At 35.4% G+C, this 288,358-nt stretch overlaps 2 protein-coding genes, 1 long non-coding RNA gene and 1 other non-coding gene across 4 annotated transcripts in view; 1 reads left to right on the forward strand and 3 right to left on the reverse strand.

Moving 5' to 3' along the window:
• Positions 1 to 371: 371 nt before the first annotated feature.
• On the forward strand, positions 372 to 32,594 carry LOC118552474 (uncharacterized). Its single transcript, XR_004925557.2, has 3 exons — positions 372 to 731; positions 24,508 to 24,714; positions 32,480 to 32,594. It is a non-coding gene; the product is annotated as an uncharacterized LOC118552474 (long non-coding RNA).
• ADAM2 (ADAM metallopeptidase domain 2) lies at positions 28,492 to 182,617 on the reverse strand. Its single transcript, XM_036118916.2, has 20 exons — positions 182,563 to 182,617; positions 181,989 to 182,065; positions 176,997 to 177,052; positions 168,611 to 168,689; positions 160,025 to 160,101; positions 159,213 to 159,381; positions 157,553 to 157,609; positions 133,659 to 133,730; positions 133,051 to 133,217; positions 131,933 to 132,014; positions 108,966 to 109,102; positions 91,879 to 92,059; positions 85,886 to 85,984; positions 85,577 to 85,772; positions 68,132 to 68,237; positions 60,419 to 60,602; positions 34,455 to 34,532; positions 34,087 to 34,216; positions 30,064 to 30,223; positions 28,492 to 28,525 (listed from the first exon to the last, which is right to left on the reverse strand). Exons 1-20 carry the CDS (start codon positions 182,615 to 182,617, stop codon positions 28,492 to 28,494), a joined length of 2,196 nt encoding a protein of 731 aa, XP_035974809.2.
• Positions 82,148 to 82,254, reverse strand: LOC118552488 (U6 spliceosomal RNA). The gene has a single exon (XR_004925561.1). It is a non-coding gene; the product is annotated as a U6 spliceosomal RNA (small nuclear RNA).
• A 12,038-nt stretch (positions 182,618 to 194,655) lies between the features above and the next one.
• The window catches only part of LOC118552487 (A disintegrin and metallopeptidase domain 3-like), a 139,546-nt gene continuing 45,843 nt past the window's right edge, over positions 194,656 to 288,358 (reverse strand). Inside the window, 14 exon segments of the mRNA XM_078068230.1 lie at positions 194,656 to 194,704; positions 196,898 to 197,060; positions 226,263 to 226,395; positions 228,065 to 228,151; positions 241,204 to 241,390; positions 241,648 to 241,738; positions 242,204 to 242,399; positions 243,984 to 244,082; positions 258,782 to 258,971; positions 277,374 to 277,510; positions 279,471 to 279,552; positions 280,643 to 280,806; positions 281,044 to 281,115; positions 288,093 to 288,158. Of these exon segments, the coding sequence (XP_077924356.1) occupies positions 194,656 to 194,704; positions 196,898 to 197,060; positions 226,263 to 226,395; positions 228,065 to 228,151; positions 241,204 to 241,390; positions 241,648 to 241,738; positions 242,204 to 242,399; positions 243,984 to 244,082; positions 258,782 to 258,971; positions 277,374 to 277,510; positions 279,471 to 279,552; positions 280,643 to 280,806; positions 281,044 to 281,115; positions 288,093 to 288,158 (1,716 nt within the window).

Here is a 288,358-nt window from a genome sequence, read left to right on the forward strand (position 1 = left end):
CCACAGTGATTCAGCCATTGTGCCAGAAAACTACGACGTGAACTATTAACATTGCCAAGCACTTCACCAGCAGATGGCCCATTTCCAGAGGAGAAAATGCACTTTACGACCCTCACATCCCTGAATGCGCTTCCAATGTCCGCGTTTTGGAAAATAAAGCCCAAGCCCAAGTGGGCAGCAGGACAGGCTGGCGTGTGCCTCCTGCGCGCAGCGGGCGGTGGGTGGGCGCCCGGAACTGCAACTGCGACTGCGACTGCTCCTGCGGGTCCGCAGAGAGGGCGGGGTGGGCGGAGCAGCTGCGCCCTCCTCCCCCACCTCCGCGCCTCTGGCTCAGACCCCAGCCCCACCGGCCCAGAACGCAGGTCCCGCGCGTGCGGCCGCCGTTCCGCAGCTAACAGCCATTACCATGGCAAGGCCGGCAGGCCCCGCAATGCTGTCTCTCCTGCTGATCCTCTCAGGCCTGGGCCGGCTGACCTCCGCGGGCCCTCGTGAGTGAAGGACCCTGCTCCATAGAGGGTCACCTGTCGCAGAGCCTCTGGGCGTGGCGGGCCCCAGAACCTTGCTCCAGAACCCCGGGTCTGGCTGGGGAGAGCCCAGCGTCTTGTCAGAGCCCGCTTAGAGTCAGGATCCTCCTGGACCTGCTGCTTGGAGAGCTCGGAGCAGGACTGAGACAGTTGCCCCTCACTTGCCTGACCCCGCACTTGGAGAAGAGGGCGCGCATCTTCTGGGAGGTGGGGCCTCAAGAGCAGTACTTCTTCACCTGCTGGGGCTGAGGTCAAGTCTCAAAATCTCTGGATGGTGGTAGGGTCTCACCCCAAAGTGTATGGATGGTGGAGGGAGCCCTTACCTGGAATGTACAAAGTCTGATTCTGTGGCGGGTGAGTGCGTGCCTCTGTGTGTGAGTGTGTGTGTGTGTGTGTGTGTGTGTGTGTTGGGGCTTGGAAGTTCAAAGAGTGATGGGATGTGAGAGGACAAATGAAGAATAAGGATGCTGCCAGGCACTGGGGAAAGCTCACACACGTCTTCCTTACTGTAGATCCTGAAACATCGCTTCTACAAATTACAGTGCAAAGGAAGATTGGGACAAACAGCAGAGATGGCAAAGTTTCTTAAATGCATGCAATAAGAAATCATTATTTGTATTTTCTGTGCGTTTTATTCTTTGGACTATATGGGCCAAATCAATTCATACATAATCATTTGTAAAATTGTTTGTGTTCATATTTACTTTGTTAAAGAGCTCTGATATTTGAACGAGAGAAAGGGTTTTGATATTTAATTTTCAAAAAGTATTCCCCAAGTAATATATAAGCATAATTCTATTTCACAAAAGGGCTGTACAGCCTACTGGACCTTTTATCTATTAAAAATATGTAATTTAAATATCCTTATACAAGTGGGATCATAGTAATACATTTGATTATTGTGGTAGCTATGTTTCATAAAGTCCCACCACTCTGAATTAGCTACTACTGAATCATTGCTTCTCGGGGAAATATGTATATATCTCATATATATAATCTGAAATTCTAAAAGCAACCCATCCTTTGGAGATTCTATTTTCTCTAGTTTACAAAGAAGCAAAGGGGGTTCAGAAGTGAAAAGTGACTTGCATGGGGCCACCCCACTAATAGATGCCTGAGTTGAGATTCAAACACTCTCCAATGGCCCCACAATGTGAGCTTCTTGCAATACAGTGCACTGTTCCCTACCTTTTTTATCCTCTGCTCCTCTCTGTATGAGAGCTGAAATAAGAGGCCAGAGTATCATCTGTTCAACCTCAGCTGAGAATGTGAGCCTTAGTGTGACTGAATTTTTTGTCACCTTGAGCATTAATTCAAATGACCAAGTGAGATCTATGAATATTGTTTTGGGGGTTATAAATCCTAGCAAGTAGGCAAATTTGCAAATACGGAATACTTGAGTAATGATTGACTATTCTGTAACATGATTTTAAAATAAATATGAAATGGATAAGGTTTAAAAGGTAAAATATAGGGGCACCTGGCTGGCTCAGTCAGAAAAGCATGCAACTCTTGATCTTGGGGTTGTGAGTTTGAGCCCCACCTTAGGTGTAGAGATTACTTAAAAATAAAATCTTTTAAAAAAATAAAAAATCAATCAATTAATCAATGAAAGATAAAATATAAACCAGATTTTTTTTGCAGGTTATATGTTTAGGTTGAAAGCCTGAGAGATTTTACGTACAAGTTTTTAGTATTAATTAGAAAGGTTAGCAAAAGATATCTGGACACTGAAACAGATAAGTATGTATAATACTGGTGAAAAAGCTGAAATGTGTTAAAGAAACTGATGCTTCCAAATCTCCATCACTTACTAGCTATGTGTCAAAATAAACCTAACATCTGTCTTTAGTTCCCTTAATTATAAAATGGGTAAAATAGAACCTAGCCTGTAAGTATTGTGAGACTTTAAAAAGTATTTTATAGAGTACTTATCTACAATGCAAAGAACTTATTTTTTTATGTTTCTGTTATAACCAGTAAGGTGTAGGTATATTATGTTGTTGAAACAGATTTTGGCTTTGAGTAATGGTACATGGTGAAGCCATTACATAATATCCAGAATGTGGAAGGCAAATTACACATTTTTATTCTCAAACAATAGGATGAAGGAAAGATACTGAAAATATTTCATTGGTTTGTTTCCTATACAGTTTGCAGCAAATGTAGTTATAAAATTCACCAAGGAGTTCAATATACAAAAGGAATCAATGCAACACACCACACTAACAGAATAAAGGAAAAGAACCACATGTTCACATCAATGATGTGAATAAAGCATTTGACAAAATGCACACCCATTCATGACAAAAACAACAAGGTAAGAACAGAAGGAAACTATTTCAAAATAATAAAAGACATATATGAAAACCTATAGCTAACATTATGTTCAGTGGTAAGAGATTGAAAACATTTCCTCTAAAATCAGGAAGAAGGCAAGGATGCCCATTTTGCCACTTCTTTTCAACAAAGCCCTGAAAGTTCTAGCCAGAACAATTCAGCAAGAAAAATAAATTAGGCATCTAAACTGCAAAGAAAAATTATCTCTATTCACAGATGATATCATACATACAAAATCCTAAAAATGCCCCCCAAAATTGTTAGACCTAATAAATTCAGCAAAACAGCAGGATACAAAATCAATACCCAAAATATCAGTTACATTTCTGTACACTTAACAATGACAAATCCAAAAAAGAAAACAGTTCCATTTATAATAACATCAAAAAGAATGAAATACTCATGAACAAACAACCAAGAAAGTGAAAGAAATATAATGAAAACTACAAAACATTGCTTAAAGAAGTTTAAAGAAGATATAAATAGACATCCATGTTCATGGGTTGGTTGACTTAATATTAAGATGCAAATACTACCCACAGAAGTCTACAGATTCAATATAATTCCATCAAAATCAAAATGACATTTTTGGAGAAATAGGAAAATATATCCTGAAATTCAAATAGCCAAAACAATATTTAACAAGATGAGCAAAATTGGAGGACTCACACTTCCTGATTTTAAAACCAACTACAAATCTACAGAAAAAAAAAGAATGGTATTGACAGACATGTAGACCAATGGATGAATATAGAGTCCAGATATAAACCTTCACATATATGGTCAAATTATTATTGAGAAAAGTGGCAAGACTATTCAATGGGGAAAGGACAATCTTTTCAATAAATGGTGCTGGAAAAACAACCATATGCAAATGAATGGAACTAGACCCTTGCCCAACACCATGTACAAAAATTAACCCAAAATGATCAAAGACTTAAACATAAGAAAACTACAAAAGTATTCTAAGAAAAACAAAAGAAAACATAGGGCAAAAATTCCACAATATTGAATTTGGCAATGATTTCTTGGATATAACATCAAAGACACCAGTAACAAAAGTAAACAAATTGGACTTCATGAAAATTAAAAACTGTGCATCAAAAGACCCCACACAGTAACAAGGCAACCCACAAAATGGGAGAAAATATTTGGAAATCCTTTATCTAATCTTTACTATTTCTCTTCTGCTGCTGAATTTAGGCTTTATTTGCTATTCTTTTTCCAGGTCCTTTAGGTGTAAAGTATTGTGTATTTGAGATGTTTCTTGTTTCTTGAGTAAGGCTTGTATTGCTATATACTTCCCTCTTAGGACTGCCTTTGCTTCATCCCATAGGTTTTGAACCGTCATGTTTTCATTTTCATTTACTTCCATGTACTTTTTTAAAATTCTTTAATTTCCTGGTCGACCCATTCATTCTTTGGTAGGATGCTCTTTAACCTCCATTTATTTGTGTTCCTTAATTTTTTCTTGTGGTTGAGTTCAAGTTTTATAGCATCATGGTCTGAAAATATACATGGTATACTCTCCATCTTTTTGTTCCAGTTGAGACCTGACTTGTGACCCAGTCTGTGATCTATTCTGGAGAATGTTCCATGTGCACTTGAGAAGAATGTGTGTTCTGTTGCTTTAGGATGAAATGCTCTGAATATATCATCTGGCCCAGTGTGTCAGTCAAAGTCCTTGTTTACTTGTTGATCTGCTTAGATGATTTGTTCATTGCTGTGAGTGGAGTGTTAAAGTCCCATACTATTATCATATTATTATCAATGTGTTTCTTTTAGTTTTTGTTATTAATTGATTTATATACTTGGCTGCTACCAAGTTAGGGGCATAAATATTTACAATTGTTAGGTCCTCTTGTTGGATAGACCCTTTTATTATAATATAGTGTTCTTCATCTCTTATTACAGTTTTTGGTTTAAAATCTAGTTTGATATAAGGATTCATATTCCAGCTTTCTTTGGATGTCCATTAGCATGATAAATGGTTTTTCACCCCCTCAATTTTAATCCAGAGGTGTCTTTGGGTCTAAAATGAGTCTTTGTAGACAGCATATCATAGGTCTTTTTTTCAAATCAAATCTGATACCCTGTGTCTTTTGATTGGAGCATTTAGTCTATTTAAATTCAGAGTAATTATTAAAAGATATGAATTTAGTGCCATTCTATTACCTATAAAGCCGCTATTTCTGTAGATTGTCTCTTTCCTTTCTCGTCTTTGTTACTTTTGGGCTCTCTCTTTGCTCAAAGAATCCCCTTTAATATTTCTTGCAGGGATGGTTTAGTGTTCATGAATTCCTTTAGTTTTGTTTGTCCTGGAAACTATTTATCTCTCCTATTCTGAATGACAGCCTTGCTGGATTAAGTATTCTTGGCTGCATATTTTTCCCATTTAGCACATTGAATATATCATGCCACTTCCTTCCCCATCCCCTTTTTAACCCATCTTCTCCCCACCACCCCTCTGGTAACCATTGGTTTCTTCTATACTTAAGAGCCTGTTCTTGGTTTTCCTTTCTCTTTTCCCCCTATAATCATTTGTTTTGTTTCTTAAATTCCCCTTATGAGCGAAATTGTATGGTATTTGTCTTCCTCTGACTGACTTATTTTGCTTAGTATAATACTCTTTAGTTCTATCCACATTGTTGCAAATGGCAAGACTTCATTCTTTTCTGTGGTTGAGTAATATTTCATTGTATGTATATACCACATCTTCTTTACCCATTCAACATTTGAGGGACGTGTGGGGTCTGTTCATAATTTGGCTATTCTAGATAATGCAGCTATAAACAGGGTGCATGTATCCCTTCAAATTAGTATTTCTGCATTCTTTTGGTAAATACATAGTACTGTGATTGCTAGATCATAGGCTAATTCTATTTTTAACATTTTGAGGAAACTCCATACAGTTTTCCAGAGTGGCTGTACCATTTTGCTTTCCCACCAACACTGTAAAAGCATTCCCCTTTTCTCCGCATCCTCACCAAAACTTCTTGTTTTTTTGTGTTGTCAATTTTAGCCACAGCTCTTTAACATTTCTTATAAGATTGGTTTAGTGGTGATAAACTCCTTTATCTTTTATTTGTCTGGGAAAGTATCTCACCTTTAAATTAGAATGATAACCTGGCCTGGGAGAGTATTCTTGGTGGTAGGTTTTTTTTCTTTTTTTAAAAAAGACTTTATTTATTTATTTGACAGAGAGATAGAGAGAGAGCACAAGTAGGCAAAGAGGCAGGCAGAAGGAGACGGAGAAGCAGGCTCTCCGGCTGAGCAGGGAGCCTGATGCAGGACTCGATCCCAGGACCCTGGGATCATGACCTGAGCCAAAGGCAGCCGCTTAACTGACTGAGACACCCAGGCACCTCAGTAGGGTTTTTTCTTTCAGCACTTTCAATATATCATGCCTCTTCCTCCTGGCCAGCAGTTTCTGCTGAAAAGTCAGCTGATAGCATTATAGATTTTCACCAGTACATGATTTTTTTGTTTCTTTCTGCTTTTAAAATTCTCTCCTTATCTTTAACCTTTGACATTTTAATTACTATATGTGTGGTTTGGGTCTTCTTGGGTCCATCTTATTTGGAACTTTCTTGGACCTGGATGTCTATTTCTTTCCCTAGGTCAAGGAAGTTTTCAGTAATTCTTTCTTTTCTTTCTTTTTTAATAAGTTTTAATTTAAATTCCAGTTGTTAACTTACACTATAATATTAGTTTCAGGTATACACAATTTAGTGATTCAACACCCATATAACACCTGGTACCCATCACAACAAGTGCAGAGAAGCAGATTCCCCGCTGAGCAGGGAACCCAATGCAGGACTTGATCCCAGGACCCTGAGATCATAACCTGAGCTGAAGGCAGACACTTAACTAACTGAGCCACCAGGCACCCTGATTTACATATTTTCTATCTTTTTATTGAAGATTCACTGAGTTCTTCCACGCTTCTGTCCAGTGCAGTGAGCATCTTTATGATCTTTACTTTAAATTACTTATCAGGCATATTGGTTATCTCCATTTCATTTAGACTTTTTATGAGGATTTTTTTCTTATTCTTTATTTTGAAGCATATACCTGTCTCCCCATTTTGCTTGGCTTTATCTGTTTGTTTCTATGGATTAGGTGGACCAACTGCTTCTAAACTTGAAGGAATGGTCTTGTGTATGGTCATCCTCTATGTAGACTGTATATGCTTGGTGACTTTTGTTGCTGGCTGGAGCTATAGCTGTTGTAGGGTGGGAGTCCTGAAGCTTTCCATATAGTGGGCACCTGTCAGGACAGCTGAAGTGAGTGCAGGCCAGCATGTCATGGATTTCTATGCTCTAAGGGCACTCAGCAGGACAGCTGGAGCTGAGGTGGTGTGTGAGTCTGGAGGTCTGGGCTCTCTGCACAGAGGGTACCCTGGTATAATAACTCAAACTAAAGTGGGTGCAAGTTGAGGGATCCTGGGCCCTACACATAGAGGGTACCCTGCTGGAATAGCTGAAGCTGAAGTGTATATAAACTAGAGTATTCTAGGACTCTCCACACAGAGAGTGCTTTGAAGGGGTGACTAGCACTGTGGTGAGGTATAGGCCAGGATGTCCTGGGGTGCTCCACACAGGGGGTAACTTGTCAGGACAACTGAAGCTGAATTAGGTGAAAGCCACATGTCCCAGTGTGTTCAGGACAGGGAGTGACCTGGCTGGGCAACTAGAGCTGAGGCTGGTGCAGGCAGGAGTGTTCCAGGGCACTCCATATAAGGAGTTCCCTGGCAGGGTGTCTGAAACCAATGCAGGCACAGACCTTGTGTTCCCAGAACAGTGTGCAGAAGTGCCCTGGTAGGGTGGCTGGATTTGAGGCAGACTTCAGCCACAAGGTTCTTGAGCACTCTGCACTGGGAGTGCATTAGCAAGCCACCTGAAGCCAAAGTTGTGTGACCCTAGAATTTTCTGGGGTGATTTGTCCCTGTGTCACCTTGACACAAAGACTGAGGCTATAGTGAGCACTACCCAGGGGTTTCCCTGTGTGTACCACTTTGTGGCCACATTGATGAAATTGTGGGGGCTGGTGTGGGCTAGGCACCTGGGGCTCATTGAGGGAAGTTTGATGTGTCCACCAGATGCCGTTCCAGTCTGGGTTTTTAAGATGGAGGAGGACAGGGAATTCTCACAGCTCCTTAGCCTTTTTAAATTGTGACTTTCTCTCTGTGCCCTAGTGCAACTGAGGCTGGCATGGGCTTGTAGACCCTGAGCCTGCTGAAGCTGAAAGTTTGCAGTGTTGACCAGACCTGTTAATATGTGGACCCTGTTCTGGTCTGGCCTTTTAAATTGGAGTGGGAATGTAAGTTGTGTCATTCTGCGATCCCTCTGACTCAGAACATTCCTGCACAGTGTAGCTGTTTGGCAGAGTTCTAGTGTTATCTCTTTTTTATGCTAGCTGTTCTTTTAAACTGTACCTTTTTTCCTATGTCCTAGGACAGAGGAATCTGTTCTCAGTCCCTCAGTACTATACCTTCCCACTGCAGTTCACACTATAGAGGGTGAGGGTTCCCTTTGTTAACATGTCTTTTTCTCTCTTGCTATTCTCTTTTGCTGTTTTCTCTGTCTTTTGTTGTACAGAAGCTGTTCAGTTGGCCCTCAGTTCTTCATGAAGAATTGTTCTATATATAGGTGTAATGTGGGTTGTTCCATGGAAAGGGTGAGTTAGAGGTCTTCCTACATCACCATCTTGGACTGGAACCAGGATGCAGTATATTCTCAAAATCAGAGGTCATTCTGGGGGTGGCTGGCTCAGTCAGTAGAGCATATGACTGTTGATCTCAGGGTCATGAGTTCTAATCCTATGTTGGGTGTAAAACTTACTTAATTTTTTTTTTAAAAAAGGTCATTGTGTTGTGCTGTCTCCCTCATAAGCATAATATGTGGGTTTGGGAAATAAAGATTGGAAATTAAAGTCGTTCCTTTTACATTTATTTCTATTAACCTGCTCGTAAAATTTCTATTTTCTATCACTAAAACATTGAATTTGTTTTTTTTTTTTTTTATGTCCCAGTTTCTACCAGAAGACATAACATTGCTTCCTTTGAATTGGAAGATGAGTCTGTCATTTTGTCATTTGAGGCTTCATATGCCATTGAAAATGCAGAAAAATGCATTACTCTATGTAGTGTATTAATTGATCCTGATTACCAAGGGTAAATTGAATGCTGTTACACAATGAAGGCACATGGGATAATGTTGAAAACCCAGGAAATTATCTGGGGTCACCACTTATTCCTTTGAATGTAACTGTAAAGATTTCAAGAAAACTACAACAATAAAAAATGCAGAGCTACTAGGAATTTAGATACTTTATAAATGAAAGTTTGGGTTACTTTACTAGGTAAGATTTCCAGTCAATGTTCTGCGTGTAAAAAACATAATTATAAAATTGCTAATGGAAGAAGGAAATCGTAGATAATCAACTGTGGCCATATGATTAATTACAAAAATGATAGCTGTAGTAGCTTTACATATTTTATCTTTGCTTGTTATGAATATGAATTAATTTTACATATTATTTATTTTTTCCCATTATTATTTTATAACAAATTAGTGGAGGTTAATTTTATTATTTTTAAGTTTACATTTTTCATTATATCTGAAAAATTGAAAAAAAAAATACAAATTTCTAAACCCTCCAAAAATTTTTGCAACTATAGTGTCAAACAAATGATTATTTTGCTTGAATAAAAAAATAATCATTTATGGGAGGAGGAGCAAGATGGTGGAGGAGTAGGAGATCTAAATTTCATCTGGTCCCAGGAATTCAGCTAGATAGGGATCAAACCATTCTGAACACCTACGAACTCAACAGGAGATCAAAGAAAAGAATAGCAGCAACTCTCTGAACAGAAAAGCGACCACTTTCTGGAAGGTAGGATGTGTGGAGACGTGAATCCGAGGCGATATTCAGGAAGATAAACGGCGGGGGAGGGGGCTTCCATCAGCCACTACCGGCATGAGATAGAAACAGCAGAGAACAAAATTGGAACTTTTAGAAGTCTGCTCTGCTGAGGGATGTCACTCCAGTGGCTAAGAAGGGGGTGGAACCCTCGCTGGGACAGTGTGGTCTCAGGACTCTTGGGGTCACAGAAACCAGGGGGTGCCTGAGTGCGGCATAGCTCCCAGATATTGGAGTGGGGAAGCCAGCTGTGGAGAAGGATCTGAGAAGTGGGCTTTCAGCTCGGGGTTCCCATAAACCGGGATCCACAGCCCAGTCGGGCCACTGCTCCTCCAGCAGGTACCCAACAAGTGGCAGATCCGGGGAGACTCCACGTCCTCCTCCAGGAGGAGCGGTGCGGCGCCACACCCCAGGACTCTGCTGGGCTTGGAGACTCCAAACAGGGTCATGTGCCAGAGATAGAAATGCTTGGTCACAGGCCAGGTGAGCACAGAGTGCGGCCGGAGACTGGGGAGACAGGAGCGATTGACTGCTTTTCTCTGGGGGCTCATTGAGGAGTGGGACCCCAAGTTCTCGGCTCCTCCAGGGTGGAGATTGAGAGGTCGCCATTTTCACTGTCGTCCTCCAGAGCTCTACGGAAAGCTTGCAGGGAACAAAAGCTCCTGAGAGCAAACCCAAGCAGATTACTTAGCCTGGTAAGGGTGGGGCAATTCCGCCCCAGCAAAGATATTTGAGAACCATAGCAACAGGCCCCTCCCCCAGAAGATCAGCAAGAACAGCCAGCCAAGACCAAATTTACCGATCAATGAGAATGGCAGAATGGCAGCACTGGGGGAATACAGCACATAGAATTCATGGCTTTTTTCCCATGATTCTTTAGTCTTTCAAAGTTAATTTTTTAATTTTTTTAACTTTTTTTTTTAATTTTTCTTTTTCCATTTTTCAACCAACATCTTATCAATCCCTTTTTTTAAAAATCGTTTTTATTTTTCATTTTTAGAGTCATATTCTATCCCTTCACAGTAGTTAACCTTATTTTTGGTATATATAAGTTTTTCTGACTTTAAAATTTTGGGATACAGTTTCTTCTAACAGACCAAAATATACCCTGAATCTCCAATGTATGCTTTGTTCTAGTCTCCTGCCTGATCACATTCTCTCACTTTTTTTTAAATCCTCTTCTTTTTTCAAACAACTTCTTATCTTATTAATTCCTTTTATAAAATCTTCTATAATTTTCATCTTTACAGTCATATTCCATCCCTTCATCATATTTACCCTTATTTTTGTACATATACAACTTTTCCTTTCTTTAAAATTTTGGGAAGCACTTTCTTCTAACAGACCAAAATACACCCAAAATCTAGTGTGTGGCACTGATCTGTACACCAGCCTGATCATATTTGATCATATTCTGTTTTTTTTTTGTTTTGTTCTGTTTTTGTTTGTTTTTATCTTTTTCTTTTTCTTTTTCTTTTTTTTTCTTTTTTCTTTCTTTCCCTTTCTTTTCCCCCAGCTTCAGGTCTTTTCTGATTTGTTTAGAGTGTATTTTCTGGGGATGTTGTTACCCTGTTAGCATTTTGTTCTCTCATTCATCTATTCTCCTCTGGACAAAATGACAAGATGGAAAAAATCACCTCAACAAAAAGAACAAGAGGTAGTACCGACTGCCAGGGACCTTGTCAATACGGACATTATTACGATGTCAGATCTAGAGTTCAGAATCATCACTTTAAAGATACTAGCTGGGCTTGAAAAAAGCATGGAAGTTATTAGAGAAACCCTTTCTGGAGAAATAAAAGAACTAAAATCTAGCCAAGTCGAAATCAAAAAGGCTAATAATGAGGTGCAATCAAAAATGGGGGTGCTAACTGCTAGGATAAATGAGGCAGAAGAGAGAATCAGTGATATAGAAGACCAAATGATGGAAAATAAAGAAGCTGAGAAAAAGAGAGATAAACAACTACTGGATCACTAAATTTAAAGTTAATCTCCACTAATGGAAAAAATTAAAAATAAAATTAAAATTTACTAAATTTAAAGTTAACTTCCACTAATGGAAAAAAATTAAAATTAAAATTTAGTATTTAGAAGACAAAATATTGAGCAAATATTGTGACTCAATATTTTAGGAATGATTAATATAGCCAATGATATATATAATGATTGTTGATATTTTATTTCCTCTCATTTTTTTTTTAGAAAGAGTAAGAAATACATTTGTATGAAGGATAGTTGTATTTTGTTAGGTAAAGTCATATAGCTGTTTTGTTGTTTTATGGAATTCAAGTGTGGAGAAGAATGCATGTAAAGGCTGAATTGCCAAAGTGGTAGATGATGCTAGTTATCAAATTATTGTCTCTCAGCACCACATCTGCCTTTCTTACTCTTGCTTTGTGATACTGAATCTGGATAATAACCAGCTAGCAGAATGTTTGATATTAACTGTAAAAGTCACAAGAGGAAAACTAGAAAAGGAACAGCTTCTCCTTCTGGTCCAGGTGTTCTTTTCTCCCTATTCTCACAACACGGTTGCCTGTAGTATGTAGGTTACTCAGTGGTGCTCAATGGCTGGTCAGTTTTCCTTAAATCTGATTGGGTGGTTTCCTGCTCAGCAGCCTTGGCCTGCTGATACCCCAATAAGACAACACAAGACTTCCTGCTTGACAACACAAGATTACAGCTACCTGGTTAGTCTTCTGGCACACTGCTTGGAAGCTTCTTGCTCACCAGTAATATCTTGTGGTTTCTCCTTTGTAAATATCTGTCTGCTAACTGTGGACCAGCTCTGGTCTGGGGCAATAGAGTGATCCTCTCCATCATCAGTGAGTTGCAGCCACATACCAATGAGGTCTGAATTTTGGCCTTTCTAAATATTTTCCTTCTATAGCTACTCTTCTTCAGCCCTATTGTTAGTAGATGCTCTCTACATTGTTATTACTGTGTTCTTTTGACTTCATCTTTATCCTTTTTAGTAATCACCTTTTGCTAGTTAATAATTTTTGTATTAAAATTCTTCTGTTTAAATTATTGGTGTGATTTTTGTCTTAGGAGACAGACAGTTACAGACTGATATCTTTGTTTCAACTGAAAATATTGTTGCCACATTCAAAGTTCATACAAAGAGTGGTTCTGGGATGCCTGGGTGGTTCAGTCAGTTAAGCATCTGCCTTCAGCTCAGGTCATGATCCCAGGGTCCTGGGATAGAGTCCCGCATCAGGGTCCCCACTCAGTGGAGAGTGTGCTTCTCCCTCTGCCTGCAGCTCCCCCTGCTTGTGCTCTGTATCTTTTTCTCTCTGACAAATAAATAAAATCTTAAAAAAAAAAAATGGTTCTGAGCAATGTGGTGAGGTAAAATCCTCCAAGCAGGCAAACTGAATAGCATACTTCTTTATAACTTTGTATGAAGGGGGAAAATGCCTTCATATAATTATGTACATAGACTCTTAAACAGTGGCAGATATCTCTGATGGTTAATCAGGGGCTTGGAGATATTGATATTATAGACAAGGAGACCTCAAAGAGATAGATGTGAGTGGACTTATGACCATCTGTTAATTTGCACCAGTGAACATACACCACAGAGGAGGCACTCAACTACTAGTTATAGTGGATGATCAATCCAGAGGACGTTAGTCAAGATTTGATCTTGATACTTAAATATGGAATTGCCATGGATTCAGGGATGAAGGCTAAAAATAAGCCCAACAGTATTGCTTAAACATGGAATGGCTATGGATAAATAGATTAAGGCTAAGAGTAAGTTCAACAGCACAGATTTCTATCCATATAGTACTTAATTATTGCCTCTGCTAAATTCCACCATAACTAGATGTCAGTGATGAGGCCTTGGTATAACACTATCCCTTGAAATCAACCAGCAACTTCATTAGTTGGTTATTTATGTCCCTTTTTTTTTTTTCTTTTAGACTTAAGGGAGAAAGGTTAACAACTTTTGTCCTTGTAGGAATTGATGCCTATCATGAACAAGAGTTTGCTTTCCTGGATAGCAATGCCTCTGCCAACACCACTATAGGTATTCCAAAATACCTGATTGACTAACAATGGTTTCTAGACAATATTTTATTAGACCAGTGCGCTCATTTTACAGTTAATGAGGTGCAAGAATGGGTTTAGGACCATTGGGCATATACTGCATTATCTAGAAGTAACCAGCCTAACAAAATTCTACAGATAGGTGAGCAAGCCAACTCAGAATAGTCAAACCCAAACAACACCAGAAGAGTAGTATAAATGAGTTCAGCCTAAAGCACCAATCTGTAGAATTGAGAACTAAACAAATAGGGTTCTTTTTTAAGCCACTAAATGTTGAACTGGTTTGTTATGCATAAGAAACAAACTGATAAAATCTTATATCCAACAATGTACCTAAATTCACTTATTCATTTAATGATTTCTAAAAATGTATCCATAGATTCTTCCAGATTTTTTGTATGAATGTTCATACATTTTGCAAATAATGAGATTATTTTGTTCTAATCTTTATGCCTTAGAATTTATCTCTCTGAACTTAATGTACTGCTTTTTCACCATTATGATAGTTTATCCAATTTTGTAGAGGTTCATCAACAGATTAAGTGAATTTCTTTCTATTTGTTTTTAAAACCATAAATAGTTTATAAATTTATCAAATGCTTTCAATGCATTCTTAAGATGAAAGTGTGAGTTTATTATTTTTGTGGTGATTATATATATATAAAATTTTTTGTTCAGAGATTATTATTTCTGGGAAGAACAGTCTCATACAAATTACTTCACAACAGAAACCCAAAGTCAGGGTAACATCTTTATTAAATTTGCATTTCCATTTCAGGCCCATTTCCCTACTTGGATTACCTAAATTATTCTTAGTAGTATTTAGTTATTCTTTATACATACTACATATGAGCCATTGTGAGTTTTATGTGTTGCATATGTTTCTCCTATTCTCTGACTTGCTTTTTTACTTTACCAACAGCATCTTTGAATGAAGATGTTACAATTTTATTCAAAATTTTGTTTGAGTTTATTGTAGCATACTCAAGAAACTGCCAAACCCGAAGTCATAATACATTCTCCTGTTATCTTCTAGAATACTAATTATTTTGTATTTTACATTCATGTTATCTTATAGTCTATAACATTATATTGATTCATCTGAATTTACTATTTCTAAATACTATAAAGCAAGTAGTAAGATGTGAGGAAGATTTTTTCATATTGATAGCCAATTTTTTCCATCCATATTGATGGAAAAAACCTTTCTTTCCCCAGTGCTGTATTTTATCAATGGTCTCATTAACCAAGTGTTCACAATATACACTCTGTTGACTTAGTTGTTTAGTATTGAAATGTAACTCTGTCTTGGTAACATAAATATTGGTGTCTGGCAACTTAAGCTCTCCAAATTCACTATCTTTTTAAATGAGTGACTTGGTTATTCTTGGCTACCTGAACTTTAATATTAATAAAACTATTTGCTGAGGTTGTATTGACATTGAATCAAATTTGTATATAATTTGGTGATGGGAACTTCTGCTTCTGGGTGAGATAACCAGAAAAAAACAGAAAAAAGGCAAATATCATGTGCTTGAATGTAGTCTAGAGTTGCTGAGCAATGATAACTAAATGTTTAAGACTTAGGAGAGGGGGGTCACCTGGGTGACTCAGTTGGTTTAAGCATCTGCCTTCAGCTCAGGTCATGATCTCAGGGTCCTGGGATCCAGCTCCATGTTGGGCTCTCTGCTCAGTGGGGAGTCTGCTTCTCCCTCTCCCTCTCCCTCTGTGCTTTCCCTCTCTCTCAAATAAATAAATAAAATCTTTTTTAAAAAAAGTCTTTGGAGAGGGGAGTAACGGAGAAAGAATGCAGCTGCATTCTGTCTTGGGACATTTGCCAATTCTTTTGCCACATGGATTAGGAGACCTAGGGGGAAATATACTGAAAACTAGAATAGAGCTTTTAGCATTCTCATCAAACAAAGAATAGGGTTAAGAGACCACAGCATTTAGTTGAATATCTTGGAGGCTCAAGAGCATAAAAAATAATCTGGGCCTTATTGAATAAGTAATTGCCTAAAACCATTATTATCAGGCAGAGAAATGGCAAACCATCCTTTTTTAAAAATATTTTATTTATTTATTTGACACAGAGAGAGAGCACAAACAGGGGGAGCACAGGGAGAGGGAGAGAGAGAAGCAGGTTCCCTGTTGAGCAGAGAGCCGGATGCAGGTCTTGATCCCAGGACTCTGGGATCATGATCTGAGCAGAAGGCAGTCGCTCAACTGACCGAGCCACCCAGGCGCCCCTGCAAACCATCCTTTAAAAACCTCAATATTATTTGGAGCCTCTACATTTTTATGTCCAATGTCAAACATTCAAAAGTAATAAAACTATAATGGTAAAAAATTTCTAGATATGTCAAAAGATAAGATCCTAAGAGAAAACACTAAAGTAAGAAATAGACAATAGAAACATTGCTAAAGATGATTGAGACATGAAAGTTATTATATAAGCACTTGGTGTTCATTTTGATCAAGACGTTTGAGAAAATGGAGATAAAAAATTCAGAAATTCACCAGAGGATTGAAATTTAGTAAGACCTAATTTGAATTCATAAACTGAATGAAGTTTTATCTGAATTAGGAATGTATTAGATGGGAGCGCCTGGGTAGCTCAGTTGGTTAAGCATCTGCCTTCAGCTCAGGTCATGATCCCAGGGTCCTGGGATAGAGCCCCACATAGGACTCCTTGCTCAGTGGGGAGCCTGCTTCTTCCTCTCCCTCTGCCTGCCGCTCCCCCTGCTTGTGCTTTCTCTCTCTCTCTCACTATCTCTCTCTGTCAAATAAATAAAATCTTTTAAAAAATTAAAGAATGTATTAGATGATTTAATATCAGATAAGACACAGCAGAATATAGCACAAGGATAACTGGAGCAGAGGTAAATAGAAATATTCAATTTAAGACTGTAAGAATAAAATGTAGAAACATAGATTAGAGGTATGTGGAAAATAAGAGTCTCTGAAAAGAGAGAATATGCAGTAGAAGCAAACATGAAGAGGTAATTACTAAGAATTTTTCAAATTTCATAAGAGACATCAACTCACAGATTCAACAAACTTTGTAAATACCAGGCAGTATAAATACTATAAAAACCAACCTAATCATTTTATATATTGAAAATCTATGGCGAATAGGAATTCTTCACCTGAGACTAATATTGCCCTGTATGTTAACTGAAATCTAAGTAAAAAATTTTTGAAAAGGAATTCTTAAAACCACAGTACAAAGAAGTATTACTTCCAAAGGAACATTGAAGAAACTGAGAATTAACTAAACCAATATATTTTGGGGTTTTAATATTAATTTCTGTTAATTATATCCTTATTGTACACACAAAGTTTTCTGGATCAGAAAGTTTTCTTATTAATTTTTCATAGTAAATAAGTTCATTGTTGGCCCCTCTTTGTCCCAGGCCTTACCCTTTTGTTGACACAATGAAAGATGTTAGGTATTTTTCCTACACAAGTATCTGGACACTCCCTCGAAGAAGAATAAGAAAAAATGACTTCTTTGCAGCTATCTTCCTCCCCTCCAGAAAGGGTCTCCTCCTTATTCCATTTCTTCGGTATGTAAATCAAATATCTCTAGAAGCCATGTAGTTCTCATACATGTTGGTTTTTATGATCTACAGCTATCTCCAAGTTCTGGCACTTCAGGCATGTGACATGTAAATACCTAGGGATAAAATGCTTCCTGGAATCCTTAGGCTTAAGCTAAGGACCTAGTCCAAGTTGCCATTATTTGACTCTCTCTGGAATATGAGACAGTTTGGTATCCTCTTGGAAAATAAATTAATTAGACAAATGACTATATAATTTTTATAGTATGTGAAGGGTGTCAGGAGGCTAAGGCTATTACAGGAGCAATAAGAAATCCACATGTTTTATTTCCCTCCTTGTAAGTCAGAAAGAATACAATAACTTTAGAGTGCTAAATGAAAATCATGACCTAAAATGCACTAAATGCAACCTAAAATTCCACTACAATACCTTTTAAAATTGAAGGTGAAAAAAAGATATTTTCAAACAAATGAAAATATAGATTGTTTTACCAACACATTGACATTAAAACAGTCAAGTGAGTTTTTCTATTAGAAAAATTATTGTAGGAAAAAAATACTAATATTGGGAAGCGCAATTAAAAGGGTAAATATTGTCAGTAATAAAATGAATAGAAGTAGACTAAATATTCCTTAAAATATTAAGATCAGCATGTTGAATTGTAAAACATGACTAAGAAATATTTTAAATATGAAAATACACAAGCAAGGAAAAGATCTATATTCATACTCTGAAAGAAATCTGCTGAAGCTCAGCCACTTTGAGAAATTTTGTCTTTAAAGCAAATATAAGCAGAAATATAAACAGTGCCATTTATTAAACATAGAAGAGATGCCAACCAGGAAGATAGTACATTAAAAATCTTTATAAAAGCCAGTATAGCACCTCAAAAATCTGTTTTAAAAATTGGGGAATATTAAGATTTAAAGCAATATTAAGTATTTCAATTCATGAACATTGTTTTGTTTTGTTTTCCAATTCATGAACATTGTTTATGTCTTCATTTATTCAGGTCACCTTTAATTTCTCTTAATGGTAATATGTAGTTTTCTTGTAGAGGTGTGAAAGTTTTTTAAAATGTTTATTTCTAAGTATTTGGTATATTTATTTCTAATGTAAATAGTATGCTTTGTGGAACTTAACAAAACAAATAAGCAAAAGGAAAAAAAAAAAGAGAGAGGCAAACCAAGAAACAGACTCTTGTTTTGGTTTGGTTTGGTTTTTGGTTGTTGGTTTGTTTTGTTTTGTTTTTAAGTTTTTATTTAAATTTCAGTGAGTCAACATACAGTGTGATACGAGTTTTGGGTGTACAATATGGTGAATGATTCAACACTTACCTAAAACACCCAGTGCTCACCACACTAAGCACACTCCTTAATTCCCATCACCTATTTCACCCATCCCCCCACTAACCTCTCCTCTGGTAACCATCAATCAGTTTGTTTCTAGAGTTGAGAGCCTGTTTTATGGTCCGCCTCTCTCTTTTTTTTTCCCTTTGCTCATTTGTTCGGTTTCTTAAATTCCATCTATGAGTGAAATCATATGGTACTTGTCTTTTTCTGACTGGCTTCTTTCTTTCTTGTGATCTCACAGCATCCCAGTAGGCAGGGCAAACATTTACAATAAAAGATAATAGCATAATTAATAATACAGTGAGGGGCATATAATGTTCTGATTATTATGATTACTTACTATTTATATAATATTGCTAGTTTGGTTACATTTTCTTTTTTTTGTTTGGGTCACATTTTAAGAATATTTAAAGGCCCTGGAAAAATCAGAATTGACCAATTGCAGTTAAAAATCTTTTCTCAGAAATGCATCATAATTGTATCAGTGTTGATTAGGTAATTTCCACGAAATCTAACTTTAGAGATACATAGGAGTGACACTAGAAAAAAAGTTTTAGGACTCCTGGGTGGCTTAGTCAATTAAGTGTCTGCCTTTGGCTCAGGTCATGATCCCAGGGTCCTGGAATCAAGTCCCACATTGGGCTCCCTGCTCAGTGAGGAGTCTGCTTCTCCTTCTGCCTCTACCCTCCACTCATGCTTACTCAGTCTCACAAAAGTAAATAAAAATCTTTAAAAAAAAAAAAAGAAAAAATTTAAAATTTGTGAGTCAATAAGCTTCCTTAATGTTTTTAAGTTTTTATTTAAATTCCAGTTAGTTAACATACACTGTATTATTAGTTTCAGGTGTAGAATTTAGTGATTCTTCAGTTGCATGCAACACCCAGTTGCCTTACAAGTATGCTCCTTAATACCAATCACCCATTTAATCCATCCCTCCACCCACCTCCCCTTTGTTAACCATCAGTTTGTTCTCTATAGTTAAGAGTCTGTATTATGGTTGACCTCTCTTTCTTAAAAAAATATTTATTTATTTATTTGCTAATCAGAGAGATCACTCGAGTGGGGGGAGAGGGGCAAAGGGAGAAGGAGAGAGAGAATTTTAAGCAGGCTCCATTCTCAGCATGGAGTCTGACATGGGGTCAATCTCACCAGCCAGAGATCAAGACCTAAGCTGAAATCAAAAGTTGGACCCTTAACTGACTGAGTCACCCAGCTGCCCCCTCTCTTTTTTCCTCTATGCTCATATGTTTCTTTCTTAAATTCCACATATAAGGGAAATTATATGGTATTTGTCTTTCTCTGACTGACTTCTTTTGCTTAACACAATACTCTCTACCTCCATCCACGTCATTGCAAATGGCAAGATTGCATTCTGTTTTATGGCTGAATAATATTCACACTTCTTTTTATTCATTCATCACTTTGATGGGCATTTGGGCTCTTTCCATAATTTGGCTATTGTTGATAACGTGGCTATAAACATCGGGGTGCCTGTATCCCTTCGAATCAGTATTTTTGTACCCTTTGAGTAAAAACCTAGTAGTGCAATTGTTGGATCATAGGGTAGTTCTATTTTTAACTTTTTGAGGAACCTCCATACTGTTTTTCAGAGTGGCTGCACCAGTTTGCATTCCCACCAACAATGTAAGAAGGTTCCCCTTTCTCTGCGTCCTCATCAACATCTGTCATTTCCTGTGTCATTAATCTTAGCCATTCTGACAGGTGTAAGGTGATATCCCATTGTAATTTTGATTTGTACTTCCCTGATGATCAGTGATGTTGAGCATCTCTTCATGTGTCTGTTGGTCATCTCTATGTCTTCTTGGGAAAAATATCTATTCATGTCTTTTGCCCATTTTTTATTGGATTATTCGTTTTTGGGTGTTGAGTTTAATGATAACCTTTTATCAGATAAGTCATTTACAAATATCTTCTCCTATTCTGTAGCTTGCCTTATAGTTTTGTTGATCATTTCCTTCACTATGCAGAAGCTTTTTATTTTGAAGTTCTTTTTTTTTTTTTTTTTAAAGATTTTATTTATTTATTTGACAGAGAGAGAGACACAGCGAGAGAAGGAACACAAGCAGGGGAAGTGGGAGAGGGAGAAGCAGGCTTCCCGTGGAGCAGGGAGCCCGATGCGGGGCTCGATCCCAGGACCCTGGGATCATGACCTGAGCTGAAGGCAGACGCTTAACGACTGAGCCACCCAGGCGCCCCTATTTTGAAGTTCTAATAATTTATTTTTGCTTGTGTTTCCCTTGCTTTGGCAGACATACATAGAAGTTGCTACAGCATATGTCAAAGAGCTTGCTGCCTATGTTCTCCTCTAGGATTTTTATAGTTTCATGTCTCACAGTCAGATCTTTAATCCATTTTGAATTTATCTTTGTGTATGGTGTAAGAAAGTGGCCCAGTTTCATTCTTTTGCATGTCACTATCAATTTCCCCAACACCATTTGTTGAGACTGTTTTTGTCCCACTGGATATTCTTTCCTTCATTGTCAAAGATTAATTTGCTATATAGTAGTGGGTTCATTTCTGGATTTTCTAGTCTGTTCCATTGATTTATATGCCCGTTTTTGTGCCAGTACCATACTGTTTTGATCACTATAACTTGGTAATATTACTTGAAGTCTTGAATTGTGATGCCTCCAGCATTGCTTTTATTCTTCAATATTGCTTTGGCTATTCAGGGTCTTTTGTGGTTCCACACAAATTTTAAGATTGTCTGATCTAGGGGTGGCTGGATGGCTCAGTCAGTTAAGCATCTGCCTTCGGCTCAGGTCATGATCTCAGGGTCCTGGGATGAGCCCCACATCAGGTTCTCTGTTAAGTGGAGAGTCTGCTTCTCCTTCTCCTCTGCCTACTTGTGCTCTCTGCTCTCTCTCATGTTCTCTCTCAAATAAATAAAATCTTAAAAAAAAAGATTGATCTAGCTCTGTAAAAAATACTGTTGGTATTTTGATAGGAATGACATTAAATGTGTAGATTGCTTAGGGTAATATACATATTTTAACAATATTTGTTCTTCCAATCTATGAGCAGGGAATGGTTTTCAATTTCTTTGTGTCATCTTCAATTTCTTTCATCAATGTTTTATAGTTTTCACAGTTCAGATCTCATATACTAGGTCACAAATCAGTCCTCAACAAGTACAAAAGGATTGAGATAATACCATACATATTTTCCAAACACAACACTATAAAACTTCAAGTCAACCACAAGAAAAAATTTAGAAAGAGCACAAATATGTGGAGGTTAAAGAACATCTTACTAAAGAATGAATGGGTCAGCCAGAATATAAATAAATAAGAATAAATTAAAAAATACATGGAGACAAATGATAATGAAAGCATGATGGTCCACAACCTTTGGGATGTAGTAAAAGCAGTCATAAGAGGGAAGTATATAACAATACACACTTACCTCAAGAAGCAAGAAAATTTTCAAATAAACAACCAAATTTTACACCTAAAGAAGCTAGATAAAAGACAACAAATGAAGCTAAAGATTGGAGAAGCAATAAATGATGTAGAAACAAAACAAAATAAAACAAGACAAAAAAAAAAAAAAAAACAGAAGAGATCAATGAAACCAGGAGCTGGTTCTTTGAAAAAATTAATTGATACACCCCTAGCCAGACTTATCAAAAGAGAGAGAGAGAGGACCCATGTAAATAAAGTCATAAATGAGAAAGAAGTAACCAACACCACAGAAATGTAAACAATTATAAGAGAATATTATGAAAAATTTTATGCCAAATTATTGGAAAATTTGGAAGAAATGGATAAATTCCTAGAAACATACAAACTATCAAAACTGAAACAGGAAGAAAGTGAAAACTTGAACAGATAGATAACCAGCAAAGAAATTGAATTAATATTCAAAAACCTCCCAACAAACAAAAGTCCAAGGCCAGATAGCTGCCCAGGGGAATTCTACCAAATATTTAAAGAAGAATTGATACCTATTCTTCTCAAACTGTTCCAAAAAATAGAACTAGAAGGAAAACTTCCAACCTCATTGTATGAAGCCCCCATTACTCTAATTGAAAACCAAAGGCTCCACTAGAAAAGTGAACTACAGGCTAATATTCCTGATGAACATGGATGCAAAAATTCTCAACAAAATACTAGCAAATCAAATCCAACAACATATTAAGGGAATCATTCACAATCAAATGGGATTTATTCCTGGGTTGCAAGGGTGGTTCAATATTTGCAAATCAATAAACATGATATACCACATTAATAAAAGAAAGGATAAGAACCATATGATCCTCTCAATAGATGCAGAAAAAGCATTTGACAAAGTACATCTATTCTTGGTAAAAACCGTCAACAAAGTATGTTTTGAGGAAACATACCTCAACATAATAAAGGTCATATATGAAAAGCCCACAGTTAATATCATCCTTATTGGGGAAAAACAGAAAATTTTTCCTCTTTGGTCAGGAACAAGACAGGGATGTCCACTTTCACCCGTTACTTAACGTATTACTAGATCCTAGCCTCAGCAATCAGACAAAAGGAAATAAGAAGCATCCAAATCAACAAAGAAGAAATCCAACACTCACTATTTGCAGACCACATGATACTGTATATAGAAAACCCAGAAAACTACTAGATTCTATATAGAACCACCAAAAAATTGCTAGAACTGATGCCCAAATTCAGTAAAGTAACAGGATACAAAATCAACATACAGAAATCTGTTGCATTTCTATACACCAATAATAAAGCAACAGAAAGAGAAATCAAGGAATCAATACCATTTACAATTTCACCAAAAGCCATAAGATGCCTAGAAATAAACCTAACCAAAGAAAATTCAGAGATTTAATTTCTCTTTCTAAGGGTTTGACTACTTTAGATACTTTATACAAATGTGGAATTGTGCATATTTGTCTTTATGTGACTGGCTTATTTCACTTAGCATAATGTTTTCAAGTTTCATCCATGTTGTAGCATAATACAAGATTTCCCATGTTCTTAACATTGAACAGTCCTTGCTGTGTTTTTATCCATTTTTCTGGCTTCTGAAAGGAATTGGTGTGTTTAAGACTGATGGTTTATCTTAAGCATTTGCTAGATTTTAATAAGGAAGACATAAAGACCTAGGATTTTATGAAACGTCTTTTAATTATGATTATGATTGCTTTATTAACTATACTTCTATGTAGATATTTAAATTCATCTTAGGTCACTTTTAAAAAATCTTTTTATAAAAATAATTCTACTTTATGTAAATATTTAAATCTGTTATTTGTAGTGATTGTGTGTGCCTTTTTATTCCTCATATTGATAATTTTCATCTCCAAAATTTTTCTTTACCTTGATCATATTTTGAAAGGTTAATTTTATTAGTCTTTTCAAAGAAATAAATTTGGCTTTGCTTATTCTCCATATTGTATATTTTTCTCATTCATTTTTGCTTCTTTCTGTATTATTACCTTTGATTACTTTTTTAAAATTTAATAGGCTAGTTTTTAATTTTTCCTTAATGTTTTCAGATGGTTTAGATTCCCTCTAAGCAAGGTCTCTATATCATGCATTTTTTTCTGGAATATAGTATATTTATATAGTATAATCTGTGTGTGTGTGTGTATGTGTATCCCTGAAGTGTCAGTGGCATATAGGGATGTTATTTGGAGCCTTTGGCAGGCCCCATAAATGTATCACAGTGCAGGTCTTTAGGATTTTGGAGGAAGGCCCTGCCATAATCTATAGCACTGCTTTCATTTTCAGAAATAACCCTTGGCCTGCTACTGGGTCTTTGTGGAGACTGAGTGCTTGACCATGGGCCACCAAGTTACCATATAACCTCAGCTACCTATCATGAGCTGGGTGTTTTCTGATCCACCAAGCCATAAAACTAAGCATGCACAGAAGCACTCCATCATCAAATGGAAATGGTAAATATGTGATCAGGCCCAAGCAGGCCTGAAAGCAGAGGTAAGTTACATGAAGAAGTGACCTAAATGCCCATGGTTCCCTCTCCTGCTACACCACCTTTCCTCTCCCAGCTTGCACTTATGGCCTTATAGGGATTTCCTTACCATCAGTTGACAGAAGAAGAGAAGACTTGGGCCTAATTTACAGATAATTCTGCACAGTATGCAAGAACCACCAGAAAGTAGAGAGTTGCAGCACTACAGCCTTTCTCTTGGACTTTCTGAAGGACAGTAGTAAAAGGAAACCCTCCTAAGGGGAAAGAACTTCAGGCACTGTACTTGGTTGTGAACTTTGCTTAGAAGGAGAAATAGCTAAACATGTAATTATATATTGATTCATGGGCTGTAGCCAATGGTTTGCTTGGATTTTCAGTGACTTGGAAGGAACATGAATGGAAAATTGGTGACAAATCTGGGGAAAAAATATGTGGATAGACCTCTCTGAATGGGAAAAAAAAGGGGGGGGGTACCTCAACAGAGGAAGATTTTAATAATCAGTTGGAGAGGATGACTTATTCTGTAGATACTAGTCAGCCTATTTACCTAGTCACACCTGTCCTTATACAAAGGACTCATGAACAAAGGGGTCATAGTAGCAGAGATGGAGGTTATGATATGGCTCAGCAACATGGACTTCCACTCATCAAACCCAAATGGTTACAGTCATTGCTAAATGCCTAATCTGCCAGCAGCACAAGGCAATGCTGAGCCCCAGGTGTGGCACCATTTCCTAGGATGATCAGCCAGATACCTGGTGGCAGGTTGATTATATTGGACCACTTCCATCATGGAAGAAAAAATGCTTTTCCTTATTGGAACAAACACTTGCTCTGGATTTTGATTTGCCTTCCCTACATGCAATGATTCTGCCAAAACTATCCTCCATGAACTTATAGAATGCCATACCTACTATTATGTTATTCTACTCAGCACTTCTTCTGGTCAAGGAACTAACTTCAGAGAAAAAGAAGTGTGGCAATGATCCCGGGCTCATGGAATTCACTGGTTCTCCACTTTCCTAAAGCAGTTGGCTTGATAGAATGGTAGAATGGCCTTTTGAACACTCAATTACAGTAACATCTAGGTGGCATTATCTTTTGGGGCTGGGACAAAGTTCTCTAGAAGACTGTATATGCTCTGAATCAGTGTTCAATATATGGTGCTATTTCTCACATAACCAGGATTCATGGGCCTAGGAATTGAAGGGTGGAAATAAGAGTGGAACCACTTATTCTTACCCCAAGTGAGCCACCAGCAAAATTTTTGCTTCTGACTTTATGGTGTGTTGGCCTAGAGCTCTTAGTCCCAGAGGGAGGAATGCTTTCATCAGAAAATACAACAATGATTCCTTGAGAAGGAAATTGGAAGATATTTTAGGATGTCTCTTAGTATTACCATGCCCTGTAATTAAAGTCAATAGAAAACTAAAATGACAGGACTACTAATGGTCCAGACCCTTCAGAAGTGAAGGTTTGGATCACCAAACCAGCCCAGGTGCTTGCTCAGGTCACAAGGAAAACAGAATGGGTAGTAGAAAGTAGTTGCAAATACCAGCTACAGCAATATGACCAGTTACAAAAATGAGGACTGTAATGTCATGAGTATTTCCTCATTTTGTTATAAATACATTTGTGTGTATATATACATATCTTGAGCAAGTAGCTTTCTTTCCTCTCTTATTCCCTGAATTTATATCAGTATTTTAAGTATTATTGATTTTACATCATAGTATTTAAGTTAAAGGATATCAGGAGAAGAGTAAACATCACTTAAGGATTTTATTTCCTTTTCTGGGGAAGGGATTAATGCATTTTTGTTTGTATGCAGGATACTTATAACACATTAAACAGAGTTATGACATTTATTTGAAGAATAAGTGTATGAGTGCAAGTTGAGCAGGGGTAGATTGTGATGGCTAATTTTATATGTCAACTTATGGATCACCAGAAATCTGATAAATCATTATTTCTCATTGTGTCTGTGAGTGTGTCTCTGGAAGAGATTAGTATTTTAATCAGAAGATTGTGATTTACCCTCACCAATGGGAGTAGGCATTATCCATCTGTTGAGGACTTAAATAGATTAAAAAAAAAAAAAAAAGGTGGAGAAAAGATGAATCTGCTCTCTACTTGAGCTAAGACATCTAACTTCTCCTGCCCTTGGACACCCATTGGAACTCCTGGTTCTCAGATTTTGAACTCAAACCTTAACTCACACCATTGGCTTTCCAAGCCTCAGGGCTTTAGATCCATACTAAATTACACCACCAGCTTTCCTGGCTCTCCAGCTTCCACATGGCAGATCATGAGACTTCTTGGTCCCCATAAACATGTGAGCCAATTCCCATAACAAATCTTCTCATTTATCTATCACCTATCATATCTCTCTCTATCATCTAATTATCAATCATTGATATCCTATTGGTTCTGTTTCTTTGGAGAACCTGACTAATGCATTTGTATTATTTTTATATTATATTTATATAATATAATTTTCATATTATATTTATATTATATTCTTTTAAGAATAACCCTTTGTGGGCACCTGGGTGGCTCAGTCGGTTAAGCATCTGCCTTCAGCTCAGGTCATGGTCCCATGGTCCTGGAATCAAGTCTGTCAGGCTCCCTGCTGCAGGGAGCCTTCTCCCTCTCCTTCTGCCCCTCACCCCTGCTCATGAGCTCTCTCTCTCAAATAAATAAAATCTTTAAAAAAAGAATAACCCCTTGCATTATGATATATTTTTATCTCTATGAATGCTTTCAGTGTTAAAGTCTATCAAGCTTTTTTTTTGTATAAAGTTTTTGTACAAAGTTCCATAGCATATATCTTTCCATCCTTTACCTTGAACCTTTACATAACTGAGTTGTGTCTTTTGTGGGCAGCATATAATTGAGAATTTTTTCCAAATCTTAGGATCATTGTTTTTTGATTGGTAACAGATCTGACTATAACATAACTACCTGGCATTGCAATTTAAAATATAACAGTGAGCTTTAATCATGGTATTATATTTATTATATTATAAAATTTCTTTATCTCATGCCTACTGATAACAGAGTTAGTGCATACTAACAATTAGTATTAGATAACTTTACAAATAAGAGATATGTAATATAAAAACTCATAAGCATGTATTTCTTACAAATAATTCATCTGTGGAATTTTATATATAAATATAAATGTATATTATATTTATGTTATATTAGAAATCTTCTATCTTTTCTTGTCTATCATAATCGTAATATGCAGGTTTTGAATCCCAGACAATCAGGCATTGCATGTAGTTTTGTTTTGTTTTTGTTTTGTTTTTTCCATTTTTCCTGTCCATCGAAGATAATTACTCTGGAAGAATAAATAAAAGGGGAAAAAGTTACCTGTTTGACCAATCAAATTAAAAATGGCAAATTCAACAAATAGCATGAGGTTACTCTAATTATAAGAGTTCTATCACATAATTTATTTTTAACCAACTTCTGAACAAACAAATGTAAAGGATTAAACATTATTAGAAAAAATTTAAAAGATTACACTGTAGAGAAGTTTTTAAATGGCAAATTGAAAAGTCATTTATAGTTTACTGTGCCTATGATCTAGTTTGCAATATTGAAAAATATTTTCCAGCTCAATTTTATTATATGCAGCTATATGACTGCCATCATTAATAAATATATTATTTACATTTATCTAATACATTAAATTTTTGCTATTTCTCTGTCTCTCCCTTTCATCCTTAAACTATTTTATACTCACTGTGATATGATGGATTCTGTTTTCCTGGCTACTCTTTAGGTCCACTCTCACTTTCAAGTTGCCTATATGTTTCAAAATAAATATAATCACTTAAAATTATATTTTCTTTGTTCTACAAAACTCTGTATACACTATCAATATTGAAACAGCTTTGACTTCCTATTTAGGATCTGAGACCAGCCACTACTTGAGAATATCTTGCCGCTGAGAACACCTCTCAACTAGTAATCAAGACTAACATGAGAAAAAACACAGTAATATGTTTACCTAAAAATGATTTCATAATTTTCATATTCATAACATTAGCTAAATAGATTTAACCTTTCTTGTGATTCATCTTCTGCCATATTCATTTCTATTAATTTTACTAGCTTTTTCCCTCAAAGATATTTGATATCAGTTTTTCCACAATAAAGTCATCCAACATACGAATATTCCTTTAATGTTGAATTATGTTAACTATTTCACACACTCATATTATTTCAGCAATTTTACATAAACTTTTCAAAACATTTCTATGAAATGTATTCCCTCTTAACTGATATTATCTTATCAACTTTAAATATTTTAATAAATTTACTTTATGTTAAATAAAATGAATAGCACAGATATAAAATTCAAAAGCAGAAATTATTTTATAGCAATTTCCCTGAAGAAAAGTAAACCAATTTTAATATTATTTTTATTTCTGAAGCATATTTTCAGATGCTTCTAAGGTTTTTTTGTTTGGTTTTTGTTTTTTATTTTTTAAAGATTTATTTATTTTTTTGACAGAGAGAGACACAGCGAGAGAGGGAACAGAAGTGGTGGGGAGTGGGAGAGGGAGAAGCAGGCTTCCTGGTTTTGTTTTTGTTTTTTTTTAAAGATTTTATTTATTTATTTGACAGAGAGAGACACAACCAGAGAGGGAACACAAGTTGTGGGAGTGGGAGAGGGAGAAGCAGGCTTCCCCTGAGCAGAGAGCCCTATGCGGGCCTTGATCCCAGGAGGCTGGGATCATAACCTGAGCTGAAGGCAGACGCTTAATGACTGAGCCACCCAGGTGCCCCAATGCTTCTAAGGTTTTTTAATGAAAAACTATTTATTTTATTTTTTTCTGAAGATTAGTTTGACTATAATCTATATTTTTCAGTCTATTATTTATTAACTTTTAATCTTCTCTACCTCTAGTTGCTTAAGTTATTTAACTGCCTAAAAGAATATTTTTTAGATTTCTCTGCTTTCTTTTAATAAAATAATATTCAAAAAATACTTTGAAATATATAAATATTAAAGAATAAAGTAATAATGTTTATACATATTTAATAATTAAGATAAAAAATAAAAGGAGGTAGATAAACATTAACTAGAAATCATTTCCACTTAATTTTACCCCAACAGAGTTCAAGTTGTTATAAAGATTAAAATTGCTGACTTTTGAAAAAATTCTGTTTGTTATACATTATACTAATTATTCATATATTGAGTATTATATTTTAATATAAATATAAATTTTAATTCTGAATTATTAGTTACATCATGATAATGTTATTTATTAATAAGTCATATATATGCCAACAAATTATAAAAGTAATGAATCTTAAATATGAAATCAATATACTCATCGCTTGTATACTCCTCAGTTCTCCATTTTTTTCTTTGGAAATAAACTTTTACCAGTGTGATAATCAGTACACAGAGAATAATAATAAAAGGAATGAGTAAGAAAAATGGCCATCTTGTAGGTTTGGAATGGTAAACATTCTCAATGTAGCTTCTTTCTAGGAGAGAAAACATCAATGATTTAAAAGCAATTACCAGGAATATAATAAAGACATTTCTACATTTTAATATGACTATCAGCATAAAAATTTTTAACTTTTATAATTTTATAATTCACATGTTTTTAAATGAAGTAGATAAGTTACAGCATAAGTACCCTCCAAAATATTTCTAACTTCCATAATAGTCCTTTGCTTTGTTATTGAGGACCTTTATTTCATAGTTTCTTTTCAGGACAGTTTGATAATATAGATGAAAAGAAAGTGTGACCCCTGTAAAGAATGATTTTTCTCAATACCCTATTTTTAGTAAGAAATACTGTACATGTTGTAAAATTTTCATGAGGTCCAAAGTACCTTTCATTGATTGCATTGATATGTATTTTCATGTCTTATCTAAGAAATTATTGCTTATTCCAAGGTCATGTGGAAATTTCTCTGCTTCTTTCAAGAAGATATATAGTTTTAATTTATATGTTCAGATTTACGATTTACTTCATATAAACTGTTAAGTAAGTTGAGATTTTAAGGGTCATTTGATTTTATTTGGATATTCAATTGTTACAGTACAATGTTTTGAACTGATTTTCCTCCTTCATCGAAATATCTGTATTTTTCTTGAAAAATTGATTAACCATATAACAATGGGTATATTTACCAGTGCCACACTGTCTTCATTAATGTAACTATATGCTAAATCTATAATATAGTAAATTCAATATAAAGCAAGTGGGCTAAGACGTCCTTCTTTGTTGTTCTTTTTCAGGTTTTTTGTTTTTTGTTTTTTTTTGGCTATTCTGAGCACTTTTACAAATATTTTAGAATCAAGTTGTTAATATATAAAAAGTTACATGCTTTTATGATTGGGTTTTTTAATCTATAAATTTTGTTACAATTGACATCTTAGCAATAATAAACCTTCTAATAGGTAATTATGCCATATTTCTCCACTTATTTTTGTTTAACATCTGTTTGCATTTCTGTTTTAGTTTCAGTGTAAAAGTATTAGACATACTTTGTTAAATTTATTCCTAAAATTTATATTTTAATAGTATTGTAAATGGTACTAATTTAAGTTGATTTCCTTTTACTGCTGCTATTATATAGCAATATTACTGACTTTTGTTTTTGTTTGTTTGTTTCAAGTTTTTACTTAAAGTTTAGTTAGTTAACATAGAGTGTAATAGTGGTTTCAGGAGTAGAATTTTGTGATTCATCAATTACATATAATAGCCAGTGCTCAACACAAGTGCCATCCTAAATACCCATCACCCATTTAGACCATCCCCCATGCACCTTCCTCCAGCAAACCCTCAGTTTTTGCTCTATAGTTAAGAATCTCTTAAAAAAAAAAAAAAAGAGTCTCTTAGGGTTTGCCTTCTTCTATTTTTCCCCCTTCCCCTATGTTCATCTGTTTTGTTTCTTAAATTCAACATATGAGTAAATCATATGGTATTTGTCTTTCTCTAATTTATTTCACTTAGTATTACACACTCTAGCTCCATCCTCCATCCACATCATTGCAAATTACAAGATTTCATCCTTTTTTATGGCTGAGTAATATTTCATTATATCTATATCATCTATCTATCTATATCTTTTTCCAAAAGGAATAGTCATTTTTTACAACTGAATAGCTTTATCAGCCTTGCTTCTTGCCCATACATAATTGGGACTCAAATAGCTTATGTACTATCTTGATTACTTTTAGTTGAGTTGATACAATTCCTTTAAAATGTGTGGGTTTATTGTGTGTCAAATAAAAAATACACCCCATTAATCAAAGACCATGTCCACAAATCATTTTGAGATAAGCCTTTTTCTATACTGGACCTTGGTGAGGCTGCTATGGGATAACTGATTTAAGATTCTTCATAGCCTTATTGTTTGAGAGATTTTAGAAGCATTCTACTACAACACTTAGAAGACCTTTTGCATAGATTAAGATGTATAAAATGCATCACTACTTTTCTGAGGTTTTTTTTAAAAAAGGGTCTTACAGTCACATGCTTGATTTAATTTTTAACTGAGGTCAAATTTTATTGTTCAATAGCTCAAATTTAGTTTTTAACCATTTTTTACAATAAGAATGTTTTGCTGGAAGAGAGTCTAGGGATAAGAATGTTTTATTTTCAAACTAAACAAAAATGAAACCCCCAAACCCCCAAATCCTGTCTTTTGTATTTGATCTACATTTTACTTGAGAACTGAAATATTTTTCATTAATTATTTCTGTCTTCTCATGTTTTATCATAGGTTACTTAAATCACCTACTGGAAATCTTTACAATCTACCTGGAAATCTTGCTGACAAGAACCAACGAATTCTATTTTCCACATTACCACCGGCAGCAGTGATGACAATTTACCACTTCATAATAAATGTCCTTATTTCTCCAACTTTTAATAACATGTTTTTAAGCTGTCTTTGGATTGCTCACCAACAGTATTCTCAAGACAATTTCAACAATATACTAAAAGCCTTCAACAATTTCTTAGAGGTCTTTCTACCTTCTGTGCACCATTCAGTTCCAAAGCTAATGCCACATCTTAGATTCTTTTTATATAAATATACCATCTGATTACCAAGTTGTTTTCTATTATATATATAGAATAGAATACACACAAACAAAAATGTTTTCATATATATATATATGAGAGAGAGAGAGAGAGAGATGTAAGATGTGCAGGAAACTTCTCCCAAATGTAGTAATTTATATTTTTAAGATTTTATTTATTTGTCAGAGAGAGAGCGCACAAGCAGGGGGAGTGGCAGACAGAGGGAGAAGTAGGCAGAGGGAGAAGCAGGCTCCCACTGAGCAAGGAACCCTATGCGGACTTGATCATGACCTGAGCCAAAGGCAGACTGAGCTACCTAGGCATCCCCAAATATAGTAATTTAAAACAATCATTTAATTTTGTTCATTTTGTGTGTCATGAATTTGGGAATTTGTATTTTGTGTCTCAGTGTATTCAAATTTCAAATAAGGAAGACGATTTTCAACAGAATGAGTGTTCCAATAATAGGAGTTGCAAGAATTAGTATTCTAAAAGACTCAGTCAGAATCTCACTTCTATACATTTTATTGATCAATTACATCACTAAGGTCAACTTGAAATGATATATGTGTGCTCAAAATCTGCTTTAGTTATCATAAATTTAGGTTTTTATATAAAGTCTGGCCCTAAGCAAAACCCATCACTCTTTGGACAAAAAATTGTAGGAAGCTACTTTGGATGTCTAGTTATATTTGGCCAATAGGAATAATTGGATAACATTTGGAGGGTCAGAATAATGAAATATTCATTGTATTTATCCCCTTGCCTCTGCAGCATCTCCCATAGTGGCTGCATATGCTCTATGCCTCCACCTCATGCTGGTCAGTACCTCTCCCTATGATTTAGATCCTGTTATGTAGCCCTGACCATACAGGTCAGGTCATGAAGGTGCCTCAGATTCTGGTTCTAGTAATACCACCTCTTTTCATTGTCCTTCTAGACCTAAGAAGTGGTAGTGGATGCCTGTGTTGCCTCAAGATTCTCTGATTGGCTTTCAACTCTGCCATTATGTGTTAGCTGATGCCTTATATTGATTTCCTTCTGTGTGAAAGACTAAAGTGATTTCTATTTTACTGCCTGGGCCTTTACTGATATATCTTATTTATAATATATATTACATATATTATATTACTCTCTACAGTAAAACATAAACTAGCTTTATATGTCTTATTATTTGATGCCCATACATAATCTAAATATAGATTGATAGACAAATAAATAAAAGGTTATTTATTTTATTAAATTTAATAAATTAAAATATTGTTTTAGTTATGTTTTCAATTTGCTATTAATACTTACCAGAACTGGCTAAGCCAGCTACAGGTGGAAAATTGCCACTGTCAATACTCCCACCAATCCATGCATCATCACTAGTTTGGCAATTAGGAGGTAAATATGAGGGGTTACAATGACAGTTCTTTTTATTATTGCATATCTGAAACCAGGAGAAATATCACCTTATGAGATAGGTAGCTATAACTATTTGTGTTCCAGTAGAATTTTAAAATAATACTTAGGTCAAATAAGGCAAATCTTCTTATGTGTTTTATGAGTATATAAATGTGTGTGTGTGTGTGTGTGTGTGTGTGTGTGTGTGTGTGTGTTGTTATGTGCTTGCTTTGTAGGATTATTCTCAATGATTTCTATCCTCACATCATATTACTGGTACTTACACCCTGTTGATTGCATTTTCTTGGAGTACAATCATAATTCAAGTATGCAGCATCTACACATTCTTTATTCCTGCAAACCTAAAATGAAAGTAAGCCAAAATAAATTAACTGAAATAACATCTGTATTTTACATTTCACTAAAAGAATTCTATATTATTCTGACATAAGAGATATCCATTTAGCAATAAGTGTTAATACACTAAGTGATTAATTTATAGTGTTACTATGTTTCCAGCACTAGATGGGACTCTGATTATCTGATAGTAAAGAAAACAACAAAAGTATCTTCCCTTCTTATACTGGGATAAAAGGTACAGACATGAAATAAATAAAAGTGAAGATAAACATGTCACAAATACTATAATAAAGTTTAATGAAAGAATAAAGTACAGGGAATTTATCTGATATGTGAGAACAGTTTTAACCTTCTTATCAAGTCTGGATGTTGGACAGGACTTAGTCAAGAATAGAAATGAGGGGTGCCTAAGTAGCACAGTTGGTTAAGTGTCTGACTCTTGGTTTCAGCTCAGGTTTGATCTCAAGGTTGTGATATCAAGCCCTGCATCAAGATTCATGCTCAGTGTGGAGTCTGCTTGAATTTCTCTCTCCCTCTGTCCCTCCCCCTAAAATAAACAAATAAGTAAATAAATCCTTAAAAAAGAATAGAAATGAAAGAAAAAGTACTTATAGGAAAAGAAATAATATTTAAAATGACTCTACACTGAAAGATAGTATAGGAATTTGAGAAATATTGGCAGCAGCATAGCTGCTACACAGAGAAGAACAATTCAATCATTAATTCACTAATTGAGTCCTATAATGTGCCTGCCCTGAAAACACACCAGTGAACTAAAAAAAATCTCATATTTTTCATATTGCAATGAAAGATATAGAAATACACAAGTAAAAAGGCCAGATGTGATGTGATAAAAATTGTTATGGCAGAATTGTGTGGGGCCCTACACTCTTAAGCAGAAAGTCAGCCTATAACTTACAAGCAATTGGTTGTATTTAGAGATTTTATTGGAAGATGGAAAATTGATAAAAGTAGGTTTTAGAAAAGAGGATTGAAAGGGCAAGAGAAAATGTACAGACGAATTAAGATACCATTATAGTAGTAGAGGAAAATGATAACCATATAGTGAAACTGAGTGACTGTGGTGTAAGGAAGATCCATGGTTGTATTTGAAATATAGTTTAGAAGTTTAATCCACTGAATTATAATTATGGATTTTATATGGAGGATGAAAAAAAAACACAGATCAGTGACACCAAGGTTTCTGGCTTATCTAACACTTGGTGGTGGTACAACCAAATGAGGTAAGGAAAGTTAAGCAGAAAGCTCAAAGTATAGAAATTATTTTTTGAAACTTCTTCCCACTTCTTTCAACTATGCTTCATATTTTTTTTAAAAAATTAAAAATTTACTGCCCTCATGGAAAAGCTCTGAGTGACATGGTAAACCAAAGAACATGTAATTGGATATATTGTTTTTATAAAAATGTTCTCTAAATAATATTGTCAATATTTCTTTGGGATTATTTCCTCTTAAAAATATATGATCATCATATACTATTTTTTAAGATTTTATTTATTTGTTTGTTTTAGAGAGAGAGAGAGCAGGAGAAAGGGCAGAGAGGGAGAGAGAGGGACAAGACTCCACACTCAGTGTAGAGCCCAAGGTGGGGCCAATCTCATGATTCTGAAATCATGACCTGAGCTGAAACCAAGAGTCAGATGTTTAACTGACTGAGCCACCGAGGCGCTCCCATAATATACTAATTGTTAAAGCCAGAGAATGAGTCTGCTCAAATAAGTTTTGCTAAACATTACTATATATGGAAAAATATATCATTAAAGGTGTTTGATAACTTTGGCAACCCATACGTCTGTTTAAGACTAAGAAGGAAATATACTGATGATAAATACATGGCCAGGTTATTCTGAGGGGTTGTGGTAATGGTATAAAAGTTCTAGCTCTAGATATAGACCAGTGTTGCTATAGTTAGAAATATATGTGTTCTGTTAAAATGATGTCTTAACATCTAGCTAGCACTTGACAGAGAAGTTAAATATATAATTTGCAGAGCTGTTGTCCAGAAGAAGATAAACTTAACTCTCAGAGCCATTAAATAAATTCTATGAACCAGAGAGAAAAAGTTGAGAAGAGATTGTTGGTATTATGAGTATTCTGTTTGTGCAATGGATTTTGTTTTCTCTTGCTTGAACATGATTATTTCTGTTGTGCAATACAGAAAGGCTAGGGGAAAACACTATCAAAAGTGGGAAGCTAGCTACAAAACCACAGAAGTTATTTATCACCATATAATAACAATATAAAGAAAACAATGGTTCTTCATCAAAGTCTTTGAAACATATCTTTAAAAATTTGGCTGGAGATAAGACAAATGATGCAGCTTCTTATTCCTTTCACTATGGTAGAATTAGATTCTGTAGAAATCTTCTTGTATAGAGAAATTAAAATAAGGAATAAAATGAATTATGTACACATATTCTTTAAAAAGAACACATGGCTGTACCAGAGACAAAGTAAAAATTATTTTTAGGTTCACAAAATATGAGACAATGTGATTCCACAAAACTAACCAAAAATTAAAGCCAGTATTCCTTCACTGGCCATGAGTGACCAAGCACATAGGCTTTAAATGATCGTGTTTACCCTACACCAGAGACAGAATGACAAGAAGATTTTACCAAATACTGAAAAAATAATCTGGAGAGTGGCATCAATAAAATGGTGCACTAAGAAGTCCCAAGTTCTTGTTCTCCATTGGAGATATTTTGAAGAAGAAGAAGAAGAAGAAGAAGAAGAAGAAGAAGAAGAAGAAGAAGAAGAAGAAGAAGAAGGAGAAGAAGAAGAAGAAGGAGAAGAAGGAGAAGAAGGAGGAGGAGGAGGAGAACTAGAAGAAGAACTAGAAGAAAAAGAAGAAAGAAAGAAAGAAAGAAAGAAAGAAAGAAAGAAAGAAAGAAAGAAAGAAAGAAAGAAAGAAAGAAAAAGAAAACCTGGCTAAAATAACCAATTGGAACTCTAGAAAGTCAATGGTCTACAGCAACCGAGAAAATGCCCAATCAAGAAATAGCCACATTCAAAATGGTAGAAAAATGTGTGGCATTTTTTATCAAATTTGCCCCACTCCTTCCCCGGCATAGCACAGTCTTTGTCTGGAGAAGGAAACTACTGAGTTCACAATTATTTCCCTTGAACTGAAGGGAGCAGAAAAAATCTTATTTTCAATATTATTATTTGCCTGGGAGCTGCCTGAAGGACTGGTCTCTGTTTCACCTAACTTGAATCTCATATAGGGAGAAGCAATGAACACTGCTCAGGAAAGTTTCAAGGAGTTGCAGACAGACACCTGGGGCAAAAGATTATGGGTAAAGACATACAATAGACCATCTAAAGCCCCAGGGAGAGGCTGGCATGAGATTATTTGGAAAAATAAGACATTTGAAAGCATCCATGTATGTGAGAAATCAAGAAAGCCACAGGGAGGCCCAGGAAAGATGCATAATCACAAAAGTTCTGAGAACACAAGCTTTCTTACTCCTCAAGGTGATCCCAAGGCTCAGAGCACACCCAACTGCCCCAGCACAGAGCCAGTCTGCAAACACTAGAAGTGTCTGTTTTTTCAAATGTCCAATTTCAACAAAAAATCAAAAGGTAGAAAAAGAAACAGGAAAACATGCCCCATTCCAAGGAAGAATGTTATTTTTAAATAACCATATTACAGGGGTCCCTGGGTGGCTGAGTTGGTTAAGCATCTGACTCTTGATTTAGGCTCAGGTCATAATTTCAGGGTTGTGAGATTAAGCCCTACATAGGGCTCCACATTCAGAGTGGAGCTTGCTTAAAATTCTCTCTCTCTCTCCCTCTCCCTCTGCCTTTCCCCACCACTTGCAGTCTCTCTCTCTCTCTCAAAAAATAAAATAAAATAACCATGCTAAATATGCTGAAAAGCTAAATAAAAACTCGGATTAAGAATGAAAGAAAATCAGAAAAATTATATATGAACAAAAAGAGAATATCAACAGAGATAGCAATTATAAATAGCAACCCAAAAATTATATGCTGAAACATATAACAACTAAATTTAAAAATTCACTCTATGGGTTCAACAACAAATTTTGGTTTACAGAAGAAAGAATCAGTGATTTGAAGATAGGGCATTTTAAATTTTGGAATCTTAGATGCAGAAAGAAAAATAGGACAAAGAAAAATGAACAAAGCCAAAGGGACTTATGAAATACCATCAGGCAAATCAAAATACATATTATGGGAGATCATGAAGTAGATGAGGAAAAAAAAGGGGGGGGCAGGGAGATTATTTGAAGAAATGATGGCTGAAAATGCCCCATGTTTGAAGAATAACATGGATCTACAAATCTTAGGAGACCAATGAATTCCAATAAGACAAATGCAAACAGACTCACACCAAAACACATTACAATCAAACTCAAATGACAATGAAAAAAGAGAATTTTAAAAACAGCAAATGAAAAATGAATCACCATGTACAAGGGATCCTTAACAAGAATACAGCAGATTCTTCAGTAAAAACCTTTGAGGCCAGAAGGTAGTGTGCTGATATGTTGGAATTACTAAATGGAAAAAAAAAAAGCCCTGACAACTGAGAATTCTATATCCAACAAAACTGTCCTGAATTTGATGGGGAAATTAATACATTTTCAGATTAAAAAGGAACAAATTTTTAAAAATTGAGGGAATTTAATACCATTAAGACCTAGCTGACAAAAAAATACTAAAGGGAATCCTTCAGGATAAATAAAAGGTTGCTAGTCTGTAACTAGAGTTTATATAGAGAAATAAAGATCTCTGGTAAAGTTAAATAAATGGTGAAAGTATAAAGATTTGTATTATTGTAATTTTCACTTATAACTCAATTTTGAAAATTTCTGTGAGATTTAAAAGATAAACGCACAAAATTAAATAATTATAAATCTATGTTAATAGATACACACTATATAAAATGTAATTTTTGACATCAAAAACAAGTGTGGAAGGCAGAGCTGTACAAGAGTGGAGGTTTGTGTGTACTTGAAGTTAATTTGGTATCAATTCAAATTAGATTGTTATAAGTTTAGGAAGTTACATGTAATCCCATGGTAACCACAAAGAAAATATCTATAGAATACACACAAAAGAAAATGAGAAGAGAATCAAAATGTGTCACTACAAAGGGCGCCTAGGTGGCTCAGTTGTTAAGCGTCTGCCTTCGGCTCAGGTCATGATCCCAGGGTCCTGGGATCGAGTCCTGCATCGGGCTCCCTGCTCGGCAAGAAGCCTGCTTCTCCCTCTCCCATTCCCCCTGCTTGTGTTCCTGCTCTCGCTATCTCTCTCCTGTCAAATAAATAAATAAAATCTTTAAAAAAAAAAATGTGTCACTACAAAACATGAACTAAACAAAACTGAAAGTGGTAATGGGGAAATGAGGTACAAAAAAGCTACAGGAAATAAAATAAAAAACAAATAATAAGATGGCAAAAGTAAGTCCTTCTCTATCAGTAATTACATTAATGTTAATGGATTAAATTTCCCAATCAAATACCATGGATTGGCAGAATGGATAACATTGCTCAACCATATGCTAAAAGAGACTCTCTCTGCAAGAAACTCACTTGATAGCCAATGACACAAATATGTTGATATTGAAAGGATGGAAAAATACATTCCATGTAAATAGTAACAAAAGGGAATGGAAATGGCTGTAATAATATCAGACAAAATAGATCTTAAATCAACTACCATTACAAGAAAAATAAAAGTATATTCTAGATTAATAAGTGATCCATTTACCAGAAAACATACAAATTATAAACATGTATGTACCAAACATCAAAGCTCCAAAATATATGACACGAACAGACAGAATTGCTGGGAGATATAGACAGGTTCTACAATAATAGCCTTCAATACCCCACCTTTGAAAAGAATGGGACAGAAGATCAATAAGAAAATAGAGGATTTAAACAACACTATATACCAATTAGACCCAATAGACATATATAGAATGTTGCCTGACAACAGCAAAATACACATTTGTCTCAACTGCATATGGACATTGCATATATTAGTCCACATTTTAGTCACAAAAAATTCTTAATAAATTTAGAAATTTGAAATCATACAAAGTATGTTTTCTGATTAAAGTGAAACTACAAATTAAAAGTAGAAGGAACACCGGAAAATTGACAAATATGTGGAAATTATCACATATTAAATAAAAAATTGGTCAACAAAAAGACACAAAGGAAATTAGAAAATATTCTCAAACAAATGAAAACAAAAACACAATACACCAGATTTATGAGATGCAGGAAAATGCTGCTGACAGTAATTTTTAACTATAAAACAATATCTTAAAAAGGAAGTATTTTAAATCAACAACTTAAACTTGCAGCATCGATCAATAAATAAAAAAACAAACAAACCCAAAGGTAGCAGAAGGAAGAAAATAATAAAGATTAGAACAGAAACAAAAAAAAAAAGGAAAAAATCGAGAATAAAAAATTATATACCAACAAAATTGAAAAAACTTTTACCTAGAATGACTAAAATAAAGAAAGAATATTCAAATAATTAAATTGCAAATGAAATTGGGGACATTGCTATCAATTCTACAGAAATAACAAGCTTTATAAGATGAAAAACTGAGAGCCAACATTTGGATAAGCTAATAAAATGAAAAAATGTTTAGGAACACCCCATCTACCAACACTGAATCACAAAGAAATAGAAAGTCTGACTAGATCTGTAAACCATAAAGAGATTAAATCAGTAATCATAACCCTTGAAACAAAGAAACTTCCTGGACCAGATGCCTTCACTGGTGAACTTTACCAAATATTTACAGAAGAGTTAAATCAAACTTTCTCAAACTCTTCCAATAAATATAACAAGAGGGCACACACCCAGATGCATTCTATGAGGCCAGAATTACCCTAATACAAGAACTAAGGACACTATAATAATGGAAAATTATAAACAAATATTGATTATGAATATTAATAGAATGTCCTCAACAAACAAGTAAACAGAATTCAACAGATACTTTTAAAAATTGTATGTCATGACCAAGTGGGAATAATTCATGAAATATGACAATGATTCAACATACAAAAATCAATGTAATACACCACATTAAAGGAGTAAAGGGAAAAAATAACACACAACCATCTCCATTGAAGCAGAAAAATTATTTGACAAAATTGAACCTTTTCATTATAAAAAAATCTAACAAATTAGGAGTAGAAGAAAATTCCCTCAATATAGTAAGGACTATCTGTAAAAAACACACAGCTATACTTCCAGGGAAGATGGAAGAGTAGGAGAATCCTAAATGTACCTCGTCCCATGGCTACAACTAGATAACATCCACATCAGTGTAAATAACCCAAAAAATGACCCAAAGACTGGCAGAACAGATTCTCCACAGCCAACTGTAGAGAAGAGACCATCTCAGAGAGGGTATGAAGGGCAGAGATATGATCAGGAGAAACAGACCTGTGAGACTGACCACAGGAGGGAGAGACATCTCAGGTGTGGAGAGAGGAGAGAAACAGACTCTCACACTAAAAAGCTCAGTCAAGGGGAATTCACATGGGAAAGACAAGATCCGACAACATTCGGCTTTGAAAAACAGAGGGCATAATTTCACAAGAGTTTACGATCAATCAGTGGGGCTTAACACTTGGAAGTTTAAAAATCACTGGGATTGGCTCTGGGAGAGCCAGGAAGGTAAGAGGAAATTTGAGTCCTTGTCCTTAAAGAGATAGCACAACAAACAACCCCATGGAGATGGAACATAGAAAGCAGTTTTAAAAACATCTGGGGTACGAAGATACAAATGTAGTGATCTGAAGGGGTACTTGCACCCTAATGTTTATAGCAGCAATGTCCACAGTAGCCAAAGTATGGAAAGAGCCAAGATGTCTATCAACAGATGAATGGATAAAGAAGATGTGGTATATATATATACAATGGAATATTATGCAGCCATCAAAAAAAAAAAACAATGAAATCTTGCCATTTGCAACAATGTGGATGGAACTAGAGGATATTATGCTAAGCGAAATAAGTCAATCAGAGAAAGACAACTATCATATCTCACTGATATGAGGAATTTGAGAAACAAGACAGAGGATCATAGGGGAAGGGAGGGAAAAATGAAACAAGATGAAACTGGAGAGGGAGACAAACCATAAGAGACTCTTAATCTCAGGAAACAAATTGAGGGTTGCTGGGAGGGATGGGGTAGCTGGGTGACGGACATTGGGGAGGTTATGTGCTATGGTGAGCACTGTGAATTGTGTAAGACTGATGAATCACAGACCTGTACCCCTGAAACAAATAATAAGTTATATGTTAATTAAAAAATTAAAATAATAAAAAAAACACCTGGGGTATACAAGAGGGAGATTTATTTACTAATCTCAGAGCCTGAGCTGGGAGGGAAGGATCTTTCAGAGACTTCTCCAGGAACAACGGAGCTGGTAGGCACCATTTCCCTCCTCTGCCCCACAACCTAGATACACAGACCTGTGGGAAACAGTGCTAGTTTGCTAGTTTGCTAACAGGTCACCCTGCCCCTGCATTCTCCTGCAGACATGCTCTTTCCCGCCAGGTCTTATCTCAGTTTTCCTCCAATAGCAGCCCCACATAAACCTTGCTAACACCACACACCCTGCCCCTAAGTTCTCCTTCAAACCTGCCCCCTCCAATATGCCAATGACCAGTGCCCATCCAAAGTGGTACCACAAGCCTGGCAATATGCAAGTTGTCCCAACAGGGGCCAGTGCCACTCCAAAGTGACTCCTGCTCTGGGGAAAGAGGAAGATAACCACACATCCCAATTCCATTACAGCCCCAGTCTGACTGCAGGCCCTATCCACAAAGCTTCTCAGGGGACAACACAGGGAAAGTGTCCTGCAGTTTGGTGCTAACACGTCTCTGAGAAACTCTTGGTCTGACCCAACTCAAGCCCAAGGTAACCCCAAATTGGCCCCCTAACTGCACAGGGACCAAATCCTGCCCATAACAGGCAAAGAGAACTAAAGCAGGTGATTGCCCTGAAGGCAAAAGCAGCTCAGCCATAATAGTAGGGTGGGTGCATAAAATGAACCTAGGAGATACCCTTGATGCACCAAGTTCTGATAAACAGGGGACATTGCATTGCAGGACACTATAGGACCTCTTCTTCATAAAGCCTCTACTTTCTAGAGCAGGACACATAGCTTCCCTTCCTAACACATAGAAACAGACACAAAGAGGTAGACAAAATGAGGAGACAGAGGAATATGTCCCAAATGAAAGAAAAGGACAAAATCACGCAAGACACCTAAATGAAATGGAGAAAAGTAATATGTCTGAAAGAAATTTTAAATTAATGGTCATAAAGATACTTATTGGACTTGAAAAAAGAGTGGAGGACATCAGTGAGACCCTTAACAAAGAGATAGAAAACATTAAAAAAAATCAGAGATGAAGAACTCAATAACTGAAATTAAAAATACACTAGATGGGGGCACCTGGGTGGCTCAGTTGGTTAAGTGTCTGCCTTTGGCTCAGGTCATGATCCCAGAGTCCTGGGATCGAGTCCTGCATCCAGGTCCCTGCTCAGCAGAGAGCCTGCTTCTCTCTCTCCCTCTGCCTCTCCCCACTCTCCTCTCTCCTGCTCTTGCTCTCTCTCCTCTCAAATAAATAATAAATAATTTTTAAAGTACACTAGATGGAATAAATAATAGACTATATGAAGGAGAAGAATGGATCAGCAACCTAGAGAAAAGAGTAATGTAAAGCGATCAAGTGAATAAGAGAAAAAATAATAAGAAATGAAAACAAACTTAGGGAACTCAGGAACACCTAAAAGTGTAATCACATTTGCATTATGGGATCCCAGAAAGAGAAAAGGTGGCAGAAAATTTATTTGAAGAAATAATGGTAGAAAATTTCCTGAATCTAGGAAAGGAAACAAAACTCCATATTCCAGAGTTACAAGCAACTCTCACCAAAATCAATCTAAGAAGGTCTACACCAAGAGACATGGTGATTAAAATAGCAAAAAAAAGAGTAATGAGGAGAATTTTAAAAGGAGCAAGAGAAAAGAAAACAGTTACATATAAGGGAAACCCCATAAGGCTATCAGTTGATTATTTAGCAGAAACTTTTAGGCCAGAAGAGACTGGCATGATATATTCAAAATACTAGAAGGAAAAAAAAAAAAAAAAGCTGTGACCACACTCTATCCAGCAAGCCTATCATTCTGAATAGGAGAGATAGTTTCCCAGATAAACAAAAGTTAAAGGAATTCATGGCCACTAAACCAGTTCTACAAGAAATGTTAAAGGGGACTCTGAGTGGAAAGGAAAAACCATAAGTAGGAGTAAGAAAAGTAGGAAGCACAAAAGCAGTAAAAATAAGTATATCTATAAAAATGAGTCAAGGTAGGAGGGCAAGTGATGTAATGAGCACTGGGTATTATATAAGATTAATGAATTACTGACCTCTACCTCTGAAACTAATAATACATTATATGTTAATCAATTGAATTTAAATTAAAAAAATAAAATTTAAAAAAAGAGTTAAAGGATTCACAAAATAAGAGGATGTAAAGGATGATGCTATATACTTAAAATTTAAAGAGAGTAAATAATGGGTTCAATCTTAAGCAACCATCAACTTAATATAGACTGCTATATGCCGAGGATGATATATACAAACATAATGTTAACCATGAATCAAAAACCAGTAATAGAGGTGCATAAAATAAAAAGGAATCCAAATATATCACTAAAGAAAGCCAGCAAATCATGAAAGAAGAGAGTAAGAGAAGAAAGGAATAGAGAACTACAAAAACAACCATTAAACAAGTAACAGAATGGTAATAAGTACATAGCTATCAATAATTATTTTGAATGTAAATGGACTAAATGCTTCAATCAAAAGATACAGGGATGGGTGGCTCAGTCAGTTGAGCATCCAACTCAATTTTGGCTGAGGTCATGGTCTTGGGGTTGGGATAGGGCCCCATGTCAGGCTCTTTGCTCAGCAAGAAGTCTGCTTGAAGATTCTCTTCCTCTCCTCCTCCCCCCCATTAACACACACACTCTCAAATAAATTTTTTCAAAAAGATGTAGAGTGACAGAATGGATAAAAAAGCAAGACCCTTCTATATGCTGCCTAAAAAAGACTCATTTCAGACCTAAAGACACATGCAGATCGAAAGTGAGAAGATAGAAAAGCAATTATTATGAAAATGGAAGTGAAAAGAAAGCCATGGTAACAATACTTATATTAGAAAAAATAAAATTCTAAAACAAAGAGTATAAGACACAAAAAAGGACACAATATAATCATAAAGGGAAGAATCCAACAAGAAGATGTAACAATTCTAAATATGTATGCAACCAACATGGGAGCATTCAAATACATAAATCAGCTAATAACAAACACAAAGGAAGTAATCAATAGTAATACAATAATAGTAAGAGACTGTAACACTTCATTTACATCAATGGATCCAAACAGAAAATCAAGGAAACAGTGGTTTTGAATGGCACATTTGATCAGATGGATCTAACAGATATATTCAGAACATTTCATCCTAAAAAATAGAATACATGTTCTTTTCAAGTGCAATTAAAACATTGCCCAAGATATATTATGTATTAGAACATAACAAATCTCAACAAATTCAAAAAGATCAAAGTCATATCATTCATCTTTCAACTCTTCTGACTACAATGTTAGGAAACCAGAAATCAACCACAAGAAAAATCTGGAAAGAACACAAATAAACGGAGATTAAATAACATGCTACTTAACAACGAATGGGTCAACTAAGAAATCAAGAAGGAAATTTAAAAAATACATAAAGACATATGAAAATGAAAACACAATGGTCCAAAATCTTTGGGATTCAGCATAAGCTGTTCTAAGAGGAAAGTCTGTAAAAATACAGGCCTACCTCAAGAAGCAAGAAAAATATCAAATAAACAACCTAACCTTACACCTAAAGGAGCTAAAAAAAGAAAACAAACAAAACTCCAACCCTGTAGAAGGAAGAAAACAATAAAGATTAGAGCAGAAAAAAAAAAAAAATGAAATAGGAACTAAGAGAACAATAGAACAGATCAGTGAAACCAGGAGCTGATTCTTTGGAAATATCAACAAAACTGATAAAACTTTATCCAGACTCAGAAAAAAAATGAGGACTCAAACAAAATCAGAAATTAAAGAGGAGAAATAACTGACATCACAGAAATTCAAATGTTTATGACAATATTATGAAAAATTATTGCCAACAAATTGGACAACGTAGAAGAAATGGATAAATTCCAAGAAACATGATTTCCCAAAACTGAATCAAGAAGAAATAGAATATTTTAACAGATGGAAAACCAATGAAATCAGTAATAAAAAAAAAAAAAACTCCCAACAAATAAGTTTAGGACCAGGGGCACCTGGGTGACTCCTTTGGTTAAGTGCTTGCCTTTGGCTCAGGTCATGATCTTGGGGGTCTGGGATTGAGCCCCATGTTGGTCTCCCTGCTCAGCAGGGAGTCTGCTTCTCCCTCTTCCTCTGCCCCTCCCCCCACTCACTTTCTCTCTCACTCTGTCTCAAATAAATAAATAAAATCTTTAAAACAAAATGTTCAGGACTAGACAACTTCACAGAGGAATTCTACCAAACATTTAAAGAAGAGTTAATACTTATTCTTCTCAAACTACTCCAAAAAAAATAGAAGAGGAAGGAAAACTTTCAAATTCATTCTATGAGGCCAGCATTACCCTGATAACCAAACCATATAAAAACACTACAAAAAAAAAAAAAAAGAGAGAGAGAGAAGGAGAGAGAAAGAATGAGAATTACAGGTCAACATCTCTGATGAACATAGCTGCAAAAATCCTCAACAAACAAAAAAATTCCTCAACAAAATGTTAGCAAACTGAATCTAACAACATATTTTAAGAAATCATTCACCATAATCAAGTGGGATTTATTCCCAGGAAGCAAGAGTAGTTCAATATTCACAACTCAGTCAATGTGATGCATCACATCAATAAAAAAAAGGATAAAAATCATATGATCATTTCAATAGCTGTAGAAAAGCATTTGACAAAGTGTAAAATCCATTCATAATAAAAACCCTCAGCAAAGTAGGTTTAGAGGAAACATACCTCAGCATAACAAAATCCATACATCAAAAACCCACAGCTAACATCATCCTCAATGGGGAAAAACTGACAGCTTTCCCCCTAAGACTTAAGCAAGACAAAAATATCCAATCTCACTACTTTTATTCAACATAGTACTAGAAGTTCTAGCCATAGCAGACAACAAAAAGAAATAAAATTAGTAATGAAGAAGTAGAACTTTTACTATCTTCAGATGACATATTATATATAGAAAATTATAAAGAATCCACCAAAAAACTACTAGAACTGATAAATCAATTCAGTAAGGTCACAGGATACAAAATTAATATACAGAAATCCATTGCATTTCTATACACTAATAATGAAGTAATAGGGAAATTAAGAAAACAATGCATTTACAATTACATCAGAAATAATAGAATACCTTGTTATAAACTTAACCAAGAAGATTAAAGATTTGTATTCTGAAAACTGTAAAACACTGATTAAAGAAATTGAAGATGACACAAATAGAAAGATATTCTATGTTCATAAACTGGAAAAACAAATATACTTAAAATGTCCATACTCTCTAAAGCAATCTACAGATTTAACGCAATCCCTATCAAAATACTAACAGCATTTGGGGTGCCTAGGTGGCCCAGTTGGCTAAGTGACCAATTCTTGATTTTGGCTCAGGTCATGATTTCAGGTCATGAGATTGAGCCCCAGGTCAAGCTCTACACTGAGTATGGAGCCTGCTTAAGAGTCTTTCTTCTTCTTCCTTTAACTCCTCCCTGCTCACACTCTCTTTCTCTCTCTCTCTTTCTCTCTCTCTTAAGTAAATAAATACCAATGGCATTTTTCACAGAACTAGAATAATACTAAAATTTTTATGGAACCATAAAAGACCCCAAATAATGAAAGCAATCTTGAAAAAGAAAAACAAAATTATAACCTCTGGAGATTTTGATTCCTTAAGTCTGAGATGGTACCTGGGAATCTGTTTTTGTGAGTAGAGCTTCAGGTGATTCTTAAGGATCAAGCAGGTTTGGGAAATATTGGTGTGGTAGTTAACAGCAAGGCTTTGGAAGCAGATGGATCTGGGTCCTAGTCACATTTCATTTAATTGCCAGCTGTGTGTTTTGGAGCACATAAATAACCTCCTGAAGTTTTAGCTTCCTCTAATAGCAGTACTTACCTCTTAGAATTATAATTTTTTTAAAAGACTTTATTTTTTAGAGAGAGAGTGAGCACAGCAGGGGGAGCAGCAGGCAGAGGGAGAGGCAGGCTCCCTACTGAGCAGGGAGCCCGATGTGGGACTTGACCCCAGACCCTGGGATCATGACCTGAGCTGAAGGCAGACGTTTAACGGACTGAGCCACCCAGGGATCAAACCATTCTGAACACCTACAAACTCAACAGGAGATCAAAGAAAAGAATACCAAAAACTCTCTGAACAGAAAAGCGACCACTTTCTGGAAGGTAGGACATGCAGAGAAGTGAATCTGAGGCGATATTCAGGAGGATAGACGGTGGGGGAGGGAGCCTCCAACGGCAGCTTCTGGCAAGTGATAGAGCAGTGGAGCACAAAATCAGAACTTTTAGAAGTCTGCTCCGCTGAGGGACGTCACTCCAGTGGCTAAGTGGGGGGTGGAACCCTCCTGGGACAGTGTGGTCTCAGGACCCTTGGGGTCACAGAAAGATTGGAGGTGCCTGAGTGCAGCAGAGCCCCCAGGTATCAGATCAGGGAAGCCGACTGCAGAGATGGAGTCAAGGAGTGGGCTCTCAGCTCAGGGTTGCCATAAACCGAGATCCGAGGCACAGTCGGGCTCCTGATCTTCCAGCAGGGACCCAACAAGTGGCAGATCGGGGGAGACTCCCCTTCCTCCCCCGGGAGGAGCGGTGCGGGAGCACTGCAGGGATCTGCTGGGTTTGGAGACTCCACATGGGGTCGTGTGCCAGAGATAGAAATGCTCAGTCACAGGCTGGGTGAGCACGGAGACCGGGAAGATGGGAGTGATTGACTGGTTTTCTCTGAGGGCTCACTGAGGAGTGGGGCCCTGAGTTCTCGGCTCCTCTGGGGCAAAGATTGGGAGGCTGCCATTTTCACTCTTCTCCTCCAAAGCTGTACATAAAGCTTGCAGGGAACAAAAGCTCCTGAGAGCAAACCTGAGCAGATTACTTAGTCCAGACCAGGCAAGGGAGGGGCAATTCTGCCTCCGGCAAAGACGTTTCAGAACCATGGCAACATGCGCCTCCCCCAGAAGATCAGCGACAACAGCCAGCCAAGGCCAAGTTTACTGATCAATGAGAACGGCAGAACTCCAGCGCTAGGGGAATAATGCACATAGAATTCATGGCTTTTTTACCATTATTCTTTAATCTTTCAAAGTTAATTTTTTTTAAACTTTTTTTTGAATTTTTCTTTTTCCCTTTTTCAACCAACATTTTATCAATCCTTTTTAAAAAACATTTTTATTTTTCATTTTTAGAGTCATATTCTATCCCTTCATAGTAGTTACCCTTATTTTTGGCATATATATATAAGTTGTTCTCTCTTTAAAATTTTGAGATACAGTTCCTTCTAACAGATCAAAATATACTCTAAATCTCTAGTGTATGGCTTTGTTCTAGTCTCCTGCCTAATCACATGCTCTCCCTTTTTTTTTCTTTCTTTTTTTAAATCCTCTTCTTTCTTTTTTCAACCAACTTCTTAACAAATCCTTTTATAAAATCTTTTATAATTTTCATCTTTACAGTCTTATTCCATCCCTTCATTGTATTAACCCTTATTTTTGTACATACATAAACTTTTCTTTCTTTAAAATTTTGGGAGGCACGTCCTTCTTACAGACCAAAATACACCCAATATCTAGTGTGTGGCACTGATCTATGCACCAGCCTGATCATATTTGATCATATTCTCTTTCTTTTGTTGTTTTGTTCTGTTTTTGTTTGTTTTTATCTTTTTCTTTTTCTTTTCTTTTCCTTTTTTCTTCTTTCTCTTTCTTTTCCCCCAATTTCAGGTCTTTTCTGATTCATTTAGAGTATATTTTCTGAGGACGTTTTACCCTGTTAACATTTTGTTCTCTCATTAATCTATTGTCCTCTGGACAAAATGACAAGATGGAAAAAATCACCTCAACAAAAAGAACAAGAGGTAGTACCAACTGCCAGGGACCTAATCAATACAGACATTATTACGATGTCAGATCTAGAGTTCAGAATCATGATTTTAAAGATACTAGCTGGGCTTGAAAAAAGCATGGAAGTTATTAGAGAAACACTTTATGGAGAAATAAAAGAACTAAAATCTAACCAAATCGAAATCAAAAAGGCTATTAATGAGGTGCAATCAAATATGGGGGCACTAACTGCCAGGATAAATGAGGCAGAAGAGAGAATCAGTGAGATAGAAGACCAAATGATGGAAAATAAGCTGAGAAAAAGAGAGATAAACAACTACTGGATCATGAGGGCAGAATTCGAGAGAGCAGTGATACCATAAGACAAAACAACATTAGAATAATTGGGATCCCAGAAGAAGAAGAAAGAGAGAGAGGGGCAGAAGGTATATTGGTGCAAATTATAGCAGAGAACTTCCCTAATTTGGGGAAGGAAACGGGCATCAAAACTCAGCAGGCACAGAGAACCCTCTCAAAAGCAATAAAAATATGTCAACAGTCTGACATCTAATAGTAAAACTTACGAGTCTCAGAGACAAAGAGAAAATCCTGAAAGCAGCTCAGGAGAAGAGATATGTAACCTACAATGGTAGAAACATTAGACTGGCAACAGGCCTATACACAGAGACCTGGCAGGCCAGAAAGGACTGGCATGATATATTAGGAGCACTAAATGAGAAAAATATGCAGCCAAGAATATTATATCTAGCTAGGCTGTCATTGAAAATGCAAGGAGAGATAAAAAGCTTCCAGGACAAACAAAAACTAAAGAAATTTGCAAACACGAAACCAGCCCTACAAGAAATATTGAAAGGGGTCCTCTAAGCAAAGAGAGAGCCTAAAAGCAACATAGACCAGAAAGGAACTCAGACAATATACAGTAACAGTCACCTTACAGGCAATACAATGGCACTAAATTCATCTCTTTCAATAGTTACCCTGAATGTAAATGGGCTAAATGCCCCAATCAAAAAGACAAAGGCTATCACATTGGATTAAAAAACAAGACCCATCAATATGCTGTCTGCAAGAGACTCATTTTAAACCCAGAGACACCTCCAGATTGAAAGTGAGGGGGTGGAAAACCATTTACCATGCTAATGGACATCAAAAGAAAGCTGGGGTGGCAATCCTTATATCAGACAAATTAGATTTTAAACCAAAAACTGTAATAAGACATGAGGAAGGACACTATATCCTACTTAAAGGGTCTATCCAAAGGAAGATCTAACAATTGTAAATATCTATGCCCCTAACATGGGAGCAGCCAATTATATAAGCCAATTAATAACAAAAGCAAAGAAACACATCGACAACAATACAATAATAGTGGGGGACTTTAACACCCCCATCACTGAAATGGACAGATCATCTAAGCAAAAGATCAACAAGGAAATAAAGACTTTAAATGACACACTGGACCACATGGACTTCACAGACATATTCAGAACATTCCATCCCAAAGCAACAGAATACACATTCTTCTCCAGTGCCCATGGAACATTCTCCAGAATCGATCACATCCTAGGTCACAAATCAGGTCTCAACTGGTACCAAAAGATTGGGATCATTCCCTGCATATTTTCAGACCACAATGCTTTGAAACTAGAACTCAATCACAAGAGGAAAGTCGGAAAGAACTCAAATACATGGAGGCTAAAGAGCATCCTACTAAAGAATGAATGGGTCAACCAGGAAATTAAAGAAGAATTTAAAAAATTCATGGAAACCAATGAAAATGAAAACACAACTGTTCAAAATCTTTGGGATGCAGCAAAGGCAGTCCTAAGAGGAAAGTATATAGCAATACAAGCCTTTCTCAAGAAACAAGAAAGGTCTCAAATACACAACTGAACCCTACACCTAAAGGAGCTTGAGAGAGAACAGCAAATAAAGCCTAAACCCAGCAGGAGAAGAGAAATAATAAAGATCAGAGCAGAAATCAATGAAATAGAAACCAAAAGAACAGTAGAACAGATCAACGAAACTAGGAGCTGGTTCTTTGAAAGAATTAACAAGATTGATAAACCCCTGGCCAGACTTATCAAAAAGAAAAGAGAAATGACCCAAATCAACAAAATCATGAATGAAAGAGGAGAGATCACAACCAACACCAAAGAAATACAAACAATTATAAAAACATATGATGAGCAACTCTATGCCAGCAAATTAGATAATATGGAAGAAATGGATGCGTTCCTAGAGTTGTATCAACTACCAAAACTGAACCAGGAAGAAATAGAAAACCTGAACAGAACTATATCCACTAAGGAAATTGAAGCAGTCTTCAAATATCTCCCAACAAACAAAAGCCCAGGGCCAGATGGCTTCCCAGGGAAATTCTACCAAACATTTAAAGAAGAATTAATACCCATTCTTCTGAAACTGTTCCAAAAGATAGAAATGGAAGGAAAACTTCCAAACTCGTTTTATGAGGCCACCATTACCTTGATCCCAAAACCAGACAAAGACCCCATCAAAAAGGAGACTTACAGACCAATATCCCTGATGAACATGGATGCAAAAATTCTCACCAAAATACTAGCCAATAGGATCCAACTGTACATTAAAAGGATTATTCACCACGACCAGGTGGGATTTATCTCTGGGCTGCAAGGTTGGTTCAACATCTGCAAAGCAATAAACGTGATACAATACATTAACAAAAGAAAGAACAAGAATGATATGATCCTCTCAAAAGATGCAGAAAAAGCATTTGACAAAGTACAGCAACCTCCCCGATCAAAACTCTTCAGAGTATAGGCATAGAGGGTATATATCTCAATATCATAAAAGCCGTCTATGAAAAACCCACAGCAAATATGATTCTCAATGGGGAAAAACTGGGAGCTTTCCCCCTAAGGTCAGGAACAGGGCAGGGATGTCCCCTATCACCACTGCTATTCAACATAGTCTTAGAAGTCGTAGTCACAGCAATCAGACAACAAAAAGGAATAAAAGGCATCCAAATCGGCAAAGAGGAAGTCAAACTCTCACTCTTTGCAGATGATATGATACATTATGTGGAAAGCCCAAAAGACTCCACCCCAAAACTGCTAGAACTCATACAGGAATTCAGTAAAGTAGCAGGATAGAAAATCAATGCCCAGAAATCAGTGGCATTCCTATACACCAACAACAAGACAGAAGAAAGAGAAATTAAGGAGTCAATCTCTGGATGGCTCAGATGGTTAAGCATCTGCCTTCAGGTCAGGTCATGATCCCAGAGTCCTGGGATCCAGTCCTGCATTGGGCTCCCTGCTCCTTGGGAGTCTCCTTCTCCCTCCGCTTCTCTCTCTCTGTCTCTCATGAATAAATAAATAAAATCTTTAAAAAAAGAAGAAGAAAGAGAAATTAAGGAGTCGAGCCCATTTACAATTGCACCCAAAACCATAAGATACCTAGGAATAAATCTAACCAAAGAGGCAAAGGATATGTACTCGGAAAACTATAAAATACTCATGAAAGAAATTGGGGAAGACACAAAGAAATGGAAAAACATTCCATGCTCATGGATTGGAAGAACAAATATTGTGAAGATGTCAATGCTACCTAGAGCAATCTACACATTCAATGCAATCCCCATCAAAATACCATCCACTTTCTTCAAAGAAATGGAACAAATAATCCTAAAATTTCTATGGAACCAGAAAAGACCCCGAATAGCCAGACGAATGTTGAAAATGAAAGCAAAGCTGGCGGCATCACAATTCCGGACCTCAAGCTCTATTACAAAGTTGTCATCATCAAGACGGTATGGTACTGGCACAAAAACAGACACATAGATCAATGGAACAGAAGAGAGAGCCCAGAAATGGACCCTCAACTCTACGGTCAACTAATCTTTGACAAAGCAGGAAAGAATGTCCAATGGAAAAAAGACAGTCTCTTCAACAAATGGTGTTGGGAAAATTGGACAGCCACATGCAGACGAATGAAACTGGACCATTTCTTTACACCACACATAAAAATAGACCCAAAATGGTTGAAAGACCTAAATGTGAGACAGGAGTCCATCAAAATTCTAAAGGAAAACACAGGCAGGAACCTCTTCGACCTGAGCCACAGCAATTTCTTCCTAAAAATATCACCAAAGGCAAGAGAAGCAAGGGCAAAAATCAACTATTGGGACTTCATCAAGATAAAAAGCTTTTGCACAGCAAAAGAAACAGTCAACAAAACCAGAAGACAATCGACAGAATGGGAGAAGATATTTGCAAATGACATATCAGATAAAGGGCTAGTATCAAAAATCTATAAAGAACTTATGAAACTCAACACCCAAAGAACAAATGATCCAATCAAGAAATGGGCAGAAGACATGAACAGACATTTTTCCAAAGAAGACATCCAAATGGCCAACAGACACATAAAAAAGTGCTCGACATCGCTTGGCATCAGGGAAATCCAAATCAAAACCTCAATGAGATATCACCTCACTCCAGTCAGAATGGCTAAAATTAACAAGTCAGGAAATGACAGATGTGGGCGGGATGCAGAGAAAGGGGAACCCTCCTGCACTGTTGGTGGGAATGCAAGCTGGTGCAACCACTCTGGAAAACAGTATGGAGGTTCCTCAAAAAGTTGAAAATAGAGCTACCATATGACCCAGCAATTGCACTACCGGGTATTTACCCCAAAGATACAAATGTAGGGATCCGAAGGGGTATATGCACCCCGATGTTTATAGCAGCAATGTCCACAATAGCCAAACTGTGGTAAGAGCTAAGATGTCCATTGACAGATGAATGGATAAAGAAGACGTGGTACAGATATACAATGGAATATTATGCAGGCATCTAAAAGAATGAAATTTTGCCATTTGCAATGACATGGATGGAACTGGAGGGTATTATGCTGAGCGAAATAAGTCAGTCAGATAAAGACATGTATCATATGACCTCACTGATATGAGGAATTCTTAATCTCAGGAAACAAACTGAGGGTTGCTGGAGTGGGGGGTGGGGTGGGAGGGATGGGGTGACTGGGTGATGGACACTGGGGAGGGTATGTGCTATGGTGAGCACTGTGAATTGCAAGACTGTTGAATCTCAGATCTGTACCTCTGAAACAAATAATGCAATATATGTTAAGAAAGAAAAAAAAAGAAGAAGAAGAATGTAGTAGGAGGGGAAGAATGAAGGGGGGAAATCGGAGGGGGAGAAGAACCATGAGAGACGATGGCCTCTGAAAAACAAACTGAGGGTTCTAGAGGGGAGGGGGGTGGGAGGATGGGTTAGCCTGGTGATGGGTATTGGGGAGGGCACGTTCTGCATGGAGCACTGGGTGTTATGCACAAACAATGAATCATGGAACACTATATCTAAAACTAATGATGTAATGTATGGCGATTAACATAACAATAAAAAATTAAAAAAAAAACTAAGATAGGAGATACAATCACTAAATTCGTATTGTGAGAACAGTATGTACTGCTATTCACAGCAGCCAATGGCATCCTAAAAGATAATATACTGTTTGTTAATATATGGGAAATATACAGTCTAAACGAATTATTTTCCACAGTTGAAAGGGTGGGGGAAAAGCAGAATATTTATTTAATACACACTATAAAGTGGTTAAATGTAAATAAAATGCCAGATAAGTCAAATCAATCCAGACAGAAAGGTTTTGAAAAAAAAATTGAAATTCACTTCTTATAATAAAAAACCTATTTGAAAATAAGAAAAGGGCATCCTAAAAGAACACCATTTTAAATGTTATACAATTTTGGCCATTAAAATTGATTATGCCTGGAGTTTTATTTAGCACAGTCAGTGTGATTTTCCAGGCCCAGCCAGGTGACTTCCAACAATCTGTTTCATTACCATCAGTAGTGTGATATATTGATCTGTGTATATCTTCAGGGCTTTAATCTTTTATGTGAGCATGCAAATAGTTTATGTTTTAGCAACTTGAAACCAATTCCTGTTTCCCATTCTGAAAGAACAGGCAAATAAAAATTACCCTGCACACATTGTAGAAATTTTTTTCATACCTTAATCTTCTACATTTTTACTCAAGGAAAAACAAATAAAACCAAAGTTTTGGAGTACTCATAATTATCATCATTTCTATTTTCAGTGCTGTCATTCCTGTCTCCCATTGTGGCCAGCCATAGTAAGGATGTTTAATAGTAAAAATGATGGCAATTGTCAGGAATTTGTTTCCACCGTATTATTTTATGACTCCTTCAGTTTCTCCCTCAGAATCAAGTGTTGATATTTTCTACCCTGATTGTCCTCAACTAATGCAATGAGTATCTGTGCTTATTTCTTTTTTAAAAGATTTTATTTATTTGAGACTGAGAGAGAGAGAGCAGGAGTGGGAGAGGGACAGAAGAAGAAGGAGGAGAAGACACTCCACTGAGCAGGGAGTCCAATCTCAGGACCCCAGGATCATGAACTGAGCCAAAGGCAGATGCTTAATGGGACTGAGCCATCCATGCATCTCTGTGCTTATTTTTTTTGACAGAACATTTTCATATCAGATTTTGGGCTTACCATTTCTATTTGAATTTCAAGATCAAGACTTTTAAATACAGATCTTGGCATATCCTTGTTATATGCCTTTTGAAATTAACTGTGTACAAGTAGGTTAATAACATTTACTATTTTTCATACTTAGCCACTAATGTCTGAGAATTGAAACAATATGTTTAGGACTCAGTATCTTCCACTATTTCTTTAAAAACAGAAAGAATTACAAAATTTCTTGTGACAATGAATTCATTAAAATCCAAATGAACATTTATATATGATTTAAAAAACAATGATGCTCTAATTTTCAGAATACCAAAAAAATTATTAGAACACTCACATGGAGCTGGCTTGTTTATCTTTTGCTAATAGAAATATATGATATATATGAAGCCAAAGTTTTGCAGCTACCATTTGGATAATGCCTCCCATAATCTCTACCCAGCACCTGTATCTCCCTACAGAAACAGAAACTTTTCCAACATTATATGCATTGCTTCTTTAATGATGAACAGTAGAGTGGTTTAAGTCTGCTGACATAGATGTCTTATTTGATAAAGCATCACCTTGGTCATGAATACTGTAGCAGAGTAGTGACTACCAGATATCCCTCATCTTGTTCACTAACTGTGGTGAATAAAAATGGCATGCATCCTTTTTTCCCTTTAGCTCTTTCAAAAACTCCTTCTTAAAATGGGGAGATAGTTGGAGTTCCATCAATCATCTTCAAGCACCAAGGAGAGTATTACTGTACAGGATCTATAGCTGAAAATTAGACTGAATCTAGATCATTGGTGACTTGGAACCCCTTAACTTCTCTGGATAAACAACCTCCACATTTTTTAACATGATGGGAAAGAATAAACCATCAACTGTTTAAGCCATTCTTAGTGGGTCTTGTTTCTTGTGCAATTCCTAATTCATATAGCATATGTTTGACTGTTTAGAAATAATGGGGAGTTAAAAATTCAAGACACTTTAGGCAATAATTTGGGAAATATTTTTGAAATAAATTTCACAAAATTAAAGCTTATTACAAAGTTTTAAAAATGAGTTTTTTATGAGAATTTGGGGTGACAATTTTTGGATACTTTTTTACATCCTAAGTTTTTAAAATAAACATTAGTAAAGATAGATTGTAATAGGACTTTAATATGTATGGCAAATATTTCCATGATTATCAGATAAAATAATTCATATATATCTTTATTGAAGCATAATTAACATACAATGTTTTATTAGTTTCAGGTGTACAGCATAGTGCTTTGACAGTTCTAAATATTATTCAGTGCTCACCATAATAAGTATAAAACCATCTATCACCATATATTGTTATTACAGTATTATTAAATATATTCTCTATGGTATTCTTTAAAAAGATTTATTTATTTGAATGAGAGAGAGCAGGAGTGGGTGCATGAGTTGGGGGAGCGGCAAAGGGAGAGAATCTTCAAGCAGATTCCCTGCTGAGCACAGAGCCCAATGTGAGGCTCCATCTCACCACCCATGAGATCATGACCTGAGCTGAAACTAAGAGTCAGACGTTCAACAGCCTGAGCCATTCAGGCACCCCCTACCCCATGCTGTACTTTTTATCTCCATGACATTTATTTTATAACTGGAAGTCTGTATCTCTTCATCCACTTTATCTATTTCACACATCCCCCAAACCACCTCTCCTCTGGGAACGGCCACCCAGTTTGTTCTCTGTATTTAAGAGTCTGTACAGATGGCCAGGAGACACATGAAAAGATGCTCAACATCACTAATCATCAGGGAAATGCAAATCAAAACCACAATGAGTTATCATCTCACACCTGTCAGAAAGACTAGTAAAAAAATAAGAAATAACAAGTGTTAGCAAGAGTGTGGAGAAAAGGGAACACTCATGCACTGTTGAGAGGAATGTAAACTGGTGCAGTCACTGTGGAAAAGTATGGATGTTCCTCAAAAAGTTAAAAATAGAAATACCATATGATCAAGAAATTCCTCTACTAGATATTTACCAAAACAAAATGAAAACATTAATTCAAAAAGATATATGCATCCCTATGTTTATTGCAGCATTATCTATAATAGTCAAGATGTGGAAACAACTCTAAGTGTTTATCCATGGATGAATGAATAGATAAAGAAGATGTGAGATTATATGTATACAGAGAGAAAGAGAGGGAGAGAGAATAAAATTTTAGTCATCCATAAAAGAGAATGAGATCTTGCCATTTGTGACATGAATGGACCTAGAGTGTATTATGCTAAGTGAAATAAGTCAGGCAGAGAAAGACAAATACTGTATGATTTCACTGATTTAAGGAATCTGAAAAACAAAATAAATGAATAAACAAACAGCAGAAGTAGACCCATAAATACAGAGAACAAACTGATGGCTGCCAGGGCAGGGTGGAGAGGAGATGGCCAAATGGGTGAAGAACAGTGAGAGAAACATGAATGGTGATAAATGGTAGCTACCCTTGTTGTGAGCATAGCTTAATGTATAGGCTTTCCAAATCACTGTTATACACCTGAAAGCAATGTAATGTTGTATGTCAACTATACTTCAATAAAAATTCAAGAATTATATATATATATAATATAGTTAGTATAATAAGTATCTATATTTGTGTATATGGGTATATAAATAAAGGTTTGTTGGAAGATTAATGAAAATGGAGAGTAGTTACATCTCAGGTATGTGCCTTTGAAAGATATTTGCTGTAGTGTGTTTATTATTTTCATCACAAAAATGAGTGTATATTATTTTAACAGCTATTTTAAAGTAATTATAGGAAAAGATAATTTATGGCATTAGTACTATCTATGTAATATGAGACAAGTTAATAAAATACAGAGAATAAACAGTATGATTCTCAATTCAGTGAATATACATAATTTCCATGAATAAAGTATGAAATAGCCAATAAAATGTTCATAGCAAAATAATCTGTGTGTGAATGCAGATTAAATTTTTTCTTATTTTTAAAGTTTTTTTATTTTTGAAATCAAATGTGCAATTAAATTATGAGAAAAATATTAAACATGCATTTGAAAATAGAGTAAATAGAGTAAAAATATTAGGGATAAAATAAAATAAATATTAGGAATTGAACAAAAGGCCACATACCTTATTAACCCCACAAACAGTTCCTTCTTTTACCCACATCATTTCACCATTTCTAAAACCTTGTGGAAAATCCAAAGCAACACAGATGTGTCCATTTATATTTGCGTAAATAGCAGTAGCATTTGGAATTTGAATTATTTCTTCTTTTTTATATTGACATATTAATTTTCCACACATCAGATCCCTATAATTTATGAATAAATGAAATCATTAGACTTCAATAAAAAGAAATATTAGAATATCATTTATAAAGCAAAAAGATTTAGGTAAAGCATTTAAGGCTTGCAAAAAGATGCATGCAATTTACTGTAAAATAACAAAAAGTATAAAGGCCTTGCCTGCATTGTTAAAAATAACTGAATATTTTAATAATTTTAACTACTTCCCAGTTAGCCTGATCACTTTTTGGTAATAATTCCTTCACTTTTTTTGATTTTTAAAGAGAAGCAATTCCAAGTTTATTCCATTTTTAAAAATTGGTAAAGTTCATCTAATTACTAGTCCCATTGGATTTTCTTTTCAATTGTTCAAACATAATACCTACTCTCAGAATTATGGGTTCCAAATAGACAAGACATTGAGACCCACCTTCCAAAAACATTCTACACAATAAATATTAAAATAAAACCATGAAAGATACCTCATAAGGATATTGCTGTAAAATACAGAAAAAGTAATAAAAGTAATGAGAATATAAGAAAGCATTAAAAAGAGCAATAATAAAATTTAAGATTGACTTTCTAAGAAAAACAATGACCAGAAGATTATTGAATGACAGACTCAAAAAAGAAACAAATTGTCTTCCCACTCTGTATGCAGAGAAACTATCTTTCAAAATTAAACATGGCATTTTCCGACAATATTTAAGAAAATTTGTCACCAGCAGTCTTGAACTAAAGAAAATATAAACCAAGTTCTTCACACTGAAAGGAACTTATCGTAGATGGAAGCTTGCAGAAGTACAAAATGTATATAACTTTATCAGATTGAGGAAGTCCCTTTTCATTCCTAGTTAAATGACAGTATTTATCATGATGGATCAGTGCTAGATTTTGTGGTAAGTTAGACAGAACCAAGAACATTGTGCTGATAAATCTATATGAGAGAGAGAAGATATATTTAAATCATCTACCCCCAAAACAAATATAAAACTGGTCAAATTTGTCAAAACAACCATTTCAGGGCTATAAAAACTGATCAAAACAAACAAAAAAGTGAGAATCATTTATGAAAAGCTGCCATAAAATCAAGTAAGAATAGTGGGAGGTGTCGTCTTTTTTGACGTCTTTTTTGAGTCTGCTCCTATGCCCTGTCCCAGATCAGTTGATACTGTTATTTTACCAGGACAGGGCTGGCCATGAAAACCTTTAAATTAAATGTCAGAGGAGTGGTTCTAGATTTGGTGAAGAGGACAAAAAACCTCACCCATCATCACTTCAAATAAAAGTAACAAATAAGGTAGGAAAAGAATGTAAAACCAGAAGTACTGTGAGCCCAAGGTTGAGATCCCAATTGGGGTTAGTGATAGATCAGACAGAAATTAAAGGCATGATCCTGGAAATAATAGCTCCATAAAGGGTAGTGATAAACTCTCCTTATATCACATCCCTAGCTGACAGGGAGGTTACATGCACGTGCTAGAGGGACCTGAGAAGGACTGATGGGAAGTAACACCAGTGAAAACTTTAAATTTGCCTAGAATCTAAATGTGCTCCCCAATTACAAAGAAAAGCCCAAAGCCACATGGCTCTAGTGATAAATTCTATGAAATGAATAAAGAAAAAATAATTCTACACAAATATTTACAGAAAGTGAGAAAGCAATCAGTGTAAAACGCCACATTAGTAAAAGAAAGGAAAAGAACCATATGATCATTTCAATAGATGCAGAAAAAAAGCACTCAACAAACTACAACATCCATTCATGATAAAAACCCTCAACGAAGTAGGATTAGAGGGAACATACCTCAACATAATCAAGGCCATTTATGAAAAACCCACAGCTAATATCATTCTCAATGGGGGGAAAACTTAGAGCTTTTCTTTTCTACAGTCAGGAACAAGACAGGGATGCCCACTCTCAACACTGTTATTTAATGTAGTACTGGAAGTCTAGCCACAGCAATCAGCCAAAAAAAAAAAAAAAAAAAAGAAGGAGGAGGAGGAGGAAAGAGAAGAAAAGAAAAGAGAAGAGAAGAAAAATAAAGGAAGAAAGAGAGAAAGAAAAAGAGAAACAAAGAAAAGCCATCTAAATCAGCAAGGAAGAAATAAAACTTTCACTATTTGCAGATGACATGATACTGTATAGAAAAGACCTGAGACTCCAAAAAACTGATAGTACTAATACTCAAATTCAGTAAAATCACAGGATACAAAATCAATGTACAGAAAGTCACATTTCTATACAAAAATAATGAAGCAGCAGAAAGAGAAAATAAAGATTCAATCCCATTTACAATTGCACTTTAAATAATTAGATACATAAGAATAAACCTAACCAAAAAGGTAAAAGACCTGTACTCTGAAAACTAGAACACTGATGAAAGAAATTGAAGATGACACAAAGAAACGGAAAAACATTCCATGCTTATGGGTTGGAAGAACAAATATTGTTAAAATGTCTATATTACCCAAAGCAATCTACACATTCAAAGCAATCCCTATCAAAATACCACCAGCATTTTTCACAGAACTACAACAAACAATTCTAAAATTTGTATGGAATCACAAAAGACCCTGAATAGCCTAAGCAAACTTAAAAGAGAAAAGCAAAAGCTGGAGGCATCACAATTCTGGACTTCAAGTTATATTATGAAGCTGTAGTAATCCAAACAGTATGGTACTGGCACAAAAATACATACATAAATCAACAGAACAGAATAGAAAACCCAGAAATGAACCCACAATTATATGGTCAATTATTCTTCAACAAAGCAGGAAGGAATGTCCAATGGGAAAAAGACAGTCTCTTTAAGGAATGGTATTGGGAAAACTGGACAGCAACATGCAGAAGAATGAAACTGGACCACTTTCTTACACAATACACAAAAACAAATTCAAAATGGATGAAAAACCTAAATGTGAGACAGGAATATCAAAATCCTAGAGAAGAAAATAGGCAGTAACCTCTTTGACACTGGGCAAGCAACTTCTAACTACATATGTCTGCTGAGGCAAGGGGAACAAAAGCAAAAAAAAAAAAAATTATGGGGACTTCAGCAAAATAAAATCTTCTGCACAGCAAAGGAAACCATCAACAAAACTTAAAGGCAACCTTCATAATGGGAGAAGATGTTTGCAAATGACATATCCAATAAAGGGTTAGTATCCAAAACACATAAAGGACTGATACAATTCAACACTCAAAAAACAAATAATCCGGTTAAAAAATAGGTAGAAGACATGAATAGACACTTTTCCAAAGAATTCATACAGATGGCTAACATATTATATGTGTATATATTTTGCTTTTGTTCCCCTTGCCTATATATACAAAAGAATATTACTCAGCCATAAAAAAGAATGAAATCTTGCCATCTGCAATGATGTGGATCAAGCTAGAGTATTAGGCTAAGTGAAATAAGTCAATCAGTGAAAGACAATTACCACATGATTTCACTCATATATGCAAATTAAGAAACAAAGCAAACGAGCATAGCAGAAAAAAATAGAGAGAGAGGAAAACCAAGAACTTAACTATAGAGAACAAACGATGGTTACCAGAGGAGGGGTGGGTGGAGGGAGTTGGGTTCAATAGGTGATGGGGATTAAGGAGTGCACTTGTTGTGATGAGCACCAGTTGTTGTACATAAGTGTTGAATCACTAAATTGTATACCTAAAACTAATATACTGTATATTAACTAGAGTTTAAATAAAAACTTAAAAAATTAAGATTTCAAGAGCTAAAGTTAGATTAACAAAAGTAAATGAATTATATACTGTAGAGTTATCATTATTTACATTATTTAAGGTATATGCAGTATTATAACAAAACGGGTGTCTTGAAAATTATGTCTGATGGATAATGTGAGCATCTATTGATAATATATGTTATGTCATAAAATTTTTATTTAGCTTATGAATCGTTTTGGAGGTTTCAAATTCTACCACACACCCACTGATACATCAGAGGATTCAACAAATTGTCCTACATACACCAAAAGTGGCAGGGGAGACAAACACCAGCCCAACTATATACCATGTTCTCAAAAATAACTTCCTAATCAGCAAAATCTCAGCAATGATGAAAATAGAGATATCTTAGGGCAATTTTCTATGGTCTGACTTTTTCTGCTTTTGGGCAAAAAAGGAAAATGAAAAAGAGAAAAGCAGCTCTTGACATTCAGGAGAAAGTATTAATTGCAAGGCATTAGAGTTGATATAAACAGACTTGCACTTATAGCTAGATCATCATGCTTAACTGTTGAATATAAGCAATTTAGGAATATCAACTTTAAGCCAAGTTACTCTGTGACCATGATGGAGCAAGAAAAAGACAAACCTGCTCCATAAATTATGTCATAAACATTGTCCCAAGAGACAAGACATAAACATTGTCCAAGCAACAAAATTATCAAACATCCCTCTCATCCAGCTAATATGAGTGACTGTTGCTCATTATCAATTACAACTCTAACTTCTTTCCAGTCTTCCTTCTTCATATATAAGATTTATTGAGGTACCCAATCATAGAATTACCTTCACTTTCTGAAAATATCCAATTCAGAAGAAAGTTCCACTTCCTAAAATCCTGTTGAAAACCACTTAATGCAAACCCAAATCCTATAAAAAGTTTCTAAAACTCTGGAACCAAGATGTTGTGCAGTTTCCCATAGAGTATAATTCCACTGATTGGTACATGTAATAAACCCAACTTGTTCAACTACGAGTGTGTTCCTGTGATTTTTGGCTGGAAGGCATTGACACAGAACCTGATCTAAAATCATTTCTACAAAGAGTGGGTTGAAGTGGATTCCAGTAAGGGTAGAATTCTAATCTGAAACACACACACACACAGAGAAGGCAATGGAATATAACCAGAAAGGGAAGAATTATATGACAATAGAGCCTTAAGAATGGGAACTAAATCATGAGATATTGTGGATTGGGATTTTTTTAATTCAATACAGAACATTCAATATCTTAGCTTGAATAATCAGAGTGCAGAACTAAAAATGGGCCTCATGTCGATTAGGTGACTGGAAATTAAAAGTTACTCAACATTAAAGTGTGCATAAAATTCATCCTAAATCCTGGTTGACTACTGAACTGAGCATGTGCAGTGAAGACTCCAGGGAGTTCATCAGAAGCATCTTAAGAGGCATAAAGAAATAAACAATATTTCACCTGCTGCTCACAGAGAGGTATTGTTTATAGTATGAGTCCAACTATGTTAAATCCCTTCCATAACAAAACTCTATAGCTTTCAGAAAGCATAAATGAATGCAAAGTTTCCATTACGTATTGTTCATTGTATCCAACATAGAGTCAAAATAATTGCTAAACATGTCATAAAAATAAAATGTGACATAGTCAAGGAGCAAATAAATCAGTAGATACCAATGTTAAAATGACCTAAATATTGCAATTAGCAGAGAAGCACTGTATAGCAGCTAATATAAAAATTATCAATGATTTAAAGGAAAATACAGTCATGATAGCTAGAAGTTTTTCTTTAGTCAGTATATGGAATTTGTGAACACAATTTTAGAAATTTTGAAACAACCTGTATGTATTTTGAGCTGGAACATATGAAAAGGCAACTTATAAATGCACTTTGTGGTGTTTAATCAAAATAAAATTATCACTTTAAGTTCATGTTTTAAATACAGAGATATACATGAACATATAAGTAATTGTGTGATACATATATGTGCATATAGTACATGTATGTTTTAGCTCTATTGACTAAGAGGGCTTAGAGGTAATTAAAGACAGTGGAAATAAGCACACCTGGTGCCCAGATATTTATTTTTTAAATATTATTCTCTACTAAAAGGTATATGGGCTACTTGGATAAATAGCTGAATCCAGAGTAGGGGTAGGAAAAGTATAACAGGAGCCTAGAACAGTTTGTGCTAGAAAAATTTGGAAGTTCTTACAGAGTCATATACACTTTTGAAAAAAACACTGTGGCCAAATAAAAGAGACTCTCAGTAGCCAAAACTGAGACAATTTGAAAAAGAATCAGAATAAATAATAACAGTAGTGTATTCTATACTACTGAATAAAATAACAATTGCTGAGTCTGAACTGATATATATAAACATGTAAACAAACAAATATAATGAAGGGAATACTTCCTACAGTACATTTCTAGCTTACAGGCAGAGTCAATAATGGAGTTAAAAATCATCAATGGATTTTAAAACCTAGTGGGTCAAAGTTTGAAGAGGAAGAGTATGTCCATGGTCTCAATATAATTTAACCTAAAGTATCCAAGATTGAGAAAAAATGCCATGTACCCTTTAAAATTCCACTAAGGTATAGATTACTTCAGTGGTAATCATGCCAAAATGCTTAATATGAATCTAATTATGAAAAATATCCATCAAAACCAAATTGAGGGAAATTTTTAAAACAATTACTCCATAGCATTAAAAAAAAGACCTATGAAAAAGGAAAAAAATTAAAACAAAGAAAATTTTCTAGATTAAAGCTTAAAAATACATTATGACTAAATGCAAATGTATGACTGGGTTTGTTCCTGAAAAAGACAAAATAACTCTAAATACTTCACTGAGACAATTAAAGTAAGTTTTAATACTAACCATGTTTCATAGCTACAATATAGTTATGTAAGAAAATATCTTTATTCTCAGGAAAGACACATGATTTATTTAGGGGTAAAGAAGGGTAGTTTTCAATATTCTTTCAAATAGTTTAGGGAAATCATTTTGAAGACAGGACAGGAAAGTTGGAAAAAAACAGAAGGATAAAGCAAATGGGCAAAATGTAAACAATTGGTAAACCTGGGTAAAGGTATATGGGGAATCTGTACTATTCATGCAAGCTAGAAGTGTTTTACAGAATTTTTACTTTTACTATCAAACCAATTTTGAAATCATATCAAAATAAAATATTATAATAACATTCTAATAACTAGTAACATTCTAGTTCTAATATTTATATTAATTATAATATTTAATAATTAACTCTCATATAGTGCATACTATGTGTCAGTCCCACTCTAAATACTCTCAATAGAGTATCTAAATTCCACATTGGCATCACCCAATGGTGTTAGTGGAATTAATATTCATATTCTACATATTAGAAAATGAAGCACATATCACACAAGTAGGTAAGCGGTGGGATTAGGATTTGAAACAAAGATGTATGGCTGTAGAGCACATGTTCTTAAACACAGTGCTTTACTTACTGGATAGTAAAAATTCATGCATTGTCATTTCATCACTATAAGAATGCTCATCCTTTGTAAAATTAAAATGACAGAATGCAAAATAAGAATGATCAGTCTGTCTAACTGTTTTTAATGTACTTATATAAATTAAACACTCTATGGGAAGGTACAAAGGATAAGTGAATATCTGAGAAAGAGCAGTAAAAATATTCTATTAAAGACATTTATAATTTATAGTCTTACTTCATAATCAAGTAATATTCTGATTACTCATAAGCTTAATTATCTGGTGGTATTTTCTAATTTAAAGCAACAAATAGAGTTTCTCACATAGATTTCTTAAAGCATACTTAGTTTTACACTGTATGTATCCTGAAGGACCTGAACCACAGTTCCCAGATTGATCAGCCTTAGAATTAAGGTGAGAATAACACTCTTCAGGACCAAATTCTGCACCTGAAAAAAAAATGTGTGGTTAGTCATATTGAGCTTATGTTAATTTAAAATAATTTATGAATATATTTGAAATTCTGAAATGGTCTAAAATACATTGTAGAAAATATGATCATAACATAAATTGAAAACAAACCTAGATTTAAGATCACACAAAATCATTTCAATGAAATATTTAAAAATTGACAGCATTCCTGTCTACTATCCAAAAAGATACCTTAAATTTAACCATGGTGTGCAGTTCATTTTGTTAATTTTTAGTAAGTCTAGATATCTATAAGTGTATAAGAAACTAAAATTTAACTTATTGGTCAAGAACCTATTTTGCATAAATGTCTTTTTATTTCAAGTGAAATGAAATCAAGTCAAACTATGAAACTAATATCTTATTTTTTCACCGTATTTTCCTCAAACCAGAAGATCCTGGGGAGTCATAATTTTTACATTCACTATCCTATCCATGCACATGATGTGTTCAATTCTCATAAGAGCTAACCTACTTAAAGAGCAGTTTATTTATTATAACCTCCATTAGTTCTACTATAGTTGAAAGATTAACCCAAAAACCTTTGATATGAAGATTTAACCACTGCTTTGTGGTGCTGAAGAAAAATGGCACACCTAAGAGGATCCACAATGGACACATCAGGATCTCAGCTGAAACTCCTATAGGCTCTAGTGAACTGAAAATAAGCAGTTTATTTTATCCCAGAGGTCATTTGCAAACCTGGTTATGGGTGAGAAGTCAAAATTATATACTTAGCTAGTGAAACAGGCCTTTGATGGTGGACATAAAAGTAGGCCAAAGTTGAAAGATCTTTATAACTATAGTAATAAAATTAAAGATCCAAGGGGCCTCAACATATTGTTTATTCTCCCCTCAAAGCTTTTTATTGCTTCTAAACATGTGAAGAGCAGGAGATTAAACCATAAGGGATTCTTAATGATAGGAAACAAACTGAAGGTTCCTGGAGGGGAGGTCTGTGGGGGGATAGGGTAACTGGGTGATGGGCATTAAGGAGGGCACTTGATGTAATGAGCACTGGGTGTTAAATACAACTGTTGAATCACTAAACTCTACTTCTGAAACTAGTAATACGCTATATGTGATTTTAAATAAAAAAAATTTTAGATAACAAAATAAAATAAGATATAAGGAGATGACGTCCATAAAGCAGTGTAGATTTTTCTGCAGTTTCTGTGTTGTGGTTACATATCTGCCAAGGGAAGGAGTCTCAGTAAAATAACAACTCTCAGTTGAAAACCCTGAAGAGTTATGCCATGGAAACAACAGTGAACTAGATAGACTGAACTTTATTTAAACTCTAACCAAAGCTTAATACATATCAGTTTTTGACTTAATTAAAGTGGTTAGTCTGTCATTTCATACACTTAACAAAAAAAAAAAGATGGATAATAATAGTATCTATACAAAAAGCACTTTAGACTGAAAGCAGGGATTCAAAAAAGCAAAGGTTGAAGAAAATGAAAAAAATTTAACTAGAAATGTTTTTATCACTCAAGAAAAAAATATAAGATAAAGATATCTACCTATATTAAAATAGTTGAGAAAGAGAACAATTATACATATATATGAAAATTAATTATAAAGGATATAAATATGCAAGAAAGAAAAGTATCAAAAATAAATATATTGAAGTAATTTTATGGAGAGATAATTAAATGTAAATTGAAATTTTATGAAAATCTGTATAATAATATAGAATTTACACCAAGTTCCAAGAAATTCACAGAACATTAAGAAGAATTAAACACACACACATACACAAATACATCCAAACATATGATATGAAGACTGGTAAAAAAAAAAAAAAACAGGGAAAATCCTGAAGGCTCAAAGAGAAAAGAGACACAATTGGACAGATTTTCTTTAGAAAATATGGAAACCATATGACAACAGGGTAACATCTTTAAAATGCTAATGGGGATAGAAGTTCTAATTCAAGATGGCAATGTAGGAAGATTCTGAACTTACCTCCTCCACAGGCACACCAAATCTTCAGTTCCATATGTAAAAATTTCATCTCAAAAAAACTAAAAACTAATTGAGCAACTCCTACACACTAGGCAAAGGAGAAAAAACCCTCTTAGAATTTGGTAGGAGAGGCTGAGGCACAAATGCCACCCCAGGCATAGTGATCCACAATCATGAGGGAATACAAAACCCAGAGCAATAACACAAAGAAAACTGGAGTGCCTGTACCAACATCACAAATATGCAGTATAAGAAAAAAAATTATTACTAAAGACAACCAAAGAATTTTTACAATGATAAGAGAGTCAATCTGTGAAGAAAATATTAGTTATAAATGTGTTCCCTAAGAAGAAATCACCAAAATCTATGAAATAACAACAGGCAGAAGAAATAGACAAAAATAATACCTGACAAAAATCAGGCCTTTGATGGTGGACATAAAAGTAGGCCAAAGTTGAAAGATCTTTATAACTATAGTAATAAAATTAAATACCTGATTTTTGTCAGGTATTATTTTTGTCTACTTTCAATAATGGACAGAACAAATAAATCAGTAAGGAAAATACAAAATTAGAACACTACAAAAGAACTAGACCTAACAGATATCTGTAGAACACTCTATCCAACAATAGCAAGATACATATTCTTCTCCATGCATATGTGAGGTTAAGACAGTCTAAAGAAATTGAAAAGGATTGAAATTATGTTCTCTGAATAGCATGGAATTCAATTAAAAACCAATAATAAAAGTATATTAGTGAATGTACAAACATGAGAATTAGGGGGCGGAGCAAGATGGCAGAGGAGTAGGAGACCTGGATTTCATCTGGTCCCAGGAATTCAGCTGGATAGGGATCAAACCATTCTGAACACCTACAAACTCAACAGGAGATCGAAGAAAAGAATAGCAAAAACTCTCTGAACAGAAAAGTGACCACTTTCTGGAAGGTCTTTTCTGAATTGTTTAGAGTTTATTTCTGGGGACGTTGTTACCCTGTTAGCATTTTGTTCTCTCATTCATCTATTCTCCTCTGGACAAAATGACAAGACGGAAAATCACCTCAACAAAAAGAACACGAAGTAGTACCGACTGCCAGGGACCTACTCAATACGGACATTAGTACGATGTCGGACCTAGAGTTCAGAATCATGATTTTAAAGATACAAGCTAGGCTTGAAAAAAGCATAGAAGTTATTAGAGAAACCTTTCTGGAGAAATAAAAGAACTAAAATCTAACCAAGTCGAAATTAAAAAGGCTAATAATGAGGTGCAATAAAAAATGGGGGCACTAACTGCTAGGATAAATGACATAGAAGAGAGAATTAGTGATATAGAAGAACAAATTATGGAAAATAAAGAAGCTGAGAAAAGGAGAGATAAACAACTACTGGATCACGAGGGCAGATTTGAGATATAAGCGATACCATAAAACAAAACAACATTAGAATAATTGGGATCTCAGAAGAAGAAGAAAGAGAGAGAGGGGCAGAAGGTATATTGGAGCAAATTATAGCAGAGAACTTCCCTAATTTGGGGAAGGAAACAGGCATCAAAATCCAGGACACACAGAGAACCCCTCTCAAAATCAATAAAAATAGGTCAACACCCCGACATCTCATAGTAAAACTTATGAGTCTCAGAGACAGAGAAAATCGTGAAAAAGGCTCAGGAGAAGAGATATGTAACCTACAATGGTAGATACATTAGATTGGCAGCAGACCTATCCACAGAGATCTGGCAGGCAAGAAAGGACTGGCATGATATCTTCAGAGCACTAAATGAGAAAAATATGCAGCCTAGAATACTATATTCAGCTAGGCTGTCATTGAAAATAGAAGGAGAGATAAAAAGCTTCTAGGACAAACAAAAACTAAAGGAATTTACAAAGATGAAACCAGCCCTACAAGAAATATTGAAAGGGGTCCTCTAAGCAAAGAGAGAGCCTAAAAGCAACATAGACCAGAAAGGAACTCAGACAATATACAGTAACAGTCACCTTACAGGCAATACAATGGCACTAAATTCCTATCTTTCAATAGTTACCCTGAATGTAAATGGGCGAAAAGCCCCAATCAAAAAGACACAGGCTATCAGATTGGATTAAAAAACAAGACCCATCAATATGCTGTCTGCAAGAGACTCGTTTTAGACCCAAAGACACCCCCAGATTGAAAGTGAGGGGGTGGAAAACCATTTACCATGCTAATGGACACCAAAGAAAAGCTGGAGTGGCAATCCTTATATCAGACAAATTAGATTTTAAATCAAAGACTGTAATAAGAGATGAGGAAGGACACTATATCCTACTTAAAGGGTCTATCCAACAAGAAGATCTAACAATTGTAAATATCTATGCCCCTAACATGGGAGCAGCCAATTATATAAGCCAATTAATAACAAAAGCAAAGAAACACATCAACGACAATACAATAATAGTGTGGGACTTTAGCACCCCCCTCACTGAAATGGACAGATCATCTAAGCAAAAGATCAACAAGGAAATAAAGACTTTAAATGACACACTGGACCAAAAGGACTTCACATATATTCAGAACATTCCGTCCCAAAGCAACGGAATACACATTCTTCTCTAGTGCCCATGGAACATTCTCCAGAATCGATCACATCCTAGGTCACAAATCAGGTCTCAACTGGTACCAAAAGATTGGGATCATTCCCTGCCTATTTTCAGACCACTATGCTTTGAAACTAGAACTCAATCACAAGAGGAAAGTCGGAAAGAACTCAAATACATGGAGGCTAAAGAGCTTCCTACTAAAGAATGAATGGGTCAACCAGGAAATTAAAGAAGAATTTAAAAATTTCATGGAAACCAATGAAAATGAAAACACAACTGTTCAAAATCTTTGGGATGCAGCAAAGGCAGTCCTAAGAGGAAAGTATATAGCAATACAAACCTTTCTCAAGAAACAAGAAAGGTCTCAAATACACAACTGAACCCTACACCTAAAGGAGCTTGAGAGAGAACAGCAAATAAAGCCTAAACCCAGCAGGAGAAGAGAAATAATAAAGATCAGAGCAGAAATCAATGAAATAGAAACCAAAGAACAGTAGAACAGATCAACGAAACTAGGAGCTGGTTCTTTGAAAGAATTAACAAGATTGATAAACCCCTGGCCAGACTTATCAAAAAGAAAAGAGAAATGACCCAAATCAACAAAATCATGAATGAAAGAGGAGAAATCACAACCAGCATAAAGAAATACAATTAAAAGAACATATTATGACCAACTCTATGCCAGCAAATTAGATACCTGGAAGAAATGGATGCATTCCTAGAGATGTATCAACTACCAAAACTGAACCAGGAAGAAATAGAAAACCTGAACAGACCTATAACCACTAAGGAAATTGAAGCAGTCATCAAAAATCTCCCAACAAACAAAAGCCCAGGGCCAGATGGCTTCCCAGGGGAATTCTACCAAACATTTAAAAAAGGATTAATACCTATTCTTCTGAAACTGTTCCAAAAGATAGAAATGGAAGGAAAACTTCCAAACTCATTTTATGAGGCCACCATTACCTTGATCCCCAAACCAAAGACCCCATCAAAAAGGAGAATTACAGACCAATATCCCTGATGAACATTGATGCAAAAATTCTCACCAAAATACTAGCCAATAGGATCCAATAGTACATTAAAAGGATTATCCACCACGACCAAGTGGGATGTATCCCTGGGCTGCAAGTTTGGTTCAACATCTGCAAATCAATCAACGTGATACAATACATTAACAAAAGAAAGAACAAGAATCATATGATCCTCTCAATAGATGCTGAAAAAGCATTTGAAAAAGTACAGCATCCTTTCTTGATCAAAACTCTTCAGAATATAGGGATAAAGGGTACATACCTCAATATCATAAAAGCCATCTATGAAAAACCCACAGAGAATATCATTCTCAATGGGGAAAAACTGAGAGCTTTCCCCCTAAGGTCAGGAACAGGGCAGCGATGTCCACTATCACCACTGCTATTCAACATAGTATTAGAAGTCCTAGCTACAGCAACCAGACAACAAAAAGAAATCAAAGGCATCCAAATTGGCAATGAAGAAGTCAAACTCTCACTCTTTGCAGATGATATGATACTTTATGTGGAAAACCCAAAAGACTCCACCCCAAAACTGCTACAACTCATACAGGAATTCAGTAAAGTGGCAGGATAGAAAATCAATGCCCAGAAATCAGTGGCATTCCTATACACCAACAACAAGACAGAAGAAAGAGAAATTAAGGAGTCGATCCCATTTACAATTGCACCCAAAACCATAAGATACCTAGGAATAAATCTAACCCAAGAGGCAAAGAATCTGTACTCAGAAAACTATAAAATACTCATGAAAGAAATTGAGGAAGACACAAAGAAATAGAAAAACCCCATGCTATTGAGACTTCACCAAGATAAAAAGCTTTTGTACAGCAAAAGAAACAGTCAATAAAACCAGAAGACAACCGACAGAATGGGAGAAGATATTTGCAAATGACGTATCAGATAAAGGGCTAGTATCCAAAATCTATAAAGAACTTATGAAACTCAACACCCAAAGAACAAATGATCCAATCAAGAAATGGGCAGAAGACATGAACAGACATTTTTCCAAAGAAGACATCCAAACGGCCAATAGACATATGAAAAAGTGCTCAACATCGCTTGGCATCAGGGAAATCCAAATCAAAACCTCAATGAGATATCACCTCACTCCAGTCAGAATGGCTAAAATTAACAAATCAGGAAACGACAGGTGCTGGCGGGGATGCAGAGAAAGGGGAACCCTCCTACGCTGTTCGTGGGAATGCAAGCTGGTGCAGCCACTCTGGAAAACAGTATGGAGGTTCCTCAAAATGTTGACAATAGAGCTACCGCAGGACCCAGCAATTTCACTACTGGTTATTTACCCCAAAGATACAAATGTAGGGATCTGAAGGGGTACATGCACCCCGATGTTTATAGCAGCAATGTCCACAATAGCCAAACTGTGGAAAGAGCCAAGATGTCCATTGACAGATGAATGGATAAAGAAGAGGTGGTATATATATACAATGGAATATTATGCAGCCATCGAAAGGAATGAGATCTTCCCATTTGCAATGACATGGATGGAACTGGAGGGTGTTATGCTGAGCGAAATAAGTCAATCAGAGAAAGATATGTATCATATGACCTCACTGATATGAGGAATTCTTAATCTCAGGAAACAAACTGAGGGTTGCTGGAGTGGTGGGGGTGGGAGGGATGGGGTGGCTGGGTGATAGACATTGGGGAGGGTATGTGTTATGGTGAGCACCGTGAAAAGTGCAAGACTGTTGAATCACAGATCTGTACTTCTGAAACAAATAATACAATATCTGTTAAAAAAAAGAAGAAGAAGAAGATAGCAGGAGGGGAAGAATGAAGGGGGGAAATCGGAGGGGGAGACGAACCATGACAGACGATGGACTCTGAAAAACAAATTGAGGGTTCTAGAGGAGAGGGGGCTGGGAGGATGGGTTAGCCTGGCGATAGGTATTAAAGAGGGCATGTATTGCATGGAGCACTTGGTGTTATACACAAACAATGAATCATGGAAGACTACATCAAAAACTAATGATGTAATGTATGGTGATTAACATAACAATTAAAAATTAAATTTAAAAAAAGAAGACAAGTGGGGTATCATCCAAGGAGAAAGGCCCCTGGTAGCTTCAAGGGAGGAGGTAATTATTTGGTGATGGAAATATGAAAGAGTTCATTTCTGAAGGTTTCAAGTTCTATTTTTTTCTCCAATAAAATATGCAAGACTTCAGAAAAAAAAAACATGAGAATTAAAAAACACACTCCTAAATAACCAAAGAACCAAAGAAAAAAATCTCATGGGAAATGAGAAAATACTTTAAAATGAATAAGAATAAAAACATGACATAGAAAAATTTATGAGAAACATTGAAAGCAGTATTTAGAAACTGATATCGGTAAATGTTTAAAATAGGAAAGAATATTTCACAATAACAACCTAGGTTTCCATCTTAAGATACTAAAAAAATAATTTTAAACATAAAACAAACAGAAGGAAAGAAATAATAGGGAATATAGCAGAAAACAATAAAATAAAAAATAGACAAGTGACAGAGAAAATTAACGAAACCAAAATCTTGTTCTTTGAAAAGATCAACAAAGCTGATGAATTTGAATTATTAATCAGGAAATTTCCTCCAATGAAAAGGCTGAGTGCTGATGACTTCATTGGTAAATTCTGCAAAATTTTCAGACAATTAATACAATATGTTACAGAGTTCCCAAAAATATGTGTAAGGAATGCTTTTGCATCATTCAGTGCGACTTATTAAACAACTCAAGCCATTTCTAAAAAGATAAAAAAGATTAGAACAATATCTCTCACAAATATAGACATAAAAATTTCAAAAAATCTATAGAATTTAAGAAACAAAACAAATGAACATGGGGGATGGGGGAAAAAAAGAAATTAAAGAAGAAGACTCTTAACTATAGAAAACAAACTGATGACTACCAGAGGGGAGGTGGGTAGGTGGACGGGTTAAATAAGTGATGGGGATTAAGGAGCACACTTGCTGTGATGAGCACTGGTTGTTGCATGGAAATGTTGAGTCACCATATTGTACACCTGAAACCAATATATTACACTCTGTTAACTAACTGAAATTTAAATAAAAACTTTTTTAAAAATCTACAGATTAATGCCCATTATGGATAGTGATTTTAGAAACCTCAACAAAATGCTAGTAAACTGAATTCTAAAGCATATTAGAAGCATTATACTTCAGGGTCCTGGGTGGCTCAGTTGGTTAAGTGCCTTTCTTCAGCTCAGGTCATGATACCAGGGTCCTGGGATCAAGCCCCATGTCAGGGATCCTGCTTTTCCCTCTCCCTCTGCCAACTCCCCCTGCTTGTGCTCTCTCTCTCTCTCAAATAAATAAATAAAACCTTTTTAAAAAAATTTTTAAAAATAAAAAATAAAATAAAAGCATTATACTTCATTTATCAAGTGAGATTTATTCCTGCAATACAAGGATGATTAAATATATATAAAAAAAGTCAATGTTATACACCAAAATAGCAGAATAAAGGGGGGAAAACACATGATCATATCAATTGATGCAGAAAAAAGCATATGAAAATTTCAATACATTTTAATGATAAAAACACTGAACTAACTAGAAGTAGAAGGAAAGTACTTCAATATAATAAAGACCATCTATAAAAAACACAACGTAATACTCAATGGTGAAAAATTGAAACCTTTTCCTCTAGTGACAAGGAGCAACACAAGGATGTAAGATTTTGTCACTTATTTAATGTAGTAGAAGTCCTAGTCTAGAGCAAGAGGCAAGTAAAAGAAATAATAGGCACCCAAATTGGAACAGAAAAAGTAAAATTATCTCTGTTCACAGTTGCCATGATTTCATACACATAGAAAACCCTAAGGATTTTACATGCATACACATACACACACATACAACTAATAAATTCAGCAAAGTTTCAGGATACAAAATTAACACATGAAAATCAATTGTATTTTTATACATTAGCAATGGAAAGTTCCAAAAAGAAATTAAGTAAACAATTTTATTTATCAGTGTATCAAAAAGAAAAAATACTTATAAGTAAAATTAACCAGAGTAATAAAATTTGTAAAATGAAACCCACAAAATGTTGCCAAAGAAAATTAAAGAAAACACACCAAAAAATGGAAAGTTATCCCATGTTATGGCTTGGAAGACAAACTATTAAGATGGCAATATCACCCAAAGTGATCTACAGCTCCAAAGCAAACCTTATCAAAATACCAATATGTCTCTACAGAAATAGAAAAATCCATCCTAAAATCTGTATGGAATCTCAAGGGTCTCAAATAGAAAAACTAACCTTGAAAATGGAGAACAAACTTGGAGGTCTCATACTTCCTGATTTCAAAACTTACCACAATAGCTACAGTATTCAAAACAATGTATATTGGCATGCTAGCATAAAGACAGGTACATACAACAATAGAATAAAATAGAGACCCCAGAAGTAAATCCTTCCATCTATGTCTAATAATTTTTGATAAGGGTACCCATACCATTCAGTTGGAAAGGAAAGACTTTTCAACAATTGGTGTTAAGAAAACTGGATATACACATGCAAAAGAATGAAGCTAGATGCTTACTTACATGATATCCTAAAATTAACACAGAATGGATTAGATACATAAATGTAACAGCTACAATTATAAAACTCTTTTTAAAAAATGATGGAGATTAAGGAGTGCACTTGTTTAGATGAGCAGTGGGTGTTGCATGTAAATGTTGAATCACTAAATTGTACACCTGAAACTAATATTACTCTGTATGTTAACTAACTGGAATGTAAATAAAAACTTTAAAATCTTTTTTTATTTGTGTATAGTTGATACACAGTGTTACATTAGTTTCAGGTATACAGCACAGTGATTCAACTAATCTATGCACTATGGTAAAAACTATAAAACTCTTAGAAGAAAATATAGGGGAAAAGTTTTTTGACATTGGATTTGGCAATTATTTCTTGATTTTGATGCCAAAAATCACAGGCACAAAAGAAAATATAGATCAAAATTTTAAAAACATTTGTACATGAAAATCAACAGTGAAGTTAACTTTAATGGATATGGAGTTTCAGTTTGGAAAATTGAAAAAATTTCTGGGGATGGATGATGGTGGTGTTTGTAAAGTAATGTGAATACACTTAATGACACTGAATTGTACACTTAAAAATGGTAAAAATGATTTTATGTCATGTATATTTTTTCACAATAAAAAAATTTCAAGTATACACCAACAATCCATCAATATAAAAAAATAATAATAATACGCCATGACCAAGCGGTATTTTTTCCAAAAATGCAAGGCTGGAAATTAATGTGTAATGGTACTGTATCAATAAACTGAAAGACAAAAAATATGATCATTCCAATAAACACAGAAGAGGACAGGAAAACCTAGCATTTAACTCTTGATTAAAAAAAAAACTTAAAAAGTGGGTAACAGAAGTGGAACTTCCTTAACCTAATAAAGAGGATTATGAAAAACCAGAGCTAACATCACCTTTAATAATGAAAAACTCAATGCTCAACCCTTAAGATAGTGAACAAGTCAGAATATATGCTCTGAGTACTTACACTCAATATTGTACTGGAAGTACTAATCAGGAAAAATAGCCAAGAAGAAAAAACAAAAGGCATTTAGATTATAAATTAAGAAATTAAAATATATCCATTTCCTATGACATTTTCTGATATATAGAAATTCTGGGAATCCACTAAAAATATTTACTAGAACTAATAAAGAATTTTAGCAAGGTTGCAGGATAAAGGTTCAATACTCAAAATCAATTGGTATCTATACACTAGTAATGAACAATGAAATTTGAAAAAATCCTATTTATAATAGCATCAAAAAGAATATCAAGAAATATATTTAACAAAAGAAGTATAGAGCTTGTATACTGATAGTCACAAAACTATAAAACATTTAATTAAAATTAACTAAATAAGATACAAATATTGGAAAGACATCTCGTGTTTATGGATTGAAAACAATATAGTTGATGTAACATTACACCTCAAATTGATGTACAAATTCAACACAAATTTACTATAAAATTCCACAGCTGACTTTTTTGCAGAAATTGACAAGTTGATTCTGAAATTCAAGAAATGCAAGAGACCTAGGATAGCCAAAATAATCTTAAAAGAAAAAAAAAGTTGGATTCCTCACATCCCTGATTTCTAAACTACAAAGCTATCGTAATCAAGACAGTATGCTACTGACATAAGCATATACATGTGTAGATCAATGGAATAGAACTGATGGTCCAGAAATAAGCCTTTACTTTTGCAATCAAGTGATTTTTTCAGCAGAGATGCCAAGTCAATTAATGGGGGAATAATCATCTTTTCAACAGTGATGCTGGGGCAATTGGGTATCCACACGCTAAAGAATTAATTTGGAACCATTTTTCACACCATATACAAAATTAACTCAAAATGGATTTTAAACCCAAATTTAAGAGGAAAACATATAAAACTCCCAGAAAAAAAGTGGGGGGGAGTAAATCAGGACCTTGGATTAAGCAATACTTTCTTGTTTATAACACCAAAATCACAAGCAGACACATACAAAAATAGATAATTTGAACCTCATCAGAATTAAAACTTTGCATTTCAAAGGTGGCTATCAGGAAAGTGATGACATAATCTACACAATGAAATAAAAGATTTGCAAAACATGAATTTAACAATAAACAATACAGATTATATAAAGAACTATCACAACTCAATAATAAAAAAGATAACCCAATTAAAAAAAATAGCTGAAGGATGTAAATAGATATCTCTCCAAACAAGAAATACAATGGTCAATAAGCACATGAAAAGATGTTCATCATTAGTCTTCAGGTAAATGCAAATCAAAACCACACCACTTCACACTCATTAGGTCATCTGCAGAATAACATGGATATCAATTCAACTAAAATTAATGTATGAGTTAATTTTTTAATTTGGTTCTTAAGTTTATATGGAAGAGAGCCATGTCAAGATGTATGAAGAAGATACAAAAGCCTAAGATGACTTATCTTTGAGATATTAGAATAATTATAAAGGGAGAGAAATTAAAATAGCATTAAGATTGGCCAGGTAGAGAAAAATGACTGAGAGCATGAGAAACATTCACACTTTTAGGTTTAAAAACAACCAACCAACCAGCCAAACAAACACTTAATTTTTAGCAGATACTGCATTGCAGTGCATTCAAGAGTATTAAGTTGGGGCAGTAAAGGTGATCATCTATATGTTATAATATTAAACTGTATATATGTCAAACAAAATACATACAATCACATACATCCTCTCCCTCCCTCCCCTAGCCTCAGGCAACTATTAATTTACTTTATGTCTTTATATATTTGCCTATTTTGTAAGCTAAATATGAATGGAATCAGAATCTGTGGTCTTCTGTGACTGGCTTTCTTAGCTTAGCATAGGTTTTCAAAATTTATTCACATTTAGCAAAAATCATCACTTCATTTTTATTAACTAAATAATATTCTGCATTTTGTTCACTCATGCATCAGTTGATGGACATTTGGGTTGTTTCTACATTTTGGCTATTATGAATAATGGTATGATGAACATTTGTATTTAAGGTTTTGTGGGGACATGTTTTCAGTTCTCTTAGGTATATATACCAAGGGTTAAACTGCTATGTTCAACATTTTGAGGAACCTCCAAATTGCTTTCTAAAGCAGCTGTACCATTTTATGTCTAGCAATGCATGAGTTCAGATCTTGCCATATCCTCACAAAAATTGCTATTGTCTTTTAATTATGGCTATCCTAGTGAATGTGAACAAGTATCATGTTGTGGTCTTAATTTGCATTCCCTTAATGACTAATGATGTTGAGCATCTTTCATGTGATTTGCCATTTCTATGTCTTTTTTTTTTCAGAAATGTCTACTCATTTTTTTTCCTTTTTGTTAAACTACATTGTCTTTTTATTGTTGAGTTGAATGTTTCTTATGTATTCTGTATATGTCCATTATTAAAAATATGGGTTTGCAAATATATTCTCCATTCCTTGAGCTATCTTTTTACTTTCTTGGTGATTTTCTTTGAAGAACAAAAGTTCTTTAAATTTTTGAAGTCCAGATGATTCCTTTTTCTTTTATGACCTGTGCTTTGGGTATCTTATCTAAGAAAACATTGCCTAATCCAAGGTCACTTAAGATTTATGCCTATGTTTTCCTCTAAAAGTTTTACAGTTTTAGCTCTTACATTTAGGTCTATAATACATTTTAAGTTAATTCTTGTGTTTGGTGTGAGGCAGGGGTTCAAATTCATTCTTTTGCCTGTGAATGTACACTTGTTCAAGCACATTTATTTGCACGTCATCCTTGCTCAGGGGTCATGCTAATCTTCTCTGTACCGTTCCAATTTTAGTATATGTGCTGCCAAAGCGAGCACCAAGCATATTTATTGAAAGGATTTAAAGGGTATTTTTGCTCATTACAGAATTCTGGGTGGGCAGTTACTTTCTTTTAGCCCTTAAGAAGTGTCTTCACTTTGTCATCTGGCTTCTATAATTGTTGACAAGAAATCTGACTCACACTTGTTTTTTAAAAGTTATTGTACCTTTTTCTCCCACTCTAGATGTTTTGTTTTCATCTTTTCATAGTAGTTTTGCTAGGATGTCTTTATGTGTTTTTTCTTTAAAGACATTCTTCTTGGGACGCCTGAGTGGCTCAGTCAGTTAAGCAGCTGCCTTCGGCTCAGGTCATGATCCCGGGGTACTGGGATCGAGTCCCCCATCGTGCTCCTTGCTATGCGAGGAGCCTGCTTCTCCCTCTGCCTGCTGCCCCCCCCCCCGCTTGTGCTTGCTCTCTGTCTTTCCCTGCCTCTCTCTCTGACAAATAAATAAATAAAATCTTTAGAAAAAAAAAGACATTCTTCTTAAGATTCTTAGAGCATCTTGAATTTGTGGGATTAACTTTCATTTTGAAAAGTATTGGTTCTTATCTCTTTAAATATTGCTACTTTCCATTCTCTATTTTATCTTTTTAATGACTCTTTCCTGAGTTAGGCAGATTGAGTGAGGTAGTGATCACTGAAATCTAATCAGGCAATGAAATGGGCCAGGGCTGATGTACAGTCTTATTCCACATCTGTCTCATTATCTTGGGTGTGACCCTTGTAAGCTACTGATTGATAGCCTTGTCAATATTTGTTTTCACTGTAAGTCTGCCTGAGATAAATTCTTGCTATTTAGAGAATCTCAGAACAGCTTCCTAGCCTCCTAACATAGGCACTTCAAAATGCAGTGAAATCTTTTAGAAGATTAAGGTTTTCTGGTGGCAAGCTTCTTCTACCATTTGGTCTTTGATTATCTTGTGACTACAGGGAAATTCATAATGCCTTTTTAATGTTTTTAACCTAATTGACCAAATTGCTGAGCAGCTTCAGAGCTCCAAAAATGCCTCATGGAAAAAATTTTCTGTGGTTTTGACAGTCCCCTTAAATTTCAACTGCTAAATTTTTCTTTTTTTCTTTTTTTTTTTTCTAATAGAAGATCTCTGCCTAACCCAAGCCTGATCTTCAACTTCAAAATCTCCAAATGTCTCTAGGAAAAAAATTGGCTAACAGTGGTCCCCTAAAATATGCAAACTTTCTCTCCTGTCATAATTTAAACAATTAGCTGTTTTTGGTTTCATTATAGTCTAGTACCTTTTAAAATATCATCAATAAAATATATCTTAATTTTTCCAGTTATTTTCTCACTACTTGCTGCATCCTTTCCCTAAACTTAATATTTAATACAGGTTTTATATTTAATGTAATTACTAAATATTTAAAGGTAAATAAGCTGTCTTAGAATTTATTGTCCTAGTTTATGTCCTTTTTTAAACTTTGTTCTTGTCTTCTTTGGAATTAATCAAGTATTGTTATTGTTTTTGTTTTTCTCCTTTATGAGCTTGTAGTTTCACATTATTTTATTATTATTTTTGTAGCTGTCTTAAATTATAAAATGAATACTTGACTTATGCCAATTTTTAATTTTGCTTTGTGCTACATTTTATTGGAATGATTGAGTTTTGTTTCAGGTTTGTTTTTTTTTTCTTGGTGAAACTATTTTTTTCTATTTTTATTCATCTAGGGATTAACATTTTTGACATATTAATAACTCCATTTCATACTATTCTTTATATTTTAAAATATGTATATTTTAAGAGATATGTATCTTAGTCAAAAATGAATTTTGCTAATTTCTATGATGATTTCTTGCTTAATTCTTCTATCTCCTGGTTTAGTCTCCCTTTTTTTGGACATCATTCACAACCAATTCTTACACAAATAAATTTGGAAAGCAAATTATAGGAGTTCAAATGTGTGCTTTCATATACTTTTTTTTTTTTTTTTGGCATCTACCTACTTAACATTGGGTGAAATTTGCAATTCTACCTTGCAGAAGTTCTACCTTTCCAATTATCTAACCAATATGCTTATTTTTACATTTTAACCAGTATACCTTTAAAATCAAGAATTTCTTTTCCTTTCTCTTTCTCTTTCTTTCCCTTTCTCTATTTATCTATATATATGTATAGATATAGATAGGTAGATGATGTAGATGAAAAGATAGAGATGATATAGATAAAAGATAGGTAAAGATAGATGATAGAGAGATGATAGAGAGAAAGAGAGATGACAGATGATGATAGATAGATAGATAAATAGATGATAAATAGATGATAGATGATAGATTAGATAGATGATAGATGATAGATAGATAGATGATAGATAGATAGATAGATAGATGATAGATAGATAGATAGATAGATAGATAGATAGATAGATAGATGATAGATAATAAAGAGAGAGAGATGGAGAGGTAGAGATATCTTTCTTCAAAATTTCCTTTGTGGTTCAAATCACCTAGTTCCTTGGGAGAGCACTTTACCATTATATAAGTTTCTTTCCTTGTATCTTTGTGTTGCCTTTCTTGGAACCAGTAGTTATTGTATGTTTATTTTGGGAGTGGATAATCTCTTTGCAACACCTTTTTACACAGAAATTAGAGTAGGCATTTACCTGTTACCATTGAGAAAAGGTTGACCCACCCGGCTATTTACATGAGTATCCTGCTTATTTTCTCTGTCAATTGTTCTTTCTTCTTCTGATATAGACATGACATGCTGCTGCCATTGCTGTTGTCTCCATCTTCTTCAGCAAATGATTCTGTGTATATTTTGTACCATGGTTTTCCTTTTTTTTTCAACCTTGGTGCACATCATCTTTCAATAGTTTCATAGTTACTGGATCTTCATGACCCTTTTTTGGGATTTTCATAAGCTATCCTTGTAGTTCCTAGGTGTGAATGCATGTATCTGGCCATGTGTATCTGCATGTGTGATTTAAATTGTACTCATATGCCAACTTTGGCCTTTAATGTTCATAGCCGTATGTATTTATTTTATATTTACTAAGAAAACTGTGGATATGGAGTGAGAGAGGGAAGTGTAACTTATGTTCAGTCTGCTTTCTTCTTCCTCAAATGAAGATCCCATAGACTTTGAATGTTTCCCTTTATTATTTTGTGGAAACAATTCATAACTTTAATTCCAGACAACTTATCCGATTTTTTTCTTACAGTATTCCTTATCTCTTTCTGTAATCCTTTAAAATATTTATACTAAAAATCACATTATTTTTTTAAATCACAGTTATGTATCAATATCTATTTTTTTAGTTTCCAGAAAAATACATATATGGGAAATCAAATTATAATAAATACCTTCACCAAATATATCTGTACATTGTTTTATCCCACTTATACAACTTCCATTCAGACAGAGCCATTGATTCTCTCCACATGGATGCCCATTCTGAACAAAAACGTTATCTTGACATGTTGCAGATGATCCATTGCAATATTCAGGGAGATCACATTCATCAGTGGGAGGCCTACATATTACTCCTTTTGCTGAATACTGATGGGATGAAGTAAATGACATTGAATAAAGCAGAATGTGAACATATAAATATTATAAAGAAGATGACTTTGTTCATGTAGGTAATGTAGAAAATTTAAGAAGGCTCTTACTTGACAATTTGTACAGCATATACCAGTATCACAAATTGAGCCAGCTTTTAGTGTACATGTGGCAGGATTACAGCATGAGTTTGGCTTAGCATCACAATCCTGAAAGGCAAATCAAATGCTCTGAAGTATCTTCCAACTTTTACTTGCATTAGGTAGATATTTTAATGATAACAGTATATTATATAATATACAGATAGATGCTTAATTCACATGGCAAACATAAAAAGTAAAGCCACTTATTCATTTACATAACAGATATTTATTAGTTACTACTCTATGCTGTACTGTATATCCCTAGTGTAGGTTTGATTATATTGGTAGTAGGATTTTCTGAAACCCTGGAGTCCACCAAAGGCAAGACATCAAGCTCTCTGGTGCTGGTAGACAAAGAGATAGTTAAATACAAGACATAAAATAAACAGAAACTATGATTTATCAGTTTCATTATAGTGACTAATTCCTAATCAACTCTTATGAATCTATTGTGTTTTAATAAGTCTGTAACTTTTATATGATGTCCAAAGTTTACTTTACTTTTAATCCTCTAAAGACAAAGAGCTAGAAAATAATATTTCTAAACATGATGGAAATTATCACCTTTATATCACTATCTATATCTTATTATGCCTTGGTTAATGCTATGATTCTATCCATGACCAGTGATTTTGTTTTTAAAAATTCAATTATTATGCTTAATAAAAGCAACAGATAAGAAAAGAGAAGGCTATAGAAACAATGCTTACACACAGACACACAGACACACAGACACACTTACTTTTTAAATTCCCCAGGATTTGGAATAGGGTTAATTGGACAAAATTCTCAGTAAGTTACACAAAAATAAATCATGAATTTCACTAATTTTAATATGAATTATAGCATAATACTTACTAGGGTAAACTAAATTTGCAGTATTTTCCAGAACTATTCTACCTAATCAATGTCATTGTTATTGCTATCTATATGGGATTCCAAAGAATAAAGTTATATCACAGGGACTGGCTCAATTATATGATAGTTAATAGAGCTAACATACACAACTGTGAATTTTTACTAGAAATTTTCAGAGTTTCCATTCAGACCCAAACAAGAAAAGACAAGTTGGTACTGAGAAATAATTTCTTAAAAACAAATCATCCAACTAGGTATCTAAAAGCTCACTTTCATATTGGGGAGGGTATACACGTGTGACTTTAGCTACTGCTGTAGGGAACACTGAAGTCCTTTCATGTCTTGATTTTCTCACATCCATATGCCCATTATAAGTCTCAGGATCTCTCTCCTTTATTGCATTCCTTTTATCTCAACTCTTCCACCTCCCTCTAATCCAGCAGCTTTATCTAAGACTTTTGTGGGTTAGAAAACATGCTTTTATTGATTATGTATGGTCCAAATATTTTTTACTTAAATACTGACCTGTATTAAAATAGTCAAAGCCACAAATATACCTCATTTTCTATTTGACTTGTGAAAACTTTATATATTTATTTTCCTGAATGCCAGCAGATCTTAGGTTTGGAAGAAATATGAGTGTACCTTATTTTATTGTGCTTCACTTCATTGCGCTTTGCAGATATTACATTTTGTACAAATTGAAGGTGGCAACCCTACATTAAGCAAGTCTATCAGTGTCATTTTTCAAACAGTCTCTGTGTCACATTTTGGTAATTCTTTAAGTATTTCAAACTTTTTCATCATTATTCTATTTGTTATGGTGATCTGTTTTCAGTGATTTTTGATGTTACTGTTGCAATTTTGGGGATTGTCATGAACCATGCCCATATAAGACAATAAACTTAATTGTGTATGCTCTGACTGTTCCACTGATGAGTTGCTCCTCTCTCTCCCTCTTCTCAGGCCTCCTTATTCCCTAAGACACAACAACATTGAAATAAGGCCAATTAATAACCCTACAATGACCTCTAAGTATTCAAGTTAAAGGAAGAGTCTCATGTTTCTCACTTTAAGTCAAAAGCTAGAAATTATTAAACTTAATGAGGAAGGTATGTTGAAAGCTGAGATAGACCAAAAGCCAGGACCCTTACACCAAAAAGTTAGCCAAGTTTTGAATGCAAAGGAAAAGTTCTTGAAGGAAATTAAAAATACTGCTCAGTGACACCTGAATGATAAGAAAGCAAAATGGCCTTATTGCTGATGTGGAGAAAGTTTTAGTGGTCTGGATAGAAGATCAAACCAACGATAACATTCCCTTAAGCCAAAGCCTCATCCAGAGCAAAGCCCTAATTCTTTTCAATTCTATGAAGGTTGAGAGAGGTGAGGAGGCTGCAGAAGACCCTGAAGCTGGCAGAGGCTGGTTCATGAGGTTTAAAGAAAGAAGCTATATCCACCACATAAGAAAGCAAGGTTAAGTAACAAGTGTTGATGTAGAAGCTGTGCAAGTTATCTAGAAGATTGACTAAGATAATTAATGAAGGTGGCTACACTAAACAATAGGTTTCCAATGTAGATAAAACACCCTTCCATTGAAAGATGTCACCTAGGACTTTCATAGGTAGGGCGGAGAAGGTAATGTTTGGCTTCAAAGTTTCAAAGGACAGGCTGACTCTCTTGTTGGGGGTTAACGCAGTTGGTCACTTTTAGTTGAAGTTAATACCAATTTACCATTTCAAAAATTCTAGGGCCCTTAAAAATTATGCTAAATCTATTCTGCCTGTGCCCTATAAATGCAAAGTCTGGATGACAGCACATATGTTTACAACAAAGTTTAGTTAATATTTTTTTAAAATTTTTTATTGTTATGTTAATCACCATACATTACATCATTAGTTTTTGATGTAGTGTTCCATGATTCACTGTTTGTGTATAAGACCAAGTGCCCATGCAATACACGCCCTCTTTAATACCCATCACCAGGCTAACCCATCCCCCCACCCTCCTCCCCTCTAGAACCCTCAGTTTGTTTCTCAGAGTCCATTGTCTCTCATGGTTCGTCTCCCCCTCTGATTTCTCCCTTCATTCTTCCCCTCCTCCTATCTTCTTCTTTTTTTTAAACATATAATGTATTATTTGTTTCAGAGGTACGGATCTGTGATTCAACAGTCTTGCACAATTCACAGCGCTCACCATAGCACATACCCTCCCCAATGTCTATCACCCAGCCACCCCATCCCTCCCACTCCCCACCACTCCAGCAACCTTCAGTTTGTTTCCTGAGATTAAGACTTCCTCATATCAGTGAGGTCATATGATACATGTCTTTCTCTGATTGACTTATTTCACTCAGCATAATACCCTCTAGTTCCATCCACATCATTGCAAATGGCAAGATCTCATTCTTTTCAATGGCTGCATAATATTCCATTGTTTATATATATACCACATCTTCTTTATCCATTAATCTGCTGATGGACACCTTGGTTCTTTCCACAGTTTGGCTATTGTGGACACTGCTGCTATAAACATCAGGATGCACGTACCCCTTGGGATCCCTACATTTGTATCTTTGGGGTAAATAACCAGTAGTGCAGTTGCTGGATCATATGGTACCTCTATTTTCAACTTTTTGAGGAACCTCCATACTGTTTTCCAGAGTAGTTGCACAGGCTTGCATTTCCCACCAACAGTGTAGGAGGGTTCCCCTTTCTCCACATCCCCGCCCACATCTGTTGTTTCCTGACTTGTTAATTTTAGCCATTCTGACTGGTGTGATGTGGTATCTCATTGAGGTTTTGATTTGGATTTCTCTGATGCCGAGCGATGTTGAGCACTTTTCATGTGTCCATTGGCCATTTGGATGTCTTCTTTGGAAAAATGTCTGTTCATGTCTTCTGCCTGTTTCTTGATTGGATCATTTGTTCTTTGGGTGTTGAGTTTCATAAGTTCTTTATAGATTTTGGATATTAGCCCTTTATCTGATATGTTATTTGCAAATATCTTCTCCCATTCTGTCGGTTGTCTTTTGGTTTTGTTGACTGTTTCTTTTGCTGTGCAAAAGCCTTTTATCTTGATGAAGTCCCAATAGTTCATTTTTGCCCTTGCTTCCCTTGCCTTTGGTCATGTTTCTAGGAAGAAGTTGCTGCGGCTGAGTTCGAAGAGGTTGCTGCCTGTGATCTCCTTTAGGATTTTGATGGACTCCTGTCTCACATTGAGGTCTTTCAACCATTTGGAGTCTATTTTTGTGTGTGGTGTAAGGAAATGGTCCAGTTTCATTCTTCTGCATGTGGCTGTCCAATTTTCCCAACACCATTTGTTGAAGAGATGGTCTTTTTTCCATTGGGCATTCTTTCCTGCTTTCTCAAAGATTAGTTGACCATAGAGTTGAGGGTCCATTTCTGGGCTTTCTATTCTGTTCCATTGATCTATGTGTCTGTTTTTGTGCCAGTACCATACTGTCTTGATGATGACAGCTTTGTAATAGAGCTGGAAGTCCGGAATTGTGTTGCCGCCAGCTTTGCCTTTCTTTTTCAACATTCCTCTGGCTATTTGGGGTCCTTTCTGATTCCATACAAATTTGAGGATTATTTGCTCCATTTCTTTGAAAAACGTGGATGGTATTTTGATGGGGATTGCATTGAATGTGTAGATTGCTCTAGGTAGCATTGACCTGTTCACAATATTTGTTCTTCCAATCCATGAGCATGGAACGTTTTTCCATTTCTTTGTGTCTTCCTCAATTTCTTTCATGAGTATTTTATAGTTTTCCGAGTACAGATCCTTTGCCTCTTTGATTAGATTAGCAATGTCCACAATAGCCATACTATGGAAAGGGCCTAGATGTCCATTGACAGATGAATGGATAAATAAGATGTGGTATATATATATATATAATGGAATATTATGCAGCCATCAAAAAATGAAATCTTGCCATCTGCAATGATGTGGATGGAACTAGAGGGTATTTTGCTAAGCGAAATAAGTCAAACAGAGAAAGACAAGTATCATATGATCTCACTGATATGAGGAATTTGAGCAACAAGACAGGATTATAGGGGAAGGGAGGAAAAAATGAAAATGAAACAAGACAAAAGCAGAGAGGGAGACAAACCATAAGAGCCTCTTAATCTCAGGAAACAAACTGAGGGTTGCTGGAGTGGAGGTGGGTGGGATTGATAGGGTGGCTGGGTGATGGACATTGGGGAGGGTATGTGCTATGGTGAGCGCTGTGAATTTGTGTAAGACTGATAAATCACAGACTTGTACCCCTGAAACAAATAATACATTATATGTTAATAAAAAAGAATAAAAAAGAATATTACATAAATTTAGTTGATTAAACAGCAGCAGGGTTTGAGAGGATTGACTCCAATTTGAAAGAAGTTCTACTGTGAGTAAAACGTCATCAAACACCATCACATGCTTACAGAGAAACTGTTCTTGAAAGAGTCAATCAATGAAGGAAACTTCATTGTTGTCTTATTTTAGAAACTGCCACAGCCACCCCAACCTTCAACAATCACCAGCCTGATCAGTCAGCAGCTATCAGCATTAAAGCAAGATTATGACCTGTTGAAAGCTCATATGATCATTAGCATTTTTTTGGAAAAAAAAAGAAAGAAAAAATATGTATCAGCAAGTGTATTTACCAAAAAAAAAAAAAAAGTATTTTTTAATTAAGATATGAACCTTGTTTTTTAGACATAATTCTATTTCACACTTACCTGACTATAGGATAGTATAAATATATAACTTCTATATGCACCAGGAGACCAAAATTTATTGTGATATTCGCTTTAATGTGGTGGCCAGGAACCAAACCCACAATATCTCTGAGGTATGCCTTTATTCAGGAAGAACACTCTCAAGGGGGAAAGTAAAACCTAGGATGACTCAGAGAATTAATGATCTTGAAAATCACCTGTTTGGATAATCTACAAACCACTAAATCCATATACTGATATATAAGTGCACTCATCAGCTTATTACAATATAAAATGAGTTTGATGTATTAGGGAAAATGGCAGCATTATACTATAAAAATTTGTTAATGATTTTTCATGTAATTCTGCTATATATTCTTCCAAATTAGTACTAACCTCTGCACTTCCACAGTCACATTGTTCTCCTTGTTCCACTTGTCCATTACCACAAACCGCAGCTTTGTATGATGGATCTAAGTGTGGCTGATTTTGAAGACATTGGGACTTTGGATTTGAAATAAAATGTGCAAAATCCTCCATGCTGCAGTTACTAAAGATCTTCACACCACTGGAATGACTAAACACATATCAAACTTCAAATTTTTACGTAAGTATTGCTTCATAAATCGCCTAGACTGGGAATAAAGCTATTTAATAGCATTCCACAAGAGTCAAATGCTCAATTTTGTTAGTGTCAAACCTTCATTTTCTATACAAAGGAAATCAACTGTGCAAGAACTTATATTAAATATTTTAGTTTGAATTAATAAAATTTTATTGTTTCTTATATTACACTCACTCATGACATTATTTTCTCTTATAGCTCCTACCTCACAAAGTACTCCATCTGTTTCATTTGTTGCTTCTTTTTCTTTTCATGACTCTTAAATATTATAATAGCCTGTATTAACAAAAGAGATTGGGCTTTTTGCTTCTTTTATCTATATTTATTCATAGGTAATCTTATTCAGTACTGCATTTTGAATAACACCTATACCTGACAGCTCAGATAGCTGTTTCTCTAACTTAAATATATTGTCTAAACTCGAGTCCAGTATCCAATTCTTTATTCAAACAGAGATAACACTTCTAAGCACACATCTAAAATACTACTCTTTTAAATTTACTACTATTTATTCATTTATTTATTTATTTATTTTAAATTACTACTCTTTATTCTTTTAGTGACATTTTTCTTTAAAATATTTATTAACCACTGAAATATTATTTATTTGCTCATATCTTCTCTTAAGAGTTTTTTAGCTCCAGGAGAAAAGGCATTCCAATCCCTTTCTTCTCTAGCACAGAGTACAGATCTCAATGATTTTTTATTTTTAAATAAATGAGTCTATGTGGAAACCATCTGTTGTAAATAGTACATTCTTTGGTTTCTGTTACATTACGACTTTTGTTATTCTGAATAGTATTAACATGTGAAAAGATTATATTCATAAAGTTTATAATTTGATGAAGGATATAGCTAATGTGAAGTTGTTGGATTTTAAGGCAATAGACTCAAATCATAGTCCTTTGGCTTAGGACAGGGAAATGTTATTTACATGAGGTTCATGAACAAATTGGGGATTTTTTAATGAATTACCAATTTTTTTGGAGGTCACATCCTGGTTGAACATACTCCAGTTATAATAACCCCAAATAATGGATTTATTGTTACATTGCAAATAATTCAGATGATTTCTATCTAAATACCCAAAACCAAAAGATGAAAAAGTGATACAGCATTATATTATTTAAAACTAGGTAATGCAAGATATGTTTATTATGTGTAATTGGTTTATAAGGGATACACTTCCTAGTAGTAAAATTAATGTTGTCATTGAAAAAAAGTATCAATCATAATTATATCCAACTAAAGAATTTCTTTGCAGCTTGAATCTTTGCAAACATTTGTTGGACATTCCCATTCTCCATTCTCTCATTTTTCCTTGATAATAGAACTTCTGATTTTCAGTTGAATACAGGACTTGTACAATCATTACATTTCTTGGCCTTTTGTAAAGTTAGGCATATGGGGCGCCTGGGTGGCTCAGCCGTTAAGCGTCTGCCTTCGGCTCAGGTCATGATCCCAGGGTCCTGGGATCGAGTCCCACATCGGGTCTCCCTGCTAGGCGGGGAGCCTGCTTCTCCCTCTGTCTCTGCCTCTCTCTCTCTCTCTCTCTGATTTTCATGAATAAATAAATAAAACATTAAAAAAAAGAAATTATAAAGTTAGGCGTATACATGTATAAAGGTCAAAGAAGTGGTCTAAAACAAAACCATATGTTTAAATTCTAGAAAATAATGTTGACAGCCATGTTTTCATTCTATTGGTGACTCTAATTTTGGTTAAATGTTATAATTAAAGCTTCCATCATGAGCTATGAGATGATCTTGGATAAGAAAGCCACTATGTAGAAATTAATGTGAAATTATACAGTGAAATGCCATGCAATTAATAGAACGCTAATTTCCCAAAATAAAATAAACTTTTCTTTAAGCCATTATTACTTTAGGATTTCTGTAACTTGGACTCAAATCTAAATACAAATGCCATCCCAATAAATACAGATCTCAATCAGGATGTTGCTGTTTTAATCACATTTCACTCATTTTCTCACCACTCACTACAAAATTTCAAAGCATTGACAGCAGGAGGCAGTGTTCTCATTACAGTGAGGTATAGAATACTAGAATAGATCATCTTTTGCTTAATCCATAAACAAAACATGTGTCCAATATCTGCATTTTTTTAGAAGAAGCAATACTCAGAAATAGGATGAATAAAACCTGTGTTCAAATATACCTCTGGAGAATTTATTAGAGCATTTCAATTACTAACTGAAAAAAAAATACAACACTTCAACACATACTCTCTCAGTGAAGTTTGTACAGCATGGAGATAATCAGGCAAAAATGGGAAACAAAAAGATAAAAACAATTACTATTATTAAATAAGTCACAATGAACTTCAAGATATGTACATCTAAAACAATAAATATCAATTCAGAAATTAATAACAAAAAGGCATCTAGATGATCCACAAATATTTGAAAATCAATTGACATACTTCTAAACCAACCCACAAAAAAAGAATCACAAAGAAAATGAAAATATTTTAACCAAATAAAAAATAAATACAAAATATCAAAATGTATGGTATATAATTGAAGCTGTGGTTAGAGGGAAATGTATAGCTTTAAAGGGCTTACACAAAAAGAAAAAAGGTTTAAAATTAAATATTTGCATTTTCACATTAAAAATCTAGGGGAAAAAATAGTTTACCCCAAACTATGCATAAAATTAAGAAAATAAACTGGACAAGTGAGGAGAGCTAATAAAATTAAAATACAGTCTTTAAAAAAATCAATTAATTTGATAAAAACCCAAGTTGGAATGATTAAGAAAAAAAAGAGAAGGGGCGCCTGGGTGGCTCAGTCATTAAGCATCTGCCTTCGGCTCAGGTCATGATCCCAGTGTCCTGGCATCCAGCCCCACATCGGGCTCCCTGCTCCGTGGGAAGCCTGCTTCTCCTCTCCCACTCCCCCTGTTTGTGTTTCTGCTCTTTCTATCTCTCGTTCTGTGTCAAATAAATTTAAAAAAATCTTTAAAAAAAAAAAGAGAAAACACAAATTATATCAGAGATAAAAGAAGTAATATCACTAGAGATTCCAGTGACTTTTAAAGAAAAATAAATGGAATTTAGGCTTGGAAAGATGGCAGAGTGGGAGGACCCTAAGCTTACCTCATCCCATGTTTACAACTAGACATCACTCTCATCCCATTAATAAACCAGAGAGTGATCCAAAGACTGGCTGAATAAACCCCATGACTAAATGTAGAGAAGAAGCTACATCAGAGAGATTAAGAAGGGCAGAAATGGTGGTCAGGAGCTGCCCACAGGAAAAGGGACGCAGCCAGTTCTGAGAAGGGAAAGCACCAGGGGGCCCACATGGGGGGTGGGGGTGGGGTGAATCCCCATAACATCTGCTTTGAAAACCAGAGAGGCTGAATTCCTTGAGTTTGTATAACCAGCAGAACTTGGAGCCTGGAACTTCAAAAGTCAGCTGACTCAGCACTGGGTGAGCGAGGAGGGTGAGTAATAGACGTGTCCTCAACCTTAAAGAGATAGCAGCTCTCAGAGAGACAACATAGAAGTGACTGTTTGCACAACAGAGAGGCAAATGAGAGGGAGATCAGTTTATACTAATTTCAGAGTGTGATGGAGGACTTCTCCAGCAACAAAGGATTTGGCAGTTGCCATTTTCCTCTCTTGCAATCTAGCATAAACACAGAGGCACCTGTGGGAGATGGCACGGCACGGATACATGCTACCTAACTTGCTAGCAGTGTTCCCTGTCCACGTTTTTCTGAGGAACCACACAGTCCAAGCCTGCTGGCCTCAGCCCTGGGCTCAGTGCAAGTTTTGTTAACTCCACACATGCTCCATGCAGCTGCCTCAAGAATAGAGTCACACAAACACATGCCATGCTGGTTGGCCACCACACTGTAAGGGACCTGGCCTATGACTAGCAGCTCAGTGCAAATTTTGCTAACACCACTGCCTCACTCTTGAGACCTCTTGCAGTCACATCCCCTCAGAGCCAGCCTGCCTGGGTCCCATTAACACCACAGAGAGCAAGCACAGCCCACAACAGGCAGAGAGCCAGTGCAGACATCTGGACTGAAAGAAAAAGCAACTCAAACACAACAGCATGATGCAAGCAACACACATAAGAGACTCCCTTGAAGTGCCAGGTTCTGGTGATCAGGGGACACTGCACCGCAGGGCACTACAGGACTTCTTCTTCATAAAGCCACCACTTTCAAGAGCAGAAGATGTAACTGACTTTCCTAACACACAGAAATAGACACAGAGAGGTAGACAAAATGAGGAGACAGAGAGATATGTCCCAAATGAAAGACATGACAAAATCATAGCAGGAGATCTAAGTGAAACAGAAATAAATAATATGTCTGATAGAGAATTTAAAATAATGAGCATACAAGGACACACTGGACTTCAGAAAAAAGTGGAGGATATTATTAAGAGCCTTGACAAAGAGATATAAAATATAAAAGATGAAGAAGTTAATAAATGAAGTTAAAAATACAATAGATGGAATAAACAGAAGACTACAGGAAGCAGAGGAATGTATCAGTGACCTGGAGTATAGAGTAATGGAAAACAAGCAAGCTGAACATGTGAGAGACAAATACTGCATAATGAGAATAGACTCAGAGAACTCAAAGACTCCATCAAGCATGATAACATTTATACTATAGGGACCAAAGAAGGAGAAAAGAGAGAAAGGGGAGGGAGGCGCAGAAAATGTATTTGAAGAAGTAATAGCTGAAAACTTCACAAATCTGGGGAGGGAAACAGACCCAGATTCAGAAAGCAAAGAGTTCCAAAAGAGGTCCACACCAAGACACACACTAATTAAAATGGTGAATTAAAAAAAAATAGTGATAAATAATTGTAAAGGTGGCAAGAGAAAAGAAGACAGTTACATGCAAAGGACACTTCATAAGGCTATCAGGCTTATTTTTCAGCAGAAACTTTGCAGGCCAGAAGAGAATGGCACAATATATTCAACATGCTGAAAGGGAAAAATCAGCAGCCAAGAATACTCTATCGGGCAAGGCTATCATTCAGAATAGAAGGAGAGATAAAATCGGGGAGAAAAAAAGATGGTGGGGGAGTAGGGGATCCTATTCCAACTGGTCCCCTGAATTGAGCTGGACCAGACTACTCTGAACACCCACAAAATCAGCCTGAAATGTAAGAAGATAGATCTGGATCTCTACAAACAGAATATCGCAGGTGGTTGGTTTCAAGGTATGAAGCAGGGAGCCCTGATTCCATGGGCAGATGTTGGAACATAAATGGAAAGGGGAGGGAGACTTCAGGATCCTGCACCACTGGTGAGAGGAAGCCTCCCACGCTGGGGACGGGGCACAGACTTGCAGACCAGTAGAGACAGGGAAAGAACTTTAGGACAGCCCCCCACACTGAAACTGAGGGCAGCTGGTGGTTTTAGAAGCACAAAGGGCAAAGATGTGCCCCGACCTGGAGGCTAGGACAGGGAGCGCTGCTGAGGGGCGCACAACTGAGGACACTGCAGTTTATAGCAACACAGACAGAAATGGAGATAGTGTGACCTGGAGAGCTCACTGAAGAACAGACTGCGATCTCTCTGTTCTGAGGCAGAGGGTTAGAAAGTCTCTTCTGTTCTGACTCTCAGAAGAGATGCAGAAAGCCACCAGGGAAACCCGCCAGAGAACAATAGCCCACCCAAAAAAGGTTTTCACTGACCACCCCCCCCCCCACAGGGGGCAGGGCAACTCTGCCCAAACAGGGTTACCTGAGTAACAGCATGGCAGGCCCCTCCCCCAGAAGACAGGCTGAGAGAACAAGAGGCTGACAACCTTAACATCCCTATAAAACAGGTGCATCTTCCTTTGGTTATGGTCAATAACTTGGTCTCTGTACATTCCCTGAAACACCCCTCAACAGAATGACTAAGAGGAGGAACCCCCAAAATAGGAAAGACTCAGACACTGGGACTTCTGCCACAGATTTACAAATGGATACAGATATAACCAAGATGTCAGAAATGGACTTCAGGGTAACAGTTATGAAGATGATAGCTAGAATGGAGACATCGATTAATGGCAACATAGAGTCTCTAAGGGCAGAAATGAAAGCTGAACTGGCAGAACTTAAAAATGCTATCAATGAGATCCAAAGCTGGGGGCATCACATTGCCCGATTTCAAGCTATATTACAAAGCAGTGATCACCAAGGCAGCATGTTACTGGCACAAAAAAAGACATATAGATCAATGGAACAGAATAGAGAACCCAGATATGGACCCTCAACTCTATGGTCAAATAATCTTCAACAAAGCAGGAAAAATATGCAATGGAAAAAAGACAATCTTTTCAATAAATGGTGCTGGGAAAATTGGACAGCCACATGCAGAAGAATGAAACTCGACCATTCTCTAACACCATACACAAAGATAAACTCAAAATGGATGAAAGACCTCAATGTGAGACAGGAATCCATCAAAATCCCAGAGGAGAACATAGGCAGTAACCTCTTTGACATCGACCACAGTAACTTCTTTCAAGATACATCTCCAAGGGCAGGTAAAACAAAAGTGAAAATGAACTTTTGGGACTTCATCAAGATAAAAAGCTTCTGTATAGCAAAGGAAACAGTAACAAAACAAAGAGGCAACCCACAGAATGGGAGAAGATATTTGTAAATGACACTACAGACAAAGCGCTGATATCCAAGATCTATAAAGAACTTCTCAAACTCAACACCCAAAAAACAAATAATCAAGTCAAAAAATGGGCAGAAGACATGAACAGACACATCTCCAAAGAAGACATACAAATGGCTAACAGACACATGAAAAAATGTTCATCATCATTAACCATCAGAGAAATTCAAATCAAAACCACACTGAGATACCACCTTACACCAGTTAGAATGGCAAAAAATGACAAGGCAAGAAACAACAAATGTTGGAGAGGTTGTGGAGAAAGGGGAACCCTCTTACACTGTTGGTGGGAATGCAAGTTGGTACAGCCACTTTGGAAAACAGTGGGGAGGTGCCTCAAAAAATTAAAAATAGAAGTACCCTATGACCCAGCAATTGCACTCCTGGGTATTTACCCCAAAGACACAAATGTAGTGAAAAGAAGAGCCATAAGCACCCCAATGTTCATAGCAGCAATGTCCACAATAGCCAAACTGTGGAAAGAGGCGAGATGCCCTTCAACAGACAAGTGGATAAAGAAGATGTGGTCCATATATACAATGGAATATTACTCAGCCATCAGAAAGGATGAATACCCAACTTTTACATCAACATGGATGAGACTGGAGGAGATTATGCTAAGTGAAATAAGTGAAGCAGAGAAAGTCAATTAGCATATGGTTTCACTTATTTGTGGAACATAAGGAATAGCCTGGAGGACATTAGAAGGAAGGGAAAAATGAGGGGGGGGGGAATCAGATGGAGAGATGAACCATGAGAGACTATGAACTCTGAGAAACAAACTGACGGCTTTAGAGGGGAGGGAGTAGGGGGATGGGTTAGCCCGGCGATGGGTATTAAGGAGGGCACATATTGCATGGAGCACTGGGTGTTATATGAAAACAATGAATCATGGAACACTACATCAAAACTAATGATGTACTGTATGGTGACTAACATAATGTAATAAAATAAAATAAAATTTTTTTAAAAAAGGAAGGAGAGATAAAGCATTTGCCAGACAAACAAAAGTTAAAAGAATTAATGACCACTAAACCAGCCCTACAAGAAATTGGAAGGGAGACTCTGTGAGTGGAGAACAAAAATCATAAGTAAAAGTAAGAAAATAAGAAGAACAAAAGCCAAAAAAAAAATGAATTATATCTGTAAAGATCAGTCAAGAGAAGCAGAAAGTAAAAAGATGTGAAGTATGACACCAAATACCGAAACATGGAAAGGAGAGGAGTAAGAATGAGTTAAAAATTAGGTGACTATCAGCTTAATATAGACTGCTATATGGAGAAGATGTTCTGTATAAATTGAACAATAACCAAAAAAAAAAAAAAAACAGTAATAGATTAAAGAAAGGTTTTCCTTACTTGGATTCATCACTAAAGAAAACCAGCAAAACATGACCAAGAGAAAGAGAAGAAAGGATCAGAGAAAATCTACAAAAACAATGAGAAAACAACTAACAAAATGGCAATAAATACATATCTATCAATAATTATTTTGAATGTAAATGAACTAAATGCTCCAATCAAAAGACATAAAGTGACAGAATGTATAAAAAACCCTATCTATATGCTACTTACAAGAGACTCATTTCAGACCTACAGACACCTGTAGATTAAAAGTGAGGGGATGTTGAAATAACAGCTTTTGGCAAGGATGTGGAGAAAGGGGAACCCTCCTGCACTGTTGGTAGGAATGCAAACAGATACAGTCACTCTGGAAAACAGGTTCCTCAAAAAGTTAAAAATAGAACTACCCTATGATAAAGCAATTGCACTAGGTATTTACACAAAGAATACAAAAATACTAATTTGAAGGTATACATGTACCCCAATGTTTATAGCAGTATTATCTACAATACCCAAACTATGGAAACAGCCCAAGTGTCCACTGACTGAAGAATGGATAAAGAAGAATGGATATATAATTCCATTATATATCTAATGAAATATTACTCAGCCATAAAAAATAATGAAATCTTGCCATTTACAACAAGGATGGAGCTAGAAAGTATAATTCTAAGCCAAATAAGTCAGTCAGAGAAGACAAATACTATGTGATTTCACTCATATGTGAAATTTAAGGAACAAAACAAAGGGGCAGAGGAAAATTAAAGACAGGCAAACCAAGAAAATGCTCTTAATTAGAGAGAACAAACTAATGGTTACCAGAGGGAAGGTGGGTGGGGGAATGGGTTATATAGCTAATGAGAATTAAGGAATACACTTGTGATAAGCACTGGGTGTTGTATGTAAGTGTTGAATCACTACAATGTATGCCTGAAACTAAAAATAAATAAATACACACATAAATAAATACATAAATAAATAAATATAAAATAAAATAAAAAGAGGGTATGGAGAAACATTTATCATGCAAATGGATGTCAAAAGAAAGCTGGAGTAGCAATACTTATATCAGACAACATAGACTTTAAAACAAAATCTGTAAAAATACACAAATTAGGTTATATAATTATAAAAGGAATAATCCAATAAGATAGAACAATTATAAATATTTATGCACCCAATAAGGGAGCATCCAAATACATAAATCAGTTCATAACAAACATAAAGGAACTAATCAATGGTAACACAATAATAGTAGGGGACTTTAACATTCCACTTACATCTATGAGTAGATCATCCAAACAGAAAATCAACTAGAAAACAGTGGCCTTGAATGACACATTGGACCAGATCATTTTAATAAACATATTCAGAATGTTCCACCCTAAAACAGCAGAACACACATTCTTTTCAAGTGCACACAGAACATTCTCCAGAATAGATTACATATTAGCCCACAAAACATGCCTCAACAAATTCTAAAAGATCAAAGTCATACCATGCATCTTTTCTGGTCACAACACTATGAAAATAGAAATCAACCACAAGAAAAAATCTGGAAAGAATACAAATACATGCAAGTTAAATAACATATTAAACAGTGAATGGGTCAATCAAGAAATCAAAGAAGAAATCAAAAAGTACATGGAAAAGAACAAAAATGAAAACACAATGATCCAAAACCTTTAGAATACAGCAAAAGCAGTTCTAAGGGTGGAGTATGTAGCAATACAGGCCTACCTTAAGAAACAAGAAAAATCTCAAATAAACAACCTAACCTTACACCTAATGAAGGTAGAAAAAGGAGAACAAATGAAACTCCAAACCAGCAGAAGAAAGGAAATAATAAAGATTAGAACAGGAATAAATGATACAAACTAAAAAACAAACAAACAAACAACAACAACAACAACAAAAACAGATCAATGAAACCAGGATCTGGTTCTTTGAAAAGATCCACAAAATTGATAAACCTCTAGCCAGACTCATTTAAAAAAAAAGACTCAAATAGATACAATCGCAAATGACAGGAGAAATAACAACCAATACCACAGAAATACAATTGTAAGACAATACTATGAAAAGCAATATAATTGTAAGAGAATATTATAAAAAGCTATATGCCAACACATTAGGCAACCCAGAAACATGGATAAATTCCTAGAAAAATATAAACTACCAAAACTGAAATAGGAAGAAGTAGAAAACTTGAACAGAGGAATAAACAGGAAGGAGATCAAATCAGTAATCAAAAAACTTTCAACAAACAAAAGCTCAGGGCCAGATGGTTTCACAGGCAAATTCCACCAAACATTGAAAGAAGAGTTAATATTCTCCTCAAACTATTACAAAATACCAAAAAAGAAGGAAAACTTCCAAATTCATTCTATGAGGCCAGCATTACCTTGATACCAAAATCAGATAAAGACTCCACTAAAAAAGAGAAATACATGCCAATATCACAGAAGAAAATGGATGGAGAAATTCCTCAATAAAATACTAGCAAATTGAATCTAACAGTATATTTAAAAAGTCATTCACCACGATCAAGTGGGATTTATTCCTGGGTTGCAAGGGTGGTCCAATATTTACAAAGCAATCAACATCAGTAAGAGAAAGGATAAAAACCTTTTGATCATTTCAATGGACACAAAAAAAGCATTTGATAAAGTACAACATCCATTTATGATAAAAGCTCTCAACAAAGTAGGGATAGAGGGAACATACCTCAATATAATAAAGGCCATATATGAAAAACCCACAGTGAATATCATACTCAATGGGGGAAAACTAAGAACTTTCACTTCAAGGTGAAGGACTAGACAAGGATGTCCACTCTCACTACCTTTATTCAACATAGTACTGGAAGTCCTAGCTACAGCAATTAACAACAAAAAGAAATAAAAGGCATCCAAATTGGTAAAGAAGAAAACTTTCACTATTTGCAGATGGCATGATACTACATACAGAAAACCTGAAAGACTCCACCAAAAACTACTAAAACTGAAAAAAAGAATGTGAGGTTATAAAACCTATATAGGATATAAAATCAATGTACAAAAATCTGTTGCATTTCTATAATAAGAAACCTGCAAAAGAGAAATTAAGGAACCAATCCCATTTACAATTGCACTTTAAATAATTAGATACCTAGGAATCAACCTAACCAAAGAGGTGAAAGCCCTATACTCTAAAAACTATAGAACATTGATGAAAGAAAGTGAAGATGACACAAAGAAATAGAAAGACATTCCATGCTCATGGATTAGAAGAATAAATTTTGTTAAAATATACTACCTAAGGCAATCTACACATTTAATGCAATCCCTATCAAAATACCAGCAACACTTTTCACAGAACTAGAACAAACAATCCTAAAATTTCTATGGAACCACAAAAGACCCTGACTAGACAAACAATTTTGAAAAAGAAAAGCAAAGCTGGAGGCATCACCATTCTAGACTTCAAGTTATATCACAAAGCTGTAGCAATCAAAACAGTATGGCACTGGCAAAAAATAGATACATAGAGCCATAGAACAAAATGCAAAATCAGAAATAAACCCACAATAATATGGTCAATTAATCTTCAACAAAGCAGGAAAGAATATCCAATGGAACAAAGTCTCTTCTACAAATGGTGTTGGGAAAACTGGACAGTGACATGCAAAAGAACAAACCTGAGTCATTTTCTTACACCATACACAATAATAAACTCAAAATGGATCAAGGACTTGAATGTGAGACCTGAAACCATAAAAATCCCTAAAGAGAACAAAGGCAGAAATGTCTCTGATATTATTCATAAGAACATTTTTCTAGATATGTCTCTGAGACAAACTAAATAAAAGCAAAAATAAACTATTGGGACTATTTCAAAATAAAATGTTTCTGCAAAGCAAAGGAAATGATATAAGGTAACCTACAGAAGATAGGGAGAGGATATTTGTAAATGATGTATCTGATAAAATGTTAGTATCCAAAATATATAAAGAACTTATAAAAAACAAATAAACCAATTAAAAATAATAATCCAATTAAAAAATGGGCAGAAGACTTGTACAGACATTTCTCTGAAGAAGACATCCAGATGGCCAACAGACACATGAAAAGATATTACATATCACTCATTATCAAGGAAATGTAAATCAAAACCACAGTGAGATATCACCTCACATCTGTCAGAATGGCTAAAATCAAAAACACAAGAAACAAGTTTTGGTGAGAATGTGGAGAAAAGGAAACCTGGTGCACTATTAGTGGGAATGTAAACTGGTGCAGCCACTGAGGAAAACAGTATAAAGCTTCCTCAAAAGGTTTAAAATAGAACTACCCTATGATCCATTAATTGCACTACTGGGTATTTACCCAAAAAATACAAAACTCTAACTCAAAGGGATACATGCACCCCTATGTTTATAGCAGCATTATTTACAATATACAAATTATGGAAGCAGGCCAAGTGTCTATCAATTGATGAATGGATGAAGATGATGTGGTATATATATAAACAATGGAATATTATTTAGCCATAAAAAACAAAATCTTGCCATTTGCAATGACATGGATGGAACTACAGAGTATCATGCTAAGCGAAATAAGTCAGTCAGAGAAACAAATACCATATGATTTCACTTGTATGTGGAATTTAAGAAACAAACGAGCAAAGGTAAAAAAAAAAAAGAGAGAGAGAGAGAGAGACAGAAACAGAGACAAACTAAGAACCAAACTCTTAACTATAGAGAACAAACTGATGCTTACCAGAGGGGAGGTGTATGGGAGGGATGGGTGAAATAGGTGGTGGGGATTAAGAGTGTACTTGTCGTGATGGGCACTGAGTGATATGTGGAATTGTTGAATCACTGTATTGTACACCTGAAACAATATAATGCTGTATGTTAGCTATACTGAATGCAAAATTTATGACAAATTAATTAATTTCAAGGAAACTTTTTTTAAATCCCAACTAAATATCCTCATATCTTAAAAATTAATTATTAAACACCTTTCCAGAGAGAGAAGTCTAAGTCCATATGGCTTCACTGATGAATTCCTATCAAATAATTTGTGAAGAATTAATATCAATTTTCCAAATCACTTTCAGGAAATTTTAGGAGGCCAATATCACCCTGATAATGAAACCAGTCAAAATAATTACAAGAGAAAACAACTAAAGACCAATGTCCTTCATAAATATAGAGGCAAATATTAGGGAAGAAATATCCAGCAACAAGTAGGGCAATACACGAAAAGGATTATTCATCATGTCCAAATGTGGTTCATCCCAGGAAAACAAGTTATTTAAACAATTGAAGATCAATAAAATGTATTTCAACATATCAACTGAAAGTAGTAAAAACAACAACACATAATCATCTTGATACATAATGAAATTTTTTTTTAATTTTATTTATTCATTTGAGACACAGAGATACAGAGAGAGAGAGAGCATGAGCAGGAGGGGAGACAGAGGGAGAGGGAGAAGCAGGCTCCCCGCTGAGCCAGGAGCCCGACGTGGGGCTTGATCCCAGGACCCCAGAATCATGACCTGAGCCGAAGGCAGATGCTTAACCATCTGAGCCACCCAGGCGCCCCGATACATAATGAAATCTATTCATGACAGAAACTTGGACAAAGAATAAAAAAAGAACTTCCTCAATCTGAGTAAAAGCCTCTATGAAAATCTTTCAGCTAATATATTTAATGGTGAAGGATTAAAGATTTGCTCTTAAATTAGAAGCAAGAAAAATAGCCACTCATTCCATTTCTATCTAACATTGTATTAAAGGTCCTAAACACTGTAGTAAGGCAAAAAATAGGAATTGGAAAAAAATATGAAGATTGAAAAAAATGTAAAACTGTATATACAATATATGATTGTACAAGTATAAAATTCTAATAAAGCTAAATTAAAATTCCAGAATTAATTTAGCAAAACTATAGGAAACAACCTCAATGTAAAGTAATCAATAAAATTTCTATATACTTGCTACAAACAATTGGAAATTTTATAGTCTTATATATAAAGAGGTGCAATTGGAAAGAATAGTAAATGGCAATCTATTTATACCTAATAATTTCCCCAAAGAAAACAATTGAGGAAACACTGCACTTTGAAGATTTCTAACCGTGATGAGAATAATTCAGGCATCTCAACAAAGTAAACTACTTTCAAAATTGAACAAAGAATATTTGACAATATTTAAGAGGAAGTTGAGGGTCCAAAGAGCTATTAATAGTTCAGGTCTTCCAGCCCTTCCTATCATTTCCTCACCATCATAATCATTATTATCATTGTAATCAGTATCACAAATAACATATCATTATTGTAAAAACTATAATGCAGTCAAAGATAAATAAATAAATATTTAATAGGCAGTGTTCAACATTATTAAGAAGTACATACACTGTCATCTATCTATACTTAGATTAACCAGAAAAACGAAAACAAAACAAAAACAAAATAAAACAAAGGAATGAATTTAATTGTAGGAAATTTATTTGGGACATGATACTAGGAAGCAGGATTAAAGGAGTAGGAATACAAAAAGAGAGAATGAGGAAAAGTCAACATAAGTGTGTTTTATTGAGATGACAACTGTGGCTCCATTCTGCTGGGACCACAGAGAAGTACAGAATATTTAATGGAATTGTCCTTAGAGGGTCAGGAAGCTGGTGTTCCAATAAAGTGGTTGAAGCCTGCCCCTGTGAAGAGGTCATTACCTTTATTTTAAGGCCCCTTTTACATATTTTGCCTAAGGAAGAAGCTGATTGACATTAGTGAATTTTAAAATGTTGACCTGGTCATTGAGTACTTCTTGTGGGACTTGAACTTAAGGTAGATATAAAAATCTGCTTACTTTGTGCCCATCTAAATCAATTCACATGCTTCTTCCACCTAACATATTGAAAGTAGCTATTATTGAAATAAGACAAGGTTCTTTTTCCTCTCCAGCCAGTTTTAGGGAACTCCCATGTAGCCATTGATGTGAAGTGATTGAGAAATATTGGTGCAAAAGATATAGGTGACATGGAGCTCTGGGATCCCTGTTCATATTATTTACTTACACTGTCTGGATATTTTTAGTTAGCTACCAGATATGCCATATTGGTCATTAGGTAGATTAATAGGCCCACTTGACCTTATAATTCCAGAGATCTGAATATACCAAATTAAGATGAAAATAATCAATTTTAGTAACATTGTCACTATTTCCTGGATGCGTGCTCAACTCTACAAGTGTGCAGTAGCCCACCAAGAGCTTCAAAGAACTCTAGGGACCTGCACTACAAATTTCTTATATTTGTCAGAAATTCCACATGTAACCTAATCTATCAGGAATATCTTTACTTTTATTGTATCTTAATGATCATAAGTGCCAAAGAACGAACATTTTGCATCACAGCATGGACCTGTAGCACCCCCTCTATATATCATCTCCTGCTAAAGGCATCCCTGTTGTCGCCAATCATAAATTGTTCCAGGTCCATAATTATTTAAAAAGCCTTGCTTTCTACAGCCCCTTCTTTTTTGTTGTTGTTTCAAATTTATATTCAAATTCTAGTCAGTTAACATATAGTGTATTGATTTTAGGAGTAAAACTTAGTGATCCATCACTTACATATAATGTCCAGTGCTCAACACAACAAGTGCCCTCCTTAATACCCATTACCCATTTAGCCCATCCCCCATCAACCTCCCTTCCAGCAACCTGTTTGTTTTCTCTATAGTTAAGAGTATGTTTTATGCTTTGCCTCCTTTTGTTCCCTGTTCATCTGTTTTATTTCTTAAATTCCACATATGAGTGAAATCATATGATTTTTGTCTTTCTCTGATTTATTTCTTTTAGCATAATACACTCTAGCTCCATCCATGTCATTGCAAATGGCAAGATTTCATTCTTCTTGATGGCTGAGTAATATTCCATTGTATATATATACATATATATGTATACACACACACACACACACACACACACACACATATCCTCTTCTTTATCCATTCATCAGTTGATGGACAGTTGGGTTTTTCCATAATTTGGCTATTGTTGATAATGCTGTTCTATAGCCCCTTCTGAGATAACTATTTTCATATGAGTCTCTGCCAAATCAGAGCCTGAGATAAAAATTTGATTGCAAGTATTCTTAAGAAATGATTGTGGAAACAGAAGTGAAGGAATGGAGAGAATGTGATGTTATCAACTTTGTTGCTGTAGGCAATGGGGCTTGATTTTCTAAGACATATGAGAAGCAGAAAATGGCTGCGAGAAATGTCATTCAGAAAGGCTAAAGGCTAGCTCTAGTCATTGAGTGGATGATGGTTTCCCTAAACCCCCTATTTGGTCCTAATTCTATGAAATCTCACTGTTGTACTCTAAGAATAATGATGATAATATCAAATTCACTAGGTCCTTGAGGCATGTCAAGGATACTGCAAAAAGGCCTTCTCTAGTGACAGAAAAAGCTGAATAACAGCATCTCCTGATTTGCCAAGACTTCAGGTTGAGAGGGCAAAATAAAATTCATGCAGACAAGACCAAACTAATAAATCATTCTTTTATAGTGTTCACAAGCCTGTATTTAGTTTATCAAATGATGCATTAGATTATAAAATCTGGCAAATGACTTAGTGATAAGTGTAGAAGTAGATAATATATGACAAAGTAAGTGTGGTATCAGATTACAAGGGACAGTAGGTAGACATGCAGCATTGGGCATTGTTGGACACAGCTTATATTTGACCATTAGTAATTATTTTAGCACCCTAGACTTTTTTAAATTAATTACACCAAACTTATTTTTATATAAACTATGTATATAAAGCATATAAAAGTAGAGCATCTTACATTGCTTCTGGGTTCATTATGCAGACAGTTCCTGAGCACTGGCATTTGTTAACATCATCATAAGCTACTCCCATACTAAGGCTCAGTAACTGAGCTATAATAACTGCAAGCGATTCCAGACTTATGGTTCTGGGGTGCTGGAAAAAAAGAACACACATGTACACACTCACATTTTAGAAGATGATTCATTTACCTGGAAAATAATGTAATTATTAAAAATAGTCACTCAATAAAATTGAATAGAGGCATCTAATATATTAACCACAGGTGTGCCATCCATATTTGTCTAACATGTTACAGGTACCATTAACAATATAAGAAAAGCATAAAAAGTGAGATCTGAAATTTTACCAAAATGTAAATGCATGGTTCACTTGGTGGCATCAGGGCAAGAAAAATATTGCCCCAAGAACTTGTTAATTATATATAACAATTGTTATAGTCATATTTGTACTCACAAAAGAAAATCTTTAGACACACATATACACACATACAGTGTCAAATTATTAACAGGTTATGTTCATTTATAATTTAATTACTTGGGGATATTTTATGTAAATCTTCCATACATTTAAAAAAATCATAAATTAACCCATTGAATTAAGCTAAATAATGACTGAAATTAAAAATGCTGACTTACCATGGTTGTTTAAACTTCATTTTCAAAACTAAAGTACCCTTATAATTTTTCTTTTTGCGAATATAGGATACTTATTATAGCACATTTTAACCATACTAAAACATATGCAGTTTAAGAAAAATCCAAAAATCACACTATCCCCTCATATAGATCTAACAGCATTTTGTTGAATATACTTCAAGATTGGTTTCTAGGAATATATTTTGGTATCTTCTGTTTGCCTCTCTCAATCAACCCTGCAGCTCTCTAGCCCAGAAGGTAACACCAGTAGATTATATTAAAGCGTTCCTTTACCCTCTGCTTTTAACTTGATTTGGTCTAAAGAGAGGAACAGGCTAAGAAAAGAGAAGGGTATTTATTACCATCACTGCCAGGGTACCTATAACTGAATCCTTGAGTGGAGGCCTCTACCTTCTGTCTGTGACCCTAGTAAAATGACATTGTCCTTTCCTTCAAGTCTGAGTGACAATTGAATTTTTCTTTTATTACTATCCCTAAAGTATGGCAAAATTCCTATATCTTGCATACATATTAACAAATGGTCCCTTTATCAAATTACCACAGTTTAATGTACCACCCATTCTCAGAGAGAGAAAGGGAGAGAGAGGAAGAGTAGGAAAGAAATAGAAGGATTCTGAGGATTCTACTAAATTTCAAGAATTTAAATAACTGGATATTATAAATAATAATATAATAGTGTGTTATATTATTACTGTAGTTATTTATAAATTTTCTTTTTTGCAGGATAATGTAGCAAAGGTCTAGCAGTTATTCAATCAATATATCTCTACAATCACATCTTTTTTTCTTTTCTGTTATTATGTTATGTTAATCAACATACGTTACATCATTAGTTTTTTATTTTTATTTTTTAAATTTTTTATTGTTATGTTAATCATCATACATTACATCATTACTTTTAGACGTAGTGTTCCATGATTCATTGTTTGTGTATAACACCCAGTGCTCCATTCAATACATGCCTTCCTTAATACCCATCACCAGGCTAACCCATCCCCCTACACCCCTCCCTCTAGAACCCTCAGTTTGATTCACAGAGTCCATAGTCTCTCATGGTTCCTCTCCCCATCCGATTTCCCCCACTTCATTTTTCCCTTCCTGCTATCTTCTTTTTTTTTTTTTTTAACATATAATGTATTATCTGTTTCAGAGGTACAGGTCTGTGATTCAACAGTCTTACACAATTCACAGCGCTCACCATAGCACATACCCTCCCCAATGTCTATCACCCAGCCACCCCATCCCTCCCAACCCCCCCCCCACTCCAGCAACCCTCAGTTTGTTTCCTGAGATTAAGAATTCCTCATATCAGTGAGGTCATATGATACATGTCTTTCTCTGACTGACTGATTTCGCTCAGCATAATACCCTCCAGTTCCATCCATGTCATTGCAAATGACAAGATTTCATTCCTTTTGATGGCTGCATAATATTCCATTGTATACCACTTCTTCTTTATCTATTCATCTGTCAATGGACATCTTGGCTCTTTCCATAGTTTAGCTATTGTGGACATTGCTGCTATAAACTTTGGGGTGCACATACCTCTTCAGATCCCTAAATTTGTGTCTTTGGGGTATATACCCAGAAGTGCAATTGCTGGGTCATAGGGTAGCTCTATTTTCAACTATTTTTTAAAGGAACCTCCATACTGTTTTCCAGAGTGGTTGCACCAGCTTGCATTTCCCACCAACAGTGTACGAGAGTTCCCCTTTCTCCGCATCCCCGCCAACATCTGTCATTTCCTGACTTGTTATTTTAGCCATTCTGACTGGTGTGAGGTGATATCTCATTGAGGTTTTGATTTGGATTTCCCTGATGCCAAGCAATGTTGAACACTTTCTCATGTGTCTGTTGGCCATTTGGATGTCTTCTTTGGAAAAATGTCGTTCATGTCTTCTGCCCATTTCTTGATTGGATCACTTGTTCTTTGGGTGTTGAGTTTCATAAGTTCTTTATAGATTTTGGATACTAGCCCTTTATCTGACATGTCATTTGCAAATATCTTCTCCCATTCTGTAGGTTGTCTTCTGGTTTTGTGGACTGTTTCTTTTGCTGTGCAAAAGCTTTTTATCTTGATGAAGTCCCAATAGTTCATTTTTGCCCTTGCTTCCCTTGTCTTTGGCGATGTTTCTAGGAAGAAGTTGCTCCAGCTGAGGTCAAGGAGTTGCTGCCTGTGTTCTCCTTTAGGATGTTGATGGACTCCTGTCTCACATTGAGGTTTTTCTACCATTTGGAGTCTATTTTTGTGTGTGGTGTATGGAAATGGTCCAGTTTCATTCTTCTGCATGTGGCTGTCCAATTTTCCCAACACCATTTGTTGAAGAGACGGTCTTTTTTCCATTGGACATTCTTTCCTGCTTTGTCAAAGATTAGTTGACCATAGAGTTGAGGGTCCATTTCTGGGCTCTCTATTCTGTTCCATTGATCTATGTGTCTGTTTTTGTGCCAGTACCATACTGTCTTGATGATGACAGCTTTGTAATAGAGCTTGAGGTCCGGAATTGTGATGCCGCCAGCTTTGCTTTTCTTTTTCAACATTCCTCTGGCTATTTGGGGTCTTTTCTGGTTCCATACAAATTTTAGGATTATTTGCTCCATTTCTTTGAAAAACGTGGATGGTATTTTGATGGGGATTGCATTGAATGTGTAGATTGCTCTAGGTAGCATTGACATCTTCACAATATTTGTTCTTCCAATCCATGAGCATGGAATGTTTTTCCATTTCTTTGTGTCTTCCTCAATTTCTTTCATGAATATTTTATAGTTTTCTGAGTACAGATCCTTTGCCTCTTTGGTTAGATTTATTCCTAGGTATCTTATGGTTTTGGGTGCAATTGTAAATGGGATTGACTCCTTAATTTCTCTTTCTTCTGTCATGTTGTTGGTGTATAGGAATGCCACTGAGTTCTGTGCATTGATTTTCTATCCTGTCACTTTACTGAATTCCTGTATGAGTTCTAGCAGCTTTAGGGTGGAGTCCTTTGGGTTTTCCACATAAAGTATCATATCATCTGCAAAGAGTGAGAGTTTGACTTCTTCTTTGCTGATTTGGATGCCTTTTATTCCTTTTTGTTGTCTGGTTGCTGTGGCTAGGACAGTTCTACTGTTCTTTTGGTTTCTATTTCATTGATTTCTGCTCTGATCTTTATTATTTCACTTCTCCTGCTGGATTTAGGCTTTATTTGCTGCTCTTTTTCCAGCTCCTTTAGGTGGAGGGTTAGGTTGTGTTTTTGAGACCTTTCTTGTTTCTTGAGAAAGGCTTGTATTGCTATATACTTTCCTCTTAGGAATGCCTTTGATGCATCCCAAAGATTTTGAACAGTTGTGTTTTCATTTTCATTTGTGTCCATGAATTTTTTTAATTCTTCTTTACTTTCCTAGTTGACCCATTCATTCTTTAGTAGGATGCTCTTTAGCCTCCATGTATTTGAGTTCTTTCCGACTTTCCTCTTGAGATTGAGTTCTAGTTTCAAAGCACTGTGGTCTGAAAATATGTAGGGAATGATACCAGTTGAGACCTGATTTGTGACCTAGGATGTGATCGATCCTGGAGAATGTTCCATGAGCACTGGAGAGGAATGTGTATTCTGTTGCTTTGGGATGGAATGTTCTGAATATATCTGTGAAATCCATTGGTCCAGTGTGTCATTTAAAGTCTTTATTTCCTTGTTGATCTTTTGCTTAGATGATCTGTCCATTTCAGTGAGGGGGTTGTTAAATCCCCCCACTATTATTGTATTGTTGTCGATGTGTTTCTTTGCTTTTGTTATTAACTGGCTTATATAATTGGCTGCTCCCACATTAGGGGCATAGATATTTACAATTGTTAGATCTTCTTGTTGAATAGACCGTTTAGTATGATATAGTGTCCTTCCTCATCTCTTATTACAGTCTTTGGTTTAGAATCTAATTTGTCTGATATAAGGATTGCCACCCCAGCTTTCATTTGGTGTCTATTAGCATGGTAAATGGTTTTCTACCCCCTCACTTTCAATCTGGGGTGTCTTTGGGTCTAAAATGAATCTCTCTTGCAGACAGCATATCAATGGGTCTTGTTTTTTTATCTAATCTGATAGCCTCTGTCTTTTGATTGGGGCATTTAGCCCATTTACATTCAGGGTAACTATTGAAAGATTTGAATTTAATGCCACTGTATTGCCTGTAAGGTGACTGTTACTGTATTTTGTCTGTGTTCCTTTCTGGTCTATGTTACTTTTAGGTTCTCTCTTTGCTTAGAGGACCCCTTTCAATATTTCTTGTAGGGTTGGTTTTGTGTTTGCAAATTCTTTCAGTTTTTGTTTGTCCTAGAAGCTTTTTATCTCTCCTTCTATTTTCAATGACAGCCTAGCTGGATATAGTATTCTTGGCTCCATATTTTTCTCGTTTAGTGCTCTGAATATATCATGCCAGTCCTTTCTGGCCTGCCAGATCTCTGTGTATAGGTCTGCTGCCAATCTAATGTTTCTACCATTGTAGGTAACAGATCTTTTGTCTGAGCTGCTTTCAGGATTTTCTCTTTGTCTCTGAGACTCATAAGCTTTACTATTAGGTGTCGGGGTGTTGTCCTATTTTTATTGATTTTGAGAGGGGTTCTCTGTGCCTCCTGGATTTTGATGCCTGTTTCCTTCCCCAATTTAGGGAAGTTCCCTGCTATAATTTGCTCCCATATACCTTCTGCTTATGGCATCACTTATCTCTCGAATTCTGCCCTCGTGATCCAGTAGTTGTTTATCTCTCTTTTTCTCAGCTTCTTTATTTTCCATCATTTGGTCTTCTATATCACTAATTCTCTCCTCTGCCTCATTTATCCTAGCAGTTAGAGCCTCCATTTTTGATTGCACCTCATTCATAGCCTTTTGATTTTGACTTGGTTAGATTTTAGTTCTTTTATTTCTCCAGAAAGCGTTTCTCTAATATCTTCCATGCTTTTTTCAAGCCCCGCTAGTATCTTTAAAATCGTCATTCTGAATTCTAGTCCGAAAACCTAGTAATGTCCATATTGATTAGGTCCCTGGCAGTCGGTACTGCCTCTTGTTCTTTTTTTGGAGGTGAATTTTTTTGTCTTGTCATTTTGTCCAGAGGACAATAGATGAATGAGAGAACAAAATGCTAACAGGGTAACAAAGACCCCAGAAAAATATACACTAAGCAAATCAGAAGAGACCTTGAAACCGGAGGAAAAGAAAGGGAAAGAAAGAAAAAAGAAAAAGAAAAAAATAAAAACAATCAAACAAACCAAAAAAACCAGAATATGACCAAGTATGATCAGCCTGGTGCATATATCAGTGGCACACACTAGATATCAGTCGTATTTTGGTCTGTTAGAAGTGCCTCCCAAAATTTTAAAGAAAGAAAAGCTTATATATATACAAAAATAAGGGTTAATACAATGAAGGGATGGAATATGACTGTAAAGATGAAAATTATAAAAGATTTTGTAAAAGGAATTGATAAGATAAGAAGTTGGTTGAAAAAAGAAAGAAGAGTATTTAAAAAGAAAAAAAAAAGGGAGAGAATGTGATCAGGCAGGAGACTAGAACAAAGCGATACACTAGAGATTTAGGGTATATTCTGGTGTTAGAAGAAACTGTACCCCAAAATTTTAAAGAGATATATATATATATATGTATATATATATATATACACCAGAAATAAGGTTAACTACTATGAAGGGATAGAATATGACTCTAAATGAAAAATTAAAAAGATTTTTAAAAAAAGGGATTGATAAAATGTTGGTTGAAAAAGGGAAAAAGAAAAATTCAAAAAGAAAGAAAAAGAAAGTTAAAAAAAATTAACTTTGAAAGACTAAAGAATCATGGGAAAAAAGCCATGAATTCTATGTACAGTATTCCCCTAGGGCTGGAGTTCTGCCATTCTCATTCATCAGTAAACTTGGTCTTGGCTGGCTGTTCTTGCTGATCTTCTGGGCGAGAGGCCTGTTGCCATGGTTCTCAGATGTCTTTGCTGGAGGCAGAATTGCCTGCCCTTGCCATCTGGGCTAAGTAATCTGTTCGGGTTTGCTCTCGGGAGCTTTTGTTCCCTGAAAGCTTTCCGTCCAGCTTTGGAGGATGAGAGTGAAAATGGCAGCCTCCCAATCTCCACCCCAGAGGAGCCGAGAACTCGGGGCCCCACTCCTCAGTGAGTCCCCAGAGAAAAGCAGTCAATCACTCCCGTCTCCCCGGTCTCCAGCTGCACTCCATGCTCACCCGGCCCGTGACTGAGCGCCTCTATCTCTGGCACACAACCCCGTGTGGAGTCTCCAAACCCAGCAGAGTCCTGCGGTGTGCTCCCACACTGCTCCTCCTGGGGCAGGAAGCAGAGTCTCCCCAGATCTCCCACTTGTTGTGTTCCTGCTGGAGGAGCAGTGGCCCCCTTGTGCTGCAGATCACAGTTTATGGCAACCCCGAGCTGAGAGCCTGCGCCCTGGCTCCGTCTCTGCAGCCGGCTTCCCTGCTCGAATACCTGCAAGCTCTGCTGCACTCAGGCACCCCCAGTCTTTCTGTGACCCCAAAGGTCCTGAGACCGCACTGTCCCAGCAAGGGTTTCACCCCCCACTTAGCCACTGGAGTACCATCCCTCCGAGGAGCTGACTTCTAGAAGTTCCAATTTTGTGCTCTGCTGCTCTATCACTTGCTGGTAGCAGCTGACAGAGACCCCCTCCCCCGCCGTCAATCTTCCCAAATATCACCTCAGATTCACTTCTCCGCACGTCCTACCTTCCAGAAAGTGGTTGCTTTTCTGTTCAGAGAGTTGTTGTTATTCTTTTCTTCAATCTCCTGTTGAGTTCGTGGGTGTTCAGAATGGTTTGATCCCTATCTAGCTGAATTCCTGGTACCAGATGAAATTTAGGTCTCCTACTCCTCTGCCATCTTCCTCCTCCTCTCTACAATCATTTCTTATTCTGTCCCATTCCCTGTTATCTTTTATAGCTCAGTAAGATGAAAAAAATGATATTCAAAAATTCTACTTTAGTTATTTGTGTAAAAGTAATCTCCTCCCCCACCCCATGCAACTGCTTCTTTATTTTCTATCTTCTTACTACTGCATGTATTTTGACCTTTCCTTTCATTGTATATAGGATCAAAAACATGGCTTAGTTTTCGAGATGACCTTTCTTTATAGTCTTTTTATGACAATCTCACATTGGACTTCTACTTATCAGCTCAGGGTGCCATTACAAAATAATACAGATTGGATTGGTTTAAATAACAAATTTATTTTTTCATAGTTCTGAAGATCAGAAGTCCAAGATGAAAGTACCAGCATTGTTAGTTTTTGGTGGGGTCCTTCTTTCATGGCTGCCTTTTTGCTGTGTTCTCACATGGTTTTTCCTCTGTGTGTGTACAGACAGGTATCTCTGCTGTCTGTTCCTCTTTTTATATGAACACCAGTTCTATCGAATTGGGGATCCACTCTTATGAGCTCCTTTAATCTTAATTATCTCCATAAAGGTTTAATCTCCAAATATAGTCACATGGGTCTTTGGGCTTCAATATATGGATTTTTTAAAATTTTTTTAAAAGATTTTTTAAATTTATTTATTAGACAGAGAGAGAGAGAGCACAAGCTGGGAAGTGTCAGGCAGAGGGAGAGGGAGAAGTAGGCTCCCCTCAGAGCAGGGGGAGCCCGATGTGGGACTCGATCCCAGTACCCCAGGATCATGACCTGAGCCAAAGGCACTTGCTTAATCAACTGAGCCACATAGGTGCCCAATATATGGATTTTAGGAGGACATGATTTAGTCCATAACAGACCAGTAGGAAAAAATTGAAAAAGGTATGGACCGGAGTATGAGAATTTCCTACAGAATATTGTTATGATTACTTCTGTTTTGAAAATAAAATAATGGAAAAAGTAAAGTTATATTTAACATTGGATTTTTAAAAAATGCAACCCACAGAATGGGAGAAGGTATTTGCAAATGATACTACAAACAAAGGGCTGATTTCCAAGATCTATAAAGATCTTTTCAAACTCAACACCCAAAAAACAAATAATCAAGTCAAAAAATGGGCAGAAGATATAAACAGACACTTCTTCAAAGAAGACATGCAAATGGCTAACAGACACATGAAAAAGTGTTCATCATTCGCCATCAGGGAAATGCAAATCAAAACCACACTGAGATACCACCTTACACCAGTTAGAATGGCAAAAATTGACAAGGCAAGAAACAACAAATGTTGGAGAGGTTGTGGAGAAAGGGGAACCCTCTTGCACTGTTGGTGGGAATGCAAGTTGGTACAGCCATTTTGGAAAACAGTGGGGAGGTGCCTCAAAAAATTAAAAATAGAGCTACCCTATGACCCAGAATTGCACTCCTGGGTATTTACCCCAAAGACACAGATGCAGTGAAAAGAAGGGCCATATGCACCCCAATGTTCATAGCAGCAATGTCCACAATAGCCAAACTGTGGAAAGAGCCGAGATGCCCTTCAACAGACGAGTGGATAAAGAAGATATGGTCCATATATATGATGGAATATTACTCAGCCATCAGAAAGGATGAATACCCAACTTTTACATCAATATGGATGGGACTGGAGGAGATTATGCTAAGTGAAAGAAGTCAAGCAGAGAAAGCCAATTAGCATATGGTTTCACTTATCTGTGGCACATAAGGAATAGCCTGGAGGACATTAGGAGAAGGAAGGGAAAAATGAAGGGTGGGAAATCGGAGAGAGAGATGAACCATGAGAGACTATAAACTCTGAGAAACAAACTGAGGGTTTTAGAGGGGAGGGGGTAGGGGGAATGGGTTAGCCTGGTGATGGGTATTAAGGAGGGCACATACTGCATGGAGCACTAGGTGTTATATGAAAACAGTGAATTGTGGATCACTACATCAAAATCAAATGATGTATTTTATGGTGACTAACATAACAATAAAGTAAAATAAAATTTAAAAAAAACTAAAAATTAAAAATTAAAAAAATTAAAAAATATTTTAGGAAAAATATTACAACTAAGTAGACAAGCTTCTTTTTGTAAATAATACCTGCTTAGGACAATAGTTGTAAAATAATAACAGTAATTGACATTTATTAAGGCTTCTTATGCACCAATCACCAGACTAAAAAAATTGGCAGACAAGGAAGTATTGATTGAGACTTCCTTTATTGTGCAACATGTGATTATTCTACAAATGTGCCTGACACTTACGCTAGTAAAAACTTCTAATCTCTAATCAAGATTCTATATATGTCTTTCAGATAAAGCTTGCTAATATTGTCCAAATCTTCTAAATTTTGGTATGAAAAATTAATTATCCAAGTATGATTTATTTGGGCTAGTAATTTTTTCAGTGTTTGCTTTGTGTATTTTGTAGGTATTTAGTTAGGTACATATGATTTCAGGTTTAATTATATAAGGCAATTAAAATTTTGTTTAATCCTAAGTAATGAATCATTTAAAAATCATATCTATTTTACTTGAAGAACATTTTGCTGCTTTTTACTAATACTTTTACATTAATTTTCCTTTGGCACCATATTCTGTATTTTTGTACTCTTCAGGCTTAAAATTTCTGGCATTATATATATGGATTTGAAACATAAAAGAGAAAACAATCTGGTAATTTTTTTTATTTTTAATAGTTAAAATATTTTTAACCTCTATTGGGTATTTTCAAAATTATTTAAATTTTTTTTTTTAAGATTTTATTTATTTGAGAGAGAGAAAATGAGAGACAGAGAGCATGAGAGGGAGGAGGGTCAGAGGGAGAAGCAGACTCCCTGCCGAGCAGGGAGCCCAATGTGGGACTCGATCCCGGGACTCCAGGATCATGACCTGAGCCGAAGGCAGTCGCTTAACCAACTGAGCCACCCAGGCGCCTGGGTATTTTCAAAATTATTAATAACATTTTATTTTGTGTGATGGTTTCACGCTGAGTGTACAAATCTTAAGTGTCTTGATGCAGTTTTATGTAAATATACACATATGTATATATAGAATATTTATTTACACATATATACACATTCATCTGCAATTTATACATATTATATGTGCATACACATATACCTACATATTTATGAAGTGTGTGTATGTGTCACAAACCTGCATAAGTACTACACTGTGGAAGATACAGAATGTTTTTATCACTCAGGAAGCTTTCTCCAGCAAGTTTCCAAGGATTACCTCTCCACCAAATGTAACTTCTATTCTGACTTTTAACAATATGGCTTATCTTTAGCTACACTTTAGCTTTATAAAAATGGCATCATGCCTTCTTTTGCTCAAGTTACAGTTTTTGAGATCCATCAGTTATTGAGTGTACCAATAGTTCTTTTTATTGCTTACATCATATGAATATACCACACATGTTTATCCAGTTCATGGATAAGAGGACTCAGTACTGTTAAAATGTCACTCTCCCTCAAATTGACCTAAGGATTCAATTTTAAAAACCAATCAAAATCCAAACTTTTTTGTTGAAATTGACAGGCTGATTTTAAAACAGAAATGCGGGGCGCCTGGGTGGCTCAGTCGTTAAGCGGCTGCCTTCGGCTCAGGTCATGATCCCAGGGTCCTGGGATCGAGCCCCACATCAGGCTCCCTGCTCTGCGGGAAGCCTGCTTCTCTCTCTCCCACTCTCCCTGCTTGTGTTCCCTCTCTCGCTGTGTCTCTCTCTGTCAAATAAATAAATAAAATCTTTAAAAATAAATAAATAAATAAACAAAACAGAAATGCAAAGACCTTAAGATACCTAAATTAGTCTAAAGAAGTAGTAGTAGGATTTATAGTACCATTGTTGATGATATACTATAAAACTATAGTTACTAAGACAATGTGGTGTTGGTGGAAAGACAAAAAGACCAATGATCATAAAAGATTCCAGAAAGAGACTAGGAATATTATGATCTGATTTATATAACAAAGGCACCACTCTAATTCTGTGAAAGAAAAATAACCTGTTTACTAAGTGCCATGAAGTGACTGCTTACCTAATGTGAATAAATAATCCTTGACCCCTAACTCACACCAAATGAGTTATTTTAATGTGGTTTATATAGATCTATAATTGAAAGGTAAAAACAAGTTCATATTAGAAAATGTAAATGATTAGCTTCAAGACATTAGAGTGGACAAAAATTTGTTGAAGGAGTTCCTTTTTGTATCTAGTTTGTTGACAGTTTTATCTCTTTTTTTTTTTCTGTCATAAATGGGTTCTAATTTTACCAAATGTTTTTCTGCACCTATTATTTCTTTTGGTATGGTAGATTATGATTGATTTTCAAATATAAAATTAACCTTGAATTCCTGGAATAATTCCTACTTGGGTCATGTTGTGTTACTCTTCTGATAGATTGCAGAATTCTCTTTGCTAAAATATAATTGTCATAAATATCAATTCATAACACAAGCGAAGAAACAGCCCCTCCTCTTATATTCTCTAGAAGAATTTGTTTTACATTGATACTAAAACTTTTGGGGACTTCCTCAAGGAGGTCCTCTGAACCTAGTGTTTTTGTGTGTTTGTTCATTTTCAAGTCTTATTTAAGATTCAATTACTCAATAGGTCAATGTTTATTCAGATTTTCTTTCCTATTCATTCAATAGAGTTTATTATTCATGAAATTTGTTAACTTTATCCAAATTTATTGCCACATATTAGTTGAGAATATGCTTTGTTTTGTTTTTAATATATGTAGGATCCATGGTGATCGTGTACCTTTTTTCTCAATGAGGTTTTGATAACTTATTTGCTCTTTTTGATGTAGGATAATAGTTTTGCTTGGGATTTATCAATTTTATTTATCTTTTTAAACTAATTACTTTTGGATTTGATGATTTTCTCCATAATACACATGTTTTGTATTTTTCACTGGTAGTCAATATTATTTTTTTATTACTTTCTCCTTTCTAGAGTCTTTCAGTTTAACTTGTAACTATATGTTTTTTGAAATAGGATTTAGATCATCTACATTTAGTCTATCTTTAATTTGTATAATTAGAGCTACAATGTTCTCAGTTCTGTTTTTTCTGGCATCCCAGGAGTTTAGATATTCTGTGTCATTTTTAGTGTCATTTAGTTCAAAATGAGTTCTAATTTCTCATGTTTTATTTGCAAACCTCTAGAGGTTTTAAGTGATCTTTCTATTATTTAGTTCTAATTTTAATCCACAGTGGTCAGAAAATATTCTCTGTATGATTTCTATCATTTTATATTGATACTGCTTTATTTATGACTATTTTATTTATTTCAGTAAATTAAAAAAAAGCAAGGGAACAGAAGAAATCTTTTGTAGGTGATGGATATGTTTATTCCTTTGTTTGAAGTGAAGGTGGTGATGGATATGTTTATTCCTTTGTTTGAAGTGAAGGTATTATGGATTTATGCATATGACAAACCTATCAAAGTGCATACATTAAATATGCATAAATTTTTATATTAAATATACTTTAATGGAGTTAAAAATAAAATTCTGCTGCTCTTTGGTATAAGGTCTTTAAATATGTTTCAACAAAATGGAAAATAGAGCATTGCTGAATTAGATTTCTCCTCATTCTCAAATATTATTATGGATATCTTTTTTCTTTATTCTTTCACATTTGCTTTATACATTTTGAAGCAATGTAACTAGGTGCATACAACATTATGATTGCTATGTCTTTCTTTTCAATTCCTTTGATTATCATTTAATATTCCTCTTTATTTCTCATAACACATCTTTCCTTAAAGTCTACTGCTATGGATTGAATTGTGTCCCCTGCAAAATCCTATGCTGAAACCCTAGCCCCCAGTGTGACCAATGTGACTGTATTTGGAGATAGGGTATTTAGGAAGTAATTAAGGTTAAATATGGGCATCTGATAAAAGTGTGGCCTTAAAAAAAGCTCTCTCTCTCTCTCTCTTTCCCCACTTCTCCCCCACTATGTGAGGACACAAGAGAAAGCGGATGTCTGCAAGCAAGCAAGAGAGAGCTCTCACCAGAATCTGACCATGCTGGCACCCTCATCTCAGACTTCCAGCCTCTAGAATTGTAAGAAAATAAATTTGTGTTTTTTAATCTACCCATTCTATGCTATTTGGTTATGGCAGCACAACCTAATTAAAACATCTATTTTATTTGTTATTAATATACCCAAGACAAATTGCTTTTGTTTAGTATTTACATTGTATAAATTTTCATTGCTTCAATTTCAATGTATAGATTCCATTTCCAGAAAGATGGAGCAAATAAATGCCAGTGTATCTCTCCCACTGAACTCAGCTATAATACCTGGACAGAATAGAGAGACAACTATTTGATTTGACAAGGCTGAAAGTATCAGCATTCAAAAGGGGAAGAACACCCAAATTCAAAGTACCAGTGAATTGGTCTCTCCTGGCCTAAAAGCCCTGCAGTCTGACTTTGGAAGTGAGCACTGTAGTACACACAGAGAACCAGAAGTTCTGTAGTTCTTAATTGAAGAGTGTAAAAGTAAGCTCTTAAATCTCAGGGAAAGTGGGTATTTCTTGTTTATTTCTTTTTTCCTTTTCCTTCTGTTCTTATAAGCCCCATCTATCAGATGATTCTTCAGGGACTGTAGCAGCACCAAAGCGGCCAAAAGGGGGAAATTACAGAACCAAAATTCTGAAGGAGGAGCACTTTTCCTTTCCTTTGGAGCTTTGGGTTCATGAGTTTAGGACCAAATAAAGTAGTCTGTTTTGTCATATTCTGTTCTCCACTGCTTGGCCTCCTGAGGTGATACAGTCACAGAAATGGGAAGATTCTGGACAAAAGACTAAAAAAGGCAGCCACAAATAAGTGAAATGTACCAGGGAGATAAGAGAGCTGTGAATTCAGGAAATCAGTCCACAAAGCTATATTTATCTATCATCTATCTACATCTATCTATCTATCTATATCTATCTATCTATCTATCTATCTATCTATCTATCTATCTATCATCTATCTATATCTATCTATCATCATGTCTATCATGATCTATCTTTCAATATTTAAGTATATATTTTTTATATTTAAGTATTAGCCATTGTATTAATCAGGGCTCTCCAGAGAAATAGAACCAAAGGCATATATAGAGAGAGGCAGAGAGAAAGAGATGTATTATAAGGAATTGGCTCACATGATTATGGAGGCTGGCAAGTACAAAACCTGCTGAGTGGGCCAGCAGCCTGGAGACCCAGCAGAACCAATGATATCATTCCAGTTTGAAGGCCAGCAGGCTGAACACCCAAGGAAGATGATGGTGCAGATGAAATCTGAACGCAGTCTGCTGAAGAATTCTCTCCTGCTTGGGTAGGATGATCCTTTTTGTTCTATTCAAGCCTTCAACTTACTTGATGAGGCCCATCCACATTATGGAGGACAATGTGTTTTACTCAAATTTCACCAATTTAAATATTAATCTCAACAAAAACTCTCCAAGTCAGCATACAAATTAATCATCACAAGCATCACTCTAACCTTTCAAGTTCAGTTTCCAAATTAAACTCCTTCTACCCTTCTACTTCCCTTATGCCTCTTGGCCCCTGTCCCTCTGCCTAGTTTTTCAAGACAAATCTGAGGCATAATCATTTATTTTTCCATCCTACAGGCTATGTATTCAATAAGTTGGTAAGCCCTTTATGTTCTGTTTTCATAATATATATTGAACAAAATCTACTCACACATCCAAGAATAAAATACCAGTTTATACCATTCATCTGCCATTGTCTCCTATCTGGTCTCCTTGTTTTGGATCCTTACCACTGAACAATTACTTTTCCATAAGGCTACTAGAAAAATATTTTGCACTGGCTTAAAAATTTCCAGTGCCTTTTCATTGCAAAGAGAATAAAATTCAAAACTGTTTACCAGAACTATAAGGCCCTATTTTAATTAGACTCTGCTGACTTAATATTTTTTCAGCCATCTTGTTCATGACATTCATTTGATCTTTCTTGTGGGCTCTGACTTGTTAGACCTTCCCATAACTGTCTTTGTCTCATTCCTTCATGCTTCCTCTTAAGTATTTTCTCCTTAAGGTTTTTCTTTGATCACCCTAGCTAAAATAGTCTGCTCCTCATCCCATCAATTTTAACTATATCATCCTAATGTCTGTTCTTATTAGCAAATGCCATTAACTGAAATATTACAACATTACTTTCAGTCAAAAGATGTCAATAGATTTTCTAAAGTTAAATGATCCTACATTCTTTGGATAAAATCACCTTGGCCATGGTCTTCTAAACTGCTAGGTACAGTTGGTTAGTATTTTTAATTTATGTTTCTAACTCTCCTCTATGTTTGTGATAAATTAGTCTCTAATTTTATTTTGTGTAACATCCTCTTTTGTTATTAATATTATTATGGTAATTTTGGCTTCCAAATTTGTATTTTCTCTTTTTCTATTCTCTATAGATGTATGAGATTGAAATAATCAGTTCTCTCAAAATTGTGGAGAGTGCCTAAAAGCATTGTTTTATTTTCCTTATGAGATTTTTAAAATAATTAATTCCTTTAATAATTTGGTGATTCTGAATTTCTAGTTTTGCTTGTGTAAGTTTTAGTAAATGATGGATTCCTACTAATAATGTACTATTTGTCTACATTTGCAAATTTGTTATAACTCGTCTATTATCTTAATGTTATCTACATCTGTAGTATTTCTTCCTTATTTTTATAACTTTATTAATGTATTCTACCCTATTTTATAAAAATTAGTTTTGTGAGAGATATGCTTGTTTTTAGTTTTTTTGAGACCTAATATTCTTTTTGAATATTTCTAATCTACCTAGACTCTCTTGCATTGATTTCTGCTTTTATCTTCATTATTTCCTGCCTTCTATATGTCTTAAATGTTATATTTTTCCATCTTTTCACATAATTTAGATTGGATAATTAGCTCACTGTTTTTTAGCTTTATTTTCTGCAAAGTTCATTAAATACTAATTTCCTTAACTGTTCTTCCTTTACTCCTTCACTCCTAAAGTTTTAGCATCAATTATTTTAGCATCAACAGTACTTTTGATTTAAAGTTTCCTATGAATATGTGATTCCAATTTTATTATTCATTTTTGTTTATTGTATAACTGGAATTGCCTTGACAACTTGTCAAAATCATTTGATTATATATGTCTGGGTCTATTTTTAGATTTTCTATATTGTTACATTGATCAGTTTATTTACACTGCAATATCTTAATTACTGTAGTTTTTCAGAAGTTTTTATCTTCCACTTTTCCTCAATTTCCAAACTTGCTTTATTTATTTTCTTTTTAATATTTGTATATAAAATTTTTGTATCACCTTGTCAGTATTTACCAAAAAAAGAAAAAAAGGCCTGTTGAGATTCTGGTTAGGACTGCATTATTATACCTCTATAATATAGCAAAGGACAGTTTAATTTTATATGATAAAGATATTTCAACAAAGTTTTTATAAGAAACAAAGATGGGATTAAAAAATAAAACACGTTTTAAAAAGCTTAGAAAATTAGAAATAAAACTGAGCCTCTTTATTATGTTACAAAGTGTCTGTAATAATCTAGAGCAAACATAATACCTAATAGTGAAATATTGAGAGATTTTTTCCTTAAAATCAAGAATGATACAAGAATGTCTACTATTGATTCAATTAAACATTGTTCAATTCAACTATTTCAATTGAATATTATTCTTGAGATACTAGCCAATTTGAAAGGAGAAAAAAACTTAAAATATGTATGTATTAGAAAGGATAAAAGAATGAAATTGTTCTTATTCACATGACAAAATTGGACACAGAAAAATCTAAATCTAAAACTACTACAAGTAAATATAGAAATATACAATCACTGTAAAATGTTTAATGTTTAAGAAACACATATTATGTTTAAAATATAATATTCACCAATATTGCCAACAAGGTTAAATACCTAGGAATAAATCAAACCAAATATATGCAAAATATCTACATGGAAACCTACCATGAAATTTATGCCTATTTGTTACCTATATTTTACTATAAATCCTATTTTCTCATATTAACTTGCTTCTTATTTAACTTGAATATATTTTTATATTTATATTTATATTTATATTTTTATATTCACCTTCACTTAGTCGTGGTAGTATATCTCTTGTAAAGAACTAAACATTTGAACTTTAAATAATTTTTAAATCCATCATAGATTTTATCACTTACTTGGTAAGTTTAACCCATTTACATTCACATAATTGCTGTTATATTAAGATATATTAAAACATCTTATTTGATATTTCTATTCATTTTATTTTGCATTATTGTTCTTATGTTTCTTCTTCCTTGGCTATATTTTCTGTTCTCTCATTAGATTATTACATGGTACAGTTTTGTTCTTACTATCTGTTCTTAAGACCAACATTCATCTCATATGCCCTTACTTCTTTCTAATATTTACCATTATCTATACCTTTCCCTTAAGAAGACAAGTCCTATAGCATGCTTTCATGTCAATTCTATTACTCCCTTAACCACACCATAATAGAATGTGCTCTGGTTTAATATTGATATAATACCTGTCATTCCCGACTGCAGCCCAGTTCCAGCTATTCTCATTTTAAGACAATAATAAAATTTAGCAATATTTATTCACTTTTACTTTCATAATTCTTGTAGCTTTTCCTATTTTAAGTAATTTCTAAAAATATATTCTGAATGTTAGTGATTTATTTGGCAAATCTTTTGAGAACTTATATAACTGAGACTACTTTTATTGTGTCTTATATTTGAATGATTTTTTTAGATATTACTTGTGCTTTTAAAGTACTTTTATGTTACCATTTTAAGAATAAAATCTTTTTGTATTCAGGGCGATTTTTCCCACTATAGGACTTCTTTTTTATTATGATTTCCTTTTTTCTGGAAATAAAGCAATTTTACTTTGTATTTGATATTTTCTCTTTTTTTATTATTTTATTTTATTATGTTGTGTTAGTCACCATACAATACATCATTTGATTTTGATGTAGTGATCCACGATTCATTGTTTTCGTATAACACCCAGTGCTCCATGCAGTACGTGCACTCCTTAATACCCATCACCAGGCTAGCCCATCCCCTACCCCTCTCCCCTCTAAAACCCTCAGTTTGTTTCTCAGAGTCTATAGTCTCTCATGGTTCATCTCCCCCTCTGATTTCACCCCCTTCATTTTTCCCTTCCTTCTCCTAATATCCTCCATGCTATTCCTTATGTTCCACAGATAAGTGAAACCATATGCTAATTGACTTTCTCTGCTTGACTTCTTTCACTTAGCATAATCTCCTCCAGTCCCATCCATGTTGATGTAAAAGTTGGGTATTCATCTTTCCTGATGGCTGAGTAATATTCCATTGTATATATGGACTACATCTTCTTTATCCACTCATCTGTTGAAGGGCATCTCGTCTCTTTCCACAGTTTGGCTATTGCGGACACTGCTGCTATGAACATTGGGGTGCATATGGCCCTTCTTTTCACATCTGTGTCTTTGGGGTAAATACCCAGGAGTGCAATTGCTGGGTCATAGGGTACCTCTATTTTTAATTTTTTGAAGCACCTCCACACTGTTTTCCAAAGTAGCTGTACCAACTTGCATTCCCACCAACAATGCAAGAGGGTTCCCCTTTCTCCACAACCTCTCCATTTGTTGTTTCTTGCCTTGTCAATTTTTGCCATTCTAACTGGTGTAAGGTGGTATCTCAATGTGGTTTTGATTTGAATTTCCCTGATGGCTAATGATGATGAACACTTTTTCATGTGTCTGTTAGCCATTTGTATGTCTTCTTTGAAGAAGTGTCTGTTCATGTCTTCTGCCCATTTTTTGACTTTTATTTGTTTTTTGGGTGTTGAGTTTGAGAAGTTCTTTATAGATCTTGGAAATCAGCGCTTTGTCTGTAGTGTCATTTGCAAATATCTTCTCCCATTCTGTGGATTGCCTCTTTGTTTTGTTGACTGTTTCCTTTGCTGTGCAGAAGGTTTTTATCTTGATGAAGTCCCAAAAGTTCAATTTTGCTTTTGTCTCACTTGCCTTTGGAGATGAATCTTGAAAGAAGTTGCTGTGTCCGATGTCAAAGAGGTTACTGCCTATGTTCTCCTCTAAGATTTTGATGGATTCCTGTCTCACATTGAGGTCTTTCATCCATTTTGAGTTTATCTTTGTATATGGTGTTAGAGAATGATTGAGTTTCATTCTTCTCTATATAGCTATCCAAATTCCCCAGCACCATTTATTAAAGAGACTGTCTTTTTTCCATTGCATATTTTTCCTGCTTTGTCGAAGATTATTTGACCACAGAGTTGAGGGTCCATATCTGGGCTCTCTATTCTGTTCCATTGGTTTATATGTCTGTTTTTGTGCCAGTACCATGCTGTCTTGGTGATCCCTGCTTTGTAATATAGCTTGAAATCCGACAACGTGATGCCCCCAGCTTTGTTTTTCTTTTTCAACATTTCCTTCAACAATTCCTCCTTTTTCAACAATTGCTTGGTGATTCAGGGTCTTTTCTGATTCCATACAAATTTTAGGATTGTTTGTTCCAGCATTTTGAAAATTGTCATTGGAATTTTGATTGGGATAACGTTGAAGGTATAGATTGCTCTGGATAGCATAGACATTTTAACAATGTTTATTCTTCCGATCCATGAGGATAGAATGTTTTTCCATCTTTTTGTGCCTTCTTCAATTTCTTTCATGAGTGTTCTGTAGTTCCTAGAGTATAGATCCTTTACCTCTTTGGTTAGATTTATTCTTAGGTATCTTATGGTTTTGGGTGCAATTGTAAATGGGATCGACTCCTTAATTTCTCTTTCTTCTGTCTTGTTGTTGGTGTATAGGAATGCCACTGATTTCTGTGCATTGATTTTGTATCCTGCCACATTACTGAATTCCTGTATGAGTTCTAGTAATTTGGGGGTGGAGTCTTTTGGATTTTCCACATAAAGTATCATGTCATCTGCGAAGAGAGAGAGTTTGAATTCTTCTTTGCCAATTTGAATACCTTTTATTTCTTTTTGTTGTCTGCTTGCTGTTGCTAGGACTTCTTTTCATTTCATTGTCAGTGTGCATTTTTTTCTATTCTGTTTTGACGTTTTATGTGCTCTTTTCATCTGACAACCCGGTTTTCTCCCCTTCTACCAGATGATCCAGCATAAGAGATTATGGGAAGACTCCAAAAGGGATTTCCTGGCATAAGGATTTTGTTGATCTAATAGTGGCTATAATTTGGTGAAATTTATTTTCATTTCTCCTTCAAAGGTTTTCTTATGGCTTTTTAATTATTATCTCCATTACTCTTTTTTAAAAAGATTTTATATATTTATTTGAGAGAGACAGAGAGAGAGCACACTCGAGTGGGAGGAGAGGCAGAGGAAGAGAATCTCAAGCAAATTCTATGCTGAGAAGAGAGCCCCACAGGGGCCCAATCTCATGCCCCTGAGATCATGACATGAGCTGAAATCAAGAGTCAGACCCTTAACCAACCAAGCCACCCAGGCGCCCCAATCTCCTTTACTCTTAATATCTAGATATTGGCACTTCTACTTCAATAATCCATTTCTCTTAAGTTTTCTTTTACTATTCCTATAGCTTTTCTGATGTCTCCTGGGAGAGGTTCTGATTCTGATTTAATCTAATACTTTGTGCAATTTATTATAATTATATTTTTTGTACCTAATACTTCCAACTAGTCCTTTTCTATAATACCTTAAACTTTATTTTGTTTGAAGTTTCTATAACTGCTAATTAGTTCTGCTTCAAGTGGTATGTATTGTGTACTGTGTTTTCTTCTGAGAATGTTTAATATTCAGGATCTACATAGTCCATGAACTGAGATAATGTATCCAGTAATATGTAATGGTATAAAAATCCTGAGGCCAAGAACTAGCTTGTGTCAGTCCTCATGAGTGAGTAAATTAGTGACTAACAAGTGAGTGGATAAGTCCCAGGAAAAAGAGTTGCAAGACATCAAATATCATCTGCTAATTATTCTTATATTTTTCTACTCATCCAAAAATCACCTGGGTTGTGGTTTCATCTATAAACTTTCAGGAAAAAGCAGCAAAGGAGGGATATAGATCTTAGATTTTTTGCCACAGCTCTGGGAGATTAGGGAGGCAGGGATATACCACCAGCATTTTTCACAAAGATAGAATAAACAATCCTAAAATTTGGAACCACAAAAGCCCCAAATAGCCAAAGCAATCTTGAAAAAGAAAAGCAAACCTGGAGCATCACAATTCCAGACTTCAAGCTATATTACAAAGCTGTAGTCATCAAGACAGTATGGTACTGGCACAAAAACAGACACAGAAATCAATGGAACAGAATAAAAAACCCAGAAATGGACCCACAACTACATGGTCAGCTAATCTTTGGCAAAGCAGGAAAGAATATCCAATGGAAAAATGATAGTCTCTTCAACAACTGCTGTTGGGAAAACTGGACAACAACATGCAAAAGAATGAACCTAGACCACTTTCTTACACCATACACAAAAATAAACTCAAAATGGATGAAAGACCTAAATGTTTGACAGAAAACCACCAAATTCTTGAGGAGAACACAAGCAGCAACCTCTTTGACCTTGGCCATAGCAACTTCTTACTAGACATGTTGCCAGAAGCAAGGGAAACAAAAGCAAAAATGAACTATCGGGACTTCATCAAGATAAAAACTTCTGCTCAGTGAAGAAAACAATCAACAAACTAAAAGGCAACCTTCGGAATGGGAGAAGATATGTGCCAATGACATATCTGATAAAGGGTTAGTATCCAAAATCTACAAAGAACCTACCAAACTCAGCAACCAAAAAACAAATAATCCAGTTAAGAAATCAGCAGAAGACATGAACAGACATTTTACCAAATAAGACATATAAATGGCCAACAGACACATGAAAAGATGCTCAACATCACTGGTAATCAGGGAAATACAAATCAAAACCATGATGAGATATCACCTCATACCTGTAAGAATGGCTAAAGTTAACAACACAGGAAACAATACATGTTGGCAAAGATGTGGAGGAAGGGGAACACTTTTGCACTGTTGGTGAGAGTGAAAAGTGGTGCAGCCACTCCAGAAAACAGTATAGAAGTTCTTCAGAAACTTAAAAATAGAACTACCCTATGATCCAGCAATTGCACTACTAATTATTTACCCAAAGGATACAAATTTTATATTTATGCAGTTCAATAAGAACTTTTTAAAGTCCCAACATTTCCAATCTGTAGCAGGGACAAAGATCTTTAGAATCGTTTTGCAAATTTTAATATACATAAAAATAATAAAATAAATAAATATTTAACTGTATATTGATCTAAATAGCATTCTATTTATACATCTCAGCCAAACAAATTAAACCATACCATACCAGAGCAACACCTCCTCCATAATGGCTATCACACATCTTCCCTTGAAAGGTTGCACCAACATAATTTGATTTTTCTCTGTAACTTAAGTTAAAAAAGAATCATAATCATATAATTTTGTAAAATTAAGCACAATTACTATTGAATTTTCCTAATAACATTTTTTGATTTGCATATTTATATAATAAATTGATAAATATTTCCACCTAACATTAGGGTAATGAAGCTTGGAAATGACTAAACATGTCTGCTTGTTTTGAAAACAATGAAATACATTTAAAAAACAAATAATAGAAAGTTATTTTCATATTAAATTTTTAGAAAACAATATTCTTTATTATGTGGTATTTTTAAAAAATAATTCCTAGACTATCAAAATAATAAAAATAAATAAAATTCCTAAAATTAGAAAGCTAAAGCAATACAATTGATAAATAAAATAGGCAGAGTCACCTTATGGGCTGAAGTTTCCCATTAACTGGATAGAATTAGATAACCAGGATCATGAAAATATATTACATATTTGTGGGACAGAAAATAATTTAAAATATTATAATTTTGTAAATATATATTATTTTTATATAATATAACAATATATAGAGATACTAAAAATTAATAAGAGAAAAACAAAGAACTTATTAAATAGAAGGGGAGGCTTATATTTTTTAAAATGGAGCACAATGTAAATATGGTATGTTAGAGATATTAAAATATACAGTAGTGTTGCCATATCCTTCGGGGGGTTTTTTTTGTTATCTTATGAAAATAAAACATAAAAAGGAGCCCTAATTACTACATTCATCATGTGTGTTTCTTCAGATATATATTGTTATTATTTTAAGTAGAGTTGGGGCATTTAATGATATGTTACACATTCTAAGGTAAGAAAGCATATGATAACAATATTGAAAGAGTGAGTATTAACTACAAACAAGTAAATAGAATGATTCACATCAATAATTCTGCTATAAAAACTGTGTTTTGAAAAATAATATACACACAATGTTCTATGTAGGAAAAAAATGGCATATTTTCCCTAAAGGCCTGTCAACTGTCAGAAATTAGGTCAAATATGGATGTTTCCTTTGTATAAGACTTAGTAAAACCAAAATATGCTTACACAAGTAAAAATGCTATATCATGTGGACGCAAAACAAGATAAGATCTTTTCCATTTTAAAAATCTGTGTAATAACTCATTAACATCTCCAGTTACCGGGATTTTATTTTCATCTATCCAAAGTTCCAATGAAGAGAGAATTATTGTAACATTAAATGATGTAAAAATCTAAAATAGAAGACATGAAGAAAATATATTCAAATATCATGGTTTAAATAGATCTGGGGATTTATCTATAAAACACTACACTGATGACAAATATTAAACAACAGAATTGCTAAGTCTAGATCAGATCTTACAGAGTATATTAGTAAATTATAAGTACTACTTATAAAACAAGTAATAGTTAACAGTTTGAAATGCTTGTACTTCAGTAAGCCCCATGTGAAGTGCTTTATCAATTTTAAAATTAGCATAACTTAATTAGATATACATAATAACTATTATTCTTATTATTATTCCTACTCAGAAAACTGAAACTTAAAATAGTCATATAATTTGACCTATTTCATACATCATGTGCATTCAGACAGTGCCATAAAAAAAAAGTATGGGAATTCTTTAAGTAACACAAGCAAATGCAAAAAGAATTAAAAAGCAAATACTTACAGCATTTGTCAGTCCAATCAACTGGAAGATCTTTTGAGTGACAACAATCGTATCAGAGCCCATATGATTATACTGAAAAAGATAAGAAATTGTTTAAATTACTAATTTATTAGTTTTTAAACATTATTATTATAGAAATAATATTATATATACTCAGTGCAAAATAGGAAAAATATGTTTTAAAATACAAAAGACATGCAAACAATGAATTATGGAACACTACATCAAAAACTAATGATGTAATGTATGGTGATTAACATAACATAATAAAATTTTTAAAAAGGCAATAAATAAATAAATAAATAAAATACAAAAGACACTACAAACTCTTCTAAAAACAAAAGAGGAGGGAACACTTCCAAACTCATTTTATGAGGCCACCATTATCCTAATACCAAAATCAAAAACTGCAAAAGAAAAATATAAACCAATATTCCTAATGAACACAGATGCAAAAAATCCTCAACAAAATATAGGCAAACTAAATTCAACAGCATATTAAAAGGATAATACACTGTGATCAGTAGGGATTTTTTCCAGGGATGTAAGAATGTTTTGACATCTGCAAATCAGTCAATATGATACACTACATCAACAAAATGAAGGCTACAAATTATATGATCAGATGATGAAGAATCATCAGAAGAAGCAGAAAGGCATTTTAACAAACTTCAACATCCTTTCATAAGGAAAACTCTCACCAATGTGGGTATGGAGAGAAGGTACAACAACATAATAAAAGCCATATATAACAAGCCTATAGCTAACAATATGCTCAACTGGGAAAACCTGAAAGCTTTTAGTCTAAGATCAGGAATGAGACAAAGATGCCCACTCTCACCACTTTTATTTAACATTGTATCAAAAATCCTACACAGAGTGACTAGGTAAGAAATAAAGAAGCTATACAAATTGCAGATCACGTGATATTATACAGAGAGAACCCTACAGATACACACACACACACACGCACACACACACAGAGAACTAATTTTTAAAATTCAGTAAATTTGCAGGATAAAAAAACAATATGCAAAAATCTGTTGCATTTCTGTATACTAATCACAAACAATTAGTAAGAAAAAATAAAACAATTCCATTTGTATTTGCATTAAAAAGAATAAAATACCTAGAAATAAGTTTAAATACAGGAGATAAAAGATATGTACGGTGAAAACCATAAGACAATGATAAAATAAATTAAAAACACACAAAAATAAAAATATATACTGTGTTCATGGATCAGAAGAATTAGCATTGTTAAAATGTCCATACTACCCAAAGCAATATACAGATTCAAGGTAATGCCTATCAAATTTCCAATGACATTTTTCACAGAAATAGAATAAAGAGTCTTGAAATTTGTGTGGAACCACAAAAGACCCTGAATAGCCAAAACAAATTTGAAAAAGAACAAAGCTAGAGGCATCATGCTCCCTGATTGCAAAATATATTACAAAATATATTACAATATTATAGTAATCAAAACAGTATGATATTGCCATAAAAACAAACACACAGAGCAATGGAACAGAACAGAAAGCTCAGATACAAAACCATGCATACCTTATGGTCAATTAATTTATAACAAAGGAGCCAAAAATACACAACAGGGAAAAATAGTCCGTTCAATAAATGGTATTAAGAAAACTGAACAACACATACAAAAGAATGAAACTGTACCACTATCTTACAATATACACAAAATATAACTCATAATGAATTAAAGACTTGAATGTAATACCCTGAAACCATAAAACTCCTAAAACGCAACATACAGTAAGCTTTTTCACATCAGGTGGCAATGACTTTTTGGACTTGACACCTAAAGCAAAGGCAACAAAAGCAAAATTAAGTGGGACTACGTCACTCTAAAAACCTTATGCACAGTAAAAGACAGCATGAACAAAATGAAAGGCAACCTACCAAATGGGTTGTAAATCATGTATCTAATAATGGGTTAATATCCAAAATATATAAAGAACTCATATAACTCAATAGCAAAAGAAAAGCAAACAATCCAATTAAAAAATGACCAATTAAAAAATGAATAGACAATTTTTCTGAGAAAATATACAGATAGCCAAGAGGTACATGAAAAGGTACTCAACATTACTAATCATCAGGGAACTACAAATCAAAACTACAAAGAGATATCATCTCACACCTGTTAGAATAGCTGTTATAAAAAAGACAAGAAATAGCAAGTGTTGGTGAGGATGTGTAGAAAAGGGAACCCTCATACACTGTTGGTGGGAATGTAACCTGGTGAAGCCACTCTGGAAAAGAGTATGGCGTTTCCTCAAAAAAATTAAAAATGGAGTTGCCATATGATCCATCAATGCCACTCCTGGGTATTTGTCCAAAGGAAATAAAAACATTAACTCAAAAGGATGTATGCACCCTAGGCTCATTGTAGCATCATTCGCAATAGCCAAGACTGAAAACAATCTAAGTGTCCATCAACGGATGAATGGAGAAAGAAAATATAGTATATGTATACAATGGAATGTTATTCAGCCAGAAAAGAACAAAGTCTTGCCATTTGTGACAACATGGATGCAGCTTGAAAGCATTATGCTCAGTGAAATAATTCAGACAGAGGAAGATAAAAACTGAATTATCTCACTTATATGTGGAATCTAAGAACAAGTCAAAAAACCAAACTTATATATACAGAGAAAAGATTGATGGTTTCCAGAGGTGGGGTGTAGAGAATGGAAGAAATGGGTGAAGGTGATCCAGTTATAAAATAATTAAGTCCTGAGAATTAATGTACAGCATCGTAACTATAGTTAATAATACTGTATTGTACATTTGAAAGTTGCTAAAGAGTACATTATAAAAACTCTCATTACAAAAAAATTATAGCTATGTGTGATCATTTTGCAGTATATAGTTTGCAAATACTGAATCATAATATTGTACACCTGAAACTAATATAATGTTACATAGAAATTATCTCTCAATTTTAAATAAGACACTACAAATAAGATATAGTTTTACTATCAAAAAATAATAATTGTTGAAAGAAAATGTTAGTTTAAACTATAAGATTTAAATGTGAAGAATAAATATTATATATTGAATATATGCATTCAAAACCATTCTTTACTGAAACTTATTTTAAAAATTAATTAAAATTAATTAATAATTAACTTAATTATTACGGTATTAAAAATTATTAATAGAAAAATAAAGCACAAATAAAAGAAAAGCAAAAACAAACACAAAATTTGAAAACCGAAGAACAGATAAGTAATAAATGATTAAGAAGATTTAAGAAATTTAGGTGATAGACCAGTGCAACAATATAATTCACCTTGAAGACCCTAAAATACTCATATTGGCTCTATCAGTTTTTCTTCAAGTAAGAGAAATTGGCACTAAGAGCAGGCAGATTGACTTTAAAGTTTAAGAAGTAGTTAAGGCTGGGAGAACATTCAGAATGGTTGTGTGAAAAAAGACAATCCAAGAATGTTACATATTGAATGATTCCATTTATATAACATTTTGGAAATTAAAAAATATAGACATGGAGAAGAGATTAGCTGTCTTCAGAGATCAGGGAAAGGGGAGTGAAGGAGAACTGGGTGTGGCTGTGAAAAGGCCACACAACAGATCCTCATTTGAAGTTATTCTGTATTTTGACTATGAGTATCAATACCCTAGATGTAATACTGTATTATAATATTTTAAGTTATTACAAATTGGAAGAAATAAAGGATATACAGGATCTCTATATACCCTTTTTATTTTAATATATGTTTTATTCTTATTTTATTCAGTAAAAAAGAAAACAAACACTATTGGCAATGTGTACACATAAACCACACAAATCCACAAACACATAAATATAAATTAAGGTGAACAATCAATAATTTAAGCACTCTATGCCAACATTTGAGATAACAAAGCTATGTTAAATGTTTCAAACCAAACTTATAACTCACCCATCTGTAAGTAATAAAGAAGACCAAGAACATAATTTTTGGATAGCAGATAGGGCAGAAAGTTCATCAAAGAAATTGAGTAGTTGCTTAAAAGTGTGTTAAACCTAGGATAGGGCAAAATCATAGATTTTTCAGGATTGAATGAAAGAACAAGATGGTTTGAGATACTCAAGAGTAAAAACTTCAGAATAAAAGTTTTTGTTTGGGGCCAAGAGATCTATCACAGATAATAATCTCTAAATATTCTGAATATTCCTACAAGTACATATTAGTAAACAATTATTTCTAATAAAAAGATAATTTAAAAAAACATTAAAAACTAGAAAATATGCACTTATGACAAAAGGAGATAGTAGGGGAGGAACAAATAGTTCTGGAACATAAAAAATTCAAAATGGCAGACATACATACAGACATATAAATAATGACATTAAAAAATGAATGAAAAAATCACTTAAAGGATTGAAAAATCAAAACCACAATGAGATAGTACATCACACCTGTTAGAATGGCTATTATCAAAAAGACAAGATATAAGAAATGCTGCCTAGGATATGGTAAAAATTTAAGTGTCCATCAATGGATGAATGGATAAAGAACTTGTGAGATGTACACACACACACACACACACACACACACACACACACACAATGGAATATTATTTGGCCATAAAAAGAATGAAATTTTTCAATTTGTGACATGGATGGACCTTGAGGGCATTATGCTAAGTGAATTAAAAAGTAAATTAAGTCAAAAAAAAAAAAAAGTAAATTAAGTCAAACAGAGAAAAATAAATTCCCATTATCTCATTTATATGTAGAGTTAAAAAAAAAAAAAACTCATAGATACAGAGAAAAAATCGGAGATTGCCAGAAGAGGGGGTGAGGAATGGGCAAAATGAGTGAAGAGAATCAAAAGGTACAATCTTCCAGTTATAAAATAAATAAGTTATGGGGATGTAATGTATAGCATGGCAACTATAGTTAATAATACTGTATTGCATATCTGAAAGTTGCTAATAAAATAGATCTTAAAAGTTCTCATCACAGGAAAAAATTCTGTAACTACGTGTGCTGTGGATATTAACTAGACTTATGGTGGTGATCATTTTGCAATATATACAAATACTGAATCATTATGTTGTACACCTGTAACTAATATAATATGTCAATCATACCTCAATGAATAAAAAGAGGAAAAAAGAAAACTAATCAAAAGTCTTCCATGATAAGCAATAGCACGGAGGACCATAGGGGAAGGGAGGGAAATCTGAAGGGGGAGAAATCAGAGAGGGAGACAAACCATAAGAGACTCTGGACTCTGGGAAAAAAACTGAGGGTTTCAGAGGGGAGGGGGATGGGGGAGGGAGTAATCGGGTGATGGGTATTAAGGAGGGCACATGTTGTGATGAGCACTGGGTGTTATATGTAACTAAAGAATCATTGAACACTACATCAAAAACTAATGATGTACTATACAGTGGCTAAGTGAACATAATAAAAAAAAGTCTTAAGCAGGAGATTGATACAATTTGAATCATGTTTTAAAAAGGTAAAAAGGCCCTAGCCTCATGAGGTTTGAGGTATTAAACTTCTTTGTCTATATAAAATGAATTAGGAGCTTTTTAAACAGTTTAGAAAGTAGCTCTCAGATTTGGGCAGGTCAGAATCACTTGGAAAAGGAGTAAAGAATACAGAGACCTAGATTTATTGAAGTACAACAGGGTCTGGGTGTCTGATTTTATCACCAAGTTTCCTAAGTGATTCTTATTCATACCAAGTTTGAAAACTACTAGGTTAGAATGTAATTATCAATTATTTAAGGTTTAGATAAAATGCAGATATGAGCTCATAAATTCCTGAAATTTTCAATCATAGTCCTTTAATCATCTTTCAGGTTTCTTCTGTGTTAATTGATCTATTTAACAAAACTATAAAACACCCATACTCATTAATATGAATGCAAATTTTATAAATGTTAGTCAAGAGATTCCAGCAATGTATCAAAAGAATAATATGTGATGATGAGGCAGAGTTTATTTCCAGTAAATTCATGTTCAACATCAATAAAATATGTAAGTGTTATCCATTACATCAACAAACTAATAAAGAAAACCTGCATGGTTGATATAATAAATGCTGAGAAAGAATTTGATAAAATTCACCAGCAATTCCTAATAACAAATCAAAAAATGGGAACCAAGTAAAATTACTCAAATGTCATGAAGACTAAACACAGCAACAATGGAAAAAATCAACAACAAAAAACTAAGAGTAAATATGATTCTAAACGGAAAAACCATTTCAATTAAAATCAGGAACTATATAGCTTGTCTATTACTCTCTTCATTATTTAACATGGTCAGGGAAGTTTTCGTGAATGCAAAAACACCAGAAAATAAAATAACTGCGGCAAACATCTGGAAAGAAGAAATGAAACTCTATCTTTGAGTTTATGATATATTTTATACTAGAAAACCCATGAGACTCCAATAAAATTACTATAATTATTATGAGAATATGGTAAGGTTGCTAGATACAGGAGCTATCTATAAAATTAATGATGTTTTTCTCATTTTATATAAAAAATTCATTTACAATACTGAAAAATTAAATTGTTTTATTTACTTAAGAGTAAATTTTAAAACAGTATATCTAAATGAAGAAAACTACAGTAATCTTATTAAAAGACATAAAATCAGTCTAATCACAAAAGTATACATTATTTTTTGATAAAAAGACTTTCTGTCACAAGTTTGTTAATTACTCTAAGTTAGTATTAAATTTTAATGCCATGCCAATTAGAGTCCCCCATTTTGGGAGGGAGGATTAAGAAAATGATCATAAGGCTTATACATAAGAAAAAGAACATGACAGAAAATATGCTAAAGTATGAGAAAAAACAGGATGAGGAGATTTGCCTTGCTGGATGTCATTATACCATAAAGCCACTGTAATTGTCAGTATGATGTTAGTTTATGAATGGAAAAATAGACTAATGGGACACACAATAGAGAAATCATAAATATATCCCAATTACATGTGAGACTTTAATATTTAATAAATAGTGCTGGCAGAACCAGCTATTCATCTGAAAGAAAATAAAAGTAGACACCCACCTTAAGTCATAGTTTATCCTATGCCATATGTAAAAATACATTCCAGGTAAATTAAAGAGTTAAATGTTGACAAATCTAGAGAACTACATAAAAAGTATAGGCGTTATTGATAGCCTCCTAATTAAAATTGCAAAGCTAAAAATTGTGTAGGAATGTGAAGGCATATTTAAATACATGAAAATTAAAGTTTTGTGATACAAAAAATTCACAAAGGAAGTTAATTACCAAACTCAATATTTTGATAATATTTTATTTCAGGCACTAAAACATGAAGATTTTCAATATTCAAAGATTTCTTATAAGTTGATAACAAGGCAAACAAATAAAAAAATGAGAAAAGGCATAAGTTATCAATTCAGAGGAAAGCTAATACCAGTGACCACTAAATATTAAATGATGCTTAAATTAATTCTCAAGGAAATACAAATTAAAATCACATTTAGATAAAATGTTATGTGCACTGACTAGCAAAAATTAAAGAGAAATATAAAATGGATGATTAGCAGGTATGAAAGGAACATTGTATTTTCAGTTTTAACAGATATGTGAAAAAAAAAGTTACAATCTTTATGAAGCAATGGATGATATCTATTAAAATTAAACAACATAAATCTTTTGAGCCATCATCCCTACTCCTGGTAACCTTTCTCATAGAGGTTAAATGTCCAAGATGGAAGTACTGATGAATAAGGATAATTCATAAGCATTATTTATAGTGGAAAGCAAAACAAACAACAACAACAATAACAAAAAGAAAACTGGAAATAAAGTGAATACTCACCAAAAAGGGAATAAATGAATCAGTTACAGCCCATGCATACCATGAAATACTATTCAGTCCTCAAAAAGAATGAATTAGCTACTCAATTGACTTGAAGAACCTCCCACACACAAAAAAAAAATTTAAAATTAAATAATCCAAGAACATGTCAGAGGCTGCCAGACTTGATAAAGGGAAAAAAAGAGAAGAATTAAATGTATATTGTTTACAGAAGACATACTACCTTTCAAAGATACAAATAACTTGAAAGTAAAAGTACTGAAAGAGTACACCATGTAAACAATGAGAACTGACATGCCCACGAAGAAGATATAAAATTATAAATACATATGGATCTAAGAACAGAGCCCGGGGAAGGAGTTAAGATGGCAGAGGAGTAGGGGACCCTAATTACATCTGGTCGCTGGAATGCAACTTGATAGCTATCAAATCATTCTGAACACCTGTGAAATCAATGGGAGATCTGAGAAAAGAATTGCTGCAATTCTATAAATAGAAAAGTGACCACTTTTTGCAAGGTAGGAGGTGCAGAGGAGACGTGAATATGGGGCAATATATTGGAAGATAAAGAATGGAGGGGAGAAAGCTCTTAAGCAGGCTACCAGAAAGTATTATAAGCATATAAGCATTGGAGTACAAAATTGGAACATTCAGGAGTCTGCCAACTTGGGGACATCCCTGGCTTAAAGGTGCTCAAGTGGTGAATGGGGCCAGGTGGACAGCATGGTCTCAGGATCCTCAGGGTCACAAAAAAGAACGGGAATGTCTAAGTGTGGCAGAGTTCCCAAGCATCAGAGAAGGGAAGCCAGCTGAAAGCAGCAAGTCTAGGTGCCGGCTTTCTGCTCAGTGTTGCCATAAACTGAGAACCACAGGATGGGTGGGCGACCCTTCTCTGGGCAGGGGCTCAGCAAAACGCAGACGCTCAAGGAGAACCCCCTCCATTCCCCAGGAGGAATGGCTCCAGTCCACAATGCAGGAGTTCCAAAAGTTTGGAGACTGGAAACTGGGTCATGTGCCTGAGATAAAAATGCTCGGTCACAGGCTAAGTGAACACAGAGTTAGGATGGAAACCAGGGAGACAAGAGTGATTGACTTCTTTTCTGTGAGGGCTCACTGAAGAGTTAGGGGCATGAACTTTCAGCTCTGGGGCTAGAGATAGGGGTGCTGCCATTTTTATCCCCTCCATCAGTACTGAAAGCCTTCAGGGAGCAAAACATCACCACATAGTGCAATCTGGAGCCACTTTCACTGAGCCCAGCCCCCTGGCAAGGGAGGCACAATTCCACCCAGGCAAGGATACCTGAGAATCAGTGCAACAGACCCCTTTCACAGAAGACCAGCAGGAACAACTGGCTACACCAAGTAAACCAATCATATAGAACTGCAAAACTTCAGCTCTTGGAGAAAAGAGTATATAGCATTTGTGGTGTTTTCATTATTCTTTAGTCTTTCAGGGTTTTTTCCAGCTATTTTCTTATTTTATCAATTCTTTTTTAATTCATTTTTAATTTTTATATATAAATTTTTATATATTTGTTTTTCTTCCATTGTAATATATATATATATATATATATTTTTTTTTTTTTCCTTTCTTTCCTATTTTGGGATCTGGTTTGCTTTAACAAATAGACCAAAATACACCCAAGATCTAGTTTATTGTTTTGTCCTGTTTTACTTATTGTTTGATTTTTTTTTCTTATTTCGTTTTGTTTTTGTTTTCTTCCAGTTTGATTTGTTTGTATTTTTCTGGTGTTGTTGTTGCTATTTTTGTCTTTTTTCTCTCTTTCACATATTCTTTCTGGACATAATGATGAGACAGAGAAACTCACACCAAAAGAAAGAATAGGAGGCCATACTCATTGCCAGAGATTAACCAATTTGGATATAAGTAAAATGGCAGAATTAGAACTTGAAACAATGATTATAAAGATACTAGCTGGGCTTGAAAAAAGCATAGAAGACAGTAGAGAATCCTTCACTGTAGAAATAGAACTAAAATCTAATCAGGCCAAATTCAAAATGCTATTACTGAGATCCAATCAAAAATGGAGGTTCTAACTGCTAGAATGAAGGAGGCAGAAGAGTCAGTGATATAGAAGACAAAATGGTTGGAGAATAAGGAAGCTGAGAAAAAAAGAGAGGAAAAACAACCACTGGATCATGAAGGCAGACTTTGAGAAATCAGTCTGGCCAGTGGTTTATCGAGCTTATTAATTCTTTCAATGAATCAGCTCCTTGTTTTGTTGATCTGTTCTACTGTTCTTTTGATTTCTGTATCATTGATTTCTGCTCTAATCTTTATTATTTCTCTTTTCCTGCTGGATTTAGGCCATATATGCTGTTCTTTTTTCCATCTCCTTTAGGTATAAGGTTAGGTTGTGTATTTGAGAGTTTTCTTGTTTCTTGAGAGAGGCCTCTATTGCTATATACTTTTAGGACTGCCTTTGCTACATCCTATATGTTCTGAAATTTTGTGGTTTCATTTTCTCAACCAGGTAATTAAAGAATTAAAAAAATACCATAACACAAAATAATATTTGAGTAATAGGGGTCCCAGAAGAGGAGGAGAGAGACAGAGGGGCAGAAGGTTTATTCAAACAAATTAGAGCTGAGAATATCTCTAATCTGTGGAAATAAACAGGCACTCAAGTCCAGGAAGCACAAAGAACCCCCTCAAAGTGAATAAAAATAGGTCAGCACCTCAACATATAATAGTGGAACTTGCAAATTTCAGAGACAAAGAGAAAAGTCCTGAAAGCAGCTTGAGACAAGAGGTCCATAACCCAAAAAGGCAGAAACATAAGGCTGGCAGCAGACCTGTCCACAGAGACCTAGCAGGCCAGAAAGGACTTGTATGACATATTCAATGTGTTAAATGGGAAAAATACACAGCCAAGAATACTTTATCCAGCAAGGCTGTCACTCAGAATAGAAGGAGAGATAAAGAGTTTCCAAAACAAACAAAAACTAAAGGAATTCATGAACGCTAAACGAGCCCTGCAAGAAATACTAAAGGGGATCCTTTGAGCAAAGAGAGAGCCCAAAAGTAACAAAGACCAGAAGGGAACAGAGACAAACTACAGAAACAGTGACTTTACAGGTAATACAATAGCACTAAATTCATATCTTTCAATAATAATTCTGAATATAAATGGACTAAATGCTCCAACCAAAAGATACAGGGTATCAGACTGGACTAAAAAACAAGACCCATTGATATGCTGTCTACAAGAGACTCATTTTGGACCCAAAGGCACCTCCAGATTGAAAGTGAGGGCATGGAGAACCATTTGTCATGCTAATGGACATCAAAAGAAAGCTTGAAGAAGGACAGTATATTATAAGAAAAGAGTCTATCCAACAAGAAGATCTAACAATTAACACCCCACTCACAGCAATGGACAGATCATCTAAGTAGAAGAGCAAGAAGGAAACAAAGACTTTGAATGACAAACAGGACCAGATGGACTTCACAGATATATTAAGAGCCTTTCATCCTAAAGCAACAGAATACACATTCTTCTAGATTGCACATGGAGCATTCTCCAGAATGGATCACACACTGGGTCACAAATCAGGGCTCAACCAGCACCAAAAGATTGAGATTACTCTATGAATATTTTCAGACCACAATGATTTAAAACTTAAACTGAATCACAAGAGAAAATTTGGAAGAAAAACAAATACATGGAGGTTAAAGAGCACCTACTAAAGAATGAATGAGTCAACCAGGTAATTAAAGAAGAATTTAAAAAATACATGGAGGGGCACCTGGGTGGCTCAGTCGTTAAGCGTCTGCCTTCGGCTCAGGTCTTGATCCCAGCGTCCTGGGATCGAGCCCCGCATCGGGCTCCCTGCTCCGCGGGAAGCCTGCTTCTCCCTCTCCCACTCCCCCTACTTGTGTTCCCTCTCTCGCTGTCTCTCTCTGTGTCAAAAAATAAATTAAAAATTTAAAAAAATAAAAAAATAAAAAAAATAAAAAAATAAAAATAAAAAATACATGGAAACAAATGAAAAAGAAACCACAAAATTTCAGAACATTTAGGATGCAGCAAAGGCAGTCCTAAAAGTATATAGCAATAGAGGCCTCTCTCAAGAAACAAGAAAACTCTCAAATACACAACCTAACCTTATACCTAAAGGAGATGGAAAAAAGAACAGCATATATGGCCTAAATCCAGCAGGAAAAGAGAAATAATAAAGATTAGAGCAGAAATCAATGATATAGAAATCAAAAGAACAGTAGAACAGATCAACAAAACAAGGAGCTGATTCATTGAAAGAATTAATAAGCTCGATAAACCCCTGGCCAGACTTATCAAAAAGAAAAGAGAAATGACCCAAATCAACAAAATCATGAATGAAAGAGGAGAGATCCCAACCAACACCAAAGAAATACAAACAATTATAAGAACATATTATGAACAACCATATGCCAAGAAATTAGACAATCTGGAAGAAATGGATGTATCCCTAGAAACATATAAGCTACCAAAACGGAAGCAGGAAGAAATAGAAAACCTGAACAGACCCATACCAGCAAAGAAATTGAAGCAGTAATCAAAAGTCTCCCAACAGAGTCCAGGGCCAGATGGCCTCCCAGCAAAATTCTACCAAACATTTTTAAAAAGCATTAATACCTATTCTTCTGAAGTTGTTTCAAAAAATAAAAATGGAAGGAGAACTTCCAAGCCCATCCTATGAAGCCAGCATTTCCTTGATCCCAAAACCAGACAAAGACCCCACCGAAAAGGAGAATTACAGACCAATATCCCTGATGATCATGGATGTAAAAATTCTCCCCTAGATACTAGCTAATGGGATCCAACAGTACTTTAAAAGGATTATTCACCACGACCAAGTGGGATTTATTCCTGGACCACAAGCATGGTTCAACATCCAGAAATAAATCAATGTGATACACCACATAAATAAAGAAAGGACAAGAACTATATGATCCTCTCAATAGATGCAGAAAAAAAACCTTTGACAAAATACAGCATCTTTTTTTGATAAAAACTCTCTGCATTATAGGGATAGAGGGAACATACTTCAATATCATAAAAGCCATATATGAAAAACCCACAGCGAATATTATCCTCAATGGGGGAAAAAACTGAGAGCTTTTCCCCAAAGGTCAGGAACATGACAGAGATGTTCACTCTCACCACTCTTGTTCAATATAGTACTAGAAGTCCTAGCTTTAGCAATAAGAGAACAAAAAGAAATAAAAGGCATCCAAATCATCAAAGAAGTCAAATTTTCACTCTATGCAGATGACATGATACTTTATCTCAATAACCTGTAAGACTCCACCCAAATATTGCTAGAACTCATACAGGAATTCAGCAAAGTGACAGAATATAAAATCAATGCACAGAAATCAGTTGCATTTCTACACACTAAGAATGAGGCAGAAGAAAGAGAAATCAAGGAATGGATCTCACTTATAATTGCACCAAAACCATAAGATACCTAAGAATAAACCTAACCAAAGAGGTGAAAGTACTTTGAAAACTATACAACACTTATGAAAATAATTGACGAAGACACAAAGAAATGGAAAAATGTTCCATGCTCATGGATTGGAAGAATAAATGTTGTTAAAATGTCTATACTACCTAAAGCAATCTACACGTTCGAAGCCCGAGCAACAATATTTATATGGGACAAACTAGACTTTAAAATAAAGACTGTAACAAGAGATAAAGAGCACTATATAATCATAAAGGGGACAATCCAACATGAAGATATAACAATTGTGAATATTTATGGCCCCAACATGGGAGCACTCAGATATATAAGAATTAAAAACAGACATAAAGGAATTCATTGATAATAATAATAGTATGGGACTTTAACACAGCACTTATATCAATAGACTGATCATCTAAACAGAAAATAAAGAAACAATGGCTTTGAATTGCACACGAACAGATGGACTTAACAGATATATTCAGAACATTCGATTCTAAAACAGCAGAATACAAATTCTTTTCAAGTGCACATGGAATATTCTCAAGAACAGATCATATATTAGATGACAAATCAGGCCTCAAAAAAATACAAAAAGACTGAAATCATACCATACACCTTTTCTGGCCACAATACTATGAAATTTGGAAGTTGATCAAAACATAAAATTTGGAAAGACCACAAATACATAGAGGTTAAACAACATGCTACTAAACAATGAATGGTTCAACCAGGAAGTCAAATAAGAAATTAAAAAAAAATACATGGAAACAAATGAAAATGAAAATATAACAGTCCAAAACCTTTGGGATGCAGCAAAAGCAGTCCTAAGAGGGAAGTATATAGCAATACAGGCCTATTCCAAGAAGCAAGAAAAATCTCAAACAACCTAACTTATTACACACAATGGAGCTAGAGAAAGAAAACAAATGAAGACTAATCCAGCAGAAGGAATAAAATAGTAAAGATTAGAAGAGAAATAAATAATATAAAAGCCAAAACAAACAAACAAACAAAAAAACAATAGATCAATGAAACCAGGAATTGGTTTTTTGAAAAAATAAATAAAATTGATAAACCCCTAGCCAGGTTTATCAAAAAGAAAACAGAAAGAACCAAAATAAATAAAATCACAAATGAGAAGGAGAAATAACAACAATCACTACAGAAATACAATTATAAGAGAATATTATGAAAAAGTATATGCCAACAAATTGGACAACCTAGAAGAAATGGATAAATTCCTAGAAACATATAGACTACAAAAACAGAAACAGGAACAATAGAAAACTTGAACAGACCAATAACCAGCAAAGAAATTGAATCAGTAATCAAAAAACTCCCAAAAAACAAAAGTCCAGAGCCAGATAGCTTCACAGGCGAATTCTACCAAACATTTAAAGAAGAGTTAATACCTAGATGGTGGAGGAGTAGGGGACCCTATTCCAACCAGTCTCCGGAATTGAGCTGCATATCTACCAGACCATTCTGAACACCCACGAAATCAGCCTGAGATATAAGAAAATAGATCTGGATCTCTACAAACAGAATATTGCAGGCAGTTGGTATTGAGGTACAAAGCGGGAAGCTGTGATTCTGCGGGCACATATCTGAAGATAACGGAAGGGGGAGGGACCTGCCATAAGTGCTGGTGCTGGGAAGGTGGAAATAACACAGGAGCACAAAAGTATCCCTCAATGGGGACCAGGCACAGACTCGCAGACTGGTAGCAATGGGGAAAGGAGTTTAGGGCAGGCCCCTAGACTGAAACTGGGAGTGGTAGGGCTGTGCGAGGGAACTGGAGGTGGCTGTTGGATTTAGAAGCACGAAGGGCATAAACGTGCCCCAACCAGGAGGCGACAACTGGGAGCGCTGCTGAGGGGCGCACAACCCAGGACTGCAGTTTATAGCAGCACAGACAGAAATGAAGATAGTGTGGCCTGGAGAGCTCACTGAAGAACAGTCTGCAATCTCTCTGCTCTGAGGCAGAGAGTTAGAAATGATCTCTTCTGCTCCGACTCTTGGAAGAGATGTGGAAAGACACCAGGGAAAGCCTCCAGAGACAAAGGCCCCCCAAAACCGGTTTTCATTAAGCCCATCCGCCCCCCACAGGTGGAAGGCAACTCTGCCCAAACAGGGATGCCTGAGTAACAGCATGGCAGGCCCCTCCCCCAGAAGACAGGTTGGGAGAACAAGAGGCCTGCAACCCTAAGGTCCCTATAAAACAGGTGCATCTTGCTTGGGTTGTGGTCAATAATTTGGACTCTGTACATTCCCTCAACCACCCCTTAACAAAATAACTAGAAGGAGGAACCCACAAAATAGGAAAGACTCAGAGACTGTGACTTCTGCCACAGACTTACAAATGGATACAGATATAACCAAGATGTCGGAAATGGAATTCAGGGTAGCAATTGTGAAGACAATAGCTACAATGGAGAAATCAATTAATGGCAACATAGAGTCTCTAAGGGCAGAAATGAAAGCTGAACTGGCAGAACTTAAAAATGCTATCAATGAGATCCAATCTAATCTAGAAAATCTAACAGCTAGGGTAAGCAAAGCAGAAGAACGAATTAGTGATCTAGAAGACCAATTGATAGAAAAAAGGAAAAAGAGGAGGCCAGGGAAAAACAACTCAAAATCCATGAAAAGAGAATCAGAGAAATAAGTGACACCATGAAACGTTCCAATGTCAGAATTATTGGGATCCCTGAGGAGGTGGAGAGAGAGAGAGAGGACGAGAAGATATATTTGAGCAAATCATAGCTGAGAAAGTCCCTAATCTGGGGAATGAAACAAACATTTGCATCCTAGAGGCAGAAAGGACCCCTCCCAAGATCAAGGAAAACAGGCCAATGCCCCAGCATATAATAGTAAAACTTGCAAATCTTAGAACCAAGGAAGCCATCTTAGGGGCAGTTAGGGGGAAGAGATTCCTTATGTACAGAGGGAGGAACATCAGAATAATGTCAGACCTATCCACAGAGACCTGGCAAGCCAGAAAGGCCTGGCAAGACATATTCAGGGCACTAAACAAGAAGAACATGCAGCCAAGAATACTTTACCTGGCAAGACTGTCATTTAGAATGGATGGAGAGATGCAGAGCTTCCAAGACCGGCAGAAACTGAAAGAATATGTGACCACTAAGCCGGCCCTGCGAGAAATATTCAGGGGGTTCTATAAAAGGAGAAAGACCCCAAGAGTGATATAGAACACAAATTTACAGAGAGAATCTATAGAAACAAGGTCTTCACAGGCAACATGATGACAATAAATTCATATCTTTCAATAATCACTCTCAATGTGAACAGCCTAAATGCTCCCATAAAATGGCACAGGGTTGCAGATTGGATAAAAAGACAGGACCCATCCATATGCTGCCTACAAGAGACTCATTTTGAACCTAAAGATACATCCAGACTGAAAGTGAAGGGATGGAGATCCATCTTCCATGCCAGCGGACCTCAAAAGAAAGCTGGGGTAGCAATTCTTATACCAGTAAAATTAGATTTTAAACTAAAGTCTGTAATTAGAGACACAGAAGGACACTATATCATTCTTAAAGGGTCTATCCAACAAGAAGATCTAACAATTGTAAATATCTATGCCCCCAACATGGGAGCAGCCATTTACATAAGCCAGCTATTAACCAAAATAGTCATATTGAGAATAACATGTTAATTGTAGGAGACCTCAATACTCCACTGTCAGCAATAGACAGATCATCTAAGCAGAAAATCAACAAAGAAACAAGAGCTTTGAATGACACACTGACGAGATGGACCTCATAGATATATACAGAACATTCCACCCTAAAAAACAGAATACTCATTCTTCTCGAGTGCACATGGAACTTTCTCCAGAATAGACCACACACTGGGTCACAAATCAGGTCTCAACCGATACCAAAAGATTGAGATTATTCCCTGCATATTCTCAGACCATAACACTTTAAAACTGGAACTCAATCACAAGAAAAAATTTGGAAGACCTTCAAACACTTGGAAGCTAAAGACCACTCTGCTCAAGAATATTTAGGTCAACCAGGAAATCAAAGAAGAACTTAAACAATTCATGGAAACCAATGAGAACGAAAACACATCGGTCCAAAACCTATGGGATACTGCAAAGGTGGTCCTAAGGGGGAAACACATAGCCATCCAAGCCTCACTCAAAAAAATAGAAAAATCCTGAATTAACCAACTAACTCTACACCTTAGAGAACTAGAGAAAAAGCAACAAATGATGCCTAAGCCATGCATTAGAAGAGAAATACTTAAGATTAGAGCAGAGATCAATGAATTAGAAACCAGAAACACAGTAAATCAGATGAACAAAACTAGAAGCTGGTTTTTTGAAAGAATTAATAACCACTGGCCAGACTTATCCAAAAGAAAAGAGAAAGGACCCAAATTAATAAAATTATGAATGAAAGGGGAGAGATCACGACTAATACCAAGGAAATAGAAACAATTATTAGAAATTATTATCAACAACTCTATGCCAATAAACTGAGCAACCTGGATGAAATGGATGCCTTCCTGGAAACCTATAAACTCCCAAGACTGAATGGAAGAAATTGACAACCTGCATAGGCCAATAACAAGTAACGTGATTGAAGCAGTGATCAAAAACCTCCCAAAAAACAAGAGTCCAGGGCCTGATGGATTCCCTGGGGAATTCTACCAAACATTCAAAGAAGAAATAATACCTATTCTACTGAAGTTGTTTCAAAAAATAGAAACAGAAGGAAAGCTTCCAGACTCATTCTATGAGTCTTAATCCCTAAACCAGGCAAAGACTCCATCATAAAGGAGAATTTCAGACCAATATCCCTGATGAATATGGGTTCCAAAATCCTCAATAAAATCCTAGCTAATAGGATCCAAGAATACTTAAAAGGATCATCCATCACGACAAAGTGGGATTTATCCCTGGGATGCAAGGGTGGTTCAACATTCGCAAATCAATCAGTGTGATAGAACACATTAATAAGAGGAGAGAGAAAAACCATATGGTCCTCTCAATTGATGCAGAAAAAGCATTTGACAAAATACAGCATCTTTTCCTAATTAAAACTTTTCAGAGTATATGGATAGAGGGAATATTCCTCAAGCTCTTAAAATCCATCTATGAAAAACCCACAGTGAAAATCATCCTCAATGGGGAAAAGATGAGAGCATTTCCCTTAAGATCAGGAACACGTCAAGCATGCCCACTCTTGCCACTATTGTTCAATATAGTACTGGAAGTCCTGGCAACAGCAATCAGACAACAAAAAGAAATAAAATGTATTCAAATTGGCAAAGAAGAAGTCAAACTCTCTCTCTTTCACAGATGACATGCTACTTTATGTGGAAAATCCAAACGACTCCCCTCCCCAAATTACTAGAACTCATACAGCAATTCAGTAATGTGGCAGGATACAAAATCAATGCACAGAAATCAGTTGCTTTCTTATACGCTAACAATTCAACTGTAGGAAGAGAAATTAAAGAAACTTTTCCATTTACACTAGCACCAAAAACCATAAGATACTTTGGAATAAATCTAACCAAAGAGATAAAGGATCTATACTCTAGGAGCTACAGAACACTCATGAAAGAAATTGAAGAAGGCACAAAAAGATGGAAAAACATTCTATCCTCATGGATCGGAAGAATAAACATTGTTAAAATGTCTATGCTATCCAGAGCAATCTATACCTTCAACGTCATCCCAATCAAAGTTCCAATGACATTTTTCAAAGTGCTGGAACAAACAATCCCAAAATTTGTATGGAATCAGAAAAGACCCCAAATCGCCAAAAAAAATGTTGAAAAAGAAAAACAAAGCAGGGGGCATCATGTTGCCGGATTTCAAGTTATATTACAAAGCAGTGATCACCAAGACAGCATGGTACTGGCACAAACACAGACATATAGACCAATGGAACAGAATAGAGAACCCAGATATGGACCCTCAACTCTGGTCAAATAATCTTTGACAAAGCGGGAAAAAATATGCAATGGAAAAAAGACAGTCTCTTCAATAAATGATGCTGGGAAAATTGGACATGAAACTCGACCATTGTCTAACACCATACACAAAGATAAACTCAAAATGGATGAAAGACCTCAATGAGAGACAGGAATCTATCAAAATCCTAGATGAGAACATAGGCAGTAACCTCTTCGACATCAGCCACAGCAACTTCTTTCAAGATACATCTCCAAAAGCTAGTGAAACAAAAGCAAAAATGAACTTTTGGGTCTTCATCAAGATAAAAAGCTTCTGCACAGCAAAGGAAACAGTCAACAAAACAAAGAGGCAACCCACAGAATGGGAGAAGATATTTGCAAATGACACTACAGACAAAGCACTGATTTCCAAGATCTATAAAGAACTTCTCAAACTCAACACCCAAAAAACAAATAATCAAGTCAAAAAATGGGCAGAAGACATGAACAGACACTTCTAGGAAGAAGACATACAAATGGCTAACAGACACATGAAAAAATGTTCATCATCATTAGCCATCAGGGAAATTCAAATCAAAACCACATTGAGATACCACCTTACACCAGTTACGATGGCAAAAATTGACAAGGCAAGAAACAACAAATGTTGGAGAGGTTGTGGAGAAAGAGGAACCCTCTTACACTGTTGGTGGGAATGCAAGTTGGTACAGCCACTTTGGAAAACAGTGTGGAGGTGCTTCAAAAAATTAAAAATAGAGGTACCCTATGACCCAGCAATTGCACTCCTGGGTATTTACCCCAAAGACACAGATGTAGTGAAAAGAAGGGCCATATGCATCCCAGTGTTCATAGCAGCAATGTCCACAATAGCCAAACTGTGGAAAGAGCCGAGATGCCCTTCAACAGACGAGTGGATAAAGAAGATGTAGTCCATATATACAATGGAATATTACTCAGCCATCAGAAAGGATGAATACCCAACTTTTACATCAACATGGATGGGACTGGAGGAGATTATGCTAAGTGAAATAAGTGAAGCAGAGAAAGTCAATTAGCATATGGTTTCACTTATTTGTGGAACATAAGGAATAGCATGGAGGACATTAGGAGAAAGAAGGGAAAAATGAAGGGGGGGAAATTGGAGGGGGAGATGAACCTTGAGAGACTATGGACTCTGAGAAAATGAGGGTTTTAGAGGGGGGTAGGGTTAGCCCGGTGATGGGTATTTAGGAGTGCATGTACTGCACGTACCGCATGGAGCAGTGAGTGTTATACGAAAACAATGAATCGTGGATCACTACATCAAAAACTAATGATGTATTGTATGGTGACTAACATAACATAATAAAATTAAATTAAATAAAAATAAAAGAGTTAATACCTATTTTTCTCAAAATATTCCAAAAATATAAGAAGCAGGAAAACTCTCAAATTCATTCTATGAGGCCAGCATTACCCCAATACCAAAACCAGTAAAGACTCCACCATAAAAGAGAACTATAGACCAATATCGCTGAAGAACATCAATGCAAAAATTCTCAGTAAAATAGTAGCAGACTAAATCTAACAATACATTAAAGAAATCATTCACCAATCAAGTGATATTTATTCCTGGTTTGCAAGGGTGGCTCAATATGCACAAATCAATGTGATACACCACATTAATAAAAGAAAGAATAAAAACCATATGATTATTTCAATAAATGCAGAAAAATTATCTGAAAACTACAGCATCCATTCATGATAAAAACCCTCAACATAGTAGGTTTAGGGGGACATTCCTCATCATAATTAAGACAATTTATAAAAAACCCACAGCCAACATCATCTTCTATGGAAAAAACTGAGAGCTTTTCCTCTATGGTCAGGAACAAAACAGGGATGTCCACTGTTATTTAAGATAGTACTAGAAGTCCTAACTACAGCAATCAGACATCAAAAAGAAATAAAAGGCATCCAAATTGGCAAAGAAGAAGTCAAACTTTCACTATTTGCAGATGACATGATACTCTATATGGAAAACCTAGAAGATTCCACCAAAAAATTGCTAAAACTGTTCCATGAATTTAGTAAAGTCACAGGATACTAAATTAACATACAGAAATTTGTTGCATTCCTACAGACCACTAATGATACAGCAAAAAGAGAAATTAGGGAATCAATCCCATTTACAATTGCACCAACAACCATAAGATACCTAGGAATAAACCTAACCAAAAAGGTGAAAGACCTGTACTCTGAAAACTATAAAACAACTAATAAAAGAAACTGAAGAGAAATGGAAAGATGTTCCATGCTCATGGATTGAAAGAACAAATATTGTTGAAATGTCTATAGTACCCAAAGTAATCTACACATTTAATGTAATCCCTATCAAAATACCAATAACATTTTTCACAGAAATAGAAAAAACTATCCTAAAATTTGTGTGGAACCACAACACACCTTTAATAGCCAAAACAATCATGAAAAAGGAGAGCAAAGCTGAAGACATCACAATCATAACTTCAGGTTATGTTACAAAGCTGTAGTGATCAAAACAGTATAGTACTGGCACAAAAACAGACACATAGACGAGTAGAGCAGAATAGAAAACTAAGAAATGAACTCACAACTACATGGTCAATTATTCTTTGACAAAGCAGGAAAGAATATCCAATGGAAAAAAAAAAAGATAGTCTCTTCAACAAATGGTATTGGGAAAACAGGATAGCAACATGCAAATAATGAAATTGGACCACTTTCTTACACCATATACAAAAATAAATTCAAAGTGGGTGAAAGACCTAAATGTGATACCTGAAGCCATAAGAATACTATAGAAGAACACAGGCAGTAACCTCTCTTCTATTGGCCACAGCAACTTCTTTCTAGACATAGTATCTTGAGGCAAGGGAAACAAAAGGAAAAATAAACTATTGAGTCTTCATCAAAACATCAAGAAAAGGAAACAATTAGCAAAACTAAAAGGCAGCCTACAGAATAGGAAAAGATATTTCCAAATGGCATATCTGATAAAGGTTAGTACCCAAAATATATAAAGAATGTATAAAACTCAACAACAAAAAAATGAATAATCCAATTTAAAAATGGGTGAAAGACATAAGTAGACATTTTCCCAAGAAGTCATACAGATGGCCAACACATATGAATGCTCAACATCACTCATGATCAGGGAAATACAAATCAGAACTGCAATGAGATATCACCTCACACCTATCAGAATGGCTAAAATCAAAAACACAAGAAACAACAGATGTTGGTGAGGATTTGGACATAAGAAAGAATCATCAGAGTCAAGGACAAGATAATTGAAATTACTGAGTCTAAGAACCAGAGAGAGAAAAAAAAAGAATTTTGAGACACTATTGTGCATAACAATATATGAATTATGGGAGTCCCTGATAAGAGAGATTTTTGAAGAAACAATGGCCAAAACCTTCCCAAATTTGATGAAACACGTGAACGTATAAATCCTGGAAGCTCAACAACACTAAGAAGCATAAATCCAAAGAGAACTGTATCAAGACACATTATAATCAAAGACATTATAATCAAACTATCAAAGCTAAAGACAAATATGGAATACTGAAAGCAGCAAGAGAGAAGTAAAGATAAGATTATCAGTCAATTTTTCATCAGAAACCTTAGAGGCCAGGGACACCTGGGTGGCTCAGTCAGTTAAGCATCTGACTCTTGATTACAGCTGAGGTCATGGTCTCAGGGTTATGAGATGTAGTCCTGCATCAGGCTCTGCATTGAATGTGGAGCCTGCTTCAGGTTCTCTCTTCACCCTTCCCCCATTCTTTCTCTCTCTCTTTCAAAAAAAATGAAAAAAAGAAAGAAACCTCAGAGGCCAGAAGATAATGGAATGATATATTTAAAGTGCTAAATGCAAAATGGTACAGTCACTTTAGAAGAAAGTCTAGCAGTTTCTTACAAAATGAAACAAACTCTTACCATATGATCTAGTAATAATACTCCTTGGTATTTACCCAAAGGAGTCAGAACTTAAGTCCACACAAAAACCTGTACATGGATGTTTTTAGCAGTTTGGTTCACAATTTTCAAAACTTGGAACCAACCAAGATATCCTTCAGTAGGTGAGTGAATAAATAAATTGTAGTATATCCAGATAATAGAATTTTATTCAGTGCTGAAAAGAAATGACCTATTAAGCCATGAAAAGGCATGGAGTAAAGTTAAAAACATATAACTAAGGTAAAGAAAACAGTTTGTATTTGGTACATACTGTATATTTCAATTACATGACATTCTGAAAAAGCCAAAACTATGGAGACAGTAAAAAGATCAGGCATTTCTGAACATTAGGAGGATGTGAAGGATAAATAAAAATTACTAAGAAACTATTCTAAAGGTAGCAATTGTTTTAATTTACATTATTTATATAAAACTAAGAATAAATTTAAAGAGATTTGATTTCCAATTTACTACTAGTACTAGTAATTTAAAATACATTAAAGCAGAGATAAAGCAAAAATGGTCATTTATTGTCACTTGTTAAAAATTTATTCCAACTTTTTCATAACCCTTCATTGCTAATATAAATGGACATAAAACAAACAAATTAAAATATACTTACCAAATTTTTTTCAACTACAACATGCATTTCTATATACTGAGAGAACTCTGAAAGTGGCTGAAAAAAAATCCACAAATTTTACATCAAAATTGAAATATTACTTAACTATTTTAATATATATCACTACTTCATGAATTCAATGTTGCAAAATACAATTTTATCTATAAAAAAGAATTAGATAATTTAAGCAAAACTTCCTATCACTGAATCATTTTCAGAAATTTTGCCTTTGTCACTTCTTTTGCTCTTGATCAAATATTTAATTTAATAAAAAAAAATCCTTTACTTCCATTGTCCATATTCTCATTGGTACTGGGCTATTCATATTATTTTCTCTAAAGAAACTTTTCCATTGACTTCCCATTACAAGATGTGTGTGTTTAATTAGCTTAAAAATTCTATTATACTGTAGTATGTGGTCCTATGGTTTTTTTCTATACCCCAAAAGAGTGAGGACGCATCTCTGTGTCTAGAGGAGGGGGATTTCATTTGAAGGATAAAGTTAATTTTTGTATAATTTACCTCAGAAAAAGGTTAGCAAATTAAAATTTTTTTAAAAAAATAGAAAAATGTTATCCAACAGAGATTCAAAATGACAAACTTTCTTAAATCAGATGATAGATATCTCAAGATGTATATTCTGGGTATCATGTGATCCACTTAGATCATAGTGGTTAAATTAGGTAATGGTGTTTGAAATCTGGCTTATCATTTATGTGACTTAGACTGTTTTTTCCCAAAAAATAAGGATAAAGTAGTAATTGTTATAATTACTATTAATAAAGTGTTACTTATATTCATCATTATTTTTTGGTGAAGGAGGAAGGCACTGAAGAAAACATATAAGACAGTCTTTGCAAGCACTTTATATGTGTGGAAACTTAAAATATTTTGTTACTAAAATAGCATACCATCTACATGCACTGGAAAATATTTGGAAGCAGAAAAGAATCATCAAATTTCAGAAACTGAGGACAATTTTATCATGTTTATTTTAGTGTCTGCATTTTTTCTTCTTTACACTGATAAATTTAATCCCTTGAAAGTTCAAAACCATTCCATTTTAGGTAAACTGTTTTCCTTAACATATAAAAAGGAGAATTAAAGAGGGAACAACAAATCTGGGGTTTAGTGGAGACGAAAAGAGTAATGATTTTAGTAATTGTAAGGCAAAAGAAAAGTTGAGAAAGGTCAGAAAGACAAATTTAGGGCTCAGTGATTACTCATTTTTCCCCCTCACTTTAAAATTCTCTTTCTTGGCCCAAGTTTTGGAGATTTGAGGGTTTCATTTAAAAAATGTTGATGAAATCCCCTTATGGTCTAATCGGTTTCTTATCATTTCTTCCAAAATTAAGCACCAAATGTTGTATAATAGTCTTGCTTATAAGACTATCCTTTCATTAAAATCCCTAAACAAGAAAATGATACTACCTTACTGGAGGAGAAAAATAAACATTTAAATAATATATTAATGGTTAATGGATTGAGGGATTCAAATCTATTTGTTTGTTTTAATGAACATAAGTGTTGCCTAACATTCTCTGAAATAATCCTTGATCTTTGAGATTGGGATTGGTTAATATTTAGTTAATAATTTATTTGTTCATTTACTGAACAATAAGCTTCTATGCAGAATCATATATTTTACTCAATCACCTACCTCTATACTTTGTATTTTATAGGGCATTTCTCTTGACTCAATATCCTTCTCAGCATATAAAGAAACACCTTTATTCTTATGTTTTACTTGATAAATCACATGTTCAAAACCAATTGAAGGTTCCAAGGGCTCAATACCATAACTTACGTTTTCAAACTGAAGTAAGCCCCTACAAATTTCAAAAAATAAGTGAATAAATAAGATAATACATTTTAAAGTCAATACAATAAATAAGAAAATGATACTGAATGAGTTTTTTTTAAATAGTATGTAGATTATTTTGAGTCTTAGTCTTAGATGGTCATGTAGAAAAAAGTTACTGAATACATACAAACTTACTGAGTGGCACAGAATAGTAACATTATTGGTATTCACTTAGCAATTAATATTTTATAGTCTACAAATATATCAAAAATCTTAACTCAAGATTGGGTAGGAGACATTACAAGAATTTGCATACTATGCTTTTCCACTGAGAGTTTCCCACAATAAGTCATGGCTTACTTTAGAACTCCTGAATATAATTTTAAGAATTTAAAAGTTTCTGGGGCACCTGAGTGGCTCAGTAGGTTAAGCAACCAACTCTTGGTTTTGGCTCAGGTCATGATCTCAGGTCATGAGATCAAGCCCCGTGTCAGGCTCCACTCTGAGCATGGAGCCTGCTTAGGATTTTCTCTACTTCTCCCTCGGCCCCTCCCCACTTGTCCTCTCTCTCTCTCTCAAAAAAAAAAACAAAAAACAAAAAACAAAATGAATTTAAAAATTTCTAAAACACTATTCTACTTTGTAATCATAAAATTATATAACATAACCTGAGTCCAGTACATGTGCTAACGATCACCATAGAATTTGGATAACCTTCAATATACCCTTGGTAGTAGCAAAAATTCTGAAAAATAAAGATAAAATACATGTACCTCTATTAGAATAATTCATTAAAATAATTCATGTTAAAGGAACTATTTTCAAATATTTAAAACATATATGTTTATTTGTGTGTATGTGTCAAATACTCATTGTTTCCAAAATAGATTTATAAGATTATTAAATGAGCATTTGGCTCAATTCTCCAAAAATTTTCCCACAGGGTCAAAGAGAATTAAGTATGTACTGATTTTGAAAACTTCAAAATTGCTCCCAAGTACCTTGTTTTCAAAGGGTAATCATAAAATGTTAACTCTTGGTATTCAGAGAATTAAAACCTTTAAGCATTAAAAAAAAAGAATTAAGTACCTTTTCATATTTTTTTACTGTTAAAAATTAAACATGACATTTGCAGTCATTAGGGTCAAAGTAAAAATCATTAGAAACTTTTTTTCCACACTCTCTTGACTTAATTTTGCAAGATAGAGGTTAAAAAATGAATCCAAAGGAGAATTTTTTCTTTTCAGAATTACTTGAGTGTAATGGCAGAGTAGCTTGCATTAACTCTCTCACTGATAATAAATATAAGCTCTGGAAAAATAATTCTTAAATTATCACTACAAAGGCAGGAAAAGTAAAGGAGGGAGAGTGGGAATCCACACTAGAAAGAAGAAAACTGCATTTTCCGAGGTTTGCATTTGTAATGGTTTTCACCTGAGGGCACTCCCCAAGGCAGGGCAGCATAAAGTAGCTAATGTTCCAAAAACAAAAACAAATAAAACACAAAAACCAACTTACTGAGTATCTAGAAATTGAGATGCGATATTCAGGAAAGGAGAAGGCACAAAGTGCGGCCTTAAAAATGGGTGCTATTAACTCAAGTGTAAGTTCTTTACTTACATCTAAATTGAGACTATATGAAAGAAATCTCAAGTAGTTTAGCGGAAACTAAGACCAGAAAAACTGGAAACACTAAGAAGAGATTTTTGGCTGTCTCCAAACACAAGACAGTAGAATTTAGAAACTCGCTCCAATCAAGTTTATTGTCTGCAATAGCGAGAATAAAAACAGTCACAAGCTCCAATGTATCATTGAATATGGCCAGTATAGGATTTTAAAATAGTGTATATATGAATAAAAGAAAAATGTGGCCCATAGTCAAGAGAAAAATCCAAAGAGAACTGATCCTGAAATAACTCAGGATTTTGGAATTAGTAAAGAAAAAAAAGGCATTAAAATAGATACTAAAAACGTGATTTAGAATATAAAGGAAACTTTGAGCACAGTAAGGAAATTCAGCAGAGAAATAAAGGTTATAAAAAATATCAACTCTAGGGATGCCTGGATGGCTCACTCGGTTAAGTGTCTGCCTTTGGCTCAGGTCATGATCCCAGGGTCCTAGAATCGAGTCTCACATTGGGCTCCTTGCTCAGCGGGGAGCCGGCTCTGCCTGCCACTCCCCTTGCTTGTGCTGTATCTCTCTCTCTCTGACAAATAAATAAATAAAATCTTAAAAAAAAACGCCAACTCTAAATTTTAGAACAAAAAATATATTTAAAATGAAATATACTGGGACACCTGGGTGGCTCAGTCGGTTAAGCACCTGCCTTCGGCTCAGGTCATGATCCCAGGGTCCTGGGATCGAGTGCCCCATCGGGCTCCTTGCTCCTGCTTCTCCTTCTGCTTGCCGCTCCCCCTGCTTGTGTTCTCTCTGTCTCTCTCTCTCACACACATAAATAAATAAAATATTATAAAAAAATAAAAATAAAATAAAGCGAAATATACCGGATAGGTCTTACTGCACACTGGAGAAGGTAAGAGAAAAGGTTTAAAAAAAATACCTAGAGTATGGCCTATAGATATTATCAAATCTGAAAGAAAGCTGAGAAAAAAAAGAGGCTTTAAAAATTAAATATAGTTGCAGCAATCAGTGAGACAATGTTATCTAATATCTGTTTAATTGGAGTCCCAGAAAAATGGAAAGAAAAATAAGTAGGAAAATAGTTGAAAAGATAATAGCCAAAGTTTCCCTAAATTTAGTGAAAAACTACAATTATAGATTTAGAAACTGAATATACAAATGAACAAAGTCCAGACCATATATAAAAATAGAAGTGTGTCACAAAACCTTCAGTAACCTATCCAGGAAACCAATCCCATTGTTAACAATAAATAGCCCAGAAAGCCAGCCCACTGCAAGTCAGACTTTATAGGAAGTCATATTGCTATCTCCAGTAACAACCCAGAAAACTAAACAATAACTTATATAACAGTCACCCCAAATAACCAAGACTTGATTAAAAACTGTCAGCTTACCTAATTTTTGTCTCTCCTTCCAACTTAGAACCAAGCAGAAAGTCAAATATGTACTCCTAAACATAAAACATAAAATGCTTCACCACTTCTAGTTAGCCTACCCACAGCTTTTTCATGCCAACAACCTCCAGTCAGGGTATTTCTGAAGCTTTCCCTTTTTTCTACCATATAAACCTTTCCCACTCTTCTCCGGCTTTTAAGTGCCTGCCAAAATTCAAGTGATGGTGGCTGACTCTCTTACAATGGCAAGCTTTGAGTAAGTAGTCTTTGCTTATTCTCATTTTTTTGGTTTTTCTTTATTTTCACAAGATCTAAGGAACACATTAGGGTGAAAAAAAAAAAAAAAGCAAGCATTAGAAACTACTTGTGAAAGTGACCAGGTATTGGATTTAACAGAAAAAAACTTCAAGCAAACATTATAATTATGTTCAAAGAATTACTGAAGGAAACCATGATTTAAAAAATAGAGGTATGATAACAATATCATATCAAATAGAGACTATCAATAAAAGGTAAAGATCATCAGAAAAGGTAAAAAACAAAACACAACTATAGTCTGTTGACAGGTACCATGCTTTAAATTCAAAGATACAAATAGATGGAGAATAAAAGAATGAAAAAACATGTATCATACAAATAGCAACCACAAGCAAATCAGAGTGACTACACTGATAATCAGACAAAATAGACTTTAAAACAAAAAATTGTTACTAGAAATAAAGAGCAACATTTTATAATAATAAAAGTTTCAACCCATCAGGAAGATATAACATTTGTAAATATATATGCACCAAATAACCGAACACCAAACTGCACAAAGCAAAAAAAAAAAGGTAAAAATGTAGGAAGAAATAGACAATTCAACAATTATAGTTGGAGATTTCTTCTTCTATCTCACTTTCAGTAACAGATAGAACAACTAGGCAGAAGATCAACAAGGAAATATAAAACTTGAAAACACCATAAACAAATGAAACCTAACAGAGAACTGTAAAACACTCCACTGAACAACAACAGATTATACATTCTTTTTAATGTACACATGGAACATTTTCTAGGACAGACCATATGCTAGGCTATAAAAAAAGTGTCAATTAATTTAAAAGTATACAAATAATAAAAGTTTTTCTGATAACAATAGCATGAAATTAGAAATCATTTACACAAAAATCTGGAAAAAATAAAAAATATGTGGAAATTAAATATCATATCCTAAATAACCTATATGGGTCAAAGAAGAAATAAACATGAACCCAGGAAATACTTTAAAATAAATTAAAATGAAGACACACCATACTAAAAAGTATGGTAGGTAGCTAAATAAGAGATAAATTTATATGTAAGAAAATCTTAAATTAATATCCTAACCATCCACCTAGGACACAGGGGAAAAAAAAAGAAACTAAACCCAAATCAAACAGAAGAAAGGAAATACTAAAGATTAGAGTGAAATAAAATAAATAAGAATAGATAAAAAAATAAATCAATAAAACCAAAAGGTGACTCTTTAAAAAGATAAACAAAAATGACAAATCTTTATAACAGCCTGGGTTTGATACAGAAACTTATTACTCAGCAAATAAAGTACATCAATGGGTTTATGTGCTTGAAATTAACATATACTTTTCCATATAATTCTATCAGTTGAAAGTAGCTAGCCTAGTTGGAAGATACACTAGCTTACTAAATAGTCATTTATCATGCCAGTTAGTACTCTGAAAGGCTGGGGTTATGTTTGAACCAGAGATCATTATATGGTATGGTTTCCTGAAAGCCAGAATATGTGGGTTCAGGAATTAGTGTTGAAGTGGAAATGTCTCCTCTCACCATTATACCTAATAATCTTCTTGTAGAATTTTTGCTTTCCATCTCAGTAACTTTTAGCTTCAAGTCATTGGTAGGGAATTCCTCCACCAAGAGACATAATAACGGTTCCACTAATTTGGAAGGTGGAAACTTCCAACTGGATATGTTGAGATTCTTACATCACTAAACAAAGGCTAATGTAGTGGTTGGAGTGACTGACTCTGAATATCAAAGGGAAATTGGTTGCTTTTACCAATAAAAGCAAGAAGGGCTATGACTTGAATCCAGCTGATTATTACAGCAACCAAAAGAAAGTATGATTAAAGATGCAGACCCTTTGGGAATAAAGATTTGCTCTATTTTGCTTGGTAAATATCCTTAGCAAGCTAAGGTTCTGGGTGAAAGCAATGGGAAAAGGAATAGGTAGTAGGGGGAAAAGCCATAGATAGCAATCATTACTTAATACAGAAATGAAGACATTAGTGACTTCGCATATTTTCTCTTTGTTTCTTATATGTACACATATGTGTTTATTTGTATATGTTAGCCTTTTTCTTTTTCCTTCTTCCTATTACTACTTTACCTACAAGTTCTTGGAAGTTAACTTCACAATTTAATCTCCAGTTAACATAGTATTAATTAATGGATATGATGGCTCTTGTGATTGTGTGTCTCTTCAATTGAGGGGAAGGGTGGGAATTTCTTCACTTGTAGAAAGGGTAGCTGAATCTTGTTAAACAGAAATATAAGGTAATTATGTTGTTTTACCAGAGTTCAAATGTGTGCAAATGAAAGCTGAATAGTCAAAGTTGTAGACTTTATCAATTATTGATGTTTTGGCTCTCAGCTCCTAATAAATCTTCTACCTGCTTTGTGAAAATGAATCTGGGCCCCGAAATTATTTTTCCCTTTGGCAAGTGGCACTAAAGTTTTGCCAGTAGAAGGTGTAGGAGAGCATGAGACGAGAGCTTTGTTTCCTGGTTCCAGTGTGCTAGTTTGGAAGGCTCCTGTTAAGTGTCCTGCTCATTGCACCACCAGGATCCCTCAGAGCTTGACAATTCTCCAGTACACAGATGCTTTAGTGTATCATGGTCGCTAGCACCCATCAGCCAATAGGTTCCTCCCATAATTCAAATCTCTCTCCTTTTGCAGCAGAGTAGCTTTGTGACATACCTCTTTGTGAACAGCTTTCCTGACTACCCCAAATAGATTTCCAGAAAGTTCCAAAGAGAAATTCTATGGCAATACCTATTGGTACAGCACCATTGTGACTTCCTGCTATTCAGAGATCCACAGCTGTGCCCCTTCTAACAAGGTTTGGATCTCAACCCTGGGATAACGAGATTGTCTTCTTCATTCCAGTCCTAGGGTTGCTGGCTGCTTCTTGTATCTGGCATTCCTATATTTTTTAGAGTTCTCTTTACTTCTTATTTTTTATTCTAGTCCCTGTTACAGTTAATAATTCTTTATATTACACTTTCCCTTTTCAAGTTACTATATGGTTTCTTTACATTAATCAAATATAAACTAAAACAGTGTCTTGTCTTATTTTTTTTAAATATTTCATTGGCATACTATCAATGGATTACTTTGTATTTTTTTTTTATTGTAGGCCCATGTAGAGTTTCATCTGTATGAATCATACTTTATAAGATCAAGATAAAATACCTGGACCTTTCCACCAGCTTTTATCTACTTCCTTCCAAATGTGGTTTCTATTATTCAGATTGATAACATTTCTAATTCTTTGTAATAATCAGTAAGTTATATCAGCATTATAAATAATTGGAAAAGTTGTAAATAAATAAGTAAAAAAATCATTTTTAAGTAATCATTAAGATAAAATTTTCATGGAGGAGTCAAAAAGCTCATTATTATTATTATTAATCAATTTCCTTCTTCGTTTTTCCTCTTCTTATCATTACCATTTCTTGCACTGTTTTCCTCTATTGTATCTTGTTCAATGTTCTCTTTGCACTAAAAGGAATATGTATACTCTTGCTACTGTGTGTTAGCTCCTATAAATGTTGATTAGATGAAGTTGATTGATAGTTCCACTCAAGGTCCAACAGATTTGCTGAGTTTCTTTCTACTTCATCTATCAATTATTGAGAAAATAATATTTAAAAATTCAATTATCTTAAAAATTTATTTCTCCTTTCATTTCTGTCAATTTCTGCCTCATGTAATTTGAGGTCTGTTTTTATGTGCATACACATTTTGAATTGTTATGCTGTCCTGATGATTTTACCTTTTAATCATGATGAATATTTATTTGTTCTAGAGAGACTGTAAAGTCCACAACAATGATGAATGGCTTATACTTGTAAGCTCTAGGCACTGGGAACAAATTCTTTCTATGTCTAACAGGCTAATTTGTTCTAAAATAAGTCTGTATTCACCAAGAAAATATGACTTTGAGGGATAAAAATCATTTGTAGACTTCATTAAAAACAAATTTACCTACTTTTAATCTAATTTAATAAACTTTCCTGATTTTTCCAGCTCTGGAAATAGGCTTGCAGCTTTGGCAAATATAAGTTATTTATATGGCACCAGATATGCATTGCATTTGAAGCCAACTTAACAACTTCATTCAGGTTATCAATAAAGCATTCTTTGCTTTGTTTTTTAAGTTATACATTTATCTCTCATGGTTACCTCCTGGGAAGTAGGAAGCAGAGTTAGGTGTTAGGTATAGCAGAATTACATAAAATTCAGCTGTGGGATATTGCAGCCCTGTGTATCTCTTTGTCTCACTGGTGCTAATTCTGTCTGTCTCTCTCTTTCACACACATACACACACACACATGCACATCTATGCCACACACACATATTATATATTTATGTGTGTGTATATATATACATATATATATATCATTTTGACAGCATGTAGTATTTATATATTTCTGTAGATGACTCACACATATTTGCCTAATCTATTGGACAAAATTTAAAGCAACTCACCATTATCTATTATTTATTTTGCTAAAAGTTGAGTCTAAATAAAAATGTTTTAATTTCAAAATACTGATTGATTCACTATGCAGAAATCAGGAATACAAACAGAAAAAAACAATAGAAATTGGGAGGGCAGCAAGAAGGGAAAAAAGAAAAACTGCATTTCAAACATGAGTAATCCCTGCAATTCTATGCACACTTCTCAATTATTTTTACAACAAATTATGGACATTATTAAATGAAGCTCCAAGTGTTCCAAATACATGAAAATTTAATATATTCTTAAATGTACATGAAATTCCATGTGTATTTATTTGGTCCTTGAACATATGTTAGACAAGTCTTTGGATTCATATCCATTAATTAATACTTTTCTTTCCAGATTTACCTTTCCTGATTCAAATCATATTTTTTCCACTTTAAGTATTTCATGATATTTTCAACCCTGCTTCTACATGTACTTAAGTACATACATGTACATCATCGTGAAATAATAGCTTAAAGAAATCACAATCGTTTTTTATTTGGTTGACCATCTGTGTCATAAGGCTAACTTGAGACACATTATAAGCAGAAAGCTAGGGGTCCCCAGAAAAAGAAAGATGAGACATAGCTTTCGTGACAGAAGAGAAGTCATTTTAGCCCCACCCACCCACCCCAGCTATTTTCTGTGATCTATGCCCTACCAGCGCTATTTGCCCAAGGACAGTTCTTGTAGAGCTCCCTAGGAGGTATCAGAATTACAAAGAAATGCCAAAACCTCAGTAGTTAAGGATTTTAAGGGAACAAAGGGAATGCAAACCTAAGTCTCTACCAGGCTAGGAAATAGCCTAACCATATCAGAGTCAATAAATCTGTAGTAAGACTCTCAGAGCTGTTTCAAAAGTAAGCAAGATCCTGCATTCTTTACCCAAGAGAAGAGCCCAAGACCCCATCTAGTTTATACTGGCTCTCTGAGCATGCCCACAGCCCCTTCTCCTTGTCCAACACTTACCTCTGTTTCATTATAACGCTAAAATCTCCACCCTATGAGGAGCACAAGCTTCATTAACAAGCATAAAATGTGTGTATAGGCATGTTTTCTAAGGACACCTGCACAACTTTATCCCTACCTTCACATGCGATGACAAAGCTCCCCTTTCTGAATATTCATCCTAAACACTAAAGAAAAAGAACCTGCTCGTTCTTGCTTAGGCTTTGGAATTATTCCCTGTGATCTTATTTGTTGCAAGTAGTTTCCTTTACGTGACAACCACCTGGTGTAGCCCCTATCTGTAACTCACCAAGGAGCTAACTCATGCTAGTTGTTACAGCATCATCAAAAGTAAATGGTTAACTTCATTTTAAAACAAAACATAACTCCAACCCTTTGTTTTCTAACAGGCCAACCCTAAGTAAGGTGATCACAGAAACTCACCTAACAAAGGTAAAACGGACAGTAAAAGTCATACCTGAAGCTGCTGTTCAAGAGGCTTCATACTTCCTGTGCCATCATAACCATAAACTCTAAAATTATGAGGTAAAAAAGCTCTGTAAAATAAAGATAAAAGGTATTTAATGGGGAATTTGTTTTCTAAGCTCCTATTTTGAAAAAATGTTTATTTTATTGTATTTATTATAGACAAGTCAGGGAAGAAATAGAAAGTCCTGAATACATGGACTTTGTTCTAATTTTACTCAAAAATTCTGGTGTCTAGACCTCTTCTCACTCACTTTACCATCACACTGTCCTCTAGGCTGTTTTTAAAAACATAATCAACAAGGGGTGGCTGGGTGGCTCAGTTGGTTAAGCTTCTGCCTTTGGCTCAGGTCATGATCCCAGGGTCCTGGGATGGAACCCTGAGTTGGGCTCCCTGTTCAGCAGGGCATCTGCTTCTCCCTCTGTCCCTCCCCCTGCTTGTGCTTTTGCACTCTCTCTCTCTCTCAAATAAATAAATATAAAATCTTAAAAAAAAAAAAAACAATAGGCAACTTTTGCCTCAGAGTATTTGTACCTGCCTGGGATGCTCTTCAGCATAGTTCATCATCTCATCTACTTCAAGTCTTTGCTTACATGTCAACTTCTCAGTGAGGCTTATTTTGGCAAGTTTATTTTAAAAATGCAACTTTCCTAATTATCAAAACATAAGCTTTTCAAACAACACTTCTAACTTTGCTCTCTATTTTTGCTTAAGCATTTATCACCTTCTAACATTCTTCCTAATCCACTCATTTATGATATTGATGTAGGAAAGATATTAGGGTTCAAAGCCAACAGCCAAGAAAGAATTCTTGAGACGTCTTTAGTGCAAAAAAGTGGTTTTATTAAAGCACAGGGACAGGACCCATGGGCAGAAAGAGCTGCACTGGGGTCATGAGGTGTCATCGATTATATACTTTCAAGTTGGGAAGGGGGTTGGTTAGGGATAGTGTAAGTCTCTAAGAAATTTTGCAAGCAAGGTTTCCAGGACCTTAAGGGGCTAGCTGTTGTTAGGAAAAGTTCATTCATGACTGTCTAATAAAACCTTAGTCATGAGACCCTGCAGATGTATACCAGTGGGTCATATGCTTGTGGGATGACTCCAACATACATCTTTGTGGAGTAGAGATAAAAGAAGTTTCCAAAGGAATTTTTATATGTTAAAGTAGACTTACACAATCCTGGGGGTCGGGCTAAGATTGCCTTTTGCCCTTAACAAAGTATTAACATGGAGGCAGCTGAGTTTCTAGAAGAATGTCCCTCTGCCTGTTTCAAGGATTTGTCAGTGGGCTGTATGTAGTAAGGAAATGTAATTTTTCCTTTGCCTTTGTTTCCCACATTAATAGCATTATTAGTCTCATTTGATAAACAGAGATTCTTGTCCCTTTTGTTTACTAGTGCATCTCAAGCATTTAGAAGAATATCAGTAAAATAACAAATGTTCAATAAATATTGAACTAATGTGACAAGAATTCAACAGATTAGATGGAGAACTCACATTACAATATATTATTTGTAAGTATGGGAAGAATATGCTGATATGGCGCTATAAAGAGAAAGGGTAAATGTAGATATCCCATTTCATTTCTCTAATAAGCATAATATAAAAATTTGTGACTACCATGGCAGTCTGGATTTGTTGAAGCAAAATGTCAAAAAGCCAAACACTGATAAGCAGAGCAAGATTTTTTGCATTTTTGCCATACCAAAAAATAATATGACCCACAGTGGGGTGGGGCTCCAGGAAACACATAGATTCTGAGTTGAAGGTCTTATAAAGAGATTTAGCTGCTCATATGCAGGCTCCAGTTTTTTGGAAAAGAAAGAAAAAAGTCAAATATCTGTGTTTGGGCAGAAAAGCTCCTGGGATGTCTAGAAACAGGCAGAACCCCTGGTGTCATGTACCCTCTAGAGAGAAAGTAATGAATGTTTGAGGTATATCAAATACATAGCTTCTCTCCCTGTAAAATCTTTTGCCGATGTTGGAAACTGTGTAGAGTTGCCAAGGAGCTAAACTTAATTTCTCTGAAAATAAGAGCAAATTTTTTTTTTTCAAAACTGGTAATACAGAATCAATAAGCTCTATGTAACTCAAGCATGATAAAAGCAAAGAAAAATCACATCTGATTTGTTTAAAAGACTAATGAAAACCAAAATAAAATCTTCAAAGTATTAAGAGGAAAAAGAAAAAAGATGTTACTTTCAAAGAAACAGAAATAAGACTGACAACTACCTTGTCAATAAAAATGAAGAAAGTCAGAAGATAATAGAATGACAATTTTAAAAGGCAAAAAAATGTTTAAGAGTAGGGTTAGGTAAAAATTTAACAATGAATACAAACCAATATAATCAAAAACAAGCAGACTTGCAACAGAAATATAGAGAATTCCAGAGAGATATATAAATTAACTGCATATAGAAATGGAAATGCGGGAAGAAATGAAAAACACCAGAATGAGTAAATATATGGTTAAATATAAAAGAATATTGACTGTACAAAAAATAATCTCATTGGGGTTTAAAAGTATGCAGGATTATAATGGCTGAAAAAAATAATGAAAACATAAAAGAAGGCAAGTGGAATTAAAAGATTTAATGATTTGACAATATAGGGTAACTGATAAAAGTAATAATGCATATTAGGTTCAATAACTCAGAGATTAACAAGTTAATCTAGATAAACTACTAAAAGAATAGTAAAAGAATGTATAACAAAGAATTTAATTGATGGGAAATGGTACAGTATAAAATGACAGATTCGTTAAAATGAAGACAATAAAAAAGAATATAAAATAAAAGGCACAAAAGAAAAATAATAAAATGATTTCAAAAATTATATGGAAAATCAAAGGGTCAAGAAAAGCAAAGACATCTTAAAACTGTTGAACAAGGCTGGGCATCAAGAACTATTATAAAGTCACAGTGATTAGTACAGTATGGTATTTGTATAGATAAATAGGGTGCAAGAATAAATATATAAACTAGCAGAAGAGAAAAAAAGGGTCCAGAGTCATTCAATTTATGACATCAATTACATTATAATGCAGTGAAGAAAGGTTGTGTTTTCTTCCCAACGGCCTTTGCTAAATCCATAGCATGCTAATATGAAGAAATAATTAAATCTTCACTCTTATGCTCACAAAACACATAAATATCAATTCTGGATGAATCTTAGAGCTAACTGTGAAAGTGAAAACAATGAAAACCATTAGAAGAAAATAGCTTTGATGGATGTCTGTATGTAGACAATTATTTCTTTTAAATTATGAAAATAATAATAACAACAAAATAAAAATGATCATTTGGACTGCATTTAAAGAAAGTTTCACACTCAATAAAAGAAAAATCCAGACTGGATAAAAATTGAAAGAAAATGGTAGGAAAATGTAGTTTACAAATACGAAACAAATAAAGTTATTGTAACTATACATATGTCAGATAAAATATAAAATAATTACTAGCCACTTCATAATGTTAAAATTTTATTCACCAAAAAGGTAAAATTTTTATTTAATTTTTTATAACTTCAAAATATGGAATTCAAAATTTAATCAATTTGAAAATCACTGTGGAAGATTTTAACACATATATATTACTAAATAGAAAAATCATTTTTGAATATGGAAGAATTCTATGACATGATTTAAAAAGAACATTATAGTAAATAATTGCAGGATACATGCTATTTTCTAGTACATATAGAATATTTACAAAAACTGAATATATATTACATCCCAAAGTTAGCCTCAACTTTTAAAGGATTGAAATCAAAGAATATTCTGTGATCAAAAATTACTAGAAATAATACCTAGAAAAGTGCCACATGTATTGGTATTTAGAGATACAGTGAAATAATTCATGGGCCAAAGAAGATATGTAATATGAACTTAAAAATGTTTGCTAATGGTAAACCAGAGAAAATTCTACACACCTAAAGATGTGAGGAGCAGCTAAGCAGTATTTGGAGAAAAAAGTTAGCCTTAAATTTTTAAACTAGAAAATAAAAATGGTTGATGAGTAATCAACTTAGAATTCTTTTGAGGAAGTTATAAACAAAGATCAAAATAAACACAAAAAAATTAAAAGCAAAGCAATAATACAAAAATCACATAATGTAGAGGACAGCTGGAGTAAAGGAGCATTTTTTTATACAAGATAAAACTATAATTTTTCATAAAGGAAAAATTCTCTTTACTAAAATACCGTGAGTGTGAAAACAGAAGGCATAAAATAGGAGAAGTTATTTGAAGACACATCATGAATTAGACTTTTAGGAAAAAAGTTAAAAGAATTCCTAAAAATAGGAAAGAAAAGGTCAGATTAGACCTGTCTTTTTAAAAAGTATAAATGTCTTATGTAGGTGCTTTACAAAGAAGAAAATCCAAGCAGCCAACTGATACATTTAAAAAAGTATTCAGACTTATTTGCATTTAGATACATATTAAATCACAGTAAGACATCAGTACATAATCAACAGTTATTGAAAACTTTAACTATCTACCATTATTTATAGAATATGCAATTCAGAGGGGCATATAAATTAGTCTAATGCTTTGGGAGAATTGTTTAATAATTATGACAACGCATATAATTTAACAATCCAGACTATCCTTAATTATATGTCCTAGAAAATCCTGTGCATATGTGACAAAGAATACATATACAAGAGTTTTCATATCTGAATATTTGTAATATCTCCATAATAGAAAAAACAAAAATGTCCAAAATAACAGAATAAATTGTTGCATAATCATAAAATTGGATCCTATACAGTAATAAAAATGAATAAGCTGGAATTACTTTTAACAACATTGATAAATCTCACAGACATTATTTTGAGTGACTGACATAAGCTGTAGGAGAATATGCTGTGATTCATTTAGAATTCAAAACAAACACATAGAAATATATTACTTAGGATAATTAAATAAAATCAAGGAAAGGGTTATCACAACGGATCAGGAAAATAGTTACAAGTAACAGGGATGGAAAATGGTATCTGTATGACTTTTGGAGGGCAGTCAATGTGTGTTTAATGTCAGGGATACAGGAATGTTCATTTCATAATTATTCATTTAACTGCATAAACATATTTCATGTATTTTAATTTATACTTAATATATTGTACAATAAGAAATATTAAAACAACAATAAAGGTAATTGGTAGTGATTTTTGTGAGAGAAGACCTAATCCCCTATTTCCATTTCCACTCTCAACACACAGAAATGACCAATTAACCATTAACTATTTTTAAATATGGTACTACACTTTAAACAATAAAGTGTGTTGACAAAGTATGGCCTATAGGCCAAACCCAACTCACCACTTTTTTTTTATATAAAGTGATATTAGAATATACCTATATCCATCTACCTGCATATGCCCTATGCCAGCTTTCACAATGGCAGAATTGAGTGGTTGCAAGAGAGACCGGAGTTCATTCTAAAATGTTTGCCCTTTGCAAAAGGTGTACTGATTCTTACTTTAAACAGAATGATCAAGGAAGTAAAAGCAAAGGCTAGTGCTGCAGCTGAAAGAGTGAGCAGGTGACACTGCAAACTAGGACAGAATCTGGACCAGAATTGTGCCTTAGGGAAGGAGGGTTAAATGGCCTCTGGTCTCTAGCATGAGAACACACTGTGGGCTTTTCAGTAAAGAACATAGAGCTAGAAATATCCTCAGCAATTTGTAAACAGAAGGAGAAAAAAAAATCAATACCTGCTGTCTGTAGACAATGGACAGAATGAAGCATATCCTGACAACGGCAGAAGGAGCATCACATGCAAAAATGAAAACCCTAAACTACATCTCATGCAGATGTGGAATGGATTACAAATGGCCCCATCATTGCTGAAACTCTGAGATGATGAATAATATAAACATTGGAGACAGCTAAATGGACCCACCAGGAATGAAGCAGAAACATCAATAAAGCCACTTGCTTGACATAGGGTTGCCACAAAAACCTTCAATATGTAAAAAAGTAGTACGTATGAAGCACAATTAAAATGAGGCTTGCCTGTAGTATTACCCTCAATATTCTAATCTAGATCCATTCCTGAGTTTGGCAAGAACACCTTTAAGCAATGTGATAAAATTGGTGTTCTAATTTTGTATGTTTGGAGACCCTAGGGTATTGATAAGTTTCTGTGACAAGATACAGATTCCTCCTAGCTCTGCACATACCCAAAGCTTCATAGGCTGTTGAGAGTGCAAGTGACATCACCCTGTTTGTATAGAAACTGTTGGCTAAGCCTGAAGACAACTACCTGCCAAGACACCCTGAGTAGGGACAGTGGTCACTGAAGGCTTCGTAACTCCACCAGCAGGGATTCCCTGGCAACACTTATTCTGTCTCCTCTTCACCACAGTACTACTCACTATATTCTCATCCATTGCATGTAAAATGAAAAAAAATGAAAGTTTTATGTTTTACTTTGATTACAAATTTGGTCACATCTAAAAAGTTAAGTTCTATTTGTGACTACTTTATTGACATTTTGCAACAATATTTTGAATTTTTCTAAGCCAAGACTTATTTGGTAACTCTTACTTAATTTCCAAAAAGCTGGTTCTTCTTTGATTAAACATTTGTAATTATGTTCTAATTTTATCATGCTAGTCACTGAGAATGTGGTTACTCTTCAAAAGATTTTGTATTCTATGTGATGGTTTTTAAGTGAACTTTGCTTGTATGTGTGAAAAGAAAAGCATTAATTGTAGGGTGTGAAATACTCAATTCATCACACCCTTTTTTTCCTAATATAAAAAAGACAGCTTAAGAAATATACTGCTATTCAGAAGCTGTCTTTCTTTATATCAGGAAAAAAATATAGAATATACAATACAACTAATGATGACACAGATGGCTAACAGACCATGAAATGATGCTCAACATCACTCAGCATCAGGGAAATACAAATCAAAGCCACAATGAGATAACCACCTCACACCAGTCAGAATGGCTAAAATTAACAACACAAGAAACAATAGATGGTGGCAATGATGCAGAGAAAAGGGAACCCTCTTACAGTGTTGGTGGGAATGTAAACTGGTGCAGCCGCTCTGGAAAACAGTATGGAGGTTCCTCAAAAAGTTGAAAATAGAGCTACCATACAATCCAGCAATTGCACTACTGGGTATTTACCCCAAAGATACAAATGTAAAAATACAGTTACTCTATGACCCAGCAATTGCACAGCTAGCTATTTACCCAAAGAATACAAAAGTATTAATTCAAAGGGATACATGCACCCTGATATTTATAGCAGCATGGCCTACTATAACAAAATTATGAAAACAGCCCAGTGTCCATCAATTGATAAATGGATAAAGAAGAGGTTGTATATCTATACAATGGAATATTACTCAGCCATAAAAAAAAGAATGAAATCTTGCCATTTGCAACGACATGGATGGAGCTAGAGTGTATTATGCTAAGTGAAATCAGTCAGTCAGAGAAAGACAAATACCATATGATTTCCCTCATATGTAGAGTTTAATAAACTAAACAGATTAACATGGCGGTGGGGGGGGGTGGGGAGAGAGAAAGGCAAACCATAAAAGAGACTTAACTATAGAGAACAGGATTACCAGAGAGGAAGTGGGTGGGGGATGGGCAAAATAGGTGATGGGGCTTAAGGAGCCTTAAGGAGTGATGAGCACTGGGTGTTATATGTATGTGATGAATCACTAAATTCTACTCCTGAAACTAGTATTACACTATGTATTAGCTAACTGGATTTTAAATAAAAATTTGGAAAGAAAAAAATTTCACACCGTTTTAAAAATACATTAATGGAGAGTTCTGAAATTCTTATTTTTACCATTTAAAAAGTACCATTTAAAAAGTACCATTACAATTCTGATTTTTCTTTATTCCTTAGTATGATGTGCTTATTTTTCCTAAATTCATCAGCTGGTATGGGATTGAGTTTGGCTAATTACAATTATATTCCAAGTCCTAAATACATTCTGACATGAAGTGTTAAGTAATTTCTTCTAATTATCACTATTCCTTCCACCCTAAAATTCATGACGTTCTTTTCAAATATGGTTGAATATTAGGGATTCAAAAACAAGACATATTTATGTTTTGATAAAGGTTAAAAAATAACAAAATTCATCCTTCATGAAATTCATGGATAGCCAAATAAAAATCTGGTGCTACTGAGAAGGAGGAAGATGGGAGTATACACTACAGGTTCAACTTCTAGATATTTATTATATAGACTTAAAGTTTTTAAGGCATAAAATAAAAGACAAATGAATAGCCAGTAACTAGGAACATTTAAAAATACCAAATAATTACATTCTGGATTAATTATAAACAATAATTAGAACAAATACAGATGATAAAATAATGTATATCACCTACTTTTGCATTAGGTTCACCGTGTATGTTTTTCCCTCAATCACAATGTTGTAGGACACCTGCAAGAAGCATATATTAAAAAGGCAAAGAAAAGTGAGAAGAATGTTAGAAAGGAAAACTATCATTTTATATTAATGATAATTACATTCAAAGCACATGAATACAAAAAAAGGAAAATTTATAATTTAATGTTGATTTATTTCAATGAAACTTGATACTTAAATATTGGTTTTCATAATAAAAATGGATGGAAGAATATGATTTGTGTCATTTATTTGTTAATTTTTAAATGTAGCTAATAAACATTTGAATCTGAAAAATTGGTCTTCATCCAATAATTACATTAGCTTAATAAAGACTGAGGCCACTGCAAAACTTATGCTTAAAATGAAAGAATATAAATTATTTGATATAAAATTTATGCTGTAGAACAAAGATTTAATAGCACATAATGTATATTTGCAGATTTTATAAAATTCATTCCAAGTTTGGATCAAAACTTATTGATCTATTTTACTAATAGTAAGATTAAGAAATGATGTCTCACAAATGGGCAGTTTAGTCTTGTTAGATGAATCTGGGTAGCTTTGACATCTTTACGTTATTGGGCCTTCCAATCCAATAGCATGGGATATAGTCCATTTATTTAAGCCTTTAATTCTGCTCATCTTGTTTTATTGTCTTCAGAGAAGAGGTTTTGCTTATCTTTGTAAGATTTATTTGGATTTTGGCTTTTATGTAGTGTAAAATTTTCTTTTTAAAAGTTTCATTTTATATTTTTGTTTTGCAGAATAGAAATACGATTGATTTTTATGTTTTGATCTTGTCTCTTTTTGCTTTGTTGTGTTTTGATCTTGTTTCTAAAGAATTTACAAAATTGTTATGTTATTTATAATTTTCTCTAGATTATTTTGGATTTTATTTTGTATACAATCACTTAATCTGTAAATAATGATAGCATTATTTTTTTCCAATTATTATGCCTATTTTTAATTTTTGTTGTTTTCCTTCCTTATTGCAGTGGCTAATATTTCCAGGCAAGGATAAATAGACAAGGTAATTGTGGACATCCTTATCTTTTTCTTGATCTCAGGAAAAAAGCTTTCAATATTTCAACTTTATGCATGATTTTTTTTCAAAGGCATTTGATCTTCTCTATAAGCCACAATTGATTATTACTTTTAATTATTACATATTTTGGACATATAAACATTACAGCAAATTATATAAAATGCCTTGTCACCAATGTCTATGTTAAAAAATAAAAACATTACAAGTATTTGAAAACAATTTTAAGTACTTTCTCATCCCAAGATTAATTCCCTTTCTTGCACTCCAGCTAACCAACATCCTGAATTTTGTGTTTATCATTCCCATGCATATTTTTATATTTATACTAATAATGGATGTTTAAGTAATTTTTTGCATAAATTTTAACTCTGCATAAATGTAATCCTTCTACAAGTTATATATTTCATTGCTGGATTACATCTCTGCTTGAAACACTATCTCATACAATAAGCACTATGCAAACATTTGCTATCATCAACATCATCAACACATGTAGCTTTATACTTTATTTTTTTGATGGTATAGTATGCCATTTTCTAAATATAGCACAGTTTATTCATCTATGCTGTCAATGGATGTTTATTTTTGTTTCACTATTTTAAGCAATGCCCCAGTAAATAATCTTAGACATACCTCTTTGTGCATATTTGCTAGATATGTTAAACTAAACCTATGAGTGAAATTCTTTTATTAAAAAGTACTTTTGCAACTTCACTTCAAGTTTAAAATTAATCTGCAAATTTGTTATACCGATGTAGACATTCACAAAAAGTAAATAATATTATCATTTTATCCATCTCCTCGAATTGCATTTTGTTTTGTTACATTTAACTTTTGCCATTAATGATGTGAAATAGTAACCTATTGTGTTTACTTGGCAATTCCCTATAAATATCCTGATTTGTATATATGTTTGATAATTATTACCCTTTCAAGTTCAACCCTTGTCATTCATAACTTTGTACATGTTTCTATTTTTTGTTTTTTATCTTATTGACTTGTATGAATTCTTGATATATTCTGGATACCCTTTGTGTGTTATATGGATTGCAAATATCTTCTGTGAGTCTGGAACATTTGTCACTTAAAAATTAAATAAATAAATAAACAAACAAATAAATAAATAAATAAATCTAGATATTCCTTAATCCTTCACTTAAGAATTTGTGTTCCTTTTTCTTTCCAGTATAATTCTTCCCTATTATAAGGTCCTAGAAATAATCTCCTATCTTGTCTTCCAGATTTTTAGTATTTTACTCTCAGATGTATGCATGTAAATGATCTTGAATCAATTTTGGTGTATAATGTAGCATTAATATACACTTTATTGTTATTCCATATCATTAATCAACTGTGCATTCACCATTTATTAACCAGTACTTCTTTATTCAATGATTTCATTCCCACCATTGAATTGAATAAGTTCATATGTGTGTGGGTTTTAGGAGGCACTCTATTCTGTTCTATTAATTTATTTGTCCCTTAGAAATACATTATATTAATTACTGAAACTTTAAAATATGTTTTGAAATAAACCAAAGTAAATCACTGTTTTGTTCTTCAAAGTTAACAATTTTTTGCCTTTTACCGTTCCATATATATTTTAGAGTCAACCTGCCAATTTCCATGAAATTTCTTTTTTTTTTTTAAAGATTTTATTTATTTACTTGATAGAGAGAGACACAGTGAGAGAGGGAACACAAGCAGGGGGAGCGGGAGAAGGAGAAGCAGGCTTCCCTCGGAGCAGGGAGCCCTATGCGGAGCTCTATCTCAGGACTCCGGGATCATGACCCGAGCCGAAGGGAGATGCTTAACGACTGAGCCACCCAGGCGCCCCTCCATGAAATTTCTTATGGGAACAGCAATCAATCTATAGATTTGGTGAAAATTAACCTAAGAAAATACTGAATATTCTTGACTGCCAACATGATCTATTTTTTATTTTTCCACTTTTATTAGTGGTTGTATAATTTTTTTAAGATTTATTTATTTATTTTAGAAAAAGAGAGGGAGAGAGAGAGAGAGAGCACAGGTAGAAGGGGCAGAGGGAGAGGGAAAGAGAATCTAATGTCTTTCAATAAAGGTTGACTATATCCTAAAAAGTCTTTACCTTTTAAATAATATTGTTAAGTAACTCATATTTTTGGCCTAAGTGTGTGTGTGTGTCTTGTACATATATATGGGTATGTATATATGTACACACATACAAATGTGTATATATATATATACACATATGTGTACAATACACACACTTTATCAAAAATATGTTATTTACCAATAATTATTATTAAATATATGTGTATAGATATGTGTGTGTGTATTTTCTCTTATTTTTTGTTCTGCATTTCTACTTAATTTTAATATTTGAGTCTCATTCTTTGTCTTATTTTACTCCTATTTTATAATATCCATCCAGTAGAATGTCTGGTATTCTGATTTCGCTATGTCAAGGTGTTGTCAATACTGATTTTTATTTATTCTGTGTTGTCATAATTGCATCTGAAGATTCTCTTTTTTCTATAATTTCTCAGTTATTATATGTTTAAATATAGCCTCTTCTCCAGGTTTTTTCCCCCTCTTTCAGGAATTTCAGTTATTATATACTTAGGCTTCTAATTCTATCTTCCTTCTCCTGTAGTCATTTATATGTTGTATCTATCTAGTCTACTGTTAATTCTTGATTTATTTCCCACTTTCATTATACTTTTCACATCTAGACATGCCATTCAGCTTTTTTTAGAACTTCTGGTTGAATATTCTCTTCTTATAATCTATATCATTTATTTGTTAATTATAACAGTTATAAACATACACTATGTTATGTTTACAGCATTTGTTAAACCAGTAAGTACAATATAGCCTCATTGGTTCAAAAAACACTATGTATTCAGCACTGTTCTAGACCTGGGGATAGAGATATTAACAAAATAGTCAAACTTTTTCCCTCATGAAATTGACAGTTGAGGACAGGTGATTTTTTTTTTTTTCTACTTCTCTTATGAGAATTACTATCATAGAAGGTGGTGATGCCTGGTTGAAGATATTTCCTTCTAAGTAGATTCTGTATATATTTTCTAATATGAGTAAGCAATTCCATATTATTTTTGCATTAAAAAATAAAACTCTCTCAAAATACTGTTAAATGCCTCACTTTTTTTCTATTTAAATGGTTAAATTTTAAGTTTTCATAAACATGCATTCCTTTTAAAATGATATATTGAAAATTTTAAGTTTGTAAATTAGGGTGACAAGTGGGTAGTTGCTAAGGAAATATTTGCACTCAAATTACCAGAACACTTACTACCCAACCAAAAAGAAAATTAAGGTGTGGTGTTTGAAAAAATATATTTCACATCTTGGAAATGATTCTAGAAATTAGTTTAAAAAAATATATTTTCTAATTCAAAGAAAAGAAAACCTAATACCCTGAACCAAGATGAACTAAGATGTCATGAAAAAATGTCTTAATGATTAACATATTTGCAATCAAAATGCAAAAATTACTCATATCAATCAAGATGCAAAAATTACTCATATAAAACTTCATTAAATGAAATGATCATTATACAGTATAAGGAAGCCATAGGCTTTCTTAACAAGGACAAAAAAACCCTCCAAAGATAGCCTAGTGAGTAAGAAGAGAATCTCTAGATGAATCAGGTCAATCATTATTCAAAGACACTCAAGAGGAAAACAGATTTGAAAGATGGGACTTGGGGCTTTGGTAATAAGTATCACTGCACCATATTTCTATGAAGCATAGTTTATCTTGGTTCATTTTCAAAAGGCCTTTTCCACTTAGGGAAAACTGGGTATAAATATAAAATTCACTAAGTTTGCATGGATGAAAATGCCAAGTTTACATCTTACAAAAAAAAAAAACTACATGATTTTAGAATGTGAAAAATGCTAGTGCTTAGTTACATGTGATTCAACTCCTCCACTTAATATTGACAGTATTTTCTCTGGTATTGTAATTTGCACACGTAGTCTTTCAGAATCTGCAAGGGACAAATGTTTTATTAGAGTAACACCATCACCTCATAGTTTCCTCCATTATTTCCTCATCTAAATCCATAATCTTTCATATGCCACCTTTTTTTAAACTATCTTTTCAAATCACTCAATTCCCACTTCTTTCTAGAAATACAAGACTTTAAAGAGAAATTCAGTACAAATAAAGTCAGGTCTTTTGGACTTTTCCAACTACAGAGCCCACAAGTCGAAAATGCAAAGCAATATATGAAACTCTAACCTTGAGGCATTCACTCGAACCATGGCATCTCTCATCTTTCAGACGGTACCAGGAGGAGTGGGAAAGCCGCCTCACATCCAATGTGGATTTTGGTTGGGGAAGGTGATGCAGCAGTGGGCTCTGGCTTACAGAGTCGGAGCCCCTACAAGAAAGCACTTTCCCAGGGACATCTGGCCTCTCAGAAGAAAACGGAGAGGAGAGCTGGCATTCCCAAAAGGTCAGAGGAAAGGTTCTTGTACTTACTATTGTCTGTCTGGACCCTGACGAGCCCGGTGAGAAGAAGTAGTAAGCACAACATGGCTTCATGTCCTGTATGCCAGCCCAAATAACGGCAGTTGGCTTGCCTGCAGGGCAGTTGGGAGCGCGAGGAGACCCCTCCCGGCCACGCACCCGGCAAGAGGCAGTCGGCTGTGAGAGCAGAGGTGGGCCGAGAGGATGGGTGCCGTGCACAGTTGAACGTAGGCTGTCTTGGCCCCTAAGTCTGTGCGGAAGACTTCGAATCAGTTTGACGCCGCTTTGAGGCTAAAAAAAGAGCGGAATCACTTCCAAAATGCACGGCTGAAGAAACAGTTATGAACAGGAAGATTCATACACACTTCTTACAGAACTTTTCATTGAAGATATCTATATATCTACATAAATATATTCTAAAAACCATAGGCTAACAGTTCAATTAATATTCAAGTGAACAAACCAGTGTAATTAACATCTAGAGTCAGATCAAAAAATAAAACATAGAACCACCAAAACCCCCAGAGTGCCCCATGACAATCATTACCGCTACCATCATAGATTAGTTTTGTCTGTTTTTGAACTTTATATAAATGGAACTAATCACCATGTACTCTTACATGTGAGTTCTTTTAATATAATGATTATGAGAGCCATCCATCCATCCATACATGAAGAGCAATAGCTTTCCTTTTTCCTCATAAGTGTTTATCGCCCATTGAATTAATATAACACCATCTGTTTTTCCATTTTACTGTTGATTAACGTTGGTTTATTTATAGTGGTGGCTATTAAAAACCGTGTTTGGCTATTTTCTTTCTTTGGTGAACATATGTAGTGATTTCCTTCATATATATTTCTAGAGTGAAGTTGCTAAATCACAGGGTATGTTTTATAGATACTTCCAAGTTTTCCAAGATTGTTGTACTAATTTATATTTTCACCAGAAATGTATGAGAATTCCAATTCGTATCAATGCCTAGACTTGTTTTTTTGTTTATTTCATTATAGTCATTATTTTGCATTTTCACAGTTATTAATAAACTTTAGCACAATTGTATATATTTATTGGTCATTTATATAACTTATTTGGTAAATGCTTATTTGAAACTTTGGTCCATTTTTCAACTGAGTGGTCTTGTCTCTTTCTTATTATATGTTGAGCCTATTAATGCATTCCAGATATGATTCTTTTGTTGGATATCATGGTTTGCAAGTATCTTCTACACTGGGGCTTACATTCAATGGATTTTTGTACATACACATTCATATTCAGAAATTTACTCCCCCGCCCCCGTTTGCTGGGGTTTTCATATGTATCTTATTGCAAATGTGAATTTTATCAAAAGTTTTTGTTTAGGGGCACCTGGGTGGCTCAGTCGGTTAAATGACCGACTCTTAATTTCAGCTCAGGTCATGATCCCAGGGTCCTGAGATTAAGCCCCACTTTGGGCTCCCACTGAGTGTGGAGCCTCCTTAGGATTCCCTCTCTCTCTTTCTTTCTACTCTTCCCCTCCACCCCACACCCCCCACCCCAGCTTGCTCTCTCATACTCTCTCTTTCAATTAAAAAAAAAAGCTTTTGTTATATAAATTGAGGTGATCATATAGTTTTCTTCATTTTCTGTTAATTTAGTGATTTAAAATTATTGACTTTCTAGTGTTGAAACAAATTGTATGCTGGGATACATCCTATTTGAGGTACTATCTTTTTACATTTTGCTGGATTGATTTGCCAGCATTTTGTTTAGGATTTTTGCATCCATAGTCATAAGAAATATATGTCTGTAATTTTCTTTCCTTGTAATAAACTTGTCAATTTTTGTACCAGAGTTAAGCTGGCCTCATAAAAGAAATTGGGAAATGTTATTCCTTTCCTCTAGTCTTTGAAAGAGTTAGTGTAATGCTGTGAATATTTCTTCTTATGTTTCTTAGAATTTAGAAATGGAGTGATTTGGACTTAGAATTTTATTTGTGAGAGACTTTCTTTTTAAATTATGAAGCCAATTTTTAAAATATATATATATATTCAGATATTCTCTTTCTCTTTGTGTTAGAAAAGTTCTGTTTCTGATGGATTTTATCTATATCTTCTGAGTTGTTAGATGTATTGGCCAAAGTTGTTCATAATACCCCTCCCTCCCTTATCCTCCTTTTGAACTCTATAGAATGTCTACAAATCCCTTTTTTCATTGTCAATATTGATAATTTTTTGATTTTTCTCTACATTCGTCAATCATTCTTTGAGTTTATTATTTTTATTTTTAAAATAAGTTGGGGATTTCTTTTTTTTTTTTCCTATTATATGTTTGTTTTCTATTTTATTGATTTTTGCTCTTATGTTCCTTTTTCTACTTTGGGTGTAATTTCTTTTTCTAGCTTCTAAGAATGGAAGTTTATCTTATTCATTTTAAACCATTCTTCTTTCTAATATATACATTTAAAACTATAAATGTTCATTTATCATCACTTTAAATTTATCACCAAATTTATATGTATTATATTCAACATATGTTGATATGCTTTATTTCTATTAATATGTATTTCAAAATATTTTCTAATTCACATCATGGTTTCCTCTTGCCCCATGTGCCGTTTAAATTCCATAAGTTTGAAGATATCTCACATACATTTTTCTTATTAACATCTAATTTAATTCTATTGTGGTCACAGATCATACTCTGAATCATTTTAGCCATTGTAATTTACTGAGAGAAGATTCATTGTGCATTAGATGGTTCATTATGGATAGATGGCTCCATGTAAAATTCAAAAGAATGTGGATTATTCACTTGTGAGCTATATTATTCTATAAATGTCAATTAGGTCAAGTTAGATAATATAGTTTCAAATATTTTACAGCTTTGCTAATTTTTTGCCTGCTTGTTCTTTTAATATACTCAACTAAGATAGCAGATATTTCTATTATTCCTTTGTGTTCTATCAATTTTTTTATTCTTATATTTTCAAGACATGTTATTTTATATATGCCCATTTAGGGATGTTTTGTCTTCTTGATGAATGGCTTTTATCATTATGAATATCACTCTTTACCTATTGTAATACACCTTGTCATTTTCTATTTTGTCTCACACTTCCATATCCAGATTTGTTTTTTCATGATTAGAATTTGTATGGAATATTTTTTAAAATTCTTTTACTTTGTAAGTGTGTCCTTATATTTACAGAGAAGGGTAAACAGCACTGTGAATATACAAATAGCAATATCCAGACCAGGAAAAACTACAAGAAACTACAATGCAAAACCTGGGATCTTTAAAAAATAAGTTATAAGAGGGGTAAAATAAGTGAAAGGGATTAAGAGGTCCAAATTTCCAATTATAATTTTTTTTAAATTATAAGGGAAAAAGGGGATGGAGGGGAAACCTGCGAATTAAAAGAGACAATGTATTATGAATTGTAGAAAACACAAAGTACAAGATTAAATCATAATGTCCAGGGATGCTTTGTGGGCAACAGAACTATAAAGACATACAGATATAATTGTTATGAAATCAGCTGGAAGTCACTTTGGTGGGGGAGGCAGGTGTGACTGAGGGGAGCACAGGAAGGAGCTGCTGGGTGACTGGGATAGTTCTGTTTTTCATCTGGATGGTGGTTACAAGGATGGCATCTCATAAAATGCATTCATATGTTGGTTTTCTGCATCTATGTTTTATTTTACATTAAAAGTAATTTCAGGGGCACCTGGGTAGCTCAATCATTAAGCGTCTGCCTTCGGCTCAGGTCAGGATCCCAGGGTCCTGGGATCGAGCACCGCATTGGGCTCCCTGCTCAGCAGGAAGACTGCTTCTCCCTCTCCCATTCCCCCTGCTTGTGTTCCCTCTCTCCCTGTGTCTCTCTCTGTCAAATAAATAAATAAAATCTTAAAAAATAAAAATAAAAATAAATAAATAAAAGTAATTTCAAAACATTTTTAAAAGTGTATCCTTACTTTTAAAGTGTATATGTGTATTTGTAAATAGCATATAGCTTTCTTTTAACTCTAGATTGACAATATTTAGCTTTAATTGAAGCAATATGTCTATTTCATTTACTGTTCATACAGATATGTTAATTTTACTTCTCTCATCTTGCTAGAAGTTTTCTATTTTTTCCTGTTTTTTGTCTTTTTTTTCTTCTTTTTAAGATTTATTTACTTTAGAGAGAGAGAGAGCTGGGAGAGGAGCAGAGGGAGAGGGAGAGAGAATTCAAGCAGACTCCCTGCTGAGTGCAGAGCCTGATTCGGGGCTCGATCCCATGACCCTGAAATAGTGACCTGAGCTGAAATCAAGTCGATGCTTAATTGACTGAGCCACCCAGGTACCCCTTCACTACTTTTATATTACTATATGTTTTGGTGTGGACCTTTTTGGGTTGATTTTGTTCAGTTATCTCTGTGACTTTTGGGTCTGGATTTCTGTTTCCTTCCCCAGATTCAGAAAGTTTTGTTATTATTTCTTCAAATACATATTCTGTCCCTTTTTCTCTTTCTTCTCCTTCAGGGATCCCTATTATGTGAATGTTATTATGCTTGATGGGGTTGCTGAGTTCTCCAAGTCTTTTTGCATAATTTTTTCCTCTCATCTTCTCAGTTTGATTACTTCCCACTACTCTGTCCTCCAGGTCGCTGTTTCATTTTTCTGCTTCATCTAGTCTACTATTTATTTTATGTAGTATATTTTTAATTGCATTTATTGTGTTCTTCATCTCTGATTGGTTCTTTTTTTAATTTCTTTTTTAAGGGTCTCACTATTATCTTCCACTCTTTTCTCAAGTCCAGTGAGTGTCTTTATGATCATCACTTTAAATTCTCTATCAGACATATTACTTATTTCCATTTTGCTTAGGGATCTTGCTATGATTTTGTCCTATTTTTTTTTCATTTTGGAATATTCCTCAGTCTCCTCATTTTTTCTAACTCTCTGTGTCTGTTTCTCTGTATTAGGAATCGATTACATCTGCTCTTGAATACAATGGTCTTATGAAATGCCCTGCAGCACAATGTCCGCTGTTCACTAGAACCAGCTGTTTCAGGGGTATCTCCTATGTGTGTTGCATGCACCCTGCTGTTGTGGCTGAGCTGCATTTCCCTTCAGTCCAGTCATCTGCAGTGGCTCTCTTTGCCTGTTGTGGGCGGTGTTTGGTCTCTATGGTATTAGTGCGCCAATCTGGGGCTGATTTGGGCTTGAGTTGAGTTAGAACAGGCATTTGCCAGAGATGTGGTAGCACCAAACTTCAGGGTACTTCCCTTGTGTTGTCTCCTGAAAAGCTTTCATTGGTGGGTGGGGCCTGCAGTCAGACCAGCTGTCTGCCCCTGGCCCACTGCTGAGGATGCAGTCTAACTAGTGTGTGTGGTTATTTTTTCCTCATCCTGGGGAAGGGGTCACTTTGGAGTAATGTTGGCCCTGTCCAGGCTGTTTGCCCACTGCCAGGCTTGTGATACTACCTTGGATGGACTCTGGCCAAGGGCATATTTTATGGGGGTGGATCCACTAACTTGCAGGGGGGCAAGACATGCAGTGTTAGCAAGTTAGCTAGTTAGAGTTGGTGCTTCACGGGTTTTAGCTAGTGGCCCTGTGTTTATGCTGGGGTGCAGGGGAGGGAAATGTCACCTGCCAGCTCCTTTGTTCCTAGAGGAGTCTCCCAAATGTCTCTGTCCCTGCAAGACATGATATGAGATTAGTAAACAACTCTCCTTCCTCCATGCCCCATGAATTTTTCACACTGCTGCTTCTATGCTCTATCTCTGCAGGGCTATTTGTTGTGCTATCGCTTTAAGGTGAAACACTCAGTTTCCCCTTGCCTCCTGGCTCTCCCAGAGCTGAGTCTGATTTTTTTTACAGAACTTTTTATTCATTTGACAGAGAGAGACACAGTGAGAAAGGGAACACAAGCAGGGGGAGTGGGAGAGGGAGAAGAAGGCTCCCTGCTGAGCAGGGAGCCCGATGCGGGGCTCAATCCCAGGACCCTGGAATCATGACCTGAGCTGAAGGCAGACGCTTAACAGACTGAGCCACCCAGGCATCTCGCTGAGTCTGATTTTTAAAACTCTAAGTTTTAAGTTCTGCTGGTTGTAGGAACTCATGAAATTCAGCCCCTCTGGTTTCAAAGCCAAATGTTATGGAGATTTGTCTTGCCCATCTGAACTCCCCAGTGTGATAGTCTGCTTCTCCATGCCTACAGGCTCCTCCTTTCCACTGACAGTCCCTTGGGGCCATTTAGCTCTCCCACCATATCTACACCATTCCTACACTCTTTCTTGTGGTTTCTTCTCTTCATTTAGTTGTGAAGTTTGTTCTGTCAGTCTTTGGGTTGTTTTCTGGGTTAGTTACACTGATGTTAGTGTTATGTAGTTTTATCTGTGGGATGAGGTGAGGCTAGTTATCCCACTAACCATCTTCCCAGCAATCTTCTCCCTTGACCCTTGCTTTAGAGAGTGGATACCTTGGCTAACATCCTCAGCCCTGGCCTGGGAGTTAGGGAGACAGAGAGGAAAGAACCAGCAGAGGGTTTAGAAAGGGAGAGGTAGGGATCCCAGAGTTACAGGAAATTTCTCTCCACGAAGAGCCTGGCCTTGCTTGGAGACAAAAAGAGGTGGTTGAGACACCAGTAGTCTTGCCCAGATGGGTGTGCAGTCTTCTAAGCTCAGAGAGCAGTGCAAAGAGAAGGAAAGATGCTGGGCCAGAGCACAGCCAGCATGGCAGGGCTAAAGGCCATTGGAAAGCTCTGAGGCTGGAAAGTAGGAGTACTCAGGAGTCCACCACACTCTCCTCAGCCTTGTGAGTAAGGACTGCATTTGCTTTCAGCTCATGCTGGCTCACCCTTAGGGCTCCCAACTGGCTGGGCAGCTGCCACAGGTTGAAGAAGAGGAAGCACCAGAAACAAGCTTATGCTTTTGCATACAACTGATTTGTTCTGGCTAAGGTTACATTGATTAAACCCTTCATTAGTGACATAGGGGCAAATGAGCATGATTTGTTTTCTGGTGAAGTTCTTAGTAATTTTGATTCTCCATGCCATGGTTTTCTGGCATGATTTATTGGCTGTAGTGGAGGAAAGAGAAGAAAATAGAAATGTTAACAACTTGTACAAGAAATTTTTTATTTAAATGCTACTGCATTTAACTTATTATCTTTGAAAATAAGGAAAAATCAGGAATATTGAACTTGATCTTGGGTAAGACAATCAAAAAGCACTTTTCTTCAACTGTGTGCGTATTCGTAGAGTATTAGATTGTAATCAGTTGAAGAAAGGGAAAGGAAACTTAAGTGTTTTGTTAACAGTTACTCTAAGCACTAGCAGGGAAGCTACAGAGGTGGGAAGGGCAGCAAGGCAAATAGGAAATATGTCCCAGGTGGACAAAAGCATGCAACTGTCTTTGAATGTTCTAAGAGAAATCTTAAACCACACATATCCACAGCCTAACTCAACTTCTACCCATCTCTCATTTATACCTTCTTTTATCCCAGTACAGCCTTTTGCAAGGATGAATTGTGTCAATAGTTGCAACGTTAAACTCCAGTCAGGATTAAAACTTGGACCTGCTAATAGTACACCTGGGATCCTCAGAAAGTTTTATTAAAATAAGGCAGGCCAGTGATCATAATGAACTAAAATAAGTTAATGGCAATGAGGATGAAGGAAAGTTATGGTAGAATCATCCTGATATGTATTTTTTTCACACAATTCACCCACTAAAGTGTACAATTGAATGATTTTAGGATTTTTCATATATTGATCACCACCATATATATCACCACTCCTCACCCCCAGCTCTTTAGCCCCCTCCTAAACAACCCAGCCTTACACAATCACCAAACTTTGTCTCTATAGATGTCTTTGTTCTGGATATTTCATACCAATGAATAACATATGGGTTTTGTGACTGGCTTTATTCACTTAGCATAATGATTTCAAAGGTTCACCCAATTTGTAGAGGTATCAGGGTTTCATTCCTTTTTATGGCTGAATAATATTCATTGTATGCATAGATCACTATCTGTACAATGTTTATCCATTTATCAGTTGATGGACATTTGGAAAAGGAATCTCTTGGTCTCTGTGGTGAGGTACTCCCACACCTGAATCAGGAGCAAAAAATCTTTGTTTATTGATGGAGGCTCTGTAGGTTCTCATTAGACTCCAGCTAGGTTGATGGTTCCCTCATCCATCAATGCCTTGAGGTATGCAGAAGTACACTCATCTCAGTAAGAGGGAGATGGGAAGGAGGGCACTGAGGCAAGAAAATCTAACCCAGAAAAGCTCAGCTCAGTGAAAAAGGAGTAACAATTCTGGGTTCCCCAAAGGACAAAGATATACCCTAGATCTCAATTTACCTGAGGCCAAGGAAGTATCACTTGGAGACACAACAGTTATCTATGACCAGGAACTCAGTTCAAGCAATTCCCTGAAGATAGAATGATGTTAGTGACTATCAGAGGGTCCTGGGGCTGGCCTTACCTAGCAATATTTCCTCTCAATACCCCAAAGCCTGGAATAGATAGAGCAGGGAACCATGAGCTACTGGAAAGGTGTGAACTGTGGGTGTCTTTTCCTGAGAAGGGAGCAGTTAGCATGGCCCTGGGCATCTGAGGGTGGGCAGCAGCCCATGGAATGCTTACAGCTTGGGATGTAATAGTTTTCTTGGTTCAAAAGAGGCAAAGTTGTTTTCCCCATAAAGGATCACACCAGGCAGAAGAATCAATAGACACAAGCCTATATATTTCACTCTCAGGATTTATTTTTGTTTGTGAAATTGAAAGCTTTAAGCCATAACAAAAGGAGAGAATAGCAGTTTTTGTTTTTTTTTCCATTCTTGAATCAGGTCAGTTAATGGTGAGTGTCTTAGTAATACTCTCTCCAACCTATGGCTTTTTGACATCATTTAGTCACTGTTGTAAAACAAATATAGAAAAAAGAAATGCTAAATCTTAGTTGTTAATAAAAGCTATCTAATTTTGCTATGCAACTACAGGTGTAACAAGTAATTAGTATATAGAACACTGCTTACGGTATCACAGTCTATGCCTGTATTCCATGAAATTCTTAAACCCAGCTTTCTTTTTCCTGAATTGTCTGTGACAGCCCCAGTAAAGGGAAATATTATAGAGTGGTATTCACATGCATTTCATTTACACAGTTTCAACAATTCATGTGGATAAAAGAAAATCACCAGCAAGGAAACAGAGGAAAAGAACAATAAAAATATGTGAAGAAATAAATAAAACTATTAATTTGTCTATTTTTATCTTCAGAGGAAGAGTACTTCCAGAAGTCCTCTGTGCATTTCCAACAGGTGTCCCACATACATACACATGTTCAAAACCAAACTCATTCTTCAGCCCCTCCACATCATCATTCCAACACAAACTGGTTCTGACCTGGCTACACAATATGTCATGAGTAAAAGGTGTCATCATCCATTGTGTCAGAAATGTTTCATTGTGTCAGAAATGTTTGTCTTTGTAGTTCTCCTGTATTCTAACCCAAAAACACCCATCCAGTCATCCCTTCAATTGAGTCTATCTCTGCTATATCACCCAAAACTTTCTTGTTCTTTTCCTCTTACCTGATCCTGCCTCCTCCTGCATTTCTGTGTATTCCGTAGTCTCATAACTATTTCACTGGTCTCTGGTTCTTACTGAGTCTGACTGACTTTTTTCCTACTTTATCCCAGTAAAATTTCAAAAAGCAAACCATTTCATGCTAAATCCTCCCTTTACCACTTCAAAAATACCTTAAATGAGAAATACTTTCTCACAGATGAGAAAACAAACTGCTTGTCAGGGCATACCAGACACTTGTCTTGGCTCACCATTACCTGTGTAGATTTTCTCTCACAATGTTCATAAATTTTAATGTAAATTTTAAAATGTATTAAGAGCACAAATTTGAAAACAAGTCTGCATTTACATGTAACCTTGATTATCTTACTGCTTTATCAGTAAACATTATTTAAGCATTTTTCCTTATACTTTATATTCAAACTGTCAATTCATTCTGTTGGGTCACCTTCAGAATTTATTCCTAAGACCATATTTACTATCCCTGGTTGGAGGTACCTTCCTTTCCCTCCTGGATTACTACAGTAGTTTCTCCACTAACTGGTTTCCCCACTTCTACTCTTGCCATTATACAGACTAAATCAACAAACCAGCCTTATTTTATTTATTTTTTAACAAACCAGCCTTTTAAAGTGGAAGTCATGTGCTTGAAACTTTAATTCTCCAGTGATTTCCCCCTTTCAGTGAGAATAAAACACAGATGCCCCCCAAGACTTCCTACAGCCTCCAGGAGTTTTACTGTCTGACCTACTCACTACCACAGCCCTCTTGCTAACTCTGCTCCAGCCAAACTGACATCGCTTTTATTCATCAAACATTCCTGACTTATTTTTTCATTGGATCATTCACGTGCTTGGAAAGCTCCTGCCCAGATACATGCATGGATACCTCTGACAGCTCTACCCCTGTGTCAGAAAGAGTTGATTTACAGCTGGAATGGAAAAACTCTATCTTTATCTCTGGGAGAGCCTGGATGCCTGGTTTCACCTTTTGCCCAGACGATGGCAGTGGGATTTGTAATGTGCTCTTTAAAATTTACAATAAGGAGCCTTGAGGCCTTGCGCATGAGGTGTCTCTGTGGTGCCCATGGCTTGCCTGCACTCTCTTTGCTGCACTGTACCCCTTACATTGAAATAAAAGCCTCCTGTGAGTTGACCCTGGGAAGTCAAGTACCTACTTTCAAACATCTAAACTGGGTAAATACTTGCACCTCCTCCAGCTCTTTGCTTACATATCCCTTGCTGAATAGGGCTCACTCATTCAATCATATTCAAAACCTCTCTCCAGCTCCTTCCTCACCACCAACTCTCCCATTTACCCCTACTGAGAAATAAGACCATTTTACGTGGAGGCAAGTAGTCATAAATGTTTTCTTTGGTGGCAGAGGGAAACAGAGATCCATTGACTTAACTCTCCATCAAAGTAGAGTATGGAGGAATGGCAAATTAGTCATTGGATGAACTCTTGATTTCACTTATGGTTGAATTTTTAATTTTTACATTTACTCCCAGTGATAGGTCTAATGTGTCAAATATTAGGATTTCTTTATGTATATGACTTATAAATTTGAATATATAGGTACACAAATGCATATATGTACATATACAGAAAATTTATGGATATATTGAATATATACAAATGCCAACTTTATCCCATTTTATAGTAAAGAATTGTCTTTCTAACCTGGAGGGACAGTGCATTTATTATTTTGCCTTGCATCTAATAGATCCTCAATAAATGCAAATTCCATTTTCCATCACCAGGCATATATCAAGCTATAGGTCTCAAAATTATGAAGTTCTTAAGAGTTAAACCTTGGAATCTGGTTGTCTTAAATGAAATTCCAGCTCCAAAATTTACTAAAATTTTGTACACATAGATCATTATTTAAGTTTTTTATGTCTGTTTCCTCATTTCTAAAATAAGGATAACAATAACCATGGTACCTCAGTGAGGAAGAAATATAAATATTGTGAGTCAATCTGTGTAAATCTACCAAATTAAAAACTTAACTGTGGAAGCAGGATGCATGATGATTCATAAATATTTTAGGAACATATTTAGAACCTCTTTAAAGTCATTTCTTATCATGAAAATGTTGGTTAATAAATCTCTGGCTAATATTAGCTAACATTATATATTTGTAAATTAATGTAAAACAAAATTATCAAAAGCTTTGTTTCAGTCTTTGTCTTATCATATATGATATTGGTAAGTAGGAATCAAGATGATAGGGGCACCTGGGTGGCTCAGTCAGTTAAGCATCTGCCTTCGGCTCAGGTTATGATCCCAGGGTCCTGGGATCGAGCCCCATGTCGGGCTCCCTGCTCATCGGGGAGCCTGCTTCTCCCTCTGCCCCTCCCCCTGCTTGTGCTCTCTCTCTCTCTCTCTCACAAATAAATAAAATCTTTAAAAAAAAAAAAAGGAATCAAGATGGTGGAATATGGAATAATAACTTTTTTACACTAAGGTATTCTTAAAATTTTTAAACTATTTTATGAATTATATCATTTTCACTAATCCAGTTCCTCAATTTACCTTTAACTTGATGACTGGTTGCTGTTACTACTGCTGTCTTCTGATACAGATCTGTAAAAAAGAATTGGCATTACTTGAGGGTTAGAAAACATTGTAATTTTATTTTTTCTGTGTTTTTTGAGTATAGTTGACACACAATGTTACATTAGTTTCAGGTGTACACTTAGTGATTTGGCAAGTTTATGCATTATGCTATATTCACAAGTGTAGCTACCGTCTGTCCGATTCTAGCACTATTACAATGCCATTGACTGTATTCTCTATGCTGTGCCTTTTATTGCCTTGTCTTATTCATTCCACCACTAGAAGCTTACATCTTCCTCTCCCTTTCATCCATTTTACCCAACCCTCCACCTCACTCCTCTCTGACAACCAGCAATTTATTCTCTATATTTATAGATCTGATTCTGCTTTCTGTTTGTTTATTCATTATTTTTTCCATTCGTAAGTGGAGTCATATAGTATTCATCTTTCTCAGTCTTATTTCATTTAGCATAATACTCTCCAGGTACTTTTTTAATTTTTTCAAAAACCTCCATACTGTTTTCCACAATAGCTGCACCAATTTACATTCCCACCAACAGAGTACAAGATTTTTGTTTTGTTTTGTTTTCCTCCACATCCTCGCCAACACTTGTTATTTCTTGTTTTTTGGATTCTAGCCATTATGACAGGTGTAAGGTCATATCTCATTGTGGTTTTGAGTTGCATTTCTCTAACGATTAGTGATGTTAAGCATCTTTTCATGTGTCTGTTTGCTATTTATATATCTTCTTTGGAAAAATGTCTATTCAGGTCTTTTGCCCATATTTAAATCAGATTATTTGTGGGGTTTTTTTGATGTTGAACTATATGAGTTCTTTATATACTTTAGATATTAACCCCTTATCTAATATATCATTTGCAAATCCTTCTCACACTCTTTATGTTCCTCATAAGTCCACTTTCTTGAGAGTTTTTTTTGATGGAAGTTTTACATCATTATGTTATCTTTATTTGCACAAGTGAGAAACAGAGACATTTCTCCTGTAGCATATAAAATGAGACCCATTTATTTAACCTTACTTCCGTATTCTCTTTTCCCTAAATATCCACTGACTTAGCAAAATGTTGACTTGTATGGTGATATGGTAAAAAAAAAAAAAAAGCTGTATGTAAGTGAAATTAGTTAGATAAAGAAAGACAACTACCATATGATCTCACTTATGTGTGCGATCTAAGTTTTTTTGAAGATTTTATTTATTCATTTGACAGAGAGAGGAGCACACAAGCAGGGGGAGCAGCAGGCAGAAGGAGAAGCAGGCTCTCTATCAAGCAGGGATCCCAATATGGGGCTTGATGCCAGGACCCTGGGATTATGACCTGAGCCAAGGCAGACCCTCAACCGAAAGACACACAGGCGCCTCTCTAAAATTTTTTTAAAACAAAAAATAAGCTCATAGATACAAAGAATAGGTTGATGGTTACCAGAAGTGGGGGTATGGGGTGAGTGAAATGAACAAAGGAGGTCAAAGGTACAAACTTCCAGTTATAAAACAATTAAGTAATGAGTATATAATGTATAGATGGTGACTATAATTAATAATAAAGTATTACACATTTGAAATTGCTAAGACAATAGATCTTAAAACTCCTCATCACAAGAAAATAAAATTTTATAACTATGTATGGAGACAGATGTTAACTAGAGTTTTTGTGGTGCCCATTTCAAGTAGCTTAATTCTGATTTTAGAAACATATGAGCAATATTAATTAAGTGCAAAATGGGCATTGTCCTTGCAAAATGGGCAATGTCTGTATCCTTCCTTTACTATCATATATTTTTTTAACTTTTTTTTCACCTTCTACATAATCTATTCACAAAATTTGCTTCCTTATCTCTATTAATCTCCTTGGTAAAACTGAATGTCAATGCAAAAAAAAAAAAAAATGAGGTTGCTTAGGTTATAGATAGAGACTACTAAAGCAATTGTAGCCAACATGGCTTTCAATTTGAAAGGCACTGTGAATTTATTGAGTAGCTTCAGTTATTTCTGGACCTATAAGAACAAGAAAAATAACTTCTCCACGAAATCTGAAAAAAAACTGGTGTATACTAAGACTCCATACTTCTAAATATTAACCCAATTCATCCAAGATCCAAATTCAACACTTTTAAGTCCTACTTGCAATATTCTGAATTACATTTTAGTTCTTCCTCAATTAGATTTTAATATTAATTTTAAAAATAATAAATTTACTTACTCTCCACTCACTGTTCCCTCTCTGTTCCAAAATCTTATTTTATTCCATTTAAGAGCAATGATGGCAGTTAAAATAAGGACGGGTAGCAAAATGTAGAAACTGATCAAGAGGCCATTTTTTTGAGGAGCAGCATATCGTTTCCTAAGTAAGCTTTCACGTTTAGCTGAAAATATGAAGGTACATTTTAACTTTATCAAAAATGATAGTCAAAGCTTATTAGTAACTTGAAATATAAAAATTTGTGATTCAAATAATACAGTCATAGAATAAACTTATGTTTTAAAATGTTTTCAAAAAATAAATTTTTAAAAAAATGTAAAAAATTAAAAATGTTTTCCAATATTCTGTGACTATGCCCCAAAGAGCATTATATATTTGTCAACTCAATATATAATTAATATAAATTTATATTTAATCATTATATGTATATTTAATCTTTATGTGTTATATACTATTTTTCTATTATATTCCCTTTTATGAACTGCTACTTAAATTATATTAAACTGATATTATTCCTTAATAAATTTTTCATTTAAAAAATAGAGTAGGTATAAAAGAGGGACTCTAGGGAGGGAGGAAGATGACAGAGGAGTAGGGGACCCTAGTTTCATCTGGTCCCTGGGATTCAGCTAGTTAGCTATCAAATCATTCTGAACACCTGTGAAATCAACCAGAGATCTAAGAAAAGAATTGCTGCAATACTACAAATAGAAAAAGGGACCACTTTCTGCAAGGTAGGAGGTGCAGAAACTTGAACCCCAGGTGATATCTTGGGAGATAAACTGTCAGGGGAGGGAGCCTCCATCAGCTGGCTGCTGGAAAGTGATATAGCAGCAGAGTGCAAAATAGGAACTTTTAGAAGCCTGCACCAGTGAGGGACATCCTGCTTGAAAGGTGCACAGGTAGAAAAGTAGGGCACAATCCTAGGTGGGACAGTATGGTCTCAGGCTCCCTGGGTTCACAGAAAGAATGAGGGTGCCTGAGTGCTGCAGAGTTCCCTGCATCAAAGCTGGAAGGTGGCTGCAATCAGCAAGCCTAGGAGTGGGCTTTCACCTCATTGTTGACATAAACCTTGAACTGCAGCATGATCAGGCAACTGCCCTCCAAGCAGGGACCCAGCAAGTAGCAAAACCATGGTGAGACCCTCTCTGCACCACAGGAATCTGGAGGGTTTGGAGACTCAGGTGGCATGGATCCTTTAAGCAAAGAGATCCCAGAAGTAACATAGAATATAAGGAAACAGAAGCAATATGTAGAAACAGTGACTTTACAGGTAATACAATGGCACTAAATTCATATCTTTCAACTTTACTCTGAATGTAAATGGGCTAAATGCTCCAATCAAAAGACACAGCGTATCAGATGGGATAAAAATACCAAGACCCATCAATATGTTTTCCCAAAGATACATCTAGACTGGAAGTGAGGGGTTGGAGAACCATTTATCATACTAATGAACATCAAAAGAAAGCTGGGTGGCAATCTTTATATCAGACAAATTAGATTTTAAACCAAAGACTGAAATAAGAGATGAAGAGGAACACTATATCCTACTTAAAGAGCTTATCCAACAAGCAGATCTAACAATTGTAAATATTTATACTCCTAACTTGGGAGCAACCAATTATATAAAGCAATTAATAACAAAAACTTAAAGAAACACATTGATAATAATAAAATAATAGTAGGGGACTTTAACACCCTAGTCACAGCAAAGGACAGACCATCTAAGTAGAGATTAACAAGGAAACAAGGGCATTGAATGACATAATGGACCAGATGGACTTCACATATATATTCAGAGCATTCCATCCTAAAGCTACAGAATACACATTCTACTCGAGTGCACATGGAACTTTCTCCAGAATAGATCTCAAACTGCGACACAAATTAGGTCTCAACTGATACCAAAAGATAAGGATTATTCCATGAATATTTTCAGAGCACAATTCTTTGAAACTTGAACTCAAACACAAGAGGAATTTTGGAATGAAATCAAATACATGGAGGCTAAAGAGCATCAAACTAAAGAATGAATGAGGGGGGAGGAGCAAGATGGTGGAGGAGTAGGAGACCTAAATTTCATCTGGTCACAGAATTTAACTAGATAAGGATCAAACCATTCTGAACACCTATGAACTCAACAGGAGATCGAAGAAAAGAATAGCAGCAACTCTCTGAACAGGAAAGCGACCACTTTCTGGAAGGTAGGATGTGCGGAGAAGTGATCCGAGGCGATATTCGGGAAGATAGATGGCAAGGGAGGGAGCCTCCTTCAACTGCTACTGGCAAGTGATGGAGCAGCAGAGCACAAAATCAGAAATTTTAGGAGTCTGCACCACTGAGGGACGTCACTCCAGTGCCTAAGCGGGGGATGAAACCCTCACTGGGACAGTGTGTTCTCAGGACCCTTGGGGGTCACAGAAAGACTGGGGGTGCCTGAGTGTGGCAGAGCTCCCAGGTATGGGAGCGGGGAAGTGGGTTGCAAAGATGGAGCCGAGGAGTGGGCTCTCAGCTCGGAGTTGCCATAAACCGTGATCTGTGGCACAGTCAGGCCATTGCTCCTCCAGCAGGGACCCAAGAAGTGGCAGATCTGGGGAAACTCCACTTCCTCCCCCGGGAGGAGAGGCACATGAGTGCACCGCAGGGATCTGCTGGGTTTGGAGACTCCACACGGGGTCGGGTGCCAGAGATAGAAATGCTCAGTCACAGGCCGGGTGAGCACGGAGTGCGGCCAGAAACCAGGAAGACAGGAGTGATTGACTGCTTTTCTCTGGGGGCACACTGAGGAGTGTGGCCCCAAGTTCTCCGCTACTCTGGGGCGGAGATTGGGAGTCCTCCATTTCACTCTCATCCTCCAAAGCTCTATGGAAAGCTTACAGGGAACAAAAGCTCCTGAGAGCAAACCTGAGCAGATTACTTACCCCGGCAAAGGCCGGGCAATTCTGCCTCCAGCAGACATTTGGGAACCACGGCAACAGGTCCCTCCCCCAGAAGATCAGCAAGAACAGCCAGCCAAGACCAAGTTTACCGATCAATGAGAATGGTAGAACTCCAGCCCTAGGGGAATAATGCGCATAGAATACATGCCTTTTTTCCCATGATTCTTTAGTCTTTTAAAGTTAATTTTTTTTAACTTTCTTTTTCTATTTTTTTTTGAATTTTTCTTTTTCCCTTTTTCAACCAACATCTTATCAATCCCTTTTTTAAAAAATCTTTTTTATTTTTCATTTTAGAGTCATATTCTGTCCCTTCAGAGTAGTTACCTTTATTTTTGGTATATATATATAAGTTGATCTCTCTTTAAAATTTTGGAATACACTTTTTTCTAAGAGACCAAAATATACACTAAATCTCTAGTGTATGGCTTTGTTCCAGTCTCCTGACTGATCACATTCTCTCCCTTTTTTTAAAAATCCAACTTCTTATCTTATTAAATCCCCTTATAAAATCTTTTATACTTTTCATCTTTACAGTCATATTCCATCCCTTAATCGTATATACCCTTATATTTGTACATATATAAGTTTTTCTTTCTTTAAAATTTTGGGAGGCACTTTCTTCTAACAGACCAAAATACTCCCAAAATCTAGTGTGTGGCACTGATCTATGCACCAGCCTGATCATATTTGATCATATTCTGTTTTGTCTTTTCGTTTGTTTGTTTTTGTTCACTTGTTTTTATCTTTTCCATTTTCTTTTTTTTTTTTCCTTTTTTCTTTCTTTCTCTTTCTTTTCCTCTGGTTTCAGGTCTCTTCTGATTTGTTTAGTGTATATTTTTCTGGGGTTGTTGTTACCCTGTTAGCATTTTGTTCACTCATTCATCTATTCTCCTCTGGACAAAATGACAAGATGGAAAAAATCACCTCAAAAAAAAAAACAAGAGGCAGTACAGACTGCCAGGGACCTACTCAATACGGACATTAGTTAGATGTTGGAACTAGAGTTAGGAACAATGAATTTAAAGGTACTAGCTGGGCTTGAAAAGAGTATGGAAGATATTAGAGAAACACTTTCTGGAGAAATAAAAGAACTAAAATCTAACCAAGTCAAAATCAAAAAGGCTATTAATGAGGTGCAATCAAAATGGAGGCTCTAACTGCTAGGATAAATGAGGCAGAAGAGAGAATCAGTGAGATAGAAGACCAAATGATGGAAAATAAAGAAGCTGAGAAAAAGAGAGATAAACAACTAATGGATCATGAGGGCAGAAATCGAGAGGTAAGTGATACTATAAGATGAAACAATATTAGAATAATAGGGATTCCAGAAGAAGAAGAAAGAGAGAGGGGGGCAGAAGGTATATTGGAGCAAATTATAGCAGAAAACTTCCCTAATTTGGGGAAGGAAACAGGCATCAAAATTCAGGATGCACAGAGAACACCCCTCAAAATCAATAAAAATAGGTCAAAACCCCAAAATCTAATAGTAAAACTTACGAGTCTCAGAGACAAAGAGAAAATCCTGAAAGCAGCTTGGGAGAAGAAATCTGTAACCTACAATGGTAGAAACATTAGATTGGCAACAGACCTATCCACAGAGACCTGGCAGGCCAGAAAGGACTGGGGGGATATATTCAGAGCACTAAATGAGAAAAATATGCAGCCTAGAATACTATATCCAGGTAGGCTGTCTTTGAAAATAGAGGGAGAGATAAAAAGCTTCCAGGACAAACAAAAACTAAAGGAATTTGCAAACACGAAACCAGCCCTACAAGAAATATTGATAGGAGTCCTCTATGCAAAGAGAGACCCTAAAAGTAACATAGACCAGAAAAGAACACAGACAATATACAGTAACAGTCACCTTACAGGCAATAAAATAGCACTAAATTCATATCTTTCAATAGTTACCCTGAAGGTAAATGGGCTAAATGCCCCAATCAAAAGACACAGAGTATCAGATTGGATAAAAAAACAAGACCCATCGATATGCTGTCTGCAAGAGACTCATTTTAGACCCAAAGACACCCCCAGATTGAAAGTGAGGGGGTGGAAAACCATTTACCATGCTAATGGACACCAAAAGAAAGCTGGGGTGGCAATCCTTAGAAAAATTAGATTTTAAACCAAAGACTGTAATAAGAGATGAGGAAGGACACTATATCCTACTAAAAGGGTCTATCCAACAAGAAGATCTAACAATTATAAATACATATGCCCCTAACATGGGAGCAGCCAATTATGTACGCCAATTAATAACAAAAGCAAAGAAACATTTTGACATCAATACAATAATAGTGGGGGACTTTAAGACCCCCTCACTGAAATGGACAGATCATCTAAGAAAAAATCAACAAGGAAATAAAGACTTTAAATGACACACTGGACCAAATGGACTTCACAGATATATTCAGAACAATCTATTGCAAAGCAAGAGAATACACATTCTTCCCTAGAGCCCATGGAACATTCTCCAGAGAGGATCACATCTTTGGTCACAAATCAAGTCTCAACCAGTACCAAAAGATTGGGATCATTCCCTGCCTATTTTCAGACCACAATGCATTGAAGCTAGAACTCAATCACAAGAGGAAAGTCAGAAAGAACTCAAATACATGGAGGCTAAAGAGCGTCCTACTAAAGAATGAATGGGTCAACCAGGAAATTAAAGAAGAATTAAAAAAATTCATGGACACAAATGAAAATGAAAACACAACTATTCAAAATCTTTGGGATGCAGCAAAGGCAGTCCTAAGAGGAAAGTATATAGCAACACAAGCCTTTCTCAAGAAACAAGAAAGGTCTCAAATACACAACCTAACCCTACACCTAAAGGAGCTTGAGAGAGAACAGCAAATAAAGCCTAAACCCAGCAGGAGAAGAGAAATAATAAAGATCAGAGCAGAAATCAATGAAATAGAAACTAAAAGAACAGTAGAACAGATCAACGAAACTAGGAGCTGGTTCTTTGAAAGAATTAACAAGATATATAAACCCCTGGCCAGACTTATCAAAAAGAAAAGAGAAAGGACCCAAATAATAAAATCATGAATGAAAGAGGAGAGATCACAACCACACCAAAGGAATACAAACAATTATAAGAACATATTATGAGCAACTCTATGCCAGCAAATTAGATAATCTGGAAGAAATGGATACATTTCTAAAGATGTATCAACTACCAAAACTGAACCAGGAAGAAATAGAAAACTGGAACAGACCTATAACCACTAAGGAAATTGAAGCAGTAATCAAAAATCTCCCAAAAAACAAAAGCCCAGGGCCAGATGGCTTCCTAGAGGAATTCTACCAAACATTTAAAGAAGAATCAATATCTATTCCCCTGAAACTGTTCCAAAAAATAAAATGTAAGGAAAACTTCCAAACTCCTTTCATGAGGCCACCATTACCTTTTTCCCAAAACTAGACAAAGACCCCATCAAAAAGGACAATTATAGACCAATAACCTTGATGAACATGGATGGAAAAATTCTCACCAAAATACTAGCCAATAGGATCCAACAGTACATTAAAAAAGTTATTCAACAGGACCAGTGGGATTTATCCCTGGGCTGCAAGGTTGGTTCAACATCCGCAAATCAATCAATGTGACACAATACATTAATCAAAGAAAGAGCAAGAACCTTATGATCCCCTCAATAGATGCAGAAAAAGCATTTGATGAAGTACAGCATCCTTTCTTGATCAAAACTCTTCAGAGTATAGGCATAGAGGATACATACCTCAATATCATAAAAGCCATCTATGAAAAACATACAGCGAATATCATTCTCAATGGGAAAAAACTCAGAGCTTTACCCCTAAGGTCAGGACACGGCAGATATGTCCACTACCACCACTGCTATTCAACATAGTTTTTGAAGTCCTAGCCACAGCAATCAGACAACAAAAAGAAATATCTTTTAACAAAAATAAAAGTCATCTGAATCGGCAAAGAAGAAATCAAACTCTCACTCTTTGCAGATGATATTACACTTTATGTGGAAAACACAAATAACTCCACCCCAAAACTGCTAGAACTCATACAGGAATTCAGGAAAGTGGCAGGATAGAAAATCAATGCACAGAAATCAGTGGCATTCCTATTCACCAACAAGAAGACAGAAGAAAGAGAAATTAAGGAGTCGATCCCATTTACAATTGCACCCAAAACCATAAGATACCTAGGAATAAATCTAACCAAAGAGGCAAAGAATCTGTACTCAGAAAACTATAAAATACTCATGAAAGAAATTGAGGAAGATACAAAGAAATGGAAAAACGTTCCATGCTCATGGATTGGAAGAACAAATATTGTGAAGATGTCAATGCTACCTAGAGCAATCTACACATTCAATGCAATCCCTATCAAAATACCATCCACTTTTTTCAAAGCAAAGGAACAAATAATCCTAAAATTTGTATGGAACCAGAAAAGACCCCGAATAGGCAGAGAAATGTTGAAAAAGAAAAGCAAAGCTGGCGGCATCACAATTCTGAACTTCAAGCTCTATTACAAAGCTGTCATCATTAAGACAGGATGGTACTGGCACAAAACAGACACACAGATAAATGGAATGGAACAGAGAGCCCAGAAATGAACCCTCAACTCTATGGTCAACTAACTTCAGCAAAGCAGGAAAGAATGTCTAATGGAGAAAAGACAGTCTCTTCAACAAATGGTGTTGGGAAAATTGGACAGCCACATGCAGAAGAATGAAACTGGACCATTTTCTTACTCCACACACAAAAATAGACTCAAAATGGTTGAAAGACCTCAATGTGAGACAGGAGTCCATCAACATCCTAAAAGAGAACACAGGCAGCAACCTCTTCGACCTCAGCCACAGCAATTTCTTCCTAGAAACATCACCAAAGGCAAGGGAAGCAAGGGCAAAAATGAACTATTGGGACTTCATCAAGATAAAAAGCTTTTGCACAGCAAAAGAAACAGTCAACAAAACCAAAAGACAACTGACAGAATGGGAGAAGATATTTGTAAATGACATCTCAGATAAAGGGCTACTATCCAAAATCTATAAAGAACTTATGAAACTCAACACCCAAAGAACAAATGATCCAATCAAGAAATGGGCAGAAGACATGAACAGAGATTTTTCCAAAGAAGACATCCAAATGGCCAACAGACACATGAAAAAAGTGCTCAACATTGCTCGGCATCAGGGAAATCCAAATCAAAACTTCAATGAGATATCACCTCACACCAGTCAGAATGGCTAAAATTAACAAGTCAGGAAATGACAGATGTTGACGGGGATGCGGAGAAAAGGGAACCCTCCTACACTGTTGGTGGGAATGTAAGCTGGTGCAGCCACTCTGGAAAACAATATGGAGGTTCCTCAAAAAGTTGAAAATAGAGCTACCATACAATCCAGCAATTGCACTACTGGTTATTTACCCCAAAGATACAAATGTAGGGATCTGAAGGGGTATATGCACCCCGATGTTTATAGCAGCAATGTCCACAATAGCCAAACTGTGGAAAGAGCCAAGATGTCCATCAACAGATGAATGAATAAAGAAGAGGTGGTATATATATACAATGGAATATTATGCAGCCATCAAAAGGAAGGAGATCTTGCCATTTGGAACGATGTGGCTGGAACTGGAGAGTATTATGCTGAGCGAAATAAGTCAAACAGAGAAAGACATGTATCATATGACCTCACTGATATGAGGAATTCTTAATCTCAGGAAACAAACTGAGGGTTGCTGGAGTGGTGGGTGGTGGGAGGGATGGGGTGACTGGGTGATAGACACTGGCAGGGTACGTGCTCTAGTAAGTGCTGTGAATTGTGCAAGACTGTTGAATCACAGATCTGTACCTCTGAAACAAATAATGCAATATATGTTAAGAAAAAAAATTAAAAAAGAAGAAGATAGCAGGAGGGGAAGAATGAAGTGGGGAAATCGGAGGGGGAGACAAACCATGAGAGACAATGGACTCTGAAAAACAAACTGAGGGTTCTAGAGTGGAGGGGGGTCAGAGGATGGGTTAGCCTGGTGATGGGTATTAAAGAGGGCACGTTCTGCATGGAGCACTGGGTGTTATGCACAAACCATGAATCATGGAACACTACATCTAAAACTAATGATGTAATGTATGGTGATTAACATAACAATAAAAAAATTTAAAAAAAGAATGATAATGAAAAAAAAAACAAGTCAAACTGTCTTCACAGATGACATGATACTTTATGTGGAAAATCCAAAAGAGTCTACCCCCAAATTACTAGAATTCATACAGCAATTCAGTAATGTGGCAGGATTCAAAATCAATGCACAGAAATCAGTTGCTTTCTTATACAATAATTATGCAACTGTAGAAAGAGAAATTAGAGAAATGATTCCATTTACAATAGCACCAAAAACCATAAGATACCTCGGAATAAACCTAACCAAAGAGGTAAAGGATCTATACTCTAGGAACTACAGAACACTCATGAAAGAAATTGTAGAAGACACAAAAAGACGGGAAAACATTCCATGCTCATGGATTGGAAGAATAAACATTGTTAAAATGTCTATGCTACCCAGAGCAATCTATACCTTCAGTGCCATCCCGATCAAAGTTACAATGACACTTTTCAAAGTGCTGGCACAAACAATCCCAAAATTTGTATGGAATCAGGAAAGATACCGAATCGCCAAGGAGATGTTGAAAAAGAAAAACAAAGCTGGGGACATCACGTTGCCCGATTTCAAGCTATATTACAAAGCTGTGATCACCAAGACAACATGGTACTGGCACAAACACAGACATATAAACCAATGGAACAGAATAGAGAGCCCAGATATGGACCCTAAACTCTATGGTCAAAAAATCTTTGACAAAGCAGGAAAAAATATGCAATGGAAAAAAGACAGTCACCTCAATAAATGGCGCTGGGGAAATTGGACTGCTATCTAGAGAATGAAACTCAACAGTTCTCTAACACCATACACAAAGATAAACTCAAAATAGATGAAAGACCTCAATGTGAGACAGGAATCTATCAAAATCCTAGATGAGAACATAGGCAGTAAGCTCTTTGACATCGGCCACCATAACTTCTTTCAAGATACATCTCCAAAAGCTAGTGAAACAAAAGCAAAAATGAACTTTTGGGTCTTCATCAAGATAAAAAGCTTCTGCAGGGCAAAGGAAACAGTCAACAAAACAAAGAGACAACCCACAGAATGGGAGAAAATATTTGCAAATGACACTACAAGCAAAGGCCTGATTTCCAAGATCTATAAAGAACTCTCAAACTCAACACCCAGAAAACAAATAATCAAGTCAAAAATGGGGCAGAAGACATACAAATGCCTAACAGACACATGAAAAAATGTTCATCATCATTAGCCATCAGGGAAATTCAAATCAAAACCACATTGAGATACCACCTTACACCAGTTAGAATGGCAAAAATTGGCAAGGCAAGAAACAACAAATGTTGGAGAGGTTGTGGAGAAAGGGGAACCCTCTTACACTGTTGGTGGGAATGCAAGTTGGTACAGCCACTTTAGAAAACAGTGGGGAGGTGCCTCAAAAAATTAAAAATAGAGGTACCCTATGACCCAGCAATTGCATTACTGGGTATTTACCCCAAAGACACAGATGTAGTGAAAAGAAGGGCCATATGCACCCAAATGTTCATAGCAGCAATGTCCGCAATAGCCAAACCATGGAAAGAGTTTAGATGCCCTTTAACAGACGAATGGATAAAGAAGGTATGGTCCAAGGGGCGGAGCAAGATGGCGGAGGAGTAGGAGACCTGGATTTCGTCTCCTCTCAGGAATTCAGCTGGATAGGGATCAAACCATTCTGAACACCTACAAACTCAACAGGAGATCGAAGAAAAGAATAGCAACAACTCTCTGAACAGAAAAGCGACCACTTTCTGGAAGGTAGGACGTGCGGAGAAGTGAATCCGAGGCGATATTCCGGAGGACAGACGGCGGGGGAGGGGCCTCCGTCGGCCGCTTCTGGCAAGTGATAGAGCCACGGAGCACAAAATCGGAACTTTTAGAAGTCTGCTCCGCTGAGGGACGTCACTCTGGTGGCGAAGTGGGCGGTGGAACCCTCGCGGGACAGTGTGGTCTCAGGACCCTCGGGGTCACAGAAAGACCGGGGCTGCCTGAGTGCAGCAGAGCTCCCAGGTATCAGAGCAGGGAAGCCGGCTGCAGAGACGGAGCCCAGGCGCGGGCTCTCAGCTCGGGGTTGTCATAAACCGTGATCCGCAGCACAGTCGGGCCACTGCTCCTCCAGCAGGGACCCAACAAGCGGCAGATCCGGGGAGACTCACCTTCTTCCCCCAGGAGGAGAGGTGCGGGAGCGCACCGCGGGGATCTGCTGGGTTTGGAGACTCCACCCGGGGTCGGGTGCCAGATAGAAAGGCGCAGTCACAGGCCGGGTGAGCGCGGAGTGTGGCCGGAGACCGGGGAGACGGGAGTGACTGACTGCTTTTCTCTGGGGGCTCGCTGAGGAGCGGGACCCCGAGTTCTCGGCTCCTCCGGGGCGGAGACTGGGAGGCCGCCATTTTCACTCTCCACCTCCAAAGCTGTACCGAAACTTGCAGGGAACAAAAGCTCCGGAGAGCAAACCCGAGCAGATTACTTAGCCCAGACCGGGCAAGGGCGGGGCAATTCTGCCTCCGGCAAAGACATTTGGGAACCACGGCAACAGGCCCCTCCCCCAGAAGATCAGCGAGAACAGCCGGCCAAGACCAAGTTTACCGATCAATGAGAACGGCAGAACTCCAGCGCTAGGGGAATACTGCACATAGAATTCATGGCTTTTTTACCATGATTCTTTAGTCTTTCAAAGTTAATTATTTTTTTTAACTGTCTTTTTTTCTTTTTTCCTTTTTTCTTTTTTTTTGAATTTTTCTTTTTCCCTTTTTCAACCAACATCTTATCAATCCCTTTTTTAAAAAAAACATTTTTATTTTTCATTTTTAAAGTCATATTCTATCCCTTCATAGTAGTTACCCGTATTTTTGGCATATATATATAAGTTGTTCTCTCTTTAAAATCTTGAGGTAGTTTCTTCTAACAGATCAAAATATACTCTAAATCTCTAGTGTATGGTTTTTTTTCTACTCCCCTGCCTGATCACATTCTCTCCCGTTTTTCTTTCTTTCTTTTTTTTTTTTAATCCTCTTCTTTCTTTTTTCAAACAACTTATCAAATCCTTTTTTAAAATTTTTTATAATTTCCATCTTTACAGTCATATTCCATCCCTTCATCATATCAACCCTTATTTTTGTACATATATAAGTTTTTCTTTCTTTAAAATTTTGGGAGGGACTTTCTTTTAACAGACCAAAATACACCCAAAATCTAGTGTGTGGCACTGATCTATAATCCAGCCTGATCATATTTGATCACATTCTGTTTTTGTTTTGTTTTGTTTTGTTCTGCTTTTGTTTATCTTTATCTTTTTCTTTTTTCTTTCTTTCTTTCCTTTTCTTTTTTCTCTCTTTCCCTTTCTTTTCCCACTGCTTCAGGTTTTTTCTGATTTGTTTAGAGTATATTTTCTGGGGACGTTGTTACCCTGCTAGCATTTTGTTCTCTCATTAATCTATTCTCCTCTGCACAAAATGACAAGACAGAAAAAATCACCTCAACAAAAAGAACAAGAGGTAGTACCGACTGCCAGGGACCTACTCAATACGGACATTAGTACGATGTCAGATCTAGAGTTCAGAATCATCACTTTAAAGATACTAGCTGGGCTTGAAAAAAACATGGAAGTTATTAGAGAAACCCTTTCTGCAGAAGTAAAAGAACTAAAATCTAACCAAGTAGAAATCAAAAAGGCTATCAATGAGGTGCAAACAAATATGGGGGCGCTAACTGCTAGGATAAATGAGGCAGAAGAAAGAATCAGTGAGATAGAAGACCAAATGATAGAAAATAAAGAAGCTGAGAAAAAGAGAGATAAACAACTACTGGATCACGAGGGCAGAATTCGAGAGATAAACGATACCATAAGACGAAACAACATTAGAATAATTGGGATCCCAGAAGAAGAAGAAAGAGAGAGAGGGGCAGAAGGTATAATGGAGCAAATTATAGCAGAGAACTTCCCTAATTTGGGGAAGGAAACAGGCATCAAAATCCAGGAAGCACAGAGAACCCCTCTCAAAATCAATAAAAATAGGTCAACACCCCGACATCTAATAGTAAAACTTACAAGTCTCAGAGACAAAGAGAAAATCCTGAAAGCAGCTCGGGAGAAGAGATATGTAACCTACAATGGTAAAAACATTAGATTGGCAACAGACTTATCCACAGAGACCTGGCAGGCCAGAAAGGACTGGCAGGACATATTCAGAGCACTAAATGAGAAAAATATGCAGCCAAGAATACTATATCCAGCTAGGCTGTCATTGAAAATTGAAGGAGAGATAAAAAGCTTCCAGGACAAACAAAAACTAAAGGAATTTGCAAACATGAAACCAGCCCTACAACAAATATTGAAAGGGGTCCTCTAAGCAAAGAGAGAGCCTAAAAACAACATAGACCAGAAAGGAACACAAACAATATACACTAACAGTCACTTTACAGGCAATACAATGGCACTGAATTCCTATCTTTCAATAGTTACCCTGAATGTAAATGGGCTAAATGCCCCAATCAAAAGACACAGGCTATCAGATTGGATTAAAAAACAAGACCCATCGATATGCTGTCTGCAAGAGACTCATTTTAGACCCAAAGACACCCCCAGATTGAAAGTGAGGGGGTGGAAAACCATTTACCATGCTAATGGACACCAAAAGAAAGCTGGGGTGGCAATCCTTATATCAGACAAATTAGATTTTAAACCAAAGACTGTAATAAGAGATGAGGAAGGACACTATATCCTACTTAAAGGGTCTATCCAACAAGAAGATCTAACAATTGTAAATATCTATGCCCCTAACATGGGAGCAGCCAATTATATAAGCCAATTAATAACAAAAGCAAAGAAACACATCGACAACAATACAATAATAGTGGGGGACTTTAACACCCCCCTCACTGAAATGGACAGATCCTCTAAGCAAAAGATCAACAAGGAAATAAAGACTTTAAATGACACACTGGACCAAATGGACTTCACAGACATATTCAGAACATTCCATCCCAAAGCAACGGAATACACATTATTCTCTAGTGCCCATGGAACATTCTCCAGAATAGATCACATCCTAGGTCATAAATCAGGTCTCAACCGGTACCAGAAGATTGGGATCATCCCCTGCCTATTTTCAGACCACAATGCTTTGAAACTAGAACTCAATCACAAGAGGAAAGTCGGAAAGAACTCAAATACATGGAGGCTAAAGAGCATCCTATTGAAGAATGAATGGGTCAACCAGGAAATTAAAGAAGAATTTAAAAAATTCATGGAAACCAATGAAAATGAAAACACAACTATTCAAAATCTTTGGGATACAGCAAAGGCAGTCCTAAGAGGAAAGTATATAGCAATACAAGCCTTTCTCAAGAAACAAGAAAGGTCTCAAGTACACAACCTAACCCTACACCTAAAGGAGCTGGAGAAAGAACAGCAAATAAAGCCTAAACCCAGCAGGAGAAGAGAAATAATAAAGATCAGAGCAGAAATCAATGAAATAGAAACCAAAAGAACAGTAGAACAGATCAACGAAACTAGGAGCTGGTTCCTTGAAAGAATTAACAAGATTGATAAGCCCCCGGCCAGACTTATCAAAAAGAAAAGAGAAAGGACCCAAATCAACAAAATCATGAATGAAAGAGGAGAAATCACAACCAACACCAAAGAAATACAAACAATTATAAGAACATATTATGAGCAACTCTATGCCAGCAAATTAGATAACCTGGAAGTAATGGATGCATTCCTAGAGTTGTATCAACTACCAAAACTGAACCAGGAAGAAATAGAAAACCTGAACAGACCTATAACCACTAAGGAAATTGAAGCAGTCATCAAAAATCTCCCAAAACAAAAAAGCCCAGGGCCAGATGGCTTCCCAGGGGAATTCTACCAAACATTAAAGAAGAATTAATACCTATCCTTCTGAAACTGTTCCAAAAAATAGAAATGGAAGGAAAACTTCCAAACTCATTTTATGAGGCCAGCATTACCTTGATCCCAAAACCAGACAAAGACCCCATCAAAAAGGAGAATTACAGACCAATATCCCTGATGAACATGGATGCAAAAATTCTCACCAAAATACTAGCCAATAGGATCCAACAGTCCATTAAAAGGATTATTCACCACGACCAAGTCGGATTTATCCCTGGGCTGCAAGGTTGGTTCAACATCCGCAAATCAATCAACGTGATACAATACATTAACAAAAGAAAGAACAAGAATCATATGATCCTCTCAATAGATGCAGAAAAAGCATTTGACAAAGTACAGCATCCTTTCTTGATCAAAACTCTTCAGAGTATAGGGATAGAGGGTACATACCTCAATATCATTAAAGCCATCTATGAAAAACCTACAGCGAATATCATTCTCAATGGGGAAAAACTGAGAGCTTTCCCCCTAAGGTCAGGAACGCGGCAGGGATGTCCACTATCACCACTGCTATTCAACATAGTATTGGAAGTCCTAGCCACAGCAATCAGACAACAAAAAGAAATCAAAGGCATCCAAATTGGCAAAGAAGAAGTCAAACTCTCACTCTTTGCAGATGATATGATACTTTATGTGGAAAATCCCAAAGACTCCACCCCAAAACTGCTAGAACTCATACAGGAATTCAGTAAAGTGGCAGGATATAAAATCAATGCACAGAAGTCAGTGGCATTCCTATACACCAACAACAAGTCAGAAGAAAGAGAAATTAAGGAGTCGATCCCATTTACAATTGCACCCAAAACCATAAGATACCTAGGAATAAATCTAATCAAAGAGGCAAAGGATCTGTACTCAGAAAACTATAAAATACTCATGAAAGAAATTGAGGAAGACACAAAGAAATGGAAAAACGTTCCATGCTCATGGTTTGGAACAACAAATATTGTGAAGATGTCAATCCTACCTAGAGCAATCTACACATTCAATGCAATCCCCATCAAAATACCATCCACTTTCTTCAAAGAAATGGAACAAATAATCCTAAAATTTGTATGGAACCAGAAAAGACCCCGCATAGCCAGAGGAATGTTGAAAAAGAAAAGCAAAGCTGGCGGCATCACAATTCCAGACTTCCAGCTCTACTACAAAGCTGTCATCATCAAGACAGTATGGTACTGGCACAAAAACAGACACATAGATCAATGGAACAGAATAGAGAGCCCAGAAATGGACCCTCAACTCTATGGTCAACTAATCTTTGACAAAGCAGGAAAGAATGTCCAATGGAAAAAAGACAGTCTCTTCAACAAATGGTGTTGGGAAAATTGGACAGCCACATGCAGAAGAATGAAACTGGACCATTTCCTTACACCACACACAAAAATAGACTCCAAATGGTTGAAAGACCTCAATGTGAGACAGGAGTCCATCAACATCCTAAAGGAGAACACAGGCAGCAACCTCTTCGACCTCAGCCGCAGCAACTTCTTCCTAGAAACATCGCCAAAGGCAAGGGAAGCAAGGGCAAAAATGAACTATTGGGACTTCATCAAGATAAAAAGCTTTTGCAAAGCAAAGGAAACAGTCGACAAAACCAAAAGACAACTGACAGAATGGGAGAAGATATTTGCAAATGACATATCAGATAAAGGGCTAGTATCCAAAATCTATAAAGAACTCATCAAACTCAACACCAAAAGAACAAAGAATCCAATCAAGAAATGGGCAGAAGACATGAACAGACATTTTTCCAAAGAAGACATCCAAATGGCCAACAGACACATGAAAAAGTGTTCAATATCGCTCGGCATCAGGGAAATCCAAATCAAAACCTCAATGAGATACCACCTCACACCAGTCAGAATGCCTAAAATTAACAAGTCAGGAAATGACAGATGTTGGCGGGGATGCGGAGAAAGGGGAACCCTCCTACACTGTTGGTGGGAATGCAAGCTGGTGCAGCCACTCTGGAAAACAGTATGGAGGTTCCTCAAAAAGTTGAAAATAGAGCTACCATACAATCCAGCAATTGCACTACTGGGTATTTACCCCAAAGATACAAAAGTAGGGACCCGAAAGGCTACGTGCACCCCGATGTTTATAGCAGCAATGTCCACAATAGCCAAACTGTGGAAAGAGCCAAGATGTCCATCAACAGATGAATGGATAAAGAAGAGGTGGTATATATATACAATGGAATATTATGCAGCCATCAAAAGGAATAAGATCTTGCCATTTGCAACGACGTGGATGGAACTGGAGGGTATTATGCTGAGCGAAATAAGTCAAACAGAGAAAGACATGTATCATATGACCTCACTGATATGAGGAATTCTTAATCTCAGGAAACAAACTGAGGGTTGCTGGAGTGGGGGGTGGGGTGGGAGGGATGGGGTGACTGGGTGATGGACACTGGGGAGGGTATGTGTTCTGGTAAGCGCTGTGAATTGTGCAAGACTGTTGAATCTCAGATCTGTACCTCTGAAACAAATAATGCAATATATGTTAAGAAAGAAAAAAGAAGAAGAATGTAGCAGGAGGGGAAGAATGAAGGGGGGGAAATCGGAGGGGGAGAAGAACCATGAGAGACAATGGACTCTGAAAAACAAACTGAGGGTTCTAGAGGGGAGGGGGTTGGGAGGATGGGTTAGCCTGGTGATGGGTATTGAGGAGGGCACGTTCTGCGTGGAGCACTGGGTGTTATGCACAAACAATGAATCATGGAACACTATATCTAAAACTAATGATGTAATGTATGGGGATTAACATAACAATAAAAAAAATTAAAAAAAAAAGAAGGTATGGTCCATATATACAATGAAATATTACTCAGCCATCAGAAAGGATGAATACCCAACTTTTACAACAACATGGATGAGACTGGAGATTATGCTAAGTGAAAGAAGTCAAGCAGAGAAAGTCAATTATCATATGGTTTCACTTATTTGTGGAACATAAGGAATATAAGGAAGGGAAAAATGAAGGGGGGGAATCGGAGGGGGAGATGAACAGTGAGAGACTATGGACTCTGAGAAACAAACTGAGGGTGTTAGAGGGGAGGGGGGTGGGGGGATGGTTAGCCTGGTGATGGGTATTAAGGAGGGCATGTACTGCATGGAGCACTGGGTGTTATATGAAAACAATATATTGTGGATCACTACATCAAAATCTAATAATTTATTGTATGGTGACTAACATAACAAAATAAAATAAAATAAATTTAAAAAAAATGATATAATAAGTTTTTTTTTTTTTTTTTAAAGATTTTTTATTTATTTATCTGAGAGAGAGAATGGGAGACAGAGAGCATGAGAGGGGGAGGATCAGAGGGAGAAGCAGACTCCCCGCTGAGCGGGCAGTCTGATGCGGGACTCGATCCCGGGACTCCAGGATCATGACCTGAGCCGAAGGCAGTTGCTTAACCAACTGAGCCACCCAGGCGCCCCAATAAGTTTTTACCATAACTGGCACTTACTTTTATTTTTAAAATTTTTTGTTCTTTTTAAATTTTATTTTAATTTCCTTTTTTTTTTTATTGAAGTATATTTACAGTGTTAAATTACTTTCAAGTGTACAATATAACAATTCAATAATTCTATAATTCGTGCTCATCAAGTGTACTTTAATCCCCTTTAACTATTTCACTCTTAAAAAACAATAATAATAAACTAGGTTAAATTTCCATATTACCTGCATAAGGTGATATTGTTTTAATTTTGACTATATTAATTAGAAAATAGATATTCCCCTAAGTGTTATGAAGGCATTAGGGGAAATTGGGAAAATCAATGAAATCTCAATTTAATTAGTCAAAAGAAATAAGCCAGACAACTAAAATACTATAAACTAAATTAATGAATCAGAATTACCACCAAAACAACCATGAGGATATTAAACACAAATGAATTTAATGCCCTCCAAAACAAAAACTTATTAACTTCAAAATGCAGACCAATCCAATTATACTATAAGAAGTGGTTTACTCCAAAAAAGTGACTCAGGATGTTTCATGTATTATAGAAAATTGGCAAATATATTCAAAAATATTGAAATTAAGCAAATATGTAGCAGGCTTACACTATGGTAGAACTCAATACTTTTCAAGTTCTCCTTCCTTGTCTCATCCATTAGAGAAGATCAACTCTCCATCAATTCACCTTAACTAAAAATTATATCACATTAGAAGTGGAGCTTCCTTATGTGCTTAATTACTCCAAAGGCTGATTTAAAAAATTGGACTAATCATTACTGGATTAATTGGGCAATATCTATTATTCTAAGGAAGAAAATAAGGCTTCCACTTTGGTCAAGATAAAATGTTTTCATTAAATAGTGCCAAACTAGTCCTGTATGATAAAATTATAAAACAGGACAAAAGACATGAAAGAAATGATTTCTGGAAGTCAATAGGAAATGCAAAACTTTATCTGAAGGAAAGAAAACATGGCATAGATTTTATGAAAATCCAATTCTACCTATATACAATTTGCTCATCTCAACACAGAGAATTGAAGTCCTAGGCAAAGTACAGCATTCCCACCGAGTGAAGAAGGCAGAGGAAAGAATTCACAACAGTTGAAAAGGCTAGTCTCTGCAGGGTGTGGCACTGACAAGAAAGATGCTCTGTAGATTAGAGACAGCAGAAGTGTTAAGAGGGAGATTCCCAGCAGTTCTTGGCAAGAAAGATAAGATATATATATATCTTATATATTAGCCTAAAGCTAATTATACAGCTGATTATTGAATTGAGAATGGAAAGGAGATACCAGAGTTGGAGCAGTGCTGGAAAAAGAGCACCAAGGAGATCTCAATTTCTTCACATCCACATTAACAAATGGTGCCTGTATTTTTTATTATGATCATACTAATGAATGTGAAGTAGTATCTCATTGTGGTTTTAATTTTCATTTTCCTAGAATGTTTACCATCTTTTCATGGGCTATGGCCATTTATATATCTTCTATGGAGGTGTGTTTATTTAAGTCTTTCCTAATTTTATTTGAGTTGTCTTTTTATTATGAATTTGTGTTCTTTATATATTCTGAATACAAGTCCTATATGAGATATAATATTTGCAAATATGTTCTCCCATTCTGTAGTTTGCCTTTCACTTTCTTGTTGTATCATTTGCAGCACAAAAGTTTTTAATTTTGAGATTGCAGGAGATGGCAGCAGTGTGAGAAGATCCTAGGCTTGCATCATCCCACAATACAACTAGATAACTATCAAATCATCCTAAATACCCCAGAAATTGATCTGAAGATAGATAGAACAAACTCCACAACTAAAGGTAGTGAAGAGGCCACATTAAAGAAGGTAGGAAATATGGAGATTCAACTTCAGAGAGAAATGGATCATGGCCATTGTGGTGGGCGGGGGGGAGCCACAGTTGAGGAGAAGAGTAAGAGAGAGACTAGCACACAGGGGGGGCACACAGGAAAACTGAATTTCCATAGTAATTGGCTTGGAAAGTGAGAAGGCCTGAATTTCATGAGTTCTTACAACCAGCCGGACTTAAAGCCTATAGTTTTAAAGGTCAGGATGTTTAGCTCTGGGAGAGTCCAGAGGCATTGGGGCTGCTCTTGGAGAGAAGGCAGGGCAAACAGCCCACAGACATACAAAATGGAAACAGTAATCTGAAGAATGCCTGGCGCACACAGTGGGAAGCTTAGTTGCTCATCTCTGAGAGTTTTCCAGAGAGTCACCATTAACAGAGAGGCCCTTCTGGGAATACTGGAACTGGCATATACCATTTCCCTCCCCATCCCTCAGCATAAACACGGGGCCATGTGCAGAACCAGTACCAACACTTGTTACCTAACTGGCTTATACAAAGCCCCACTTTCTTATGATCCTGAAGAAATTCCCTTCCCACTCATACTTGCCTCAGTCCAAGCACAGTGGCCTCTTTCCTCAGAAGATCAGCCAAACCCCTGCCAACAGCTTGTCTCCTGATCCAGGAGTTTTGCAAGACCTCAGTTCCATCAGTGGCAGTGACAGGTCTCATTTCACAAGCAGACCAGAGCACACCTAGTTAAAATGTGTCACATTCAAGCCTGGGACCAAACACTGCCCACAACAGGCAAAGAGAGCTTCTGCAGATGACTGGCCAGAAGGATAAAAATGGCCAGCAGAACACATGCAGCATACATTGGAGATACTTCTAGAAGTGCCAGGCCCTGAAGAACAGGGAGACACTAAATTTCAGGGCATTACAAGACCTCTTCTTCATAAAGCCCTTACCTTCAAGAACAGGAGACATAGCTGACATTCCTAACACACAGAAACAGGCACAGAGAATTAGACAACATGAGAAGACAGAGGAATTTGTGCCAGATGAAAGAACAGGACAAGGTATGGCTGGAGATCTAAGCAAAACAGATATAAGTAACTGCCTGATGGAGAATTTAAAACCACAATCATAAGGATACTCACTGGACCTAAGAAAAGAGTGGAGGACATCAGCGAGACCATTAACAGAGAGATAAGAAGTAACATAGCACAGATAAAAGGCTCAATAAATGAAATGAGAAACACAGTTGATGGAATGAACAGCAGGCTGGAACAAGTGGAGGAACAAATTAATGACCTAGAAGACAGTAATGGAGGGTAATCAAGCTGAACAAAAAAGTTAAAAACAAAAAAAAAGAATTATACAAAACTAGAATAGACTTCAGGAATTCCGTGACTTTGTGACTTCGTCAAATGTAATAACATTCGTACTATAGGAGTCCCAGAAGGAGAGAGAGAAAAATGGGTAGAGAATTTATTTGAAGAAATAATAGCTGAAAACTTCCCTAATCTGAGGAAGAAAACAGATATCCAGATCCAGGAGGTACAGAAGACCCCCAATAAAATCAACAAAAGTAGACCCACAACAAGGCATATTGTAATTAAATTGAGAAAATATACTGATTTAAAAAAATACTAACAACAGCAAGACAAAAGAAGAAAGCTACATACAAAAATATACCATAAGGCTATCTCAGCAGTACTTTCAGCAGAAACTTTCCAAACCAGAAAAGAGTGGGATGATATATTCAAAGTGCTGACTAGGAAAAACCTGCAGCCAAGAATACTCTATCCATCAAGGCTATCATTCAGAACAGAAGGAGAGAGAAAGTGTTTCCCAGACAAACAAAAACTAAAGAAGTTCATGACCACTAAACAAGCCTTGCAAAAAGTATTAAAAGGGACTCTCTGGGTGAAAAGAAAAGACCAAAAATGACAGTATGAAGGTAGGAAACACAAAAGTAGTAAAAATGAATATTTCTATTAAAAAAATCAGCCATATCCAACTCTTGGTTTCAGCTCAGGTCATGATCTCAGAGTCATAAGATCGAGCCCCGCATCAGGCTCTGCTCTCAGTGCAGAGTCTGCTTGGGATTCTCTCCCTCTCCATCTCCCTTTCCCCTGCTCTCTCTCTTTCTCTCTCTAAAATAAATAAATTTTTAAAAGAAATCAGCCAAAGAACTCACAAACTAAAGAATGTAAAATATGACACCATATACCTAAAACATGGGGAGGAGAGGAGTAAGAATGGGTTCAAACTTAAATAACCATGAACATAATATAGATCGCTATAATGCAGAAGATGTTATATATAAACCTAATGGTAATGACAAGTCAAAAACTATTAATATATATGCAAAGAATAAAGAGAAAGAAATCCAAATATATCACTAAAGGTAACCAGCAAACCATGAAAGACAGAAAGAAAGACAAGAAAGTATCAGACAAAATCCTCAGAAACAAAGACAAAACAAGTAATAAAATGGCGATATCTATCAATAATTACTTTTAATTTAAATGGACTAAATGCTCTAATCAAAAGATATAGGTGATAGAATGAATAATTAAAAAAAAAAGACCCATCTGTGTGTTGCCTATAAGAGATTTGTTTCAGACCTAAAGACACCTGCAGATTGAAAGCTAGAGGACAGAGAAACATTGAACACGCAAATGGATGTGAAAAGAAAGCTATGGTAGCAATACAATATATAAGACAAAATAAACTTTAAACAAAGACTATATCAAGAGACAAAGGAGGACACTATGTAATCATAAAGGGAACAATCAGAAATAAAACAAGATATCAAAAAGTACATAGAAACAAATGAATATGAAAACACACCAGTTCAAAACCTTTGGGACACAGCAAAAACTGTTCTAAGAGAGACATTTATAACATAAGGCAAGAAAGTAGAAAGAAAAATATCAAATAGAGGGAGGAGTTTAGATGGCAGAGTAGTTGGAGGACTTTATGCTTGCCTCCTCCCTTGAACTCAGCTAGATAATTACCAAATAATTCTAAACACCCAGGAAATTGATCTGAGGAGTGAGAGAAAGAATTGCACAACTAGAGGGAGAAAAGAGGCCCCATCATGGAAGTTAGGAGGTGCAGAGATGTGATCTGGGGGAGAAAAGAATCATGGGTGCTGTGGAGCAGAGGGAGTCCTGATCATGGAGATTAGAGAGATAGAGAGATAAAGCAGCATGCAGGGGATTGCACAAGAAAAACACTTCCCTGAAACCATTGACTGGGAAAACAAGAGGGGCTGATTATCAAAAATTTTTAAAAGTCAATGGAGCCAAAAGTCTAAAGTTTTAGAAGTCTGAATCATCACCAGGGCGGAGCCTGGTGGGGTAACAGTGCTCCTGTGGAGAAGGAGGGCAGAGGCCTGGGAGCAGACAGCTGCTCTGAGGATCTCCTAGGTCACACTGGGAGACACAGTTGGAGTGCATTTGGGAGAGGCAGCAGAGCCTCTCAGGGGACAAGAAAGATGTCAGGCGCCATTGATCTGCCCCTTCCATTAGCATAGGGGCAGAGATGCCTGCTGAGGGCAGCTAACCTCGATGCCCGCTTTTTGCTACACTTTACTATAAAATCTGAGCCCCTGCACTGTCATGTGACTGCTGCTCTAGGACAAACCAATATCAGCCACGGTGCAGTGAAACCCTCCCCCAGAGGATCAGTGTGGGCCCGCGCCACACCATGTCCTTAAATATGGAGTTTTGAAACCCAGCTGTGTGCCTGATATAAAACACAGGAGCACTGGGCAGATGGCTGGGACACAGACAGGGTGAAGGCAAGGATCTGATGTAAGCCTAGGGCAAAGAGGGGAGATAGTTCACTCTTCTGTGAGGGCTTCCTGAACAACAGCAGGCACAAACTCCCCTCTCCAGGAAAGAGAGTGGGCAGATGCCATTTTTCACCCTTCCCATCAGCACAGATAGACTTCAGCTAGTAGCACAGCACACACAGTGGAGGCTTGAGCTGTGTGCACCAAGCCATGCCCCACTGTGCTCTTCAGGTGTCTTTTTTACTAGGGAAAGTGTGTTTGAGAGCCAGAGTAGTAGTGGGCCCCTCCTCCAGAAGACCAACACAACCACCCACACATACATACACCAGGTCTACTGATCACAGAATGCTACAAAGCTTCAGCTCTAGTAGAAATACATACAATTACACACAGGCTTTCCTAACACACAAAAGACAGAGTCATAGAAAAAAACGCCAAAACGGAGAATTCATACCAAAAGAAAGAACAAGAAAAGGTCATCGCCAGGGATCTAATGAAAATAGATATAAGTAATATGCCTGAACCAGAATTTAAAACAACAAACATTAGATACTAGCTGGACTTGAGAAAAAGCATAGAAAAAAACAGAGACACCTTTACCATAAAGATAAAAGACCTAAAAACTGGTCAGGCCGAAATAAAAAATTCTATTACCAAGATGCAAAACCAACTGGATGTAATGACCACAAGGATGGAAGAAATAGAGGAATGAATAAGTGATACAGAAGATAAAATTATGAAAAATAATGAAGGCAAAAAGAAGAGGGAAAGAAAAATATTGGATCACAAATGTAGACTTAGGGAACTCAGTGACTCTATAAAGCTTAATAACATTCATATCATAGGAGTCCCAGAAGAAGAGAGGGAGGAAAAAGGGCAGAAGGTTTATTTGAGAAGATTATATCTGAAAACTTCCTTAATCTGGGGAAAGAAACAGACACCCAAATCCAGGAGACACAGAGAACTCACATCAAAATCAACAAAAGACAGCCAACACCAAGACATATCTTGGCAAAATTTGTAAAATACAGAGATAAGGAAAGAATCCTGAAAGCAACCAGGGAAAAGAAATCTCTGACCTACCAGGGAAGGCAAATCTGGTTAGCAGCAGATTTCTCCACAGAAACTGGCAAACCAAAGAAAGTAGCATGATATACTCAATGTGCTGAATGAGAAAAACACGAAGCCAAGAATATTCTATCCAGCAAGGGTCATTCAGAATAGAGGGAGAAATAAAGAGTTTTCCAGACAAACAAAAACTAAAGGAGTTTGTGACCACTAAACCAGCCCTGCAAGAAATGTTAAAGGGTGGGAAAGAAAGACCAACAGCAACAAAGACTAGAAAGGAACAGAGAAAATCTTCAGAAACAACAACTTTACAGGTAATACCATTACACTAAATTCATATCTATCAATAATCACTCTGAATGTAAATGAACTATATGCTCCACTCAAAAGACACAGGGTAGCAGAATGGATAACAAAACAAGACCCATCTATACGCTGCCTACAAGAGACTCATTTTAGACCTAAAGACAACTGTAGATTGAAAGTGAGAGGATGGAGCACCATCTATCATGCTAATAGCATCAAAAGAAAGCCGGAGTTACCATACTTAAATCAGACAAACTAGATCTTAAACCAAAGACTTAAACAAGAGATGAAGAAGGACACTATATGGAAAACAAGAAGATCTAAGAATCATAAATATTTATGCCCCCAATTTGGGAGCACCAAAATACATAAAATAATAACAAACATAGAGGAACTCATTGATAATATACAATAATATAGGCGATTTTAACAACCCACATACAGCAATGGGCAGATCATCTAAACAGATAATCAAAAAAGAAAAAATGGCTTTAAATAACACAGTGGACCAGATGGACTTAACAGATATATTCAGAGCATTTCATCCTAAAGCAACAGAATATACATTCTTTTCAAGTGTACATAGGACATTCTCTAGAATAGATCACATACTGTGTCATAAATCAGCCCTCAATAAGTACAAAAAGACTGAGATCAACCGTGCATATTTTCAGATCACTCACTATGAAACTTGAAGTCAACCACAAGAAAAAATTAGGAAAGACCACAAATACGTGGAGATTAAAGAACATCCTACTGAAGAATGAATGGGTGAACCAGGAAATTAAAGTAGAATTAAAAAAACACATGGAAGCAAATGAAAATGAAAACACCATAGTCCAGAACCTTTGGGATGCAACCAAGGCAGTCCTAAGAGGGGAGTATATAGCAATACAGGCCTACCTCAAGAAGCAAGAAAAGTCTCATAGACACAACCTAACCACACCCAAATGAGCTAGAAAAGAACAACAAATGAAGCCTAAAGTCAGAAGTGAAAGGGAAATAATAAGGATTGGAACAAAAATAAATGACATAGAAAAAAAAGGTAGAACAGATTGACAAAATTAAGAGTTGTTTCTTTGAAGGAATTAATTGATAAACCCCTCACCAGACATATCAAAAAGAAAAGAGAAAGGGCCCAAATAAATAAAATCACAAATGAGAGAAGAGAGATCACAATGACCACCACAGAAATGTAAACAATTATAAAGGAATATTATGAAAAATTATATGCCAACAAAAGGGGAATCTGGAAGAAATAATGGGTAAATTCCTAGAAACACAAACTGCTAAAACTAAAACAGGAAAAAAAAAAACAGAAAATTGAACAGACCCTTAGCAAAAAAATTGAAGCAGTAATCAAAAATCTTCCAACAAACAAAAGTCCAGGGCCAAATGGCTTCCAGGGAAATTCTACCAGACATTTAAAGAAGAATTAATACCTATACTTCTCAAACTGTTCCAAAAAATAGAAATGGAAGGAAATTTTTCAAACTCATTCTACAAGGCCAGTGTTACCTTGATTCCAAAACCAAAGACTCCACTAAAGGGGAGAATTACAGGCCAATATCTCTGATGAACATGGATGCAAAAATTCTCAAGAAGATACTAGCAAATTGAATTCAACAATACATTAAATGAATTATTCACTACAATAAAGTGAGATTTATTTCTGAGCTGCAAGGTGGTTCATTATTTGCAAATCAATGAACATGATATTCCACACTAATAAAAGAAAGGATAAGAACCATATGATCCTCTCAATAGATTCAGAAAAAGCATTTGACAAAGTACAGCATCCATTCTTGATAAAAATCCTCAACAAAGTGGGGATAGATGGAACATATCTCAACATCATAAAGGCCAAAAACAAAAGACACACAGCTAATATTATCCCCAATGGGGAATAACTTAGAGCTTTTTCTCTATGGTCAGGAATAAGAACTATGTCCACTTTCACCATTCTTGTTTAATATAATACTAGAAGTCTTAGACTCAGCAATCAGAGAACAAAAAGATATAAAAGGCATCCAAATAGCCCAGGAAGAAGTCAAACTTGCACTATTTGCAGACAACATGATACTCTATGTAGAAAACCCAAAAGACTCCACCCAAAAATTGCTGGAATTGATACAGGAATTCAGCAAAATTGCAGGATATAAAATCAACATACAGAATTCTGTTGCATTCCTATATACCAATAATGAAGAATCAGATAGAGATCAAGGAACTGACCCATTTACAATCACACCAAAAACAATAAGATACCTAGGAATAAACCTAACCAAAGAGGTGAAAGACCTATACTCTGAAAACTATAGAACACTGATGAAAGAAATTGAAGAGGACACAAATGGAAAAGCATTCCATGCTCATGGATTGCAATAACAAATATTGTTAAAATGTCTATACTACCCAAAACAATCTACACATTTAATGCAATCCCTATCAAAATACCAACAGGATTTTTCACAGAGCTAGAACAAACAATCCTAAAACCTGTATGGAACCACAAAAGACCCTAAATAGCCAAAGCAAACTTGAAAAAGAAAAGCAAACCTGGAGGCATCACAATTCCAGACTTCAAGCTATATTACAAAGCTGTAGTGAAGATAGTATGGTACTGGCACAAAAACAGACACAGAGATCAATGGAACAGAATAGAGAACCCAGAAAAGGACCCACAACTCTATGGTCAACTAATCTTCGACAAAGCAGGAAAGAATATCTAATGGAAAAAAAAACAAAACAAAACAGTCTCTTCAACAAATGGTGTCGGAAGTACTGGACAGCAACATGCAGAGGAATGATAATGGACCACTTTCTGACACCATACCCAAAAATAAATTCAAAATAGAGAAAGACCTAAAATGAGACTAAGGATACAATTGAATTACATCTTTGAACTGCTGAAAGTAAAAATTATCAATGAAGAATTCTACTTCACAATTTGAGACATTTTATAAAAATATTTTAAAGACAAAACCAGAGAATAATTGGTCACCACAAGATGTGTGTGTGTGTGTGTGTGTGTGTGTGTGTGTGTGTGTGTATACATATATATATATTTTTTTAAAGGAAATTTTTCAGTGAGAAAGAAAATGACCCACATGGAAATAGGAATTTGCTGGAAGAGTTGAAAAGTCCTTGAAAACAGTAAATGGATGGGTAAATGGAAGTATTTATATTAAAAAATCTTTAACTTTCCACTGGCTGTTTAAGGCAAACATAATAATGTATTGTCAGGTTTATATAAACATATATGCATAATTACAAAAGCACAAAAGATGGAAAGACATTAATGGAATTATATTCTTATGAGATTTTTACATTATAGTATTTAGAACAAATGAATATGCTATGAAGAACATGAACAAATGTTCATGAATGTTCACCAAATAAATGTAAAAATGTTTCATACCATCTATTATCCATATGCTGTGGTTATAGATTTTGTTACTTTTACCTTTCAAAGTATGGTCATTTGAAAGATGCAACTAGCACATTACGATAGTTAACATCCTTGGAATATACAGAGTATATAGTAAAACTATCACCTATTCTGTAATTTAACCATACTTATCTATAAAACTCTGCTGTATAAACAGAAATGTTTTGGGAACCATGGTTAAAAATAAAGGGAGGTCTATTAGCATGTTCGTTTCTTGATTGGAACTAAAAGCATATACAAAATTTTGATGGACAGTATGATCTAGAGCTGTACTGTTTAATATAGTTGCCACTAGCCACAAATGGCTACTTAAATTTAAATTAAATAAAGTAAAATAAAATGGAAAATTTAGTTCTTTAGTTGCACTATTGACATGTCAGGTGATCAACAGCCACATAGTCAGTGAAGACCATTTCTGTAAGTACAGAAAGCTCTACTGAAGCACACTGATCTAGATACTAACTCTCTGGATACCAAAACCCATCATCATAACTTCCTCCTGGTGATGATGGTGTTGGTTCACAGTTTGGAGGAGAATATCCAACATCACAGTGACAATTAAGCAAATTATTGCAAACCTAAAACCAAAACCAAACAAAAAATTAGAACATTTTAGGTACAATGTAAAAATTAAATGCATTATTTGTGACTGCTAGTCAATGTAAGTTATTAAAATATGATCACTTCATATATACAGTTTTTACTTTAATGTGGAAAATAATTTTTACAATAAAATGTAATATAATAAATGTCATTGCAATATCTGTTCAATGTCATAGATACTTATTTGTCTCTTATTTTTAAATAATAATAGCATTCTGATACAATGAAAATGCCTTATTCTAAAAAGGCATAGAAATTATGAAGCTAGAAATTATAAAATAATGAGAGTTGACTTATATTATGAATTGTGCTAGATTTTAAAAAATGCCTGTGATAAGAGCCAACTTTTACAAAAAATGGGGGGAAAACGTAAAGGAAAAAGCTTTCTTAACCAGACACAGATACCAAAATGTATTTTGCTAGAAATCGGAAGGATAGAAAATATCTATAAATGTGATCTGGTGGATGAGTCAAAAGGGTCAGAAGCAGAATAGAGAATCTAGACATAGACTGATACAGAAATTAAATTTAAACTACATAAGAAAGGAAAAAAAAAACAGAAAAGAAACCGTTAATGTGGGACATGAAAGTGATTTGGAAGAAAATTTTGATACAAATCATGCAGGCAGGTCACTTTTTTCCTGGATTATTATATAAAATATGAAGCATCAATATGGCAGGAGACACTAGCCACAAAGTTAAAGCCAAATGCAAACTTGGAAAAATTTACAAAATTTCTACACCCTGGTAGATAATTTCACAATGGATGGACAAATAGAAATGTAAATGGCAAATATAAGGATACATACATGTTTAAGAACTGTATCTTTATTTCTTAACTAAATACAAATTAACAATAGATTCAGCATGTGAGAAGAAATTTTAAAAACTAAGAAGCTAGTCTGGCTAGAATTTGAGAAAAATGCACATTTTCATTCATGATAGGTGAGAGCAAAAACTGGTAAAATATTTCTAAAAAACATGGTATTTGTGAAAATTTAAGTGGTGCATAAATTTGACCCATAAATTTTAATTGCTAACAATTTAAGAAATCAGGTAATTGTGCAAAGGTGAATGTACAACAACATCCATTACACTATTATTTACATTAGTTAAGTAAAAATTTGACATTATCTAAAAGTCCATTGGTAAATGAGTTTTCAAATATAGTATGGAAGAGACATACATGGAAATAAACTGAAGCTATTAAAGGACAAAAGAGATCTGAATGGACAAGAAATTCTGCTCTCACAAAAAGATTATAAGTAATATGTGTAATATAAATACATTAAGTGTGTTTAAACATATCAGTATATACACATTCAATTATAAGCAAAATTTATATAAGCATATATAAACATACATTTGTAATCTTCAGTAAACCCATCACCAAAATTTCATACTAGAGTATGTTGCATACTGCACTTTTGTACAGAGTTCAAAGTTTATTAGCTCATGAGGCCTATAATAACCTCAACACATAAATCATATGTATATGTAATGGAATCCACTTTCCTTATTTAACTCTAAGTTTCTAAAAGAAATTTCCACATCAAATAATTCTGAACCTTATTACTATCCTGGAAAAAGTTACTGACATGGATTTTAAACACTATATGTAAAATTAGAGGAAATATTACATACCCCATGTCCACTGCAATTTTTTTCTGACTGACAATTTGGTCTATTTGGGTAGTCACTGGTTTCTTGGCAGCTTCCACGGAAACAATACTAAAATGTTAAAACAGCCAACAACAAAAATTTTAAATGTAAAGTCAAGAGTTGAGCAATTGTACTTGGTACAAAAATTAGATGCACAAGATAGATACAAATACACACTCCCACATACACACACACACACACGCATACACACCAGATGAATCTGGATTTCATGACATCTACTCCTTCTATTAAAAGAAGTTGGGAGTCCAAATGGCATGTTATTACACTACCACATACAAAATTCTGAGAATGAGATACTATTTTTTCCCCATGAGGGAGCACAGCTGTGAGTTTATTGGTACTAACTGGCATAAGAACAAATATAGTCAACTTGTACTGACCATTTGTAATGAGCTAGGATCTGTCTTTGCATTTTCTATGCACTTTTATAATATATACTCAGATTGACTCTGTGAAGATGTTTTTATACTCATTTTATATTTGCTAAAAATAAATGTACTCTTTTAAGGTCATGCATAAGTTACCGACAGACCCAATATTCAGTGCAAGAACTACTTTAGTCACAGAGCCACATATTTATTGATCAATGCTAAATATCAGTGTTTCTGTCATTTTTATATTTATTTCCAACATTAATGATAATATATCTTCTCTTTCACATTAGCAGGGTGACCCTAGTGTAAATTATTTAATCCCTCCATGCCTCAGCTTATCCATCTTTGAATTTGGAATAGCAATTGATACCCAAATTTTTTTAAACTATAAGTTATAAAAAAATGTAGGCTATAAGGATGAAGCAATTTGTTAGACATAAAGGGATAAAAGTGATGTTTGGCACATAGTAAATGCTCACTAATACAAGGTACTGTTTTAGTTGTTTATTTACTTCATTTTCGTGTAGACTTTAAGTGCTTATTCCTCTATCCAAATTTTAATTTAATCTCAATATCTTTGGGGTATTTTCTAAGATTATCTGCTGGCTTTTCTCAGGTTATCTGATAGAATATCCACTATATGATGAATAGTCTTAAAAATCATTATTTTCTATCACCATTAACCAATTATCATCATAAAGGAAAGAATATCATCTTGTTCATTAACTACAAGTGCTCTGATGAAGCCAGCAAGAATAACAAAGTGTTGGACAAATCAGCATTACCTGTCCACAAAACCATCTTCATTCTAGTTCTCCTTAAACATTGTCATGAGGCAATAATAAACTAGTCATATTTCACTGGGTTGTCTTTAGGGGAAAAATAATCCAGGAAAAGTTAAGACCCATGTTTCTGATACAGTTTCTTTCAAGTAAACAGATCAATTTGTAGCTGGCTCTTTTGTAATGACAGCAAAAGCAAGAGACACCATGAAAGTACTTAGCCCTGGGCAATGGTTGGGATGATGTTTTGAATATAAACTAATCTACAAGACTTCCTTCTTTGAACAAGAGACACAAATAGTGTCCCAGAAGCAATCACATCATGTTTCAAAGAAAAAAACTACATATATATAAGTAAACACATATTTCCTAAAGAGAAATGTTTGGATTATGTAAGCATATTTTCTTATAGGCCCAGGTATGAGTAAGAAAAAGGCAGTTAATTTTATTTATTTATTCAATGATTAGCTTATCTAATTTTGGACAATTAAATGCCCCAAACATACCCCTCTTCAAGTTTAAAATGAATGTGCTGAGATGTGTTTATCTTCCCTACCCTATCTAAGTGAGCTAGAAATCACTTCAATAAACTATTCTCCTGTTCTGTCTTGTAAATTAAAAAAAAAAAAAATCAAAAAGCTTTCTATCACATCTAATATTAAGCAAACTTGCATTGTTGGAATAATGCTTATCTCCATGCAGTATAATTTTCGCCAGTATATTACAGTATTAAATACATGTGTTTTATTTAAAATTTTATTATGATTAATAACAGAGACATACTTTTAATCATGTTATAAATAAGATATAAAGTCTCCCCTCTCTCCCTCTTTCTCTTCTTATCAAGATAATTTTTACAAAAGACCCACAGTTAATGAGAGTAAGGTAAAGACATCTTTCCTTTCCAACCACTCTGAAATCAACTGAACAATGTAGAGTAACAATGAAAATAAAGTATATCTGATGAATTTTTTAAATAACTACAGAATAATTCCAATTCAAATTCACAGACATGGCGCTACAATTGCTCCCCTTTTCCTAATTAATGTGAGTAAAGGAGAATCGGAACAAAGCAATTAGAGAGATTTAAGAACTTCCTGGGATTTCAAAATAAAATGAAGGCCACTGATGGATAAAATGAAGTGAGGAAGCAACCACACCAAATACAATGGTAAAGGACAGAGACTGGTGCATCAGCCTCACAATGCTCTGGAGGATCTGCAGCCTCAGAGTAATAAGGAAAAGCAGAGGAAGAAGAGCCAAAAGGGCAGGTTGGGCAGTGGGGGAGCTAAACTGTGGAATTATCCATGGAAGTGTCCACAAAACCACAGAAGTAGTTAGCTCTCATATTCACTACTCACCTCTCCTTTCTCTCAATTACAAAATGCAGTCAACACAACACTTTTATCCCAAGGGAGAAAATTTCTGAAGGTATTTTGTTTCCTAAAGCAATTGAATTAATGATGACTATAGAATTTGGGCTTTTCAAGTTGTCTCTCCTCTAGGAGAGTCGCTATCCAATTAAACTACTGGAAGTACCTTGACTTAAATAGCTAATTCCCAAATAAAGACCGTCATTTGACAAATCCTTGTCACATGGAAAAGGCTGTCAGGTTTTTTTTTTAATTAAAAAGAATGTAGGAGTAAAATGTCATGCCAACTTAAAGCTCCTACTGAACCAAGTAGGAAAAGTCAATCTCCCTCCCTCCCTCACTCCCTCGCTTCTTCACTTCCTTCCTTCCTTCCTTCCTTCCTTCCTTCCTTCCTTCCTTTCTTCCTTCCTTCCTTCCTTCCTTCCTCCCTCCCTCCCTCCCTTTCTTCCTTCCTTCCTCCCCTTCTCTTCTCTTCCATTTCCTTTCCTTTCCTTCCTTTCTCATGCCTTTCTTTGTTCTCCCTCCATGGTGACATTGGCCAGTTGGGCATAGGCTAATGATCAGACTTTCCCAGGCAGAGAATCACTGATGGAGAGATGGGTGATCTGTAATACAGGGTAGTGAGACAAACCAGCATGGGAATCTTCTGTGGCATTTGTATGCCTAGTCCTCATATGGTTTTATTTCAATTGTTGTCAGTATAATTGTATTTTCCCTATAGGTAAGATGTTGTTCCACTCTCACTACTTTTTTTAAGATTCTTTGTCTTAATTTTCATTAATTTAATTATGCTGTATCCTACTGTGAATTTTACTGGTTTCATCCTATATGATATTCTTTCAGCTTCTTGCATTTTTAGGCTTATGCTTTTTGGCAAATTTGAAAACTTCCCAGGTATTATTTCCTCAAATACTTTTCCATCCTTAAATTCTTTCTCCTATTCTTCTAGAATGAGAATGTCATGGATATTATATCTTTTGTTATAATCTCACAGGTCCCTAAGGCTCTATTCATTGTTTTTCAGTCAACTTTATGTTATTCAGATTGGGTGCTTTCTATGGTTCTCTCTTCAGCTTTACTGATTCTTTACCCGTCCCCTCCATTCTGCTCCTGAGCCTATCACTGAGTTTTACATATTATTATATTTTTTTATTTCTAAAATTTCCACTTGGTTCTTTTTTATGTCTTCTCTCTGTATGCTGGAACGTTCTATCGTTTCTTTCTCTTTTTTATATTAAACGCTCTTAGCCAACATATAGTACATCATTAGTTTCAGATGTACTTTCTATTGTTTCATTAGTAGTTTCAAGCATGCTTGTAATTGCTCTTAAAATATGCTAATGATGGCTGCTTACATTCTTTGAAGTATACTGGTATCATCTTGGTGTTATCTTGGTGTCAGTGTTTTGTTTTGTTTTGTTCTCTTTCAAATTGAGATTTTCCTGGTTCTTGGTATGAAGAGTGATTTTTGATTGAAACCTAGATATTTTGAATTTTATGTTACGAGATTCTGAATCCTGTTTACGCCTGTTTTAACAGTTCCTGTTAGAACTCTAGAGGGAAGACAAGGGATATTGCCTCATTATTGCCAAGTAAGGTTGGAAGTATAGAGTCCACTAATACCTGAGATGAGAAGGACTCCTCATTACTACAAGGAATAAGGAAGGACAGACACCGCTGGGCCTCTGCTCATACCACCCTGTGAGAGAGAAGGTATGACCACAATTTTTTCTGTGTTTGGTTGGAGTAGAACAGTTTTTATTCAAAAGTGTACTGTTTGCTAGATTGCTCCTTTCGCTAAAGAAGTCAGGCTTTCCTTGATGACTTCATTTTGTCTGTTCCATTTGGCATTTTTGAATTGCTAGCTTTTCTGACACCAGGCTTGGGATATATGAAGCAAAACTAAAAGGGAACTCATTGCTGTGTAGTACCTTGGGTTCTTAAGTCCCTGCCTAGTCTGCCTTTCTCTCTTCAGCTTTTAAAATCTTCTTATGTTTGCTTTACATATAAAATTGTTTTTTTAACTGTACATAGTAGAAAAGTATGTCTGGTGCATCCTTCTGGAACCTCAAATCTCTATCTAATCATTTTTAATCATCACATAATACATTTATCACTATTTTCCTTTATATGTAACCGATTTTGTAGCATTAAAGAAATCTTTGAGCGTACCTGGCATTAGATTTTCTTTGAGCTCTTTATTAAAACATTTTGATCTGTAATTCCTCTGGAATAATATTTTCTATTTTAGTCTAGAGGTCAGTTTATCTATCCTGATACCAATACTGCAATGGTTTAATTACTTTAACTTTACAATAAGTCTTGATATTTAGTAGTATGAATTTCTAGTTTCCATTTTCTTCTTTAAAATTACATTGAGGGGGGAGGAGCAAGATGGCGGAGGAGTAGGAGACCTGGATTTCGTCTGGTCCCAGGAATTCAGCTAGATAGGGATCAAACCACTCTGAACACCTATGAACTCAACAGGAGATCGAAGAAAAGAATAGCAACAACTCTCTGAACAGAAAAGCAACCACTTTCTGGAAGGTAGGACGTGCGGAGAAGTGAATCCGAGGCAATATTCAGGAAGATAGAGGGCAGGGGAGAGGGCCTCCGTCGGCTGCTTCTGGCAAGTGATAGAGCCACGGAGCACAAAATCAGAACTTTTAGAAGTCTGCTCTGCTGAGGGACGTCACTCCAGTGGCTAAGCAGAGGGTGGAACCCTCTCTGGGACAGTGTGGTCTCAGGACCCACGGGGTCACAGGAAGACCAGGGGTTCCTGAGTGTGGCAGAGCTCCCAGGTATCAGAGCAGGAAGCCAGCTGCAGAGATGGAGCCAAGGAGTGGGCTCTCAGCTCAGGGTTGCAATAAACTGTGATCCATGGCACAGTCGGGCTACTGCTCCTCCAGCAGGGACCCAACAAGCGCCAGATCTGGAGAGACTCCCCTTCCTACCCCAGGAGGAGTGGCGTGGGAGCACACCGCAGGGATCTGCTGGGTTTGGAGACTCCACCCGGGGTCGGGTACCAGAGATAGAAATGCTCGGTCACAGGCCAGGTGAGCGCAGAGTGCAGCTGGAGACCGGGGAGACAGGAGTGATTGACTGCTTTTCCCTGGGGGCACACTGAAGAGTGGGGCCCCCAAGTTCTCCACTCCTCCAGGGCAGAGATTGGGAGGCTGCCATTTTCACTCTCAGCCTCCAAAGCTGTACCGAAAGCTTTCAGGGAACAAAAGCTCCTGAGAGCAAACGGAGCAGATTACTTAGCCCGGACCCAGCAAGGGCTGGGCAAATCCACCTCCTGCAAAGACATTTGGTAACCACAGCAACAGGCCTCTCCCCCAGAAGATCAGCAAGAACCGCCAGCCAAGACCAAGTTTACCGATCAATGAGAACGGCAGAACTCCAGCGCTAGGGGAATACTGCACATAGAATTCATGGCTTTTTCCAGATGATTCTTTAGTTTTTCAAAGTTAGTATTTTTTTTAACTGTCTTTTTTTTTCAATTTTTCTTTTTCCCTTTGCAACCAACATCTTATCAATCCCTTTTTTAAAAAAATCTTTTTTATTTTTCATTTTTAGAGTCATAGGAGTTACCCTTATTTTTGGTATATATATATATATATATATATATATATATATATATATATATATATATTTCTTCTCTCTTTACAGATTCTTCTAACAGATCAAAATATGCATTAAATCTCTAGTGTATGGCTTTCTTCTAGTCTCCTGCCTGATCACATTCTCTCCCTTTTTTTTTTAAATCCTCTTCTTTTCTTTTTTCAACTAACTTCTTATCATCAATTCCTTTTAAAAATATTTTATAATTTTCATCTTTACAGTCATATTCCATCCCTTCATCATATTAACCCTTATTTTTGTACATATATAAGTTTTTCTTTCTTTAAAATTTTGGGAGGCACTTTCTTCTAACAGACCAAAATACTCCCAAAATCTAGTGTGGCACTGATCTATGCACCAGCCTGATCATATTTGATCATATTCTGTTTTCTTTGTTTTGTCTTGTTTTTGTTTTTTTGTTTTTATCTTTTTCTTTTCTTTTTTCTTTTTTCCTTCTTTCCCTTTCTTTTCCCCTGGTTTCAGGTCTTTTCGGATTTGTTTAGTGTCTATTTCCTGGGGACATTGTTACCCTGCTAGCATTTTGTTCTCTCATTCATCTATTCTCCTCTGGACAAAATGAAAAGATGGAAAAAATCACCTCAACAAAAAGAACAAGAGGCAGTACCAACTGCCAGGGACCTAATCAGTATGGACATTAGTAAGATGTCAGAACTAGAGTTCAGAATGATGATTTTAAAGATACTAGCTGGGCTTGAGAAAAGCATGGAAATTATTAAAAAAACACTTTTGGAAGATATAAAAGAACTAAAATCTAACCAAGTCGAAATCAAAAAGGCTATTAATGAGGTGCAATCAAAATGGAGGCTCTAACTGCTAGGATAAATGAGGCAGAAGACAGAATTAGTGATATAGAACACCAAATGATGGAAAATAAAGAAGCTGAGAAAAAGAGAGATAAACAACTACTGGATCACGAGGGCAGAATTCGAGAGATAAGTGATACCATAAAACAAAACAACATTAGAATAATTGGGATGCCAGAAGAAGAAGAAAGAGAGAGAGGGGCAGAAGGTATATTGGAGCAAATTAGAGCAGAGAACTTCCCTAATTTGGGGAAGGAAACAGGCATCAAAATCCAGGAGACACAGAGAACCCCACTCAGAATCAATAAAAATAGGTCAACACTCCAACATCTAATAGTAAAACTTACGAGTCATAGAGACAAAGAGAAAATCCGAAAAGCAGCTCAGGAGAAGAGATATGTAACCTACAATGGTAGAAACATTAGATTGGCAAAAGACCTATCCACAGAGACCTTGCAGGCCAGAAAGGACTAGCATGATATATTAGGAGCACTAAATGAGAAAAATATGCAGCCAAAAATACTATATCCAGCTAGGCTGTCTTTGAAAATAGAAGGAGAGATAAAAAGCTTCCAGGACAAACAAAAACTAAAGGAATTTACAAAGATGAAACCAGCCCTACAAGAAATATTGAAAGGGGTCCTCTAAGCAAAGAGAGAGCCTAGAAGCAACATAGACCAGAAAGGAACTCAGACAATATACAGTAACAGTCACCTTACAGGCAATACAATGGCACTAAATTCATATCTTTCAATAGTTACCCTGAATGTCAATGGGCTAAATGCCCCAATCAAAAGACACAGAGTATCAGATTGGATAAAAAAAACAAGACCCATCAATAAGCTGTCTGCAAGAGACTCATTTTAGACCCAAAGACACCCCCAGATTTAAAGTGAGGGGGTGGAAAACCATTTACCATGCTAACAGACACCAAAAGAAAGCTGGTGTGGCACATTTTATATCAGATAAATTAGATTTTAAACCAAAGATTGTAATAAGAGATGAGGAAGGACACTATATCCTACTTAAAGGGTCTGTCCAACAAGAAGATCTAACAGTTGTAAATAGCTATACCCCCAACATGGGAGCAGCCAATTATATAAGCCAATTAATAACAAAAGCAAAGAAACACATCAACAACAATACAATAATAGTGGGGGACTTTAACACCCCCCTCACTGAAATCGACAGATCATCTAAGCAAAAGATCAACAAGGAAATAAAGACTTTAAATGACATACTGGACCAAATGGACTTCACAGTTATATTCAGAACATTCCATCACAAAGCAACAGAATACACATTCTTCTCTAGTGCCCATGGAACATTCTCCACAATAGATCACATTCTAGGTCACAAATCAGGTCTCAACCAGTACCAAAAGATTGGGATCATACCCCGCATATTTTCAGACCACAATGCTTTGAAACTAGAACTTAATCACAAGAGGAAAGTTGGAAAGAACTCAAATACATGGAGGCTAAAGAGCATCCTACTAAAGAGTGAATGGGTCAACCAGGAAATTAAAGAAGAATTTAAAAAATTCATGGAAACCAATGAAAATGAAAACACAACTGTTCAAAATCTTTGGGATGCAGCAAAGGCAGTCCTAAGAGGAAAGTATATAGCAACACAAGCCTTTCTCAAGAAACAAGAAAGGTCTCAAATACACAACCTAACCCTACACCTAAAGGAGCTGGAGAAAGAACAGCAAATAAAGCCTAAACCCAGCAGGAGAAGAGAAATAATAAAGATCAGAGCAGAAATCAATGAAATAGAAACCAAAAGAACAGTAGAACAGATCAACGAAACTAGGAGCTGGTTCTTTGAAAGAATTAACAAGATTGATAAACCCCTGGCCAGACTTATCAAAAAGAAAAGAGAAAGGACCCAAATAAATAAAATCATGAATGAAAGAGGAGAGATTACAACCAACACCAAAGGAATACAAACAATTATAAGAACATATTATGAGCAACTATATGCCAGCAAATTAGATAATCTGGAAGAAATGGATGCATTCCTAGAGATGTATCAACTACCAAAACTGAACCAAGAAGAAATAGAAAACCCGAACAGAACTATAACCACTAAGAAAATTGAAGCACTCATCAAAAATCTCCCAACAAACAAAAGCTCAGGGCCAGATGGCTTCCCAGGGGAAATCTACCAAACATTTAAAGAAGAATTAATATCTATTCTTCTGAAACTGTTCCAAAAAATAGAAATGGAAGGAAAACTTCCAAACTCGTTTTATAAGGCCACCTTTACCTTGATCCCAAAACCATACAAAGACCTCATCAAAAAGGAGAATTATAGACCAATATCCTTGATGAACATGGATGCAAAAATTCTCACCAAAATACTAGCCAATAGGATCCAACTGTACATTAAAAGGATTATTCACCACGACCAAGTCGGATTTATCCCTGGGCTGCAAGGTTGCTTCAACATCTGCAAATCAATGAATGTGATACAACATTAATCAAAGAAAGAACAAGAACCATATGATCTTCTCAATAGATGCAGAAAAACATTTGACAAAGTACAGCATCCTTCCTTTTTTAAAAAAAAAAGATTTTTTTTACTTATTTGACACAGAGAGAGACAGTGAGAGAGGGAACACAAGCAGGGGGAGTGGGAGAGGGAGAAGCAGGCCTCACGCTGAGCAGGGAGCCCGATGCAGGGCTCGATCCCAGGACCCTGGGATCATGACCTGAGCTGAAGGCAGACGCTTAATGACTGAGCCATGCAGGCGCCTCAGTACAGCATCTTTTCTTGATCAAAACTCTTCAGAGTATAGGGACAAAGAGTACATATCTCAATATCATAAAAGCCATCTATGAAAAACCCACAGCGAATATCATTCTCAATGGGGAAAAACTGAGAGCTTTCCCCCTAAGGTCAGGAACATGACAGGGATGTCCGCTATCACCACTGCTATTCAACATAGTATTAGAAGTCCTAGACACAGCAATCAGACAACAAAAAGGAATAAAAGGCATCCGAATCGGCAAAGAAGAAGTCAAACTCTCACTCTTTGCAGATGATATCATACTTTATGTGAAAAACCCAAAAGACTCCACCCCCAAACTGCTAGAACTCATACAGGAATTCAGGAAAGTGGCAGGATAGAAAATCAATGCACAGAAATCAGTGGAATTCCTATACACCAACAAGACAGAAGAAAGAGAAATTAAGGAGTCGATCCCATTTACAATTGCACCCAAAACCATAAGATACCTAGGAATAAATCTAACCAAAGAGGCAAAGAATCTGTACTCAGAAAACTATAAAATACTCATGAAAGAAATTGAGGAAGACACAAAGAAATGGAAAAACGTTCCATGCTCATGGATTGGAAGAACAAATATTGTGAAGATGTCCATGCTACCTAGAGCAATCTACACATTCAATGCAATCCCCATCAAAATACCATCCACTTTTTTTCAAAGCAATGGAACAAATAATCCTAAAATTTGTATGGAACCAAAAAAGACCCTGAATAGCCAGAGGAATGTTGAAAAAGAAAAGCAAAGCTGGCAGCATCACAATTCCAGACTTCCAGCTCTATTACAAAGCTGTCATCATCAAAGAAGATGTGGTATATATATACAATGGAATATTATGCAGCCATCAAAAGGAATGAGATCTTGCCATTTGCAACGACGTGGATGGAACTGGAGGGTATTATGCTGAGCGAAATAAGTCAAACAGAGAACGACATGTATCATATGACCTCACTGATATGAGGAATTCTTAATCTCAGGAAACAAACTGAGGGTTGCTGGAGTGGGGGGTGGGGTGGGAGGGATGGGGTGACTGGGTGAGGGACACTGGGGAGGGTATGTGTTCTGGTAAGCACTGTGAATTGTGCAAGACTGTTGAATCTCAGATCTGTACCTCTGAAACAAATAATGCAATATATGTTAAGAAAGAAAAAAAGAAGAAGAAGAATGTAGCAGGAGGGGAAGAATGAAGGGGGGGAAATCGGAGGGGGAGAAGAACCATGAGAGACGATGGACTCTGAAAAACAAACTGAGGGTTCTAGAGGGGAGGGGGATGGGAGGATGGGTTAGCCTGGTGATGGGTATTGAGGAGGGCACGTTCTGCATGGAGCACTGGGTGTTATGCACAAACAATGAATCATGGAACACTATATCTAAAACTAATGATGTAATGTATGGGGATTAACACAACAATAAAAAAATTAAAAAAAAAAACAAAGCTGTCATCATCAAGACAGGATGGCACTGGCACAAAAACAGACACATGGATAAATGGAATGGAACAGAGAGCCCAGATATGAACCCTCAACTCTATGGTCAATTAATCTTTGACAAAGCAGGAAAGAATGTCCAATGGAAAAAAGACAGTCTCTTCAACAAATGGTGCTGGGAAAATTGGACAGCCACATGCAGAAGAATGAAACTGGACCATTTCCTTACACCACACACAAAAATAGACTCCAAATGGTTGAAAGACCTCAATGTGAGACAGGAGTCCATCAATATCCTAAAGGACAACACAGGCAGCAACCTCTTCGACCTCAGCCGCAGCAACTTCTTCCTAGAAACATCATCAAAGGCAAGGGAAGCAAGAGCAAAAATGAACTATTGTGACTTCATCAAGATAAAAGGCTTTTGCACAGCAAAAGAAACAGTCAACAAAACCAAAAGACAACCGACAGAATGGGAGAAGATATTTGCAAATGACATCTCAGAAAAAGGGCTAGTATCCAAAATCTAAATCTATAAAGAACTTATGAAACTCAACACCCAAAGAACAAATGATCCAATCAAGAAATGGGCAGAAGACATGAACAGACATTTTCCCAAAGAAGACATCCAAATGGCCAGCAGACACATGAAAAAGTGCTCAACATCGCTCAGCATCAGGGAAATCCAAATCAAAACCTCAATGAGATACCACCTCACACCAGTCAGAATGCCTAAAATTAACAAGTCAGGAAATGACAGATGTTGGCAGGGATGAGGAGAAAGGGGAACCCTCCTACACTGTTGGTGGGAATGCAAGCTGGTGCAACCACTCTGGAAAACAGTATGGAGGTTCCTCAAAAGGTTGAAAATAGAGGTGCCATATGACCCAGCAATTGCACTACTGGGTATTTACCCCAAAGATACAAATGTAGGGATCCGAAAGGGTACGTGCACCCTGATATTTATAGCAGCAATGTCCACAATAGCCAAACTGTGGAAAGAGCCAAGATGTCCATCGACAGATAAATGGATAAAGAAGATGTGGTATATATATACAATGGAATATTATGCAGCCATCAAAAGGAATGAAATCTTGCCTTTTGCAAAGACGTGGATGGAACTGGAGAGTGTTATGCTGAGCGAAATAAGTCAATCAGAGAAAGACATCATATGACCTCACTGATATGAGGAATTCTTAATCTCAGGAAACAAACTCAGGGTTGCTGGAGTGGTGGGGGGTGGGAGGGATGGGGCGGCTGGGTGAAAGACATTGGGGAGGGTATGTGCTGTGGTGAGTGCTGTGAATTGTGCAAGACTGTTGAATCACCGATCTGTACCTCTGAAACAAATAATACAATATATGTTAAAAATAAAAAAAGAAGTAGAAGAAGAGGATAGCAGGAGGGGAAGAATGAAGGGGGGGAAATCGGAGTGGAAGATGAACCATGAGAGACAATGGACTCTGAAAAACAAACTCTGGGTTCTAGAGGGGAGGGAGGTAAGAGGATGGGTTAGCCTGGTGATGGGTATTAAAGAGGGCACGTTCTGCATGGAGCACCGGGTGTTATATGCATATAATGAATCGTGGAACACTACATCAAAAACTAATGATAATGTATGGTGATTAACATAATAATAAAAAAATTTATAATAATACAATGACTGTGGAGGAAGCGTTCCTTTGACTAATAGAAATTCTGATGTTTGAATCTTAAGATCATGATATAGTAACCAAAATTTGTAACATTAATTATAAATGAAAAATCTTTAGGTCCCTTTCTCTCTCTCTGTTTCTCTTTCTCTCTCTCTCTCTCTTTCTCTCTCTCCCTCTCTCTCATGCACAAACACATACACAGACACTCAGATACACACATATATGGAATGAAGTAAAATTTTTATTTACCTTATTTACTCCACACATAGTGCCATTGTTCATTTGGGTAATATCCACACTTGAAGCTGTTTTATTTCTTAAAAACGCTGACAAACAGATATGGCCTCCAAGGTAAGTATATTGAACATCATAAGTTGTTGTTGGTACTATTTCTGAATGTGTCCAGTGACAAACTATCTTTCCACAAAGGATATCCCTGTCAATAGAAGGCAGAAAAAAAGCTCATATGTCACTTACTGACACAATATGTTAAGTAAATAACAGTTCAAAACATGAAAATAATTCAAAATGTTACCCAGATCATAACATCAAAGTTATTCAGAACATACATCATCTTAGGAAGTATAACAAATAAGTTCATCTGTATATACTAGGTTCATCTCTCATTTGTATTAACTTATTTTTGCACACACACACATGCTTTTGAAAAAGTATAGTTATCTAAATACACACCCAAAATTGCACTGCGTTTCTCTACAGTTTCCAAAATTATCTCCTTGAAAATTCACTTCTTGTGTACATAGATAAGTAGAAACTTTAGCAACTGAAAATATAAAGTTACAATTACTCATCTTAAAAAAATAATATAGGGACATCTAGACTATAGCAATGCCCAGTGAGTGTCATCTACTATAAATTTTTAGTGTCATCTACTGGCTATAAAAGGAGAAACACTAAAAACTACCCACTTGAGAATAGGAAAATTATATCATAGGCAGAAATGATTAAGAAAGCAGTCATTTGTTCTATTATCTACAATTCTAATATTCTATTCTTCTTTGCCCCAATCACCTGAAATTTGATTAATACCTTCTTTTTTTTTTTTTGTCCTGTATTTATTGGTCTATTTTGCCTCCTTACATAGTTCAATGTCACATCGATTCACAATTTCATTTTCAAATTTGAATTTACACAAACAGTACCTTTTATGGTGGCTATTGGATAGATTACTGACTTTAGAAAAATACAGTTTGAAAATGAACCCCAGAAAAAAAGATACAACTATTACATTTCCCAAATAATTTTTCACACTGTATATCCGGATCTTGGCATATTCCATTAAAGCAATAGGCAGTCTTATTATTGCATGGTTCTAAATCAGCAGATTTCACATCAGGTACACAAGATACAGATGATCCATTGCAAAATTCTGGAAAATCACATGGATCTGTCATTTTCCTACATAAACGTCCTCTTTCAGCTATCTGTGAGACAAAGAAAAATCAGTATTTTTTTAAAGTAGTAAACCAAAAATGTAAAACACTTAAGAGCAATGTATTTCTGTCATTTCCATTATTATTACATTTTTAACTAAAGTCAAATTATGAGTTTACTTAAAAGCTCCAGTGAAATGGATTGGAAAAAACCCAAATGTCCATCAATGGATGACTAGATTAACAAATCGTGGTATATTCGTTCAATGGAATATTTTCAGCCATATAAAGAAGCACTGATACATATGTTACAAGGTGGATGAACCTTCAACACTATGTTAAGTGAAGAAAGCAGACACAAAAGGTCATGTATTCTATTCTTCTACTTATATGAAATATCCAGAATAGGTTACTCCAGACAGAATACAAATTGGTGGTTGCCAGGGACTGAGGGGAAGGGAGAAAGGAGAACAAGGGCTTAAAGGGCTGGGAATCTCCTGTTTTAGTGAGGAACATGTTTTGGAACTAGATAGAGGTGGCAGTTGCACAACATTGTGAATGTACTGAATGCCACTAAATTGTTCACCTGAAAATGGCAAATGTTATGGTACATGATTTTCACCTTAATGTTTTTAAAGGCTCTACCAAATGTAGGAATTATCCCTGTGTGTAAGGGAAGGGGCAAGGGACTGTGTAGAAAAGCCTTATTGCTCAATCCTGCTGATTTGGAGACAAAGGCCAAGATGAGAGCTCTGGTGAAGGGAAGAGCAACAAGGTTTATTGCTAAGTGGCAGAAACTCTAGGCTTGCCTCTATATTCATGCTCCTTGAAGATAAGTACCACTGGCTTTAGTTATTAGAACATAGAGTGAAAAAGAACACACATAGAACAAAGTAGAATGACGTTAGAAGAGATTTCATTGACAGAGAACCTGGCAAATCTGAAATCTGGCAATCAAGATCTCTAATTAATCAGCTTCTATAATTGTCGTTGACTCCTGAAAGTGACACAGAAAAGGCAAGATGCTACAATGAAGCGATCCCCAAAAGACAAATCTTACTCAGTCTCCTTTCAGGTGTGGCTATAAAGGAAAATTGAATGGAAAACGTCCCGAGGGAAGTCAAGGATTCAATCTACTTCTGGGACCAGGAGTCCTTGCAAAGTTAAACTTCAGTATTAGACATGCTACATGTTGCTGACTATTCTACATGGACTCCTTTTCTGCTGTTCTCAAAATGAGATTATTATTATTATTGTTTATTCAAACATTGTATGTCAACTTTGTGTTGGGTGGCTTATTTGTAATTTTGTCATAAGTTGCCTGATCATGAAGAGCTACATTCAGGTATGACCAAGAGGAATTCATAGTGTCCAAATAATCTGGAATTAATATTGAATAAAAACGGATGGGGCCAAAGTAGATTAAAAACAATGCAGTGAAAGGCACAGCTAAGGAGGTTGGAAAAGATCTAAAGACATCCTCAGAACTTGGAAATCAACTATGTATGAGTCAGGTATATAAAGTTACATATTTGAAAGCTGTGTAAAAAAACAGTTTAAAAAACTCTATAAAAATGAACACATAAGAATACAAAAAATTATGGAAAGTAATCATGTAGTATTTTGAAAGCTTACCAGACAAGTTTTTCTATCACAGCATGGTCCATTGCCACACTCTGCATATCCAATCAGAGTACAATCATTAGGATTACAACATTTTTTATGACTGCATTCCTACAAGCAAATATAAGAGTTAAGTAATAGGAATTTTCAATCAAATAAATAATTGTACTTATTGTCAAAATATACAAAATATTTCACCAAGTTAATTACTTGGGGAATACTTTTTTATTTTACCAGACCTCCTCAAGATAGCATCTTGGGAGTATATAACAATTTATGGATGTGACAGAATAGAGATTCTAAATTATAACATGTTATTAACGTAAATAATGTTTCAAAGAAAAAAGTTTGTCATTATATTTTTAGCTCTAAGACCTTACATTAAACATTAATTCTAGAAATTATTAGATAATAGAGTACAAAAATAATAATGACTCTTTTAATATACTATTTTCTTCTTCCTATATAGTAAAAGAGTGATGTTTCACAAGACTGATAGTAATATTTAAAAATTAGTAAAGTGGATAGGCACAAATAACTTTATATTTGTTTCAATATTATTTTTATTACTCGTGTGCTGAAAATTTTATATATCTGCACATTATGATTTATTTTATATTTCTGTTGATGAATTCCTCTGTTTATTTCCTTTATTTATAAGCATTATATTAATGATATTAATTCCTAGCCACCAACATATTATCACTACATTTTAAAATTTGTCATGACAATTTACTTTTGATTTTTTTTTTTCTGGTAACTTCTTGATATTGTGATATTTTGAAATGGTAGACTCATGAATCTGAGTACAATAATCTTTTTTTTTTTTCTGGTTTTGTTCTTTAATTTTATGGATAAAACTTTACTCCACCCTGACTCCACTAAATATGTGAGTTTATAGTATGTGTGTAAAATGTTAGTGTTATACATATGTATTCATTTATTTTCATTTTATGTTGAATATTTTTGAGTATAGCTCACAGCATATTACACTAGTTTCAGATGTACAACTTTGTGCTTTGACAAGTTTATACATTATGCTAGGTCAATAAGTGTAGCTACCATCAGTCCCCATACATCATTCTAACAATATCATTGACTATATTCCTTATGCTGTGACTTTTATTCCTGTAACTTATTCATTCCATAACTGGAAACCTGTATCTCTCTCTCCCCTTCACCCATTTTGCCCAACCATTCACCATCCACCCTTCTGGGAACCATCAGTTCTCCGTATTTATAGGTCTGATTTTGCTTTTTGTTTGTTTATATATTTGTCTTTTTTTAAAAATATATTCCACTTATGAGTGCAATCATATGGCATTTGTCTTTCTCAGTCTGACTGATTTCACTCAGAAAAATGCCCTCTAGGTATATGTATGTTGTCTCAAATGGCAGAATCTCAACCTTTCCTACAGCTGCAGAATATCCCATTGTGTATGTGTGTGCGTGTATACACCATTTTTCTTTATCCATTCATGCATTGATGGACACTTAAATAGCTTCCATATCTTGGCTATTGTAAATAATGTTGTGATAAATGTAGGGGTGTGTGTATCTTTTTGCATTAGTGTTTTGTTTTCTTTGGGTAAATAACAGTAGTGGAATTATTGGATCATATGAATTTCACTTTCAATTTTTCGAGGAACCTCCATACTGTATTTCACAGTGGCTGCACCAATCTAAATTCCCACCAACAGTGTACAAGTGTTCCTTTTTCTCCACATCCTCACCAATAATTGTTATTTCTTGTCCTTCTAATTGTTACCTATTCTTTCTGGTATAAGGTGATATGTCACTGTGACTTTGATTTGCATTTCCCTGATGATTAGTGATGTTGAGCATCTTTTCATGTGTCGATTGGCCATCTGGATATCTTCTTTGGAAAAATGTCTATTCAACTTTAAATCAGATTATTTATTTTTTTGGTGTTTATATAAATTCTATATATATTTTGGATATTAACCCCTTATCAGATATATCATTTGCAAATATCTTGCCCCATTGAATAGGTTGCCTTTTTGTTTTCTTTTTTCTTTATTTTAATTCCAGTATAGTTAACATGCAGTGTTATATTAGTTTCAGGTTCCATACATCACCCAGTACTCATCATGACAGGTGCACTCCTTAATCCCCATCACCTATTTAACTCATCCCCCCACCCACCTCCCCTCTGGTAAACATCGGTTTCTTCCATATAGTTAAGAGTCTGTTTCTTGGTTTGAAAGGATGTGGAGAAAGGGGAACCCTTTTGTACTGTAGGTGGGAATGAAAACTGGTGCAGCCATGCTGGAAAACAGTATGGAGGTTCTTCAAAAAGTTAAAAACAGAACTAGCCAACAACCCAGCAATTATATTATGAGATATTTACCCAAAGAATACAAAAATACTAATTCCAAAGGATTCATGCACCCAATGTTAATAGCAGCCAAATATTGTAGCCAATAACTACAATAGCCAAATTATAGAAGCAGCCCAAGTGTTCATTGATTTATGAATAGATTAAAGATGTGTGGCATATATTTATGATGGAATATTACTAAGTCATAAAAAAGAATTAATTTTGCCAGTTGCAATGACATGGATGGATCTAGAGTATTATGCTAAGCGAAATATGTCAGAGAAAGAAAAATATATGATTTCGCTTATTTGTGGAATTTAAGAAACAAAACAAATGAGCAAAAGGGAAAAAAAGAGAGAAAGAGTGAGGCAAACCAAGAGATAGACTCTTAACTATAGAGAACAAACTGATAGTTACCAGAAGGGAGATGGGTAGGGTGATGTGTTAAATAGGTGGTGGGGTTAAGGACTGCACTTATTTTGATGAGCACCAGGTGATGTATAGAATTGTTGAATCATTATATTGTACACCTGAAACTAATATTACTCTATGTGTTAACCGGAATTTAAATTTTTTTTAAAAGTCTATTTTGTCTGATGCAAGTATTGCTACTCTGGGTTTCTTCTACATTCCATTTGCATGGTTAGTTTTCTCTATCCCCTCACTTTACAGTCTACAGGTATCTTTAGGTCTGAAATGAGTCCCTTGTAGGCAGCATGTAGATGGGTCTTTTTTTATCCACTCTGACACCCTCTGTCTCTTGGAGTTTTTAGTCCACTTATATTAAAAGTAATTATTTTGATAGGTATGTATTTATTGCCATTTTGTTACTTCATTTATAGTTGTTTGGGTAGCTTTTCTCTGATCTTTTTTTCTCTTTATCTCTTCCATGGCTTGTTGGTTTTCTTTAGTGATATACTTGAATACCTTACTCTATTTTTTGCATATCTGTTACTGGTTTTTTGATTTGTAGTTACTATTCAATTTATATATAACATCTTCTGCATATAGCAGTCTGTATTAAACTGATGGTTGCTTAATTTTGAACTCATTCTTTACTCTTCTCCCCTTCACATTTCAGTATTTGGTATCATATTTTATATCCTCTTATTTTATGCATACCTTGATTGACTTTTACAAAAACACTTATTTTTACTGCTTTTGTGTTTTCTATTTTTCATATTCTTACTTATAGTCTTTCCTTTCCATTCAAAGGGACCTCTTTAATATTTCTTTTAGAGCTAGTTCAGTGGTTATGAAATCCTTTAGTTTTGATTGTCTGAGAAACTACCTCTCCTTCAATTCTGAATAATAGCCTTACTAGATAAGAGTATTCTTGGATACAGATTTTTCCCTCCACACTTTGAATACATCATGCCACTCCCTTCTGGAAAATCACCTTATAGCCTTATGGGGTTTCCTTTATATGTAACTATCTTTAATTCTCTTGTAACTTTTAAAATTCTTTATCACTATTTTTTGCCACTTTAATTACTATGTGTCTTGGTGTGGACCTCTTCGGGTTGAATTTGTCAAGGGCTCTCTGTGCCTCCTGAAACAAGATGTCTGTCTCCCTCCCCAGATTTGGGAAGTTTTCAGCTATTATTTTTTCAAGTACATTTTCAGCCTCCCTTTTTTTCTCTTCCCCTTCAAGGATCCCTAAAATGTGAATGTGATTATGCTTAATGGAGTCACTGAGTTATTTAGGTGTATTCTCATTATGCCATATTTGTTTGTCTCTCCCTTGTTCAGCTTGATTGCTTTCCATTCTATCCTCTAGGTCACTGATACATTCCTCTGCTTCCTGTAACCTACTATTCAACCCATCCATTGTATTTTTAATTTCATTTATTGAGTTCTTCATCTCTGGTATGTTATTTTAATCTCTTTGTCCAGGGTCTCACTGATACCGTCTACTTTTTTCCAAAGTCCAGTGAGTATCTTTATAATCATTAAATTCTCTATCAGGCATATTATTTCTATTCCACTTAGATCTCCTGCTGTGATTTTGCCATGTTCTTTCATTTGGGACAAATTTTTCTATCTCATTTTGTCTACCTCTCCGTTTCTATGTGTTAGGAAAGTCATTTATATCCTTTGCTCTTAAAAGTAGTGGCTTTATGAAGAAGAGGTCCTGTAGTGCCCTGCCATGCAGTGTCCTCTGTTCATCAGAACCTGGCACTTCAGAGGAGTCTCCTATGTGTGTTGCTTCTGTCCTGCTATTGTGTCTGAGTATCTTTTCCTTTCAGTCTAGACTTCTGTACTGAATCTCTGCCTGTTGTGGGCAGTGCTTGCTCTCTGTGGTGTCAATGAAACCCAGGCAGGCTAGCTCTCAGGGGACATAACTACAGGAGGGCTCACAGTGGGGTGGTGATCTTAGCAAAATTTGCACTGAGCTGTTAGTCCTAGGCATGCTCCCCCAAAGTGCAGCAGTGGCCAGGAGCATGGTGCATGTTAATGGCAGCAGCCAGGGTGCAGTGTGTGTGGCTGCCAAGGTGGCCAGGATCATGTGGTGGCTGGCCACAGTGTGAAGCATCTATGAGCCCAGGGGCTGGGCATGGAGCAAAGTGGTGGCTGGATAAGGCACTCACAGCATTAGCAAAATTTGTGCTGAACCAGTAGTCTTAGGTTGGCTCCCCCAAAGCAAGGTGGTCGCCAGGGTTACAGTGCATGTTAGCAGTAGCAGATGGGGATGCAGTGTGGTGTCTCTCTCTCAATCAGATGGAAGCCCCCAAATGTGGGGCAATGATTGGGTGAAAGCCAATGATCAGGCAGTGAAAGGATTCACCCAAGACAGAACAAAGGAGATAGAAGTTTATTGAATATACTGCGAGGGAATGTGGAAGGGGGGAATACACAGCAAAGATGAGGCTGTCTGCAATAAGGCAGTGGATGGGGACCATATTTAAAGTGAGAAGGTGAGGAGGTATTTTGGTAACTGTGCCTAGTTGTAAGTAACCCATTGGTTAGTTAGGGCCTATGGATACTTTGAGGTGGGTCACCTGATGGGCCTGTCTGTATTCAGCCAGGTGGTCACTGTGGGCCCTTTCTACATTCCATTGCTCAAGACTATTAGCCTAAAAATAGCCTCTACAGGTGGCATGCTGCAGTGGTGACAATCTGGGGCATATGGTATCTGTGTCCCTGCTAGCTGGGCGTGAATTGTGGCAGAAGCTGAGGTCTTGTGGTGTCTCTACCTGTGGTGGGTGGGTGGGGCACACATAGCAGTGAGCAAAATTTACACTGAGCCATTAGTCCAAAACTGGATCCCCTAAGCGATGGCCATGCCATGGGGGATGCAATGCCTGGAGGCAGCAGTTGGGTGGGGTGTGCAACACTAAAACAATTCACACTAAGTCCAGTTCCGAGGCTGGAAGCCTTAGAGTGGGCCAGTCCTCAGTGGGTGGAGCACAGTGTTAGCAGGTTAGGTAGCAAGTATATATGTAGCACCACCTTCTGCAGGTGGCTCTGTGTTTATGCTGGGGGACTGGGGAGGAAAATGGCAGCTGCCAGCCCCTTTGTTCCCAGAAAAGACCCCCAACATGCTCTAAAATCCTTATAAAGGAATATCTCTCCCATTTGTCTCAGGTGTTGTGCAAACTGTCCATTCTATATTGCCTCTCTGCAGGCTGTTGTCTTTTTAAGGGTGGGGACTCAGCTATTACTTGCCCTCCAGGCTAGTCCAGTGCTGAGTCAGCTGACTTTTAAAGCTCTAGGCTCCAAGCCCCCCTGGTTATACAACCTCACAGAATTCAGTCCATCTGGTTTTCAAGACCAGACATTATGGGGATTCATTTTCCCCATGTGGGCTTGCTGGTGTTTTCCACTTTCCATGCCTGTAACTCCCTCCTTCGGGCAGCTCCCAACCTCTGTTTCTACCCTTTCTAACCTCCCAGATTCAGCTTCTTCCCTACATTTAGTTGTGGAGTTTGTTCTGCCAGTCTTCAGATTGCTCTCTAGTTTATTGACTCAGATATGAGTGATATCTAGTTGTGAACATGGGACAAGGTGAGCTTAGGGTCCTACTACTCTGTCATCTTTCTGGAACCTCCTTGCCTTTTTGTTTTCTTAATGGCTTCCTTGGCTACAAAAGCTTCTCATTTTGATGTAAGTCTCAACAGTTTATTTTTACTTTTGTTTCCCTTGCCTGAGGAGACATATCTAGAAAAATGTTGCTGTGACCAATGCCATAGCAATTACTATCTCTTCTAGGTTTTTTTTTATGGTTTTAGATCTCACATTTAGGTCTTTAACTCACTTTTAGTTTATTTTTGTTTATAGTTTAAGAAAGTGGTCAAGTTTCATTCTTTTGCATTGTAGCCATCCAGTGTTTCTAATACCATTTGTGTAAGAGACTGTCTTTACCCCATTGCATAGTCTTGCCTTCTTTGTCAAAGACTAATTGACCATATATATCTGCATTTATTTCTGGGCTCTTGATTCTATTGATTGATGTGTCTATTTTTGTGCCAGAACCATTCTGTTTTGATTACTACATCTTTGTAGTATATCTTGGAATCTGGGATTGTGATACCTCCATCATGGTTCTTCTTTCTCAAGATCACTTTAGCTATTCAGGGTCTTCTGTGATTCGAAATAAATTTTAGTGTTATTTGTGTTAGTTCTGTGAAAAATGCTATTGGTATTTTGATAGGAATTGTACTAAATCTGTAGATTGCTTTGGGTAATATGGACACTTTAACAATATGAATTTTTCCAATCCATGATCATGGAATATCTTTCCATTTGTTTGTGTCATCTTCAATTTCTTTCATCAATGTTTTTTCAGTTTTCAGAGTACAGCTCTTTCACCACATCTAATATCATACTCAGTGTGGAAAAGCAGAACTTTTCTTCTAAGATCACACAGAAGACAAGGACCCTTTTATTCAAACCCTTTTATTCAACATAGTACTAGAAGTCCTAGCCATAGCAATCAGACAAGAAATAAGAGGCATCCATATTGGTAAATAAGTTGAGCTGTCTCTATTTGCAGATAACATAATACTATACTCAGAAAATCCCAAAAATTCCACTAAAAAACTACTAGAAGTAATAAATGAATTCAATAAAGTTGAAGAATACAAAATTAATACCTAGAAATGAGTAGTGTTTCTATATACTAATAACAAAGTAGCAGAAAGAAAAATTAGAAAACACCATTTATAACTGCCTCCCCCCAAAAAAAACAGAACACCTAGGAATAAACCTGTACTCTGAAAACTAAAATACATGGAATTGTTTAGAGTAGTATGTTGTAAGAGAAGCTGTAATGAGGGTCTTCCTTCCAAAATAGGAGATAAATTTATCAGGTGCTTTTATAAAATAACAATTTATTCCTGATCTTTTGTAATACCTGGTTTATCATGTAATGTTTCAAAGAAAATTAGATACAATGTCTTCAGTTACACTAACTATGAAGTTAGTGTATTATTAAAGTATAACAAACTTTTATTACTATATAACATGTTTTAAATTTACAGGAGTCAGATGATATTCTTTTGTCATTTTTATATTTCAATATTAACAAAAGTGTGTTATGGTTCACAATATAAATATTTTAATGAAAAATTATCAAGAGTACTCAAGGAAGATAGGGGACCAAATACACACTAAATATTAATGTGGGGGGGAGCAAAAATCAATGACATCACAGGGAATTCCAAGGCTAGTTTCAAAGAGAGAGTCTATAGTAGAGAGCAAGTTTTCACAATACGCAATGAATAGTGTAAATCTAGACTATATGCCTGGCTTAGATATTGACTTGTAAGGACACCTGTGCTTTAGGAACAGAATTCCATCATGAGACTGGAAGCCAGAACTTTATAAAATAGGTAGCCAAGGTTCATCATTGAGAAATTTGAGATTCAAAAGGACATTTTCTTTTCTCCTAGTTGTCCAAACCATTGTCAAATTCTCTTCAATATGTAATATCTTACAATTTTTCTCTCTTTTTAAATTTAATAATATATGTTGAAAAATACTGAAATGTTCCTCTATTTCTGGAATAAACTCCAGAAGCATATTCTTTTTCATATACTCATTTCTGTTGATAATTCTGATACATATATTTTGTAAGTATTTTTCAAAATATAAATCAGTCATTCAAAATAACATTAATAGGAGGAGTGAACAACTTTCATGATTTAATTCTATTTCTATATGCCTGCAAATGATACTGGAATTAAAACTTTTACAAGTACTCACTTCACAGTAACATTCAAAAACATGAAATATTTAGGATTAACTTTAAGAATTAAAGATACCTAAATAAATGGAACAATATGTCATGCTCACAGTTTGAAAATCATAACATTATGAATATGTCCATTCTCTACAAATTCTTCTATAGATTTTTAAAAATCCCAATCAAAATTCCATCAGAATTACTTTTTTCTTTAGGTGTGAGTAGAAATAGAAAAGTTGATTCTAAATTTTACATAGAAATGCAAAAACCTAAAATCACCAAATCCATATTGATAAAGAAATACAAAATATGAAGATACATTTTACCTGATTTAATGAGTTAAGGTAAGGAGAGCTGGTATTGGTATAAGGATAGATATATGGAACAATGGAACACAAAGTATGTGATATATTGTTTTCAACATAGGTACCAAGAAAAATATCATTTTTCAACAAATGGGCCTAGAACAATTGGAAATACATATAGAAAAAAATATACCCTGATACTTACAAATATTACTTAAAATGGATCATAGATATACACATAAAAGCTAAAATCAATAAACTTCTTGAAGAACACTTATGAGAAATCTTCACAATCTTGGGATGGATAAGGCACAAGTGGTATAATGCATAAAGGAAAAAAATGATACACTGAACTTCATCCAATTAAAAACTTTGACTTTTTGAAAGATATCATTAAGAAAATACAAGCCAAGTCACATACTGGGAGAAAATCTTACAAAAGACTTGTATATAGTTTATATTAAGAATTTCTATAACTACATAATAGAAAAAGCAAACAACCCTATAAATATGTGCAAAATGTTTGAACAGACACTTTAAAAAGGAGAAATATGAATGTCCCATAATCATATGAAACATTGTCCAATATAATTAGTCATCAGGGAAATACAAATTAAAACCACAATGCACACGTTCAAATGACTAAAATGAAAAAGACTGGCAATAACAAAAGTTGATGATGATAAGGAACAGCTACCACTCTCATACACAGATGTTTGGAATGTAAAATAATACAATATTTGGGAAAGCAGTTTGACATTTTATTATAGATTTAACAGTAAATTAACGTATGACCCAGCAATCTTACTCCTAGATATTTACCCAACAGAAATGAAAACATAAGTCAATAAAGATTTGAACATGAATATTCTTTGGAAGCATTTTTCATAATAGTCACAAATGAAAACAACCTAAATGTTCATTAATAATTTCATGGATAAACACTCCATTATATAAATATAATGAAGACCACCTAGACACATCATAAGTTTTTTTGTTGAAAACCAAATATAAGGTCATAATGCCTTTGTAGATACAACACAGATGGGTTCTATGGATCATCTGGCTAGGTATGGCAGGCAGAAGCAGAATTAGGCACTGATGTCTTCAGTGACAATGGGACAGATGGTTAAAAATAGAACTACCTTATGATCCAGCAGTATCATACTGGGTATTTACCCAAGGATACAAAAATACTGATTTGATGGGATACAAGCACCCCAAGGTTTATAGCAGCATTATCAACAGTAACCAAATTATGGAGAGAGCCCAATTGTCCACTGACTGATGAATGGATAAAGAAGATGTGGTATATATATATATATAATGGGATATTACTCAGCCATAAAAAAGAATGAAATCTTGCCATTTGCAACAGTGTGGATGGATCTAGAGAGTATTATGTTATACCAAATAAGTCAGTCAGAGAAAAACAAATGCCATATGATTTCCCTCACATGTAGAATTTAAGAAATAAAACAGTGAACTTAGGGGGGAAAGAAAGAGGCAAACCATAAAAGAGACTCTTAACTATAGAAAACAAACAGAGTTTATGGAGGTAAGGTGGGCAGGGGATGGTCTAAATGGGTGATGGGTTTTAAGGAGGGCATTTGTTGTGATGAGTACTGGGTGTTATATATAAGTGATGAATCACTGAATTCTACTACTGAAACTAATATTACATTGTCTGTTAACTAACTGGAGTTTAAATGAAAATTTGGGGAGAAAAAAACAATTTCACACAGTTTTAACAAAACATTAATGTAGATTTCTGAATTTCAGAATTATTTTAATTTTCTAAGAAAAGAAAAAAAAAACTACATTTGACCAGATGGACTAATAGATCAACATTCCATCCAAAAGCACAAGAATACATATTTTTCTCAAGTGCACATGAAAGAGTCTCCATTTTAGATCATGTGTTGTCCACAAAGGAAGTCTCAGTAGTTTTAAGAAGACTAAAATCTTGTCAAGCATCTTTTCTGACAAAGGTATGAAAGAAGAAATCAATTGCAAGATGAAAACTGGAAAAATTACAAATATGTGGTGGCAAAACAATATGCTAGTGAATAACCAATAGGTCAATGAAGAAATTTTAAAAAAATCAAAATATACCTTGAGACAAATGAAAATTTAAATGCAACACAGAAAAATGTATGTGATGCAGCAAAAGCAGTTCCAAGTGGGAAATACACAGCAATATAGGCTTATCTCAAGAAACAAAAAAAATCTCAAACAATCTAACTTTATAGTTATAAAGGAGGTAGAAAAAGAAGAAAGTTAGTAGAAGGAAGAAAATTAAAAAATCAAATGGAAATAAATTAAATGGAGACTGAAAACTCAATAGAAAAGATCAATGGAAACTAAGAGCCAATTCTTTCAAAAGATTAAAAATATGACAAACTTTTAGCAAGACTCACCAAGAAAATGAGAGGTTTCATAAATAAAATTAGAAATGGAAAAGGAGAGGTTACAACTGATACCAAGAAATACAAAGGTTCATAAGAGACTACTATGAACAATTATATGCCCATAAATAGAACAACTTAGTAAAACTGGATAAATTCCTAGAAATACATATACCAAAACTGAATTATGAAGAAATAGAAAATATGAATAGATTGACTACTAGTAAAGAGATAGGGTCAGTAATCAAAAACCTCCTAAGAATCATAAGACCAACTCTAACACCGTACACAAAGATAAACTCAAAATGGATGAAAGACCTCAATGTGAGACAGGAATTCATCAAAATCCTAGAGGAGAACATAGGCAGTAACCTCTTTGACATTGGCCACAGCAACTTCTTTCAACACATGTCTCAAAAGACAAGGGAAACAAAAGCGAAAATGAACTTTTGGGACTTCACCAAGATAAAAAGCTTCTGCACAGCAAAGGAAACAGTCAGCAAAACAAAGAGGCAACCCACAGAATGGGAGAAGGGATTTGCAAATGATACTACAGGCAAAGGTCTGATTTCCAAGATCTATAAAGAACTTCTCAAACTCAACACCCAAAAAACAAGTAAGTCAAAAAATGAACAGAAGACATGAACAGACACTTCTCCAAAGAAGACTTACAAATGGCTAACAGACACATGAAAAAATGTTCATCATCATTAGCCATCAGGGAAATTCAAATCAAAACCACATTGAGATACCACCTTACACCAGTTACAATGGCAAAAATGGACAAGGCAAGAAACAACAAATGTTGGAGAGGTTGTGGAGAAAGGGGAACCCTCTTACACTGTTGGTGGGAATGCAACTTGGTACAGCCACTTTGGAAAACAGTGGGGAGGTGCCTCAAAAAATTAAAAATAGAGGTACCCTATGACCCAGCAATTGCATTACTGGGTATTTACCCCAAAGACACAGATGTAGTGAAAAGAAGGGCCATATGCACCCAAATGTTCATAGCAGCAATGTCCACAATAGCCAAATAGCCTGTGGAAAGAGGCGAGATGCCCTTCAACAGACAAATGGATAAAGAAGATGGGGTCCATATATACAATGGAATATTACTCAGCCATCAGAAAGGATAAATACCCAACTTTTACATCAACATGGATGAGACTGGAGATTATGCTAAGTGAAAGAAGTCAAGCAGAGAAAGTCAATTATCATATGGTTTCACTTATTTGTGGAACATAAGGAATAGCATGGAGGACATTAGGAGAAGGAAGGGAAAAATGAACAGGGGGAAATCGGAGGGAGAGATGAACCATGAGAGACTATGGACTCTGAGAAACAAACTGAGGGTTTTAGAGGGGAGGGGCGTGGGGGGATGGGTTAGCCCAGTGATGGGTATTAAGGAAGGCACATACTGCATGGAGCACTGGGTGTTATACGAAAACAATGAATCATGGAACACTACATCAAAAACTAATGATGTACTGTATGGTGACCAACATAACATAATAAAATTAAATTAAATTAAAAAATAAAAAGAATCATAAGACCAAGACCAGATGGCTTCACTGGTGAATTCTTCCAAACATTCACAAAAGGTTTAATACTTACTTTCCTAAACTCTTCCTGAAAATTGTAGAGGAGGGATCATTTTCAAATTTACTTGATGAGGCCTAAATACAAATTATTCAGGCGCTTAAGTATCTATCCTTAACACACTTTATTCATCTTTCATGCATATATTTCATGTGTATTTTATATCACAATGAAATGATAAGTATGACATAAATATTTATTGTTAAAGTGGGCAGAGAACTTCCTTTCAAGGGAACTAAAATATACTAAAGTATGTTTTAAGAAAAAGAATATAATTTAAATGAAATTCTTTCAGGAGGGAACTGTGACATGCAAAGAAAAATACTAATAACCAAAAGGAACAATAGGTAAAATAAAGAAAGTATTTTGAGAATAAAATCTTCAGGGTATTTTCTAATGAAAAGCACAGAGGTGACAGAAATATACTATTTACAAGAATTTTATGTAAGTTAAATCCCATTATTTTGGAGGTGGCCTAGATATGGTTAAATATGTATGCTAAGAATGCAAGAATAATCACTAGAGGAAAATAAAAAGTACAGATCCACTAAATTGTTGCAATAAATGGTGGAAGAAAGAAAAACAAAGCATGAAGTTTCCAAAGAAATGAACAAAAATTCAATTAAAAAATAAACATGGCAAAATGAACATAGAAAATATGAAAATTTTGAGACAACTAAACATAAAAAGTATGCAATCTAGAGGAGTGTAAGGAGTCAAAACAGCTAAATGTAATGAGATATCCTAGAGAAGATCCTGGTATCAGAAAGAAGCTATTTGGTAAAAAGAAAAGAAATCCAAATAAATTGTGGACTTTGGTTAATTAAAAATATGCAAAAATATTAATCACAATAATGTTTAAGAGGATAATATGATAAATCAAAGACAAATTGGATAGTAAATCAAAACCCAATGTAGATCTTGAGCTTACTAGTACAGAAAAACTAAATGAGAAGGGAGAAATATCAGGGAAATACTGACTAACAAAAGCTAATTTGTGCATAGATATATAGATATGTCAGACCAAATAGACTTTAAAACAACATTAGAGATAAAGAGATTCAGCATTTGAATATAAAAGTTAAATTTCTAGGAAGATATAACAATCATAATATAAGTCTCCACTGTAGAAAACAGCTTCAAAAAACAGAAAGTATAAATTGAAGAATATATACTGAGAATTAGGCAAATCCAACAGCATAGTTGTAGGTATCAATATTATCTCTCAGGTACCAAGAGTTCAGGTGAATAAAATCCATAAAAATACAGAAGATTTGAGGCATTCACTTAAAAATTATCATGCAATCAAGTTCTATATATAGGAATTTTGTTTCTAATAATTCAAGAGTTTATATCTTCTCAAATGAACATGGAACATTCCAAAAACTCACCATGCATAAGTGTGTGAAAACAGGCACAACAAAATGCAGTGATTAGCCATCTTACCAAGCACAACTAATAAAAGGGTAAGAGCAAAAAGCTAAATATAACAATAAAAAGCCAAGGATTATTATTAATCCAATTCTGTGAAGTCAAGTTAAAATAAATGACATTCCCTCAGATGCAAGGATGGAAATTAGGAGATGAGGAGGTACAACATACATGTAGTAACAGTGAACCCATGCAGGCACTTTGAGGAATTCACATACTTGAGGTGATAATTACAGGATTGATGTTACCAATGTTTATGATACAGGAAGGTAGGTGTTACTATTAACGCTTACACCGTAAAGAAAATCTACCTCTTTAATCCATGCTACACTTATGCTTCACTTAAGCTTTTCAAATGCTTCAAATTCAGGATGAGTCAGTTATCACATGCCCCATATCTCTGTATCTTGGATGTTTAATAAAATGGTAGCCGCAAACTCTTTCAAAAAGGGTCCTCCTACATCACATCTACATTTATAAAACTACATGAGAAACACAAAAACAAATCTTTAGATGAATTAGAAATGTTTGTCACTAACCTCTGCAAGGCCGCAATCACATTCTTCGGGAGGTTCCAAAATTCCATTGCCACAAACTGCTGCTGCTCTTCCTTGGTAAACCACTTCTGAAACTGTTTGATTCCGAAGACATTCAAATTCAGGCTGTGAAACCATACGCTTAAATTCATCCATGCTGCAACTGCTAAAAAACTTTACACCATGGGAATGTCTAAAAATAAATTATATTCCTCAGATAAATGGAATAAAATGGAAAAAAATCACTATCAAAATAACACTCTATGAATTACTGAAAAGTACCATAAATTCTGTAATACTGCACTTACAGAGGAGCCAAGAAGGAAGGGAGAGGATTTTTATCTTTAATACAAGTTGTAAATAAAAGCAATGTTTATTTCTATTGTAATTCAATACAATAGACATCTAGCAAGTAGAGGAAGTTAAGGTGACATGAGTTAAAATATATTACAACACAAATAATGTTTGCCACACAAAAAATCTCTCTTTAGCTATGTTCTACTATTATTTTCATTATGATTGCCAACATCCCAATTATAATCATTATTATAAGCATTAATTATAAGAAAATGAAGCATACTAGAAAAATTTATGTGGAAAACTGAAGAAATAATAACGGTGTTACAGGAAAAATGAGAATCATTTGTATTTTGATAACAAAATTAATCAATTAAAATATCTCAACACTAATTATATAAAATATATAAGCCCTAGATTTGTTTTATTTTGTTACCTTTTGAAATATTTCTGTACTTCTACATGCACTATTTAATGAATGTTTATTTCATTTTGTAACAATCTACAACTTAGAGAAATGACAAAAAAATAGACCAAAAAATAAATTTTTCCCAAAACAATGAATAAGTTGCCAAACATGATTCTAATAACTCTAAATATTTTAATGTATAATTCCTACATAGACATTAATTCTAAAAAAGACCCTTCAAAATCAGGAAATAATGTCATCCAAATTTCACCATCATCACAATATTGGCACTTTATAGCAAAAAGATCCAGTTGAGAGTCAACCATCGCATTTTTTCTTCAATTTTTTTCTCTCCAAATTTTTATTTAAATTCCAGTTAGTTAACATGCAGTGTAACATTGCTTTCTGGTATAGAACTTAGTGATTCATCACTTACATGAGACTCCCAGTGGTCATCACAACAATGCTCTTCTTAATATCCATCACCCATTTAACCCATCCCCCCACACAACCTCCCCTCCAGCAAACCTCAGTTTTATTTCTATAGTTAAGAGTCTCTTTTATGGTTTGCCTCTCTGTTTTTCCCCTAAGTTCACTGTTCTATTTCTTAAATTCTACATGTGAGGGAAATCATATGGCATTTGTTTTTCTCTGACTGACTTATTTGGTATAACATAATACTCTCTAGATCCAGCCACACCATTGCAAATGGCAAGATTTCATCTTTTTATGGCTGAGTAATATCCCATTGTGTATATATACCACATCTTCTTTATCCATTCATCAGTCAATGGCCACTTGGGCTCTCTCCATAATTTGGCTACTGATGATAATGCTGTTACATAAACCTCAGAGTGCATGTATCCCATAGAATCAGTATTTTTGTATCCTTTGGGTAAATACCCAGCTATGCAACTGATGGATCATAGGGTAGTTCTATTTTTAACTTTTTGAGGAAACTCTATACTGTTCTCCAGACTGGCTGCAGCAGTTTGCATTCCCACCAACAGTGTAAGAGGGTTCCCCATTCTCTGCATCCTTGCCAACACCTGTTTCTTGTGTTGTTAATTTTAGCTATTCTGACAGGTGTGAGGTGATATCTCATTGTTGTTTTGATTTATATTTCCCTGATGATGAGTGATGTTGAGCATCTTTCCATGTGTCCATTAGCCATCTGGATGTCATCTTTGGAAAAATGTCTGATCATGTCTTCTGCCCATTTCTTGACTGGATTATTTGTTTTTTGGGTGTTGAGTTCATTGATAGGTTCTTTATAGATTTTGAATACTAACCCTTTATCAGATATGCCCTTTGCAAATATATTCTCCCATTCCAAAGGTTGACTTTTAGTTTTGTTGATTGTTTCCTTCACTGTGAAGAAGGTTTTATCTTGATGAAATCCCAATAGTTCGTTTTTGCTTTTGTTTCCCTTGCCTCCAGCAATGTGTCTAATAAGAAGTTGCTATGGCTGAGGTCAAAGAGGTTGCTGTCTGTGCTCCCCTCTAGGATTTTGATGGCTTCAGGTCTCACATTTAGGTCTTTCATTCATTTTGAATTTATTTTTGTGTATGGTATAAGAAAGTGGTCCATTTTCATTCTTCTGCATGTTGCTATCCAGTTTTCCCAGCACCATTTGTTGAAAAAACTTTTTTCCATTGGATATTCTTTCCTGCTTTGTCAAAGATTAGTTGACCATATAGTTGTGGGTCCATTTCTGGGTTTTCTATTCTGTTCCATTGATCTCTATATCTGTTTTTGTTCCAGTACCATACTATCTTGATGACTACAGCTTTATAATATAGTTTGAAGTCCAGAATTGAGATGCCTCCAGGTTTACTTTTCTTTTTCAAGATTGGTTTGGCTATTCAGGGTCTTTTGTGGTTCCATACAAATTTTAGGACTGTTTGTTATATTTTTGTGAAAAAGGCTGTTGGTGTTTTCATAGGGATTGCATTAAATGTAGAGATTGCTTTGGATAGTATAGACATTTTAACAATATTTGTTATTCCAATCCATGAGCATGGACTGATCTTCCACTTCTTTGTGTCATCTTCAATTTCTTGCATCAGTGTTTTAGAGTTTTCAGAGTACAGATAATTCCCCTCTTTGGTTAGGTTTATTCCTAGGTATCTTATGGTTTCTGGTGCAATGGCAAATGGAATCGATTCCTTGATTTCTCTTTCTGCTGCTTCATTATTGGTGTATAGAAATGCAACAGATTTCCATATATTGATTTTGTATCCTGCCACTTTATTGAATATGTGTATCAGTTCTGGCAATTTTTTGGTGGAGTCTTGGGTTTTCTGTATAGAGCATCATGCTGTTTGCAAATAGTGAAAGTTAGACTTTTTCCTTGATTATTTGGATGCCTTTTATTTCTTTTTGTTGTCTGACTGCTGAGGCTAGGACTTCCAGTACTATGTTAAATAACAGTGTTGAGTGGACATCCCCGTCTTTTCTTACCATAAAAGAGAAGCTCTCAGTTTTTCCCCATTGAGGATGATATTAGTGGTGGCTTTTTCATATATGGCCATTATGATGTTGAGGTATGTTCCTTCTATCAAGAATTGATGTTGTACTTTGTCGAATGCTTTTTCTGCATCTATTGAGAGGATCATATTGTTCTTCTCCTTTCTTTTATTAGTGTGATGCATCACATTGATTGATTTGTCTATATCGAACCACCCCTGCAGCACAGGAATAAGTCCCACTTGGTGGTGGTGAATAATCCTTTTAATGTACTGTTGAATCTGATTAGCCAGTAACATGATGAGAATTTTGGCATCCATGTTCATCAGGGATATTGGCCTGTAGTTCTGTTTTTTAGTGAGTCTTTGTCTGGTTTTGGAATCAGGGTAATGCTGGCCTCATATAATGATTGTGAATGTTTTTCTTTCATTTTTATTTTTTTGGAATAGCTTGAGAAGAATAGGTTTTAACTCTTCCTTAAATGTTTGGTAGAGTTCGTCTTTGAAGCTATCTGGCCCTGGACTTTTGTTTGTTGGGAGATTTTTGATTACTGGTTCAATTTCTTTGCTTGCTCTTAGTTGTTTTAGTTTTCTATTTCTTCATGTTCAGTTTTGGTAGTTTGTATGTTTCTAGGAATTTATCCATTTCTTCCAGGTTGTCCAATGTGTTGGCATATACTTTTTCATAATATTCTCTTATAATTGTTTGTATATTTGTGGTATTGGTTGTTATTTCTTCTCTTTCATTTGTGATTTTTTTTTAATTTGGGTCCTTTCTCTTTTTTTCTTAATAAGTCTTGCTAGGGGTTTATTAATTTCATTAATTTTTTCAAGGAACTAGCTCCTGGTTTCATTTATCTATATTTTTTTTTTTTAGTTTCTGTATCATTTTTTTCTGCTCTAATTTTTAATGTTTTTCCTTCTTCCATTGGCTTTAAGCTTCATTTGTTGTTCTTTTTCTAGTACCTTTATGTGTAAGATTAAGTTGCTTACTTGAGATTTTTCTTACTTCTTGAGGTAAGCCTATATTGCTATGTATTTCCCTCTTATGACACTTTTGCTGCATCCCAAAGGTTCTGGACCATTGTGTTTTCATTTTCATTTGTTTCCATGTATTTTATTATTTCTACTTTAATTTCCTGATTAACCCGTTCATTATTTATTTGCATGTTGTTTAACCTCCATGTATTTGTGGTCTTTTCCAATTTTTTCTTGTGGTATACTGGAAACTTTCATAGAAGTTTCATAGAGTTGTGGTCAGAAAATATGCATGGTATGATCACAATCTTTCTGTATTTGCTGAGGGCTGATTTGTGACCCAGTATATGATCTATCCTGGAGACTGTCCCATCTGCACTCAATCCTGCTGCTTTAGGATGAAATGTATCTGTGAAGTCCATCTGGTCCAGTGTGTCATTCAAAGCTATTGTTTCCTTGTTGAATTTCTGTTTAGATGATCTGCTCATTGGTGTAAGTGGGGTGTTGAAGTCCCCTATTATTATTGTATTAGTATTAATGAGTTCCTTTATGTTTGTTATTAATTGTTTTACTTATTTGGGTGCTCCCATGTTGGGGAAATATATATCTACCTTTGTTAGATCTTCTTGTTGGATAGTCTCCTTTCTTAGGATACATTGCCCTTCTTCATCTCTTGTTATAGATTCAGTTTAAAATCTATTTTGTCTGATAAAAGTATTGCTACTCTGGCTTTCTTTTGACGGCCATTGGCATGATAAATGGTTTGCCATCCCCTCACAATCTGCAGGTGTCTTTAGGTTAAAAATGAGTCTCTTGTAGGTAGCATGTAGATGGGTTTTGTTTTTTATCCATTCTAACACCCTATCTTGTGATTGCAGTGTTTAATCCATTTACATTTAAAGTATTATTGATAGATATGTCTTTAGTGCCATTTTATTATTTGTTTTGTCATTGCTTCTGGAGATTTTCCCTTTTCCTTTCTAGTCTTTGTCTCTTTTGGTCTCTCCTTCCCACTCAAAGAGTCCCCTTTAATATTTCTTGCAGGGCTAGTTTAGTGATCAAGAACTCCTTTAGTTTTTGTTTTCCTGGAAAACTCTATCTCTTCTTCTATTCTGAATGATAGCATTGCTGAATAAAGTATTTGTGGCTGCAGATTTTTCCCATTCAGCATGTTGAATATATCATGCCACTTCTTTCTAGCTTGTCACTTCCTGTGGAGAGATCTGCCGCTAGCCCTATGGGTCTTCCCTTTTTTTTTTTTTTAGATTTTATTTTTTTTATTTTTTGAGAGAGAGAGACAGAGATAACGAGAGAGAGAGCACAAGTGGGTAGGAGAGGGAGAAGCAGGCTCCCCACAGAGCAGGGAGCCCGATGCGGGACTCAATCCCAGGACCCTGGGATCATGACCTGAGCTGAAGGCAGACACTTAACCGACTGAGCCACCCAGGCGCCCCTGGGTCTTCCCTTCTAAGTTAAGGACTTCTTTTGTTCTTGCTGCTTTGGGATTTTTTATCACTATATTTTGTAAATTTAACTACAGTATGTCTTAGCATTGGCTTGCTTTTGTTGATTTTAATGGGAATTCTCTGTGCCTCCTGGATTTGGGATTCCAGATTAGGGAAGTTTCCTTCCCCAGATTAAGGAAGTTTTCAGCTATTATTCCCTCAAATAAACTTTCTGCCTCCTTTTCTGTCTACTCTTTTTCTGGGACTCCTACAATATGAATGTTATTACATTTGGTGGAGTCACTGATTTCCCTAAGTCTGTCTCATGATCCATAATTATTATTTCTCTCTTTTGTTCAACTTCATTTTTGTCCATTATTCTCTCTTCCATATCACTTATTTGTTCCTCTGCTTCTTCCATCTTTGTGGTCATTACATCCAGTTTGTTTTGAATCTTAGTTATTGCATTTTTCACTTCTGATTGTTTTTTAATGCTTTTATCTCTGTGGTGAGGGCCTCCCTGAAGTCTTCCATTCTTTTCTCAAGCCCAGCAAGTATCCTTATGATTGTTCTCTAAATTCTCCATCAGGCATATTACTTATATCTGTTTCACTTAGATATCTGGCTGTGACCTTTTCTTACTCTTTCTTTTGAGATGAATTCCTTTGTCTTGGCATTTTGTCTAAGTCTCTTTTCTTCTTCTGTGCATTACAGAAGGCTGTTATGTTTCCTGCTCCTGAGAGTAATGGCCTTATGAAGAGGAGATCATATAGTGTCCAGGGCCTGGCACTTTAAAGAGTGTCTCTGGTGTGTGCTACATGTACTCTGCTGCTGTGTTTTGGCTGCTCTATCCTTCCAGGAAGTCGTCTGCAGAGGCTGTCCTTGGTGGGAGTGGGCAGTGTTTAGACCTTGTCCAGAGTGTGGCAAGTTTTAACTAGATGTGCTCTGGTCTGCTTGTTAAATAATACCTGATGCTACTTCCACTAGGACAAAAGCCTTACAGAACTCTGTTCAGGAGACAGTGCATGCAGGGGTTTCTGCTGGTTTTGTGGGGGAAGGGGCCCGCTGGGCTGGGACTTAGGCACACTTGCCTGAGAAAAGCAGTACCAGCAGAGTGCAGGTGGGTGGGACTTAGTGTAAGCAGGTTAGGCAGCCAGTATCCATGCTGTGCTGTTTACTGAAGCTATTTTATGCTATGGGGCAGGGGAAGGAAGCCAGCTCCTTTATCCCCAGAGATGCTTGCTCTCAGGGAAGCACTCCTAGAAGAGCAAATAATCTCCCTTCTCAAGTGCCAGGTGTTTTTCAGATTGCTGTTTTCACACTGTCTCTGGGTTGCTTGCCTGCCTGGAACAGCACAGTGCACTATGGGCTTTATCCCAATGAAGCCTACTGACCTTTAAAACTCCAAACTTTAGGGATGTGCTATGGTGGGGGCCTATGCTGGTCTTTTGGGCAAGGGTCTGACCCTGCTGGGATGGATGCAGGTTTGACTGAGAAGGGCAGGCACACTAGAGGGCAGGGAAATGGGCTTTGGAGCAAGCAGGCTAAACAGCCAGTGTCCATCCAGGTTAGCCTCCCCCAGCAGGTGTCTCTGTGCCTATGCAAGGGAGGGGGGGATGAGGACATGGGGATGGGGTTGGGGTTGGGGTAGGAAATGGTGCATGCCAGCTCTTTTGCCCCCAGAGGGTCATCTTTGTGACCACCACCTCTCACAGATGAGCTCCAGAAAAGGGAACATCTCTCCCCTGTGCACCTTTAGGTGATCCTCCCAATCATTTGCTGTCTGCCCCCAGGGTGCTTGCCTGTCTTTTCCCCAGGAGTAGGGCAGTGCCCTCAGGGCTCTATTCCAGCTATGCTGGCCATCCTCTAAAATCCCAGTCTTTGAGCCCTGCTGGTTGCAAAACCTCACAAAAATCAGCCCCTCTGGTTTTCTCAGCCAATGGATTTGGGGAAGTGTTCTCGCTGTTTGCTTCCCTGTGTGTTCCCTACCCCTCCTTTATCTGTTACCATGGCTCCCTTTCCTCTGCAGCACCTGGAATCCATTTCTCCCCCAATCCGTGTTTCTGCACCTCCTACCATCTCCATGTGGCCTCTTCTCTCCCTATAGTTGTGAAGTTTGTTCTGTCAGTTGTCAGGTTGATTTCTTGGGTGTTCAGAATGGTTTGATGGTTACCTAGTTGTGTTCCAGGTACTAGACAAGCCTAGGGTCTTCCTAGTATGCTGCCATTTTAGCTCCTCCTCAAACATTGCGTTTAATTCTCATGTCTCCTAAGTTTAGTTACCTACACTTTTGTTGTTGTTGTTGGACTACATGATCATGGAAAGTTTTGTGATTACAGACTGACTATTTGGTAGAATGTCCCTCAGTTTAGGACTATAAAATATTTCCTCATAATTAAACTGAGGTTATGCATCTTGGCAACACTATCACAGGAGTGTTGCTCAGTCTGTGTCATTGCATCCTAACAAATGGCACAGGATTTCAATTTGTTATATTACTGATGATAGTCATTTTGATTAGTTGATTAAGGTGTATCTGCTAGTTTTCACTCTATTATTACTTTTTTCTTATTAGTTAATAATTATCAGGAGAGAAATACTAAAATGGGTTATAATCCATTACTATCACTATTATTTATAACATTCAGATTCCCACAGATTTAATTATTGGGAGCTGACTTTGTGTCCCTTTGGTAAGTCTCCATAATTATTTAAACACCTCTTAATTTTTTCATACAACATGTTCCAAGCTCATTTTTATTTTCTTTGCTTTATAACTGGAATCAATCATTCCTCCAAAGTGCCCCAGTTCTTTTTAGTGAGGAATAGTATTTTTAAAACATGATCCGGGTGATACATGTACTATTAGTATTACTAGATTTTTTTTTTAAGAGCAGAGATCAAGGCAATGCTAACATCTTAAGAAATATTCACAGCCCCTTTGCTCTTACCTACAATTTGCTATATCCCCACCAGTTCTGGCTCCTGCAATGGCATGAGCTTACAGTCTCAGTAGGGACAACTTCTTAGCGTATGGCTTAGCTAATGATTTATAAGGTCAGTAAGACTTTTAGAGTTCTTATTGTCCTCCTATTTTATTTCCTGCTACACAGCTACTTCTGGTTACTTAGTTCTTTGTCAGTGGATTGGTCCCAGCTGCTGATATTTTTGGTGCATTTCAGTTTGGGAAACTTGTGGAATATGCTTTTGCTTCTTAGTTTGTTTTCCTAGTTTCACTCTGTATTTTGTGAGAGAATTGGGGGAGGCTAAAATACCATGCTGATACTTTTACCATTTGATTTCCATCCTCTCCCTTATTCCTAAAACATATTCCTCCCTAGGTAAGACTCCATTATCTTGGTCCTTCTTTCTAATATTTTCTTCCTTCCTGTTTCTTCTCATGGCATATCACTGGTTTCTCCTCAATTACTAAGCCTGTAAATATGAGAAGTACCCTTATCATTCTTTCAACTTCTAAATGACCTGTTCATGGTTTTAACTTCCACCAATACAGTGATGGCTCACACATTTTAAATTCCTTGTCCTCAGATCAGGACCTATATAACTGTGCATTTAATTCTAATGGATGACTTGGAATCCCCAAATTAACATAAACTGCCCTCAAGACTTCTCCTCATTTTTCTGCTTTCCTAAAATACTTGCCTTTTTCAGTATCGGTTAATAATTATGATATCAAAAAGTCTACAAATAATTCTTCACATCTCCTTTTTTTTCTCAATCTTAATAAACTACTATAGATTATTATGAGAATCATCTCCAAAATATTACTATATTGTTCCCTCTGATATATTTTAATTCATTTTAAGATAATTTTTACTATCCATACTGCATAAATCAACTTAAAATGTATTTGGTTAACATTTATCACAAAATCCCAACTCTTGCATCCTGATTGTACAATCAGACTCTTTCATACACATTCCTGAATCACCTTGCCTTCCTCCCCTGACTTATGCTTTAGCCTCATTGTATTTTACTTTCTTTTCTTTACGTCCAAAACATTCTTCCTTATAGTCCCAGCTATTTCTTTTTTTTTTTTTTTTCATTTTTATCCATCTCTCAATATCCTTATTCTAGTCTGTTGAGCTTTTCAAGCTTCTTGCGAATCAAGTATCAATTTGCTTGCCTGGAAAGTTTTCAACAAGCTCTTTACATGACCAAATTCATATCCCTCATAACTATTTCCTCAGAAAACTTCCTTTATCAGAAAGTTTATTCTCCCCATGTATTCCCTATTTATTTAGTTGTTGGCACCTATAATAAGCTGTTTATACTTTGTTTATTTCTAGGTCTACTTTTAAATTTTCAGACCCTGATATGTTAAGATATTTATGACATATTATCTTGTTAGCCATTTATAGGACTAACACGATCCTGCAAAGCAGTAGATGCTTAATACATACTTTTAGAATGAATGAATTTCATCTCAAGACGCTAGTAAACCCCCAGAAAGTCATCATCAACATTCACGTTCTCTGTAACATCGAATGTAGAAATATTAAGCACATTTTCCTTTTTCTTTTTATTAACACATAATGTATTATTTGTTTCAGGGGTACAGGTCTATGATTCATCAGTCATCACAAATCACAGTGCTCATCATAGCACATACCCTCCCCAATGTCCATCACCCAACCACCCTATCCCTCCGAACCCCCTCCACCCCAGCAACCCTCAGTTTGTTTCTTGAGATTAAGAGTCTCTTATGGTTTGTCTCCCTCTCTGGTTTCATCTTGTTTCATTTTTCCATCACTTCCCCTATGATCCTCTGTGTTATTGCTCTAATTCCACATATCAGTGAGATCATATGATAATTATCTTTCTCTATTTGACTTATTTCACTTAGCATAATACCTTCTAGTTACATCCACATCTTGTAAATGGCAAGATTTCATTTTTTGATGCTACATAATATTCCATTGCATATGTATACCACATCTTCTTTGTCCTTCATCTGTTGATGCACATTTAGGCTCTTTCCATAGTTTGGCTATTGTGGACATTGCTCCTATAAACACTGGGGTGTACGTGCCCCTTGGGATCACTACATTTGTATCTTTTGGGTAAATACCCAGTAGTGCAATTGCTGGGTCTTAGGGTAGCTCTATTTTCAAATTTTTGAGGAAAATCCATAATGTTTTCCAGAGTGGCTGCACCAGCTTGCACCAACAATGTAGGAGGGTTCCCCTTTCTCTGCATACTCGCCAACATCTGTTGTTTCCTGAATTATTAATTTTAGCCATTCTGACTGGTGTGAGGTGGTATCTCATTGAGGTTTTGATTTGGATTTCCCTGATGCTGAGTGATGTTGAGCACTTTTTCATGTGTCTGTTGGCTATTTGGATGTCTTCTTGGCAGAAATGTCTGTCCACGTCTTCTGCCCATTTCTTGATTGGATTATTTGTTCTTTGGGTGTTGAGTTTGTTAAGTTCTTTATAGATTTTGGATACTAGCCCTGTATCTGATATGTCATGTGCAAAAATCTTCTCCTATTCTATAGGTTGTCTTTTGGTTTTGTTGACTGTTTCCTTTGCTGTGCAAAAGCTTTTTATCTTGATGAAGTCCCAATAGTTCATTTTTGCTCTTGCTCCCCTTGTTTTTGGTGATGTTTCTAGGAAGAAGTTGCTGTGGCTGAGGTTGAAGAGGTTGCTGCCTGTGTTCTCCTCAATGATTTTGATGGAGTCCTGTCTCACATTTAGGTCTTTCAACTATTTTGAGTCTATTTTTGTGTGTGGTGCAAGGAAATGGTCCAGTTCCATTCTTCTGCATGTGGCTGTCCAATTTTCCCACCACCATTTGTTGAAGAGACGGTCTTTTTTCCATTGGACATTCTTTCCTGCTTTGTTGAAGATCAGTTGACCATAAAGTCGAAGGTCCATTTCTGGGCTCTCTATTCTGTTCCAGTGATCTATGTGTCTGTTTTTGTGCCAGTACCATCCTGTCTTAATGATAACAGCTTTGTAATAGAACTTGAATTGTGGAATGGTGATGCCACCAGCTTTGCTTTTCTTTTTCAACATTCCTATGGTTATTCAGGGTCTTTTCTGGTTCCAATCAAATTTTAGGATTATTTGCTACATTTCTTTGAAAAAAGTTGATGGTATTTTGATAGAGATTGCATTAAATGTGTAGATTGTTCTAGTTAGCATAAGTACCTAGAAATTTAACAATAGCAGAGAAATTTACTAATATTTGTTCTTCCATGAGCATGGAACATTTTCCCATTTCTTTGTGTCTTCCTCAATTTCTTTCATGAGTATTCCATAGTTTTGAGAACAACGGACCTTTGCCTCTTTGATTAGATTTATTCCTACTATCTTATGGTTTGGGGTGCAGTTGTAAATGGGATTGACTCCTTAACTTCTCTTTCTTCTGTCTTGTAGGTGTATAGAAATGCAACTGATTTCTGTGCATTGATTTTATATCCTGCTACTTTACTTAATTCATGTATGAGTTCTAGAAGTTTTGGGGTGGAGTCTTTTAGGTTTTCCACATAAAGTATCATATCATCTGCAAAGAGTAAGAGTTTGGCACCTTCTTTGCTGATTTGGGTGCCTTTTATTTCATTTTGTTGTATGATTGCTGAGGCTAAGTCTTCTAGTACTATGTTGAATAGCAGTGGTAATAATGAACGTCCCTGCTGTATGCCTGACCTTAGGGGAGAAGCTCTCAGTTTTTCTCCATTGAGAATGATATTCGCTGTGGGTTTTTCATAGATGGCTTTTAAGATACTGAGGTATATATCCTCTATCCCTACACTGGGAAGAGTTTTAATCAAGAAAGGATGCTGTACTTTGTCAAATGCTTTTTCTGCATCTATGGAGAGGATCATATGGTTCTTGTTCTTTCTTTGATTAATGTGTTGTATCACATTGACTGATTTGTGGATGTTGAACCAACCTAGCAACACAGGAATAAATCCCACTTGATCGTGGTGAATAACCCTTTTAATGTACTGTTCGATCTTATTGGCTAATACTTTGGTGAGAATTTTTGCATCCATGTTCATCAGGGATATTGGTCTGTAATTCTTCTTTTTGGTGTGGTCTTTGTCTGGTTTTAAGATCAAGATAATGCTGGCGCATGAAACGAGTTTAGAAGTTTTCCTTCCATTTCTATTTTTTGGAACAGTTTCAGAAGAATAGGTATTAATTCTTTTTTAAATGTTTGGTAGAACTCCCCTGGGAAGCCATCTGGCCCTGGGCTCTTGTTTGTTGGAGATTTTTAATTACTGCTTCAATTTCCTTACTGGTTATGAGTCTGTTCAGTTTTTCTATTTCTTCCTGGTTCAGTTTTGGTAGTTGATACATCTCTAGGAATGCATCTATTTCTTCCAGATTATCTAATTTGCTGGCATATAATTGCTCATAATATGTTCTTATAATTATTTGTATTTCTTTTATTGTGATCTCTCCTCTTTCATTCATGATTTTATTTATTTGGTCCTTTCACTTTTCTTTTTGATAAGTCTGGCCAGGCATTTATCAATCCTATTCTTTCAAAGAACCAGCTCCTAGTTTCGTTGATCTGTTCTACTGTTCTTTTAGTTTCTATTTCATTGATTTCTGCTCTGATCTTTATTATTTCTCTTCTCCTGCTGGGTTTAGGCTTTATTTGCTGTTCTTTCTCCAGCTCCTTTAGGTGTAGGGTTAGGTTGTGTATTTGAGACCTTTCTTGTTTCTTGAGAAAGGCTTGTATTGCTATATACTTTCCTCTTAGGATTGCTTTGCTGCCATGAATTTTTTTAATTCTTCTTTAATTTCCTGTTTGACCCATTCATTCTTTAGTAAGATGCTCTTTAGCCTCCATGTATTTGAGTTCTTTCCAACTTTCCTCTTGTGATTGAGTTCGAGTTTCAAAGCACTGTGCTCCAAAAATATGCAGGGAATGATGCAATCTTTTGGTAACAGGTGAGACCTGATTTGTGACCCAGGATGTGATCTATTCTGGAGAATGTTCCATGGGCACTAGAGAAGAATGTGTATTCCATTGCTTTGGGATGGAATGTTCTGAATATGTCTGTGAAGTCTATCTGGTCCAGTGTGTTATTTAAATCCTTTATTTCCTTCTTGATCTTTTGCTTAGATGATCTGTCCATTTCAGTGAATGGGGTGTTAAAGTCCCCTACTATTATTGTATTATTGTTGATGTGTTTCTTGATTTTGTTATTAATTGGCTGCTCCCATATTAGGGGCATAGATATTTATAATTCTTAGATCTTCTTGTTGGATAGACCCTTTAAGTATGATACAGTGTCCTTTTTCATCTCTTATTATAGTCTTAGGTTTAAAATCTAATTTGTCTGGGCGGGGTGGAGCAAAATGGCAGAGGAGTAGGAGGCCTGGATTTCGTCTGGTCCCAGGAGTTCAGCTGTATAGGTATCAAACCATTCTAAACACCTACAAACTCAACAGGAGATTGAAGAAAAAAATAGCAGCAACTCTCTGAACAGAAAAGTAACCACTTTCTGGATGGTAGGACATGTGAAGAAGTGACTCCGAGACAATATTCGGGAGGATAGACTTTGGGGGAGGGGGCCTCCGTCAGCTGTTTCTGACAAGTGATAGAGCAGCAGAGCACAAAATCAGAAATTTTAGAAGTCTGCTCCCCTGAAGGATGTCGCTACGGTGGCTAAGTGGGGGGTAGAATGCTTACTGGGACAGTGTGGTCCAAGGACCCTTGGGGTCACAGAAAGACTGGCGGTGCCTGAGTGTGGCAGAGCTCCCAGGTATGGGAGCAGGGAAGCCAGCTGCAGAGAAGAAGCTGAGGAGTGGGCTCTCAGCTCAGGGTTGCCATAAACCGTGATCCGTGGCACAGTCAGGCCATTGTTCTTCCAGCATGGACCCAAAAAGAAGAAGATCTGAGGAGACTCCCCTTCCTCCCCTGGGAGAAGTGGCGTGGGAGCGCACCGCAGGGATCTGCTGGGTTTAGAGACTCCACACAGGGTCGGGTGCCAGAGATAGAAATGCTGGGTGAGCATGGACTGCACCTGGGGACCGGGGAGACAGGAGTGACTGACTGCTTTTCTCTGGGGGCTCACTGAGGAGTGGGGCCCCCAAGTTCTCAGCTCCTCCAGGGTGGAGATTGGGATGCTGCCATTTTCACTCTTGTCCTCCAAAGCTGTACGGAAAGCTTGCAGGGAACAAAAGCTCCCAAGAACAAACCCAAGCAGATTACTTAGCCTAGACCTGGCAAGGGTGGGGCAATTCCACCTCCAGCAAAGACATTTGGAAATCACGTTAACAGGCCCCTCCCCCAGATCAGTGAAAACAGCCAGCCAAGACCAAGTTTACCAATCAATGAGAACAGCAGAACTCCAACGCTAGGGGAATACTGCACATAGGATTCATGGCTTTTTTCCCATGATTCTTTAGTGTTTCAAAGTTAATTTTTTTTAACGTTATTTTTTTTTAATTTTTCTTTTTCCCTTTTTCAACCAACATCTTATCAATCCCTTTTTTAAAAACTCTTTTTTATTTTTAATTTTTAGAGTCATATTCTATCCCTTCAGAGTAGTTAACCTTATTTTTGGTATATATATATAAGTTGTTCTCTCTTTAAAATTTTAGGATACAGTTTCTTCTAACAGACCAAAATATACCCTAAATCTCTAGTGTATGGTTTTCTTCTAGTCTCCTGCCTGATCACATTCTCTCCTTTTTTTTTTTTTAAATCCTCTTCTTTCTTTTTTCAACCAACTTCTTATCTTATCAATTCCTTTTATAAAAACTTTTATAATTTTCATCTTTACAGTCATATTCCATCCCTTCATCGTATTAACCCTTATTTTTTACATATATAACTTTTCTTTCTTTAAAATTTTGGGAGGCACTTTCTTCTAACAGAACAAAATATGCCCAAAATCTAGTCTATGGCCCTGATCTATCCACCAGCCTGATCATATTTGATCATATTCTGTTTTGGTTTTTTGTTTGTTTGTTTTTTTCCTTTTCCTTTTTGTTCTTTTTTCTTTCTTTCCCTTTCTTTTCCCCCAGTTTCAGGTCTTTTCTCATTTGTTTACTGTATATTTTCTGGGGACGTTGTTACCCTGTTAGCATTTGTTCTCTCACGCATCTATTCTCCTCTGGACAAAATGACAAGATGGAAAAAATCACCCCCCCCAAAAAAAAAAACAAAAAACAAAACCAGAGGCCATACCAACTGCCAGGGACTTAATCAATGGGGACATTATTAAGATGTCAGACCTAGATACGGAATGATGATTATAAAGATACTAGCTGGGCTTGAAATAAGCATAGAAGGTAGTAGAGAATCCCCTTCTGGAGAAATGAAAGAACTAAAATCTAACCAAGTTGAAATCAAAAAGGCTATTAATGAGGTGCAATAAAAAATGGAGGCTCTAACTGCTAGGATAAATGAGGCAGAAGAGAGAATCAGTGAGATAGAAGACCAAATGATGGAAAATAAAGAAGCTGTGAAGAAGAGAGATAAACAACTACTGGATCATGAGGGCAGAATTCAAGAGATAAGTGATACCATAAGACAAAACAACATTAGAATAATTGGGATCCCAGAAGAAGAAGAAAGAGAGAGAGGGGCAGAAGGTATATTGGTGCAAATTATAGCAGAGAACATTCCTAATTTGGGGAAGGAAATGGGCATCAAAATCCAGGAGGCACAGAGAACCCCCCTCCAAATCAATAAAAATAAGTCAACACCCCAACACCTAATAGTAAAACTTACAAGTCTCAAAGACAAAGAAGAAATCCTGAGAGCAACTTGGGACAAGAGATCTGTAACCTACAATGGTAGAAACATTAGATTGGCAACAGACCTATCCACAGAGACCTGGCAGGCCAGAAAGGACTGGCATGATATATTCAGAGCACTAAATGAGAAAAATATGGAGCCAAGAATACTATATCCAGCTAGGCTGTCACTGAAAATAGGAGAGATAAAAAGCTTCTAGGGCAAACAAAATCTAAAAGAATTTGTGAATACCAAACCAGCCCTATAGGAAATATTGAAAGGGGTCCTTTAAGCAAAGAGAGACCCCAAAAGTAACATCTTAATAATGTCCCCATTGATTAGGTCCCTGGCAGTTGGTATGGCCTCTTTTTGTTTTGTTTTCGTTTTTTTTTTTTTTTGAGGTGAGTTTTTCTGTTTTGTCATTTTGTTCAGAGAATAGATGAATGAGAGAACAAAATGCTAAAAGGGTAACAATGACCCCAGAAAAATATACATTAGACAAATCAGAAGAGACCCGAAACCAGGGGGAAAAGAAAGGAAAAAAAAAAAAAGGAGAGAATGTGATCAGGCAGGAGACGAAGAAAGCCATACACTAGATTTAGGGTATTTTGGTCTGTTAGAAGAAACTCTATCCCAAAATTTTAAAGAAAGATAAACACATATACAAAAAATAAGGTTAAATACAATGAAAGGATAGAATATAACTGTAAAAATGAAAATTAAAAAAGATTTTTAAAAAGGAATTGATGAGATGTTGGTTGAAAAAGGAAAGAAGAAAAATTTTTTAAAAAGAAATAGAAAAAGAAAAAAGAAAGAAAATTTTAAAAATTAACTTTTGAAAGACTAAAGAATCATGGAAAAAAAGCTATGAATTCTATGTGCTATATTCTCCTAGTGCTGGAGGTTTGCCTTTCTCATTGATCGGTAAACTTGGTCTTGGCTGTATGTTCTTGCTGATCTTCTGGGGGAGGGGCCTGTTGCAGTGATTCTCAAATGTCTTTGCCAGAGGGGAATTTCCACCACCCTTGCCAGGGGCCAGGGTAAATAATCTGCTCAGGTTTGCTCTTGGTAGCTTTCATTCCCTGAAGGCTTTCCGTATAGCTTTAAAGGACAAGAATGAAAATGGTGACCTCCCAGTCTCTGGCCCCATAGGAGTCGAGAGCTCAGGACCCCACTCCTCAGTGTGCCCTCAGAGAAAAGCAGTCAGTCATTCCTGTCTCCCTGGTCTCTGGTTGCACTCCATGCTCACCTGGCCTGTGACCAAGCGTTTCTATCTCTGGCTCACAACCCTGTTTGAAGTCTCCAAACCCAGCAGATTCCTGTGGTGCACACCTATGGCACTCCTCCCAGGGGAGGAAGGAGAGTCTCCCCCAACCTGCTGCTTGTTGGGTCCATGCTGGAAGAGTAGTGGCCCGACTGTGCCATGGATCACAGTTTATGGCAACCCTGAGCTAAGAGTCCACTCCTCGGCTGTCTTTGCAGTCAGTTTCCCTTCTCTGATACCTGGGAACTCTGCCACACTCAGGCACCCTCTGGTCTTTCTATGACCCCGAGGGTCCTGAGACCACACTGTCCCAGCAAGGGTTCCACCCCCTGCTTAGCCACTGGAGTGACGTCCCACCCCCAGTGGTCTATCTTCTCAGATATTGCCTCGGATTCACTTCTCCACACATCCTACCTTACAGAAAGTGGTCCCTTTTCTGTTTATAGAATTGTTGCTATTCTCCTCTTCGATCTCCTGTTGAGTTTGTAGGTGTTCAGAATGGTTTGGTAAATATTTAGCTGAATTTCTGGGACCAGATGAAATTTAGGTCTCCTAGTCCTCCACCATCTTGCTCCAACCCCTAAGTACATTCTGTACAATATCAAATACTCCTCTTTAAATAAGATAAAAACAGAGAGGGAGGCAAACCACAAGAGATTCTTAACTCTAGGAAACAAATTGAGGGTTTTTGGTGGGGAGGTTGGTGGGGGGATGGGGTAACTAGGTGGTGGGTACTAAGGAGGGCACTTGATATAATGATGATGGGTATTATATGCAACTGATGAATCATTAAATCCTACCCTTGAAACTAATAATACAGTATATGTTAACTAAATTGAATTGAAATAAAAAAATTAAAATAAATAAATAAGTTTAAACAAGTACATTATGTCTTTAATAAAAAATATTCTTACTCAAGTTGTATTGCAAGATATTATATAACAGTGACTGCTATAAACATTGCCCAGAAGAAGACATAGATTTGATAAAAATAAAATCTTACATTGCTTCAGAATTCATTATGCATGTAGTTCCTGGACAGTAACAATTGTAGATATCATCGTATGTTAATCCCAGATTAATTCCAAGCAACTGTACCATAACAACTGAAAATGCATCCAAAGTTATCATCTGTGGATACTAAATGCAAAAAACAAAACAAAACAAAACAATTTTTGCCTAAATTATTTCTTCACCTCTTTGATCTTTTCTTTTTGACCATATTACCTAAATGCAAATACAAATTTAAGAAACTACTATGCCAAAGCTCATTATTTTCTTAAGGATATGGAAAATAAGAAAAAATGGGTAAATTTTGTTTTTCTTTTTGGGTTATTATATTTTTAATCCAAATGGCACTGACATATACCTAAATAAGATTAATGCTATCATATGCTTTTATTACATATTAAACACCAATAAGCTTTAAAAGAGTTTTGAGAAGAATATGCACTGTTTCAGTAACTATATTATTTTTTAATGAACACTTAGGGAAAAAAATACACGGATTCTTAAGGGTTGAATTTGTAATCGGTTTTGACTTCAGAAATAGTTTTGGAAAAGAGTCAAATTAATTTTTTTTAAAGGCAGAATACTATTACACTTTGTAAGTAGAATTTTTGTCTTCAAAAAAAAAAAAAACACACATGGCAAGTAAGAATGGCAACAAGACACAAACCCCCAGCAACCTATAATCTTTTTACTATCTCCACAGTTTTTCCTTTTTCAGAAAGTCATATAGTTGGACTCACGGTATGTAGCCTTTTCAGATTGGCTTTTCTCACTAACCACTATGCACTTAAGTTTTTTCATGGCTTGATGCCTCACTTTAAAAAAAAAAATCATTGGATAGTACCCCTTTATATTAATTTACTCCAGTTTGTTTATCCATTCATCTCTTAAAGGACATCTTGGTTGAGCCCAATCTTTGGCAATTATGAATAAAGCTGCTACAAACATTCACACAGGTTTTTGTGCAGATAAAAGTATTCAACTCATTTGGGAAACACCGAAGAGGACAACTGCTGGATTATATGGTAAAAATAAATAAATAAATAAAAAAGACTAAGAACTTGAGTAGATATTATTTCCAGAGATAATATACAAAAAGCAAAAAGTATATGAAAAGATGTTCAGTATCACTAGTAATCATAGAAGTGCAAATCGAAACCACAATGAAATATCACCTCATACCACTTAGGATGACTGGTATTAAAAAACAACAATAACAGAAAATAATGTATTGATAAAGATGTGATGAATATAAAATGTAAACTGCTGGTGGGATTATAAAATGGTGCAACCATCCTGAAAATAAGTATGATGATTCCTCATAATATTAAAAATAGAACTACTACATGATCCAGCAAATACCTACTCCTGGTATATATCCAAAATAATTGAAATCAGTATCTTGAAGAGCTATCCGCACTCCCATGTTCATTGCAACATTACTCACAATAGCCAAGGAATGGAAATAACCTAAGTGTCCACTGACTGATAAATGGATTAAAAAATGCCATACACATATGAATGTTCACATGTATATTAAATTCACATATATATATTATTTAGCCATAAAAAGAATGAAATCCTGCCATTTGCAACAATATGGATGAACCTGGATGAAATCATGCTAAGTGAAACAAGCTGGACAGAAAAAGACAAATATTATGTGATCTCTCTTATATGTGGAATTTGAAAATGTCATACTCACAGAAACAGAGAGTAGAATGGTGGATTCCAGAAGCTAGATTTTCTGGAAAATGGGGCAAGTACGTCAAAAAGTACAAATATTTATTTATGCAAGATATAAAGTTCTGAAGATCTGTTTCACATCAATGTGAACATACTTGGCACTATTGAATTGTACATTTAAAACTAGTAAAAATGGTAAATTTTATGTTATTTGCATTTTACCACAATAGCAAAAAACTTTTAAAATTATAACATTTGAGTTTCAAAATCTAAAAAAAAAAAGCATACTCTTAGAAAAATTTGTAAAAACATCATGGCAGATATACTATACATATTTTCTTCCTTGAAGTAGATGTTTCAAAACATTATATAATTACTGAATAGATGGGAATAAAATGCATACCAGAGCAATTCCTGCAGCAAACTTTGGATTGCATGCCATTCCATGATATGTTGCTCCCACATAATTAAGATGGTCCCTATAACTAAATAATAAAATTTTTCTTCTGAATAAATGCATTTTAAATTACTACTAACTTAATGACCTTTTAAGAATTGGATTTCTCAATAAAGCTATGTGTTTTTTTAAATACAAATATTACATATCACATCTCATGCTTTCAATCATTTTGTATTTGGGTAATCTCCCACAGTTCCTACAAAGTTAAGTTCTAAAGTCTACTTTAACATTATATGATACACAGCCCAAAACCCAGTGGTGCCTAATCCTTCCAAAACATTAATCACCACTGTTGCCACCACTGGATAGATATAATTTGAAGATGTACAAGTCAGGACAGCTCACTGCCATGATTTGCATATAGTGAACCTCTAAAGCATGTAAAAAAATGTTGGATTAGAGGACAGGGAGACAAAGAGAATACTCAGTAGACTCATCAAGAAAAAAAGAGAATGTAGCAAGTGTCCTCATACATTTCAGTCCTTAGTTATTGTAGCTCCTGAGTCCACAAACCTGACCCTAAATTCCACAGGAAACACCAATAGATTTATAAATATATTGCATATTATTCAGATCTTCAGAATTTTTATTATTTCCATCTCAATAATCAAAGTATTAACAGAAACCTATATAAAGACTCTTGAAAAAAATAGTGCAAGTAGTTAAATAGCTGCACCTTAGGTCAGTATAGCTATACCGGATGGTAACCACATTAGTAATTTGATATATGGTATTTTAACCAGCATTATATGCAATTATTGCATTCTGTTAACTAATTTACATTGTGTTTAAAGTTCAAATGATAGTTTTAATTATTTACCTCTGAGAAAATCTTTAAAATCATTGAGGACCCCTGTTTATCTCAACGCTTTCCAAATTCTCAAGTTTCTTACATTTCTATAGATAAAAAGCCTAGTGGAGAATAATGGCCCACCATGACTTAGTGTCTTACATTGTTTTCAGAATTTTATATTTTGTAATTTGTCAACACAGTATGCATATAACATTTTTTGAAGTGTCTTGTCATTACATATAACACATTTTATATATAATCTTGATAGCTAACATATGAAATAATTTGACAAACCCTATGTCAATACGAATAAGGTACTTACATTAATAAGTATGCCATATCATGGGACCTTTGAAACAAAAATTCTTTCCATGACACAAATCTTTGTAGTACTTCATTAGCATCCCCGCTAAGTGAAATCTTATTTTGATCTGACCAGAGCTCCAAAGAAGTTAGTATAATAGTTATGTTGAGCTGGGAAAACATCTGAAAACAGAAGATACATAATATATAGTTTTTAGGTAATCATAAATATAACATTACATCTCTATACATAATGCTAATATATTCAATTTACTCTTTTTTGGAAATGAAATCCATTCATTGATGGATGAAACCAGTTGGTAGGATTACATTTTTAAAAAACTGGATATGCTATTTGTACAAACAGTATTACTGCATTAATAGGAATGTTTCTTACTTAAATGAAACATAAATACTTACAGTGTTGATTAGACCAAAGATATGGACAACTTTCTCAGCTGCAACTGCCACTTCAGAGCCCATATAATTATACTGAAAGACAAATTTTGTTTAACTGTTAGTCAAAATTACTGAACTGTCACATTTTAAATGGATATAAAATGTTAAAATAATGCAGTGTTCAAGTGAAAGGAAAAAAATATTAAGATTTACCAAGTACTTAGTAAGTTTTAGGCATAAACCTAGAGACTTTATATATTAATCAATAATCTTAAAATAAGAAGGTTGTCATTAACTTCCTCTTCACACATACAGAAATTAAGAGTCAAAAGTTAAGTTTACAAGATTGCAGAACTACTGAGGGTAAGAACCAGAACTCAAGTCCCCAACTAACTAAACTAGTAAGTTTTTTTTTTTTCTACTATAGTATGCTGCTATCATTTGTCTTCATCCCACTAAGAGATGACTATATATCCTGATAAACAGTGTGGTTTCTAAACACAGAGCTCTGAGGACCATTACAGCTAGTAATCTCAAGAATATGTCTTCATTCAAAGGAACATAAATCATAATATTTTCTCTAAATATATCTAATTATGTGTATGTACACATTTCTAAGTGTTAGCGGAAAACATAAAAAGTGGCAACTTTCTACCTTCAGTAATCTTCAGCAAGTCTGCCAAAAACTACTAATAGAAAATAAAATGTAATCGATACAGTTCTCTGATTTGGACAAAAGAGATGTTATCCTCCTAGGTCCTTAGAGACTATTTATACTTTGCTATTTCTCTGTATGTAACCTTTCCCAATAAACTATATTGTATATTTACACAATGCAGCAATGTGTGATATGAGTGAAGGTGATCCTTTGCAAAACTGAATACATGAAAAGCAAGACAAAAGAATACAAAAATGGGTCTATGGAAATAAATCCATATATGTCAATAATCACAAATTATCAACAGACCAAATACTAGGTAAATGAAACTTTAAAAAAAATTCACTACATGCAAATTAAAATAAAAACCTCTAAATTATGAGTACATAGAGATATTGAGTCAAAGGATGAAAATATATAACCAAGAAAATAATAGACAAAAAGCATAAGTCATATGATAATTACATGAAAAAAGCTTAAAAGCAAAAAGTGGAAATAATAATTATCACAGTGCATTAATAAAATATTCAATTATCAGGAAAGATGGAAGCATTCTAAACTTGACTATAACTAATAGCATAGCAACAAAATGTATAAAACAAAATTGAACAAAATTATAAGGGATTTTTACATAGTTCTCTTAATCATTACTAGATCAAGCAGACAAATTAACAATAAATACTTGAGTATTTAATTTGATTTAATTTATTTAATTTAATTTAATTTGAGTTTTCAAATTAAAGCAAAATTTAGATATGTATATACAAAAGTTTATATAAAACAATGAGATAATATTTTTTTCAACTATACAATGGTGTTTTTACATAGATTGACTTATATTAGGCCATAAAATAGTTATTTGACTATAAAACATAAGTGTCACTTAGATCACATTGCCCAACCACAATGCAATTAAGATATAGTAATACAGTGTTATTTGATTAAAATACTTATAGTAATACTTGATAAAAAGTATTTTAATGATGTTATTTTTACTTACATGGATAACTCTCTAAAAGCTCCATGATGCAATTTACAACTTACTTTCAAAGAGAGAGAGCACAAGTGATAATGGGATATAACGTTAAACAATAAATCTAAGAAAAGAGAATATAGGTGTTCTTTCATTATTCTTATTCTTACAACTTTTATGATAGTTTGAAAATATTTCCAAATAAGATGTTTAAAAAAATGAAGGTAAGGGGTGCCTGGGTGTCTCAATCTGTTAAGCATCTGCCCTCAGCTCAGGTCATGATCTCAGGGTCCTGGTTTCAAGCATCAGGCTTCCCTTCCCAGCGGAGAATCTGTTTCTCCCTCTCCCTTTGCCCCTCCCCCTGCTTATGTGCTCTCTCTCTCAAATAAATAAAATCTTTTTTAAAAATGAAGATAAAATAAAAATTTCATATGAACAAAAGTTGAAGAGACTTTATCAACAGGCTAAACAAAAATATCAGAAACACAGACCTACAAGAAGGAATGAAGAATTTTGGAAATATTAAAATGTGGGAAAAAAATGAAATGCTTTTTTCCTTTCCTTAATTTCTTTAAACAGTTGAATAATTTAAAATAACTCATCTTGTGGTTTATAACATATGAAGAAATAAAAATATATTACACTAACATCACGAAGGGGTTCTATGGAACTTCTCTGTTGTAAGGCTCTTACGTTGTATGTGAAGTGGTATAACATTAAGTCTAGATTGTAAAAAGTTAGGAATGTTCATTGGAACCATTAGAGAAACCACTGGGGTAAGAGGTAGGGGATAAAGGGGTATAGCAGAGAAAACAATATAGTAGATAAAAACAAATGCTGAAAATAACCTACCAATCCAAGGGTAATAAGGGAGGAACAGAGGAGTAAATAATTGATGGGACAAATAGAACACTAATAGGAGAGCAGCACTTAACCTACATCCATAGTTATCAGTAACTTTGGTATACATAATTCAACTGAGTGCTCTAATGAAGAGGCAGAGATTATCTGACTGAATAGAGAAAAAAGACCTATCAATATTCTGTTTACAGAACCAGACTTTAAAATTGAAGACAGATAAACTAAACATAAAAGAAGAAATACTAATCATAGCATATTTTAAGGAACTCTTGGAGTTTTTAGTCATAGTTTTGGGTTTCTTTGTTTTGTTTTGTTTTGCATGATGTCATTTGTATTGAAAATGCCTTCTATTGTTATTGGAATGGTAAGAAGGTATCTAGCTAAGTGGAGAGAGGAAAATAGGCTGTCTAGATTTAACGTTAATAACCTCATGGGAGTGGCTGTGGCAAAGCATAATGCCACTACTTGTGATCTTAGTTTTAGGCCAAATAGTATTATTCCCCATGTAACAACAAAAATCGAAATCTAAATCCCCGGGGTTAGTTAAGATGGTAGAGTAGTAGGAGGGCCCTATGTTTGCCTCATCCCTGGAACACAGCTAAATAAATACTGGATCATTCTAAACACCCAAGAAATGGATCTGAGGGCTGACAGAACAAACCTGCACGACTGGAGGGAGAGAAGAGGTCACATCATGCAGGGTCAGAGGTGTGGAGACACAGTTTTGGGGAGAAAAGAATCATGGGTGCTGCAGAAGGAAGGGAGCCCTGCTCATGGAGAAAGGAGAGAGAGAGAGAGATAGACAGACAGACAAAAAGAGAGAGAGAGAGAGAAGGAGAGAGAGAGAGCAGTGCACAGGGGATCACAGAGGGAAAACTTTTCCCCAAAGTCATTGACTGGGAAAACAAGAGAGGCTGATTATCTTAAGTGTTTACAACCAGTGGAACTCAAAGACTGGAGTTTTATACTTCTGTGTTGTGGGTGGTGTAGAGCCCAGTGGGTGCTGCAGTGCTCCTATGCAGAAGGAGGGTAGATGCCAGGAGCTGATGGTGCGATCTGAAGATCCCCAGAGATGCACTGGGAGAGACATTCCCTCTTTTTGGAGTGTATCTCGGAGAGATGGCTTTGCCTATCAGAGACAAAAGAACTGGTGGGCACCATGTGCTCCCCCCTGCCCCTTAAGCATAGGGGCACAGACTCCTGCCAAGGTGGCTAACCTGGACTCAGGTTTTTTGCTGTGTGTTACTCTAAACTCCCAGCTCCTGTGCACTGGTGTGACTGCCCCTTTGGGACAAACCGGCACAAGCCTTAGCCCGGCAAGACCCTCTCCCAGAGGACCAGCATGGGTCTGTACCACAACAGGTTCCTAAAGTTTGGAATTTTGAAATTCATCCAGTGTGTCTAAGATAAAACACAGGTGCACTGCACTACCTGGCAGGCAGACAACCCAGACACAGACAGGGAGAAGGTAGGGAACTGAGAGATGCCTCTGACACATAAGAGGAGACTTTGCTCTTCTGTGAGGGCTTCCTGTACAGAGGTGGGTGTGAACTCACCTTTCTGGAGACAAGGGACAAGGCCAGTGCCACTTTTCTCCCATACCCATCAGCACAGACTGACTTCAGTGAACGGCATAGCCCCATCAACAATAGAGACCTGAGCCAATTACAACAAACCATGCCTGCTCACATTCTGCTGGTGCTTCTTAACTAGGGCAAGTGTGCCTGAGAGCAGCAGTTCCCTACCCCAGAAGACCAGCAAAAACCTCCATATGCACCAAGTCTACTGACCATAGTGTTATAAAGCTTTGGCTCTAGTGGAAATATCATCAGGCCTCTTTTAACAGGAAGACCAGAGTACACCTAGTTAAAACTTGCCACACTCTGGACAAGGTCCAAACACTCCCCATTGCAGGCAAGGAGAAACTGCAGAGGGCTGACCTGAAGGAAAGAGCAGCCAAAACACAGCATCAGAGTGTACACAGCATACACCAGAGACACTTCCTGAAACACCAGGCCCTATAAGGCCATTACTCTCAGGAGCAGGAAACATAACAGGCTTTCCTAACACACAGAAAAAGACAGAAACCTGGACAAAATACCAAGATGGAGGAATTCATCGCAAAAGAAAAACCAAGAAAATGTCACGGGATCTAATCAAAACAGATATAAGTAATATGCCTGGTCCAGAATTTAAAGCAACAATCATAAGGATATTAGCTGGGCTTGAGAAAAGCATAGAAGACACCAGGGAGTACCTTTCTACAGAGATAAAAGACCTAAAAACAAGTCAGGCCAAAATAAAAAATGCTATAACCTAAATGCAAAACCAACTGGATGTAATGACCACAAGGATGGAAGAAACAGAAGAATGAATAAGTGATACAGAATGTAGAATAATGGAAAATAATGAAGCTGAAAAGAAGAGGGAAAGAAAAATATTGGATCATGAATGTAGACTTAGGGAACTCAGCAACTCCATAAAGTGTAATAACATTCATATCATACAAGTACCAGAAGAAGAAGAGAGGGGAAAGGGGCAGAAAGTTTATAGCTAAATTTCCCTAATCTGGAAAGGAAACAGACATCCAAATCCAAGAGGCACAAAGAACTTCCATCAAAATCAATAAAAGCAGGCCAACACTAAGACATACTGTAGTAAAATTTACAAAATATAGAGATAGGGAAAAAAATCCTAAAAGCAGCAAGGAAAAAGAAATCCCTAACTTGCAAGGGAAGACCAGTAAGGCGAGCAGCAGATCTCTCCACAGAAACTTGGCAAGTCAGAAGACAGTGGAATGATATATTCAATGTGATGAATGGGGAAAATATGTAGCGAAGAATACTCTATCCAGCAAGGCTATCATTCAGAATAGAAGAGATAAAGAGCTTCCCAGACAACCAAAAACTAAATGAGTTCATGACCATGAAACCAGCCCTACAAGAAATATTAAAGGAGACTCTAAGAGTGGGAAGAAAAGACCAAAAGTGACAAAGACTAGAAAGGAACATAGAAAATCTCCAGAAACAATAACTTAACAAGTAATACAATGGCATTAAATTCATATCTATCAACAATTACTCTGAATGTAAATGGAATAAATGCTCCAATCAAAAGACATAGAGTGTCAGAATGGATAAAAAAAAACAAGACCTATCTCTATATTGCCTACAGGAGACTCATTTTAAACCTAAAGAAACCTGCAGATGGAAAGTGAGGGGATGGAGAAAGAATCCTGAAAGGAGCAAGGGAAAAAAAAAAAAAGGTCCTTAATCTACAAGGGAAGACAGACCAGGTTCACAGCAGATTTGTCCACAGAAATTTGGCAGGCCAGACATGAATGGCAGGATATATTCAATGTGCTGAATGGGAAAAATATGCAGCCAAAAATACTTTATCCAGCAAGACTGTCATTCAGAAAAGGAGAGATAAAGAGTTTCCCAGACACATAAAAACTAAAGGAGTTCATGACCACTAAACTAGTCCTGCAAGAAATACTAAGGGGGACTCTCTGAGTAGGGGAAAAAAAGACCAAAAGCAACAAAGACTAGAAAGGAACACAGATAGAGCACTTAGTAAATCAGTTAGTAAATTAAATTATATTAAATAGATTAATTGGACACTATGTGAACTTCAAAATTAAATTGAAATAATATATCTCATTAATATGTGGGAAAACATTATAAAATAACTTACAAAATAGCATATATAAGACAAAGGTATATGAATATACACATGTATACATTAAAAACAGAACATGTCTGCATATAATTTACCCCCTGATTTATAAAACTATGTGTGTTTTTTCTTTATTATTTTTTGTCTGTCTATTCTTTACTGTTACTGATTTTTTTAATTATTTAAATATCTAAATATTTCCTTTTATTTTTTTAAATATTTCCTTTTATGAACAAAATCATGACATTATGACTCTCATTGAGACACTTTATGCAAAAATTATCAGTGATAATGGACAAATCTGATTTTTTAAGTTGCTACTCATATGACTTTGCTCAAACTGTATAAACAAGAATTTCCATACCTAAATGGATATTCTTATGAATAAATCTCATTTTTGAAATACAGAACTTCCACTAGAGAACTCAAGCAATTATACAATGTAAGGTAATCTCATAAAAGATAATATTTAACAACAAGGATCTTTAACTGAGTAATAAACGAAATAGCTTGTTTTAAAATGTAAATCAAAAATAATAATAAAATAAAATAAAATGGAAATTGATTTAAGGAGAAGAGTTCACCATGAGTGGATTTAAAAATATCTATAGCTAGTTGTAATCCAATAGATTATAGTATAGTAGAACCTTGCATACATACAGAGTTATACATTATTGCTAGAATTCTATACTGATTTGGAAATCAATACCATAAATATTGGCCCCTGTATGTCAATGTAAAAGCAATTGACAACCTTTTTTTTCTGTCCTGCTATCCGGAAATACATATTGTGAACAGAGTGAAATATCTACATTGCAAACAAGGCAAGTTTCTTTTTCATATTCCCTTTGAACTTAAACACAAGACAAAGATATGATGACATATATCAATAATACATACCAAGGCTTTATCCATAACAATTTGTATTTTCAGAACTCTTTTCAATAGTGCAACATCTGACTTTTCCTGTGAAACAGAGGACATTGTGAGTTAAATAAAACATGTTTAAAATTCTTATATTGTTTGTAATTAACATGAACATTATATAAGTATATATATGTATATATACACATATATATACATACATACCCAAAGAAAGGTATAGATACATAGAAAAACAGATACAGATTCATCAAGATATAGATAATTAGAAAATAAGAGAATAA

Source organism: Halichoerus grypus, chromosome 3 (assembly GCF_964656455.1).
Source record: "Halichoerus grypus chromosome 3, mHalGry1.hap1.1, whole genome shotgun sequence".
NCBI lineage: Eukaryota > Metazoa > Chordata > Mammalia > Carnivora > Phocidae > Halichoerus > Halichoerus grypus.

Excerpts from the sequence above, each read along its gene's own strand:
- ADAM2 (XM_036118916.2), bottom strand. The coding sequence starts at position 182,617 with ATGTTGTGCTTACTACTTCTTCTCACCGGGCTCGTCAGGGTCCAGACA. Across the intron at positions 133,218-133,658 it reads TGATTGGACTGACAAATGCT|ATTTTTACATCATTTAATGT; the intron begins GTAAGTATTTGC and ends CTTCTATTTTAG. Across the intron at positions 28,526-30,063 it reads GAGGAGTATACAAGCGATGA|GCAACTTGAAAGTGAGAGTG; the intron begins GTATATTGATTT and ends TGAAACATATAG.